At 40.2% G+C, this 288,358-nt stretch overlaps 1 protein-coding gene, 1 non-coding gene and 2 pseudogenes across 3 annotated transcripts; 1 reads left to right on the plus strand and 3 right to left on the minus strand.

Moving 5' to 3' along the window:
- Positions 1 to 383: 383 nt before the first annotated feature.
- Positions 384 to 165,191, minus strand: DAAM1 (dishevelled associated activator of morphogenesis 1). Of its 2 annotated transcripts, none has more exons than XM_044231657.1 (25): positions 165,082 to 165,191; positions 99,851 to 100,070; positions 80,909 to 80,998; positions 56,107 to 56,178; positions 50,822 to 50,916; positions 48,226 to 48,559; positions 47,524 to 47,634; positions 47,303 to 47,406; positions 45,594 to 45,660; positions 45,278 to 45,395; positions 44,701 to 44,839; positions 44,326 to 44,384; positions 40,964 to 41,151; positions 40,125 to 40,424; positions 39,717 to 39,824; positions 32,088 to 32,194; positions 25,220 to 25,304; positions 20,309 to 20,415; positions 18,213 to 18,301; positions 17,197 to 17,365; positions 13,292 to 13,399; positions 11,688 to 11,748; positions 8,599 to 8,730; positions 4,163 to 4,333; positions 384 to 3,085 (listed from the first exon to the last, which is right to left on the minus strand). In XM_044231657.1, exons 2-25 carry the CDS (start codon positions 100,031 to 100,033, stop codon positions 2,876 to 2,878), a joined length of 3,207 nt encoding a protein of 1,068 aa, XP_044087592.1. In that variant the 5' UTR covers positions 100,034 to 100,070; positions 165,082 to 165,191; the 3' UTR covers positions 384 to 2,875. The 2 variants fall into 2 exon arrangements, with proteins under 2 accessions (XP_044087592.1, XP_044087593.1); XM_044231658.1 differs by lacking the exon at positions 165,082 to 165,191 and adding an exon at positions 117,301 to 117,405.
- On the minus strand, positions 10,012 to 10,217 carry LOC122894814 (annotated as a pseudogene).
- On the plus strand, positions 15,164 to 15,251 carry LOC122894852 (annotated as a pseudogene).
- An 18,245-nt stretch (positions 165,192 to 183,436) lies between the features above and the next one.
- Positions 183,437 to 183,538, minus strand: LOC122894884. The gene has a single exon (XR_006381890.1). It is a non-coding gene; the product is annotated as a U6 spliceosomal RNA (small nuclear RNA).
- Between the last annotated feature and the right edge of the window lie 104,820 nt (positions 183,539 to 288,358).

Here is a 288,358-nt window from a genome sequence, read left to right on the forward strand (position 1 = left end):
ATCTCAAATAAGTAAATAAAATCTTTCCCCAAAAATAAATAAAAAAGGAAATGCTTCAAAATGGAAAAGATTTTCATTCTTGAGACATTCTTTTCTATACTGCCAGCTGAACAATTTCACCAGTAGCTATACTGAGAAACCATAACTCTATGGAGTCATACAAAGAGGTTATAGAAAAGTGACAGAAAGGGGTAGCATATAGTAGTCTGTGAACATATTGAATACTACCAAAGCAGAAAACTACCATTCTAGGTCTGGTACATACAAGCTAAAAAGTATGTATGTGTTCTTGACTTAGGAAACAATTGTCAATATTTAAATTTAATAGTACAAAGAAGTTTGATAATGCTGTTTTAGTAACTCATAGAAAGCATATACATACACCCCATGAATTCATCTCTTTATTGCATATTGTTTTTTTAAAAAAATGTACAATCTCATAACACATACAACATTTTTTTTCTTGGTACTATAACAACAGTCTTGCACCTAGAGACTAAGAGGTTCCAACTACTAAGCTAATAAGATACAAGACATATAATTAAGTTTACAAATTATAATGCTTTCTTTTTGGCATTAATTTAAAAAAACAAACAAAAAACTTTAAAATACACACCCAAGAGAGAAAAGTGGCTACTTACACCAGCACCAATCTAAAAAGTAGATTTTTTTTCAACAATGGCACATGGAATTACCTGCACAAAGTTTTGGGGGAAAGAAACCAAAATGGAAATGGTAAAGGAGGCCTACCAGGAAGGCCGAATCAAAATGAGGAGGATTACAAAGGGCAAGAGGGACACGCTATGGGCTTGCTTCTCTATGTGACTCTCCATCCACTTGTCCATTCCTTAAACTATAAAACAAAGCCATTTTCAAAATACAGTTCCAAAATTGAGCCAGACCAAATTTCTCTTACTATAAATAGAAAAGAAGATAGAGGCACTTTTGTTAAGGAATAGACACATCCATCATCGTCTCCCATTCCTCATCTCCAAGCCTCTTGGAGCAAAGTCTCTGTCTGCCTCTTTAACCTGGTGGATTTGCAGACCTTGGTTACTGGGGGCTGGGGAGCACAACCTGTGCGGTGAATTTATGACCTTATTTGATAGTCATTCACTTCCATAAAATGGGTACAAAGTCTCTAAGTTTGCAATGAGGGGGGAAAATGTAAAAACCACTGCTCTTGACCACCCTTAGAGCACTATTTCACAGCTTTCAGATAGTGCAGAGACCTTCCCATCTGCACTAAGCATTATAGTTTCTACAAATCATTTTTAAATAGCATGATTCCTGTACAGTGCATATTGGTATTCTATTCACCCCTTTATCCCCATTAGAACATAAGCTCCTTGGGGCAGGGACTTTGTCTTGCTTCTCACTGTAGCCCTACTAAGCCTGGCACATAGTAGGTGTTTAATAAATATTTGTTAATTGACTGAAAAACTCAATTTAGTGAGTAAATAATGTTCTAGTGCAACAGGACAAACTATTCTCTCCACAGGAAACCCAACCACAACACGAATGATAGAAAGAAAAGAGAGAATCTTAGCCCCCTCCAACACTACAAATAAATAAAGCAAAGCCAAAAAAAAAAAAAAAGTAACAGTCCTCTTTATATATAATTTAAGTATATTAAGAGTTGGTAGGTTAATGGTAAGCATCTACATTTTATTTTCTAATGTTCATTGTTTTTATTCATTTCTCCCTGAGAGCTTCATCTTTTGGACTGAAATTTTACAGGTAGCTTTACTGACACACAATTTAAAATGACAACATATAAACAACAAACCACTTCAAACATACTTAGAGATAAATAGATCTTGGCATCTCTGTTGGTGTTGTTGACATTTTGTGCATTCACTAAGTGTCCTTTAGTCCAGACCCATACTGACAGAAGATGCAGCTTGTCCTACAAAATAGGAAAAAAAAAAAAAGGAAAAAAAAAAAGGCACCCCATAAAAAATTTTAAATAATTTTTATCCCGTCAGAGAATTCCTCCTTTTAGGTCTTGGGTGGGAAATTTTATTTTTAAAGTTTATATATCTATATTGTTAGAACAATAAACACATTCTGGCAATCTTGTTCTTTAACAAGAGCACGAATTGCATTTAGATAAATAGTGTTCTTTTCAAAAGCAATGTAAATAAATCTTCAAGAGCGCTTGGCAGAGAACTTGATGAAATCAGGGGAAAAAAATTGATGCCCAAGTTTTAAATATATAAAAAAAGTCTGATTGACATTCTACATAATTCAGATTGTGTGCAAGATGTTCTCAATGAACATTTACAGACTGCACCCCCACACCAATGTCGGAAATTCTAAGCTGGTCCTATCAATTACTGATGCAATACACCAGTGTCACATTGTCAACTATCAAAAACCATTTTAAATCTATATTTTTCCAATACTAGTTTTACCAATGAAAATAATTTGAAAGTATACCAAGCTTGGAAACCATAAAATATTTCTCAAGCCTTTTCTTTTTTTTTTGCTTTTGTTTTTCCTTTTAACTCTAGGGAATGTCTCTGTCACCTCTTTCAGGAGATTGTATTGTGCTTCTGAACAGCCATGGTGTTCAGGGGAAGAAAATGAGCCATATTCAATACAAATGCATACACAAAAGTTTCTGAGCACATACATTAACATAGATTTTTTTTTTAACCATACATATAGGTCTCCAGACAACACTCAGACTTCTATATACATTTTTTTAATATATATGTACACATACATTTACATACACACACATTCACACATTCACTCACAGATGAAAAAAGAAATTGCCACTGTTTGGATTGCAAGGCAGTGTTATGAAAAGTTCTAGTCACTTCAAAGGGCTGCTAATGAGCGTTCTAAAAAAAGTATCCAAGGAAAATTAGAAATTAAGTTTTGTGACTGGTCTCTCTCGGCTGCTGTCCGTCATCTGGTTGGTAATACGCTTGCGATTCCGTTTCAGCTTAGAAAGGTCTTTGTCAAATACTTCTCCTGAGCGTAGAGCTGAAACCAGGTCATCGAACTCTCCACCCTCTTCACTATTCTCTTTTGCTTTCCTCATTTTACGTTCCCTTTCACGTTGTTCTTTGAGCTGCAAATAGAAAGCAACCTTTTACAGAAGTGTCGAAGTGTTTTGTTTTCAGTGGAGATGAAGTCCTTGAAATATGGCCATACTCCAGTCACATCAACCCATGTGCATCCAACAGCTGCTAACGCCCTTGGACCTCACAAGAGCCGGGGAACTGGGACTTGAGGTCTTATTGTAGAAGCAATGAATAATGAAGATTAGACACTCACCATCTAGAATCTAGGAAAAGGTAAACCTCATGATATTCTAGTTAAAACAAGAGCAACTAGGACAATTCCTGTGCCTATCATGGAACGAGGAAGTTATCACTGAACAGACCCCAAATATTAGTTTATTTGATAGTACAGAGAGACTAAAGCCAACGCTCATAGGACCACTTTCCTCACATCTAAGGCTCAGCTTCTACCTCCTGTGGATGCCTGGAGCTGGCTACACATGGGTTATTATTATTAAAAACCAAATTATACATGCATTAGAGAAAATTTACACAATTCATATAAACAAAGGTGGAAAAATCATCCTTAATCCTACTGTTAAGAGCTAACCATTGTGAGCCTGCAGGCGGTACACCCCACCACTATCATTTTCCCTATTAACACTTACCTTACCAAAAAAAAAAAAAAAAAAGATTTACACAGAAGTAATTTTGTAAACTTTCTTTTATCATTACATATTCTTTGAAAACATGATTTCCAAGGACTGCATATTCTATTAGGTAGCTATTACATCATTTAAAGCTAATGCCTGGTTGGTAAACATTCAGGTTGTTTCCATATGAGAACTATTATAAAGATTGTGGTTGGTTCTCTTTGGGCAAATTTAGGATTATTTCTTTATAATAATTTCTGGGAAATGAAACTCCAGATCAGAGGGTGTAGAAATATATCTGTTCAGTCTTTGGACATACACTGCCTGACTGCCTGAGAGAAACTTACAGTGACTCAAACTCAGAGCAGCATTCTAGAGAGTACTTCGATGCCCTCCTTCCCGCTGGCACATCACAGCGCCGTCTACACACCAAGCAGCAGCCCTTCTGGGATTTCCAGGAGGTGGAAATGGCGGAGATCCTCATTATGTTACCTGAGCTTCCATGCGAGCACGGCGTTCCTCCTCCTCCTTCTTCTTTCTCATGTTTTCATTCTCTTGTTTGGCTTCTGACACAGCCTGAAGAAACTGATCAAAAATGCCAAAGAACTCATCCGGCTGGATTTTGCCAGCCTCCTCCCCAAAGTGTTTCACTGCTTTAGTAAACTGGAAGAAAAAAAAAAGGGGAGGGGGGGAGTTTTAAGAAGGTCAGTGTTCCAGAGGAATTGTGTGATCAAACAGAAATCTCTCTAGAAGCAGTAACGTTCAGAAAGATTCAAACATAACTTGCTGCAGTTCAATGAGCCTGTATTTATCTTTGGCTGCTGAACAGGCCCATCAATCACTGCTAAAGTAAAAAATTTAATACTCCTTGACTTTTGAGACTATTTATTCTTTTCCACCTCATTTCAGCTTAACACCAATGATTACCTACTCTGACTTTTTATTAACTAAACAGTAGTAAAAACAAGAAAGCAAAATATCACAGGGCAGAGCACTCAAGACGTAAAACTAATAGCAAACTCGGCAGGGGTAGGGAAACTTGTACTTTTAACTTTTCTTTGAAGCAGTTTAATATCATTTATTGGTGCCATATGGTTAATATCAAAAGCAAATGGGATCCAGTGCTTCTTAGCTGCTTTTCCTAATCCTAAGTAACGCTAGCATTGTGATATTTCCTGGGCCTCAGTTAGAAAACAGTCACGGACTACAGAATCATTAATGCAACACCAAATTTATGACTGAGAATACAATTTTATTCCAAATTCTTTCTTAGAGAGAATCCCTTTTGGTGCAAATCCTCTCAAAACAGCTAAAATGCAAAATATTAAGGTAGAGATAAAAAAATTAATACAAATATATGTCTCTTATAACAAAATAGTTATTTTGTTGGTCAATGTGTCAATTTATTTGAGATTTTAATTCTTTAAACTGAAGTATAATTAACATACAGTGTTATATTAGTTTCAGGTGTACAACATAATGTTTCACCAATTCTATACAGTATTCAGTGCCCACCAGGAAAAGTGCAGTCCCCATCTGTCACCAAATGTTATTACAATTTTCCCGATTATATTTCCTATACTATACTCTTCTAGTTTCAGTTCTCCTGGTAGTCATCATCATAACTCAAGACTGCATGATTTTAGGAGTCTTAGCAGTATCATGACTATCCAAAAAATGTTCAACGCCAGTCATAATGTTTTTTAGAAATCTTCTTCCCTCTGTAAGGATCTAATGCTGTTACTCCTAAGCTACTAAGGAAGGTGTTTCCAGCTTCGGAGTCAAATGAATTCTCATTCTCTATGCTTAATCAACTACTTAACATTTTCCAGATCTCTAATTTTCTTTTTTTTTTTTTCTAATTTTCTTCATTTAGACTATGAAGTGTTGGTGCAGTGCCCCCAACCCAAGAATTTATAATTGCTTTTATTTTTCTTGCATTATCTCCTTTATTGTATTTTTTTCTGATATTTTGGTAACACTATCTCCCTATAGGAAATATTTTTAGTATTTATTCTTTTTTTCCCCCCTAGTTTTACTGAAATATAATGGACATATAGCACTGTATAAAATTAAGGTGTACAGCATAATATCTTGACTTCAGTATATTGTGAAATGATCACAACAGGTTTGGTTAACATCCATCACCCCATACAGATACACACAAAAGGGTCTACTTTCCTAGTAACTTTCAAACACAGCACGCAGCAGTGTTAACTACAATCATCATATTGTCCATTACAACCCCTATACTTACCTTAGCACCTTTTGGCTACCTTCTTCCAATTCCCCATCAATATTTATTGAGATAAAACAATTATAAAGTTATATGTGTGTGCATATGACATCTTATAGTTGTCATGGTATATCTTTAAATTTGTAATAAAAATGTTCTTTTGCCATTTCTCTCTTCACTGAGGAGTTGTTCTCAATGTTTTACTTATTTGGAAATATTCTATTAGAAACCAGAGTTCTGGTTTCTCCATTGGTTAAGCGTCTGCCTTTAGCTCAGGTCATGATGCCAGGGTCCTGGGATTAAGCCCCATGTCGGGCTCCCTAATTAAGAAATAGGGCTCCTCCCTCTCCCATTCCCCTTGCTTGTGTTCCCTCTTGTTGTATCTCTGTCAAATAAACACAGAAAATTTTTATTAAAAAAAAAAAAGAAAAGAAATCAGAGTTCTTTTTTTAATTTTATTTATTTGACAGATTTTATTTATTTGACAGACAGAGATCACAAGTAGGAAGAGAGGCAGGCAGAGAGAGAGGAAGGGAAGCAGGCTTCCCACTGAGGAAAGAACCCGATGTGGGGCTCGATCCCAGGACCCTGGGATCATGACCTGAGCCAAAGGCAGAGGCTTTAACCCACTGAGCCACCCAGGCACCCCAGAAATCAGAGTTCTTTAGGGAAAAATACTCTGTTTATACTCCACACACAAAGCTCTAGCTTGTCTTCATGGCTTTATAAGCTAATTTCTAAAAGTTCTGGTATGAACAAAATGGCATTGAGTCTCTAAATCATTTAAGTTCATGCACTCCAAGCCATCCTGAATGATCTTTTTATCTAGGAATTCTAATGATGATGAAGTCATGTATATTTTGGTCTGAAGAAAACTAGTCCCAGACTGAAGTTCCCACACTAAAATTAAAAAAAAAAAAAAAAAAAAAGTAGGTTGTGCATGAGCAAGTGTTTTTATATCACAAATTAACTGTAGGGTTGATTCTTATAAAAATGTTTGAGCCCTCAAGGAAGTAGATTCTATATTGCCTTGTTAGGATGGGGTTGGGGAGACCCTTCCTTTATAGATCTGAATCATCCAAAGTGGTGAGGCATATGTAAGACACGGGTGGGGGTGGGGGTTATCACAGAGGCCGCTGACATCAATCATGGGACAGCAGAAGCTGGACTTCTAACAGCAGTCCTCTGACCATACATTATCTTTCCATTTACTTAATCATGTTGGAGGTGTGGTTTACAGTTGAGACTAACTAATGTTTCCTAATACAGTCTTCTTCTGCACTGTAAGCAGTTGTTTATGTACACTACACATAAGCAAACATCCATATCTTTTTTTTTTTTTTTAAAAGATTTTATTTATTTATTTGACAGAGAGAGATCACAAGTAGGCAGAGAGGCAGGCAGAGAGAGAGAGGAGGAAACAGGCTCCCCGCTGAGCAGAGAGCCCGATGCGGGACTCGATCCCAGGACTCTGAGATCATGACCTGAGCCGAAGGCAGCGGCTTAACCCACTGAGCCACCCAGGCGCCCAGCAAACATCCATATCTATTACTAAACAGATGACTACAGTGAAATGACTTCCATTACTCAAGTTATCAAAGGAAAGTTAAAGCAAAAGGCTACTGTGGCAACTGAGAAATGAGCAGTGTGGAAGAGCTCGACAGGACGGGGTAGGGGTTTAAGATAACTTATTAACAATGGGGGGGTTGTAAGAGAAAAGATGTGTACATGCATATGTATATAAATGTGTATTTATTTTGGAAGAGGAAATGGGGGGTGGGGAGGAGCTGAAGTCCTAGTTATTAGCCAATGAAAACTTTTCCTTTAGAGGAAATCAAAATTTTGAAATAGCAAGAATCTATAACCTAAACCACTGTATTATTAAAACATATGCCTCGGGCACCTGGGTGGCTCAGTGGGTTAAAGCCTCTGTCTTCGGCTTGGGTCATGATCCCAGGGCTGTGGGATCGAGTCCTGCATCAGGCTCTCTGCTCAGTAGGGAGCCTGCTTCCTCCTCTCTCTCTGCCTGCCTCTCTTCCTACTTTTGATCTCTGTCAAATAAACAAATAAAATCTTAAAAAAAAAAACCAAAAACATATGCCTCTTGTCATGAGGCTCTGAATTAAAGTGCATCTCCTTGGGGCGCCTGGGTGGCTCAGTGGGTTAAGCCGCTGCCTTTGACTCAGGTCATGATCCCAGGGTCCTGGGATCGAGTCCCGCATGGGCTCTCTGCTCAGCAGGGAGCCTGCTTCCCTCTCTCTCTCTCTCTGCCTGCCCCTCTGTCTACTTGTGATCTCTGTCTGTTAAATAAACAAATAAAATCTTAAAGTGCATCTCCTTTAATAAGTTCTGCTGGAGATTTTCAGAGGGAATCTCCTGCCCTAAGTCTGTCTCAGGACAGCATATAAGTTACAGGTATTGGGACACCGTGGCCTTGGTAATGCCTGATCTACTCTTTTCTGGTTCCCAGAAGTAAGTACTTTAATCCAGTATCAACCATGAAAAAATTGCAAAATATTTACTGGTCTTACACCATCCAGATACCCTGAGGTCTTGCTAACCTAAAGGCAACACAGGCCACTTAGACAAAAAGGGTGTGTTTCAATTGATCACAGTCCTAGATACAAAGATGTTGAATATCTGCAGGTATCAGCCCTATTGAACAACACCCAGTACACAAGGGGACACTTACCAGGTCTTTAGCTTCTGCAAGAAGGTCTTCCACATCAGAGAAGCTGAAGCTGGCTACTGTGATGAACTGGCTGACAACAGACACAAACTTGTCCCCGGGCTGTGGGGGCTGAGATTTCTGATATTCTAGCTCCTTAAACACAGGAAGTGGACAATGTCAAGGAAGCCCTCAAATGTGGACACACCTTGCCTCATTTTCCATATACCTCGAATTTAACAAGTCAGAATGGTGAACACATCAACACCTACTCTGAAACACCTTGTGGTAGTCTAGCTCCCCGGGCTCTTCCGTCTACCACACCAGAGCCAAGCCCACATGCACCCACACTATTTGCAAACAGCCATTTAGCCGATCATCTGGGTACTTTTAACAGTGTGATTTCTTATACTAGCTTTAGGATGTAAGTAGATGAGCATTTAGATAAAATTAACAAGTTAAATAAGGAAAGCAAATTGGATTCCAAAGGTGAGTGACTGAAAGCAAGGGAGTTTAACTGTTGATATTCTGTGCTCAGAATTCTGGGAATCCTGGTTCCTTGATTTTTTCCTTCTTTCCCTCTGGCCAAGTCTAATGACTTTCTACATGAGGGTATCTGGGTCAGTGGAATGTCAACTACAGGCACTATAATTGTCTACCATCTATTTTGTTTTCGTGAACAGGCAGGTAGGAGTATTAGTGTCTTATTAATTACCCATATTCTCCATGACCAGGGTGATGAACACGCAGATTATTCAAACCTAATGTTAGTAATTAATTTCAACTATTGCCAGATGCACTTTCTTAAATCCACCCTCTGTGAGTGAGCGATTATTCTCCTCCTTGTACAGATACATAAATTGAGGTATAGAGGGATTAAATTATTAGCGCAAAGCTGATCTGTGATAGAGCCAGAATTTGAACTCAGGCCTGTTTGACTCCACAGTCTCAGCACCACCACACTGGGCACCAACTGGGCACCAAGATCAGACTTGATCTGAATCTATTTTCTTCTGTAACTGCTTTGGCAGAGGCACTAACGAGCAGGAGTGTAGAAGTCACAGGATCTGGGTTCTGATTCTGATCCATCACTGATTTGGTTCTTATCTGTGACAAGTGGCCTGGGTCTCAGTTTCTTCACTTATAAAAAGCAGGGAATATTCAGGTCACCATGAGAACCAATGAAATAAGTGGAAAGTCATAAAATATGGAATCTGCTCTGATTGGAATACATTGCCATAATTCCAATACTTTGGCCTTGAAAGTCAGCAAGTATGCATGTTGAGATACAGAAATATAAAAGCAATTTTGAAGTATTTCATTCATGTATAATCTCATTTCATTCAAAGACTGAATTAAGAATTTCATCTTTGATATCTTCAAACTATCTAATCCATTTGTGTCCAGCACAATTAGGATTCATGAATATTTAAACAGGCCAAGGTCTGCCTCCCAGTATTTCCTTCTGGTACTACATTATGACATGTATGCTGCTGGGGGGCAGGAAAGGTTTCTGTGTTAAAGAGTGTTACAGTGTCCATGACCCGGGTGTTGGAGAGATTTCAGCAAAACTACTTTTCAATTAGCAATAATCGCGCCTCGGATAAACCTCATTGGCTACGATACTGCCACTGCGCAAAGCAACTACTTTTAATAGACCTCAAACCCAAAACTTCCTTCCCACCAGGACCCCTCCCCATGCCTTGCTTGAACTAGCTGAGATGCAAAGGTCAGAGCATCCATTACCAGGCTTTAAGGCTGTCGTAACTGTGACCCTCATCTCAAGAGAGCCTTCCAGTGGGAGGAAATGGGAACGGAGTGAAGGCTATAAAACCAGTCTCATCCCCAACCGCCCTTAACCAGCAGGCCTCTGTCATCTGAGAAAGACCATCCCACTTGCTCACTCAGTGCCTTGGCCCACTGGGGTTGGAAGAAAAAGATTTCTTTCATTCAGTTCATCTCCTTTCCTTCTGAAAGAGCATTCCCCAACCCCCAAAAAGAAAAAAAAAAAAGAAGAAGAAGAAGAAGAAGCCTTCTATGTTCCCTAATTTATTAAAAACAAGAAGAAAAATATCAGACATAACTTTTATTAGAGTTATGTCTTTAATGAAGTCAGCTGCTTTCTATGGCACAGTTTTACTATAAAAAAAGAGGAGGGTCCTCATGGCACTGCTGAGAAGTGATCTGAAAGAGACTTAAGAGAGGAGCACCCTTCCAAGCTGCCCGTGGAGCAGTGTTCCTTGTCCAGCGCCAGGCTGGATCTCCGACCACTCTCTTGAGCAGGCTTCTGGTCCTGACCCGCCTCCTGGCTTGAGGCCACACTGGGTGGGGCCCACGTGGCACTCGGGTGCCACGGTCACCAGTAAGCCCAGTGGCACAGCCTGCTTTCCTTCCACGGAGGCCTGGCCCCAGGGACAACCTCATTGCTGTGTCCGTGAGTTCACCCCAGCCCTCTAAGTCACAGCTCAAAGTTCATCTCCTCCAGAAGAGAAGCTTCCTCTAAGAAATGCCAGTCATTCCAAAAGCTTTGGACTAACTTAAATCCACCCTTCTTCCTCAAGGCACCTCTGTTATCACTCTGCTTATCTGGATGTGTTCTCAAGAGCAGAACGAGCGCTCTTGGCCACTGCCACACCGGGAGGGCAAGGATTCTGAATCATCATGACCCCTGGCCTTGAGAATGGACCATACACCCAAAAGTCTGTTCAATAAATCCTCTCCAGAGGACCAACTCCGAGACAACAGAAGTATTCCACCGTTCTGCTAAGAAAGAACATCACTTATTAACAGAACCTGGACACGGAGAGGATCCTTGAGGATTATCTAGCCCCACCCACTTTAATGAGCCCCATCTTACAGGCAGGAAACCAGTGCAACCCTAGGTCTAGCTCCCCAGTTCCTGCTCCCGCGAGACCCCCACGACACCCCCAGGACGTCCTGGAGCTGAGTCACCAGGGTGACACAACCCGCCTTTGCTTCTTCACTGCTCTTGTTTCCCTACTTTGTAATTTTTTTAATCAATATTTTGATTTAGGCCACATTTATCCCGCCTTGCTGGACACCATGAGCACCAGAGAGAGTGAAGAGATTGGGAGTAAGAAGCACAGACTCACCAGCTCTACCGCTTTCAGGCCACTTCTCAGGGTACTTATTTCCTTGTCCAGCTCAGTCATGCTGTTGCAAACAGTAACATTTTAGTGACCAACATGTGACTTACACATATTGAACAGATGATGGGTTTACGTATCTCATGCCTGGAAGTCCACACTAGTTTATTTTAAGTGTTTAAAATTCCCTTCCATGCTCCGATCTCACAGAAAGGTGACATTTTAAGCTTAGGGACTTTAGATACGGAATTATGGTTTCTGTTTTTCACAGCCAGCAAGTGTATTTTACAGATTAAAAAGAGCAGAGTCGAAATGTCTCCAATTTGTACAAAAATACTTCATGTATTTTTCAATCTCACAAGAAAATCTCACTTAAGGCAAATTATTATACGTGGAAATGAATTTTTTGCCATACATGGCTCCCCTTGAACAAATAAAAGAAGCTGTCTTATCCGCATCCGTGCTCAGATTGTACTCTTCGTAATTAGAGAGCATTGCTTTTCACTAAAGTTCTGGTCATATGAGTATTACAAGGTGATGGCTTAAACTTCCTTTTTTAAAAAAGGATTTATTTTTAAGTATTCTCTATACCCATCATGGGGCTTGAACTCAACTCCGATACCAAGAGTGGCTGACTCTGCTGACTGAGCCAGCTGGGCACCGGGGACGGCTTAAATTCCAACCACAAGGATATTTCTGGAAGTTAGACTAACTAGATTTCATTGTCTTTTTGTAGAGAGAAAGTTTCCTGGGTTTCTCCTATAAAACTTTCTACTTGATGGCTTTTAAAACCTCAGAGATTGTAACACAATCCTCTTAGATAATTCAGATGTAAACAAATTCATCAATGTTTCGTTTAACATTTTCATTTCATATCTCATATTTCTATCAAATTCTACAAAAAGAGGGAAAAAACTAGATGGCTCATCATCATTCTTTTCAAATTCACTGCAAAAAAGATGCAGTTTTAAATACACATGTATATTTTTAAAGGGCCAAAAGGAGGAGGGAAGAACAACAAGGAAAACTGCCTGCTCTTCAGTCTCTGAAAAGTGGTGTGAAGTCTGTGGTGAAAGTTTGGCAACTTTCCATTTTATTTTTAGTTCCTTCATTTGCATAAAGACTGCTTTCCATTAAAAGGCTGCCTTGGTTTCTGAGAGTGTGTGCACATGTGAAAATTACTAGCAATGCCCTGACATTTATGTTCTATTTGCTTAGCTATGTATCCTTGTTAACTAAGGGTGTTCCTACCTGTATTGAATAGAAGTACCTTTTAGATGTACGAGTGAAACCACATTCCTTTATAATCCTCTTAATAACTCAGAAAATAAGGTTTTCTGGAAGTTAAAATTACATGCAGGAGTAATCCAAAGAAGCTAGAAAAACATGCATATATATATATATATATATATATATTCAAAACCATGTAGCATATTTCAGTGACTTGGACAGGTTTCAAACTTTACTTCATATGTTATTCAGGGGAAAGCAAACGGAAGGAGCCTCTTCATGCAATGCCAGCTAACTGCCTCAATGGCTAAAGCACAGTCCAAGTGATTAAAAAAAAACAAAAAACAAAAAAACTAAGACAATTCCCTGGAAGGACTCACTTTACTTTTGCTGCGTGAGGAATGTCCCGTAGTTCTTCATTCAGATTGAGGACCTTGGGGTATTTATTTTCCACAATAGTTATGAGATAGTGCAAAAGTGTGATGTTCCTATAATTAAAAAAAGAAAAAGTATTAGACATGCTTAATATCTGTACCTGGTTTGCCTGTGCAAGTGGCTGAACCTGCAAGAATGCCATATTCCTGCATTCACTCCAGGATTTGGAGACTCTTTTAACAGGGATCCTCAAGAGAAGGGAACAGGGAAGAGCTTACATGAGATTTACACAACTTTATGTAAAAGGAAGCCAGTATCTTCAAAAGGGAAGGGGACAAGATTTACTACTTTGGCTCATAAAGAGCATCTTTCAAAATGTGGATGATGGAAATGAACAGGAACCCTCGTCAAAAGGAACATACCTACCAAAGACAAGGTGTGCTCAGAGGCTCACAATAAGCCGGGGTGGGGGTGGGGCGGTAGGGACTGAGGGGTGCTTAATTTACTAAAAAGTACAGCTATTTTTTATTTTTATTTTTTTTTAAGATTTTATTTATTTATTTGACAGACAGAGATCACAAGTAGGCAGCGAGACAGGCAGAGAGAGAGAGGCGGGAAGCAGGCTCCCTGCCGAGCAGACAGCCTGATGCAGGGCTCGATCCCAGGACCCTGAGACCATGACCTGAGCCGAAGGCAGAGTCCTAACCACTGAGCCACCCAGGCACCCCACAGCTATTTTTTAAATATAAAAGTACAGAGCAGTGACTCACTGATAAGAATTTATTGATAATTCTTATTTAAGCTTTTTCAACTCTACGATAACTTTTCTCCCCTGACTCATTTATTTTGCTAGCTTTTGTCCCCTCGGACTCATCTGTTTTGCTGGGTAGCAAAGGGTGGTCAGAAAGCTAGAAGGTCACCTGCTTTAGGGCTGGGTCTGGACGTGGACCAGGACCATGCCATCACGGCCAAGACATCTTTGCAGCCCAGAATCCATTTCCTAATGTTAGCAACACTTCAGCTCTTACCTCCACAACCCAGCTCCCTCTTTGGTGGTGACAGGCCTGAACCCTGACTGACCTGGACTGAAACAGTGGATGCGTGATAACACTGCCTGTTAGGCCAAGCTGTGGTGGTCTGGTCCCATTGTCCCTGACTCCAACGCACATTACAGTCACCTGATCCCAGATGCCGGGGCCTGAGATGGGGGTGGGGCCAGACACGGGTATTTTTAAAAACTCCCCAATAATTCTAAGAGCCAGGATCACAAACCACTGGTCTACTGAAAGTTACCATAATCAAGAGGACATAAATGTATTTCTTTAAAGACAGGGTCATAATCTTTAGGCAGGCTACTAATTTACGATGCTAAATCACAATAGCCTCGCCCATCCCCACCTCGAATGAAACAGAATTGTCAAATAATTTCCTTTCCCATAATAACGAAATGGTTTTCATTTCTGGTTGTCCCTGCATCTTCACAGAAGTCAGTGCGATCCCATTCCTCTGAGTCAACCGGCCCACGTGTGAGAAAAACTTTTCCTTCATTTTTCTTGCTCTCAATAAGTAATTAGAAAACAATAGCCCAGCAAAGTAAAGTAGTGGCTAGTGATTCTGGCCGTTTACTTTGTAGATATCGAGCTGTTAGCCTTCCACTTCAGTTTTGCTGTTCACAGAACCTCGGTGTAGGCCCAAGGGAGCCAAACCCCAGCAGCCATTACAAGAAAGGGTGAGCCATTTTCTTCACTTTCACAAAGATGCTTTGTTATTTAGAGAAACTAAATCCAATTAACCACATATACTTTTCTTAGTGTAGAAAGACTTCATGCTAGATCAGAACGTTCCCATTCGTTTGCTATCCAAATAATACCTTGTTGGATTGAATATAGTGGCAGTATCGTAGCCAATGAGGTTTATCCGAGGCGCGATTATTGCTAATTGAAAATTCTTGAAGAATGAAAAACCAGCCAACAGCCACACACGATTACTCATCGGTATGGCGGGAAACAAGGGAAGCAGAGTGAACGCACCCTTCACGGCTAACTGTCCCACCCCGGCGCAGTTTGATTAGAGTCAACTGAGTATTTCCTGAGTGACTGCTTATAAACAAGGCACTCTGCTAGGCACTATGGGTTTACAAGACACTGGGGCACTATTTCCAGGGACAAAACATTCACAGGAAGAGGAGGAAAAAGAGATCAGAAATGTTTTTAATTTATTATTTTGAAAAGGCCTGCATATTAAATTCTATGGTAACTTCAACAAGCAGATAATCTCAGAGTAAGTGCCAAGTTATCAGTAATGAGGGGGCAGAGGGTATCAAGGGAAAGAGAGAGAGACAGAGAATGCAGAGAAGGAGGGGGGAGCGAGAGGGGGAGAGAGAGAGAGAGAAGGCAGAGAAGGAGGGGAGAGGGAGAGGGGGAAGGGGAAGGGGTGGGGGGAAAGCTGGGGGAGAGAGAGAGAGAAGGCAGGGAGGGAGGGGGAGAGAGGGAGAAAGGGAAGGGGTGGGGGAGAGGGAGGGGCAAGGAGGGAGGGAGAGAGAGAGGACTAACTAGTGTGAGGGTCTCCTCCTCTTTAATTTGCAAGTGGAGTTGAAGAGAACACCCTTAAAAAGGTGACTGCCCTTTATATGCAAGTAAGACATTGCAGCTATCTACTACACCTTCCAAATAAGGTCCATGTGTTGTCGGAGTAGCGCTGAGGATAAGAGAACAGGTGTCAAATACCCATGATGCCAAATACCTTGCTTGCGATCTTAGGCAAGCTAAAGGAACCACTTGACACTGCCGCAGTTTCTTAATCTGACAACAGGTGCTACAGCCCTTTGGCCTGTGTACCCCGCACTATCAAATACAAAAGTGCTCTGGAAGGATCAAGGGCTTACGTTAAAAATAAGGTGGTGATTGCACAGCTGCCCTTTGTTAATCTATCTCTACATAATGCAAAATTAAGGTTTAGCCCTACAACTGAACATACTGCTTATTTCTTATAGGATGGATTCATATGGATGGCCATAATGCTCTGCGTCACTAATCTCACAGAAAACAGAGTAAAGAGCCTTACTAGTGGGGAATACTTAGGGTGAACAGCCCATATTTCTAAGAAGAATTTGGACGCAGGAAAGTTCACCTTAGAAACAATTGTGCAAGTTGCTCTGAAGACAGGAAGAACCTTAGCGGAACAGAGCTCCCTGGGAAACTAGTGTTTTATGCCTAATGAGCCTACCTGTTAATGACAGCAGAGCACTTTTCACCTCGGTGTTTCTAACAAGAATCCATTCACCTAAAAAACTCTCTAGGAAACATTTCGAGGAGTCTTGGAAGGAGCAGTTTAATACCAACAGCCAAACTGCATTTATACCTCATAATTTTTTATAGCTGCTAGCATCAATGTATAAAGGACGGAAAGCATACCTAAAACCCCAACAAACTTCACATTCTATCATCAGCTGTCAGTTTTTTTCTTTTCCCTGGAACGAAGTTCTCTGTGGAGGGGGTCATGCCTGGGAAAGGTCACGAGGAGACCATTACCATGCGGGTCACAGTCTGTTTCTGGATCTGGGCACTAGTCACACAGAGGTTCAGTGTGTGAAAACTCATCTGGTGGTGCATTTCTGACTGATGACCTTGTCTTTAGTGTATTACACTATAATACAAAGTTTATCCAAAAAACTCTAAAACTTAGACTAGATGCTATCTTCCCGGGGACTGAAAATGAAGGATAATAAGCCCGATGGGAATTCCAGGTTATTTGTAATTAGGAGAGGAGATAAGTCGATGCTGGAGAGGGAAGGGGCATGCGCGAGAGTCAAGCACACCAGAGACTGCAGCATTAGGGAGATCCAGGAGGCCCGGAGGGGTCCTGACTTCAGCTCCGTGGGCCTCCAAGTGTTGGAAGAATCCATACTTACTTGTCAATACTGGATTTTGTGTCAGCAATCTTGTTTAGGCTGGATATCTTGAATCCGTATGCATTGCCTCTTTGGCCTTTATTCATGTAATTTCCAAATGCCAAAACCACTTCTAGCAGCTGCTTCAGGGCGCTGCTCCTGAACAACTCTTCTGAGCCGGAACGGATTGCTTCAAAATAAAGCACACGTAACCACAACTACCACCAGCGAGATGCCTCAGTGACACCCATCCTAACCCACACACCCAACAGCAGATACTGAAGAGGTAAGCCTGGGTCGCCGGACTACCAGGGAGCCTTACAAAACACCTCAACTAGCAGCAAAGAGCGAGGGGAGAGCCCGTGATGTTGTTCAACGGACCCACGGTAGCTGCACAATCCTCTGCCTTCCTAGTCTTTTTCCTGGCTGATTCACTAACCGTACGCAGTTAAGAATACATAGAAAGGGACTGCATTTCCCACATTCCGCTGCAAATGCTTTCTTGCCTGGTAAGACTCAGATCAACAGGATGACTGAGCAATTCTAGCGACAAAGAAGCCCCTGGCCAAATGTGTTCCATGTTGCAGCTTGCGGGCGTGACCAGGGACTGGGGCTGGAGCAGGCTCCTGAGTTCCGCCTGCATTCTGTGGCTGCGCTCTGCAGCTGCCCAGGTTTCAAACACTTAAAAATTTAACAGCCTGAAATGTTCCCTTAGAAATACCAGTATAGCACCACTGTGATAAAGCTAGTTACAGACTCCTGGCTAGTGGTGGTCAAATATGTGTCTTACCAACACCCAGAAAGTTAAAAGCCCACTTCTCCAGAAGAGCCCAGGAGGTGTGCTGTGAGCTCCAGAAGCCAGGCGAGGTCAGAGGGCTAGGGATGGATCTTATTTGACTAGCCACCTCAAGTTTAGAAGATTTTAAGGGAAAAAAAAAAATCACCCAAGGGATCCTGTTTACTATCCGCACTTGGACTGTACTTGCAAACAGGCCCTTATGATGAACATCATTTTCAATCTGGAGGCCTGACTTTACCTTCTACTTTAGGTTTCACTTCTGCCACACGCTCTGCAAACTTCTTTTTGAAGTACAGCGATTGGAGTCTTTGCTGATAATGGTTAATTCTGTAAGAGCAAGCACGGACTGATGAACATTTATTTACTTAAGACGTCCATCTATGTTCACTCAGCGGATATGGAGGCGGAGGTACTTTAGAGTACACACCCCCCAGTACACACACACACACACACACACACACACAATTCCTTATTCCTCGTCTGGACAGGAGCATAGGAAATGAGGCCACTTTGTCTGAAGAGCCCACTTCCCTCTGACCGCCGGAGTATTTGGGCAATGGCCGTAGGGTCCTTAGCTCTAAAAAGATCAGGCAACTGCTGAAAGAAAAGGAGAGTTGGGGCGCCTGGGTGGCTCAGTGGGTTAAGCCGCTTTAGCTCAGGTCATGATCTCAGTGTCCTGGGATCGAGCCCCATATCGGGCTCTCTACTCAGCAGGGAGCCTGCTTCCCCCCCTCTCTCTGCCTGCCTCTCTGCCTACTTGGGATCTCTCTGTCTATCAAATAAATAAAAAAAAAAAAAAGAAAAAATCTAAAAAAAAAAAAAAAGAAAGAAAAGGAGAGTTGTCCCCTCCCGTTCCTCAGAGTCCCAGGAACTCTTGTGAACAGAGGAGATAAAAAGGAATGAAAATGTAAAGCCTACCCCACATTCTGGGCAAGTGAGGGGCTGTTTCTTCTGTTTCTCCCATGCTTAACTTTCCACAAAGTTTGCCTCCAGCAAAGCTACAGAGTAAAACTCATGTCCATCAATCTCTCCTCATATCATCCTCTTCCCACTCATGTCCCCAAATGATCCCCTTTCTTTACAGCTAGCTGCCTTTCTGCTCCCCTCAGGGCTGGCAGGCTCTGCCTTTCAAGACAGCAACTAGTGACCAGCGATAAGAGGATGCAAACTGGCCTCTGGTCACCACTAAGATAAGTTGCTGCTGCTGAGAGGGGGAGCGCAGGCACTCTTGCCAAGGCCTTCTGAACTCAGATCACTGCCTTAGCTGCTCTCTGTGGGAAACTTCAGTCCAGTAGCCCCATCCAATCAAACAGACCTACATTTGCAGCCTAGATTCTCCTCTTGTTAGGTGGCCTTCAACAGGTAACTAAATTCCTCCATTAGATGGAAGAGAATACCTCCCTACCCAATAGCCTCCTGGTGGCGCTGATAGAAGGATCAAGGGGGATGATGCATGAACAGATCTAAACAACTACAAAATGGCGGCCAATGTGGGTGACCATCTATTTATCCACACACAGGCTTGCTGGGCACACCAATCAAAATTCCAAAACCATCCTTTGTCCTATAGTGGTATTCTTCCCAACAGCAAGGTGAGATGGAACAACAAAAATAAGTCTAGATATGGCAGAAATGTAGAGTGAGAGCCATGTTCACCTTGGCTACACTCATAGGCCTTTGGTACTCATGGGAAGAGCTCTGCCCTGGGGTTGAAGGAGAGTCTCGGCACCACTGGTCCTTTTCTAATGCAGAATCAATTTTTTCAGGCCTGGGATGGCAAATAGACTCAAGCTCACATGCCAAACAAAATTATGAAGCAGTGGCTGCCTCTGGGTTTTCTGGAGAAGGGTTGAGAATGCTTGCCAAGACTCTGTGGGAAGTGTGCCATGACTGATTAGAGATGTCTGCATGTGTCATGATTTGACATCCAGACCCTAGTTGTTCATTCATGTGGGCTCCAGGTCGACACTGCTGGGTCTGCCCATTTTCTGAGATGCTGGGCTACAGAGAGGAGGGAGATATAATCCCATAGCAGTCAAAGTGCGGGGGTTGGGGGTGGGGGGAGACACTGACTGGAACCAGGAAAAGTTATGACTTGTTTAGGTCCAGAACCAGAGGTAATTATGAAGAAATGCTAGCCCTGGCTCACCCAGAGGCAAGAATTCCCATAAACAAAACAAATTCCACATAGTTCTGACTTAAGAAGATTTTGTAATTTAAAAGGGCTTTAAGTGAAGCCAGGTTACTGGCCCAATTAATTTAACCAGAATCACAAGTTTATCTTCCTGAGAGAGGTCAAGGGCATGGTCATGTCTTAGGCATTTTCAAACTCACCGGCTCATTTCGAAAAGGAATCTATCAGCCTTGGCCATCCGATCCAGTTCATGCTTATGTTCCTCCAACAGGTCAATGTCACTTTTTTCGGGAACAAATTTCAAGAGCTAAGAAGCACATGCAAATATTAAAACTGAGGTATATAACTAAATTCTTGCAGTAAATTTTCACTCTTTCAGTTAATCTGCCCCAAAATGAGACTGTATCTTTTGTTTAATTTATAAACTGTGCTACAGGTCATTGTTAAGATACCATACAAATGACTAAATCTTTGCAGTTAGGTGGTCAAAGGAACCAACTTCTAGTTACAACGTAAGTTCTAGGGAGGTAACACACAGCATGAGGACTAGAGTTAACACTGCTGTATAATGTACAGGACAGTTGTTAAGGAGGTCGATTCTAAGAATTGTCATCATGAGGAAGAATTTCTTTTCCTTTTTTATTGTATTGACAGGACATGATGGATGCTGCTAACGAAACTTATTCCCTTATCATTTCACATCTGTAAGTCAGACTACTAAGCTGTATGATTTAAATTTATAGGTCAATATGTAGGTCAATAATATTTCAATGAAACTTGAGGAAAAGTCTTTTCTTTTTTACTTACAGGTAGTTAAATTGATTTAAGATTCATTCCTGGCAACTTTCTACTCTATATTGTCTCTCAAATCAGATTGTGGAAGCTCTTTACCAGGATCCATTTTGCATAGACCCTTAGAGGGACTTAGGATATTCAACACTCTCATTAGAAGGTGATGGAACAGAGGTCCAGAGAGACAAAGCCACTTACCCAGAATTACAGAGAAAGTTCATGTAATCATCAGAAATAGAACTTAGGTCTCTTGACTCCCAGCTCAATGCTTTTTTCTATTACATCCTGCTGGGATGAGTAATTCTATGTGTATTTTCCATTCAACTTGTTTATTTCTCTGCCTTGTGTATTTCCATCTCATTTTTTGCTCCATGTCATGATGGATGAGAAGAACATGGTAGGATTTGGTTTTTGATTCTATTTTTTATTTTGGCGGAAGAAATGAGCGTGGAGTGTGGGAGAAACAGCAATATTTAAAGTTGAAAAAGTACTCTGTGTCTTATTTCAAATCACAAATACGTGTATATATACCCGCAGCCCTGTCCAAGTGTGCTATTTTCTGGATCAGATGCCCTTGGATATATATACATTTTTTAATGATACTGACCCTCTGGACCCCAAGATCCTCCCTATAATTTGAAGCTGGCATTTGGATGATTCATTAAGTAGGTTTCCAAAGTTTGTTGGATTTAACGATGGGACCTCAGAAAAGGCAGTCTGGGTGCCACCAGGAGGAAAAGAGAATTAGAACTACAGGTGAATGGAAATATATTCCAGGCAGAGTGCACATCACGTGCCAGGGTCTGGAAAGGGTGGCACAGCATTTATGCCAGTAGAATAGCTGTAATGGCAGTGGGGGAGGGCAGCAGTGGTCAAGGTCAGGGAGTAGCAAGGACCTTGAAAGAATTTCAGTCTTTATTTTGTGGGCTCTGGGATAGGACTTAAAATATTAAGTAGGGGTATGAATTTAAATTTTAAAAAGACCACTACGCTCACAACAGAGAAGGAATCAGAAAGGATCAAAAGTATTAGGGGGTTGTGATTAGATTGTTGGTACAGTAATCCAGGTGAGAGAGGATGGTGATCTGGATTGGGTCATAGGTAGATTCTAGAACTATTTAGGGGGTTGAATAGAACTGGCCTTACTTGTTGATGGATGTTGGGTTATGGTAGAGGGTCAAAAGGATGCGTCCAGGCTTCTACCTTAGGCAACAATGTATACATTGTATACAATGTATACAGGTATACATTGTATACAATGTATACAATGTAACAGGAAACCCAGGACGAAATGGAGGAAAGCGGTGGGGAGAGAGTGTTTAGTGTTTGAAATACTGGCAAGAGAACCAAGTAGAGATTCCTAGTTGGTAGGTGGACAAATGGGTCTGACGTGCTATACAGAGCTGTTTGGAAGACAGAGCATTGACACTGACTATAACATGCAAGGATGTGAGTGAGGTAACCAGGGGAACCGTCAACGGAAACAAAGCAGGGCTGGAGAGAAGCCAGTGTCTGAGGAATGAGGACAAGAGGAGTAACCTTTAGAGGAGACAATGAAATGCCAAAGAAACACATTTCACCATGGAGCAAGTGGCCATCGGTGTCACATACCAGCAGCAAATCAAGGAAGATAAGGACTGCAAAGTGCCCCCTAGCTTTGGCAACAGGGAGGTGGTGAGTCCTTAGTGAGAACAGCTTTCGGGAGGTGAGGAAGAGTGAACAGGAGGTGAGTGTGGATAAGCTTTCAAGAACTCTGCTTGTATCAAAAGAGAGAGAGGACAGTAGCTAGATGGGCATGTGTAGTATGAAAAGGTGTTTTGTGAAAGGCTGAGACTTAAACAAGTTAAAAGTGAAGAGGAAAAAGTGTATGATGGGGGGGGGGGCAGGCAGGATGCTCTGATCCAGCTGGGTTCCTGAGCAGAAGGAAGGGCTGGGCCGGAGCAGAGGCCAGAGCCACCCCTCTTTCCTGATGAGATGTCATGGATGTGGATGCTGGTGGGTTCACTGGTCTGGTAGCCTGACTGGTTCTAGGCATTTATGTTCCTGTGTTCAAATGGTACCAGTGGACAGGACCAGTATCTTCTTGCTATTCCTCAGTTCAGGGAGGAAGGTAATAAGGTAAGGAGAAGGGAGAAGCAAGAGAGAGAAAAAGACTTGCTTTTTCCTCTTAGTTTGGATTTTTATCTACTGGGCAAGGAACTTCATTTCGAGTCTTAGGGATTCCTCCTTCCCCCATGACACACACCCTGGTTTGTGTGCACTAAGTCACAGGCCCCTGTTGAGGACAACACTAGCTCTTTTGTACAGAATGCTGTGAGAGGCACATGCTAAGGTTCAGTCCTTCCCAAAGCAGAGTCAAGCGACAGACTGTGTACGGATAGTTTTAGGAGAGGAATGAAGACTTAGACAAATACCTGGGAATGAGGAGAAAACTATACGTTCCAAGAAAGAGGAGGGTATCAATCTCCTCTGAGTTCTGAGCTCAGCAGCTAAAAGCAGGAGAGGAGGGAAGGAATCTGATTCAAATGCAAATCATAACTAGGAGTAAAGAGATACTAGTTAAAAGTTTGTCTGGGAGAAGTGCTGTGTGAAAGAAGAGGAAGCAGAGGAGAAGAGAATAAGGAGGAAAAGAAAGAGTACGGTAGGTGACCAGAGAGTAAGACCCACAGAATTATCAGGGTAGACCAGGTCAAAAGTATTCCACTTGGCCAGATTCTGCTTCAGTAAATTGATTTTCTTACTTGTATTTATTTGAAGTACATTCTATTTGCACGAGAAGCCCTTTTGGCAAGATCTTGAAATCCCTTCCCTCAAGGAGGAACTTTGCTGCATGCAATTTCACAGTAAACAGATCTTGTGGAATTTTGAACATACGACTTTGTCAATAGGGGCTGAAGGCCTAAGGACCAAAGCAGCTTTTGGCCCAGTTCCTCCCTCTGCGTGAGCAGCTTCTGATGCAGGCACCCTAAGTGCAGGGTCAGCTGGGGGCCGGAGCGGGGCAGAGGGAAGTTGGGCCACACTTCCGGGTGGAGACCCTTGTTAGGACTGGTTGCAGACAGAGAGGGAAGAGTGTGCAGAGAAGCTGTAAAATGCTCTAAACAACTAATTTTCAGTTTAGGAATTATGTTTAAAATATTTGTACACAAAGGGTCCTGACAGGCTTGGCTGCACAGTCATGGGCTACTGGTAACTAAGTCAAACATCAAAAAGGACAGCCTGACAACTTATTCCACTGCTAAGTGTGAGGGCTTCCCCAGGATGACTGCAGCTGCAGGTTTCAGGTGGAGCGGGTGCACTGTGGTGTGGTGACACCTCACACTTCACTCTTCCCTGCTCTGTGTTGGAGGCCTTTTCTGACATCAGCCAGAACACTGTGGAAAAATGCATAAGCACACAGACACTCCCCCTGGAGCAGCCACGCCCTCCAAGATCACTGTTAACAGTGCAAAACAGCCTTTACTCTGCTTCTGGGAGCTGAGCATCCCCGCAACCAAGACCTCAAGTTCAGCCTGGTACCACGATCGTCCACAGTTAACCTTCAGTGGACCTGGCACTAACATGGACCTCTAGACCAAAGTCATGCAAAATAGGATTTCGTACCAAGGACAATGAGACAAGCAGACAGAATAGTCTCAGAGCATGGAGACGATCTCCACGAAGCACGGAAATATTCAGGGCCAGGGATAGGTAATAATCCCTGAAACATCTTCTAGTTCAAGAACATTGTCATTTGGGGGACAACTGCACAAAGCTGCTGAGACACACACAGCACAGTTGAAATGGCTCCACAGAACGTGTTAAAGGAACACTGCACGAAGAGAGGCTAAGTCACTCCATCCAGCTTGGCTGGCCACGGTTAATATGAATTACTTCGATGCAGATGACAGAGCTAAGGAGTTTAACGGTAACTACTGGGGTGTAGAAATGGTGCGTCAAGGCCAAGACACAAACTTTATTAAGGATTCAGTAACGAATCAGTTTATGTAGTAGCCTGTGATCTCATGGTGCTGGTAAGATTCTCCATAAGCCTGTCCCACAGACTTCCCTGGAGTTGATAGATTTGTATGACCTATGAAGGCCTAGTAACTGCAGCAGAATCTGGCCTTGTGGGTCCCAGGCATCTGACAAACTTGTGACCTTCCTTTTCACCCAACATTTTGAGGAGCAATGAGAGAATAAAGCCTCTTAAGAGAGCCACATTCAACATTGGTTCAGAGATGAGGAAATTATCCACTAGCAACAACCAGATTTTCTCAATATCCCACTCCCTGCTGGAAGCCAGTTGTCACTTGCGCTCTGAGATAAGTCTGGCAGCTCACCTGTTCCAACATGTCCTTGGGCAGATCTTCCTGCTCGTCCATTGTTAGAATTGCCCGTTTGATTTCATCATTGGACAATTTCAACCTGGATAAAGAATATTTTATTTTGTTGTTAACAATATTGGCTTGAGTATTAAAACTTAATGCAAGATAATTCATTCTACTACTCCAGCTGCTGATTTTCAAGAACTGTTTTTCTCAAAATCTCTTAGTGAAAGCTCATTTCCTGACAATATTGCCCCTAAAAATAGTATTTTGAAACTGCTTTAACATTCTTTCAGGACTTTGTAATGCTCTGCTGACACAGAGAACATATCTGTTTTATTGTTTAGTTTCTATTGTTCTATTGTTTAGTTCCCTTAAGTAAGGGGTTGGAGGATGAGGAATAGGTAAGACATCTATACCCACCGTTTGCTTTCCATATAGTAGCCATGTACTGTAGATGAGAAAGGAAAGCTAAATTCCTTTTTTAAAAAGATTTTTAAGATTTATTTATTTTATTTTAGAGTGAGAGAGTGTGCAGGCAAGCAGAGGCATCGGGGGTGAAGGAGAGAGAATTTCCAGCAGGCTCCACACCCAGCACAGAGTCTGACCTCACAACCTTGGGGTCATGACCTGAGCCAAAATCGAGAGTCAGATGCTTAACCGACTGAGCCACCTAGCACCCCAAAAACTAAATTCTGAACTTGATAATTCATCAGGATTGTTTAAAGTTTGTTTTCAGATTAAAAATTGATTTTAAAAGGGTTAAAATCTGTTATTATTAAAAAGTTGAATAGTTAATACTCAGAGTAAAAGGCAAACACACTTCATGGTGGAGGAGTTTTCACATATATTATTTTGTTGGAGGTTTAAAATAACTGTGATGGTCATTTTTTTTTTTTTTAAATGGAGGGAGAAACTGAGGCGCAGAATGTCTATGTGAATTGCCCAAGGTCGAACATACGGAAAGTGGCATTATCTATCACAAACAGGAAACTCTTGATTCCTAACCCTAAATTCCTTTTACAAATCTGCTTATCTAGTTAATAACTTTTAGGGAAGAATTTAAGTAAAACCAGAAATCTGTTTTCTGTTTATCATAAACATATATGATTTACTAATTAAATTAAGGATTTACATCTTGATTATGTCAGCACAACAAAGTGTGGACTATAAAGAAAAGTCATGAAATTAAAATGCACTTGCAAAAATGTGTTTCTATCAGACACAACCAATAGTCTTCACTAGGGAGAAAGGTCTTCATCAGATGATTAGCTAGAACAACAGAGTCATTCTCTTGTTCTATCTCTAAGCATCAGCTCCAGACTTACTTAAAGATAAAAAAAAAAATCTTTCTTCCTTATTAAACTACCACTAAAGTGACATATTAACATTATTTGGTCTGTTCTAGTCTATGATCTTCAAGAAAAATCGCATTAGGCCTAGAGATAAAGACATAAACACACAAATACAGGGCAAGATATACAGCCTTCACAGGGAGCATCGGTAGGGGCTTTGGCATCAGGCTGGGCCCCAGTCCTGGCGGACAGTGCTGGGCCAATGTGACCTTGGATGAGGTGTTTTTTAAGCCTTCGTTTTCTCATCAAACTGCATCAAATAATGCACGTAAAGCACTGATCTCTCTGCCTGGCCATGGATAAGGTTCACTAAACTAACTATAGGTATTACTCTCCAACGGACTCTTCTCCAAAGGGGACAAGAAGCAGCAGTACTTTCCTAACCTAAACATCAACATGCAGTTACGTGATCACTACACTGCGCTTAGTAGGGTTGTCACGAACACTTCCCAAAGCACTCTCACAACCCATTACTTCTACCAGTTTCCTCTCTGTACACAGCATCCATTAGGCCCAGGAGTATTAAACGAGAATTCCGAGACAGCGTTCTTATTTTAAAGATGGTTAGAGTGTTTGGGGGCATCAAACGATAAGCTGCAATACTCGTGCTCTCACAGATAAACGAGAGGGCAGCCTGAGTGCAGGGGTGGGCACAAAGGTCACAGAAGGAGGAAAGGACCCCGGGGTAGTGCTGGTCCACACACACCCCACTCTGGACAGCTCTGGCTTGTCCTTTTCGCTAGACTTTGACATAATCTTGTGAAAACCAGCCATTTTGCTATGTACACTGAATGTTGTTTCATGTGCCAATAAGTAGGAAAGGGAAGGAACAAATCCATGCATCTTACTGTACTAGTAGAATCCTCTTTTACCTCCTGTTGTCAAATCCAAATACACGGCATCTAGGCAATATGTGAAACTGCTTTTTTGGTTTTGTTTTTAAAAGAGAGGGAGAGAGTGTGTCCTGATAGATATGGGGCTAGAACTTATGACCCTGAGATCAAGACTGGGACACTTAACTGACTGAGTCTCCCAGGAGTCCTGAAACTGCCTGTGTTCTAAAAGGAGACCCATTCTATCACCTCATCTGAGGTAAGGCACCCTCATAATTCCCTGGACCTGCTCAGACCTCTTCAGGTTGTTTTAGTCTTCTTGGGACAATCATCATCCCACAAACATTTTCACCAGAACATCATGATGGAAAATCCCCAAACTTCACTGGAACCATTTAGCTGAGCTGGTGTGGGTAAAACATATGATAGGATAAAAAATATCCTGGCTTCACTGGACAGGCTCTGGGTAGGACATTACAAAAGGCCTGGTAGGACAGGCCCTCAATTCTAGGACACTAAAGGCTTTGGATCCGTTAGGAGCAAACACCACAGTTCAGCCAGGTACGGCCAGGGAAGAGGAACATTAAGGAAGGCTGAAACTGCCACTAATAAAAACCAACTGGCTGTGGGACCATCTATAGCCATCCTGAGAAAAGCCCCACTTAGAAGAAAAAAGTAAATTAGTTCTGTGTCCTTTTCACACTGAGCTGAAGAAACTACTTTATGGTGTGGTTCCGCTGAGCCCTTCTGTTTTGCATTTAAAAGAAAAGGGGTTGAAAATCGGAGTGAGAACAATACTTGAAGTATCAGATTTGCATTCATTAGCTCCCCATATGGAGTGCAGAACTTCTTGCTTTTGAAATTGTATATATTTATGCTTCTCAACCCCCAGAGGCTGTCTGGACTAAACACTAGCTCTAATTCATAACAATTTTGGTTTCTCTTTATGTGTTTCACAAAGAGACTTGAGACTTTAATGGATAGTACTTAAGAAAATCTACCTGTCAACATACTGCCTCACACACGGCCTGGCCTGCGGGAGCAGACAAAGAGACTGCGCCCTCGGGGAAAGAGGAGAAGGGACTCCGCCCTCTGGGACCAGTCTGTAGGTTGCCGGGGTTCTCAGTATCATCTGTCATCCACAGAGTGAGTTGCCGCTAATCTCTGTAATTTAAGGACCCTACCAATTCTAACGTTTTAATCGCTTTTAAAGCTTGCCAGTGTTCTGGTGTGCTGGAGGGTGGCAACTTCTGAGACATCCACCTCAACTTTCTTTACAAGGAAAGAAACAAACCGGCCACTTAAAAACAGTAGTTAAGTCTACCTTGCGCCCCTCAAGTATTTCAAAAATTTGCCAAGAGAACTGGAACATCCAGGCATAATGAAAATGAGTTAGGGATGGACGGCTAGATCAGCCTTAGCTCTGCTTCAGCGAATTTAAGCCAAATCCCCCAACTTTAAAGTAGCTTTTTGTGGTTTACTGCACCCTGGCCGCCATTTTAAGTGAGCATCTGGAAAAAAAAAGAATGGCAGAACACTTCATAAAAGTGTATTTAAGGTGGGTTCATTTTGCAATATAAACCAGCTTCCAAGTTTCTTTCTTTTTTAGGGGAGGGAGGGAGAGGTCGGTTTTAGGGAATAAAGCAGAGTGAATTTTAATTGCCCCATGTCACCTGGATAAGCCCGGTAAGTTGGTGCTCCCTCTGCCTGCGGCCTGAGGAGGGGGTTCTTAGTTTGAGGAGCACCACGTTCACTGCAGTTGCCAGTCTGTGGCAAGCGGGGACCCTCATGGCCTGGAGCTTCTGTTTCAAAGTCACCTTCCAGGCAGTCTCTTTCTAGGAGTTGTCCTGGCCACGAAGGCGGTGAGTCCCACGTACAGGGCCTGCGCATCCCTCCCCTGCTGGGCTTATGGGGCAGGAAGGGCTTCCTTCTGACTCCTGAGTCCCCTCCTCATCTTCATTTTACAGATGAGGAGGGTATGGCTTGTCCCTGGCTGAGTGATACACTCACGAAGGCACCAGGCATGGCTCCCGGGCTCTCTTGCCCAGTCTCATTCCTTATGACTGATGATGCCACCATGCGGGGCTCTCCTTCTCAGCTATGCGCCGACCCCTTGGGTGCCTTGGCTTCCGCGGAGTGCCTCTTCAGAACTGCCCTCCGTACCCCCACAGTGTAACTGTTATCGCTCTAGGAGGTCCCCTCCCTCAGGTGAGCCCCATCAGTGTCCTCACTTGGCTGAGCATCTGGCTCCTTCTGGTCCCATCAGCCTGAGCTGTTCACAAGCTACCTTGCTGGTGTCATTTCCCTTCTCCAGTGAGCCATGAGCTTTCAAAGTCATGGTCTGTTCTGTGGCACCCTGCATAGCGCCAGGCAAACAAATGCGTCAAAGTGATAACTCTAAGAAAAAAAGCATCACACACACTTTCAAAGGTTTCTTCCTTCCTTCTAGCCCCTAGCTCCTTTTGTGTGTGGTAACGCACTGCCAATGAAGGGGGGTGGTGAAAGTAAGGTGAACTGCTGACCAGCTAAATAACTAAACACAACCCAAATTAAAACTAAATCTGCTTCATTTCTATTACTTTTACCACACAGCACACTACAGGTCAGTCCTGTGCTTTCCTGACAGGAGTAAAACTATTGATCATGGAGCAGAAAAGCATATAGGGCTGAATCCTCAGTGGGAAACAGGTTTTAGAACCTGATCCATAAGGTCTAATTACTGTAAGGTCAGCTGGGATTCAAAATTACCTTGTTATGTACAATCTGCTTTTTAATTATGCTCATTATAATAACACTCATTCGTTAAATTGGATTTTAATAGCTACTCTAACAGATACAAGGCAATTTCTCAAAAATTATCTTCCAGAGAGAATTTAGGTACACTCAAGTTCTAAGTCACCTTAGGCTCTGACACTTCTGAGGTAACAAGGAAACTGCACAGCACAAATAAGAAATAATTCCTTCAATAATGAGATGGGAAATTTGCCAGAAAGAGATGTAACCTTCTCTGTAACTGGTGTCAGTGTTATTATCCTCACTGACATCTAGTGCTGAGAATAATCTGTCTATGAGGAACTAGGTCACAGATTTTACTGTGATGAGCACTTAAGTAATATAGAAATTCAGAGTGATAGCTCCCTTTGTCAAGCTGTTTAAAAATGTCCCTCTAGACTGCAAAAGCACAAAAAAAGCAGAAATTCTAGGCTTTAGGGGAAAAAAAACTTCCCCCCAATTTTCATTTAATGTCACTACTAAGAATGTGACTTGTAAAAGGAAATGACAGCAAAGCGAATTGTATATACTATAGAAGAAAAGTAAGTAGACCTTCAGTTTATTTCCCTGGTATCTTCCTGAGCATGTGTTCAGGGAGAAAAAAAGTGGGGCTAAGTACAGGGCCTGGCCATTTACATAGCTTCCAGCCAGAGGCAGAAATTAAAAGCTAATAGGATGGTTCCCGTTACCTTCCTGATTGTATTAAAATTCAGGGATCTCATTAAGCTTCAGTTTCTCTTCTAAGAGAAGAAACATTTGCTCCCTAAAGTAATATATATCTGGCTAATAATCAAGCTCCACTGTAAACCAAGCAGCAGTGTTTTATGTTAAAAGAAATTCACTGTAAGACCATCTAAAAATAAAGACCGCAGGGGCGCCTGGGTGGCTCAGCCAGTGAAATGCCTGACTCTTGATTTCAGCTCGGGTAATGATCTCAGGGTCATGAGATCGAGCCCCACGTTGGGCTCGGCACTCAGTGCAGAGTCTGCTTGAGATTCTTTACCTCTGCCTCTGCCCCTCCCCCTGCTTGCACTTTCTGAATAAATAAAAAATAAATGCTGCCACTTTCCCTCTTTACGCTCTCTGAAAATGAAGCCACCTTAAACCAGCTTTAATACCTATATAATATTCTTTCAGAATGTGACCAGGGAGGCTTATATTTAATGCCCCCAAATTTAGGATATTCATTTATCTCTTAAGCGTTAGGTATCTTTGCCTGACAGAAAAGTTCCTTCTAGAGAAAAGAAGAAATTAGATACAGAAAAGCTACTTGAAATGCCCAGGACAACCAGACATAGTGCCTGAAGCTATGGGCAGATTCCAGCCTCCCAAGTTTCCTTTCTTCTTTTCAAGTTCCAAGGCCGTGATGGTTCACTAATTATGAGAAAGATTCTCAACACGGCTGAAATGGATAAATTAGCATTTCACTCGGGTTTGAGATTTACATCTCTTTAGTCATAAAAATGTTCAGAAAGAACATGAAAATCATAAACTTCAAGTATAAAAAGGTGACTTAGAAAAGCAAAATGAAACAAAGAGCTTTTACCATTGCTGCTGATTCTGGGACAGTGTTACTCAACAGCTAAAATATTTCTAAAGCCAGGAAATATAAATAAAGGTAAAGTCCATTTTACAGGCTCTCTGGAAAAATAAACAAAACAAAACATTGATTTGGGATGTTCCACTCTTTAACTTCAGGACTCTGTGGAAATTAAACTCTAAGAAACGAAGAAGCATCCAGCTCTGATATATTCCACACAAGGAAGTAGGGGCCATGAGTTCTCCTCTCCTTAGACAAAAGAGAATCCAAAGAACTGAATCTCAGCAGAGTCCGATTAAAAGAACAAGTACAAACGTGTGGATGGGAGCCACGGGAGAGGAAAGTTGGTCCTACCAGAAATGTTTATTCAATATCAACAATACCTCGAGAGAAGGATGTTGCAATTCTGAGCTCTCCGACCATCAATCACTGAAAGCTCTTTGACTTTAAGTTTGGAACTCAGTGTGTCATCAATGGCATCTGCTTCTTTCTATAAAGAGCATGAAAGAAATCCATCAAAGTCAAACAGGGACATTCCGACTTCAGACACACATTTTCCTTTATATTTTCTGTTTACACACACACATGCACACACACACGCGCACGCACACACACAGGCGAAGCTGAGATGGTGAGGGAGGGAGTACAGGGAGGTGGTGGAACTGAAACAAAAGGCTAAAATCGAGTTGACAAAGGGAAGTAGTAAGAAAAGTTGACCACCCACATGTGAAAAAGCATTTCTGGAAGAACAAAGTGCATCTCGAAGTTGAAGATGCTAAGCGTGCATAAATTATCAGTGAGCGGTGCCCTCCTTTTGTCCCCCAAATCCCTATGGATAGCAGACAGAAGAACTGTCACTATGAATCAAGCTCGGCTGAGGCTTGCCATTGCCAGTCCTGGCCGTTTGCAGGGCCCATTCACTCCAGAACCATTTGCATCCTGAGCACTCAAAAAGCTGAACAATAAATCCTGCCAAACGTCCTCATGTGCAACAGGAAGCTCCCAAGCCCAGATGGTACCTTTCATCACCCTGGAGTCTGATGGATAACAGACAGGGGGCAGTTCAAGGCATGAGTGCAATTACTTGAATTAACAACAAAACACTACTTTGCGTACTCCGCTGGTGTACAAAAAGCTGTAAGCAATGATGGCCCGCCCTAATTTATGGTGGAAGAGGCAAAAAACAATTATATATAAAATACTATTTATGTAAACTGGGCATCAAGGTGAAAATCCAGACTAACTTGATAAATAGCAAGTTTTAATTTTATTAGAGGTCAGAATCAATTTTAAAAATGGATCACGGCATTTTTAAAATGTAAGAAAGCCAATGAGCTCTGGAACTGTGTAACAGTTTAGGAAAACAAAGACAATATGTAATTTATAGTAAGAGGCACCATGTGATCAAACGTCAACTGTCTTCTATCAAGCTGAGATTTTCAGGCAGACCTCTAAGTATCAGTTAAGAGTTGAAACCCAACGCAGAATTATATAAGCCCTGAGTTACACTATCTGGAAAAAAAAAAAATGGATAACCAAGATATTTTGAGCTTATGTTGAGCCAAGAAGTTATCGTAAGCAAAGTTTGGGTAGTTGCTTACTTACCTGCTTGGAGTTACTGTTCACAAAGAAATCCTACAGCCATGGCAGAGGCATGGAAAAGGCAAATCAGACACATGCAGTTCAGAAATCACAGCAACAAGTGGGAGAAAGTGAAAGCAGTCAAGGAAATCGGTGACACAGGGTAAGAGAGGATTTATGCCCCAAGGACCAGCCATGAGAGTTGATGAAGATGGGAGAGTCTGACTGAAGATACGATGAAGAGTGTGAACTAAGCATTCTGGGGAGAGAAAAACAATATGCGCAGTACACCATTTTCAATGCGGGCAAATCAAATTCAGAGAAGAAAAGGACTTAGACACTCCAGAAAGACCCAAGTTGGGAAAGGAACAAATTCTCTTTGAAAGAGAAATGGGCTCCATTTATTCAACATGATGATTTTCACTTGAAGCAGAAAAATATCAATCAATTCCATCAACTTGAGGAAACTACTCCCATGGTAATGTCCTACCAGCAAAATATGCTTTTTGGGTGGGTAGGGGTGGGGGTGGTGTTGGTGTTGAAATAATCTCCTGTCTTCTTGTGCCATAAGGAAGGATTAAGAAAATACAAAAGACAAATTCAACAATATAGGTCAATAATGTTAATCCTCAGGATCCCCTGAGTCCCAAACAATGCCTGGTGGCACTGTGGGTAGTATGAGGAAAAAGACAGAATGTGCAATTAAGAGACAATACATGATCATGTATGCAGGCCCTTGGTGGCGCTGTCCCAGCTGCCTCAGGGCTGTTCAAGCACACAAGGTCAGCAGCCTCTTCCTGAAATACTCCAGACGAGACTTGGAACGAAGATGAGAAAGAGGGAGAAGCAACTGACACGTTAAGAGAAAGTGCCAGCTTTCTTTACATGTTTCTGCTGTGCTGGAATGAGTGGAGCTTTGGTGTACAAAACACACGCCAGCTCTCAGGCCAACGGCTTGCACACCCAGCAGTTGTTCAGCAGATTCCTCAAGGCTGCACCAGCCCTGGCAGCATAGCTAAGATGAGCCGTTCCACATCATTCTTCCAGTGGGAAGCACAATGTGTCCCTCTTCTGCTCCACCCATACAAGGATGGATTGCTTTTCTAGAATGGCATTTAAAAATAAGTTGATAACCACAAGAAACCTTGCTTCTTCGATGCCACACTTTTCTTTTGTCCTGGTTTTAACAACCAGGTTTTCTAGTCTGAAATTCCTCAGGACACTTGCCCTGTGAAAGCAGTATCTCCTTCCAAGGGCAGAAAAAACTATGGTAACATGGATTCCATGAAGTCATCTTATCCTACTTTTCTCTCTTAAAGAGACAAATTGAATTTAGATCCAGCTTTTACTGTCTGGCCTTCAAAGAAAAAACTTCTTTGAAGTTTTCTAGCAACTTACTCTCCATGAGTTCCCACCACCAGAAAGTTAAGACTTGGGACTTTCACTGTAGTGCGCTATGGAATTAGGCAACTATCACTGACTGGGTGTGAGGCTTGCAGCTCAGTCTTACTATCTGCAAAATGAATTAACAACTGGATTACTATTGTGATGATTAAACATGATGATTCATGGAAAGCATTTTGTACAGTACCTGACACACACATATGAGCTTGGTATTTGGAAGCTATTATACAATTATCTTTCAGGCTGATGATCAAGCCCATTTTTTTCTCCTATTGCTCTCTTTTTCCACAGAGTTGAAAAACAGCTGGTCCAGGATCTCCCATTTATCACCAGCAGCAGAAGTAAGGGTAACAGTTAATAGCTAAGTAAGGTATCTTATCTTTCCAGAGGTGAGGATGAGGAAGGCCATGGGAGAGTTTAGTTAATTGTTAGCCTTAAGATTTCCCTTCTTTAGGGGTCCTTTAACCAATACATTTTAAATAAAATCACAAAGCTTATTAGATATGCTATGTTAAAAATAATGATGTTTCCAGGCCTCTTTCAAATAAGCTACCATTCTTCTTGAAACTTCTAAATTATTCCCTAATTGGCTTGGGCCAAACACCATAAGATCACCTATATTTTGTTCTACCTAATAGGATGTCTGATTTTTTCAGATGATTTTTGGTGTAGGCCTTTGGGAAACAGAAAGCTGGGACTTGCGTTTTCAGGAACCAATGCTGACAGATTCTTAGAGATAAAGTTCTGCAATGACAGGATGCTTCAACACTTCACAGATAATAATAATCCTTACCTAAATGGTTCTTAATCTTTTTGAGGTTGAGGTCCCTTTGTAAATCTGATAAAAGCTAGGGACCTCTCTCTAGAAAAATGCATACTATTCATAGACATATATACTATTTGTACAAAACCTTGCCTTTAATTAACTCTTACCATGGAGTCAATTACAGAGTCTCTACCTTATACTTGGGTTTAAGAAAAACCATCATTCATAATTTTCTTTCTATATGTGCTGTGGCTAAGGGCGAAGATTACTGAAATACCCTAATTCATAATTTTTCAATGTAAAATCTAGATCTACAGAATAATGAAAATGTAAAAAGAAAGAAAAATTCTTTGATCATTTATATTAAAAAAAAAAAGAGAAGATAGCATTGAATGTTCCAAATGGGAGCCCAAGAATGACTTGTCTATTACATATTACCAGGAGAGATCAGATTCAGGAGCTTGGGATAACAGTTATCCTTTGTTCCCTAAATCAGAGCAGAGAGGCTTTCAAATGTTATACTACATGCTGCTAAAGGAGTGTCCTCAGGCAAAGAACTGAGAAGGAATGGAGATACAAGCTGTTAATTTATTGCTACAAAGATATGATTCCCTTTAGGTAAATGGGACATTCACTTTCCTCTACCCAACTCCACAGATACGGAGAATGAATTTATAACATCTCAACAGGAAAATTTCCCACAAAACCAAAATGAATATTGTTTAACTCTATCTGAAACAGTACTACTATGCAATGCACATTATGTATTAAAATAAGTCCTTTGTGGTTGGCCTGGAAATCACGCATAATACAGTTTCAACGAGAAAATAAGGTTCTGAGGTTCAAGAAATTGACTTTCAAATGAACTTCTGGAATGTAAGCAGGGGAATAACTGCCTGCTATTCCATTTCATGGGGCACATAAGCCTACATAATCAGCTCTGCACACCTTTGCTATCCACACTGAAAAAAAAATCCTGAATAGAAATGGTCTTATTCTTAAAACTGTGATTACAGACAATCCTTTACAAAGCCTGACTTTCATCACCAACAGGAGCACTGCGTAAGAACCGAGTGAAACTGAGAATTTACGCCACTTTGTAACCTGGTTGTGCCACCTGTTCAGACACTGAATATAAACTAAGCCCTATTTCTACTTATTGGTGAGACAGGAATAATACCTCACAGAGCTGGCATGAGGGTTAAATAAAAAAGTAAGTATAAGAGTGCCTCAAGAATTAAATTTTGGGATTGATGAGACTGGGACTATATATTTCGTATTCAGCACCAAAAATGTAATAGATACTTAATATTGTCATTTTTTAGTCTATATTATGGTTGTTTGCAAGTTGTCCTCCACTTTGCTTTTATGTAGCAAGTTGCTTCGTACACCTGTGTAACAGTTTAATACATCTGCAACATTTGAAGTATTTCATATACAAAGCAGACATTACAAATACATTTTGATTTTAATGATAAAATATTTCTCAGATCAATTGGGCATTTTTTGTGTATGTGTACATATGTATATAAAATCTCTCCTAAATATCATAAATCAGTGTTCACCTAAATTATACTAATCTCATATTTGAGATTTTGTTCAAAATCTTACTCAGTGTAGTGTTCTTGTTACAGGCATGCAAGTAATGGCATTCAAGTGTTCTGCCTGAGAAACTGACTTGCTCAAGCAACTGGCTGAAGTTCTGGCAATCTGACCAGGGTTTTATAAGTGGAGAGAAGAAAGAGGAGATATCATAGAAAAAAAAAAAAATAGGCTCCCAGTATTCACTTGGGAGTGGAAAAGAGAGCAGTTCAAGTGTGATGATAATTACATAGTGCACTGCCAAGATTAAAATGAAAATGCACGGGTCTTAGACATTGCCATTAGATAGGAGACTAGGGAACACGCAAAGACAGATACGCCATTTCCTTTACTCTGTCCTACATATTTCTACTAGAATGTGTGTATCTTTAGATTTTTTTTTTTTTTGGTCTCTCAACATGTAATAAACTCAATAAAATGGCTCAAATTACCTTCATTTGGGAGATATATCTATGGTTTAAAAATCTCATCTCAAATTCTTACACCAAGAGAGGAAACATACTTCAATTAAGCTGAGCCAAGTGTGTTGAAATTTTTTTTCCAGGAAGTGCTATTGAAAATGTCACAAATGATTCTACTTACCAGTCTACTTAGTGTTAAGTACAACTGAAATGTTCTGGTCTATACTGACGGGAATGACTACTGATTACTTAAACAGCAACTAGTTGCTAGGAGACAATTACCCAATTGCTAGGCTTTCTACAACCTCATCTCCCAGAGCTCTTGAGAACTGTCCACATATTTGTCCCAGAGCACTTTGGCAGCATCCTTCTGCACCTTCTGTTGAAAGCCTGTTAATTACGAGTCTTGTAAACTTGGGTCTTTTAACCACCTGCCCTCATAATAAATGCAGCCTACATGCTCAGACTTGAACAGCAGCTTGGAATAACTGCTGTTTTCCCTTCCTTTAATTTACTTTTCTGAATTCCTAAACCTTCATCTTAGGCATCCAGAATGGGCCAGTATTAGTGACTAAAACTGAAGTGGGAAATCAATTGGATGTGCAACGAGGTCAGAAGATCATTTGAATCTAACAGGAAATTTGCTAAAATGTCACCCAGAGAACACCTTCCTGGGTCAGCAGAGAGAGCCAGAGAGAGGAGGCCCATCGCAGCCAATCAGGAACAAGCCTGATCCAAGCACCTGCCATACGAGGGCCCGAAAACATACCCTTCGGTTGTCCTTTGAAAGCTACTAGGCATGTCTTATCGTTTTTTTCTTTGCTTTCCTTTATTTTGTGTGTACAACTGCCTCATACTTACGGCGGAGGGAGGGGGGTCCCAGCTGAGGGGCTCCTGTTTTAGGGTCATGCTACCATAATAGACAACCATCTGCATTTTCGTACTCAACTGGCATAGCATAAAATGCACTACAGAGAAGCTTTCCCTCTCAGTGAAATATTCTGACTAAAAGGCATACACTACCTTTTCAAGTTCAGATGCATCAAAGGTTTTGAAATAAAAATGTGTCAGCTTTTCTTCTCCCCAGCCTCAGTCCATCTTCTCCTGAGGCTTGCTTGTTCTGTTCTGAGACACTTTTCCTTGGGAACCAGGCCCCGCCTAAGCAGACTAGGAAGTGTGCAGCTTGTCTGAGGATGGCCCCCCCACCCTGCCGGTGCATGATTCCTGTAGGCATTAAAGACCTCCCAGCAAAGCCCAAGGAAAGCCCATGTGCAGATGCCTGAGTTCCTAGTAAGACCTATTCTGCTCTCTGCAGCATCTCTTTGGTCACGCTGAAGAATCTTCCTGCTCATGCTCCAGGACACAATGTAGCCCTTCCCAGGTGTCTGACTGGGACCCTACTCCACCTGTTCCTTGTTCTGAAATTCTCTGTCCCCAGCCACCTTGCTGTGACCTCTTCTGGTCTACTATTAGGAGGATCTATTAAAATGCCATCTCTAGGAGTAAGAGGTACCAGCCAGAAGGGACTGGGGCTTATGGCATCATGCTTGCTACCTGGTCACATCGACACAGCCAGCCAGCAAGCACCACGTACCACTAGTATTCTCACTAGTATCACAAATGCTTTGCTCATGTTTCAGAAGCTTCTCTGGTCCTCTCAGTGCCATCCGCCAACTAGCTCCGCCTTCCCAGCCCCACTTCTGAGTCTATCAGGTTCATGACATACAGTCAGAATTCCTCTCCGAGGTTCTAGCTAACTGCCAAGTTAAGAGTTATTAACAAACTTCTGCACTTCTAAAAGTTCCACCTACTTCAGAGCAGTCCACTTCTAATAATAACCACTTGATACATATATTTAAAAGCCAGATATACTAAAATGGCTTGAGAAACACACCTCGTGAGGGGACAATACAAGTTACGTAGCTCTCCTAGTACTATTTTCTCCTCGTGACCCTTCTGGACTAAGTACAAGTGATAATAATAATAAGTATTAAGAACTGCCTCCACCAAAGGAGATAAGGTCTTGAATACACACCAGGGTATGAGTTTCAACACGTTCACACATACAACTGACGGGCACCTAGACACACATGTGGACACACACACACCACGTTGCTTGGCAGGAACGTACCAGGGTAGACCCAGCAGCCTAAAACTAAGATGCCTATCACATCATGGGGTGACAGATGGCCCAGGGACCACGCACAAGGATGATGTTTTTTTATTCTTTTAGCATCTTGGAGAGCACATGTTGTTACCTGCTGTCTTTGGTAGGCAGAGAATGTTCTTTCCAGGTCTTCAAGATCTAGAATTTTGAAGACTTTTGTATCATCAATTTCAGTCCATACTGTTCCTTCTAGTTTATTCTGCAAACAAGTTAATAAGTGCTAGAGTTATAGTTAATACACAAAAAGAATAGACACGATTTTTTTTTTCAAAGTGCTACTATCCCCAATTTTTCATTTTACCAGATTCTCAAAGTGGGCTGGCTTCAGACAACATGCCATTTAGTCCAGTTTTATCACGTAAATATCTGAGCTGGCAAGAACCCGAGTCCATACTAGAAACTGAAATCAATTAACGGCCAGGACCATTTCCCTTTGCAGGCACAACACTGGAGCTGCTAATGCTACCCCTTAGAGGGAAAATTAGAACAAAGGGCTTACCTCGGGCAGCTTAGACCAGTTGAAGGATTTCAGGGCATTTGTGGGCTGTGGAATGTTTTTCTTCTTGAGTGCCAGCCCCAGTGGAGCGCCAGGAGGTGGCAGGATCCCTCCTAAGGGAGGTGGCCCCGGGGGAGGGGGAGGGCCACCTGGAGGCAGGGGAGGGGGTGGAGGTGGAAGCATTGCACCTGGCAGGGGTGGAGGTGGTGGGGGCGGAATGAGGGATCCTGGTACAGAGGAAGGAAAGGGCCCCCCTGGGGCTCCAGGTGAGGGTCCCCCTGGGATTGAAGCACAGACGGCTCTCTGAAAAGGTAAAAAAAAAAGAGAGGACAAAAGGTCAGCGGAAGAAGTAAATTCATCAGATGATTCTGAGAGTCTGAAACTTTGCCTAAAATGTATGTTATGTTATAGAGAAATCCACACTTCTGAGAAGATGGGTTTGCAGGGGCAGTAAATCAAATGGGTATAGGCTCTTCAGGGACAACTGAGTCAGCCCTTTGTATCTGGAACCTCAGGACTAATTTGTAAAGCGCTCATTCACATGTCTCGCTTCTTGTAACATCATGGTCTGGTTTTCAAAAAATCAGTTTTCATTTCAAGAAGTCAGTGTGAGTCCCTCTGCTCTGATGAGAGGACCTGGATTAGCAATGCACACCCTCACGTCGCCTCTGCTGCCCAACCCACAGGACAGCAGAGGCAGCGAGTCTTCCGACCCCTGTGATAAATCACCAGGATTTGTCCCCCAGGCAAAAGCTGTCTGCCTAAGGTGAGGGTCTCCAGGGTAAGTGCGGCCTCGGCAGCTGCCAAGACCGGGCCCACCGCCCGGCCCTCACCGCGCTCACCCTGCTGAGCTCATGGAGCTGTGCTGTGAGATCCGCCACCTGCTGCTTGACTTGCTTATGCTCGCTAGTCTCCTTTTCAAGTTTCTCTTTCATTTTGTTTAAGGTCTGCATCATCTCTTCCTTCTCTTGGGTCTTGGCATCACACTCGCGCTCCTTTTTTTCCAATTTCTGTTGTAATTCATTGTGCTCTGCACAAGAAAACAACGGAACATGAAAACAGGGGACTCTTCAAAGTGGAAGCACTTTCTCTAAACAGAAAATTGGCTGCGGATGATTGTTGAGGCTCTTTATTAGGTAAATATTATTCCTCTTCTCCATCAAAGGGAGCAGCTCGTGGGCTCAGTGGTGTTAGTACTTGGAGGGGTCCTTAGACGAACATTATTAGCTACAGAAAAGACCCTAAAGGGTGAGCACCTATTTGTGGAGGAGAAGGGGGCCTGGTTGGTACTTACTTCAGGATCCTGTCATATAAATGGCCCTTTAATCACTCTAGGGAAAACGAATATTAAAAGGGCCTCTTTTCACAAATTAGAAATGAGAACCAGAGAAGCCACTGTTTACTAGCTAGGTTGCTGGCTCATGTCCAACGAGCACAGGGCTGAAAGGGAAGATCTTGCTCTGTGAGGACATGCTCATCTCAGACCACGTCTGTCCCAACACCGAGCCCCTTCTCCCGTTCTCCTCTCAGAAGGCTACTTGGACTTGAGGATTTCATGCTTCTGACAACTAATTCTTAAAACTTGTGAAAGCAAATGTTATCATCTCAGCATTAAAAACCTGAAGGGCAGAGTGTGAGAATCACCATAATCTGGGGAGAGAACTATGAGGTGTCCGCTGTAGTTTTACTGACTTCCCAATCCTGCTCTAATGGAACAAGGCATCCAATTTAGCCTAATGCTTATTTACATTGCCAATCTGCCTGCTGACTCCAGCCCTCACAGGAGTGAGGGGCTTTGGGAAAAAAGACTAATGAAGTTTAGGCTGCAGATTTTTATTTCAAATACTTGGCCCCGATTCCTACTCCTTTTATTTAGTAAACCCACTAGAGATATAATTCACTGGGGCAGAGCTACACAGAATCAGTCTCTATTTCTGAATCTGGTAACACATTTAAATTCTTGCTTTCTCTGTCTCTTACTTTCTGAGTCCCCCCAACTCAGTTCATAGAGAAGAGGTCAAGCCACTAGAAAGCCTTGGAGTCAAGCCTGGGTGGCTCAGTGGGTTAAGCCGCTGCCTTCGGCTCAGGTCATGATCCCAGGATCCTGGGGTCGAGTCCCGCATAGGGCTCTCTGCTCAGCGGGGAGCCTGCTTCCTCCTCTCTCTCTCTGCCTGCCTCTCTGCCTGCTTGTGATCTCTCTCTGTCAAATAAATCAATAAAAAAAAAAAAAAAAAAGATAACCACCAGTCCGCTTCTGCCGTTGTGTGGAATGCGCCCCTGACTTCCTCTGAGATGTGTCTAAAAATGACCTCACTGCACCCCAGTCTCCTCTTCTACCTCCACTTCATTCCTCTTCCCCAATTGTAAGACTTGCCTCTGATCACTGGTCATGAAGCTTTGACAAACGCAGCTATGTGTCAGAACCACCTGAGAGAGTTTAACATTTTGGGAGTCTGTTCTATGGTTGGGGGGACAGGGCTTAGGAATTGGTTTTCAAATGCCCATCAGATGGCTCAGATATAATACCATGTCTGGGAAGCTGCTGCCAAAAGGCTTCTTTCCACAAAGGACACCAAGTTACTTCTACCTTCCAGGTCCAGAGAACTTCCCATCTCCTCACAGCCTCCACTCTCCGATTCATCAAAGTATGCCCTCTTTAATACACCCCTGCTCCCTGAAGCTTTCAGAAAAGAATTAATTTTATCTACAGTACCTCCTTTTTTACACTCTCCCTGTGACCTCACTGACCTTGGCCCTTATCTCTTGTACCACCTATGTGGGGAGAATCCTACCACAGTCCCTATTGTTTACTGTGCAACCGTATGTGCCAGGCATTACATTAGAGCCTCTTTATTTGTTTTGTCATTTAATCTTTGTAACAGCTCTGTGAGCTGGGTGTAATCTGCATCTCACAGAGGAAGAAGAGTGGAGAAGAGGACGTCACTGCCTGCACATGTACCCAGAGCCCAACGCAGTGCCTGATATATACAGGCATTAGACAAGCATCCACAGAACAAATGAATGACTCCAAAGCTTCTGTCCTACATACTCTCCTCAGCTTGCACCCTTGAATCCCCATGCTCTAGAGGGCACCCCTAGAGTTCCCCCCGATCTTCTTCTCTTTGGTATAATCTCTCTTCACCCCAACCCCTTAGGGTTTCTCTTCTTTCTATAACAATTTCTGGAATCTATTAATAAAAAATGTATGTGGCAACCTTGCTTATGTGCGAGCAACGTTCCTTATGTGAGGAACCTGTACTATAAATGTACTTCACACATGGTATTTCCTGCTAGCAGTGGTGGCTCTGCTTTTCTGCTCAATGGAAAAGGACAAATGTGATGAGGGAAAAGGAAATGCTTTGGCATCTCTTGGACCCTCTTTTCAACACACTAAATATCGGGGTGAATGCTATTGTGTTTTGCTGGCTGCGGCTAAATAACTTGGACCAGGAAAAGGAAGTCAGTTAACCAGCAGAGTGAAAGAGCAGAGGCCAGGAACAGGACTGTTTTTACAAAAGGGCCAACTTCAGTTGTTGTATTCTGAAGGAAGTGGGGCAATTTATGTCCCTTCTCTGCGCTGGCACAGCAATAGGCACAAACGACCCTCCTGGCATTTGATGCTGAGTGTTAATACCAAAGACATATTCAAATACTCACCAAGAGCTGGTCTGTGAAAGTCTCATAATGTATATATCTACAACGGTCAGTGGTTTTCTACATGATTTTTCTTTTTATAACTGGTACCAAATTAAGGTCACATGGCGAATGGGGCTGCTGAAACCAAGTGGCCTGGGTTTCCCTTTTAAGATTCTGGGTCATCCCTGCTGTTCTTTATTACATTTCTTAAAACCTAGTGTGACTTAACGAACAGTTATGGGGTGAAGCAGGGAGGCTGGAAGGAGCAGTAGTTAAGAAAATTTGAATCAATGAATACCAAACACCAAATGCTACAAGCTCTTCCAAAAAAATTTACATAATTATAATAAAAGGATAAAATACTTGGCAATAAGCATGACAACTAAAATAGCTCAATTCAAGAGAAAACAGGGCAAAAATGCCCCTAAGACATGGAAAAAGGAAAGACTGTTTAATGCACTAAAGTCGGGAAGAAGTATTAACGCAAATTTCTAAAATATACAGAGGGCAGAGCTGCCCAATTAACCAGTAACACGGCCTCTTCTCTTGTCGGGGCCTCATTATTTACCTTTTCTCATCTTTTCTGCTTGTTCTTTCCACTGTTTAACTTCATTTTCATTAACCAACCTGTGTAATAGTTAAAGGAGTATTCATTACAAAAAAACGTAAAAGGCCCACTGCCAAAATACATGCTCTCTAGGTACAAAAATAGTCCGCTGCACAGAAAGCCCTCAGTATGCTTAAACCCATTTAAACCCGGATGTTACTCAGATATATTACATATATATATATATATATATATATATATATATATATATATATATATACTCATATTTGACATCTAGAACATTTCAGTTCCCCCAGCTGCTATTTTAAAGTAGGGAAAAAATAAATGTCTTACATGGTGACTATTATCTCACAGACTGCAAAATAAGAAACTTACATTCGTACGACATTCTTAATGTTAAAGTTTTCCAAAGGTGTGGTGTCGGGGTCCTGTCCTTTGTCATTTTGAATAACTATTTGCTGTATAATTCTATCTAGTAGTAGCCAGTACTGAACGGTGTTGCCACTTCTCTTATCTAAAAAAGAAAAGAATGGTGGAAAAATACTTCAAGTTGTTTCTAAACTAGGATGAATATTTTTCAATAGTGGTCACCCACCAGAGCCACAGAATCAGAGATATTTACATCTGCACCAGCACTTCCCAAAGTTTCTGGAATTCCGACATGCAGTGATCACTTATGTGATCGAGAGGCACTTTCTAGCCTTTTCAAAATGTGTTGTGAGGCATATATTTATTTTTAAAATCAAACTAGGTTATAATTCACTTCAGTTTTGGAATGCCACAATACACAGCTCACCATGGAGCTGTGTGGAGACACTCTGGACTGTCACGAAACCAAGGTATGTAATCCCTGGTGTGCACCCGACCTAATCAGTACTGCTCAGAAGACAGGGCCCTTTGGATGATGTCCAAACATTCGGAAAACGCACATGTAAGTCACAAACACACTCACAAGGCATTTGGAGGCAGTGGTGCAGGATGGACATGAAGTGAGGGTAAGCTTCACTATGGGTCAGCCTCTTCCTGGTCAGTTCAAACATCTGAGTCGCACTTTTTGTGTCTATGTGAACCTATTCCATATGAAAAAGAAATCTAAGTCAAGCAGCCAATATCCTCAAAATCTGCAAAGCAAGGTAAGCAAATCCAAGGCAACCAGCTAATCCTGCCATGTGGGCAGCAGGTTATACCCAGTCCTTGTCCACTCAACATACAATAGGGAAATTCCAGGAGCTGATGAATTAAATCAGAATAATCATGAGCATACCTACCAGTTCAAATCTTTTGGCAAATTCTAGTTCATCTTCATTTCGGAGCATTTCAAAAAAATCTAAATGTCTGAAATCCAATAAAAGAGAAGCTATTAAAAGTAGAACATCCTACAAACACAAGCACATGGGAATTAGGACATTAATACGAAGGCCTTTCCTGAATATTCATAGATTTCTCTAAAAGAAATAAGACAACAGGGGCGCCTGGGTGGCTCAGTGGGTTAAAGCCTGTGCCTTTGGCTCAGGTCATGATCCCAGAGTCCTGGAATCAAGCCCCACATTGGGCTCTCTGCTCTGCGGGGAGCCTGCTTCCTCCTCTCTCTCTCTCTGCCTGCCTGTCTGCCTACTTGTGATCTCTGTCTGCCAAATAAATAAATAAAATCTTTAAAAAAAAAAAAAAAGGAAAGAAATAAGACAACAAAATTTGGATGCCTTTACTTAACTGTTCTAAGGAAAAAGACATACTCTGACTGAAATGAGATCACAATAAGAGACAAACCTAAAAACCTAGGATGGCTGGTATATAGTAGACAATTAATAAGTATTTATCAAATCCAGAAACAATCAAGTCCAGATTCTGCTCAGAGACTCCCTTATGGAAAAATAAGTCCGGGGGCGCCTGGGTGGCTCAGTGGGTTAAGCTTCTGCCTTCGGCTCAGGTCATGATCTCAGGGTCCTGGGATCGAGCCCCACATCAGGCTCTCCACTCAGTGGGGAGCCTGCTTCCCCCTCTCTCTCTGCCTGCCTACTTGTGATCTCTGTCTCTCTCTCTCTCTCTGCCAAATAAATGAATAAAATCTTAAAAAAAGAAAGAAAGAAAGAAAAATAAGTTCATATATCTACACTTGCCTGACTGATGAATTAAGACCACCAAAGAAATACTCATGCCATTCACTTATTAATTCAAGTATTTACTGAACCCCTACTATGTATTTTAGACACTGAGGATAAGTTCTATGAAGACAAGTACATGAGGGTAAAGGGAAAAGAGAATGATGGGAGGTGATGTGAGTTGTGTACACACACTGCTGGAAAAGCTCTCTCTGAAGGGAAGAAGGGAATAAGCAATTTAGACATCCGTGGTAAGATCTTTTAATGCTGAGAAAATAGCAAGTGCAAAGGCCCTGAGGCAAAAGTATTTTGACACGGTCATAGACTACCAAGGAGAAGAGCATGTTCAGAGTGCATGAATGAGGAAGAAATGCAGTAGAAGGAAAGGTCTGAGAGCTAGCCAGTGGGATAGCTTAGAAATAGCGAAATGATTACAAACGAGCAAATGAACAAAAGAGTGAAAATTCACATTCACAGAATGCCTCTCATAGTGCTAAGAGATTCCATGTCTTATAGCCGGTCTTCATAACAGCCCACAAAAGATAGTGGTCATCATTATCATCATTATTATCGCTATTTCTTTGTGGGGGGGGAACCAACTGGTAAGATTCAGAAAAACTGACCACCTTGACCAGAATACATAGCAAGTTAGGAGGTAGGATGAGGACGTGGATTCAGTCTGATGCCACACCCGCATTAAGTTCTCTATACAATGTGTTACTTCTTTCACTGACAAAGTCTTAACACAAAAGCGCCACTCACTGAACTAATATTCAGGAGCCAACTCTTTATGTTACAGAAAGGCCACATGCAAGTCATAGGTACTACGTACGAGGAAAAAAGCATGAGCTATCTCAGATGATACCAATCTGACTTACCTATCTAATGTTGAATTTTCATGTTCCCTTAATTTATCTATTACAGGTTGAATTCCTAACATCAGAAATTCATAGCGAAGATGAAGTCTAAAGTCCAAACTTTCCTGAAAGTGAAAGGGTGATAAAACACATATTTATGCTTTTTGGACTCACAGAAACCTTTTTAAGAAGATTATTCTTTAATAATCCATGTTTTCAAGAGTAGCATGGAAGGTTCTTACCACTCCTGCACCTTGGCTTAGCACTGCATTGATGAAGGACATGATGGCAGTCTTGAGACTCACTTCATCTCGATACCGCCCTGTGCTTTTATCCAAGTCGTTAATTAATGTCTATCAAGGACACAAACATAAAAACAAAGGATGGAAGCATCAGTAATCTTACACTCATTTTATTGATTTTTATGCTCAGAAGTAAATGTTTTAAATCTGGCGTTTACTCAGAATCACATGCATCCATAGAAAAGCCACCTTTTATTTTTCTTAAAATATGTTCAAAACACTCTACTTTCAAAATTCCTATATCACCTATGTCCATTTATACATGCATACAAAGTACAAAAGACTGTGCTTTTGACTTGGCTTGTTTTTTATATTTGAGTATAAATACGGTGACATAATCTCACTGTTTATACTGATACTAAATCAGGAATGATAACCTGTGAAATTTCAGGGAACGCTGCATTTAGTGGATTCAAAAGATGTGTTGTAGGAAGCAGGGCCACATTTTCAAATTCAGTAAATCTAAAATCCCAGGTTGATCAACTAGTGAAGGCATATTCTACTCTGGTACTAAAACCCAAGAGGAAGGAAATACTTGAGTCATCACCACAGAGGGGAATCTTAAGTGACGATCCCCCTTCAGGGCCAGGAAAGCACCCATCAGACGGGGTGGATGACAAAGTGAAGAGCGAGCGTGCCTACCTGAAAGCGGGTTCTTTCGCTGGCATACTTCTGGTAGTGCAGCATGGCCTGCAGAACCTTCTTGTGGCCCCCGGGAACCAGGCACACGGCGCCCAAGATTTCCAGCACGGCCACCTTCGTTTTAATGTTCTCTGTGCTCAGACTCTGAGCAATCACATTAATACTCTCAGAGTGGGCCAGGACATGAGCCCGACCTTGAGAGTTGTTCATTAGCGCCTTTATACATCCAATGAGAGAGGTATGTATTCGAGACTCTGAGGTCTCGTAGTCCATGGTCTTTAGAAAGTTGAGAATACATGACAGGCCATCCAAGTCAATAAATCTGGTTACAAACCTGGCAGAAGAAGAAGGTTAAAATGGATCAGACTTAGGTCTCTTTGCAATTTTCTAATAGCCCTTTCTGGAAAAGTTTTGCCCTGACAGGAGAAAGGAAGATGTAGTTCCTGAAGTATCAAAGACCTCATGAAAGAAGTCTCCTTAATTCCTGACCCCCTCCTCAGCACAAACCCAATGGTCAGCTCTACCAGATATGTGAAATAATCTGTTTGAGATAAACAGATCTCAACCGATACAAGAAACAAAACCAATGAATGGATCATAGAGCCACAGTAAATCAAGAAGACAAGACACTCAGAATATGTGGTCTTAAAGTCCTGTGTTAAGAAGCACCTGGGTGGCTCAGTAGGTTAAAGCCTCTCTCTTTGGCTCAGGTCATGATCCCAGGGACCTGGGATTGAGCCCTGCATGGGGCTCTCTGCTCAACAGGGAGCCTGCTTTCTCCTCTCTCTCTCTGCCTGCCTCTCTGCCTACTTGTGATCTCTGTCTGTCAAGTGAATAAATAAAATCTTAAAAAAAAAAAAAGCCCTGTGTTATTATAACTTCCTAAACACCTTTATGTTAACCAGTGATCCATATCAGTGAAAGTCAAAGAACATCCTTAAGCTCCAGGATATTTGCTTGTCAAATGATAACCTATATTACTAACATTTTGTAGCAAAACCCTTCTTTTGTAGGACATGCTCTGGGAATGCCTATATATAAAACAAATAAAGGGCAGCTGGCTGGCTCAGTCCACAGAGCATGCGACTCTTGATTTTAGTGTCATGAGTTTAAGCCCATGATGAGCCTGGAGCCTACTTAAAAAACTAAATAAATAAACTGCTAAAATAAAACAAAAGTGAGCCTTTGTTACTGCACATTAATTGATACCCATGGCATTTATTTACTGTAAGCTGATCAATGAGAAAAATTCATGATGCACATATACACGTGAAACTCTGAAAATTTCAGAAATAACATAACTTGTTTATATGACTACTCCAGAAATTTCCAAACTCACTTAGTTTTGGATACCTATTAACATCTGAGAATGGAAACACACACACAAATAGGAAAATACTGATGTAGTTAGGATTGGTACAAAGCCTTTGTCATACAACTGCACAGGATTTTTGATAAATCAATATATTTTTCTTAGTTAGCATTTTATAGTCAAATAAAGAAAAGGAAATCTTTATTTTCCAGCCATCTCATGCACACAGATACAGCCCAGCTGGTTAAATCAAGTGGCTTCATTCACAGCTCCCATGTTAATGAAATGTACCTATAAGCAACCCAACATTCCACCAAACCTTAAAGACTAATAGAAAATGAAGGTGTGAGAGATACACAAGTGGAGGCTGACTGCCCATATTTTTAAGTAACAGTTTCATTGAGCTATAACTCACATGCCATAAAATTCATACTTTCAAATGTATAATTCAGTGATATTCACAGAGCTGTGCAACCACTGACATCATCTGATTTCAGAAGAGTCTAGTCATCCCCGAAGGACCATTTCCCCCTCTCCCCAACCCTATGAAACCACTAATTTTTCTCTCTGAATGGTTTGGTCTTTCTGTCTGTATGGATTGGTGTTTTCTGGACATTGCATAGAAATGAAATCATACAATATGCTTTCCTTTTTCATCTGGCTTCTTTCACTCTGCATAAATAACTTCAAGGCTCATCCATGTTGTAGCATGTATCAGTAGTCTATTCCTTTCTAGAGCTGAATAATAATTCATTGTATGGATATATCACCTTCTATTTATCCATTCATCAGCTGATAGAATTTGGGTTGTTTCTACTTTTTGGTCATTATGAATACTGTTAACATGAACATTCCTGTTCCCTCAGCTATATATCGAGGAGTAGAATTGACAGGTGATAGGGCAACACTATGTTTAACATTCTGAGAAACTGTCCAACTGTTTTCTGAAGTGGCTATAGCATTTTACATTCCCACCAGCAATGTACAAGGGCTGTGATTTCTTCACATCAGCACCAACACTTGCTAGTCTCTGTCTTTTTAAATTTATGTCATCTTAACAGCTGTCTGCATATCTTTTAATTGAAGAAAATCAATTTATTGAATGTTCAATGATTAAAATATTTCACGCATGATTCAACTGAAGGTTTTTAAGACTTCCTTGAAAGTTTGGCTATTGCAGAAAAAAGAAAAAAGGAAGGTAGGAAAGAAGGGAGAAAGAAAGGGCAGAAGAAGAAAAAGAGAGAGAGAGAGACAAGTAATACATGCTATCCAGGAAAGAATTACCTCATTGGCTTTGTCCTTAGTGCCGTCTTCAAACTTTCTATAGTTTTACTTCTCTCTTCTTCCTCTTCCTTCTCTAAAGCCAGGAGAGATTTTCTCTATGCAAAGAAAACTAAGTTACCTCTTCAAATTCTATGATTTAATTAGGATACAAGCAAAACAAGTCCACAGATTACATGCTACTATCACTTTTAATACAAATAAACAACTAATAAATCTATTACTAGGATTACTATAAAACCAAAATATAGAGCAAAAGTACTAAGAATTCCAGATTTGTGACCTCTACTGAATGTTCTTTTAAAATTTAGATAAAGCTTTAAGAAATGTTTAGAAATCTTCGGTAGAGATTAACTTGTCCAACTATAGTTATATAACTATAACTACACTCTGACGAAAACATTACTATTTATATTTGATAGAAAGAAGGTTGGATCTGCAGTTAAACACAGCATTCTGGCAACTCAAGTTAGTGACACTATGACACTATCAAACCACGGCAGTTTGTGTAATCCTCAAGCCAAAAACTAGAATCTTCTACACTTTTTTGTTATGCCAAATCATTTAACAGGAACAATCAAATTAGACCCGACACTAAGATGAACAATTCTTTCAGAATAAATACTTAAGTTCTAAAAATGATTCAACATCACTTGGAAATGAGGCTGTGGAGTGTGTGCTTGAAGGAGTGGGTGGGAGGCTTACATCCTCCCTACCTGGGGATCCATTGAGCAGAGCTTCCCAAACTTTAATGCGGACACGGATCTCCTGGGGCTCTTGCTAAAACGAGGGCTCTGATTTAGTCTGTCTGCAGGGAAGCCCAAGATGCTGCAATTCTGACTAGTTCCCGTGCAGTGCCGATGCTACAGGTCTATGGGCCGCACTCTGTAGAGCAAGGCTCTCAGGAAGATCTCAGTTGACATTACAGTCACGGGTGCTAGTAAGGTCTCTCTTTGTGAGAAAGTCTTTTCCATTCCTCTGAGCCCATGATCACCTAGTTGTACTAAAAGTATCCTCCAGTCTTAATGGCCTCAGGGCCGCTGGTCCCTTGCCATCATCCTGTTCTGAACATGTGCTATTCTAGTCTCAGTCTCCCTTCCTGCTACTACTTCTGAAAGAATGCATGGCTGGGAAACAGACTGGAGTATTGTGGGGCAGCAGGGAAGGGAGGTTTGGCTCTTATCCCTGTGTATCCAGTCGCTCCCTTTCTTTCAGGACTACAGATCATCAGAGGGTGACTTGACTTCAATTCTTCAAGTTAATAGTATCAGTAGTAAGTAACTAAATGGGAACTAAAATCTAAATTTGACTTCACAATTAGGAGCGTTAAAGCTCCAAAGAACTATATCAGTATCGTTTAAGGCAACCGAAATAAAAATCAGTAAAGTCTTGTTTTCAAATGTGTTACTGTTTCTGCTGACACTGTCCTCTTGCTGGTGATGTGCCTGGACAGCTGTGACCAGGGGACACTAGGGGAGGAAGCTGTGTGCAGAAATGGCCAATAAATTTCTTCACGGCTCCGTGAGACCCATTCCCTGGAAAATTCAGCCCGAATCCAGCCAAGTATGTTTAATCTCCTATGGCATAGCTGAACTCGTTTAGACTCTGAAGCAATCACTTTGAATCTGCAGCTCAGAATCAAGCTGTTTATGAACATCATCGCTTGTTCCTAAGCTTAATCACACAAAACTATACCCAAATTGAAGACACACATTTCTTATTATCGTTCACTAATACCAAAGAAAGATGCACGTAATTATTCTTTTAACAATGTTGGAGAGCATGGAACATTCTGCATAAAAACAGACTACAGTAAGTCTTTTGCTAGGAGAGCTGGGAGATTTATGAAAAGTCAAGAAAATTGAACTAGAATTTCCTTTCCCAGTGTAAGAACCATTACCTTCCTTTTAAAACAGAGGCAACACACTCTTTTCTGAATGTGATACAATTCGATTTGAATAAAAAATTGTTTTTGTTATACTAAGAAAACTGAGGGTATGCAGATGAACATGATATTCTAATATGACTTTTCAAAATAAAATCTATTATATGAAGTCTAAAGTTTTCAAGCTTCACATTTAGGAAGAAGGCTTGATTTGCAGCTTTTCACAGATAAAGGAAACATCCCTACTTTCTAAAGAGAGCTGCTAGGCCAACCATCTAGTATGCCCCTTGGCATACGCAGGTCAGGCTTGTGACGGCCTCCCTGGGTGCTCTCTGCACTTATTTAATCCCCTTTGCCTGGAAGTGGGCGAAGGACAAAGCGCCTCCTGGTAGAGGATCTGATGAAGGCTACTAAGGTGTGCACTGGAACATCCAGTTCTGAGAGACACAAAGTAGGCACAGAAATCATTCCTGTCTAGGTGTCTGGTACTAAGCTCCTGTTGGAAACATTTCACTGGTGTGAAATCAACAAGGCAGTCGCTCAGCACTCTGAACTTCACCTCACATCCTTCCTCCCTGGGAGGGCACGGACAAGCCCATCCAAAGGAAGCCCAGGTCCTTCTCGAACCTATTGGGCTGTGCTTTTATGATACTGTTTTTCACTCTTTAAAAGCCAACAGATCACTCTGAGGTCCTCTAAAGAACAAAGCATTCTTGTTAAGAAGCTTACGCAAAGTCACTGAACTTGTTCCGCAGACCAGTTGAGGGCTGCAGTTCTGGACCCAGGCTGTTCATCAGACTCTGGAGGCATTAAAGAAAACAGATGCCTGCCCCAGCTCGGAAAAGTCGGGATGTGGGGGTGGGATTACCAGGCCTCTTTTACTTGCCAAAGCATTTTTAAAAACCGTGTGAGAGGCAAATTAGAATGGAATCTTTGAGCTCGGTCTGATAGGTTTACATTCCAGCTCTCCTGTTCCTAATTAGATGACCTTGGGCAAGGTAACCTTTCTCCGCGTCCTAGACTCCTTATCTATAAACAGCACTTCCAGCACCGGGTGCTTATAAGGGTTTAAAACAACCCGTAAAGTGCCTGTTCTGCTGTTGTCCCACGCTGCACGCTCCAGAGAGGTAGGGATTCTGAAGACAAAGGACGGTAACAGCGTGGATCAATCCCCTTCAACAAATCCCAAAGCTAGAGAGCTCAAGCTGAGCTGCCAGGCTGTGAAAGGATTTGGAGGAACTGTAGGTCTTTCCAGTCCCCAGGGACAATGTCTCAGGCTCTTTGCTGTTACTGTTGGGAAATCTCCAATACGGTTAGCAGAGAGACCAGCCAGAGCCACAGTAGGAGGCGGTAGCAACAAATAAGGTGAGAAAAACAGAAAATTCAGCATAGGGATTTTGGTCTCAGCAGACCTCCTTGTCTGTTACATACACAGGAGTTCTGCAGGCTCACTAACTCAGAAGTTGTTACTACCTTTTACCTTTAACCCTAGAAAGACGCCACCTCTGTCTTTCCAGGAGCATTAGAAAGCTTTGTTAGGTGTTAAGCACGTCAAGAATAGCAAAGTGACTGACAATTTAATTGCCTTGAGATACTCTTGGAAAGGATTTTGGAATAGGAAGCAAATATAATTAAAATGTAGATGACTCGTGAATGCAGCACAGGGCTGTCCAAGAAGCTGGCCGAAGGAGAAAGAAGGCTCTTAGAGAAGTGCTTCATACTGGCACATCACAGACCTCGTGCAGGAAAGGAGCCAGGGTAACTCTGTACAAGGCATGGATTAAGTCACTACAGGACAAATTAACCTAATTGCCCTCAAAGTGTGAAGAAAAAAAAAATGCCATAGTATTTAGCACTTCTCCATTTATAGAAGTGAATTCATTAACGAAGAAGCAACTTCCCTTGTTATATCAAACAATGCTGACTTGATTAGAAAGCAAGACTTTCTGCCCCACAGCTCTTTATTTCCCTACCAGCCAGGAACAAGAATTTAGAACTTAACTTTCAAACGCAGGAAATGTAAATGGCTCTAAGTTATTATTGCTCAGGCTGTGCACAGAAAAATCCCTGATGGTCGTCACAAGCCCCACACTTGCTAACGTATTCATACAAATACTGAGATCACTCTTTTCTCATCTTTGCCATTATGTAGGATGCCTTGGACAAGGAGGCGTTGGATGTTATTTTCTGCAGTGCTTTTAGACTAGAAATCCTCAGGGCAAAAGCTTATGCAGTTTCTTCTATAATTTATACAGCTCTGTCCACATTTACTAGGCTGTTTATTATTCATTGTGCAACAGCAAAAGAAGCATCTTCAAAGAAAAAGCTAGAAAAGAGGAAGCTACTAAAAGTCAATGTCTCTGAAAGTTTAATAAAAGTGTGATTCACATATTGTAATCAGTTTTTAACTTTTGCAGCAGCAGCAAAATATTAGACAATTTAAAAAAAAAAATGTTTGCCTAAGTATGAGGCAGCTAATTGTCCAAAAGGACCCTGGGAAAGGAAGAAGAGGAAGAGGTAGAGAAAAATATTTATTATGGAAGCTATCATCTTGCATGGATATTATAAACTCAATGTTGAACCTAACAGCGTGATCTTAAAATCCTGAGTGTACCCACACGGGTGAACACTGATGTACCATGGGCAATCACCGATTTTTATCGACATGAATAGGATTTGAGTTAGTAAGGCTCAAAGGTGGAGGACTTGTTTTCTGCTGCATATTTTAGCTGGGATCAATACATGCCCTGAAGGGTGCTCAGAATGCTGACATTACACAGCCATCCATGTGATCAGAGGCGTATTTTAGGCACTAAAAATGCATCGTAAGCAATTACTTAACCATAGATTTCCCAAGAACATCTCAGCATAATTTTTATGTCTTTTATTCACCACTGATTCCATAAACTCCCTTTGTTATTTACAAGAGTGAAGGAGCATCTGGCTGCCCTGTAACATCAAGAATCCAGGAGCTAAGCAAGTCTGAGGTGGAAAGGAGAATGGGAGAACAGTGAAGGAACAGTTCCATTGTATTACTGTAAAATGCTATTAACGTGTAGACTACTACTGCCGTAACAATGCTCCAAACGACTGGTAAGAGCAACTGCAAGTTAAAGTTGAACAAAAGCCAGATTTAAGATTACATTTCCTCTTATAATATTAAACTCACGTATATTTTAGTGTGTGCTGATTTTATGTAAAACATACTGGAAAAAATAATTTCGCCAAGTACCACTTCTGCCCTCCTTTTCAACTCCCCCCTCCCCCCGCAACACTGAGTGTTTGGAATGGAGTTTGGAAAGATAATGACATTTGGTAGTTCTTACTCAAGTGAATTTATTGTCCAATTGTGTGCTAAATTTGCCTTTTAAACTGTGTGCCATTGAACAGAAAGTATACCTACAGCAGCCATGGAATTGAGCTGATCGATGTAGAATTCAGGCCAACTTGTCGCTCCCTTGTTTTCTTCCTGGTCCTAAATAGAAAGCAAAAAACGTAATATACCACCAGATATATATGCACAACGGCCATAAGCACATCCGACTTTCAGAGTGTCTAGACAATGGCCTAGATAAGCCATTAGAAGACAATGAGATAGAAGATGTTGGTCTTCAAATGTTGGCTCTAATCATCAGACTGTTCCCTCACCAAGGGACAAGACAGTGCTACAGACAGACTTAGGTGTGACAAAGGGGATATTTTCTGAACCACAGATCAAGGGGAATTTATTATTTTATAACTTTTTAAATTTGTATTTTTTAAAAAATTAAAAAACAATGTACATAAAATATTGTATTCATTTCAGGGGTACAACATGGTGATGCAGCATTTATACATGATGTGAAACGGCAACCACAATAAATCCAGCTACCATGTGTCACCATAAAAGTTGGTACAGTACGGGCGTCTGGGTGGCTCAGCTGGCTAAGTGTCCAACTCTTGATTTCAGGTCAGGTCGTGAGATTAAGCCTTGGTCGGGCTGCAGCCTGGGCATGGAGCCTGTTTAAGAGTCCCTCCCTCTCCCTCTGTCCCCCACCCCCACACCCTGGCTCACCCTCCTGCCCACTTGCTCGCTCTCTTAAAGGAAAAAAAAAGTTTGTACAGTATTGTTGACTATAAAGGGGAATTGAACTTAGCCACACCATGGTATGATATTGTTTTCCTTCGGGGGCACAATAACATTGGGAAGGGCACAGTGTTTGTTGTGAGGACAAAGGATGTCTAGCTCCTATGAGCACTGAGGACAGCATTCCTCAACTATACGTCTGGATTAAATCCACAAAAGGAGGAAAAGTGTTTTTAAGAATGACCACAGGATTTGGCCAGTTGTTAATTAGACTATTTCAGTTAGTTTACTCAGACTCCAGAAAACAGTAACAATTTTGAAGGGTTTCATTTGATGTAACCAAAACAAGGTACTGCTTCAGATGAAAAGGTAGAATAAAGCCTGACCCTGGATGGATAGAAGTAAAACAAGCACACACTATTCACAGGCCCAGCCCTCTTGCTGTGACAGCTTGTGAGTTTGAGAAATGCATCTGAGCTGATGGGAACTGGAACCCAAGGAATGCAGGAACCCCTTTCTAAAGGTTACTCTGGCCAGTCTTTTGTCTTACAAAACAGGGTGACCTGAAGCCAGCACCAGGGCCCTCAGGGCCTCTGTGGATAGTAGCCCCCAGCCTGAACCCTCACCTCCCCGCAAAATCAGGGGGCTGTGGCTTCTGCTCCACAAGAACACCAAGTCCGTCAGAAGATGGCACTGTAGTTGGAACTTCGCAGGCATGTCTGCACACCTATGTGGCTAGAAGGCATTTGTGTGACCTAACAGACTCAAAGAGGAAAATTTCAGAATTCTCTAACTTCACATTCAGAGAGCACCTTAGTACAACTGTACCCCCTGACCCCTTGGAAGAGATGCTGGGCCAGGTACATATAGCTGCTGGGGATAATGAAGTAGTTACTACCTATTTACTAAGGTTAGAATCTCAGTCTTTGGGATAGCAGTTTCAAGGTGAGGCTTTTAATTTCAGCCCTATACTTTACCTCAAAAACACTTTTCGAAGCAACTCTTTCTAGGTGGGTCTACAGCGGTGAGATAAAAGAAATGTAATTTCAAAACTATTCGTTAAGTAGTCACAAAAAGCAGGCAAAGTAACTCATGCTTACGGTGCCTTAAAAGCCAGCAGTAACAGATATCTGAACTCGAGCAGTTGGACGAATTTCATCTGGAGACTGAACGAGCCAGATGATGGGGACAACGGCTAGAGCAGCAGCTTTGAAGTTGGACTGCATTACACTTGCATGGTTTTAAAAAGCTTAGGAAATCTGTTTTTAGAACAGTCCTTGGTTACTATTTAACATGTTAATAAAGTAGCTACAATGGCAGTGTAAATGCTGAACCCTTCTCTCCTCCTAAAATGGAGTATTAAAGTTAGCAAAACCCCGCTGTTACCAATGTATCCAGCAAGCCAAGACCCACAGCAATAGCCAACGGTATTTGAACCTATAAAATCAAATAGAAGGTGCCAGATCTTTTTAGTCCCTCAAACTAGGGCAAGTTTCCAAAACTACAACAAAATCCTGTCCTGTGTCTTGGGTCCCTTGAGAGCCTGTCTATGGCAAGCTTAATAGTCATGATTAACAGAACAGGAGATCATTTTAGAAGCTGAAGATTAGTATACAGAGAGAAATCTTTACACTTTGAAAATGCTTTAGTAATGTAAACATATTAAGAGTAGACCTAGATACTGTAGTCAAAACAGGGGAAAGACAGCTTCATTTTTACTTCACATGCCTCAGAGTTGAGAAAATCATATGAGCTAACGTATGTAAAAGCTTCTCATAAAAGTACTGTTATCACTATATTCCTGGGGGTGATCCTCAGAGTTCTTCATCTTGGCAATGTATCTCCAGCTTCCTCTGTGCAGCCCTGGTCCTTCGATACAGATGTGTCCTCCAGTAGCCAAGTGAAACACATCTGTGAATCAGTTCTCTGCTCCTACTTTGTGCGGCTGCTAGAGTCTGTAGTTATGCAGAGCCACGGGCCAGAAACAGATGAATGCAATTGCTGTCAGGGAGTGGGGATCCCCTCAAGAGTACTGGACACTGAGAAAGGCTGAGGGGAAGAGTCTCCCCTAAGAAGTCCACGAAAGAAACTGCTGATGCAGTCGAGATGTCTGATAATCCTGGAAAGCACCTGGGTCCTATGTGTTACCAGCCTCTAACGTGTTATTCTTTGAGCCATCTGCCACCCCTCTAGTTTCTTTGTTACAGAGAAACAAGTGGAAAAATAAACAAGATTGTATAGAGGGCATTCGGTGTAATGAAAGCAACAGCAAATCTAACACATTCAGAGCTTACTGTGGGTCAAACATTGATTGTTCTAAGCACTATGCTCTTCATGTAATCTACTGGATGGGGGAGCCGCTGTTTCACTCATGTTAGTGTGGAGGAAACAGAGCAAAGAGAAGACCAGTAAGCCGCCAAAGGTCATCCCGTTGGAAATTCAGAGGCAGTGGGAAAGAATCAGGGCAACCTCTTTCCTAAAATTAGACTTCAGACTAATCACAAGCAATCTGAAGTAAGTACAAAGCTGGCCTTTCACTCTTAACCACTTAACTGTATAAGAAACTCAGATGTGCTTAGTGGCCAAAAATGAGCTTGCTTTTCCCTAATCCTTTATTGCTATTTTTGCTACATTCAACATTTCTGAATATTATTCTAATTCTGAATATTGTTCTAAGGCCTGATGTCTTACTTGGATGACCTCTGATCCCTTTTCTCTAGACTTTTTCTGTGGGAACTCTTCTGCCCCCTTATCAATGCCTTATCTATATATAATGTGTGTGCATACAGACAGCACTTATGAAGCTTTTCCCTAACCTGTTCTCCTGTTCTGTTACACACCAGTCTAATAATGATCTTCACAGGGATTTCTCAAGTGCGCTTGAACATGCGCTAACAGCACTGAGCAGTTCAGGACCCTGAATTGCAAACAAATCCCTCCCTAAATTATACACACCTAACCCTGCTTTTGACCACTGCCTTGACCGATTCCATTACAACTTTTCTCGAATAAGAAAGAATATTAGCTTCATTCTATTCTTTAAAAAAGCTATTTTTCCTTCTTTTAAAACAGATTGTGGGTAATACCAAACGACCCCTAGAGAAGGTTTTGCCCTATGAGAATACAAATTCTAGCAATCACATTAGATCCTTTTACATTCTACCTACAAAATGGCTAATTCATATTAAAATCTAGTTTTGATTTCTTTTAAAAGCGTTCTAAACATTTATGTTTGTATGCCTATTTTTAGGTCTACTAAATAATTAGCACTGAACTGATACAAACATTTTATGTTGCTAAATTTTCTGATTACTGTTTTTAGATAATATTTGAAAATATCACTTAATTTCAGAGCGATGGGATGGTGGAGTGATGACTACATTGGCCATCTGAAGATGAGATTCCAGAACTTAACTTTTTGGTTTACTCAATCAGGATTTCTTGGTAAGTTTGAGTATCTCTGGACCTCATTTTTCTTTTTCCAAATTGAGAGGGTAAGGTCAGACTGTTTCTAAAGTCCCTAGAAGTTCTAAGATTCTATAGAACTCTGATAGTGAGGTTTTATGGAAAACCAGTATGTACTCTCTTTAGTTCGAGGGCCCAATTTCTAAAACCAATGATTTTTTTTTTTAATTTATGTTGTTCAGTGACTCAATTACAAAATACTTAACTTTCAACAACTACTTCTTTTATAAGGTAATTAGAAAGGGGGAAAAACATTAATTTTACTATTTCTCTAATCCAACTCATCCTATTTCCTTGGTAGGTCGATAGTCAAGCATAAGATAATACTGATGGACAAAACTTCCCACTGGATGGAGGCTCTGACACTTCACTTTGCTTTCAACCTACACTAACTAGTTTGAAGCTCTTCTCTTATTATCTACTTTGTTCCCATTATCTCACATTCTGAAGAAACAACAAAACAAAACAAAACCCCCTTTGCTAGAAAAGAAAAGCGGTACAGCACAAGGGACCTTCAAGAACATTTACTTTTTTTTCCTTTAAATCAGGCTTTAATTAACCAACTTATTTAGAAGATAAAGAAACAATAGTTTTTTTTAACTTGGTCTCATTTTTAACTGGCACATTTTTCATTCTAGATCTCTAGTCAGTGGCTAGTGAAAAAAATTCCAAGAGATCCTCCCCGACTCTCTTTAAATGTACAACAGCATATTTATTTTTCTCAACATCACGTTGATGTTGAGAATAAATTTTGTACTATTTCTTGGTACTCTTTCCGCGCTAAACATTCAGAGCTATGTCCCAGACTTTCTTCTCTCATGTCATGATCATCTCTCTCTACCAAGCCAAGCTGGCTGTGTTCCCCTTCTACCACGATCGACAGACACCTATTTGAATCCTCAACCACTCACTACTTCTGGTAACTTACAGGCAGGCAAGGTAAGTGACCTCACTATGTGGCTCAGTTTTAATCTCCTTATCTGTAAAATGGGTGCCTACTTCACTGGCCATTGTGAGGATTTAAAAGATTATTACAAGTAAAGAAGGCACTGAGAACAGTACACACAGAACATGATTGATAAATGTTAGCTAGGACGATAAGGATAATATTCCAGAATTTCCAGCTATGGACATTATAAGCCCTTGTTATGCTAGGACTAAAAATCTGGAGATACATTTGACAGTGATTGTTCAAATTTAAAACACACCCACACAGCTTGTGTCCTTCCTTTAAGTCTACTTTCACATGATATACTCACACAATTATATATTTAGCCCACAATTATATATTTACACTTTTTTCACCACAGTGCTGTTTTGAGTCAGCAAATAAAGTGAACAAATATATGGCAAGGGAGATGGCTGAATAAATTACTTTGTAGCAGTAACACAGAATGAAGGAGAATTATGTAATCACATTCAAAATGACCAAATATAGTATGGAGGGGGCAGGGCAGGGAAGAATGCCTCCGAAAACCATTTCTCATCTGTAGGGAAAAAATGTGCACATAACATACAAACATTTCTGGAAATAAACACAAGAAAATTGAACAATGGCTACCTCTGGGTAGGTCTTTTTCTTACTAACTTTTGTATAATTCAAACTTATTTTGCCACAAATATTCACTATTTTCATAGTTAAAACAGAAGTTCTAAAGCACTGTATATTCTGTTAGGACAAACGCCTTACTTTTTCAGATGTTCTGTGTAACACGAAATGCATCAGGTCAACAAGATCCTGGCAATATTTGGGATGTCTCTGATCTCTACACCAGGGGCACCCCTCTGTTCCCCACAGCAAAAAGGTAAAAAACATTTCGATGTTGTCTTCCTCACTGGATTTTCTATTTCTATAACACACTACAACCCTAACATCAAATGTTCATGTAAAGGAATTTTATGATTTGTCCAAAGATTTATGTACCTGAAGGATGCTAAAATTTTCAAAATTTCTACCCCTACATATGTGTGTGGCAAATAATTTCTTAGTAACAGCTAAAGACTTTCAGTGAGACTCAAAGCACAGTTAAAAAAATTAAGTCTTTAAGTATAACTTCTTTTGAAATTAACACAGGGCAAATTTTTAATAGGATCATTTCCCAAGTAATAATATGTAAGAACTGGTAGAGTTTTCTTTGATTTCAGATGCTGTGAGTAAGACCCCAAACAGGCTGTACAAAGGTCAATTAATCGCAAAGGACATGCTCTGTGGTTGTTCACTAGACCATAAATCACAGGCTGAAGCAATATGCACTTGGCCAACTAAAGCCATAAATTTCCACATTCACTGTTAAAACCTATGAGGTTCTTAGATAGTACTTATGGAAGACATATCATTTCACTGTCTAGATTGGCTAAAAACCCTCTAACGATGTATAAGGGTAACTCCAACTCAAATAGTAGAGACATATTAAGGTTTAACTAAATGAACTTCAACAGTAGAAAGGCACTGTTTCAGTATAATACAAAGTAAAATTCATTTTGGTATTTTATAATAGGACAAAGGTAACTAAATACTAACAAAAAGCTGTCCCATTTATGAAGAAAATGGTACTAGAACACATGTTAACTGTGATCATATATAAGATCAAGAAATCCCATCCCTTGTTAACAATCAAAATAGTTACCTGTGACATTAAATGGTCATTGTTATCTTGTTTTTCATGGACCCAGCCCCTTATACTAATGAATGCAATAGATGTTAACTGAATTTACTTTGTTCCTAGAATTTTTACAGAATATGAAAGACAAAGGGGACAGACTGGCCAAAATATTTTATTCTGTTAGGTATGATTCCCTGATGGGCGTGCCATCTACTAAACTCAAGTGCATGATAGGAAATAGGTGCCGAGGAACAGGTTGAAGGAACAGGTCGAAGGAACAGGGAAGGAAGAGCAGGTAAGATGGAAGATGGAAAAGTATTTTGTGGAAGTCCTTGCTGATTACTTCTGCTGACTTTCCCTTCTGGCTCAATTATAGTGTTATCAGCATCTTCTCAAAGGACAGTCATGGTGAAGCAGGGAATAGCCTGACAGACCAGGGGTTGGCAAACTTCTTCTGGGTGGGGCCAGGTAAGTGTCTTAGACTTTGTCTGGCCACAGAGTCTTTTGCAATGACTCAACTCTGCGCTGGTACAGCGTGAAAGCAGCTACAGCTAACACTTCCATGAAGGAGCACTGCCGTGTTTCAATAACACTTTATTTGCCGAAAAACATTTAAGTGGCTGGATTGCTGTCACGCCCTGTGCTAGAACAAGCTTGGCTCTCAAGAAGGCAGGAACGCATCAAAGTTCACACCTGGGCACCAATTTTTTTCCCGGTTATCTCCGCTCCTGGAAGCTACTCCTTTTCCAGGAAAGCCCATCCGAAAGTTAGGATCAGCTCACAGAGTATGTGGAATTTGCCTGGTTACCTGCGTTGTTTTCTAGAGAAGTAGGATGTACCATGCCTGAAAAGTCCACCATCTTCCCAAACTCACTGCTCCTTCAAAAGCAGTGTAATTCTACTTTTTCAAATAGGATAGGGGCCCCTGGGTGGCTCAGTCAGTTAAGAGTCAGGCATTTGGGGGCGCCTGGGTGGCTCAGTGGGTTAAGCCGCTGCCTTCGGCTCAGGTCATGATCTCAGGGTCCTGGGATCGAGTCCCGCATCGGGCTCTCTGCTCAGCAGGGAGCCTGCTTCCTCCTCTCTCTCTCTCTCTGCCTGCCTCTCTGCCTACTTGTGATCTCTGTCAAATAAATAAATAAATAATCTTAAAAAAAAAAAAAAAAAAGAGTCACGCATTTGGTTTTGGCTCAGGTCTTGATTTCAGGGTCGTGAGATCAAGCCCGGTCTCAGGCTCCGCACTCAGCGAAGTCTGCTTGGGATTCTCTCTCTCTCCCTCCTCCTTGCATGCTCTCTTTCTCAAATAAATAGATAAACAAAATCTTAAAATAGCATAGCATCCTTTAGTCTTTTAAATCCTGATTTTTGCCTCCAAATCTTTGTCTTGTTGTTCTTTCCCTGGGAAGAGAAACAGCAGCAGGTCCACGGACCTAGATTCCTGGGACCGCTGCTTGCTCAGTCCTTCCAACAGCCTTCCCTCCAGCCCCTCGCAAACTATACCCTACATTTGACACTTGCCAGAGGGAGGCAGTTGGTTTCAAAAATGAATTCCTGTGTTGTCACATTTCAAGATAGTCATGCGGTTCCCGGGACAGCCCATCTGGTTACACTGCTTGGCCACTGTCACAATTACACATCAAGTGGATCTACCGCCCAAATCCGGCTGGGCCCACACAAAGAATGATTACAGAACAGCAGCTTCTGCATCTGCCAGGAAACCCAACACCTCCTCCTAAGCCTCAGAATGTCAGTCAGTTTCTGGAAAGACTGGAGGCTGACTTGCAGTAACAAAGGCTTTCATATTTAGCACTTAGAACCTATGTCAGAGGCGCAAGTCTCCTTCCCCATTTTTCCCGGTGCTGCAGAACATCTGTGTGTTTTTAAGGAGAGCCGTCACATAATTATATAGCAAGGTCTCTGACCCCAGAGACACCCTACTCCAAGTTACCCCTCACAGGGGTCCTTCATATAAGGTCACCAGCAGGTGATCGATCCTATGCTCTCCGAGAGAAGGCTTCAAAGAGTCCACAAATGTTTGGAACCAGCACCCTCACTGACTGTTAGAAAATTCACCTTAGACTGAATTGACAGATGTCTCCTTGTAATTTCAGGCACTTGCTGGCCTTAGTTTTGCCCTTGGGAACTACATGGAATAAGTCTAATTTCTCCTGTGAACAATAACCCTGCAAATATTTAAACAATTTGAATAAAGCTATTATGTCCTCCCAAAGTCTTCTCTTTACCAAGCCAAAAATTCTCCACTGGCTACATAGCATAAGTTTATCCTCCTCAATTCATAAGTAAATCTCAAATTTTCCATCAGTTTATCACACCCTTATGTCTCCTTTTTGAAAAAAAATAACTCCAACAAATATATTTAAATTCCTCTGAAAGGGATTTGCTCGCATGTCAATGATGCATAACTCTAGACAGTCTTTAAGAGAGCGTCTGGAAGATTTCTGACCAAAATATCTACCCAAGAAACACAAGTTCTTGCTTTCTTTCTTTCTTTTTTCTTTTTTTTTTTTTAAAGATTTTATTTATTTATTTGACAGAGATCACAAGTAGGCAGAGAGGCAGGCGGAGAGAGAGAGGGGGAAGCAGGCTCCCTGCGGAGCAGAGAGCCTGATGCGGGGCTCGATCCCAGGATCCTGGGCAGAGGCTTTAACCCACTGAGCAACCCACGCGCCCCAAGTTCTTGCTTTCTTGATGGTTTACAACAAATAACATTTATGATTTAGAATAAAAGATACATGTCTCATGAAGCACAGTAAAATATGTGTAGTTCATGTTTTATTAAGTATACATATTATAACATCATTGGCCATAAACTCAGTAATAAAACCGGTGTTATAAGATGGAGAACACTTCATCTCTAAAACACAAATATAAATTAGCAGAATTTAAAAAGGGTGAATAGGACCTAGGCTCACTAGTTGCTGAGAAACTTTCTGGGAAGTTCAAGCTTCATTTATTAGATCATTGCTTTTCAAGTGTTTGGATTCCACTTACACTGCCCTTGCTTCTTTCTTGTACATCATCTTTTCAAACATCATGGGAATTTCTTCCTTGTATGTGTGTGAAGTTGAATACCTCTTCTGACCCCTGAGCTCTGCTCTTTCCAGATATAAAAAAGCTCACTAGAATCCATATACGATGCACATTTTCCCACAGAGCCTCCTGCTATCATATCATGTACTCCAGTCTAAAATATTATTCAAGATCTCGGATCATTTAAATAAGTTAGGCCCTTCTCTAACAATTTTTGAAGTTTACAATTCTATATTGCTATTGATAGAGGATAATTTTTAAAAGGTAAAAGCATGGCATGAACTGAAGTCAAAGATTTTGCTGAACTCATTAATAATAAATGAGGGAACAAATAAGATGTTACAACAGGTTCAAAAGCAAATTTACAGGCAAAGGCGTATATAATTATGTAGGTGTAAATAAATGCAAAAATGGTCATCAGGAAATAATCAATTATACTGCTATTGTTCTTTTTTTTAACATTTTTTCAGATTTCTTAAATAGTTCGAATAATGTAAAAGTGAAGAACACTCTGAAGAGTGCTATAGACCGAAATTTTCACTACATTTTTTCCCATTTCAATATAACTACACTGTAGCCGAATAACAGATGCATGACTAGTACTTCCTGGTTGAAGAGGACACAATCTATAAACACGTAATGTGGAAGCCACACTGTATGACTAACACTGCTCTAGGCTCCTCACACCTAAATTACCCAGATGCTCAGGCATGTCCAAAGCTCTTGCTCAAGAACACCTACCGTGTCCTGACCACTTCACCTCAAACTGCTGGTTTCCGCTGCCTTGCCGTGGCTGTGTGGCACGGTTTCTACTTGTACATCACTGAGTTTCTGACTTGAAACCACTGAGACCACTCTACCCTGTCCGCCTTATAACCAGCTACACCTGGTTCTCTAGCCTTCCCAGAAATTTGCTGGGCGAGTAGCTGGGGTGTTTCTAACAATTCTTGCCCAGCTCATCTGAGGGCAGGGAGCTGTGAGCTCAAGTGAATTTAGACCTGCTCCTCATCCCTCCCAATCCCCAGCCAGAAAAAAAGCTGTAATACTCGACCATGGTAGCCTAATAGTTTGGTCAGGAGCCCAACACCCTTTAGGAGTAACACAGAGCCTACACGGAGAGCAGCAGAACTACAGTGCTGAATGTAGACTTCTCAAGGGCACGACAGGAGCAGAATCCCTCTGCTGGTCACGCCCAAAAAATCAGTTCTGAACTGAAACTGAAGAGGCATCTGCTTTCTTTCTCATTCATTTACCCACCCAATAGTCATTGAGTTTTATAAAGGCCTAGGCACTGTACTAGATATTAGAACCCATGAATAAAAGAACAAAGCTTCTGTTTTCCTTGTTAGTGAGGCATGGAAACAGGACATAGGACACTGAGGAGAACAGGATTTCAAACGTTAGCGTTGAGAGTTTCTTAGAATATCACAAACTTCTGACAATAGGTTCTCAGTTATTACAAATATAGTTACAAAGAACTATACCCATTTGTAGAATTTACTCCCTTTTTTTTATCATGATAAAAAGAAACAGCCAAGTATTGTTAATGCTCCTGCATTTTTTTACTAATCTCCAGTCTCTATCAATGTATCTTCTAACTTCAAAATAAAAATCAAATGTAAGCATTCCTAAGCACAACTGGGAAAAATGGTTTGAGACATTTCTTGATAGCACAAAACGTCACATTAGTGTTCTTTATCTGTCCCAAGCTTTATTTACACTGGTAAAAATGATCCAATATTTCTGAGTGGGCTAAATGAAACACTGCGAATTAAAAATTAGCCTTGTGCTACCTCTCAGCCATCTCTCATTTTTGTTCTCCACCCCCCCCCCCCGAATCACAAACCCCAGTAAGGAGTGCGGCTTGAAAGAGATCTGGTCTTCCTATGAGGACAGCAGCAACGGAACAAAGAGAAGAGCAACAATAGGACTTCAAGAGCACAGAGACAAATGGCCTTTCTGAAACAGCTCAGGGGCTCATTCTGTTCCAACACCCTGTTCTTTCCTGAAAAAGCCTTGGCTGACTTTCCAGAACCAAAATCTTGAAAGTCATATGCTACAGGGTCCTGGGGGAAAATGCATTTCATGTGCTGATATATCTAAGAAAAGAGCCACAGTCTTTACCTAGAGCTAAAAGCGGAGACTTTACAGTCCACTTCCTAAACTATGAGGCATTTATTTTATTTATTTTAACAAGTCATTTCTTTGGCAAAGCACTTCACAGCATGGAATATGACTGGAGCCTAAAAATCTCCATCAGTATAACTTCAACATCTGAAGCCAATTTTAGATGACAATTCCCCCTCATTTTCATGGCAAAGAGAAAGAAACACTCTCCAATTATTATTTTCAGAAATGATACAAGCCCACATTCCCCTATTGCCTATGACACAAAGGTATACAATGACATAAAACAAATCACTTCTGTGTAGCTTGTTAAGAGTTGAGTCTTTGACCCATATGCCACGACGGAGTGCCACAGACCCAGGTACAATTCAGTCCAGCTGGCTGGTAAATTAACATGTTTGGACACACATCACTAAACCCGTATGCAGTGTGGAAATCCAATCAGTGGTGTCAATGGCCTTTGTTGCCTCACATCTTGCTACCAGATTTGCAGCTACCAGACCAGCCTTTCAGAATGTCGTAAAGCAGGTTTTGATGTTCTGTAACCTGCTCTTGGGAAAACAATCAAAGTGTGTTTATGATTTGCAATACAATGCTTAACACAAGGCTATAAAGAGAGGGCTTTGGAAAACAGTAATTAAACTAAGCAGAGAATCAGTAAGCCGGTAAAGACATATTCCATTCAGAGAGCCATTCTCAGGATGACTGTGAAAAATGCTAGGACAGGATTAATAGTTCCCCAAAAGGGCGGTCATAACCATACTTCTGATTTTAAGTTATCACTTACTCTCGGCATACTACTGAATTAACGACAGCATTGGTGGCAGAAAAAATAAAACAGAAAAGCATCCGTTAGAAGATGTCACCATCTCAGAAATGCCTAAATGTGAGGACGTCAGGAAGTACATCCTAGAAACTGAGGAAACATAGCGTGTCTTCCCTTACATGGGTGGACAGATAAAAGGATACTATCTTAAGACTGCTTAAGACAAATGTTGTTCCCATACTGCACTGAAGAACAACAAGGGCATTTAAGACACTGTAATTTAAAGTTGGTATTCTTTGGTAGACTTCCTTACTGTAACCCATTCTAGCTCCACAAATTACTAGGTTCCTGGAATATAAGGAATTTGGAGAACCCCAAATTAGAAGTATTAGCAGCATATTCTAAGTTACACCGGAAGCTCAAAGTTCCTTCCCACTTCATGAGGGGGTGAAGCTCTGAAATGCACTAAGCAGAAAGAATACGGATTCACAAATACTAGGTGTGCTGGTGCTATTAGTGAAAAGAATAAAATAAATACGTATATAGGAAAAGCTCAGGAAAATGGGCTTTTGTTCTTCTTTGATACCACTCCTAGAGCGGATACTTCCTCCCAGTAATGTCTTGCATAGACCTACCTCCAGGAGATGGTGACATCAGGCAGGCTTGGGGTATTCATTCTATGAAAGTATGTGCCAGAGCATTTAGAGAGTCTGCAAAAGACCAGGGAAGACACCAAGGGGGGGCATGGAAGATGATACTTACATCCGACTACAATCTAGGAGCAAGAGGAGCACTCCAGGGCCTGGATGGCAACATTGGCTACATATGCCTCATTCTCCCATCATGTGTCATGGCAGACATTGCTAATTAATTACCACACTGGTCTTACTGAATCCATTCATAATCTCTCACTGTTCCTCTAAGTGCTCCAGGCTTTAACCCCCAACTATTCAGAGCTAGTAATCAAGATAAACCTCTTTGCCAACTCTGTTTGAAGTTAGTCACAAGTGCAGTCAACCAGGGAAGGAAGCCACAGTCCTAAGGAATGCTGAAACCAAGGATGTGCATCCATCTGGAGGGTCTCCTGTGCTGTAGGGCCCTCAGTGACCCATTGAGCTGGTGATAATCTGAGTAAGCAGCTAGTTCTGGATTCTCTGATGTGAGATATAATAATATCCCTTTCCACCAGAGATACAGCTATGACCGAGACACTCAGTGTGTATTTCCAAAACTGCAGGTGCAGAATTTTGAAAGTGAAAGAAGGCGGTGCCTCCGTGCTTCAACATACACAGCCAAGGGGCTCAAAGGGCCTCACACAGCTGCATTTTGAGCCTTGGTTCCATAACAGCACTCTTGACAAGGACTCTAGCAAAGACTGAGAGCTCCGAGATAGTCCTGTACTCCTAACTCTACAATTAACACATGATGGAATCTGTTCTGTACTAGAGCTGTCAAAAGGAATCTGCTTAAGAATTAAGATTTGGAAGCCAAAACTAGCTGCTCCATGGCAGTTGAGAACCACTGTCCTCCCAGGGATTCCATTCAAACCCTAAACTACAAATTTTTTCCAGCGACTAGAGCTCAAGTAGGAGTGTTCTCTCCATAGCACAGCACCAAAGGATGCATGAATGACAAGCTGAGAGAGAAAGCCGGGGGAGTTGCTTTTCAAGCCCCCATTCCAGAGGGAAAAACAGATCACCGCAGGACACAAAACACCCACTCTCCCCAGGACTCCAGATTCATTGATTTGTCAAACCAAGATAGCCTACTTTTTCCAGCTCTGTATCACTTACTAATTTTTATTGTTGTTTGAATGATTAAATGTGAACGCAAATACAGGGTCATTCTCTCCCACCCTCTTCTAGCTTGGTGTTCCCTATTTACAGGGAAAGCGAGGGCTTCGAGAAAGAGGTGTTACTGCAGAAATGCAAGTAGGAGGAAGTCCACGAGAGAGATGATATCCACAAAGCAGATACAGACTCGCTGCTTGACAATGCTATCAAGAACCGGAGTATTTACAGACTGAGCAATCAACAATCCCCAAGGCCGGGAAATGACTTGTGCGCAGAAACTCGTTCAGAATTTAGGCATGGGGCACAGACACACGGCAATTACACATCTCCATTTCTTAACATCCAAAAGAATTGAAGAGTGGAAGAAAGGAGAAAGGCTTTCATGATTTTTACAAACACTTGAGATGAAGGCACTTGGGTTAGAGGAAGAGACACATCAACTGTGGCATTTCCAGCCACGGCCAGTCGGCTTACTGGTGCAGACGTGCTGGCTCTGCACCTGCATGTTACTTGCCCCTCAGGAAAGCAGCTGGTGCCTCAGAGGGACTTCCTGTGTGGGGTGATGGCAGACATCAGTCAAGAGCTAGCTAAAGATGGAAACACAATTTGCCTGGGTCTGGGACTGAGGGCGTAAAGAGGTCTAGAGGAGAGGAAGGGTGAACCACACACGGTGCAGTTTCCTTTGTAGTCAACCCAAACAAACATATTGCTGAGTGAATTGTCCATTTTTACACACTTCTAACATTTTATACTTTTGTAGGGCTTTTTATGGGTATTTGGATGGAATGCTTTTCATTTTCCAAACCTGAGTTTTTCTTCTTTAAATGAGCACTTTCTATTCCAGTAATTTTTACTTCAGTTTGCTAAGACATATTGGAGGAAATGGAAGAACCTGAGCGACACCTTCTTGTATTAGAAACATTCAAACCTCAATGAAGTGTTTGACCAGGGCAACAAAATACCAGTTCCCTCCCCTCAGAGGTTGGCAACTGAACTGCGGCAGGTATAAATTGTTACAACAACTTCGGAGAGCAATTAAAGGTGAAAATGTTCTTAGCAAACAACCCAGTAATTACATGTCTTGGTGTTTATTCCAGAAAAATTCTTGAACACATGCACAAGGTTGTTCCTTGCCACATATCTTTTTAGATAATGAACAATCGCAAATAAGCATTACCCAAAGGGTATAAAATAATTAAACTGTGGCGTGTTCATATAATGGAACATTGAAGTGCAGTTAAAATGAAATACCATATGAATATATCCATGCAGAATAAGCTTATAAATACATGGGCAAGGAAAACACATAAAACCTCCAGAATAGGTCACTGGGCTTCCACTACTGTATTTATAATGTCTCATTCCTTTTTTTAAAAATCCATGGTGATTATCATAAAGTGTCAGCATTTGTTCAACATGGGTGTTCATTATATTTTGTACTGTTTGTATATTTAAATTTTCACAACAAAAATAAAATCACCAACCAGGAAATAACAGTTTATCCCATGAGTGGAAGGGGAAGTTTTCAGAAATTTGTTAGTTTTCTAACTTCTAACAAAAAACTTCTAACAAGTTTTCTAACTTCAGGGACTGCATGTTGATCACACTACCCTAGCACTTCTGATGTAAAGGGAGCCTCCTTTTACCAATTTCGGGTCTACCAGCGAAGATTTCCTTGCTGTCTTCCCTTATGTACACTGTATCCTCCAAACTTATTATTTCTGCCTCCAAGAGCTTCTGAGGGCTTGTGAAACCTTCACTACTGTTCTATGAAGACCAGGTATTAGGATTTAAGAATATGGAGATGAATGCCAGACTAGCACAAGTGGGAACAAGCAGAAAGTGAGTCCACACTACTGTTTTGATCACAGTCACCATCACTAAAGTAGACAGTGGCAACAGCTGTCACGACCATGCCCCAAGCTCTCTGGTAACTCTGAAATGGCATTATCGCCCTTTGTACAAACATTCTGTGACACTGGTCTCATTTTACAGAGGAGGAGAGAGAAATCAGAGGGGTTCAGCAATATGCCCTAGTAAATGGCACCCTCCCTCCCTCCCCCGCTCACCCTTCAAATGGCCTTTAACTATGCCAAGTATTTTCTCATAGCTATTACTTGCCTTCTGTTTATCTTAGAAAAAAATGGTGTTGCACACACATTACGATACCGTTTAGAACAACTATGGGGGGACAGCGGCAAACATAATTTTGGAAGCTGGCAGGCAGATACCTTGACTGAAAAGGCCTTTGGAGATCATCTGTCCGAAGGCAAGTCCTTTTACTGACAACATCTCAAGGCTGAAAAACAGAGGCCTATGCAGAACCAGAATGTAAAACCCAAACGGGAGACTACAGAACTTGTCCAGAATATTTTAGATTTGTTCACTCCTCCAAACACCAAGGAAGAGAGAGAGGATTTGGTTCATTCTATAGACAAGTTTGTTTACTGCTTCTTCATTAATGAAGCTGGGTGCCTGCTGGGTATCAACACAAAACTATGAGCTCAGGACCATTCTGCACACTTTAAGACAGGGGTGGTAGCTGGCACAGCTGGAATGATAGAACTGGTTAACCCTGGAGGGAAAAAAATGCCCAAAATTAATGTTATTGAACAAAGGATTATAGGACAAGGAGGCACACAAGTACTCATGAACTGATCACCCTTTTTGGAATACAGCATTGGTTTAAGGGCTGCCAGAAGGAGGGAATCCTCGAATTTTCTACCCCAAATCTAAAACTAGGTATTCATTTTGAGAGCACTGGTTTTTTCAATAAAGAGAAAATAAAGCAAGGAAGTGGGTCACTAGCTTTGAGATTATGCTACCTAGAGGGGGGAAGGGGAACGAGAAACATGGCTTCAGTAGGTTTCTGGGCAGAAAACGGAGGAAATCTCACCAGGGCCAAGGTTCTCATGTTTTTACACTATTGCCTAATAGATATATGGTACTGAAAAACATTGGGTGGTTTACAGATTCACCTTTGTTTTAATGTCACCAGGGAAGAGTGAAAAAAGAGAGGAGACAGAAGGGAAAAAACAGGTCCCCAAGCTAGACAAAGGAGGGGTCAGCGAAGCCAGGGTTGCCATGACAACCCAAGCACTGGTTGCATTTTAAAATAATATTTATTTTTCCTCCCAATTTCAGTATAAGTATGTGGTAGCTTTGTAATGTTCGAGTTGGCTAGGCTGAACAGCATGTTTTCTTATAGGTTTCTGGGTATGGTGAGCCGCAAGAGAGATTCTCACAGGAGATGTGGAGGGCGGAAGTGAAGCAGCAGCCATTTTGTAGTTCATACATGTTGTCTTTAGCTGCTGGCTCACCTTGCTGGTGTGGAATAGCTGGCAGGTCTGTAACTGCTCCACCTTCCCCTGGATCCTCCCTCAGCTTCTCCTGGGCCAGGTGTGTGTATGCTGAGCTCCACAACTAATGGTTCAGGCTTCTGCAGGACACCCACACCAAAGTCAGAGGCAGACAGAACTGACGTGGACTTCAGTCTGTCCTTGTGGACTCCAGCCTACCCTCGCTCTCTTCCAGTTTATATCCACCCTCCTTGCCAACTGTGTGCTCCAAGGAGCTCCAGCAACAGAAATAAAGACAACAGCCTTATGGATAGTGCTCAGTCAGCTTCCATGCATGTGTCAGGGTGAATTGCTGCTCTGTGTTGCTGCCAGTAATCCTGCTTCTCTGAAACCTGACCATACAAATACACTCTATGTACTTTTAAAAAGAGCAATTTTATTTTTACAACTGGGGGGAAAATATTCCAAAGTAAGGAGCAGAATGTACTGTAGAAGATTTGGGAAATATCTGTATAAAGAAAAAAATTAAATCACCCACAATCCCACCAAGCAACTGTTTCTGTCTGCCTACCTCTAACTTTACTCCTTTGCAAACTTTTGATGGTACTGCTTACAGTTTTATGCCTTTTTTTTTCTTTTTTTAAAACATGCTGAGCAGTTTTCCATGTCATTACAATTTCTTTGAAAACGTGATTTTTCAATGGCTACAAAATACTCTGTTAGGGTTGTGTTCTACCATATAAACATCCTCTTTAAGTTGGTTACAATCACGGGCTTTTAGGAGCAACACTACCAAGAACTGCCTCACCCTGGTATATTTCTTATCACTTCCATGGGATCAATTCTAGAGGAGGAATGTTTCAGGCTGTGAACCCATATTATCAGGTGGTTATGATCATCATCTTCAGGTCAATCAGCATCTCATACTGAGGCCAACGTTCAAAATACTTATCAACCAGCATAGCATGGGCATCAATGAATTGGAATCAACGATGTAATGTGGGAACAGGGTCTTAGAGTCCCCTTTGCTCCATGCCAGTAGTTAAAGCTTAAGTCATTGGGGGGAAGTAGTGGACCCTTGTGGGAAGGGTGACTGTCACAGAGATTTTTATCAGGAGGGTTCGAGGCAGCTGCTTTTTACCAAGGAAGTTGGCAATATTTTGACAGTTACCATAGTTTCACTGAGGTATACCCATGTTGGAGTTTCTTTTCTTTCCTTTTTTTTTTTTTTTTTTAAGATTTTATTTATTTATTTGACAGACAGATCACAAGTAGGCAGAGAGGCAGGCAGAGAGAGAGAAGGAAGCAGGCTCCCCACTGAGCAGAGAGCCCGATGTGGGGCTCGATCCCAGGACACTGGGATCAGGACCTGAGCCAAAGGCAGAGGCTTTAACCCACTGGGCCACCCAGGCACCCCTCTTTTCTTTTCTTTTTTTAAACTATGTTGGAGTGTCTACATGTCTTTCTCTTCTCCAGGCTGAACAAACCTCAGTTATTTCAGTCTTCCCCCACTGTGCCTCCTTTTTTCAAAAGTTTAGCCTTTCTACAGATTTCCTAACAAGCCCTACAAATTTGTGTGTTGTGTAGTGAAGATCAGATTAGGCCAAAAGTCTAATGTTGACCTTTTCAATATTGGAAGGGACAAAGAACAAAGTACAAACCAAGAACAGTGCACGTGAGCACAGGTCAACTGTTAAAAGGAGCCGGTGTCTAATGACGGGATAAAAGCATGACAACGTCAGCCCTCTCACTGCTCTAACTGCTAGATAGGACAAAGTGGTGAAGAACTGTTGTTGTCTGAGTCACACACATCTACCCCCAAAGATTGGTGGCTCCTTCCTCCGTGCCCCAGAGCCTGTTTGCTTACCTCATTATGGAGCTTATGACAAGACTTGGCAATTATTTGATCTTATCTGCTTCTCCTACCAGGATCATCCACTCCAGGAAATTTGATTTATTTGTTTAACCATCTTCAGAATTTAGCCAAGAGTCTGCCCTGGAGGAGTACTCAATACACCTTCGGTGAATCACAAACCATCCTGCCCCTCACCAAGAGCATGGCTTCATGGAATGAAGCCCCAGATACTCTAAGTCAGTTGTTTCTTAGTGGTTCAGCAAGGACTTCTGTACAAACCATCAACTGTCAGAGTCAGGGAATGTGCAGACAAGGCCAAGAGCTTCAGAGCCTACAGAACCTGGAGACGCCCCCCAATATCCAGCTACTGTGCTCCCCTTATTTATTCTTTTAGAGAAAGGATACGGGCAAAATACATCCCAGTCTTATCTCTGATCACTTCTACTTCTGCCACTGTCTTCAACCCCTTAGCACTTGGGTGTACAAATGCCAACTGGAATCCATCAACAGGTGAAAACTCAATGGCAGGAAACCAACCCAAGTACTTGTTAAAAAGGTCTAGAAATACAATTACTGACATCTAGGTTTTGCCCGTCAACAGACTCCCTCTCCCAAATCTTGATAGCTAACAAAGTGAACACATGAAAATCCAAAGCTCACTCTACAGTGTGTTTAAACAATTACAGTAAAGAAAGGATACCTAGCTTCCCTTCCTTCTCGGGTCTTCCAATGCCCAACTACTGCTTCTTATCCCAGCCTACCCACAGCAGCTTCTCATCAGGATACTGGAAACAACTAGAGGATGAACGTTATCATCTTGCCTCCTTGTTTTACAGCTGGCTTGTCTGACCGTTGTGCAGAAAGCCCATGGTTCCTCTTGACTTAATTCCACAACTTCACCCTCTGTTCCTTTAAACACAGGAGGCCCTCGACTCTCAAGGAACTGAAAGAGCCACACCCTGACAACTGTGCACAATACAACTTTAATCTTTGTGTATGTGTGTGGTGCAAGGAGAATTGCTTTCTATGGAGAAGAGTGGGGAAGTGATCCAATTAAGATACGCAAACCAAATGAAGGGAGTGAATGAAAAACTAGCAGCTGCACTTTCAGTCTCTGTTCCTGCATGTCTGCAAAGGCACCAAGCACCAGGTCCAGGTTTTGCTCACGTGGCCACATCTCCCCCACAGCCAGGTCAGGCCAGGTTCTTAAAGGAGTTAATGAAATTTGAGTCAAACACACCCTCATCAGCAGAATAAAAATTCATCTTCTCTGCAGAAGACCCAAGAAAATAGAGACATGAAATACGGAGAATCCAAGGCCATTTACTGAACCCTTGGCTTTAGAGATCGGAAACAAGAGGAGGGCAAGTGGTGCTGATCTTGGCCTCAAATTCCTGAGGACACTACAGCTAACGGTATCCAGCGCCACTTGCCTACTCCGTAAGCGCGGAAGCCCAAGGGGGGGGGAGCAAGTGTTTTCCGGAGGCCTGTAAGGACCAGGTTAGTGACACAATTCGTGCAAATCACTCCCGTGAAGAAGCACAATTAAAGGTTTCTGCCAGGGCCCATATGATTGTCATCGCCGAGAGACAGTATACGCACCATTTTCTTCTCTCTCTCCAAAGCCCTCTCCTTACTTTTCCCAGGGTTTAAAAATCATGTTAACAATAAGCAAATACAGCATGGCCAGATGCCTTTTGTGGTCAGATGGTTCATTGTTTAAAAAGTTTCAGTTTAAAATCCAAAAGATTGTTAACAGATGCAGTTTCTGGCTGGAGACTGGGAAAAACCTCACTTAAACAAAAGAGTATGTTGTGATTGGAGCTAAAAAGGGAATTACCTTTAAAGATAAGAACCACAAACATTTCCTATTTGAAAATACCTCCAGCCCCACCAACAGGACCTTTCTGTGGTCCTTTCATGAATGTTAAAAAACATTTGACAGTGGACTGCCACAGAGGACCAACGACGGCAGACCAACCAGTCCAGTCGTTTTTACAGATTTGTTTGGACTTTCAACAAGGCCACAACATCCATCTCTTACTCTCCCCCGGATTACTCAATTAGGCAAGCCGCCAATTAATTTCTTCCCAATTCTTTTAGTCCTAGAAATACTTTTGCTGCTTTTGTTTTGGCTCTAGAAATGGATTTTCAACTAGAGATGTAGATAGAGGCAAGTGTGAGAAACGAGCGCAGGGCTTGATAATCAGACAGCCGCTGCTGGGACTCAGGTCACCATTGGGTGGAAAAGAGCCACTTGGCTGAGGAAGGCCTGGCCCCATCCTCCGTTCCCAGTCTCATTTGCCTCCACAACTACTATGCACTTTCACACAGAAAGCCTGCTTTTCACCAACTCATGTGTCTGTTTCTGTTGGCTTTCATGGCCCCTGACTCTATGGCTTCACTATGTGTGAGAATGTCTGTAATGCCCTGGGTTCTAATCTTGAAAGATGGAAAAATCTAAGAAGCCATGAGTCTATAGCTTTCCCTTGGCCTGAGAAATGGATGTGGTTTGGCTTGCTGGTGACAAGCCTGATTTGAAAAGGCTACCTAAGATATGGTCCAAGAAAAACAGTCTGTTCTTAGTAATAAAGATGGCCACCATGGGCTCCATTTCGAGAATAGGCAACCTGTCCCTTAGGAGATCACATTATACGAAGACAGGTAAACATCATGCCCTTTTCATGCTCAAGTTTTTGTTCTCGTAGTCATTATATTATTTCCCTATTTATGACAGCGCCCCAAAAGGTCAGTTGCAGACCAAACACAGAGCAGAGTTTTAATATTTTGAGACGCTCTAATCAAGAAAATCCTTAACTCAGCAACGCTAGCATCCATTTTAAAGTGAGGCAGATCCAACCAGGTGGTGGGTATTATAGAGGGCACAGCTTGCATGGAGCACTGGGTGTGTTGAAAAAATAATGAATACTGTTTCTCTGAAAATAAATAAATTGGAAAAAAAAATTAAAAAAAAAAAAAAAAAGTGAGGCAGATCTGTGACCCCATGGAAATCCCTAAAGAGTTAAAATGGCTTTCCCACTCAGCCACTACTTGGCTGTCACATAAGGAATCCGGGCTGTAAGAATGAAGCTAGCAGGAGGACTGTGCTTTCAGGGATCTGTGCAGTCAGGTAGTGGTAGGAAGGGCCCATCCAGCAAGAAATGGGATTCTGAGGTCAGTGGTCACATCCGTATCTATCTTCCTACGAAAAGGCAACCTTGCCATGAGCACATGAGACAGGGTTTGCAAGGGGATTTGATAGGCCTGGAAATTGAAAAATGAGCAGCAGCTGCAAGTCCAAGGTCATTACTATCCTCCAGGGTTTGCCTTTTCTAATCTAAGGGGCAGTAGTTTCCATGATTAACTTTCAATTGCTGTCATGGGTGTAATAAAATCTGGGAAAGAAGAAAACTTTCCCCTCAGTAAGCTGCTCCCATTTTCCTTCCCTTTCCTTTCCTCCAGTGTATATTCTCAATCCTCACTTCACACTGTTTCCTAACTTGAAGAAAAAAGTCTGCACTCAATGTCCTATGTGCATACAGGCACTTGAAGATTCTTCCTTTTCAGTTCCAGGGCGCAGGTCTTTAAGATGGCCTCGTGAAAAGGTCCCTTATTTTCCACGACCGTACAATGCTATCACTTCCAGAACTGAACACTTTTAATTTTAAAATCCTTTCCCAGTGTATTACATCTGTTTCCTGAGCCATGACAATCAGTTCAACAAGAGAACCATGCACAAAGAGAAAAGAGTACACAGTCATTCACAAGCATGTTTTCCTGGTTACTACTAGATTAGGAATCCTTACAACTACAACTTGGTCTGATCTGGTAGCAGCTCAGAAACCATACAGAGAGGTTATAGCTGGACACGTCTCTCAGCAAAGGCCCCCAGAACCAAACTCCACACATAGTTTTATCAACGGTAACTGCTCAGGTGGAAAACTAATTGTGCTTTCAATTTATTTTGACAGTTCAGTATAACACTAATGACAAATTAGTGGTTCAGTCATCATACACTTATTTCAATGTGTTCTGATGCTGGAGTTACAAAGAGGAGTTATGCCATGGTGCCTTGCCCACAGAGACACCGAGTTGGGCTGCCAAGGGGTACATTCTCGCTATTGCAAGATGTTTCTGGAAGGCCAGCATGGCAATCAAACAAGGCAGCAAAGAGGCAGAAGGGCTGAGAGACAAGTCACATGTGCAAATGCACTAGTTGCATAAGAAAAGGGTCCTCGGACTCACACTGTGCCTGGAAAAGACATTGGACTGCGATACTTTGTTCCTGTTCCTTGCCTTGAGGCAAGGGTGAGTAACTAGAGAGTCCACTGCCCTGGAGACAGGTAACATTTCCCGTAGGTGCTAGCCTGCCCTTCCTGTTTACCCCATCTTGATTCAAGTTTCTATTAGAACAGAAGAAAAAGTGACAAAAGATGGCCATGAACTTGATTGGTTCCAAAACTGGGGTGGGCACAGTCTGAGAATTTCCACAGGGTTTAAAGATGGCAGAGTGAACTTTATTGAGGAGATATGGTCCATGGGGTGATGCCCACACCGTGACTGCTGATATCCATCCTCCTCTTCTTCAACAGTAATAGGACCTAGAATAAAGGCTGCTTTCCTTGCAGGCGGAGGCCATGTAGCTAAAGGTAGGATGTGAGGGGAATTCAGGTGGATGATTTCCAGGACATGTCCGTAAGAGGGGAGGTGGGGAAGGATGTTGCCTTCTTCCCCTTCACACCTCATCCTCTGAAACAGCCAGAGAGATACCTGGGACCATGAGGACAATGCCACACCCTAGAGGCACTGAAATGGAAAGTTGCTAGGAGATGGGAAAGAAAGATTGAGGTCCCAGAACACGACTCCTAATCCACCCAGATACCGACTTTCATGTAAAGAATGGGTGGAAACTTTGATTTTTGTGTACACCACTATGGTTTTGGGTCTCAGTTGCACAGGCTTACAAATAATGGTTACAGGTGTGGAGGACATGGGGAGGTGTCCAACAAAGTGTCCATAAAAATATCCAAGGTGTCAGCACTGTGCTGCACACGTAGCAACAAGGCCACGATCTGGTATGTACATTACAAAGAGCTGCCTGAATTTCAGTGGTGAAGAGGAAAAGCAAAGGGCACAAAAAATGATAATTTCCCAGTTAACCATAAACACAATGAATCTCTTACCTTTTTCTTGCTACAGTATATTTGCCATTTTTTCTCAGCTGGAAGTGCAAACATGGCTTCCCTGTGTTTGTCTGTCAGGTCAAGTTCATCCTGAGGAAACAAAATAATAATTAGTATTTCATAGATTAAATGTTATTCCTATAGGGGAGGTTATCAGCAACATTACAGAAAAGAAAAAAAAAAACAACATATATTTCAATAAACTTGGGAAAGACCAAGAAGGCAAGGTACATGTTCCCACCATTAAGAAAGCACGTCTCTGGCATGGGGCTGAGTCCTGAGCAAAGAAAGGACGAGGCTCACCCTACACCTACCGAAGGGTGTGGAAAAGTGGGCTGAGCACCGACAGAGTACCCTGAGTGCGCCCGCTGAGCATTAAAGGCCATCAGAGCTCCAGAGTTTGGATTACTCATATTATAGATGAGGGTTCACTGGCAAGGGGTGGGGACTCCACAAACACTGAGTATGAGGCTAGACCTGAAGAACTTGGACATGAGAGGAGGAGACCAAGGGAACTAAAGGCAGGAGCGCAAGAACAGACAGGGTGTGTTTGGGGGACAGTGAGCAGCTTAGAGGAAGCACGGGAATGATGCAGAGAGTCATCACATCAAAGGTTTGGGAGGCAGGGAGAGACCAGTTTGTGAAAAGTCTTAAATGCCAGTATGAGGAGTTTATTGTCTTGACCCACGAGAACCAATGAAGATTGTGCGGAAGCACCTGGCTCATTATCATAAATCCCACTAATATTTATTCAGCATTTTATGCACCAAGCATCATGTGGCATTGTCTCGGTCCCCACAACCCTGAGTCCACTCATTAGTACATCCTCATTGTAGTAACGCTGCCTGCTGTAGTTCAGCTGGGGGAAATTTAGGTGGGAGATTGGGTAAGTAACTTGCTCCAGACCACACACCTGGGAATGGCGGGGCCGGTTTTCAGCCCGCAGCTGTCCAACTCCAGAACCCAGACTCGGCCTCTCAGATCCGTGTCTGGAAACATTAATTTTGCAGGGGAGAGCAGCTTAGATTGGACATGAAGGGTAGGCAATTTACAAACATCCATAACTAATGAATAGCAACAACAGGATAATGAATATAAAGTGCTTAGAGAAAAGCTCTTGGCATTTAATAACTCAATCATCCCTGGTCTGTATTACTGGTGTGGAGCTTCGTACATTTTTCTTAGTAGAGGGAAAGTTCTCTAGGTGAGGGTGCAGACTGGTGGGTGTGAGACAGATGAAAAGGTGCTGTAAACCAAGGCACAATGAGGCTTCGATCCCTGAGGAATATAAACACGTTCCCCCTCTGAATGCCTTCGGTATATACCTATAATTCTACCACCTGTAGACACAGGGTTCACACCTCATACTCCTACCTCCATTTATCATTGAGTCCTGTTATTTCTTCTGTGAAAAGTGTCACGATTTTTCCTTTTTTTGATTCCCAATGAAACCACCCAAATTTATGCTCTAATAACCGCTCTGTCGACTCCTGGCAGTAGCCTCCCCACTGTTCTTCTTGCCTTCTCCACCCTCCCCACGCACACCCAGAATTCATTAAAGCAGCCGTGCTTAAGCCCGAGAGAACCTCAGCATCATCTGGGGGATCCCTTAAGTCATTGATTGCCCAGAGTTAAGAATGGAGCCAGTGGGAACGAATGTGAACATCTGAGCATCTAAAAAGTTTCCAAGTGTGGCTGATGCTGCTGCTCCGGGCACACTTGAAGAGCTGCGCCTTCAAAAATCAAGCTCCTGGGGGCGCCTGGGTGGCTCAGTGGGTTAAGCCTCTGCCTTCAGCTCGGGTCATGATCTCAGGGTCCTGGGATCGAGCCCCACATCGGGCTCTCTGCTCAGTGGGAGCCTGCTTCCCCCTCTCTCTCTGCCTACTTGTGATCTCTCTTTATCAAATAAATAAATAAAAATCTTTAAAAAAAAAAAATCGAGCTCCTGTGCAGTTTTGAGCTCCCAGTTCAAAACATTTCATTAGTTCCACACACTGACAAAATACATTATGTATTCCTCAGCCTGCCTTTGAGGTGTGCCATTTAAAACCCCAACTTCACTTTGCCAGGCTCACTACAATTTAGCCCTTCTGCCCTTATTCTGTTACCACCTACATGTCCAGGGCCCAGCCACTCAGAGTCCGATATGCTGTGAGCTTCCTGGGGAAGTGGCTCATCTCCTTAAGTCTCTACTTCCTCATCTCCAGGATGGGCATATCATTCCTCTTGCAGGGCTATTGTGAGGATGAGCAACACGGACGAAGTATGGGGTAATGCTTGGCACAGGGCGGGTAGCTGGGTGGCTGCAGTATTGTTATTTCTCTCATCATTTACACATAGATCAGGTGCTATTTTCTTTTAAGAGCAAGGTAAATAGTTAAGTCACTAAAACACACACCCATGTACATGACACCCTAAGCGCAAGAAACTAGTTAAGAATTTTAACAATGAACAATCAGGGAAAGAACAAAAGATATTTACAGAAAATCCCACTGTGAGGGAACATGCTAAAAATGTTAGGATTTTTGCATACAACTAGTATATATACGAAGTGATTATTTTTCTTACTTTCTTCTTTTTTTAATTTCCTGTTAAGTCATACTCGCTCTCACCTACTGATGAATGAGGAAAGTACTGTGACATAAATCACTTCCTGACCACTGGGGTTTTTCTTTGGGTTGGGGGGGGGGCGGGTTCAGGTCAGTTATTCAAACAGCTCAATAATATGGTGCTTACTTTGGGGAAAAGGTCCGGGATTTGTGAGAGAAAACAATACTACTCCTGTAACAGCACTGTTTGTGCTAACTGAGCAGAGGTATAAACAGGGAAAGCCTAAAACCTAGAAATTCACAGCAAAGAGTATTAATAAGTATTAATACTACTGTATTTTGCTGTTAGAGGTAGAATAATGCTTCACAGTTGAACTAGGACTTAGAAGCAGACGGTTTTAAGGAAAAAGAGAATTTCCAGAAAATTAAAAAAAAATTTTTTTAATTGCTACAGGGTCACTGGATATAATTTTGAATTACAGTAAGAAAATGGGGGGCTGGGTAGTGCCTGGGTGGCTCAGTCAATTAAACGTGGAACTCCTGATTTTGGCTCAGGTCATGATCTCAGAGCCATGAGATCAAGCTCCATGATGACCTCCACACTGAGCATAGAGCCTGCTTAAGATTCTCTCCCTCTGCTCTTCCAACCCCCCCACTACCACAATGCTTTCTCTCCCTGTCTCTCTCCCCCACCACAAATCAATCAATCAATCAATCAATCTTTTAAAAATATTACAATTTAAGAAATTTAAAGAAAAAGAAAATGGGGAAGAACTAAATGGATGCTGATAAAAGTAAAAGCTCACAACTACTGAGCAACTTCTGCGTGCTCAGTAGTACTGTTTTATATGAATTAATTTATTTTCACAACAATCCTATTAAGTGGGTACTGTTACCCCATCTTCCAGGAAACTGAGTGCTAGAAAGATTAAGTAGCTTCCTCAAGGTAACCAAGCTAGTAAATGGTGGAGGAGGAGCTGGGGTTGGAACTATTTTACAGAGCCCACGTTCTTAACCACAAGACTGTCCATTCTGTTGATCATTCAGCAGGTAGGTAAAATCACAACACTGATGCAAGTATGAAAATGTATCCATCTGCTACACTCAAAGCCTACAGAGCGTCCACGCTGCACTCAAAGCCTACAGAGCGTCCACGAGCAGAAAGAGGAAGATGCTGCCATCAGCCATCCCTGATTTCCAGGTCTGGCTCTCATCTGGTTATGCAACCTTGTGCAAGTGACTTAACCTCTGGACTTCAATTTCTTCACCTGAAAAATGAGAATCATAATATATATCTGACAGAATTGTCTCAAGGATTAGCTCATGCAACCAAATTTTGTTTTGTATTTATTAAATGCGAGGCATTGTGCTAGGTGCAAGGAACAAAAAAGTATCACAGAGCTCATATTCTTGAGCGAGAATAAGGGAAATCAAATAATCTCATGAACCAGGATACGATCACACAGGAAGCTGAGCTCTGACAGTCTGCCTATTGTGGGGAAAGGTAGGGCAATGAAGACTGCCCCAAGGAAGTGAAGTGAAAGCTGAGAGATGAATAGGAACTAAATAGGTAAAAAGCACAGCAGGCAGTGAACAGTAGCTTTGAAGGATACTATGAACTTTGGTCTTTCTCTTAAGAGCAACCGGAGGTCACTGGCAGATTCTGAGTAAGAATGACGTAGATTAAATTAGATAATGGCTGGGAGTGCCCCGGCACAAGGCCCAGAGTGTAATAAGACCCCCACCCCTCCATTCCAAAAGTATCTCTGCTCTGACTCATTCCATTTTAATAATATGGCTGAATCAAGCATGCAAGACTCCAAGAGACTATCACACACAGCCTTAGAGATCAGTCAACACTTCCTCGCTGTCCTACCCATTCCAGGACGCTGGCCAGACATTACAAAGAATACAAAGATGAATAACAGACCTTGATTTCATGGAATTTAAGAATCTAGTTAGGAAGACAGGATGATAGATAGAAAGCCTCAGTCGTTCCCTTTCTTTTCAGGATCAAGTCCAAAATTCCTCAGCAGGTAGGTAGAGGTCCCTTGTGATGCACTGACTTATCCCTTCTCCTTTTCTGCTGCCACCAGCCACCTTTTAGCACTTCTGGTCACAAGTTGCCCACTTTTTAAACTTTTGCACCTGCTGTTCCCTTTTTTCAGAGAGCCTTTACCACCATATCTAAGGATCAGTCCTATTCATCCAAGCTCTTGTCAAGGTAGCACGTATTTCCCTCCAGATGGCCCACCTCCACTCTCCTGGATGAGCCGCTCCCCTATTCTTGCCTCCACTTACGGCATTTACCACATTGCGACTGTCACATTATTGGCATGTCTGACTCCTGTCCTGGACTCGTGCCCAGAGGGCAGGAACTGAATTTGTTCTATTCATCTCTGCCATTAATTGACTAATTATTGTTCTGAAACAATATGTGACATGGCTGGATTGCCCCCTGCCCGCAAAAAAGTAAGGGGAGGGCATGTGGAAAAGCCGGGAGGAAGAAAGGGAGGGACGAAGGGAGAGGATTACTGTAGGATATAGTAATCATCAGCGTATTTTGAAGATTAACCCCTCCCCTTTTCTGGGCAGTAAAATGTACATACAGTGAAACATACAGATCTTAACACAATCTTCAGTTTGGCCAGGGTAGGCACTGAAGTGGCTGTAGCCCTTTCCACTTGAGAAACTGGTTGTGTCATCTCACTCTCCATTAGCAATAGATGGCAGCTCTAGTTACCCCACATTTTCACCAAAATTTGGTGCTATGTCTTTTTAATTTTAACCATCTAGTTTATGTGAAGAGTTATCTCAATGTAGTTTTAATTTGCATTTCCCTGATAACTGGTGCTGAATATACCTTCTCACGTGGCCACTCCCATGTGTTCTTTTGTGAACTATCCAAGTCTTCTGCCTAGTTTCATTGAGTTACCTGTCTTTACTGCATTAGAGACATTTGTTACCTATTTTGGAAACAGCTCCTTGGTCCTGGGTATATAGAGACTATTTCTCCTAGGCTATAGCTTGCCTTTTTATTTTGTTAATAATCTATTTTGATCACTATGTATTTTAATTTGAATGATGTCTAATTTATTAATCTTTTCTTCTAGAGTTAGTGCTTTTTGTCTTCTCTGAGGGATCTTTGTAACTTGCAGGTCAAGAAGTATTCTACAGTTTCTTATGGAAGCTGCCTAGTTTTAGTTTTAGCTTCTGTGTTTGAATCTTACTCCATGTCTCCTAGACCTGACTCCTGCGGTCCTTCTTTAAATACAGAATGGCTGGATGCCTTTTGCCTTCTCTCTTTTCAGGCTACTGGCACTCATTTAGATATACTTGTGGACAAGGAGGGCAATAAAATCACAGTTGACAGAGGAGGAAAAAGAAAGTCATACAAACTAATTTGAAAGCCACCTTGACATATTAGGTCCTTCAAACTGTGACATCACTTCAAAGTAATATTACAGATTACAGAGATTTTTCATTTTGACACTTAATCCAAGTATTGAAAAAGGCAATCCTGGAAAACAAAGCTGGATCACTATATCTCGGTACCTCTTTACATGAGATTTTTTAGAAAAAGTACATCTATGGGGCAGAAAGCCAACTGGTGGTTGTCTGGGGCTAGAAGCAGACAGGACTGATGCAAATGGGAAGGGTGGCTGGAGAGGTTCTGGAGCAGGATGGTGGCAATTGCTGCACAGCTGCATCCATTTCCTAAAACTCACTGAACTGTACTCTTACAATAGGTGAATTCTATAGAATGTAAAATTATATCTCAATACGCTGCTAAAGAAATAGAATCAAACTTGGTTGTTGGAACCCTAAGGAAAAGAAAAAATTCAGAGTAGAGAAAATATAACCTTAGGTAAACCATAAGAAAAGAAATTTCTGCCTGAACCAAATTTCTGATAAATCAAGGAGTTGGCTTAGAAGAGAACCTGATTGGATGGTGGGGGGAGGTGTAAAGAAAAGGAAAAATGTGGTCCCCTTTAGGATAAGTCGTTTGCTCTGGGAACTGTTAAAATTTCAGACACAGCTTTTGTTTGAAACCAAAGATCACTTCCCTTGAAAATTATATATGGATTCTATTATTATGCATTCCATTTAGACCAAGAGATAGTATTTCCCCTAAGGCCCCTTAATATTAAATTAAATGATAAGTTAAATTTAATGATAAATCCTCAAGAACCTTCTCAGTGTTTTGTTTTTCATTTTTCCCTATTGGTGGCTCTACAGAAAAGTGTTGGCTCCTCTGTGTCTCTGTGAATTAATAAGCAAGTTTTCCACGGAGATTAACAAATGTAATTAGCCCAAATCCCAGGCAGCATCCTGGAGGCTCCTAGATCACCTTACTTTTTGTTTTGTTTTGTTTTGTTTTGTTTTACAATCATGCTAAGTCAGATATTATTTTGGGGACTGTCAATTAATGCCAAGACAAGCAGAACAAATTCAGCTCCTACTCCTACGCCCTAGACTTGGATCGCTCAGCTCCCTTCACTGGTCACAAACTTTTCTTTCATATTATGCCTTGTTGGACAGAGTTTTAAGTTAAATGAAGGAAAATAATTTAGCCAGTGATAAAAGGCGAAGCATTCACACAAAGCACCATTCCTCTTCCCCTCTGAACTCAAGCTTCTTGAAAACTAAAACCAGCAAACAAAAGCCTAGAGGCTTTTCTTAGAGAACATATCATGTTTTTAATATCTTCATAAAATATAATATTTGATATATAGTATCTTGGAAAAAGGTATATACTTTTTATTAAGAAAAAAGTACCTCTGAGAGAAATCCAGCTGTGGGAACTAAAGCTCTAGGCTTCATCACTAACAAAGCGTATTATTAAGACCCACTTCTAAAAGGTTCTGTACAAAGGAATCTCACTGGTCCTACACTCCACAGAAGCAGGCAGCACTGTAAAGAAATCTATATAAATCATAAAACAATTGGCACAGTACAAATAAATCTAAGGAAATGGATTGATTTGCTAGATAAAGCAAGGGAAGGAATTTTGAAAAAATATACAATAAGGGTCTTGAATGAGTTGAAAGAGCGCTTTTCAGAGACTTAGCTAAATTGAAATACGGAGTTATTTATAAAACGTCCAAAACAATATTGAAAGCATTTACTCTTTGAAAATCCACCAAATCAATACACTTCAATGAGCCAACAAATACGTTTCCAGATTACAAGAGAAATCTTTAACAAAGGAATTCTGGATTTCTATTTCTAATGAGTCAAGCTAACTCTTCATACACATACTAATGCATCATGTGGAGGTAGATGGACACGCAATTAATGCTCTGTCGGGGTGGGGAGAGAATAAAAAAAAAACGAGGAGACATGAAGCTAAGACAGGTCCTGGGGTCATCCTGTCAATCAACTTACGGCTTTGTATGCTTTTGTTTTTGCTTTTTAGTGATCCTTGACCAGGTAACCAGCCATCTGACTCAATGTTCGGACCTCACGAAATTTCTAATTATTCTTACTCAGACAAAGCTAACTTTTCTCCTTTAAACTGCATATACTTCAGGTATATGCATGGAGGCCCAATTCACCCACCCTGGCCCTACCCACCAAAGACTTCCCCACATACCCCCAGGCAGCAATGCTCCAGGTCACTTCACATACACCCTAAGTTAGCCCTGGCTGGATTTAACCCTCTCTGTCATTAACCCTCTTTCTCCATCCCATAACTGAACAGTACCAGAAAAAAGTCAGATGCTTGGAGGCACAAGGGAGTAGGCCTTAAGTCATACGACACAGTGATAAGTATAATGTCGTGGGGGAAAAGGCCAAATTAGTTTTACAAAACGTAGAGAGAAAATGTACTGTTAGGCGGAGACAGTTTATCAAATGTATGAACATCTAACCCCGCCATAACAAGTGACCGTCACATCCCTAAGTCACAGATTGCCAATTCAGCTCTTAAAATTTAACCACAGTGACCCTGAGAATAGTCCTTTACCTTCCCAGCGGTGGTTTGAAATCTGAAAGTGACATTCCATATTAGTCATTTTAAACAGAAGTACATTCAGTGACTTACTACCTGCTCCTAACCAGTCAGGAAAAACATAAATGGAAAACAACAGAGTGCTTTAAATCCCAAAATGGATGTGTACACACAAGAGAACCTTGAAGGTTTTCAGCCGGTAAGATTTCAGCCAACATTCTTAGTCATTAGATGAAATACCACAATATGACTCACCTACACAGTCATGTTCTCTGTGTCTGATAGACATGTTTTAATTCGATATATAAAAATAAGAAGTGAGATCCCACAAGCAAAGGCTGACTAACAGAAATAATTTTTAGTTCTTAATACCAGTGGTTAAGTGTTTTATAATATTTCCTTTCCTTTCTTTAACAGTAGGCAATGCAAACCAGAACCAGTTTGCTAGACAAAACCTGCTACTAAACCTGTAGGCTTCTCATTCTGCTTCTCTGTGTTATTACAATCAGAAACTCATTAGAGCAACTTTAATTTTTAATTAGTATACATCACCAGCAGTGTTGCAGGAATCTTAAATAACTCTGTTCTAAGTATATGTTAAAATCATCTCCCAGTATCCATCCAGCCACCTAAATATCTAAATATCCAGTTTTTACATCTATAATCTGGTAACTTCTGTTGACAAGGCTTAATACAGAGAATTTCTAAGCAGTGTTTCCCTAACTGAATGCATGGAGGGACTTCATCTTGTGGGACAAAGAACCAGCGTAGAGTTTAAATAAGCTCCCCTTCTCTCAGTGACACCTGTACTGCTCTTGTCAGCCCAGGCCCTTCCCGCACCGGCTCAGCAAGCTCTTCAGAGACTTTTTGGCAGCTCAGCGGACACTTAAGTTTTATTTGGGTCAAAAGACATTTAGTAGAATAGGTCTCTTCCCACACTGCAGCTATTTATTTTATCAACTCACTTATGGTAGAGAAACTGGACAGGAAATAATTCTCAAACATTATCAACCTTGTCCTCTCAAGCTGCTACCCTTGATGCTAGACACTTTGGTGCTCCCATATGAAGAATAAGACTGAAGAGAATGGTTAACAGGTAGATGGGGGACAGGAAGGGCACAAGGATCAGCCCAAATCTATCACTTCTACTTCGAGAATAATTCAGAATATATATACCCAACCACTGGAGGATGCAGCAGTCATGAATTCACGCACATATGCACACACATACACATTAAAATAGTTACTGAGCATCTCAAGTATTAACCTTTAGTAATTCGTTACTCATCCAGGCCAAAAGCATTTACTGAGTACCCTCTCTGGGCCACACCACACTCCTGGCCCTAGGGTTCTTGAGGATGAAAAAGCCAGATTACAATGCCTGTGTGTCATTCTGTTCTCTGAAAATGTAGAGGTGTCTATTCATAGATGGATTAACATGATGAGTGTCCATATGGGAATAAACTCATACCATCTGATTGTTTAAAAGATGGCAAAGGATTTGGCTTTTTCTTCTTCATCCAAGAAATGCCCATCTTTCCTATAAACAACCTGTATATACATTCTAAATGAGCTTTCAGTTATTTGGTTTAATTTAATTCTTAAATATTCCATTGCATAATGAAATAGACAGCAGCTGTAGGGTGTTTCCAGTGGATTCATTTAAAATTGGACAAGAGGAGAAAAACTACTACATTTTTAAATCTTATTTTCCAAAAAATATACAGAGATGTGGTTCTTTATCCATAAGCCAAAAAATCATAACTAAAAGATGTAACTGGTACTGAGCTCCTATAACACACACCAAGAAACAGTCTAAAATTACTGAGTAATTCTGGGAATTGAAGATGGGGGGTGGGATTCCAAGTACAGTGGATAAAATTGAGGACAGTTAGAACTGAAATACACCATCCACATACTGGGCATTTACCTCCCATAGGCCATGTGACATATGTTTTATGTGAACAAATGATGTTTAGATGAATCCCAACGCATCAATATATATTCTCATGTGCAGTTATTTATACAAACTACCAGATTGTTCTAGCCATTACTGAAACACATTTTCAAAATTATACTCAAAAGCTTACTAAACCACATGACTTGTGGAGATGAAATTATTTTCCCAGTCTTCTAAAACCTGGACTGATTCATACAGGGACATGTAGAGAGTTGGCAAGTCAATACTGGAGGCTGACTTTGCATAATTTGCACATGGTAGCCTGAGGATTAAGTTAAATAATCAGATTTTAAATTGTAGTCAAAAGCTAAGTAGGTATATACTGCTCAGTCTCTTTAGAATTCATAGTAATGAAATTCATCAAGGCCAAGATGACTTGTAACTATTTTCAAGAATTATTAGCTCAGAGATGGTTTTGCAGCTATTTGTATTAAAAAAGGAAAGTTTTCATGTTTCTTTCCTCCATCTCTCCACAATCCCCCTCCCATTTCAGTCCCTATAATCTAAATTAAGAAACACCCAGAAATAAGTATATTGACTTATAACAAAGTATCTAACATGGAGGCAAAAATCTATACTTAATAGCCTAAAGAAAAGGACACTTGGAATGATCTTGGTGAGATAAAACATAAATTTAGTACTAGAAGGAATAAAATGGTTTTGTGGTTTTACCTTAAGCTTTACTGTTCTTGTGTGGTAAATCAGAAGACAAGAAGGGAACTTAAGAAGCCTACTGTCCACCTCACTGTTTTTAACCAAACAGGGCCTCCAACCAGTACAAAGAAATGTAGACTATCCATTGGGATGAAGATCTACTGCCAACCCTACTTTGATTCTTAGAAGAATGTAATGTTCTGTTCAGAAGTATACAAGCAAGCAAAACCACCTACATTAACATCACCCTCTATCACAAATCATTAGTTGTTCTCAGGGCCAAAATAATTTGTTTATAAAGTTCTGGGTTTGGGATCATTTTTTGGGTCATCTGCAAATTGACCATGTATTGGCAGCCGTTCACATCTACTACATAGGAATTTCAGCACTGAACACATTTAAGACCGTATCTGCTTTCCCACTTACCTCTGTGATGTACTGCATATTTTCATACCGTTCTAAGCATTTTTCTATAAACTCATCAAGTCAAAGTATCCAAAAATACCACAGAGTCAGGGGAAGATCTACTCAATGTATTTTCTTCTTCACTGTCAACTAACCATGTCCTTTAGCTAAACAGAATTTTCTCGTTGACCATTATAGGTTTGTCAAATGAAGAGTTTTAACCTCATGGAAATAGAACAATTTTAATATCAGTTTTTCACTGGATTCTGCTTTTTGGCTTCCAGACAACTGAACACTTTGGGACTATTCTAACATTTCTTTGAAGTCTTTATATGGTCTGATTTTCTCTGCTTAATTACCAAGCAATCCTTTAGACTCTAAGAAACAATAGATTAAAACTAGGACTCCTTATAACCAGTTTTTTTTTCCCCCCTTCAATCAGGTAAAAATTAAATGTTCTTGCTACCCAATTTTTACATCTTTTTTGGAGACAGGGAACTGAACATCTCCTATGAGAAACTTTCTATTCTTAGTCATGACCTTAGTGTGAAAGGCAAGTTCTAAAAACAAAGAGATAAAAAGTGTTGAAACTTGTCATCAATTCTAGTGATAATGGAAGAATTTTTATTAAAAGGAGCTTAAGATAGTCCTAGTAATAAAAGAAATTATGTTGGCAGCCTGAGAAGAGGAGTAAAATTTCACGTAGTTAGGAAAAAAACAAAATTTGTACACTGGTAAATCTGTAAGACAAATTTGGATTCCTGTAGCTCCTTTCATACCAAAGTGACTTCAGAATATATTGAAAAATGAAAAGATTACTGATGTAGATTCCCAAGTGAATTCAGCTGGCACAGCTTACCTTGACTGTGAATTCATCTGACTCTGATATGTCAACTAAATTCTCTCATCCCTGCTATCTCCATTTCTCAAATTCAATGCTGGCTACTAATGTCCCCAGGAATCAGTAATAATAAAACTGATCTATAGTGAGTAATTGTATTTATGAGGATACAAATCTTCCCATCAACCTATGGTATCCATCATCGCCATGTTCCTCATTGAGATTTGATTTTCTTCGGCAATGCTCAATAGTATAAATGGTAGTTTTGTGATCAATAACAAATTTTTTAATAAGTTTCTTTAACATAGTTTACATTTCTTAGAAGGCACAGCACTCTATAGTTTATTATCCCAAAACATTAGACCGATTGGCCAAACAAATGAAGACAAAGGAGTGGATTCAAAAGAAGACAAATTAACCAGAAAAGTGTAAAATGTAACTGGTCACATTTCAGATTTAGGAAAAGTTGGGTCCATGATGCATATTTCCAACTAGTCATAAATTCATAGTGATGTACTTACTGTATTAGAAATGAAAGCTTTCCTTTAATAAATCCAAATACAGAAAACAATGTGTGTACTAGAAGACTGGAGATTTGGTGCAAAACATTTCAAAACCATAACCAGGTTTGCCCGAAACCTGGTTTCTCACCTAAAATCTCTGCCAGGCAAAGCAGTTGGACATCTGCATGTTCTATAAGGCAAGAGAGCTGAGGGAACTCATTAGGAGACATCAGTTCCAATATCACTGTTGCTGTGGAATGGTCTGTAGGAAACCCTTAGCCCACCAGTTCCTGGTGTGTGGAGTCTGTGCACTGGGTGAAGAGCAGAAGGGGCCTCCTCCTAATTCTCTCTCCCCTTTTCATTTCAAAACTAAAGTACCCTGAGGAGGTATACGTTGCAGCAAGAAAGCATCTCATCTCAACAACTGGACTCAAGTGAAAACAGAATCTATTCAACAAGACAGGACACCTTTTGCTATACTTTCAACACTTCACCAAGACTGCCAAGAGCAATGGTTATTTTTGTATATGTAATCAGACAGCAAAATAATTTGCTGTACTTTAATATGTTTGGTTTGCTGAGAAAACTATAAGAAAGCAGAGATCTCTTCCTCTCATTCAAATAAGAATCTAAGATATATAACTAAATCAATAATACAATCATTCCCATCTCCTTTCCAGAACCTCTTCTCAGAAGCCTCTGATTTCATGTTCCATCTACACTCAGCTTTCTGTTCCTTGAGCCTTCTATGATTTTTCTCACCTCCCAGCCCCCTACATATGCTGTTCTCACAGTCTGTAACACTCCTCTCTCCACTTTGCCTGGATATTCCTACTTGATTTTTGTGTCTTACATCAAATGAAACTTGCCCCAAAGCCTTCCAAGACCCTTCCCCACTAGGTTAGGAATCTGTGGGTTTTGGGGGTAGGTGTCAGCAAATAGCAAGTTTGGAATTCACTGACAGTTAAGCTAAGGAGCCAAGCTAGAAAGGAAATCAAATACCTTCTTTTTCATGCATGCAAGTGGGGTTGGAGAACCCAACTTTCACCTGCAGACAAGTGGCCTTGCTGAGATTTCAGTGCAGAATTAGACACTTACCTACCAGCAGTACAACTACTGAACTCCCAAGGGGGCTCACTCCTAGGAAACTCATAGCACCAAGGGGCACAAAATGTGTTTCCGGAAAGCAAGTTGATTTGTAGAGAAATTGAGGAAGAGAGAGGGACTCAACTATGCATATCCCCAAGAGGAGCTGGAAGAGAAGCTAGGAATTCCTGGACAAGAGAGCTAGGGTTATACACAAGGAACCTGTGAGTGGGACTCCCTCCTTGTGAAAAAAAGGGAACTGAACATGCTTCCCCAAAAGTATACACTGGGGAGAAGCCCCTCATGAATCTCAGGCACACGAGGTAAGATTACGTGTTTAGTTTCCCTAAACACTAAACCTTTGGTCCCACAAATTCGTGAAGAACCATGACTGCTTTGTTCACCAGTTATCACATGCACACACCCCAAAAGAACTGACCAATCAATTAATGACACATTTTTCTGTTCATCCCAAAGGAAATCTTCTAACATTGAGATGAAAAAGTTACTTGAATAAGAACCACTTACAAAGTTTTAATGCCTAGGAGTCTTCAAATAGGTTGGCGAAAAAAATCTAAGACCTTTAAGAGCCGGTTGGAAAGACCATAACTAAATCTTATCTTATGGGAACAGTATTGAGTCTTAGGTCGGATATGCTCACAGTTTGTGGCTAAAGCAAAGGACAAAGCAGAAAAAGTGGGGCGAGAAGGTGGGGGAGGTAATCAGGAAAAAAAGGATTGATGCTTGAAAGGCATAAAATACATAGCTAACAGAGATTACACAAGCTCTCAACTGAGTATTTTTAAAAATATACCAAATCAGTTAAAAATTGTTAGCACAGAGGCTATTTCTACTCACAAAAATAATTTTGTGAGTATTTCTACTCACAAAAATAAATAATTAATTAGTTTTAAAAATGTCCCAGTTACATGCCCTCAGTTCTAAAGCTATAAAATAGCTTTAAAATCAGCAGGTCAATCTGTAGGAAGTAATAACAAGTGTTGGCACAGATGGGGTCAAACTGGAACCCTCACACACTGCAGGTAGGAATGTGAAATGGTGTAACCAGTTTCGAAAACAGCCTGGCAATTCCTCAAAAGTTAAACATTATGTTACCATATGGCCCAGAAATTCCACACTTAGGTCTACACCCATAAGAACTGAAATCTTTTTTTTTTTTTTTTAAAGATTTTATTTATTTACTTGAGAGAGAAAGAGTGAGAGAGAGCATGAGCAAGGAGAAGGTCAGAGGAAGAAGCAGACTCCCCATGGAGCTGGGAGCCCGATGCGGGACTCGATCCCAGGACTCCAGGATCATGACCTGAGCTGAAAGCAGTCGTCCAACCAACTGAGCCACCCAGGTGCCCGAGAACTGAAAATCTATTTCCATGCAAAAACTTGTATATGAATGAAGTTTACAGCAGCAATATTTGTAATAGCTAAAGACTGGCAACAACCCAAACGTCTATCAACAATGAATGTATAAACAAAATGTGGTACATCCACACAGCGGAGTATTATCCAGCCACAAAAGGCCATGAAGTACTGATACACACTACAACATGGATAAACAGAATAGATCATGCTACGCGAAAGAAGCCAGTCCTGAAGGACCACATATCATAAGATTCCATTTCTATGAAACGCCCAGAAGAGGCAAATTCACAGAAATGGAAGTGCATTAGACATAGCCTGGCTGCACCGGGGAGAAATGAGAAGTTGACAGTTAATAGGGAAGGGAGCTGCTTTTTGATGTCATGAAACATTCTAAAATGTCTTGTGGTAATTGTCACACAACTCTGTGAATATACTAACAGCCACTGAGTTCTACACTGTCAATAGGTGAATTATATAGTCTGTAAACTAGATCTCAATAAAGCTGTTATTAAAAAAAAAAAAAAAAAAGATACGCAGGCTTTTGGACTGGGGCCTCCAGGAACCACTATATCCTGAAATTGGAGCAAGTCTGACTCCACAGCCTGCGGCCGGTGCTCCTCACACCTCACCTTCTTTACAGATTCCCATGGCTGACCTCCCATTCAGCTCTGCTTTACTTATGAGATGATAAGGCTGCAGTAAGCAATTCTGCAACCTAGCTGTTCAGCACCACGTTTAAAAACATTAATTGACTACGTCATCAGAAGAGGCATATATGCTTAGGGTGTTGTGCCAAGGAAATACCTGAATGACTTCCCATCCCTCTCACTGCACTAGAATGTGGAGTGTAAAGCACCTAATAGGAGGCAGCCTTTTTAAAGAAGTTACCTTCTTTACACCAAACCTCTCTGAGATACAGTACTATCCTCATTTCCTAGGCAAGGCAATAAACTTAAATTCCAACAGAAACCATCTTATAGGAAGTAACCACAGGTTGCAGAGTGGTCTGACCCCACATGCCAGGTGCTCCCCCCTTCCCCATGTGGCCCTCCTTTCCTGTGCATGGGCAGAGGCAGAAGTGCTTCTGTGAACACTCAAGAGAACCCAGGGCAGAAGTTTCCAGTGGCTTTGAACCCACCTCTCTTGCCCCAGGACACCCCTGGCCATTGGATGGATATATGGTCTAAGTCCCTGAAGTCAGGAATAGATAGAAATCCATCCGTCACTCACCAGGACAGATGCAAACCTCAACATAATTTGTTTTCCAATGGTTTCAGCTTAAAGTTCTGGTTTGGCATTGGCTTTTTAACAACTAACAGCTGCAGGCAATTTTCACACAGAATAAAGACATCAATAAGGCAGAGAGTGGAATTTTCTCCCTTATGAATACAGAACAATGAGCTGTCTTCAAGATGTACTGGAGCTGCCACCACTTGCGTTCTGGCTTCGGGCTCATTTGGAGAGTCCGATAGAATACAACTGAAAAGATGGTGGATGTGAGTGCTTCAAGGGTACTAGCTCTGCCCTCCAGCTCCACTACCACCAAGAAGGCCTTCATCTATCAGTGACATCTATCTCCTTAGGATGACTTTTGGTTTTAAAATACTTTAAGTGGGAAATAAAACCAAGTATGTGAATATATTGTTAACTGCCCCTTTTTGCAGCCCCCATGGTAGATGACTCACTGCCTCTCTCTGGAAGAGGATTATGTGTCCTCAAACCCCGCCCCCATGCCCTCTGCCCAGTGGCCTCAGGAGTGGTCATGTGATTTTCACTGGCCAAAGAAAAGTGGCAAGGCAATAAAACTTAGGCAGGGACATGTACCATTTCTAAGCCTGACCTTAGAGCCTGCTAGTAGTTTACCATGTCATCTTCCACCAGGCTTGGGTCTTGGCTGGAAGACGGTGAGGAACAGAATCACAGCTGACCCACAAGACATGCAGCATTAGCAAATCATAAGCCACTGCCATTTGTAACGGCTTAGGGTTTGCTATCACAGGATGAACTAGCATAAGATGACTGAGACAACTGTTAATACTGACCCTCCCCACTTCTCACCTTCAACTACTCCTCACAGCTCACCTCCTCCAGAAAGCCTTCTGTGACTACCCTCCTCATCACCGTGTCCTCACACCACATCTATACACAATCTACGCAGAGGTGGGTTGTGCTTCTTCCTTTATGCCTGCATCAGTCCCCTTTTGCTACTGAACTATCAGCTGTTTAGGAGTAGGTTCTAGTTTTCCATTTTGAACCTCCCGAGTAACACCCAGAACAGAGTCTCTGCATGAGAGGCAGGAGAGGAGAGAGATTCCTTAAACACTGAAAATATTGATCAACAACATAACATACAAACATGCTGTCAAGAGCCAACTCTTCTCTCTCCCAACCAATTCTGGTTGGTAATAGGCCCGTTAACCCACTCAGGAGACAAGAACTCAAACATCAGCTTCACAGTACCCTCTCATATTGGCCTGTCTCATATGATAAACTTACAGGTAAATTCTGGTCTAGAGGAGCTGGACTTGACCTGATCAGTTCAGATATTACCCTTGGAAGACAGCAAGAAAGCCTACGTTACTTTCTTGACCTAAGAGTCATGCCGTATGGTAGCAATCTCTAATATCTGTTGAATGATATCAATGGTCTGAGGAGAACTGACTCCATTACAAATTGCCAGTGGTGATAAAGGGAGGATAGAGTACTCATGTAACATTTATTGAGCACTTATGAGGACCAGGCATTGGGCCACTCCCACTATGTAAATTCTTCTTAGATACTACATCAAACTGGGAGGAGGCATTATTTCTTTTCTCATGTTCCAGAAAACAGGCTTATATGTTTTTTCCATACTTATACAGATAGTAAAGTCAGAACAGTAATTTGAACCAACGTCTTCCTAATCCCCTATGCCACTACCCTTTAAACTATACCATAATATCCCCTAAAACATAGAATGGAAAGAAACACTACTTCAGAAGTGCCTGAAAAGCCAAGCTCAAGAGAGCACTTACATCTTTTGGTGAATGGGTCCTACACTAGATACATCTCTCACTTCAGTATAGTGGATTCTAAAATATGATAGGATCTATAAAAAGTTTCCCACAACAGTTATTACTGCAATCCTATCATTAGGCTAAATAATTACACTGTACTTAAGTAATAATGTCTTTCATCAAAGGATCCAGGACAGGAGGAGGAGTATGACTAATTTTTAAAAAGACATTAATACTATACACTGAGAGTAGGGGTGGAGAAAGCAGGAGGGAATTGTGGAAGCTGTGAAGCAGACAAGGGAATTCTTTATCCACACAAGATAGACTCAGACTGGAATGGGGAAGAATAGAAAGAGTAACTTAGGACGCAGTTCTGCCACATATTTTGAAGACCTAAGGTCTAAATCCCTCGACTTAAAGCAAAGCCTTTCGATGTAGCAATGCTACCCTCTTCTTTCCCTTCCTCTAGAGGCTCCGTGCTCACAGCTGAGGTGCCAATATAAAGGGGTCCTTCCAGTGAAGAAGGGCAAGCCCATGGTTAACCAAACCAACCATGCACATCTCTCTCCTCTCCCTCCTGGCTCCCAACCACCTCCAGGAAGGAAGTTGGGGACTCACCACAAGTTCACTAAACATGACGTCCAGCTCCTCCACAGGGGGCATGGGCAACGCTGGCTCCATGGTCTGAAGCGCAAAGTTGCTATCGTTTCGCAGCCGATAGGTGATTTCTGGGTGATCATTATTTCGGAAACAGCAAAAGATGAACGAGATCCCCCGTCCACCTCTCTTCCTTGGGGCCATGACTGAATTCTGTTCTATTTCTTGAAGGGACTAAACTCTGCAAAAGAGAAGACAGGACATGGTTAAGGGTGAAAAAATGGGTAAAACGTTGTTTTTTGTTTTGTTTTAAGTCAGACCAATTCAAGAAAGAGACCTCTGCACTGGAGACAGTTGATATGCCCCTACAGGGCACAGAGAGGACAACCCCAGGAGGATTTGGAGCCTAGCTGGGCAAAGAGCACAGTCTTCTATTCACTTGTTGAATGTTTCCTACAACCAACTGCTGAGTAAACAGTACAACCCTACCGTGCGTGCTGCAGCACATGCCCCAATCGCATTGGGCTACTGGCCATTCTTTGCCTAACACATGCTCTTTCTTGCCAACCCATCTTGTTCTTGAACTCCCCTGCAAGAATGACCTTCTCTTCCTCACACCCCTAACGGATCTCTTACCCTTTAAAGCTTGATATCAGTTTCTTCTTTTCTACCTTCCCAAAGTAGAATCAGTGATACGTTTGCTAAGGCCTACCTACTCATTCCAGCTCATATCACATTCTAAGTTCCTTAAGAGAATACGTTCCTGTTAGACCACGATGAGCTCCAGGTCAAGGGAAGGAACTGTACATCAAGCAACTTGTCGGCACTCGTGTCCTGCACAGTGCCGGGGAGGAAGAAGGCACTCAGTTACTGTTTATCTTGTTGAATAATTTAAATTCATAACAAAGGAAGAGTAGCTTCACATGAGCTAGAAGAGTCATAGATATTCAAACAGAAAAGATCAAATGAGTTCACCAACAAGGAGATGGTTATAGTATATTCACATAATAGAATACTGTGCCCTCATTTAAAAACAAGGCATATGTATATGTGGATATGGAAACATGTTCAAGATGCCATATGATATATATACTACAAGATTACATTTTAAAGAATTCATATACATACTTATGAATATATATAAGAAAGGACTAATAGTAGCTGCAACCTCTAAAATAAAAATAGGGGATTAGAGAACTGTTCTTTTTCATTTTGTACCCTTTTGAATTTGAATTCTACTATAAAATTACATTTTTAATGATTATATAGTTTAAGATTATGATTATATATATATTGCCTGGGGAAAATTCCCAAGTTATACTGTTAAGTGAAAAAAGCAAATCAAAGAATGATGTGTATAACATGATGCCATATGGCTTTGTAAAAATAATCTCATACAATGATACAAACTCCAGTAAAAGTTTTCATAAATAACTATGATTTACAAACACTTCTAGAGTCAAGGTCTCTTCTTACTTAAAGGACAGTGGTCTCCGGAGGGTGGCATTTAGAAGTCTTGGGATGGGAAGGGAGGGAAATGTTCAGAGCAGCGTGTCCCTTGTGTAGCCCTATGTGATGATCCAAATGGCTCTGAAATAAAGACTTAGCTGAGATATCCAATACCCCAATCTGTTGAAGCACACATCTCCTGGCCTACAGTGTACTTGTGCGAGGTCATGGGAGGCAATATGCAGTACCTGGGATTCCTTTGGCAAATGTGTGTACTACCTATTCTATAACAGGCACTATAAGCACCTAAAGATACATAAGTGAAATGAAATTGTAAGCTCACTAGGAGCTTATAATCTGGTGAAAGAGAGTAGTACACCAAATAGTTGTAACAAAAGTCCTATCGCGTATCATACCAATAAGTGCTATATAATCAAGCAGAAAGTCCACAGGGAAGAATCTGAGAATGGTCCCCGATGGACGAGTGGAGCTTTGATAGATAATGGAAAGCAGAGCATTTTGGCAGAGGGAACAGTGCGAGCAAAGACACGAGGTGGGAAGGGGCACAGCATGTACTGGGCATGAGTGGTGCTGGGGCACAGGTTGTGCTGTAGAAGCCCATCTTCCCATTGTAAAGCCCTGGGGCTCTCATTTTCTTGATCCAAACCCACCAAAGTCTCCCCAATACCAATCTAATTAGCATTCAGTGCTCCACCAAATCGGATCCAATTCAATTTCTCTGTCTTCTCTATTTCCTGGAAAGTATCCTCCACTTTAGCCAACAGACCATTTTCCATGCCCCATAGACATCCTCCCCAGTATTCTGCTCATTGCTTCGGCCTTTATCTTTGTCTACAAGCTCCCACCCTGACAGAACCAATCCTGACAGCCCTTGGTACTGTGAGCCCATCCATCACTGGTGATAACGGAAATGTGGTTCAACATTTCTGATGGGCAATGTATCAAAGCCTTGAAATAGTCATACTGTTGACCTTCTAGAAACATATCCCACTGAAATATTCAGAGATACTATCAAAGATGTCACAAAAAATTTTTAAATGTTAGCTATTATGACAAATAAATGAGGGGATAAAATAGGTGCAGATAATAGAGGACTATACAAAAAGGGTAATCATAGGACAACTAGATGCCAGACCACCAAGCAGTTCTTTGTAAAAGAATGTTTAATGACATGCAAATTAATTTTTAGGATATGTAAACTAAAGAATAGGTATACAAAGTCCCATTTAGGTAAGAAAGAGTGTATATGTATGAGCAGGAAAAAAAGAATAAGAGAAACGCACCAAAATATGAGCCAACAGTTAGCCTATGTCAAATGCATGACTTACTTTTATAAAAAACAAAAAACTTTTCTATACTTTTCAAGTTGTTGTCACAATGAAGACATACTACTTTCACAGTAAAATGGAGATTAAAAAAAAAAAAACTCTAGATTGTTTATATGACAGATGGAAGGAGGAGAATGTGTATGCAAAAATGTTCTTTTCAAAAATATCCAAGTTATGGTGATGTATACACCAGCTTCTCAAACTATCTGAGGCAAAGGACTACTTGCTTTCCCTCCAATCTGTTAGAAACATATTTTTGTACACTATAGTACAAATATCTCGGCAATGTCAAATTGCTTTAAGAATTTCTCTACGTGTGCAATTCTTGTATTCTTTGTTAATCAGCATGGGGTACGCAGCATTAGAACTGATATATACCAGGAGATGGGAGTTAAGACTTAGCTCATTAAAATATAACTGTTAACCTTGGTCTCCAATGTATGTCCTCAGGGCAGGAGCCATATCCCCCCTTGGAAGCCAGGCCAGAGTCCCGCACACCCTGTCAATCAACAAACTGAGGAGAGACTGTTCAGGGACTACTGTTAAGGTCTGCAAGATTAAGTGCCTCCATATGGGGGCAAGGAGACAATGTTCAGGCTACTGGAAGATGAAGGCAAAAAAAAAAAAAAAACAAAAAAAAAACCAAAGTAGGCAAGAGCTAGCCCATGGAGGGTCATATGGTCCCCGCTCAGCTTTCCAGTCCATTTCCAGGCAGTCTTGCTAACCCACCCTGCTGAATGTGGTTTGGACCCTCTTAGCGTTTTGTGACCCCTATGAGGCAGAGCCAACAGTTACAGTGGTCTGGGTCTTGCTTCCCCTATTGAAGAGTCAACTCCATAAGGAAAAGTGCTCACGTCCTGTATCAGTGCCTTGCACAGGAGGAGTATGACCAAAGTGTTTGGGAAACAAATAGAGAGCAACTTTACTTTTGCACTTTATAGGTTGTTTCCCTCAAACCCAAGTTTTATTATACTCTGGCTGTACTGAGGTGGGGAGCACAGGAAATACTGAGATCTAAAAATCAGTCCAAAGCATTTCTTAAATCTTTTTTTTTTTTTAAGCCAGCAGTTCTATAAACAAAAAAAATATGAGGGTCTTGGCTAGTTTCTAAGATGAGTAATAAGATATAGAACCTATTTCATTTAAGAGTGTAATTGAAATCATTTTTAATGAGGACCAAAATATTGCCTTTGACAGGTGATTTGTGTTTAAAAGCTTCAGTAAAGCCCAAAGGCCAAGTTTCTATGCTGGCTCTTCTGTGTAACCCCAAATATAAGGTTCTCCATTAAACCCATCTTTAAACTATAAATGATGGCAAAGCTTTGAGATTTCCAACAGGCTGCCATTTTTAATACATATTTGGAATTCTACTGTTCAGAGCATAGTCTCCCAGATATAGACCAAAATGGAAGCAAAATAATCATTCCATTACCCATCATTGGCAGTAGACACTCTGGCCAGCCCTCCTTAACTCTCTAACATGTCACTAATGAGCAAGTAATCCCAACAGCTGCCTGAATGTGTTTGTGATTTTTACTAAACACACTCATACATCACTTCATTCCATCATCCTCTTTTCACATACTGGACCTAAGGAGGGACTTGAGAGGTTGTGGGGCAGTTAGAAAGAGAGAAATTAGCAACTTACTTTGCTGGGAAACAGAAGGAGATGTTGATTGGAGAAGACTAAGTGGTTAGGTGTGGAGCAGGGAAACCTGGCAGAAGTCAGGGAACCTGCATGCTTAATCCAACTGGAATCCAATCCCCACCCTCTTCAACCTCAAGGCCATGACCTTTGTTCGGCCTCCCCTTATCTCTCATCAAAATGACTACAGTTTTCAATTCTCCTCCTTGGCCCATGGTTCCCCAGTATAGGGGTTGACAAACCTTTTTTGTAAAGGGCCAAATAGTAAATATTTTAGGCTTTGTGGGCCTTTAAGGTTCTATCACAACTAGTTATTTCTAGTTATTATCACAAACTGCCATTTTATTACGAAAGCAGCAACAGGCATCTGTAAAAAATGGGCATGTCCATGTGCCAATAATAAGACTTTTACTGTGGACACTGAAATCTGAATTTCATATGACTTTCTCACATAAAATATTTTTTAAAATTTGTTTTATTATTTAAAAATGTGAAAACCATTCTTAGCTCGTGGAGCATACATACAAAAATAGGTGGTGTGCCCATGAAGGTCCATGGGCTGAAAGTCACCAATAGACGCCCTAGTTCATCATATTAATCGTTTAATTTACTAAGTCAAAAGTGTGTTGAGTCCTGAGGTACCTGGTTGGCTCAGACAAAGAGCATGAGACTCTTGATCTAAGGGTCATAAATTCAGGTCCTACAATGGGTGATATCGATTACTAAAAAAAATAAACTGTTTAAAAAAAAAAAAAAAAAGCTTGTTCACTACTGATTATGTGCCAAACACTGTGCTAACTGCTAAGGAAAGAGGGATGAAAATGAGATGATGTGCCCTTCAGAGCGTTTTAGAAAAACTATTTGGGAAAAGGCATGAAAAAACCCACACAAAACAAGGAAACAAAACTATAACTATTAATTTTAGTTAGTGTTACAGGGGATGCAAGAAGCAAGTGAAAGAAAATGGTGGGATGCTGGTGGTGGTGGCGGAGACGGCGACTTGGAATACTGTAATCACGGACAGCCTCTCCAAAGACAGGGCATTTAAGCTGAGACCTAATGGATAAATGGAACTAGCTCTGCAAAGTGCTGGGGGAAGAGGATTCCAGGCAGGAGTGTGTGCAGAGGCCAAGAGCAGGTGGGGAATTTGGCACCTCTGAGTCAGGGAAGGAAGAGCAGTGTGGCTGGGGCATTGTTAGTAATGGCAGTGTTGAGAGAGAAGAAGCTGGAGAGGGAAGGGGCCTGGACCCCAGGGCCTTGTCCACCAGAGTGAGGAGTCTGGGATTTATTCTCAGCACATCATAAATCTGATTGTGTCACTCAGTTCTGCAGTGTCTCCTGGACACAATCCAGCTTCCGGCCTGGACCATCCAACCCTCCGTGGCCTAGCCCTTGCCTACTTGATTTTCTACCCTTGTCTCCCAATACCATGAACATTGCCCACCCACATGCCCCACACACCTATGTGCGTATAGTGATCAGACCTTGAGAGGAATTGCACTTCTGAGCCCACACATCCACAGTTTTCTCAGCCTGGGTGTACTTTTCCTTCTGTACCTAACCACCTTCCATTCACCATTCAAAACCCACTCAACTACTATTATTTTAATGGCCCTTAGGTTTCCCAGAAATAGTCACACATATCTTTTCACAGCCCAAGCACCATATACATAGTTGAGTGTTTTTTGGTTGTCTGGATTTCTTCCTTTCTTTCTTCTTTTTTTTTAAATTCACGTCTGTTTTCTCCACTCAACTATGAGATCCTGAAGACAGGGACAAAGTTTCATTCAGTCCCCGACACATGGTATATTCTCTATAAATGTTTGTTGAATGCAAAGGCATAAATACCTAAGTGAACAGATGGTCTGTCTCTGAACTTCAGGGCTGTGTGACTGGGTGTTCTTCCCACAGTTGCCTGTAGATCTGTTTTGCACAAATGCCAAGACACAAAAAGTCAATCACATCACCAAGTGCTCCTTAGCCACTTGTCAAGGTTTTCGATGCTGACAGTAGCCTCGCAAACAGACTGCATCATCCGGGTGTCTACGGCCTCCCTCGAGTGAGGAGCTTCTTTCTTGCGGAGCTAGCTGGCGCCTGGTTTTTCCACCCACCCTCCCAAGTAAGCTCCATGGGAAACAGACCTTCTGATAGAATCTTTTCCCCATTCCTTACATTCAAGAAACACTTTGCCTAAGAAAGTATTCATTTCCTCAGCTATCAGCTGAACCTCAATCAGCCACACAGAGCATGAGGTGCTGGAGACACAGATGAAGAAAATTCACAGATTCAGGGAGATCCCGGCCTAGTGAGGACATTTAGGGAGCGGCTAAGTTGCTAACTCTGTCCAGTAAAGACGGAATGCAGTTTCTGAAACCTGGGGCCTAGGCGTCCACATCTTGGTCCATTTTTAATCAGATCAGCCTGAGGGAAAGGACTAATTCCACCGTGACAGCTGGGCCCTCAACCAGAACACATCTTCTAATCTCAGCTTCTGGCACCATTGCAGAGAGGAAGAAGTCACTTCTGGGACATCCAAAATGCAATCCATCTATAACATTACAGATGGCTATGGCTATGCCATGCACAAGGAAGCAATTAAAAAGCTACTTAAGATTCTGGAGCAGGTGCATTTTGCTTAGCAAAGAATAAGAAATTTAATCCATCTGTGGCCTCGCTAGAAGTTAAGAGTCATTTGTACTGCTCTTTAACAAAACAAACAAGACTCTCAATGTGGTAACAGTCAAAAACTGAGGGCCAAATTTTCGGGAATATAGATGATGATGATCATGATGATATAAAACACTGGAGAACTCAGAGTCTCCAAGAAAACCCTCCTTAACATAATAAGGCCAAGTCACAACACATATGGGATATGTAAGATTTGTCTTCCACAAAGCAACACAGTATTGGTACCTAATGTATGGGGTAAACTTGGAAGTCATGTTGACCAAAAAAAAAAAAGACGCATACACCTTTCTGGTTGCTTCATCAGGGACTTTTGCCTCACACTGATAAGATGGAGGTCCAGCCTGAGGGATATGCTCAGTTATCACAGTTCTCCTCTGACCAAAGTGGTTCCAGGGAAAGAACTTAGATCCTGATGGAAAGCAAACAAGGAGAGACTGGGAGTTCCTGCTAGCCACCAACTTGGTTAGACAGTCAAGAGTTTCTGAATGTACTCATCAAGCGCGATGGGGGACCACGTATACCATGACCCACGTGTTTGTTTGTTTTAAATCAAGATAGTAGTTCGGGGGCGCCTGGGTGGCTCAGTGGGTTAAAGCCTCTGCCTTTGGCTCAGGTCATGATCTCAGGGTCCTGGAATTGAGCCCTGCATCAGGCTCTCTGCTCAGCAGAGCCTGCTTCCTCCTCCCTCTCTGCCTACTTGTGATCTCTGTCTGTCAAATACATAAATAAAATCTTAAAAAAAAAAAAATTATAAAAAAAAAAAAGATAGTAGTTCACATTTAATTCTCCAATTTCAGCAATGTCATTGTTTCTGTATTGTAAGTGGTCTCCGGAATTTCTGAAACAATGTCACAGATGTCACATAAAAAGAGGGACAAGCTAAACAAAACAAAACAAAACAAAACAAAACTGTATGCCCTAAGAGCAACTTCAAAGAGAATGGTTGGGGAACCCTCCGTTCTAATTACCATACCTATTGTTTTCAGAGCTGCAGTTTCCCCCACATTTCACAATTTTCCAAAGGGCCCTGACACGCACTTTTGTTTTAAACAACATGATAACATTAACCCAAATTCTCTTATCAAGAAGAATGTGAAAAGAAAAAACTGCTTTGCTTCTTTCCTTGGCCATCTCTCTCCCCTCTCACATTCCTCATGTCTGGTTTCATTTCCCAAGCACACCAGATGCCAAATACTATTTAGAGCTTTAAAAAATCATGGGATACAGTCTAAAGGTGGTAAGAGGAACGTTTGAAAGGGGATGTGTTTTCCCCGCACTTTCAACATCCTCTCCACCAGGAAACGGAAAGGGCGTTTCTCAGTAAGTATGTCCAGCAGAGGGCTGGCCCTTTCCACATACTAGGTCCCAAAAGGATGTTCTAACAGGGCACTTCTGGAAGTGGCTCTTGAAAATTCACCCTGTAGTCAGTCCCCTCAGCCCACTGACTCTCCTGAGGAAAGAGAAAAACAATACGGGCACCCCACCATTGACAGGAAAACCCAAACCCAAACATTCAAAAAAGCTACCAGCATCCTGAGGATACTCCCTGCCCCACCACCCAAAGCAGGACAGTGAAGGCAAAGAAAGCACAGTCCCTCCTCTGGGTCCACTCTGCTTTAGCGTAGGCGCGGGGGGAGGGGGTGGACACAAAGTGGAAGCCAAAACTTGTCCCATTCCTTCCCCACTTCCTCCTTAGATAACGGAGGAAGGAACCCAAGTGAAGTCCATGCACACCCTCAAGCCAGACCAAGCCTCAACCAGCACATAATTAAGCCTTTCTTCCAAGCCCAAGTCAGACTCCTGCCAGAAAACACCCCGCTCTCCATGTAAAGAGCAAAGGAGGGGACCTCCAGGTTTCACCCTAAAAAGCTGGCAATGACTTTTCTGTCATGACTCAATACTTTAACCATGAGTTTAGGCCATAAATCCCTAAAGCCAATACAAGCCGGTTCTCAAGTTAGGAAGTGTGTGTTGTTCACGTGACAGAAACCAGTCTGAAAGCCAGGACATCTCGTCTCGATCATCTGGGAGAAGGGCCAAACCAGAAGTGTCACTGGAGCTCCCCACCAAAGAAAGCACAGCCCTGCCAGACAGCCTGTGCCCTTGGGCCTGCCAACCTGTTGCTAGTCTGTGAGTTAAGTCAATAAACAAATTTAAGTTGAAGCTGAAAGAAATGCAAATCATTTCCCCCTTTTTGGTTTCTCTCTTCAGTACAGCTAAGGGATCCACTTAGATTGTACAAAGACAAATTTAAAGGAGGGGTTACACAAACATATGAAGCCTCAATTCAGTGGCCACTTTTGTCACATCAAAGTTCTCACTCTTCCAAGAGGCCAAGTTTTGATCCTTAACATGTAAAACAAGTAACTTTGCTGAATCACCCAGCAGCTCTTTCAGAAAGCTGGGGCAGGGAGACATCACAGGTGCCAGAGAATACCTGTACGTCGCAAGACACCAACAACTGCCTGCAGGCTACCTGCTCCGGTCCTCCACTGTCCCCAACGAAGTGACCCCAAAGTTAGAGTCTTCACCGTGACCAGCAGATGTGGTGCCCCTTCAAATGCCTCCCCACTGCCATGACCACCCTTCAGGTATGTGAGGTTTCAGACCTTCCCAAACAAGCAGCCAACACTTTGGTGTTATCCACAACAGAAAATGTAAGGGATATTAAAAGACGCTGCCTAAAAACAAGTAGATTATTACTCATTTTTTGGGAACCTTCTCACAATTGCAATAATTCTGGCAAATCCTGAGAAAGAAGAGGTTGAATATACACTTAGTTTGAACAACTATGTGTTCCAGATCTTCAAGTAAAATTGAATATGGCTTAGAGAAGATAAAATGGAGGTACCCTGGGCCAGGCACTCGCCAACGTCACCTTCACAGTAATGTAAGTCCCTCTTCCTGGTGAGGCCATAACACATGGTCCCTTGGGAAAGTGAGCTGTGCTACTGACCCGCACAGCCCCCAAACTAGAGGCTATTTGATCTTGTTCCCTCTCAAATATCATAACTACATTTTATCATCAAGGCATCAGACTGCCAAGTGGGTGTAATTTTTCTTGTACACAGGCCATTATGGAGAATAAGGTTCACTGGCATCCTAGGGAATCTACAGTTCTCTGGACAGAAAATGAAGAAATAACCGCTTGCCTAGAGGGTTTTATATGTTCATGTTTACTGAAAGAAAATTTAAAACTTACTAATTACCTTCCTCTGTTCATGTTCTTCTGACTACTTTTATGCCAAGATTAATACAATTGCAAGAAGAGAAAAATGAAAGACCATGGAGAACAAAAGTTCTTGGTTAAACTTAGCCTCATTCTCTGGTAACTATTAGGAAACCCCCAACTTTCTCATGGAAAATGTCTGTGTTTCGCAGTGAGGGGAAAACTAATGAACAGACACAACATGACACAGGCAGCTGTGGAGACCTGACCCAGGTTCAAACCGCGGCTCACCCACTTCTTTCCTGGAGGAACTGTAGGAAAGACTTCAACATCCTGAAGTCCTCTATAAATGTTTGATGGATTTTAAGTGGACATTACAAAGGGAAGTGAGAACTACATTAAAAAGCTGGAAGGAGGACTTACATTTGTTAACTACTGTTCGGTGGAAATGTGTGAACCAGATTCCTTTCTCTGACATTCCTGTGTGTATCAGCAGAACAAATTCCTGGAATGAGGCTGGTTTAATCTCTATAGGACAGTTGTCATCACTAAATCAAGGGCTCTGCAGGTTAGTCAGTTTATCTGCAAATTGTGGGAAATTCTCTGAGAGTTTTAGGGGCAATGTGGGAAAAGGCACTTTGAAAAAGTCATAGCTTTCCCGTATATTTTGAAGCCTTCGACGGATCTGGTGTTTCAAGCCAACCATTTACACAAGAGCTGCCACAGAGCACAGAGCACCCAATTCTCCTTCACATTTCACTCAGGCACCGATCTCACCTACTTATTATTCTAGTCTGTACACCTGAAGGCATCTTTCTATCCATGAAAGTCATTAGGAAGTGATCCCCACGCTAGACAACCTACTGCAAACACCCAGAACCACCGGCTTTCACACTTTTGCCTCGGAAAGGTCATCTGCACATGGGCAGACAAGGCCACCATTTGCCATCACAAATGTAAAGAATGTTTATAGAAAGCTGGGTCCATGGGGACTCCTGGGTTTAAAATTACAGTGTGGTGAGTTGTTTACTAGAGCCCGAGTCTCTCCACAACGCCTGTTACTCAGAGGGATTCACTCTGGGCAAGGCCAGCGCCACACCTGCGCTCAGGCTGTTACTAATGAGTCCTGCACATGACAAGGTGAGGAGAAGCCACCCAGAAACAAGGAGGACAGATGATGGAGTCCCATTGTGAAAACTGGAACTCCCTTCGAAAGTACCACCCTGCCCTCCATAAAAATTCGACCTACAAATTTTACATCATAAATCTTCAAGAGAGGCTTGTGAAAAGACGATGGTAAAAGCCTCAGATGGATGCCAGTTCAGGTGTGGACAAAGGGATTAAAGAGGCATCCCCACTCCTGTTTGAGAAGTTGTGTGGCTCTAGTGGGTGTTGCTCTTCAACCCGACCTGCCCCGGCTCTTCCTGGGAGACACATACACCCTCTCACGACCGGAAGTGAAGGCATTACTCTGTCACGTCAGCCTATAAAACTCAGTTCCAAAGCCCACAGCACTAGAAACAACAAGAGAAATAAAGCTTTGACAGTGGGATTTCCCCAATCTCTCTTCATGTTTGGAACCTCCATAAACACTTAGATGTACAGTCCTCCAAAATCAGAACAAACTTTTTCTTAATGGAGGCTGGGGTGTGGAGTGGCACACCTCAGCCCCAGAAAGAGCAGTTGTGTACTCAGGGTTTTAATGGGGTGGATGGGAAAGTCAATTGTATCGCCTCAAAACGGAATGCAAAATAGCAATATCTATTGTTGTTTTTAATGTACTGGCCCTCTGATCCACATCTAAAAATTCCTAGATTCCACATGCAGGGATTAACCTACAGATATACTCACACATGAGCACAGAGATATAGTAACAAGATTACTCACTACAACACTGTAATAGAAAACCCATTCATCATTTGTAATACAGAATCACTAAGTGACCTTCAACAGGTGAATGTTTTACTAAATGTTGGTGTACCCGCAGCATAAAAACACTGGTTCTCAGGACGCCCGGGTGGCTCATTCGGTTAACCATCCAACTCAATGTCAGCTCGGGTCATCATCTCAGGGTTGTGAGATCAAGTTCCACAGATTTCTCTCTCTCCCTCTGCCCCTCCTCCCTACCCAATAAGAAAACAAACCAGCAAACAAACAAAACCACTGGTTCTCATACTCTGATGCCCAGGCTTTATTTACTCCATACCAATTACATCAGATTTTCTGGTATTGGGGGCCCAGGCATGAGTATTTTTCCAAACTCCACAGGTGATTCCAATGTACAGATAACTTTGAGAACCAGCGCTACACAATCCTATTCGCAGGTTCAAAGAAAGTCCTATGCCCGTGAATACTGACATGGGAATGATATTAAACAGAGGAAAAAAGGAGAAAGAAATCTGGCTGCTTAGCAAAACATATGTACCACCATTTATGTTAAAACTAAAACCTGTCTTTGTAACAATATACACATCTATATATGTGAATGCATAGAAATCCTTCCAGAACTGGAAGTATAAACTGTAAAGTTGTTAAAGAACTTAGTATGATGATACTCAGTAAATGGCGGCTGTTATTTCCATGTGCATCTGAGTTTCTGGAACCTACAGTTTCACATGAATAATGAAGTCTTAAAAGTGCATCATACAGTATTCTACCGAAACTAGAAAGTTTGCAAGCTTTCCCAATAACCCCACTAAAACTCTGAGTACATACCTGGATAACTCGTTAGTCTTTATTTAAAATTACAGCTTGCTTTGTACATACTTGGAACCCATGCCCAAAAATGCAGACAGCTTCACTGTCATGCTATTGATTTGTCAATCTACAAAATGGCCCATTTCAAAGCTGCTCTGTATCAGCCAACAAATGTAAAAACTTCCATGTAATGCGAGCTTCCACCTTGAGGAGCACAGAGAGGAAGAATATTCCCAAGGCTGTGTGTACCAGCCACAGGGGTGACAATGTGACAAACTTTTAAAAAATGTTTTGTTTCATCTTAAATTTTGCATATCCCAAGAGGCAATCAGTGGAGAATTTCTGGTTCACTAAAGCCATTATGTTGGAAGTTCTTCAGTTGGTCACGGGGCCAATTAAAAAAAAAAAAAGTTGGGAAGTTCTCCTATTTGCACTTTTTATGTAGCTGTTTCACTTGTACTTCTACTTGGATCAGAAATTATAAGAGCATCACAAAGATAGCCCAGAACAATAGGCTTAAGTATGTTCATACATGCAATGAAACTTAGTACTTGGTACAGCCTTAAGATGCAATCAAATATATTTAAAACTATATATTTATAAAAGTAAATTCAGTATAATTTTCAAAATTCTTCTCTATTTTAGGTAATTTTAAATAGGTATGTGTGCATCATCCACATTTACTTGGGCACTGAATGTTTGACTACAACAACTTTATAGTTGGCTTCCATTAGTTTTTCCCAAAGTATATAGCTCCCAAGGGTATATCTTTAAAAGGTGAAAAGTTTGGGGTCCTCTTTTTTTTAAAGATTTTATTTATTTAAGAGAGAGAGAGAGAAGCATGAGCTGGGGGAATGAGAGAGGGAGAAGCAGAAGCAGATTCCCTGCTGAGTGGGGAGCCTGACATGGGGGTTTGATCCCAGGACCCCAAGATCATGACCTGAGGCGAAGTCAAATGCTTAACTTACTAAGCTACCCAGGCACCCTGGGGATCCTCTTTATCAATCACTAGAAAGGCACCACAGTGTTTACAGAACCAAACGAAAACATGGTGATTGTATGAATTTATAAATGGCAAGAGAGGGTCTTTCCTGGACCAAGATTTATCAAGGAATTTTATGAAATTGAGGTCCGAATGCTGACAATAGTCCTACAAGATAAGATTCTAATTATTTCCTGGCTACACCTTCCAAAGTTTACGTAATTGAAACCTGATTCCTTCAAATATCACTAAATATTCATTGCAAACAGCTGGAAAGGAAATCTAGGATTCTGAGAACTGCAAAATGATTACCAGTATACTGGTATCAGTCCCAGTGAAACAAAGTTACTATTACTTTGGAAGCAATGCACTGGAAGCATACACTGGAAAAGGGAAAAGTAAAATGGATTTTTCTGAGACTGTCTTAAGGTTATAAAAAATAAGTACACACAGCTCATCGGACAATGATGACCAGGTCCGAACAAATGGTCCAGCATGAGTCAATGCAGTAGGCTTGTTGAACTTCAGGAAAATATCAAAGATTGAAGGAAATCAATTTGATACCTCTTGAGTTAACAGCGCTTCCATTGGCAAGTGAGTTCCAAGTCAATTCCAGGAATCCCAGATGACCTTGCAGGAGCAGGGTAATGATAATGATAATGAAATTCTTCTGAAAATTAAGAAGTCATACAGAAATAGAGTCTTAAGGAAGTACAAAGGAGGCATGTGCTCTCAGAAAAACAATGTTTTCTTTTAATATGAACTTCAAAACTGCCTAAACTGTACATAATAAAAGCAATGCATAGATCTTAAGGACAGAGATGGGATAGGGGAAAGTTGTGAGAGCCAGCAGGCATTGCCAAGGATAGGAGAACACATGTGTTGAGTGAGTGAACTGGTGAACATGTAACATTCCTTTTCATAAGCAAAGCTAACAATCCACCAAAACAGAAATAACCAGCAGCTACAATAAAGACTGTTTTCTCCTTGGTGATTTTTCTCCATGTGACAAACATCCTTGGGAAGTTATTCACATAGCTTATGGATTCTGAAACTGCATGAGCTGAATGTGTAGTGAAGAAAGATCTTCACTGAATTTTAATTACTACACATGGATTACTACACTCTTCATTTAAACTGGGCCAAAAAAAAGGGCCATTCTGCAGTCATCAAGGGGGAAGTGTGAAGGAACCTGATACTAGACAGTGTGCCCACTCCACCCTACTCTGTAATTTGCTATATAATTAGGTGAGAACAGTAATTGCTTTATTGCATAACAAGAAGACTAGACACCGAAGAGACTGCCTCTCTTGCAAAATTTCTTCTAAATGCAATAACAAAAAACGCTGTTTTAAATTGTTACTTCAGGGGCACCTGGGTGGCTCAGTTGGTTAAGCATATGCTTGGCTCAGTCATGATCCTGGGGTCCTGGGATCGAGCCCCACATTGGCCTCTCCACTTAGTGGGGAGCCTGTTTCTCCCTCTCCCTCCGCCCCTACCCACGCTCATGCTCGCTAGCGCTCTCTCTCTCTCATAAATCAATAAGATCTTAAAAAAAAAAAAAAAAAGAACTGTTACTTTAACTTATACAAAGCCTGGAGCAGTTGGGCTGAGGATAATATTTGGACTTCATATTCTAAGAAATACTGTTAAACAGTCAAAAGTCATCAAGTAGCTAAAGTCATCAAGAAGCTGTCAACAGAGGACTGGTTAAATGACGCAGGGCACCTCTGTATGATGAAATACTACGCAGCTATTAAAAAGAACAGGAGGGGCATCTGGGTGGCTCAGTTGGTTGAATGACTGCCTGCCTCTTAATTTCAGCTCCAGTCATGAACTCAGGGCCGTGAGAACAAGCCCTGCATAGGGCTCTGTGCTCAGCAGGGAGTCCGTTTGAGATTTTCACTCCTTCACCCTCTGCCCCTCCCTAAACTCCTGCATGCACACAGGCTCTCTCTCTCTAATAAATAATTCTTACCAAAAAAAAAAAAAAAATTGGGACATATTTTCTACCATTAGGAGGTCTAAAGTATATTAGAAGTCCATGTTGTGGAATCAACATGGTATACCAAAATGTAAAGAATATACTTATATGAATATGCAAAGAAATTGTCTAGCCTGTGGTAAAATAAGAGCTACAAAATCCCATGAAGTAGCTCCTCCTAGAGAATCAAACAGACACTGGAAAAGGAAGGAAACTTGTTTGCATTTCAGTTCCTTCTATTCTAATGTTTTGGGGAAAAAAATATGGGCTTGGACTACTTTTTTTTTTTTTGCCTTATCAAATTGTTTCTGAAAGTTTAGAAAGTAACTAGCCCTTTTTAAAATTAAGTGACTTTCTGGGGCCCCTGGCTGGCTTGATTTCAGTGTCATGAGTTCAAGCCCCACACTGGGGGTAGAATTTACTTAATCAAAAAAAACTTTCTTTAATGGCTTTCACTTATCAGCTCTCTTCAATATACCAGCCACTCTCAACATGCTTTACATCCACTTATTATCTCAATTAATAAAAGAGATAAGCAGTGAATCCTTAAGTGTCTCACTCTGAGAACACAGTCCACGGTCAATGAATTTCTAGACTCTGACTGTAGTTGCTTTAATTTCTGCACTTTTCCACTTCACCACACCCACCCCTACAATTGTTAGTTCTCAAAATGAAAACAATCTGTTCGACCATAAAACACCAATAATGAACAATGACTTTTTTCCCTTTATACTTATAATAAATTTAGAATAGGAGGTGGGGGAAGAAAAGGAGAAGAAGCTACCAAACCATTTCCTAAAAACAATACTGTATATATCAATGCAATGACAACTCATCACCATAACAACAGAATACATAGCTGCTCGCTTTCACCAAAACAGTACAATTCAAAATCCCCTTAAACCCATGGTATTCTTTGCTACAGGAGTAAATACTGGTATCTTTAACTTCCAAGAACCCACTTTCTAGGTGGCAGCTCAAGCAGCATTACATAAAAGACTAGAAGCGTCTAATGATGGAACTTTTTGTTAGGTATTTATTAGGAAGTTTGACCCAGAAAAAATGAATTTGTTTAGTAATCTTAAAGCCCTGCTTCCTGAAGTCCAATTCTAAAGCTACTGAAATAGTAGTACAGTGTATCCTCTTACATTCATGGCTTCTGACCCAATCGTAAATAAGCAAGCAAATACAGTAATGGGGAGTATAAATTACAAAAGGGCACCAAATTGTAGCATGCAGCTGATCACAGAAGATGAAGGCAAACACTGGTAACTATTTTTTAAAGAAGGAAAGAAAATTAAAGTCAAAATAAGAGTGGTATAAAACTAAGAAAGACCTTAGAGTAACAAAGTCAAAAAAGGCTACGCATTTTAATAGAACATTCAATCTACAAGATGATGATTAGAAAAATTGCTTAATTTTTATTTATACATGATTTCTACATATATACCACCACCTTTCTCCTGTTCCCGCGTCTCTCCTTTTTTCATCCTAAAATCATCATTTACCTTACATACAGCACTTTCCATTCCATGAAAAAAATCAAATGGGGCAATCTCTTGTTGGTAGGTCTCCTTCCAATTCATCAGCAGTAGACAGACTTGCAAGAAACACTCTTGCTAACCCGGCTACTGGCTCTTTGTGGTTTCTCCTCTTTTCAACACCACCCACCTCACCGGGGAGTGACACGTAAAGGGAAAAGCCAGTCTCTTTGTGGAAGAGCTGGTTAACAACTGTACTTGCTCAGACTGGAAAAGCAACCAGGACATAAATGCCCACAGGTAATCAAACCTAAACACACACACACACACACACACACACACACACACACAAACACGCACACACACGCGCGCGCGCGCGCGCGCACACACACGCACGCATGTGGGCGGCAAACTGGTTTTTCCTCATAGGTACAACTCACAGGCAGCCAACAATCACTCCCTTCCCCCACATACATACACACAAATCCCAAGTTCACCATCCTGTGTGATAATTTACACATTTTTATTCATTCACTCACTCACTCACTCTCTCACTCATTCATTCATTTATTCATTCATGGGCCTAGTGTGTGCTCAGTCTTCTGTTTAGTTTCGGGATACAAAGATGAATGAAACAGATGTGGATCTTGCCCTATAGCACAGCTAGTTCACAGGCACACAAGCCTAAGGCTTCTTAAGTTATTTCAAGGTTCCAGACTCTGGCTCCGTGGGGAGACAGTGAGTAAATGGAGTAATCGATTTTTCACCTCATCTTTGATAGGGAAGAGCAGATTCTACTTGCTTTATATAACAATTCAGTTTGCCAGTAACTTCCATATTCCCTTGAATATAGCTGAGGAAAGGAAGTAGAAGGAAGCAAAGGATGATGTCTATTCTTAACAAACAGGGGACACGGAGTACCCTGCTAAGGTCTGGAACCTCAAACAAGACACTGGCCTTCCACCTCCATCCATGAGGGATTAATAGTTACAAATAACTAGAAAAGTGGACAAAATCCATGAAACAACTGTATTAAATTCTAGACAAAGGCAATGCAAGACAGTGATCCCTGAGGGAAGGAAATTCCAAGTGAGATAAGCTCTCCTATCACCCCAATTCACTAGGCAGTAGGGCAGGAAGAAGGAACTCAAGCCAAGCCAAGCTCAGGGGTGTTGCTAAGCTAAGGAGTCAAAGACAAAAAGTTCAGGGAGAATGAGGCAGCAACTCTGGAAATCTACGAAGGGGTCCCCGCAAGGCATTATCTGAGTACTGCTCTGCACCAGGACCTAGGGTTCACACCGGATTGGGAATAACTGGCATTCCCACCAGCCTGAGAAGAGCTAGTTTACATAAAACATCAGAAAGTGTCCCCAAAGAGTCCTAGACACAGGCTGCACTGGAAAGGACTTCAAAGCAGCTTCAAAAGGGTCTCACTGATCCCAAGTACCTTGACTATCTGTCAGAACAAAGGCCAACACTCTTTCAAGGGAGTCCTTTGCGCAGAGAGAAATTGATACCAGATAAAAATTTGGATCTATACAAAGTAATGAAGAATGCTGGAAATGGCCAACCTGTGGGTAAATATAAAACCAGACACTGCCGCAGAGTTTCCCTCGCCACTGACCTTCAGGATGTGTTTTTGTAGGAATCCCATGATGACCGTAACAAGGTCAGAAGGAAAGGATCCAAGTAGGTCCTAGTCTACCACTATCCCTCTAAACTTTGTCTCTTAGAGTCCCTTGGGCCTCTATTTCCTCTGAATAATGCCCTCCCTTGAAATTATATATTATACATTATATAATGACTAGGAAGGTGCTTTGGAACTTCTAGGGACTGAGCAAATATTTATCAAGTGGCTTCTATGCATATTTTAGGCTCTTTGTTTCTGGAGTTCAGTTTCCTCATCTGTAACATGAGAATAATAATAGTACCCAGTTCAGAGGGTTGTTGTTTGGATTAAATAAGTAAATCTATATAAAGTATATAGAATAGTATCTGGCCAGGGTAAGTTCTTATAGATATGATTATTATTACAATCCTCCCTTACAACTACTACTATTATTGCTGCTGCTGCAGTTAATTAATGCTACTACCGGGCATATGATGATGAAAAAGACCAATTGGGTTCTTGCTCTCAGAGTCCACATTTGAGCTATGCAATAAGGAAAACAAGGCTTTGGGGATAATTTGTTAAAATTTTGTCTGAGAAAAAAGTGGGATAGCTGGGAAAAAAATTCCTAGTCTGTAGGGGTCCCTAGAACTTACTTCCAGCTCTGTTCCTCAAGTAGCCTGGGACTCAATAGTTAAGTTATTCAGCCTGCTGGAGACTCAGTTAATCCTTACAGAGGCAAGTGAGAATCTTCAACAATGCCTTCCAGTTCTAACAGCTGATGAAGTGAACCAGAGGACTCATTTTAGAAGCATGTTGCTCCTGCCTTTGTTTGAGCAATCTAATCCTCATAGCATCAAATCCCCATATAGGAAACAACCCTGAGGAAGGGATTTTGTGATTTAAGAAAGCCATAAGAAATAAGCTCTGGATCTAGGATCAGTACAAAAGTCTGCACATAACTCCCAAACCTAGAACCAATGCCACCGATTTATCTCTCTAACAATGGGACTGAGTGCAACTGTCCTCTTGTTTCCACCTATTGCTGGTAAACCACCAGTTTAATTTTGAGAAGCTAAAATAATTCAAGTAACCAGGGAAGCTCTTTCTTTTGGTTCCGGTGTTTGAATTGGCTCCAATCAAACAGAATTCTCTTTCCTGTCTACATTTCTATAATTAAGAAGAAAAATGATAGTACAAGGTAGAAGTCCCTTACGCCTGAGAAAAAGAACTATGTTAATAGCTAGCTTCTTCGAAAGGTTGTTTATACCAGCATGCACCACAATTGGTAAGCTATCAATTACAAACACAAAAGCCCCCCCAAAATTAACTGATTCAAATTTTACAAAATTTGCTAATTTTAGCAAAGTCTCAAAAACCAGTATTCTCTTTTTTGATAAACATCATTCAAGATAAAGATTCCACTGGAGGAAACAGGAAGTGGTGGAACCCTGAGAGAATGAATCTATGGCTGATCTTCCAAAAATAGTGGTGAAAGGAACTTTCCTGAAGTTTTCCCTACATGTTGCAGAAGATGAGCCAAAGATTTTGCAGAACCTTATAAAGAGCCTGCATTAACTTTATTGGAGAGAACATGTCGCACAACATTAACTCGAGGAAAAAGATTTTTCTGACCGTTCATATAAAATGCTGTGTATCATTTCAGGCAATTCCCAGATCCCTTGCAGTTTACCCCAGTCATCAGCCCAGAAACTTTAAAGTAACAACAACCAAAATGCATTAAAGGAGTCTTTAAAGCATACTTGCTGGTGCCTATGCACACATGCATGGGTGAACACACACTCACAAATTTGAGAGCATGCTCTATCTGTCTTGGGATGCTTGATTGCTATCTTTAAATGGACACATTTCTTACCTAATTGTCTAGTCGCACACCTGTGCAGATGTCATTTCCTCCTCCATATGATTCTAAAGGGGTAATTAACTAAGAGATCTTGCCTCTCTATTGATAGAGGTGAGCACATGGCAATGCATAGCCAACTGAGGCACTCAATCCCCTGGGCAGGGACTGATCTAGAGATGGGCACCCAGAACAAAGAAAGCTAGAAGTCTTTATGTGCATTGATGCTGTAGATGAGAGAGTTGCTTTCTTTTTCCTGGAATCATGAGAAACAAAAATCATAAACACCTGGAATTTAGAACAGTTGCCTTTTCCACCATGTGTTGGGAACGCCTAAAAATGAAGCCAGCATAGACAAAAGCAGAACTCAGAAATGGGACAAGAGGAATGGGGAGATGAGGAGGTTTTAATGGCATCATCTAACTACTAGATCCAGTTAAGTCTCAAGTCAAACATCTCTAGACCTTCCAATGCATGTTTCAAATAAACTTTTTTCCCTTAGGCCAATTTAAGTGGGTTCTGTCCCTTAACATTACAACAAACAAACAAACAACCGTGATTCATGTTCCTCTTGACTAAATGCGATGGAAACTATCACTTACTGAATGCCTCCAAAGTGTCAGAGACCATGTGGAACTCAATACGCATCATTTTAGCTAATTTTTATCAGCAGATGTAAAATTTTACAATAAATAAAGTGACCCAAAAAATTCATATTACGAGGAGGTGTACGCAAGGATTTAAACCCTACCTGTCTCATTCCAAACCCATTTTCTTCCCACTAACCTCAAACCACAAACCCATATCTCTCAAGCTACAGCATTATTTCCCAAGAATTGACCTAATAATCAAGCTGACAGTCAAGCCATAAATCCAAACACAAACGTCTCATTTTAGAGAAAGCTCCAAAGACATCGCTGCTCACAGATCAATATGAATAATGTAACACCTCTTTTCTCAAATGATTCCTATTTTTGGAAACAAATTTTGCCAGACTGACTTTCCAGGAATCTTAAATGAGCCTATGGAGGACTTATTCTCTGAGGCTTGGAAATAATATAAGTTTTTGTGTGTATGGTGCCGAAAAGACAGACTACAAAATGTAAAAGTCATCATCACACCTAAGCAGGAAGCGTTCAGAAATAACCACTCCACCTCCCTTTCTCAAAGACAGGCCACAATCCAAAATTTTAGTCATTCATCTCTAACTTTGTTCCCAGGAGTAGAGTTTGTGAGAGACAGACTCAGTGGCAAGGAAAGGAATCTAACAAGAGTTGGGGAAAGCAAAAACAAGGCACAATTTTAGGAAAGTATCAAAAATCTGAAAATTCCAAAAAAATCCACTTAAAAAAAAAAGAATCTGAAAATTCCACCATTAGGCCTTGCAAAAGAATGTATCAGAGTTAAAGGTGTCAAACCTGTTGAGGGAGGTGAGAAAGAAGGGGGCAGAGAAACTGGAACAAGCAAAGGTGTGGTCAACAGAATTTAATGTTCCGCTGTAGGCATAAAATTCATTAGCTACATTTCTCTTTTTCCATCTAGGAAAAGAACTAGCATGGCAATAAGGAAACTGTGACTAACTAACAAGAAATTACCACCCCTTTTTTTGCAGGACCTGAGTATAACAGGTGGAATTGAGGCCCTGTTTGGGTAACAGCCAACTGTCCTAATTATAGGTTGGATTATTTATTTTATAGAACCACGAAAAAAATGGAAAGCTAAAACCATAGGATATCACCCTATTTCATAACAGGTAATAGTATATTCCCTTTGTAAGGTAATGTGGTTTTCTAAGTACCTGTGTAAGCCCGGTGCCATCTGATTTTCCCAATAACCTGAGAGGAAGAGAAGCACAGGCAACCAGATACTGTTTTCACTTCTATTTTCCAGATGAGAAACTATCATTGAGCACACAAGTGACCTCCACAAGGTCAAACCACTCCTAAGCAGCAGAGGAAGGACTTGAACTTGGGCCATCCTTTTTCCAGTATTCATAATTGCCAGCCGACCATCCCAGGATTATCAAAGAGTAGCCTTGGGCTCTTTTGTTGAAAGCTTCAGATGGAAGAAACATCCTTCAAGTTGTGTTTCAAAAAGATGATTATTATGGGTCATCAACGTATGTGGTTTTTAAGGGCAATACACTGTACTTCCAAGAGGTGTGTATAGTGGCAAAAACCATACAAATGTAGATAGCCCAGTTTTTTAACCCACTGAGCCACCCGGCGCCCAATAGCCCAGTGTTTTATTGGGTCAACTACACTTTACTGACTCTTCCATTCATCTAAACATTAATTAAGCAGCTATTTATCAGGGATTATATATAAGGAATATAAAATTGAACAAGCCAAACTCTGTACCTTTCAGAAATTAAACATTTAAGAGGGAGAGGCTGACTTGTAGATGTGCTCTGAGAACACAGAGCAAAGAGAAACTATATCCAAGACTATCCCCCACAGAATAGGAAACAAGAGAAATCACACTTGGTTCCAGGCATTAAGGAATTGACAATCTAACAGAAGAGACTCATGAAGACAGCAAAATACAGAGCAATAGATATAAATGCCACAAAAGAGATATTAAGTACTCTAAGTGCTCAGAGGACATAAAGGGCACTCTAATTAGGATGACCTCAGAAATTTTTTGAAAAAGATGGAATATGAATAGGCCTTTAGAAAACTGTTGTATCTTAGTGGAGCCTAAGGAAAAGACTACAAAAGCTCTGCTCCCTGTAGAGACACACCCTGACAAACTCCAGGTTCCATATGTGTCTATGACAACGATCTGCCAAGGACAATGGTGCTGCTCAAGTCCCTTGAACTTTCTCTCATTCACGAGGTCATAAAGACATCTCAGCAAACAAACAAACTGGATACAAGACATCCAAGACCGTCATCTCTCATCTTTCTAGGACTGAGCCATTATGTTAAGAACAGGAAATCATTTGTGCCTCTAGTATTTCTCTCTAAATAGCCTTTGGAGCCACTGATGGAAAGATTACAATGTAAAGAACAAATATCTTACTCTTCAAGATTGTCAATTATATCCTCACAAATCATGCTCACCAGAACATGTAGTTCTGAAGGAGACACAAGTTATGACACACACTAATTTGAAGAGAGAGAAGTTACAAATAAGACTCTGGGGTGGTTGTAAACAGATTCTTAATCACTGGAAACTCTCATCTAGCAAATTAATCTCAAAAACCCACACAAATGCGTTTAAAACAACTGGTAGTATAAAACAAAAAACAAAACAGAACAAAACAAAAACCTATACAAATGTTTTCAGTTTATTAACAATGCTGTTTTAAACATCTGTTGGATTTTATCAAGATTTTTACAATCTAATTCTAACTGCTTAGTAAAACAAGTCAACTTTTACTACTTTAACTCTTTGAGTCACAAAAGAAAAGGAGACACCCAGTTCCAGAAGCAAATAATGAGGCCATCATCTATGAATCTGTAATCCTTTAAATAACAGAAGAGCTAGTTCAGAGATTTTCCACTGATCGGCTAGTTCCTGCTCTGGGCAGCACGGTGGGAAGGGGAGAAGGTAGAGGACTAAGCTTCCTTGGCTCTTTTTTTTTTTTTTTTCTTTTATATATATATATTTTTTAATTTTTTTATTTTTTTATTTTTCCAATTTATTTATTTTCAGAAAAACATTATTCATTATTTTTTCACCACACCCAGTGCTCCATGCAAGCCGTGCCCTCTATAATACCCACCACCTGGTACCCCAACCTCCCACCCCCCCGCCACTTCAAACCCCCCAGACTGTTTTTCAGAGTCCATAGTATCTCATGGTTCACCTCCCCTTCCAATTTACCCAAATTCCCTACTCCTCTCTAACGCCCCTTGTCCTCCAAGCTATAGGAAAGTTCAGACATGGGTTAGTGTCTTACTAGAGACAAGAGCCTGTGTTGGTCCTGGTGCAAAAACATTCATAAATTCAAGTTTTCACATGTATGCCCAATGGCATTCAGGTATCCTTGACTTATTCTTCCTTCTAAAGAAAAGTATGTAAAGTTTGCCATAATTTCAGATCATTCCATTTCCTAAATTTGCTGCTTTAGGCTAAAATAAACCCTATTATTAGCCTAGGTTAGCTTGGAGAGGTCAAAATAAACTTTTTCAATTTTCAAATCTCTTAAATATTTCTCCTGGTATTTCCACTGCAATGCTTGATCAGTACTCAATTTTTCTGCTGCAACAGTGTTGAATATGTATTTCACCCTCTGTGGGATGTCTCTTTTGGAACGTTACTGTCACGCTACAAATAAGTTTCATTACATGCTCTCCTCTAGAAGAACAAGAACAGATTTCATATTCTCTTAGTTGTAAACCAAATGAACATACAGAGCCTCCAATTAAGACAGCTACTCTTCAAACCTCACTCTTTCACATATATTCTAGAATGTGTAGGTTAAAATGGATAGACTCTACATAAAAGGTGGGCAAACTACAGCCTAAAAGCCAAATATGGCACCCTACCTCTCACGAACAGTTTGTGTAAGTAAACTTTTACTGGGTCACAGCCACACCTAGGTTTACAGACTGATTGCCTGTACCTGCTTTCTGAGTAGTTGCCACAGATATATTTTGGTCCTGAAAACCTAAAATATTTACTATGCAGCACCTTATAAAAAAGTCTACTGACCTCTCGTCTATATTAAGTACACACACAAAAGTGTTTGGGGATGTTTTCAAAAACACTTATATTCAAAATAAATTCATTCATTCATTTAACAAATATATACACAGCATATATCAATTAATCTTTGGAAACTGTTCTAGGGGATGGAGACCCATTAATGAACTGGAAAGATGAAGGCCCCCATCTTCATGAAGGTCTTATCTTAGAGAAGACAGACAAACAAGACAAAACTGTAATTCCAGATAGATAAAACAGGGTATTTGGAGAGAGCAGACAAGGACTCTGAAGGGGAAGTAATTCTTCAGGAGATGCAAAATCATGAGGATGACAGCTCAGGAGATGTCACTGGAATGGACATTTGAATGATGAAAAGCCAGACATACAAAGATCTAAAAGATTACCCAGGCACAAGGAATACCAAAGGCTCAAGGGAAAGAAATGCTAGGCCGGTTCAAGAAACAAAAAGGTGACTAAAGTACCTGAAACACAGTGGACAAGAGAAAGAAGCACAAGGTAGTAAGGTCAAGGGGTCAGCAAGGGCCAGACCATGTGTGATGAGTAATAAGCAAAATCATGATTCTACTAAACTTCCATCTCCAGTTCTTTAGCTATTAAAAAACACTACTAAATTTTAAAAAATCTAATCATAGTATAAGGATTGCTTTGGCGGCTTCATTTTGCCACAGCTTCTTCCTTTTGAGCTGCTGAAAATTACCTGAAGCTCAAATGCCTAGGAGCCCAAGAAAGAACACTTTGTTAAGAGACAGTTTCTGCTAAGAAGTAATTACCCTCTTCTCCCTGCACAACCCCCCTCCCAAAAAAGACTGACTACTCCACTCATTGGAAAGACATAAAGTGACCATTTCAAATGAGATTTTTTTTAAGAAAGAGAATTTCCCACTATTAAGCATAATTAAGCCTATTTTCCTAAGTCTGCCGAGGCTGTTCATTCAATGACATATGGTCTGTCTCCTCGCCACCTCCAAGAACCAACTGTGTGCATGTCCACCAGAATTCTTTTGAAGGAGTTGGCTAGTTTGGACAAAGTGTAATATCCCTTGAAAGCCAGGAAAGATACATCATATTGCTTGATTTGCCATCTAGAGTAAACGGAGGACTGTTTCACTGCAGAAAATTTCAACATGTTGCTGAATGGCCACCAAATCCATCTCCTTTGTTAATGCCCTTTCTTCTTCAATTTTTTTAGGGGATTCATGAATCTGAAAAGACAATTTTCCATTTTTAGATCCAAAAATAAAAGAAGTCAAGGGCATTCAGAAGAAAGGCCAAGATACAGGTGCTCTGATAAAACCATGACTCTTAGTCAACAACGACCTTTAGGAGAATGAGTAGTTACAAGATATTCTGGAGGTATGACAACCAACTGTCCTTCACTAAGACGTGACAATGCGCAGATCTGCAGGCCAAGGCCCGCTCATCAGTGAACACTGTGTGAGGACAGATAGGGTATGGACGTTTATAAGCAGACTTGAACTGCTAGAGAAGATCAGTGTTGAAAAATATGTTGAAGGATGAACCTTCAAGCAACAGCAAAGCCAGAGAAAAGCCAGCACACAACTTCCCAAAAGAATCAGTTTCCTCCCCGGTAAAGCAGGGATAAAATAGTAGTAACCTTCAGGCTGATGGACACTTTACTAGGTGCTCAATAAATCATATACTAATCAAATGCACCAATCACTTTACATGCTTTACTTTACTGAATCCTCTTAAACTCAGACATAGGTCCTATTTTGCCATACTTAACAACTGATTAGAAACAAATGCCCACAGCAATTATATAATTTGCCCCAAAATACTCATTTAGTAAAAAGCAGCACTTAGATCCAAAACTGGCTGGCTCCAAAGTCTATATGCAACAGAAGCTGCATATCGGTGGTCCACCAACACATTGTCTTAGACCTATTCAGTGCTGACTAATAATATAGTAGCAGCTAATGTTTGTTAAGCACTTACTATATGCCAGACACTGAGTTCTTCTAATGAACTATCTCATCAAGTCCTATGATGTGCTTTTTATAATTGGCCCTGTTTTACAGCGAGGCTCTAAGATTCAAAGATTAAGTATATTGCTCAAGGTCACATAGTGGATAAATGGTACAACTGAGATTTGAACTCTGGCCATCTGGTTCCAAAACCAAACTCTTAACCACTAGACCGAACAGTCTCTTTAAAAAATAATGTCTTAAAATGTAGTTTTATTAATTGCCTAGTAGTTGGACATCTTATTAACACAGGACTTTCATTCCCAAGCAATGACAATTTGATGCACAGTCTGCCATTGTCCCAGCACTGCCTACTCTTTTTCTAACACCAAGGCTAGGAGTCAACTGCCATTTTTCATCATTATTGTTTGCTCTCTCCTTTTTTTCTCTTTTCCTCATAGAAAAATTAGGAGGAAGGTCAATAATTCTTGGGCTTGCACTTCCACCAAAATTGGGAAATAGAAGATAGTGAGCCACATGTCCCAAGAAAAATGGGAGATAAATGGAAATGAATATTCTTGTGTGTTTAATATGCAAAATGAATGACTGCTTTCCTTCCCATGCTAGGTCATATTACCTACCTGATTGGAACATTTAAATTTGATCTGTCTTAACCTCAACATCATTATAAACAGCAAAAGACATGCTGACAGCAAGTATACAGCTGTTTAAGAGAAAATACTTTTAATTCTGTCAACAGGATGATGGAAGGAGTCCCACATATCATAGAATAATGTTGCTTAAATTCACATGACTTGGAGTCTCTGGTCAATTTAATATCTGTTGTGTTTTGTGAATGTGTATTTGCTTGAATAGAAAGAAACGCAGGCCCAGGAAGAGGCTCCATGTTACCCCATGGAACACTACTACCTCCTTGGGTAAGGAACCCTTATTTGAAAAAAAAGTCCTCTCAACCCCATGTCATCATCTTTGTCGCCACCACCACCACCGTGCTTGCTTTTGCTTCCAGTCATACCAGTTACTGTACTGCCCGAGTCAGACTTCCAATTGACAAAGGCTACCTAAGTCTAGTTCCACTATGGCCCCACTGGGGACCTGTTTGTAAGGAAGCGGTAAAAGGCCCATCCAGATACCTGCTTTTTCACAGAGAAATAATGGATTTGTCATGTGGTTTGCCTCATCTACATCTCAGCTGAAACTCCATTTGCAAGGGAAAGAGAGTTAATGATGGGCCTTAAATTTCTAAATTACTAAGGCTTTTATACCAGTAAGCTGACAGCACTTAATTTATCCCACTGCTGTTCCATTATCTCATATATTCTACTATTAAAATGGGGGTTGGGGACAGAAACTTATTTGGCATTCATTTCAACCTAGTGAACTATTTATAGGCAGGAAAATAGTCATGTCCACCCCTCAGGATGGAAACGACCATCCAGAGCCATGGCTTTGCTTAAGGGTCTCTGAGGATTTTCTAAGAACAGAAGCTGACCCACATGGTGGCGTTAAGCCTCCTTCCTTTGAGTTTTAACCAAGAAGTTTAATCAAGCAGCTTTTATGCAAACTTACTCTTACCAACTTTCTAGAACCTATGACTATTACTGTTGACCCATTAAAAGGTTAAAAAAAAAAGTGAAATCTTTCTATTTTATTTACTTCAAATTGAGAACAGAATGAATATACAAAGAGCCAGGAGTGGTCACAAGTAAACATGGGTCTTCCTTTTCAACTTATTTGCATGTTTTGTATTCTTGGTTTAACCTCCCTTTGGAGCCATGGAAAGTGAGTTTCAAAATCAAATTCACAAAAATCAAACCTACAACTCACCAAAATCGAAAGCTAAATGATACACTGGTGTCAGGAAGATTTCTTCCAAATATAATGGAAAACAAACTACAGAAAGCATCCTCTATTCAGTGAGAACCAAGAGTGCCATTACTAAACATGCTAAATCAGTGACTGCCACAGCTGACGTGTCAAGCTGACGTGTCAAGTGACAAAATGGCATAAACCAAAGAAATACCCTGGGAGGAATTTTTCACATCAGTCCACTAATAAATGCTTCTTAGTTTCAATACTTGCTGGCTCATCACAGCTACAATACTCATAATCCAACCTTCATTTTTTAAAAAATCTTACTAGATGACTCCTCTAACATTTTCTAAATATAACAGAACTTTTAAAAAAATCAATAAAAAATTAAGGTGTTTTAGAATTCAGAGGAGAAAAGTGGAGAGTATTCATTCTACCAACGCACTGCCATCTGTAATGAGAAGAAATAAATCACTTAAAACCAGAGTGGAGTCTAAAACAAAGTGACCTTTTGATCTACAACACTTAGGGGAAGGACAGTGGGAAAAGGCAGGCAAGGAAGACAGGATTTATTCAGATTGCCAAATGACATGTGTACTCAGTGTGCTGGCCTCCAGGTGGTTCTGGAGTAAAGACAAGAGTAAGGAAAAGCCATCAAGCACAGCGCACATAAATATGACCCTGACCCTAGGGGGAAAAAATCTGAGTAATGAAGCCCAAATATAGGAGCACAATCTAAAAATAACCCTTCTGCTTTTACAGAGGTATTTTCCTGTTAGTGTTCATTTGAAATGTGTGGGAAGACAAAACAGTTTGAATTAAGTGAATTTCCAGATATTATCAAGTCAAGTGAGGCTCTAAACCATATTCGACCAGTAGTAAAAAATCAATTTCTCCTTCCTTTAGTTTTCTCGGGGGCAGGGGAACACAAAGGAAAATAATGGGCAAGAATGTCATTTCTAAATTCTATGAGAAGCTGATACTATCCTTAGGTAAAACATCTTAATATCTAACGTATATCATAGGAAACATTAAATCCTTGGAATTGTGTGAGAACCACTGTAATTATTTTTTTTTCCATAAAGAAAAATGAATAAAAGACGACAGAATGTTAACACTGTGGTTACATTTTCCTGTCATGTCACAAATTTAAAAGATTTTAGTATCACTGCCTAGGGTATTTCCCCCCCCGCCCTTAAAATTAATCAAACAAACAAAAAAAAAGTGATGTTAAAAAAAACAAAACACACAACTTACAGGTTGACATATATAATTCCAGCACTTCTTCAAAAAATATTTAAAGGGTATCTACTAGTAAGCAGATTCTATGCTCCACACTGCATCAAGCTGAGTCAATCTTTCCCCAAAGGAAGGTAGAAAAAGACAGTCTTACTTCTTTTTGCCACACTACTTAGAATTATAGAACTACACTGGTAGTGCAAAAATTAAAGAAATGGATTACCAAAGGATCCCTTTTCACTATAAGAGCGGATTAGGCATAAGAGTATGCTCCTTTGGTCACATGGGAACAATAGTCCCACCTTGATTATTTCAGTACAAAGCAAAGATAGAGCTTGGTGGTAATGACTGGGCCTAAGAAGTCACCAAGTATACGGTGACAGCCTGCCTTTGGAGCTATAAGTACCACTCATTGAATAGTCCTGGGCATGCATATGGGTGCCCAGCAGTGATGGTAGGACAGAAAACAAGAACCCATCCCTGCCCTCAAGAAGAGTCAAGTTTTAGTGTAGGAACTTATAGGGCAAACAATTTCTCCTAATCATGTTCAGGAGCACCAGATCTGGTTTGGGACACCATGGAAATCTACATAAGGATGTGGTTACAGATAACCTGTCCCAAAAATCCAGGCCCACATCTGAACCCTCCCCCTCTTTTTGAACATGAACACTTACAGGAATGTACAGAGCTGTGACAAATTAAACTTGCAAATCACACTTCTGATACCTAACCATCCCCAACAAGTCCTTTAGGATCTTCACACAAACGTAGTTCTCATAATCTCATGGCCAGTTGTCTCAGCTAAACAATGTAAGAAAAGAAGAAGGTGACCTACATAGGTAGTCTATAATGGAATGAGAGTTGGAGACTTGCCCCTCTTTCACTGAAAGCACATTTTCAGGAGTGTGGGACAGAAGGAAGGAAATGAAAGGTACACCACACCTTTCCTGCTCATGCGTGAACCCATTTCTGTATGGTGGTTCACTTTCTAAAGTACCCACTGTATTTGCAATAGAGTCTGTATAAAGAATCAGAAGCTAAAATTAGAACATAAGAGAATTATTTTAAAGGCATACCATGTATTAATTAAACCATGGAGAACTGAGTATTTTGACTCAAGAGTTGTTAGTTGTTTAACTGGAAACAGCGGACCTATGCTGAACACTTTTTATGTAAATATAGAAGTGAGAGAAGAATCAGACAGAAACCTGACCGGAGACCATGACTTTGTGTAACTCTGGGGCACCACTCATGCTGTACTTTCTGTTAATGGAGCTGGGCAGCACCACCCACACGGTGACACACGGTGCCCCTGAAAATGATCCGGGTCACTATGGCTATTGAGTACCAAGGCCCACTCCTAGATTCTAGGGGAAGGGCCCCATATTGTATTTTTAGGACAATGCCTCCCAATCTAATGACGGTATTTCCTTCTTTGATCTCTCTCAACTTCTATTTCTCTTGTTAGCAAAAGCGGGATTTAACCGAAGCTGGCAGATACATGGTTAAAATCATGTTAAGTGCCCCCCCACCATTTCAGAGAACTGAGAATCCTGTTGAAATCTAGTCTTGTTTTTTCCTGCCTAGCATATGGATTTTATAGGGAATCACCTACCCCTATTCCTTGCATGCTTGGGGTCACACTCCCTACCCCTCCAACCATGCCAAAAATGTGCCAATGCTGAACAAAGACCTGGGAGGCAAGCAGACTTTCTCCTTGGAATTCTAAATCTCTAGAAGTACCAGTGCTCTCCAGCTTTCTTATAGGTACAAGGCCCACCTCATATTCTTCAGGCAACTTTTTTTTTCCTTTTTTGTTTAAATTTAGTTTCTCTTGCTTATAATCAAAATAATTCTGATGCATCAGCTAAAAGAAAAAGAATAAGGAAGTAGCACCATCGGTCCTACTTGGTGGCTTCTCTATGAAGCTGGCCCACAACAGGCTCAAACCAAGATGTCTGCCCACCAAACACCGCACTCTCCTGCACACCATGATGAATCCAGAATCCTAAAGCCACTGCATTTAGTCTTAGGGGTCCTCACTGGTAATGAAAGAAATGAGGCTAAGCAAATCTGTGGAATAAGGTGGAGAGGGGAAACAATGAATGGCAAAGAATGAGACAGCCAAATCCTATACTGTATTAGAGGAAAAACGGTTTCATCAGTGTTGCTTCATTAACTATATTCGATTTTTTACTTCATCATAAAAGTATTAATTATCATTAATAGACTCACAGTAAGTATAATTGGAAACAATGAGTGTGCTTAACAAAGAAACAATGTAATAAACCAGATCACTGTTCAAAACTAGGCAAACATCTTTAAGATAGAATACTCAATTTTAGCACCTTAAATGTTAACAAAAATGAAAAACAAATTAAAAAAAAAACAACACCACACTGAGCACATTTGCTCTAGAGTTAATCAATCAGCCTATTACAGGTTAAGTACTATAGATTAAATAATTATAGATTAAGTACAGGTAGTACATATACTGCCCTTGCCTTTCAGGAGCTTAAAATTTAGTTAAGTTCTATGATGTCCAGAGAACAGAGCTATCGATTCCCTGACTTCCATGGATCTCTCCCCCAGATCATTCTATCTCCTGCCAAAAGCTTCCGGTAAAACAAAATCACAGAAGGAGAGGCCTTGAAATGTGGATCAAATGCTTAAAATCAAGAACTAAATCCAAGACAATACTTTACAATGTGGCTCAAAGATGAGTAATATAGATGTCATTCCGGAAAATGTGTGTTTTCAAAAAGCAGTTACATCCATAGCAGGAATCACACTTGGGTCCAAAGACAATCTATGGCTAGCACCCAGCCAAGGTAAATGTATGCATTTGGAGCAAGGTATTAAATCACAGTTAAAAATTAATAAAAGCATGGCTAGATATAGTACAACAGTCCCTGAGGCAGAGGAGCGGACACCTAAGGAATACTAGAGAAGCAGGACCCTGAGAACAAGAAGCCAGAGTAAGCACTCAATGAATCAGAACACATGAGAGCCAAGTTCATGTTCGAACTAAACATTATGTGTTTATATGTTCATGAACATATGAAAACAATTGACACTAATTTTTTACTAGACCTAAAATCCAGCTCTGAAAGGCAGAAATTCCAATTTTCTAGACTTTATCCCAGGTTTTACTCTTGGAGGACAGAGAATTTCATCATAGTTTACATATAAATTTACCATGGGCTTAAAAGAAAAAGGCACTACCAATTCTAAGCAGGCGTAAAACATAATAAAAGAATAAAGAAAATGAGTGATTGTTCATGAAAGAGAGAATATAAAAGCTGCTTCTTGAAGTGCTGAACAAGAATAAAAAGTCCTCTTGCCTGTCCCAGAAGACAGCAGAGAACAAGAACCAGAATAATCACATCACAGCATGGCAATGATTTCCCAAGGCAGTTACGCCAACAACTGGCTAATTGCTACGGAGTTTTTTCCAGCCCCCAGGAAAATACCATTTATTAAAAAAAAATTTCATACAACCTCACCTACAAGGTTTCTGAAGATAGACTTTGACGGTGTTGGAGAGAGGGTGGGTCCTGGCGAGAGAGAGTGTTAAATTCCTCTTCAGTATCACACCCTAATCACCTAAGAGGAATTTAGATATAATTTTTTTTAAAGATTTTTATTTATTTATCACAGAGAGAGAGGGGGAGAGAGCGAGCACAGGCAGACAGAATGGCAGGCAGAGGCAGAGGGAGAAGCAGGCTCCCCGCTGAGCAAGGAGCCCGATGTGGGACTCGATCCCAGGACGCTGGGATCATGACCTGAGCCGAAGGCAGCTGCTTAACCAACTGAGCCACCCAGGTGTCCCTAGATATAATTTTGATTAAATTTAACCAAATGCCCACATTAGAAAGAACACAATTATATATTCTTAAGCCACTGAGAATTATTCAAGGTATTGAAGTCAAAGAAAGAATGCTTACATAGGCTAGGAAAGGTCTTTCAGTTAATTGCCACTCCTCTGTCCATTTACCGGAACCTTCCTGGAGAGCTAACACATTGTGTGCCTATGTTCTATGGCAGGTATGTACTCAGTCCTTGGATGTCAGTTACACAAAAGCACCAACTTAACAGTCACTTGTGGTAGGGTGAGGGAGTAGAAGACTTGTGCCTAATTCTTCTGTTCATAAATTTATAACGTGTGGATACAAATTTCAAGGTAGGTAAATAGAGTTAACAAATATCCAGTCTTAAAAGTAACTCCAAATAACTAAAAGTCAATAGACATAAATTTAAACCAAAATGAAACCTAACCTCCCAAAAGTCAAGTAAAATTTTACTTTACCCTCATCTCACTCCTTGATGATGGAATTAGAGGTATCAGGTTTTTTGTTTGTTTGTTTGTTTGAAGGATGTTATTTTAATTAATTAATTAATTAAAGATGTTATTTTTAAGTAATCTCTATACTGAATGTGGGGCTCAAACTTACAACCCAGAAATCAAGGGTCCCATGCTCTACACACTGAGCCAGCCAGGAGCCTCTAGAAGTACCAGTTCTAATGGAAGGGATGTAGATAGTAATTATTTATACGGTTTCAGAATGTCTAACATGCATTGGAATATGAGCGATTCTGATTACTGGACAATTCATAGCCCTTTGGAAACTGAACCATAGCAACGAAACACTGCCCAGAAACAACTGAAGCATGAATGACACATCCTGTTACCCCTCACATTTAGGCTAGGAATAGACAGCAGCAATTTACCAGCACTTAAATTCACCTAAGCAAAGCTTTCTCTTTGCTGTGGTTAATGTCCTGCTTGGACTTTATGGGAGAGAGAAAAGTTGAGAATCACCCTAGTTCGTGCTGACACGCTCTATCTCTGCACAGTCCAGGAGAATAGCCACCAGCCATATGTAGCTAACAAAGGTCTGAAATGTGGCTAGTAAGAATGACAGACTTTTTAATTTTAACTAATTATAATTTAAATGCCCCAGACGACTAGTTGCTACCATTTTGGACTGTGTAGGACATGTTTTATTTAGAAGAATCAAATGTCAGACTTCTCGTAATGTCAGTCACAAACCGCACTGATATACTCAGAAGCCCATTAAAGGTGAAAATCCCACAAAGAGACGAGAGGATGATTTTCCTTTATCAAATAATACTGGCCTTATATTGAAGAAACTGTAATGTAGGTAAATCCACTCCAGTACTCAAGTTGAAGGTAGCTGTATGAAGTGTTACGGTGACTGATGCCTCAGAAATCAGTTAACACTCACAGGAAGCGAGGCCTGAGACCTGGCAGGTCAGACAGGCTGCCTCTTTGAGTTCACCGTGGCCAGTGACAAAAAAGGCACAGGTACAGATTAAGCCCCACCCACAGGAGAACCAGCCTTTTTCAGACAGTTCTCTTTCTCCCAAAACCAGGTCAAACATAATGTCAGATGAACAAAGGTCTGCTCAAAAAATGTTTAAACTGCAGGAAACTCCAATTTGGGGGGAGTATGGGAAGGCATTATGAACTCTCAATCCAGTCAAAGCATGGCTGGACCATAATAAGTCAAAAGAAATGTATGTTTATATATTTATGTATACATGTGTATATATGTATGTGTATATATTTATGTATGTGTATGTATATATTTAGAATTAAACTCTTTGCAGTTCCAATAAAGTAATTAAGCCAAATACACAGATTATTACAGAAATTACATAGAGGCATAGCTAACAAAAAACACATCAACTGCTACTCTCAAGTTTACCAATAAATACTTCATGGCGATGTGATATGGACCCTTGAAATAGTTGTACTTAAACTCTTTTTTTGAGGGGGCCTAATCTAGGACATACAGGCGTAATAAAATGCACAGGCAATCTGCAAGGATGTAATACATAGGCAGCTGTCCAAAATCACCCACTCACACACACTTCACTTTAATGAAAGCAAGATACTGACTTGATAGAGCTAACACAGGACCTGAATGTATGTGCATGAGATGGGCAGTTCTTAATGGAGAGCAGATAGGAACATGAGGTCCTGTCCTGATTTGAGCAGGTCATTTCAGGGAGGGATTCTGGCAAGTCGCAGGAGGTATGACTAGACAATGCTCAGAGGAGCAGACCAGCTAAAACAGGGTTGGTGAAGCCCCAGGGACCAACACTTGCCTTCCAGACCCTCCCTGTGTCACAAGACGAGTGAAAGAGGCTCACGCTGGGTGTAGGAATGAAAATCTAGAGGCAATCTATGTTCGCAAACGTCATTCATAAAGTTCTATCTTGCGAGAATAAAAATGAGGGAATGCAAAAAGAGCAGTCATCAGAAGCAGGCCTTCTCCACTACAGTAATCGGACTTCTCACTGCCAACACATAACCCAAAGTAACCGAGAGTGGCCAGAAGGTAGTGGGAGTTAGAGCTATGTACCAGGACGAAGAAATGACAATTCATTTCTCCATTTCTCATTGCTCCCTTCCCTGCCTACTCCCCAGGTCCCACACAGAGCAAAGGATCTGGGATCTTGCCTTTGGCTGGTGTCCTGGGCCACTTCCAGGATCTCTGAACTTGCCTGTTCAAGGCCATGGTGGACTATGAACATGGTACACACAACCACTGCCGCGTGCAGGCCTGTAATAAGCCTGAGGTGCTGCGGCCTGCAGAAACCATGGTCTAGGCCAGGACTGCCAGCGGCCCTGAGCCAGCTGACCAGCATCCAGTCACCGTCTCTTTTCCAAACACCGACTGAACAAACCCTGATTCAGCTCTTATGTTACGCTCCGGTGGAGAGCAGCACGGAGGAAGCACCAAGAGAGTGATTGGAGAGAAACTATTCTGGGCATAAACCAAGTACATGTTCCCGTGGAATTGTTAATAACTCAGGGGTCTTTTATGTTTGTTTGAACCCTCCATGTCTAGCTGAGGAAAAGACATATTTCTTTTTTCTCCTTAGGGAGAATAAAAGCAGGAAAGTAAAATTCCTGGTAATGTCATATCCAGTCAAACAGGAAGGTTTGTAGGCTCAGGGCTGAAAGGTTTCCAGAACTACACTGAGCCAATCTGAAAATAATTTATTTCATTTTCATTTGTTTCATTTCCTCCAAAATTATCACTCATCTCCCTGATCCCATACCCACCAAGACAAGAGGAAGCATTCTGCAAACACAACAAAAATATGGTATTTAAGAAACACCTGAGATGTAAAGAAATTGGAACCCTCATTCATTGCTGATGGAAATATAAAACGATAAAACGGTACAGCCACTTCAGAAAACAATTTGGCAGTTCCTCAAATGTTAAACATAGAGTCTCCATATGACCCAGCAATTCTATACTTAGATATTTACCCAAGAAAACTGAAAACATATGTTCACAAAAAAACTTGTACACAATAGTGATAGCAGCGTTCTTCATAATAACAAAACAATGGAAATGACCAAAATCTCCACAAATAAACAAAATGTGGTATATCCATAAAATGAAATATTATTTGGCAACAAAACAAAGAACTGATACATGCTATGACACAGATGAACTTTTGAAAACATTATTCTAAGTGAAAGAAGCCCATCACAGAAGGCCGCATATTGTATGACTCCATTTACATTAAATGCCCGGAACAGGCCAATCCACACATAGAAAGCAGATTTGTGGCTGCCTGGGATGGAGATGAGGATGAGACTGAACATGGGGGACAAGAACGATGACAGCAGTCATGGATGACTTGCTAATGCCTATGAAGTTCCTTTCTGGAGACCTGAATATGTTCTAGGATTAGAGGGGCCTCGTTGGCTCAGTCAGAAAAGCATGCAACTCTTGATCTTAGAGTCGTGAGTTAGAGCCCCACGTTGGGTGTTGAAATTACTTAAGGAAACACAAAACTTTTTGAAACAATTGACAAGATGGGCGCATTCAGGGTGGTATGGCCATAGACTTTAAACAACTGAAAAGAAAGAAAATGTTCAAGGATTAGATGGTGGGGATGGTTGCACAATTCCGAATAAGCCCATGAACAGGGAGAAAAACAGATTTACTCTAAAACACATGACTTATATTTGTGAAATATATCTTATCAATAAAGGAAAGGAGGAAGGGAGGAAGCAAGGATGGAAATCAAGAAGCAAACAAAGTCAGACCTGAAATGTCTTACCTGGAAGGATAATTGTTCTCAAGGGTTTTTTTTGTTGTTTTTGTTTTAACCTTGTCATAATCACAGACTGTAAGAAATTGCAAAAAAAAAAAAAAAAAAAAAACCCACAAAACAAAACAAAACGTACAGAAAAATTCCCTGCTTCCCCCACTGGTAGTAGCTTCTGTAACTATGATACATTCTCAAAACCAGGAAATTAATATTGACACATTACAGTTAACTAGAGTATAGATCTTACTCAGATTTCTAGAGATGCCTTTTATTCTTTTTTTTTTTTTTTTTTTTTTTAAGAGAGAGCACACAGATGCAGGGTTGGGGGAGATGGAGCACAGAGAGGGGGAGAGAGAATCTGAAGCAGGTTCCACATCCAGCATGAGCCCCAGGCCTGGATCCCAGGACCCTGAGATCGCCCCCCCAAGCCGAAATCAAGAGTCTCACTCACATTCAAGCAACTGAGCCACCCAGGTGCCCCTCTAGGGATGCCTTTTATAAAAAGTGTCTGAGGAATAATCCTTCTGATAATACTCTCACCCTTTTTACCAATCACTCTGGTTGAATTATGGCAAACTAATCAATAATTCCAATGACAAGGAGATGAGTGGTGGATATTTTAACACCTCCCGGTTCTTTACTTGCCTCTGGAAGTACACTTAAGTTACCGTTAGTGAAATATTCCCAGCAACTTAAGTCCATACACACTTGAAGGGCCCTTCAAACTTGAGTGACTCACCAAGCTTCTGCCCTGGAAGGGAACTCGGAAAGTCTTTCTCTAGAGCAGCCCTGAGGGTGATGTGCTAAAGTCACTAAAGCTCTCAGAGTCTCTCCTTAGTGGACAAAGAGCCTGTAATTTGCCATCCTAATTCATTCTGAAAGAAGAGAGACTGTTGGAGAGCTGAAGGACGAGAGGAAGAGGCAGCAGACAGTTGTTGCAATTGCCATGTGGAAAATGGCAAGAAATTCCTACTGGAGTAGGAAATTCGGAGTTCCCCAAATTTCCTCTACATCTCAGCTTTACGATTAGGAGCAAAAACTACTGCTTAATTACCTAATAGTCGGTTTTCCATGAAACATTCTCTTCTGTTCCTTTTTTTCTCTCTTCCCTTTCTTTCCTAACTTTTCGCTCCACTGCTTCAGTAAAAAGTGAGCCAAGCCAGAGAAAGTCCTTTCCCTTGCCCATCATTGTATCTACTGAAACATACGGGAAAGAAAGAGGTTGAAACTTACTGGCCCAAGTGAGGCATTTGGCATTGCCGCAGTGAAAAGTAAAGCATCTCCATAAGAGAGGTGAGGACCTTCCTGGGAGGGTGAGGAAGCAAGAGGCCTGTCGGGGATCTGCGGGAGCAGTCAGCATAGCCATCGGCCACCAGACACTCATTCCAGTTAACCTGGATCGCTGACAGCCCTAAACAGCCAAGGTCAACAAGGACAGCAACTCCTAGAAATCATGGCGGGCTTCGGGGGAACTTTCAGTTTTGCGCTAATACCCCAGACTGAAAAGCGTAGCCCAGGTCGGGTCTGTTGAGCAGCCTATGTGGCTGGTGTCTCTAGGGCATGCTGATTTGATCATGGAAGAGGACCACTGCAGAGAAATGAGCCCTGAACTTAGGTTGTCCTTTGATTGATGGCAAAAATCTAAGAAAGATACCAAAGACTCTGCTTGGACAGTGCTTAAAATCAAGACAAGGTAAAGCATGCCCCCCAAACACAGCAGGAAAGGAGCACAGCACTGGGAGAAAAGAGAAGGGAAGCAAATCTTCTGCTTACCACATCGCTCTTCACTGTTTTAAAATAACATTTAAACAAAAGCTTCACCATCCCTCCACCCACCCCAAATAGTTAGAGAAGCCCACACCCAAACAAGACAAACATTTACAAATATATATACCACATAACCTTGTATTCAAGGGTGGAAACAGATTTGTCCCTCCCCTGGTATTACAATGTAAACAATTTTTCTTTCCATATAAGTATGTGCTCCACTCCCAGCGGGCAGTGGTGTCGGTTTACAACCTCCACTGCTCCTATGAATAGCAGCTCGGGCAGGGGGATGAAGAGTGGCCTGCAAGTGAGGCAATCGGGGTCCTCATCCTGGCTCCAGCGTTTACAGGTAACTCCAAAACACTCTGTGTAAAATGGGAACGTGAGATTATGAGGGTTTTTCAATTTTTTTTTAAGCTGTGAAATCCTTCATCCAAATGAAATCCCACGGAGGATCCCAATATATAGAAGTTTTAAGTAAACAAGCGGTTAGAGCTGAAGGGGTGTGGAGATGGCGGACTCTCCCCAAGGCACCTCCTGGAATTGGGACTGCATGGTACATAGTATAAAACAACTGATGAGATCGCTAAAAAACAAAAACTCACTCCTACTTTAAAAATTTAAACTGAGAGGCCCCAGAGTGGCTCAGTCAGTTAAGTGTCTGCCTTCAGCTCAGGTCATGATCCCAGAGTCCTGGCGTGGAGCCCTGAATAGGGCTCCCTGCTTGGCAGGGAGTCTGCTACTCCCTCTCCTTTTGCCCCTCCCCCTGCTTGTGCTCTCTCTCTGTCTCTTATTCTCTCTCATGAACAAAATCTTGAAAAAATATACTTAAATTGAAACCAAGGAAAAAAAAAGACAAAAGACAAAGTGGTAGAGTAACAGTTTCTAATGCCTGACTCTTGATGGCTGGGGATGGGGTAGGGAGGGACAAAGGTAATAATTCATAAACATGTAAATGTCTCACACGGATATGCATGCTCATTTTTCCAAGTGAATCTATGTGTTGGGACTAACGAAACAAACTCATTTAAAGGGTTACTGAGTTCATGGTCATGTGGGAATCCAGAAGTTTTTTAAATTAAAAAGGAATCATCACTTTGGGAACCCCTGCTAAAAAGAAAGCCATAATATTCCACTTGAATCAAACAAGTAAATTCTTCTTAAAAAAAACAAAAAACAAAAAAAAACCTTCAGTGACCTTTTTATTTTAAAGATTCTACTACCTATCATGTCAAACTGGTTAGATTTCATTGTCTATTAGTTATGGTTATTAGAATATTGCTTCAAGAAGGGCTCTGAGGCCATGTCCAGGCTGAGTAGGAAAGAAATGTCACATTAGATAAGCATGAGGTAAACGTGTCTGCCACAGCTGTGTAGGGGATAGGAAGTGGAGGGAAGCACATGGGTATGTGACAGACTGTGTCAAATAGGCATCTAAGAGGTTAGTGGAGACCTGAACTCTCTGATTCTATCATTATACTAAATGTATTACTAGGCAAATTACTTATCCCACATAACAATTTGTTAGCTCTAAAAAGGAGTCAATCCTGACTTCTGATGCAGAACACTCAGGGTCAACTCAAGACAGTGAATGCTATACTCTTTTCAAAACCACTAGAGACAACAGAACTGTCACAGAACTGGTGAGCTAATTCGAGCCTCGCCACTTTACTTCTGAGGAAACTGAAGCCTAAGAGAATGTTGGCCAAAGTCATACAAGTAGACAGTAGGCAAAAGAGTTTGCATTCCCCTACGGAGAGTTTCTGTAATAATGTGTGGTCTGAAATCTTGATTTAATTACTTGTATTAGTTCTCCTAATACAATATAAGGGCTTTCTATTCGATACTATAAAAAAAATTTTTCACATCAAAAAAGTCCATGCCTCTCAAATAGATGATTGTACTAAATAAACGCTAGTGTTGTTGCCATAAAATGGACCTATCCTTTGTCCCTTTTAAGCCAAGGTTATTAGAAAGGTTTCTTCAAGGGGCACCCGGCTGGGTCAGTCAACATAGCATGCAACTCTTGATTCGGGGTTGTGAGTTCAAGCCAAATATTGGGTATAGAGAATACTTAAAGAATAAAATCTTTTCTAACAATAACAGTAATCAAATCAAATAAAAATGTGTCCTCAATAGAAGAAGGTAAATCACACATTTAAGAATCTCAGTTCTTAAACCAAATAATAAATAAAAAAACCAAATAATAGTTGCCAATCTCAGTAGAAAATTAATGATGTTATATTTTACAAACTGTCAAAGCTTGACCTACTTAGGACCAGCTCCTTTAAATAATGAAACCTACATAAAGCTACAAAATGTGACTCCATCAGTCATATATTCTACCTAAAACTTTTATAATAAGAGTTATCAGGGACTGGCTAGATCAAAAAATGACAGAGCAGGGGCACCTGGGTGGCTCAGTGGGTTGAGCCTCTGCCTTCAGCTCGGGTCATGATCTCAGGGTCCTGGGATCTCCGCATTGGGCTCTCTGCTCGGCAGGGAGCCTGCTTCCTCCTCTCTCTCTCTCTGCCTGCCTCTCTGCCTGCTTGTGATCTCTCTCTGTCAAATAAATAAATAAAATCTTTTTTAAAAAATGACAGAGCAGCATTTTATATTTCTTAAATCAATTTTTTTAGTAAACTCATAAAATAATATGGAACTCTTTACCACTAATAAGAAAAGTATGTTTGACTAATCCAGAACTTTATCAGCCACAGAATAAAACTTTATAATCTCTTCGGTTTCCTATAAGATTTTACCATTGCAAATCAAGAAAGTGTTATAGAAAATTAAGATAAAATATGTCATGGTTAAGCTGCTGCCTTCGGCTCAGGTCATGATCTCAGGGTCCTGGGATCGAGTCCCGCATCGGGCTCTCTGCTCAGCAGGGAGCCTGCTTCCTCCTCTCTCTCTGCCTGCCTCTCTGCCTGCTTGTGATCTCTCTCTGTCAAATAAATAAATAAAATCTTTAAAAAAAAAAAAAAAAGTCATGGTCCATTTTGCATTGGAGTTGTCATCTATCCACAGAATGTGTGAACAGTATCTGATTCTCTACTTACTAAGGCATTTGGTACTCTTGGAAATTCTGGTCTATCAGTTGATTCTTACAATGAATCAAACAATTTGCGATTTGAATGGTGCCGAGGAACTAACAAATCCACTGAGGAGAAACAGCCACTCTTCCAGGTGAGAAAGATATAAATTGATATTTCAGAGAGAATGCAAAAGGAGCCTTCTCAGGATCTTGGTCCCTTACTCCAGAGAATCCTCTCAAAGGTCTCTGGGTCAAACACAACTGGGTCAGATCATGTCTCTCAAATGCACAACACTGCCAACACTTGCCTTTCTAGAAAGCTCCATGGGATACATTCTTCAATTTACTTCTTAAAGGAAGACAGACAGCCACAGTGCCTCAAAACAGAGTCCCAGAAATAAATAAATAATAAACAAACAAATACCGTGAACAGAGCCATAAAAACACTAAGTTGTCTTCTCTAAAGTATGCTGGTAGACACTGCATTATATTCTATCACTAGGCTACCATAATCATCTGAAATTAGTTTTAAAGCATGAACGTCTCGCTTTGCTTAGAAGAGGATTATTTTCTGTTTAAATTAGAACAGACCTAGAGCACTTAGGATAGGAGAAAATCCATTTCCCCTACAATATGGACTTATGACACACTGACATGAAAATAATCGAACTGTGCTAAATACTGCATTTTCATAATATTGAGTGCTGTACAAGCAAATTGCCTTAAATATTTTAGCTAAGCATTCAAATATCTATTTTACAATACCATTTATAAACAAAAAGTAGTACTGGATATAACATTTCTTTTATCACATAAACCACTCTAATATAAACTTCTGCCTCCCTCCTCATAATATTTGGATTATTTCATTGTTCTACCTCCTATTCTTCCAAACATGTTCAGTCCAATGGAAAAACTATAGATCATGTCCCTGTCCTCTCTGCCTTTAGAAGTGCCTTCTCTGTAGCAGAGCCTCACTCTCAGCAGCAAAAGCACAGACAGTTAAGAAACAACTGAGGCAAACTCTAGGAAATGCAAATTAGCCATAAAATGACAGAAGCTGACCTAAGGTTTTCCTTCACATAATGAGGAAAGGGCTTGTTAAAATAACTAATTATGCAGATCTACAGCCAGAGACTCTTAATCACAAATAAATATTTTAGTTCATTTTAAATGTGCCTGAAACTCTCATAAGTTTCCTTCTAAGGGTTTCCTTGATCATTTACCGCATTTATGTAAAGTTCTGGTAGCTTCCTATTTGCATTGGTAATTAATTTTGTACGATCTATTTAAAACACTGAGATTTAAACAGGTAAATGGACAATCAGGCCATTTGAGAAAGAAAAAAATACAAATGATCTGGAGAAAAAAGTTCTACTGAACAAATATCTAAAATGCAAATTAAAATACAATGTGACAGCATTGGCCAGTTGTTCAGTCACAGATAACTGTAAGATAATACTCAACATAAACATGTATGAAATGAAAAGAAGCTTTAATACCTTGATTCAGTGTCAACTGGAAAAACCTTTCTTAAGGTAGTTTTTACAAAAAACTTCAAAAATTATAGACCCTTGACCCATTTATTTTGTATCTAAGAATATATCCTAAAAAAACAAAAAGAGAAGCAAAAAAAAAAAAAAAAAACAACCCTGAAACAGAAAAATGATGTTCAAATGGTTTTTAATGGAAAAACATTGGGAAAAGATTGCCCTATACAACATATAAAAGGAAGTAAATGCTGCTGCCTTAGAAGTTTATCAAGAGTTTTAAAAACCTCGTACACATTCAGATGTTTACCAACAAAAATAACCATAAAAGGGCGCCTGGGTGGCTCAGTGGGTTAAGCCGCTGCCTTCGGCTCAGGTCACGATCTCAGGGTCCTGGGATCAAGTCCCACATCAGGCTCTCTGCTCAGCAGGAGCCTGCTTCCTCCTCTCTCTCTTTGCCTGCCTCTCTGCCTACTTGTGATCTCTCTCTGTCAAATAAAATAAATAAATAATCTTAAAAAAAAAAAAACAAACCATAAAACCCCCAAAATGTTAATGAGGATGCGTGTACTTTTGTTGGTGGGAATGTAAAATGGTTCAAGGGCTATTAAAAAAAAAAAAAAAGTATGGCAGCTTCTCAAAATATTAAGAAAAAGAGCTACCATATTCCAAGCTCAGGGTATATCCCCCAAAATTGAAAGCTTGGTTTCAAAGAGATATTTGCATACTCATGCTCATAGCATCACTACTCGTAATAGCCAAGAAGTGGAAGCAACCTCCATGTCTATCAATGGTTGAATGCATAAACAGAATGTGGTACAAACATACAATGAAATACTACACAGCTTTAAAAAAAAGCAGGAAATCCTACTACAAAATGGATGAATCTTGAGGACCTTATTATGCTAAGTAAATAAGCCAGACACAAAAGAATGCCCTAAGATTCCACTTACATAAGGTATCTAAAGTACCCACATTAATAGATAGAGTATAATGGAGGTTAGCAGGGACTGAGGTAAAGGGAAGTGTGAGGGGAGGCAAAAAGGAGTTGTTTAAGTGGTAGTGTTTCAGTTCTGCAAGATTAAAGGGTCTAGATATCCGTCTCACAACAATGTAAATACACTTAACACTCTGGAACTATATACTTAATAAGGGTTAAGATGGCTCTATGATGTGTTTTTTATCACAATAAAAAGAGTGACAGTTTTTAACTTCAATTTTTTTAAAAAAGTTTTCGTAACATGAAATATGCTTATGATAACATTTGGTTGGGGAAAGGATGCAAAAAAGTACAGCTAATACACAATCAGAATTTTTCCCCCAAACTTCTCAAAGATGTAGTCCCATAATGTTAACATTATTTGCCTCCTTGGTAAGACTTCTCTTATTCCTTTACACTTCCTATTTTTTTCCCATTTTTTCATATAGTAACCTGTATTAATTATAATAAAAAAATAAAGTAAGTTTCTCACTTAATAGTTTCGAAACAGCCTTGATAATGCCCCATGCTGGGCAGGATGATATTTTACCAAAGGAGGGACTACTGTTAAGAAAAAAAACAAGATTTAGAAACCGGCAAAATAGATTACTGGGTATCTTTTCAGTAGAAGGCTATTTGTGGTCTAGCAGGTCCTCCAGGGATTACCTTTGACCTTTTTATTTTTCCCCCTTTTAAATAGGCCAGTGGTTCTCAAAATGTAGTTTGGGAAGGCCTGGAGTGCCTCAGGCCCTGCCAGGGTGTTTATGAGTTCAAAACTATTTTCATTATAATATCAAGATGTTATTTGCCATTTCTCTCTCAATCTATCAACAAGTACACAGTGAAATTTTCCAAAACTTTCAATACCCATGATGAAGTCATTAGTCAGATGATAACCTAAAATAGGTTTCATTATTTTTTTAAATGAAAGAATAGTTTTAAAGTTTCTCAATTCTGATTCTAATCTAATTAATATATTATACACACAAATTTCTTTGGGGTCTTCAATACTTAATAGGATCAAAGCATCCTGAAACAAAAAAGTTTGAGAACCCACGGGGCCAATTTCACAGCTCTGTAGGGGCAGGAAAGTTAATTTGTAGGTAACACACAGCAATGTAATGGCCCTTATCTATAGAAAAGCAAGCAGATTTTTCCTGGTAGAGGTACAACTGATTTACATACATGTAGAAAGAAAAACATTAATTTTTATAGTCTTTTAGGATACTAACTAGTTTTGTATCTGGTACAAATTTATTTCAGCATTTCTGATTGTGGACAGGTAGATGGATCAAAGGATGTACAGATGGATACGTTATCTTTTTTTCAAATTATCTTTTGAACTAGTCCTAAAATCCTACTGGTTCCTGCACTAGTAAGTTAAATAAAATCGTTGATGTGTTTATTTTATTATTTTGAGAATCTTGTTTTTTAACTCTGAAAATTATTCTTTAGCATCAACTATCCAGAAACAGATCAGTTTCTGCATACAGGCCTTAATACTAATAAAAAACAGAGAACTCAATAATTAATAACCTTCTAAAACAGAAAGCACCAGGCCCAAATGGGTTCACTGGTGAATTCTACCAAACATTTAAGGAAAAAATCATACCAATTCTCTATAATCTTTCAGAGAATATAAGTAGAGGGAATATTTCCTAACACGTCCCAGTAAGCCAGCATTATGCTCATAGCAAAACCGACAAATATATTACATGAAAAAATAGGGCAGTTATCTCTGATAAACACAGATGTAAGAATCCTCCAAAAAAACTTAGCAAATTGAACCCAACAACATATAAGATGCATTATACACTACAGTCAAACAACAACAACGTGCCTGGGTGGCTCAGTGGGTTAAGCCTCTGCCTTCGGATCAGGTCATGATCTCAGGGTCCTGAGATCGAGGCCTGCATCAGGCTCTCTGCTCAGTGGGAAAACTGCTTCCCCCTCTCACTACCTGCATCTCTGCCTACTTGTGACCAACCTCTCTCTGTCAAATAAATAAATATAATCTTTAAAAACAAAACAAAACAAACAAACAAAAAAACACACACAAAAAAAACACCTCTCCGTAAACTAGAAATAAAAAAGAACTTTCCCAACTTGATAAAGACTATCTACGAAAAACAAACAAACAAAAACCAGAAACAAAAGCAGGTTGCAGGACACAAGGTTAATAATGAAAGTCAACTGCTTTCCAATATGCCAACAATGAAAGAGTGAAAAGTGACTTTACAAACAATACCAGTGACACTAGCCACCCCTCAAAACGAAATACTCAGGTAGAAGTCTGATGAAACATGTATAAGATCTATATGAAGAAAATACATAACTTTAATGAGTGAAATCAAAGAACAAAATAAATGGAGAGAGACTCCATGCGCATGGGTAAGATGACTCATTGTTAAGATCTCACTTTTCCCCAATTTATGACACCCATTTGTTTACATGCTGTCTACTGCTATTTTTCCTATAATAATGACAGAAATGAATAGTTGACAGGAACATGACCTACGAAGTTGAAAATTTGTACTATCTGTCCCTTTATGGAAAAATTTCTGTATCCCCCATTCTAAGTAATTATGGTCTAATTAAGCTGTTACTTATCTCAACCCAATGCTATTTTTTTCCTTCAAAACAAAACTTAAATTAGATAACCTCTTCTTCCTTTCAATGGCAGTCATATAAAATTGTTCTCCTAAAACAATGTAAGTGTTGTATTTTTAAAAAATAAAATATTTCAATTGTAAGAATTTTAAATATATGTCATGTTCTTTGAGGACAAAGGATAGGTCTTTGGAGAGCCTACAGGTAAATAATTAGCAAAGCCCTATTACAAAAAAGTAATTATTTTATGATCTTCACAATTTTTAAAATCTGGTTATTTTCTGACACACAAAACTGAATTATCTTTCTCCTTAGGAAATTTTTTTTCCTTTCATGGAAGCTAAAACCGATTTAACAAAAATACAAAAAAAACTAAACAAATCTAAGTATCACTTAATGAATCTGTATGTTGTATACTTCCTATAAGAATTTGACCTGTACAAATTCATGCACTCTAAGTATATAACACTTAAACTGCTCTCAGTAATAGGAGTCTAAAAAACCTAACATACTTGCTCCACTCCCAAGTATTTTTCTAAATATCTATACAAACATGAATCTAGTAAATTATCTATATATTCCTTTCACTAAATAAGCTTTTCTACTGCTAGTGACCCAACAGGTTCATGGCATCAATTATTTTCATCTTAACTAATTTATAGGAAATGAAGGAAACAGAAAGAGATGTTGTACCATGAGATCTAGACTGTGGGAAATTCTATAGGACAAATAACCCAGCTCTTTCCAAAAGTATGTTGGAAAGAAAAATGTTGCATAGGATTTAGAGAAGCTTAAGGAATATATGTATTAAAAAAAAAACAAACCTGAAATGTATGACACTTTCTGGAATCTTGAATTAACAAGCTTTTTAAAAAGTGTACATTTGATAGCTCATGAGATATTTGGTAATTTTAGAGCAATAATGTAAATTATTTTATGTATGAAAATGGTGTTTTAGTTACATTATTAGAGTCCTGATATTTTTGGATATAAATACTAAAATATTTTGGGTTGAAATTATAAGATGTCTGGAATTCGCTTTAAAATAATCTCAGAGTTGGGACACGTGAGTGGCTCAGTTGAGCACCAACTCTTGATTTCAGCTTGGGTCATGATCTCAAGTTCAGGTGACCACTGCATACAGCTCCACACTGGACCTGGAGCCTGCTTGAGATTCTCAATCTCTCTCTCTCTTTTTCTCTCTCTCTCTCCCCAAAATAAATAAATAATCTTTTTTTTTTTTTTAAATAAATAATCTTTAAAAAAAAAAAAAATCCCAGAATTGATGTAAAGTAGTTGTGGGCAAAAATGAGTCACCATGAATTGATGAGCTGTGGATATACGTAAAATTCTCCTATTAGCTCTATTAGTCATTCTATGTGGGTATATGTGTGTAGGAAATTTTCAATAATAAAACATTCTTAAAATATCTTCATTTTCACTCTATTTGAAACAAGAAAAGTAATAATGGAAAGCCATTAATCTGAGAGGGAGATATTTTAGGAAGACAGAAGGGGTCCAGAAGCACATTTGTGAGGTGTCATTTTTGGATTTTAGATGTTCATCTTAATAATCATGAACAGTATATCGCAATTTCTGCTAGCTGGTACAACAGGCAGAACTTTAAGTGACACTTCTGATTACCCTTTGAGAGTGGAACCTATGATTATGATGAGTCATCATTCTCATGGTTATGACACATTGTATGGTTAAAGAGAGATTATCCCAGGTGGGTCTGGCCTAATCAGGCGAGACCTTAAATTTAGACTTATCTCTGGCTGATGGCAGAAAAGGTAGTCAGAGAGATACAAGGAAACATCCATGTGTGAACTGCCAAGGTAGGCCACGAGACATGAAATGTGGGTGGCCTCTAAGAGCTAAAAACAGTCCCTGGCTGACAGCTAGCAATCTTCAGTTCCTAGAGTCACAGAGAAATAAATTCTGCCAACAACTATGGAGCATGGAAGAATCCCTGAGCCCCAAATGAGAACTGCAGCCTTAGCTGACACGTGAATTTTAGCCTGCTGAGACCCTAGACAGAGAACCTAGCCACAGCATGCCCAGACTTCTGACCTGGTGGGGTTTTAAAGCACTAAGTTTGTGGTAATCTGTTACATAGCAATAAAACTAATATGCCTGGATAAGCATCTGATACCCGAAGAGTACACCACAGTACCCCCAAAGCTCACCTTCTGCACATGAGTTTATGATCCCACTGGCACTAAGTGAGTACCTAAACATTCAGCAATTTCACTTTTAATGCAGTGTTTCTCAAAGGATCGTGAATCCAAATTTGAGAAACCTTGAGCTACATAATCCCTTATAAATGAAATATTCCTTATCCAACACACACAGTTAGCTTTACAGGCAAGATTACATACTTGAGTGCTTTTTACAGTGTGAAGACTTCTACAGCAGAAAAAGCCTGCAAAATAATCATATGGAACAAGTTTAAAGCAAATTGTGACTAAGCCAAGTGTATCACCAAAACCTTTAGCTTTTCATTACAGTAGGTATAAAAGAGCACAGAGCCTTCTATCCTTTAACACGCTAGTCCACGATTAGGAGGTGTGAAGAAATAGAAGCCAGAGTCCATTTCTTTTTTTTTTTTTTATAATTTTTTAATTTTTTTATAAACATGTAATGTATTATAAGCCCTAGGGGTACAGGTCTGTGAATCGCCAGGTTTACACACTTCACAGCACTCACCATAGCAGAGTCCATTTCTTTATAACAACATTTCCAAAGTCTCAGGTGATCCATAGATATTAAGGAATTATAACAACTATCCTTTGTCCATTTTATATATGTTATTTAGGGGAAAAAACTGAGAGATACATGAAGAAAGGAAACAGGAAACTATGTCATAGGTATTACCCTAAGGTGTAAAATTCTAAGGTTGCACTTAGTAGGATTCTTTTTAGCCTTTTTTTAAATTAACAGCTTTACTGAGATACAAAATTCATATGCCATATAATTCATCCATCTCAAATGTATAGTGTAGTGGTTTTCTAGTATATTTACAAACTGTAACCATCACCATGACTTTTAGAACATTTTCAACACCCCCAAAAAGAAACCCTGTACTCTATCTTTTTAATTGTCATTCCTTCTTTAATACCATGTAATTTTTCTCTGGTACCAGAAAACAATGGTCACCTGAAACACAAAATCAACACTTGAGAAAGAACTGAGGGTAGAAGATTTGATCTACGGGCATAACAAATACTGGGAAAACTGTGATTTGGGATTGTAGAGAACTGCTTCTTATAACTGATGCTATGAACATTCCTTTGAAAACACAGACATGATCCAAATACACAAACATGAAACTACTTGCCAGTGAAAGCAAAAAATCTCTCATTGGAGAGACTCTTCCCCTATTGCACAATGTAATTTGCTTATATCAGAAGCTGAAGACAGAGGATGATCTGAGCTTTATTTAACCAAAACAAGTGTTCTGTATTCCAAAGGCAAAAATCTGGAATTTAAAATAGCACTCTTAAATGTTCACACCTGACATTAAAACATATTTGATAAGCCAAATGAATGAATGAATGAATGTTTTAAGATGTTTCCATGGCTTATGAGATGGTCTATAAAATGCCCACTATATTTCCCCCCGAAACTTAGTCACTCCCTTGCCTCTGCTATGCTTGATAGAAATCTGGATCTGAAATTCTAAGCAGAATCCAAGTAAAAGGAGCCATTTTATTCTATTTTCCACCTTTGGCAGTTATAGCTCTGGGACTTCACAGTCTGGTCTCCACAGTGGCGCATGGCATAAGGAAAGAAACTTGCAACAAACAAATCTACCCTCTGTTTATGAAGCCAGAAAAGTCTGATGAGAAACTCACTGAGTGAAACACAGCTGTGGATTTTTCTAGAATAGAAACTAGTAAGAACATTCACCACTACCACTCTTTACCCACCTTACCTCAAAGTCACTCCTGGTGTTTGCCATTTCTAATGAGTGGTTTCTGTTTCCTTTTACTTCAAACAATAGGTGAATGTGCAGATTGAATCTCCTAGGGAATCATCTTGAAAAGAAGAAGGTAATGTCTCATGTTTTTCAGATCTTTTGCTCATCCACTTGTTTTCAGTCCTGGCTAAATATGATAATTACCTGGGGAGCTTTAAGAATCCTGGAGATTAGGTCCAAACCTGGACATCTGCTAAATCAGAATCCTGATACCTCTCTGTTTTATATCCACCACAGAGGATATTCTGACTCCCATCCAGGGCGCAGAACCAACAAACATCATTCAGTAAGAGGCATGGACCCCTTCAGAAATCCCACCTAACATCTACGAAGGGACTTTGACTTCTGTTTTAACTGAAACTGTGTGCTTCCCGAGCATTATCTTTGCATTAGTTGCTCAAGACCTGAGCTTGGGTTGGTTAATTAGAACTTCTTAACATCAGAACTTCTTAACATTCCCCTTATGTACAAATCTTACCAATGTTTTTCTGAGAGACAATTTTGAGTGTTGACAAAGCCCAAGTTTTAGACTCAAGTTTTAAAGACATTCTTGGTTGAGGGAGAGGGAAGAAAAATGAAACATCATTTTGTTAATTTTTTTAGGAGCTCTTCCCACACTGCTGTGGGAAGAGATAATGTGAGATAAGCTGTCATTCTTAAAGGCTGAAGCCCCCTCCCCTTTTCTTTTTTATTTTTTTAGATCATTTTTTTTGAAGATTTTATTTATTTATTGGACATAGAGAGAAAGATCACAAGTAGGCAGAGAGGCAGGCAGAGAGAGAGGGAGAAGCAGGTTCCCCGCTGAGCAGAGAGCACGATGCAGGGCTCTATCCCAGGACCCTGAGATCACGACCTGAGCGGAAGGCAGAGGCTTCACCCACTGAGCCTAACCCTAAACCCCCCCCCACCCTCCCCTTTTCTAGGCATTTGGGCCTTTGGCAATAATGACAGAGCCAACTTTTCTTTCCCCAAAGCCTCATCTTCCTATCCACAGATAACATTATTGACCAATCAACACAGGCCATGGGCTTCAAAGTTGTTTACCCCCTAGCTCTAGTGGGTTTGCCCTGACCCAGCGTCAGTGTCTCACAGAATTCCCTGTTGTGACCAAGACTATGTCCTTAAAATGTGGCTGGCCTCCCAGGCAGTGGTCATGGAAGAATGGAGAAATGACCTCACAGGGTCTAATCCACTGACCTTTACTTTGCTCTCACCAACTGCCCAAATAAATAAAAACAGCAGGGTAGCTCAGTTTCCCAGATGAATTCTAATTTATCCCTAAATATCCAAGCCTCATCCAATGTTTAAAGTTCTCAGGCTATCCAAAATCTGTCAGCTGGATCTCAACCAAGGCCAATTTTTACCCCTTTGGGGACATTTGGCAATGTCTGGAGATGGTTTTGGTTGTTACAGCTGGGGGAAAGGTTGCTACTGGTATTTAGTGGGTAGAGGCCAAAAATGCTGATAACCATCCTATACTACACAGCATCGCCCTCTACAACAGAGAATTATCCTGTCTAGAACGCCAATAATGCTGAAGTGGAGGAACCCTGGGTTAGGTCATTTGCCATTTGAAGAACTCTCATCACAATTTTAATTTACTTTAAAAAAGGGATCACAAACTTAAATGCTTTCAAGGTCCAAGGAGATAAAGAATTATCACATAAAGAGGCTGTGAATGAGGCACTAGGGTATGGGGGGGTGCGGGGGGGGTGGCTGTACCAAATCAGAGTGTAAATGCTCACTAAAATCATTTTTTAAAATGACATTGTATTAGCCAAATAAAACATGACAGCACTGGTAGTCAAACTCTGGCTTAAAGAGTTTATCAATTTGACCAGAATTGGATGATCACCCCAAAACACTGTTTAGCCTCATCCCTTACATTCTATGGAACTTCCTGAACCCTGGGACTAGGGAAAATAACTAGAAGCTGTTCAGTTAAGGACAAACTAGGGATCAGATTGTAAGGGTTTAGCTTCAGTATATCAGATACATAGTGCTAAGAACAGGGGCCAACGCTGGAAACTCTGAAGGTGAAAAAATGGTGTTCTTCTGTCCCTGGTCTCCATTCTAGGGACACCCAGCAGGTATGACATCAATATTATACAATGCCATACAAGTACGGTCATTATTTTATGACACCATTCTCACAAAAGTTCAGAATTTTCACATTGTTTCTCAGATGAGGACACAGAGGCCAAAGAGTTTTAAGAGAATTGCTAAGATTACCCGCATCTGAACCTAAAACTAACTGTTGTTTCTTTTTTCTCAATGCAATTACATCACAGCAAACAAAAGGTGAAAAGATTTCAAGGTGTCAAACATTCATGACTAAACTCTTATCAACATAAAAAAGTTATACAATAAATGTTAAATTTAAACCTACTCATCACCGTCCTCATTTCCCATCAGAAAAACATTAACATGTTTGCCCCACGTCCCTGTTTTAAGATCTCTTTTCCACATAACGGAAGAATTAAAAACAGGTTAAGTATCTCCAGCCCTCCCTTCCGATCAGGCAGTAGAGAGGAAAGCCAAGTCAGCAAATAGAACTCAAGAACAAGGAAGCCTGATCTGATCTGAATATCCCCGCGTGTATGCATGCTTTCTGTTGGAGGAATTCCTTGCCTGAGGAGACAGTATAAACAAATGCAATCCAGAGGGAAACAAACGATAAGATAAGTGAGACCCAGTAACCCCCTATGTCCTCCCTGCCACCTACTTCCCCAACTTATCCCATCAGAAAAACAATCTAGCTTGGGGGGATTAAAATATAAGTAGCCCCCTCTTTGCTACCACAGGGCTCCCAATTCTTAAGTAAGAGGCTAAGGGGGAAGACTTGCTCCTTTGTGAGGTCAGTGATTGCGGCTCCCCTCACGTGAAAGCGGGCGGAATGGGGACAACCTGCTCCTTTCCCCATGGGGAGGATATGAGTGCAGACCTGACAAGGAGGCAGTTCACTGCTCCTCCAGACTCAAATTACAATTCAAGGAGTGTAAGAGGAAAAGATGGAGTATGTTAGAAAGGTAGCTTCAGTCACAGCCTGAAAAGAAACTGGGTCAAACTAAAAATAGTATGTATATATATATATTTTTTTTTCTTTTTTTTAAAAACCAATCCCTTAGCAGAAAATGTCATAGGCAAGGCAGTTTCTCACCACGGTTCCTGGAACTTCTGTAGCTGAAGTGTCACCTACACACAGGCTGTCAAGCCCTAAATGGGTCATAGAGGTTTTCTAGTCCAATCCAATCCCATTCTTGATTTTTTTTTTTTAAAGATTTTATTTATTTATTTATTTGACAGACAGAGATCACAGTTAGGCAGAGAGGCAGGCAGAGAGAGAGGAAGGGAAGGAGGCACTCCGCTCAGTAGAGAACCGGATGCGGGGGTCAATCCCAGGGCCCTGGGACCACGACCTGAGCCAAAGGCAGAGGCCTTAACCCACTGAGGCACCCAGACACACCCCCATTCTTGATTTTTAAAATGTAAAAATATAACAGGCCTTTCATTTAATGTTCTGAGAACACGATGCAGTTTCAGCCATCACCTTCAATTCTAGCCCAATTCATTCCACACTGTCTCTGACTTTTTCCCAAATGACCATGAAGCTGTGAGTAATTGTGGGGGGGCAGGTGAGGGGGGGTGTCAGGGGAAGCTCTCATGCAAACAAGGTTGCCACACCTTGTTTGCCACAAACAGAATAGGAAATAAACAGAAATGCTATTGTTGTTTCTTTTGCCATCATCCTAAATCAAATAACCACTAATATGGGGTGCATTTAAAAAAAATATATCCTGTCACTTACCTTGGATGAAACCATATGACATTTTCTGTATCTACAATTTCACCAATTTTCGAGAGCAGGGAATGGTTTCATTTTTCTGCTTCATTTCCTTCAACTTTTAGAATATTTTTTTGTAATAAATTCTCAGGATTTAGAAGGGCCCTTAATCTAATTCTCTTGTCACAGAAAAGAAGATGTGGTACCTATAAACAATGGAATATTACTCAGCCATCAAAAAGAATGAAATCTTGCCAGGTGCAACAACGTGAATGGGACCAGAGGTTATTATGCTAAGCAAAATAAGTCAAAGAAAGACAAATATCACATTATTTCACTTATATGTGGAATTTAAGAAAACAGATGAATATGCAGGAAGAAAAGGAAAAATAAACTAAAAACAGAGAAGAAGGTAAACCATAAGAGACTCTTTTTTTTTTTTTTTTAAAGATTTTATTTATTTATTTTTCAGAGAGAGAGGGAGAGAGAGCGAGCACAGGCAGACAGATAGGCAGGCAGAGGCAGAGGGAGAAGCAGGCTCCCTGCCGAGCAAGGAGCCCGATGCGGGACTCGATCCCAGGACACTGGGATCATGACCTGAGCCGAAGGCAGCTGCTTAACCAACTGAGCCACCCAGGCGTCCCATAAGAGACTCTTAACTACAGATAATAAACTGAGGGTTGCCTGAGGGAGGTAGGTGGGGGAATGGGCTAAATGGATGATGGGTATTAGAGAGGGATGAGCATTAGATGGGTATCAGATTGCTGGGATGAGCACTGGGTGTTCTATGTAATGACGAATCACTAAATTCTACTCCTAAAACCAATTCGACACCATATGTTAACCTCCTTTAAATTTTTTTTAAAAAAGGAAAAAAAAAGAACTACAGATTCTAACTTAACTCATGTCTTGACATTTCACTGCTCAGTCTTACCAAGTCTCTGTGAAACAAATACAAATTTAGACATATATGAACAATCTTACTGATGTGGTGAATGATTTTGATCATCATCCTTCCCTCTTCTTCTAGGATGCAAGTCTGCAGAAGTTTTATGAAGAATGGCAAAGCCAAGAAATGGCACCAAAACATCCACGAATGATTTGTCACATACCCAAGAAACAGAAAAGACCAAGGCTTTGGTAAAGTTTGGTAAAGTTTTGGTAAACTTTGCTTTGGCAAAGTTTTAGGAAGATACTCTTAGTTCTAACCCACTCTTCACAGGACACACCCATCAGAAGCATATATCCTCAGCAAATTGCTGGCAAAGCCTTGCCTCTAACGTATGGGGTCTGAAAAACCCAAGATCTCCATCAGTTCATCTGATAATATAGCACCATCTTTTGCCACTGTGGTGACAGCTATTCATTAACATATCCAGAGTGCACTGTCTAGTCTCCTATGTTGCCAGGAGCATGATGAATTTTTTAAAAAGGGGAGGGGGTACCTGGAGGGGAGGGAGTAGAGATGCAACCTTTTCTTTTTTATATAGATTTTATTTATTTTTTTGACAGAGATCACAAGTAAGCAGAGAGGCAGGCAGAGAGAGAGGGGGAAGCAGGTTCCCTGCTGAGCAGAGACCCCCCCCCTCCGATGCAGGACTCGATCCCAGGACCCTGGGATCAAGACCTGAGTGGAAGGCAGAGGTTAACCCACTGAGCCACCCACGTGCTCCCGTTTTCTTTTTTTAAAGATTTATTTATTTGAGAGAGAGAGAAAGAGAGCAAGTGCAAGCTGTGGGGAGCAGAGAGACAGACTCTAACACAGGGCTCTACACAGGGTGATCTCAGGATCCTGAGATAATGACCTGAGCCAAAAATCAAGAGTTCAACACTTAATTGACTGAGCAACTCAGGTGCCCCTGAGTATGGGACTCTTAATCTCAGGTTTGCAAGTTCAAGTTCCATGTTAGGTAAGAGACTACATTTTTTAAAAAATTTTAATTAAATTTTTAAAAATTAAAAAAAAAGGTTGACTAAAATTACAGTATAGTTTGTAGCTCCAAAACAAGGCAAAACTAACCCATGGCCTTGATCTGGTTTGTACATCACTAACAAACTGAGCTTAGCCAAAAAGCAGACTATAAGAACCCATTTCAAAAAACAAAAGATGGGCATCTCTATTGCCCAGACAATGACCAAAGCTGGGATCTTAGAAACCTGAATTCAGAAAGCCCACCAGATGCGCAATGTTTGCCAATCGCACAGAATATTTTTTTTTCCCCAGAAATGAAAAGGACAAAGACCAGTTTAACAGTTGACCCTAATTTTGTACCTTCCAGAATACAAGGTATCTTCAATTCTGCTCTTGGTGTAATTTATAGAACAGAATGAACCCAGGTTATTACTAAAGTGATTGACATACTTAGGAAGTGTAACAAGATGAATGGGGGAAACAAAAAGCTTCTGAAATCAATGTCCATTGAATGAGTATTATGTTTGAGTAGCCTAATGGCTTATAAGCATTTTCTTTTCATTTTCTTTTCCTGGCAATATATTGTTAGGGCATAACTTTCCTATTATTTCCCTAAATGACACGGTTTGAGTTTTACTCAACTGTCTTCATTAAATATTGTCAAAGTGGGACTAAATCCAGTTTTAAGCCAAAAGGAAAAGATCTATTGTAAGTCAGGAAATCGTACCAACTACATTGGAAACTGAACCTGCTTCCCTCTGTTTCCACATTTAATTCACAATAGTGGCTATGGTTTAAAAGAACTGCAATCGTATATTTGACACCAAATTTGCTCCACTGTAAAAATAAATAGAAGGCTCCCTTCTGAGGTGGGAAATAAAAAAGCTTATTTTAATATCTAAGGATAACCCAGTATTAGATTACATGTTTGACTACTATTCAAGTTTTCATTATTTCCCTTTCAAAAGAGCTTTCACAATTTATGTTAAAAGACAACAAGGAGGTGGGAAGCTCAGAAGTTATGGGAGTTTTAACTCACCAGGCAGGCTTCTGTGGCTCTATTCTGGGTGAGAAGGGTTTTTTCAGATAAGAGATTCAACCTACTGAAAAGTTATCTCAGTTAACAAATACAGTCTAATGCTGGACAGGCTCCAAATGGATTTAGAGATGGCATATAAGAGCATTTCTTTTTTCAAATAATTTGCCTATCACCCACAGAGCCAAAAGGAGGAAGTTCAGAAGTGTCATCATCCAAATACCAAATGCAACATTTTTTAATCTCATGCAACATTTGCTGCTCCAGAAAGTCAGAGTTTAAGGAACCATTAACTGTAGAAACATTTTTACTCTCAATTAGGCCAGCATTTATTGGCCCAGCACTGTTTCAGAATTAAGAGATACAAAGGAAGTTGTTATTCCCCCTAACTGATGGAGAGAAAAGAATTAACACATAGGAAAACCAGAGGCAAAGTAATCCTGTGGGGTATAAAGAACTAGGCTGCCTGGGTCCCTAACCTAGTCACTGACCCTAACAAGCCATTGACCAGTTGCATGACCTGAGGTGGCAAGTTCCTTAACTTCTTCGTGCCTCAGTTTCTTCATTTGGAAAATGGTGATGATAGCATGTATCTCACAGAACTCTTGAGAAGAGTCAATGGTTAAGCCCATGTAAAACATTAGGAAGGACCCTGGCACAAGGTAAGCAACTCACATACCTTGACTATTAGCATCATGTTAGCTGTGTTAAGTTCTATGGTCAGGCAAAGGGCTCAAAGGAGGAAGGAGCAGAAGGGGTTAGTAAAAGCAAAAGCAGGGAAGGGTTCCTGGAAGAATGGATCTGAGAGCACTACGAGAATTTAGAAACTCAGAGGAACACCCATTGCAAATGAGGGGGGCTATCACTGCAGAAAGTCACAGATGGTGTAAAAACCAGGAGTGCTTAAACATCAAGAAAAATAAAGCTCACCAAAGCTGAGTATGTATTTGGTAACCTCAGATTATTTGTGGCGGGAGCAGGGGGAAGGACCCAAGGAGAGGCCTCCACAGACTTGCTGCAGTGCTCCTGGATTAATCAGTGTTTAACTAATTTTTAGACCTGTGTACTATGAATGCAAACTCACTTTGAAATATACTCAGTTCTCTTCTCCTGGAACAGTGGAAAGGATGCTAGAAAATCAAAAGGTAAACTTTTTCTTTTTCTTGCAAAAATAGCTGCTACATGGAATGTAGGTTCCCAAAATCAACTTGCATCTCATCTGCATCTGTCCCTCTTTCAATGGGAGTACTAAGTAGTGGCTTGGATGACCTGGAGGGGCAGGGAGGCACTTCGGATCCATCCTTCAATTCCAATCTCTATCAGCCGCCCTCAGCCACTCCAATAAACACAATCTACAGAAAAGGACAGTACACTTGCTAAGCAAATGTAACCTCAAAGGAGGTATTCTCCATCCCGGTCTGCCCCACTGACCAGATGCTACCCCCAAGCCACACAGAAAAACTGCCCTCCTTACTGATTTCTTAAATAGTACCTGTGCAATTAGTTGCCTCTCAACTGAACTCTTGGGAAAATTACTAAGAACAGATTCTGTGAGTGTTTAGGACACATACTCAATTTGGAAGTTTTCCTCCACTGCCAAGTTAGAAATCGTAATGCCAAAATAAGTGACCGTAGCCCACATCCCTTATTCAAAGAAGAAAAATCACAAAATAGAATAGAAAAATTTTCATTTCATTTTGATTGTGCCCTCTCTAGAATTTAAATGAGTTTGCTAACCTAAATTGGCAAAGTTGCTTTGTTTTCTGCAGTAGAAGAACAGGCTTAATTAACACTTGGAACTACCAGGAGCATGACATGAAGCCAGGGAGGGCCCCACAGAAGTTACAAGCTCTATGATTATTTCCTGAACCAAACACCTAAGACACTCAGTGGTACCAAGCTTTGTTGGAAGAGCTTGTTTCCCCTGATCCAATAGCTGTAACTTTTTAAGTGATTTCACAGAAGACTTCAAGATTCTCAAGCCAAAGCCACTCTTTATAACATCCCCAAAATATTTACACAATGAAACACTTTCAATCTTAATCATGTTTTGTTTGTAAACACCTTATTTGTTCTGATGACTGCAGTACCAACACAAAAAGCAGTCTTTTAAACAAAGTAACTCCAATAAAACCACACACAGACTCACAGGCATTCGTAACACCCAGAGCCTATCCACAGAGCAAGAAAGCCAGGATTCAAATTCCTTGGCACCTACTCACTAAGCTCCTGTAAGCACCACCCAAGGACACAACCCACTGTACCCTCGTTACTATCATGCCTCCCTACTAATTAATACTTCTAAAAACCCACAGAATCTGATTACTGGAAGATAAAAGAATGTTACAAATATTGGACAAATGTTTCCTACCCCCGTTTCTTCTCTCACATTAGCCAGCATGGGACAACTGATCCTGTTTGGGGGTGAACTCCACCCCAGGTGAGAGAGCCATTGTCCAGCTCTTCTACCCAAATGGTACCAGAGGTGGCCTGGCAAAGGCCTCTAGGTATCTTTGTCTTGGGGTGTGTGTGTGTGTGTGTGTGTCTGTGTCTGTCTGTCTGTCTTCTGTCATACACCTCCTAGGAAAGTTATCTGGGTCAAGGATAACATAAGAGAAATCTAGAAATACAGAAATCTACTTTGGGATAATAATCGTATCAAGAACTGTAACAAGAATTTTAAGGGGGAAAAAAGAACTCTGTGAGTGAATGTATTCCAAAAGCAAGTAATTACAAAATTCATCTATTTCAAACTCATGTAGGCCTTTTATACTTCGAGTTATATGCTACATGGGAGTTTTCATTTATGCTAAGTTGAAACTACTTCATAAAAAGCTACAGGAATATTACAATTGATGCCAGAACTATCAATGGAAAGAATGCAATCTTGAATCTTCATTCAGGGTTGTACTATTGACTCAACAAACATTTACTAAATACCTACCAATGATCAAACACTAATTCTAGAGAGACAGGGAAGGACAAGACAAAGACCCTGTCCTTAAAGACCTTAGGGGAGTGGAAAAAAAGCCACACATTTGAACTGCTGTCAGAATTATAAGGACTCAAGAAATAAATAGATAACTGAAGATTTCCAGTCAATGATAAGTTCTAGGACAAAAATAAAGAGTGACAATTTCTGATTCTGCTTCCTCATGAGGATGTAACCACCTATTTAAAACAAGATGATGAATGTCAACCACCTGGCACTCAGCATCCCCAAGCATTTACCTGCACATGAAGGCACATGGATACACACTCACAGATACAGCCTTTCCCCCGCTTAACTACAATATCTGTGATAATCTACCTTGGTGTGTAATAAAAGCAGGAAGTAAACAAACTGTGTAATTCAATTACACTTAAAACTGCATTCATCAAGAATCTATAAAAAGGCAAAACCTAAACAATTAATTCTAAGATGCCCAGATAAACAGAAGTACAGATACAGGGCTCATACTAGTAAATATTAAAAATACTATCATAAATAGTAATATGGCTGCTTTGCCCACTTTGAAGGACTGCCATGAAGTGCTAGGCTATTTTGCCAGTCAAATCATACAAGCAAGGCTCCAAGATATTAACCCAAAGCCACAGTGTTAGAAGCTGAATTTAACCCATCCCATTATTTTTTTTTTTTTTAAGATTTTATTTTATTTATTTGAGAGAGAGAGACAGTGAGAGAGAGCATGAGCGAGGAGAAGGTCAGAGAGCGAAGCAGACTCCCCATGGAGCTGGGAGCCTGATGTGGGACTCGATCCCGGGACTCCAGGATCACGCCCTGAGCCGGAGGCAGTCGTCCAACCAACTGAGCCACCCAGGCGTCCCCCCATCCCATTATTTTGAGAAAAGACAATGACCAAGTCCTTCACAGAGTCACAAGATTTTATACCTAGAATCAACTTTGGGAATCCCCTTCTCTCCCTCCCCCATATTACTACTGACGGAGGTCCCCTCAGGTAAAGGGTTAACCCCAGGATGGGGTAGCCAGCAATGACAGAGCCTGAGCAGGACCCAGGCCTCCTAGATCCCTGCCCAGTCTGCTTCATTTTCAAGGAAATGCATCCTTTAGGCAGGTGGCAGGCTTTTTGATTTTATGAGAACCACAAGGATGATACTGACTTCCATAATTCAATTTCAGTCATTAATTGTCCCTATAAACTTCCAGAGAGAGGCACCTAGAGCAAACTGAGGCCCTTTACTGGTGGCCAGAGAGCTCTCTTCATGCGAAACGGAGGACACGCCCTCCTCGAGAAAGCTGCCCTGTACATTATTAGTTAAATTATGCATCTAGCCTGAAAGGCGAAAAGATCATTCCATTGTAGTGTTCAGAGCTTGCCTCAGGAAAAAGGCTCCAAACTATTACTCCTGGAGAAGGGCGAGTCCAGGTACAGGCACACGAGGGTAAAAGGGGTCTTGAACTGTGTCCAGGCTACTTCTAAGAGAATACCTAGAGAGGCCTGGTTTGTGAAACCGGTGGAGAGAGAGCAGCTGGGCCCAGAACGAGCATTTGACCACACCCACTGGCCACGCCCTCCCAGCTGCCCGCAGAGCCACATCGAATTGAAACAGCAGTGGGAGCAGTTAAGATTCCGACGGCAGGAGTCGCCATGGCAACGGGATTCATCTTGCAGACAAACTCCGCTTGAATACACCAGGTCCTTCTCCAGTCTCAAGAAACTACCAACTCGAAGAGAGCAAAAACGGTCACGGGTTGTATTTGCTCTTGATGCTCTCCTGCTGGTGGAGATGCCGTGCAGGTCCGAGTTGGAGAATATAAAGCGTAGGTATCAATTCATAGGCCCACTCAAGTATTTTATGGGGGGGGGGGGTACAGAACACCCCAACGCCAGGCTATGAGCAACTTGAGAAGAGCCATTCGCAGCGTTTGATGAATGAATGAGTATACGAAAGAATGAGGGTGCTAGGGAAAGGAAATCCAGAGGACTTCATCGAGTTCCCGGGACTCGAGTGCGTCTCAAGTAGAAGAGCAAGCCCATTACTAGCAGTTGGATTTTCGACACCAGCTGGTTCCTATTGCCCAGCCCTCCTACCCCACAGCTAGCCTCATCGTTAGATGATTCGACACCCTGCACCGCCATACCACCTCCCAGCCCAGGGCTCCGGGCAGATGCTTGCCCCCGTTCAGGTGCTCTTTGTGGAGGAAGCAATCAGAGCAAGGGGAACCAAGATGCACCTTCTCCAGGCGGAGATGCAGGAACGCTCTGCGACGCCTCGAACCCGCTGCACAGGCGGCGCAGCCTCCCCTACTGCTGGCCGCTAACACCCCAATGCTCCTTCCGCAGCGCGGGTTTCCCTCCTCTCCTCTGAGACCTTTAGCTTCTAACTTTCTCGGAATTACAGTCAACCCGTCCCTTTGGAATAAAGCTTGAAGTGAGGGCTGCAGGGATGTTTGGGCTTCTGCTCGGGCGCGGGCCGGCGGGTAAACGAAGTGCCTCCTTCCCTGTCGCCACCTCCGAGTCCACCAGCCCTGCCTCGGAGCCTCCCGGGCCAGCAACTCCCAACCGCTGCAGGGCCCGCAGCCCCCGGCCGAGGCGACGACCCCACGGCGCCCCAACGCCGCAACCTCAGGAGCCCGCAGCAAGGCGGCGAGTGGTACCCTGCCTGCTCTTTTGGCATCCCTGCGCCTCAGAAAGAAAGGAGGGAGGGACCCCTGTCCTCGGGGGCGCCTTCCTCCGGGCTCGCCTTGCTTTTCGCCGTGCTTGCAGCCATTTTCCCAAACCCAGCTTGGCAGCCGGGAGCTGTCTCGGTCCCGTTCCCACCCAGACCCAACCTGAAGGACGGGTTTAATATTTACCTACTGGCCCTGGGGCTCCGGAGAGGCAGCGGGAGAGCGCGCCGCGAACCCAGCGCCGGGCCCGAAGAAGCGCGCCCACCCCCGCGCCACCGCGCGGTGCTACTTAATGAATGAGTGCGGCGGGCCAGGCGGCACGTCCCCCTTACCTGAGCAGCCCCTGCATGCTGGAAAGGCGGCTCAGCGCTCCGGGTACAATGGGATCCGGTTAAACAGTTTCCTTCAGAGCCGCTCGTAGGTTACCAACTCGCAGGTGACATCACCCTCTCCTCGCCTGATAGGATACAATGTGGCGCCCACTGCGCATGGACTCCCCTGCCGGGCCCGCGCACCCCTGGGAGTTGTAGTCTGGGTCCACAAGCACAGCCCCGGTAGCTACGCTAACTGGGGCTCGAAGAACTACACTTCCCGAAGCAGTCCTCGGCCGCTTCTTCCCCTCCCCTTGGTCCCGCCCCCGCAGGGACCCGCCCCCTCCCCGCCCTCCAGCCTTGCAGTGTTCGCGGTGGTCGTTCCAGAAGCTGAGTTGCGGACAGCACGGGCGAGGGAGGTGGGGGGAGGGCACCCTGCGGTCGTGCCCTTTGACTTGACCTCCACTCTGCCAAGTGCGGACTCTGAGGGCCACCAGGGGTCCGGCGCTGGTGCGCACGGGCCAGGGGGCTCTGATGAACCCGGCTCTTGGCCCCGGCTGGAAAGAGAAGATTAAGCCTTTCACGGCCGTCCTTGCGCGTAGAAACTAATTAATAAGACGCACTGGTTTCTGGGTTAAAAAGCGGTCCTGGAATTCCCCCACGTCGCGGAGGATGAGGCGATGCCGGCCCCGAAGAAGAGAAATCCCCGTATGCCCCCACTTAGTACAATTCACCTTTCTGTCCTCTTTCCTTCTCCCACATAACGGAGTCCGGATGACCAACCAGAACGCGGGGAACAGCTTAGTTGGCTGAGCTGACAGAATAACGGAGGCTGTCACTAATAAAAATGCGGAGTGATAGACAGTCGCCGCAGCCCTCCGTCAGGGAGCCTGCTGCCGCTGCAGAGATAGTACTATCGCGCAGCCATGCTTTTGTTCTTCCCTGCAGCCGACTTCCCGCTCTGATGGCTCTCAATTCCCAGGAAGACGACGTCCTTGACTGAAGTTTTAACAAACAACATGTATGTATACATGTACTTTTAAATCCACAGCACTCTTCCCTCATTCTCCATACCTTCCTCGCAAATATTTTTTAAATCACCTAAACCAAACAACACCGTGCTGTTCAAGACTGCCGTGATCTTAATACAGCCAAATGTTTAATTCAAGGTAAGCAAAAGGTGTGTAGCAGAGTTCTGACCCTTTAGGAAGATTTTATTTTCAATATGTAAAATTTTTCCGTGACATTTTTCATTATTCAATGATAACAACTATTATCAAAAATTAACACTAAGAGCAAAGCTCCAAGTGTCTTTTTAAGTGAATAAAAGAAACCAATGTATCTAGTTATTCCAGTTGTAAAGGCAAACTATAATGGCTCACACCCTTATTTCCACTAACAAAATCTCTAGAAGACCGTACATCTTGCAGGGGAAAAAAAGTTCACAATTAAGGTTTCAAACAACTCCATCTAATTACTGGTAGAAAGCTTATCACTTTTTTTTTCATTTCATTATGCAACACCAACTTGGATTCAAAAGAAAAGATATTCATGAAACTGGGTGAGGATCTCAGGGGAGAGAGAGAGAGATGCTTTGTTTTGCTGAGAGAGGAGTTTTAGTGCTGAATTCTGATTTTCTTTTAACAAGCCTACTCCTTACAGACGAGACACATTTTTCTCCACTGAAGAAAGATAACTTTGAATGTTCTGAGCTATTCTATCCATTTCAAATATTGTGTTAAATGGAACCCAGACAATGCAAATGTTCCCTTGGCCATCAGATCAAGAGTATAACCGGTGATATTCTAGTTAATGAGTAGGCTTAATGTATTGCAGCTCATTGTGGAAAAATATTCAGAAAGAAACTTGACCTGAAATGATTCTAAAGGCTCTCCAGTTTTATAACTGTGTAAAGCTTTTAGATGGAAACATAATCAGTGAGCCTGAAATTTATTGAGTCAATAAATTGGATGTGGAGACTCTCTATAAGGCAGAGCTTATCCTTATAGATAAAAGTATATTATTGAGGTACACTCTTGAGGAGTAACTTCATGGGACAAATCACTTCACAGCAATTTCTCTTGGGTCTTCAACAATGAAGGAGAGGATGGAGCCTGCCTGCAGAAAAGAATTCCTTTCTCTATAGCAATTAATGTTATAGGGATGTGCCATGTTACACAGCTCCTTTCCATATGTAAAAGACATCATATATGGTAGACTCTAAGCACAAAAATGTGTGGATATGCATATGTGAGCGGTCCTTCCTATTCAATAGATATGTCAATAACAGATACAGAAAGTAAGGTGTTGGATGTGGAAGCATTTTTCTATAAGTGGTGATGGATTTGAACTGATCCGTGCACACTGCTTCATTGGTAACCAAGGGAAACAAAGATGGCTCTTCAGCATCTGAAATGCAGTCTGTGGACCTGGGACCAGAGGAAGATTAACAACTTCTATCGAGACAGAAGGGAACTGTCTCTCTCTTCCTCTCTACGAGACACATGCACATACATTCACATACACTCATTGTGTGTGTTTGTATCTAAGTAGCCTCATGAGACATCAAAAACATCCCCTCTGTCTAGCTTAATTTATATGCTCAAAGGGTTTCTTTGCTTTTTTTCCTTTTCTTTTTAAATGGTTGCTGTTGTTTTAGAATGATCTTGTGAAAGACACCGCTTGCCGCATAATCATTGCCAATTAATTAGGAAATTGTGGGACTACTGAGAATAGATTTAATTGACCATCTACAGGTGGAGGAGGGGGAAGGTGTCTTAGAGTATTTTGCTGATCTTTTCAAAATAACCTCTCTCAGTCTGGTTACAAGGTTTTACTCTACATGTTGGGTTTTAGATAAGGGAGGAAATGAGATATAAACAGTGAAAGAATTTTAAGTTTGTAGCTTTGCATGTGTTTTCACACAATAGCTTGGTGTTTTGCAACAATTGACATTATGTGCTGAGCCCTGGTTTGGGATCATGCCATTTTACCACTTTTGAGCAATGTGACTTTGCTTATTCTGTGCTGCTTACTCCTTCTGAGCCTTGATTTCCTACTTCACAAAAGGCTTTTGAGCATTAAATTAGATGAGACATATAAAAACACTTCTGCCATTGAAAATTCAGATGCTGGTTCTTGTTATCATTTGCAATTTTCCCCTGAAGATTATCTCAAATGTCAACTATAATTATGAAACAATAAAAAGCTACTTAAATTTTTGAAAATTTGTTCTTAACAAGAAACTATTAGAAACTATGTAGCGAGCACATATTATCTCATTAACCTATAAGTAGGCAAAATGTACTTTGAAAAAAACAAAAAACAAAAAAAATGAGAAATCCAAATTTAAAAGTGCTTGTCCTTAGCTTGTTTTTAGATCCGATGGCCCCAAGCTGTTCTCACTATCACAGGCCATCTATACAGGCTCCTGAATAGAGAGAGGCACCACTGAGAGGTTGGAAGCAAGAGCAAGCCTGAGGCCTAGGTATTTCCCCACTAAAACTTCCACAGAGTAGCACTGGCTGATGTTTCTGGCAAGGGCAGCAGCATTCCCCACGTTGGGCTGGCCCACTGTAGTCCCATCTTTCTCCAGTTCACCCAGCCTCTGTTAGTGCCACCTTCTCCCCTTGTCCCTCCAGCCTAGGGGTGGGTAGAGTTAGCTTCCTGCTGTTGCTAATCTCTCATTGCATGTTTGACTTCTCAGACTTTCTATCACCCCCATGACCAATTCCCTGTACTGTATTAGGTCTGTCTTAAATACTTAGAATGGTTTTTGTTTTTCTGGTGAAACCCATAACTGATATACTTGCATCTTAATAGTTCAAGTTCTTAATTCTTGTATCTAAAGTTGTGTCTAAGTTCTTGTCTCTAAAGACACAAGTTCTTGTGGCTAATACTTGTGTCTAAAGTTCAAGTTCTTTTAGGGGCAGGCAACAGAAACATTTCGATGGCAAGTTAATGGAAAATAACTTGAAAGTGATAGGATTAAGTGAAAGGTTTAAGTAACCAAGGCTCCACCTACCAGCTTAGAGAACCGAATCGGTGATAGTTTTTGGAACTTCTCTCTAGAGTGCTGCTCTAACAGTCCTCAGTCTCCACATCTTTTTGTTCCAAGTCACAAATTCCTGAGAGAAGCTAATAGCCCTATCTCAGAGTGACTGTCCCTGAGTTAATGATCTACTGCAGTGGTTCCTAAAGTATGAGGTCCCAGGACCGCAGCATCAATATTACGTGAGAACTTGCTATAAATGCAAAAGCTTGGGCCCCACCCACAGACCTACTGGAAAAGAAACTGCAGGGATGGGTCCCACAATCTATGTTTTAAGAAGTCCTCCCACTTTGTTGGACCCACATGAAAGTTTTCGAACCAGTCCTCTGTAGAAAAGATGATGGGGTCATGTGGCTTAGATATGGTCACTCAGGACCTATCCTTTTGTGTCTGGGAGTCTTCCCAGAGAGGAAAACGTGTTATGAACTTGGCAGCCAGCCCAAAAGGTGTGGAGTAAAGCTGGTAAATCTGTCAAGGTCTTCACGGTAAAATATGGTTCTTCCTGAGAGAGAGGACTTCGGAGTATTCTGAGCCAACGAATCAATTCAGTCACAGCAAAGTCACTTGGAAAAGATGCACCTACCACGTTTAATTGAGAACTCAGAAAAGCTGAAAAACCAGCATGGGGCAGGATGAGGGAGATGCAATCTTACAGAAATCTAAGAACAGGAACATTAATAAGATCAGACCACAGTAAGAAGGGACATGAAAATAGCTCCAGCCACTCAAAACTCGTCAGACCAGTCTCATCTGAAGAGCTCCTGGGAATTCAGAAACAGAAACTCTCCTTTGAGGGGCGCCTGGCTAGCTCAGTTAAGAGAACATGTGACTCTTGATATCCAGGTCATGAGTTCCAGCCCCACGTTGGGTATAGCGATTATTTTTTAAAAATCAAAACTTTAGGGGCACCTGAGTGGTTCAGTCGATTAAGCATTTGCCTTCAGGGCAGGGTTCTGGGATCAAGCCCCACATCTGACTCCCCAGTCGGCGGGGAAACTGGTTCTCCCTCTCCCTCTGCCTGCTGCTCCCCCTGCTTGTGCGCTCTCTCTCTCTCTCTCTCCCCCCCCCCGACAAATAAATAAATTTTTTAAAAAATAAAAAAATTTAAAAATTAAAATTTTAATTAAAAAAAGAAAGAAACTCTCCTTTGACTATCTTAGCTAGAATCCTTATACTAGTTTATTTATAACTGCCTTAGGGTTGGCCCATCTATGAAAACTGTACCATTAAATTCAGTAGCCACTGGCCCCATGTGGCTATTTAAACTTAAATCAATTAAAATTAAATAAAGTGTAACATTCACTTCCTCAATCACAATGGCTCCATTTCAAACAATGAGGCTACATGAGGCTAGTGGCTAACATATTGAGTATCTTAGATATAGAGTATTCCTGTCATTTGAGAAAGTTCTATTGAACAGTGATGAGTTCATCACTTTATGAATTTTCAGAATCTGTCATGCTGAAACCCATCTTCTTTTTTCTATTTTACATCTTTTCTAGGTCAAAGTTCAGAGAAAGAGGATAAAAGAGATGAAAACAATCTGATTTTTCCAGATCATGCCAGATTAAACAGATCACACCATAAATCATTGAGCATGAAAAAGGCAGATAACCCAACAACAACAAAAATGGCCAAAAATCATAAATAGGCACTACACATACATATACACATATACATACCATGTCAAAATGGTCAATGAGCATGTGGACATGTAAATTGTGAAAATTCAATGTTAGCATGTGAAATTGAACATATGAAAAGGTGCTCAAATTAATTAGTCATCAGGGAAATGCAAATAAAGACAACAGTGGGATACCACTGCATACCCATCAGATTGGTTCAAGTTAAAAGGACTAACTATATTAATGACTGGCAACCAAATCATTCACTGCCAATGAGAGTATCAATTTGAATAGTTTCAATATCAATCTGAATAACCACCACTAGTGTCTGCTGAACGTGAACGTGCACATAGGTTGTAGCTCAGCAATTCACTCCTAGGAATATACCCAACAGAACTATGAATACGTGTTCACAAAATGACACATATCTGAATGTTAATAGCTATGCTGTTATAGCCCAGGGTGGCCAGGCCATGTTTGAGATATACTAAAAATATTGTTGGTTTGTCTGAAATCCAAATTTTCACTGGGAAGTCTATATTTTTACTTGCTGAATCTGGCAAACCCATCAGAGCCCCAAACTAGAAACAGCACAGTTGTTTATGCAAAGTAGAATGGATAGACAGATTGTGACATAGGCACATAATTAATACTATATAGCAGAAGTTGGCAAACTTTTTCTGTAATGGGCTGGATAGTAAGGTCTTGTGGGCCATATGATCTCTGTTATGACTACTCAACTCTGCCATTGTAGCGTGAAAGCAGCCAAGATGTAAAGAAATGGGCATGGCTATGTGCCAATAAAACTTTATTTACAAAATCAGCAGCTGGCCAGTGAGCCATAATTTTTTTTTAAAGATTTTATTTATTTATTTCACAGAGAGAGACCACAAGCAGACAGAGAGGCAGGCAGAGAGAGAGAGAGAGAGAGAGGGAAGCAGGCTCCCTGCCGAGCAGAGAGCCCGATGTGGGACTCGATCCCAGGACCCTGAAATCATGACCTGAGCCGAAGGCAGTGGCTTAACCCACTGAGCCACCCACGCACCCCAGTGAGCCATAATTTGGTAACTCCTGCTACCTGGCAATGAGAATGAATGAGGAATGTCTACTTGTAAAAATATGAATGAGTCACCACAAAAACAATATTAAGCAAAAGAGTATATATTGTATATATTTACATAAAATTTAAAAACAAGTAAAAATAGTAATGGTGTTACAAAATAGAAGAGCAGTTACTTTCAGAGGATAGTTACAGGAAGGAGCATGAAGGAGAGCTCTAGGGTGCTAATACTGCTCAAGTTTTTTTTGTCTGGGAGCTCATTACATGGGTATTTCACTTTGAAAATTCATCATGCTATACCTTTGTGATCTGTGTGCTTTTATGTATGTGCATTGCTTAAAAACAAAATCTTTATATAAATTTAAAACTAGGCCAAATTATCTCAAGATCGTGCCCATAAGAATAATTTTATGAATTCTTATACCCAGAGCTTTTTTTTTTCTAATTATAACAGGAATTCGTGTTTTTTTGTAGAGAATTTAGAAAATCCTGTTACTTAAAGCAACAAAATCACCTGTAAGTCTACAAACCAGAAATAAGTATTAACATTTCTTCCCCTGCCCTCCTCTTTCACACATGGGATCACCTTATTTTATAATTGGCTTATTTTATTTGAAACTATATCTTGGGAGTTTTCTATGTCAGTACAGTTTTTTATATCTACATTTTAATGGCTACATAGCATTTTATTATGTCAAGAAAACCACCCTTTATTTAATCAATCATCTATTATGCAATAAGTCACTTCCAATTTTTTGGTATTAAAAATAACTCTGATGTACCCCTTACTTCAATTTTTGTGCCCATCCATGAGTATGTGTTTAGAAGTAGAAATACAATGCAGGAAGGCATAAAAGCTTTTCATGCTTTTGCTATGTATTGCCAAATTTCCAAGACACTTGTTTTTGTTATTTGCAGATGTTACGGTTGATGTATTCACTGAGAGAAATGAATCACGTCCTGAAAGGAACTTAAACTGGTAAAGATGAATTCTAATAATGCCAATGGGGTATTTGAAGGAACTTCGGATAGGAATGCATGTCTGAAGGAAAAGGAAGCCCCTTCTGTTGTCCATAGTTATCTGGCCCTCTAGGATATGCTAGGTGTGTTCATTTGCTAGAGATGCATAATAAAGTACCGCAGACTGGGTGGCTTAAATAACAAAAATGTACTGTGTCACAGCTCTGGAAGCTAGAAATCCAAAATCAAGGTGTGGGCAGGGTTGGTTCCTTGTGAGGGCTGTGAGGGAAGATTTGTTTTAGGCCTCTCTCCTTGGCTCACAGTTGGCCATTCATTCCCTATGTCTCTTCACATAGTCTTCCCTCCCAATTTCTCCTTTTTTTAAGACTCCAGTCATATTGGGCTCACTTTAATGACCTCTCTGTAGCTTGATTATCTCTGTAAAGTCCCTATTTCCAAATAAAGTCACACCCTAAGGTACTGGGGAGTTAGGATTTCAGCTCAAGAATTTGGGGGTGTGGTGGGGGTGGAGAGTGGCACAAAATTCAACCCAGAACACAAGGGGAACCCAAACAAGAGAAAATTGGCCTTGTTGATCTCGGCAGTGTTACACATCGGTTTGTTATAGTCACATAAATTTAAGGCAGTTGAACATCTGATTAAGAAATAAAGATAGGATCTAAAAACTGAAGATAACAACCTGAAACTTATCAAGCATAAGAAACAGAAAATGCCAAGTACTTCCAGCATCACAGGGCAGTCTTCATGCTGTTTCTGGCTTCCAAGGCTGAAGTCTTGCCTCCAGGTACACAGTCCTGTCACTCTGGATCAGGAATTCTCATGTGAAGACTCCACTGACCCTCCATTGGTAAAAATTCCCTGGCCGTGCACTTTAGATAAACCATCCCAAGTTAGCTCTCAAAATATCCCCTACTGAGTGTGTCACATAATTTTCATTTTCTTTTTCTCTTTAAACATCCAATCTCTGCATGGGCTCTTTAACCCCAAAATGGTCAGTCTCCACGTGGCAAAACCTTCTCTACATGTAGAAGTTGGGCTGGGTATTCTCTGGAAGGAGAGAATTCGACTTAACTTTTTCTGTAACTTTCCTTTTTGGGAATGATCCTGGCAGAAATAATCTCCTTTGTAGCTGAAATATTACAGCATGTAGGATTTATGTAAGAGCCTTGTTTCACAGCAGGTTATGCTAGCATTTAGACACTGGATTTGGAGATTAGGGGCGACTTTAGTCCTGTATTACGTGAGAACCTTGTGATGTGGAATTTCTCATGGAAAGCCACACTTCGATACAATATGTCATGGCATATTATCTTTGTGAGAGTGTTTTCTCTTCACCAAACTGTGATTGTAACCTTTTCTCTTGGGTTGTCTAGGCCCTCTCCCTGTGTCTCAAGCTCCTAAAATAATATTTTGGGTTGTCAGAAGACTAACCACCCAGCTAAAGTGGAAGAGGAGATATTGAAATGCTTTATTCTGGCTTCGCTTTCCAGCGAGTGACAGGTTTTCTTCTCTGGGATTTATGTTATTGTTTTAGGAAATTATACTTATTTAAATCTAAACATAGTTAAAGCAAGTAAAATATAACCCCATTACTTTTCATTCACATGTAACAGCGATTCGGAATAACAGGGTCTTTTCCCTCTTGACTTACGCATGAAAGGGAACTATGCTGGAAGCTATGGCACCTCTGGCTACAAGCCCACCAGAATTTGCAAGTTGAAGAACTTTGAGTAAGGTCAACACTAGGATGGGAATCTCCAAAGAAAACCCAGATGTCTCAGATGAATATATGATTTTAAACATGTTTGACTGTATCCCTAAAACTCTAGTGGTGCATCCCTTCAGCCATCATCTTGGGAAGCCTTTTCAGGATTCATAACCCTACTTAAAATGTGTAGGGGAAGAGTTCCCTGCTCAAGGCAGATGTCCATCGGTGGTATGCTCAGGCCCCATGGCACAGCCCCACAAAAACCCATTGTTAGATTGCAGGAATTTTGTGAGCCAGTTGGTTTTGTTTTGCTTTTTAAGAGAGAGAGAGAGAAAAAAAAAAAAAGAGAGAAAGAGAGAGAGAGAGAACACATGAAGTCAGGGGGTGTGGAGAGAATCTCAAGCAGAATCTGAGTGTGGAATCCAACCCGAAGGTGAATCTCACGATCCTGAAATCATGACCTGAACTGAGATCAAGAGTCTGATGCTTGGGATGCCTGGGTGGCTCAGTTGGTTAAGCAGCTGCCTTCGGCTCAGGTCATGATCCCGGCGTCCTGGGATAGAGTCCCACATCGGGCTCCTTGCTCGGCAGGGAGCCTGCTTCTCCCTCTGCCTCTGCCTGCCTCTCTGTCTGCCTGTGCTCGCTCTCTCTCCCTCTCTCTCTGACAAATAAATAAATAAAATCTTAAAAAAAAAAAAAAAAAGAGAGTCTGATGCTTAACCAACCAAGCCACCCAGGGGCCCCTGGGAGCTGGTTGTTAAACACAGTTAATATTAAAAAGTTAAGCATAGGGCACCTGGGTGGCTCAGTGGGTTAAGCCGCTGCCTTCGGCTCAGGTCATGATCTCAGGGTCCTGGGATCGAGTCCCGCATCGGGCTCTCTGCTCGGCAGGGAGCCTGCTTCCTCCTCTCTCTCTCTCTCTGCCTGCCTCTCTGCCTACATGTGATCTCTCTCTGTCAAATAAATAAATAAAATCTTTAAAAAAAAATAAAATAAAAAATAAAAACTTAAGCATATAAACTTTGAGTTAAAGAAATTATATTTTTTAAAAGTGATAAACAAAACAAACAGGGTTGCTGGGGGGAGGGGCGTAGGGAGAAGGGGGTTCGTTATAGACATTGCGGAAGGTATGTGCTATGGTGAGTGCTGTGAAGTGTGTAAACCTGTCGATTCACAGACCTGTACCCCTGGGGCTAATAATACATTTTATGTTAATAAAAAAAAATTTAAAAAAAAAACCAAAAGCTCTATAATAAAAGTGTAAGCAAACTACAAAACAAAAACAAAAACAAAGGTGATAAATACTCAAAACTCATCACATGTTTTGTTACTACATTTTACTGTTAGATCTTGAGATTCTGCCTGAATCTGAATGGTGCCAATACTACGTCATGGTTTACTGGTGTACGTCCCTACGCAATGGCACTCTGGTCAGTCCAGTCGGGGACATCATACTGGTAGCTAGAAGGGAAGAGTTACTTCATGGAAATCTGCAAATGCTACAAATTAGAGCTGCCCCTGCAGATCCCATTGTTAGCCATTTACCGGCACCCTCCATCCTCTGCATTGGTAATAAAACAGAACAACCCTCCTCAAAATGCTATGCAATGCTTTGTATTTTTTTTCTCTTGTGGCTCCATTCTGTGGAGTTCCAGACATGAAATACATTTGTCATTTTACTCAACTTGGGCAGAAGTGTGGCATCAGACCCTGAGCCGAGAAAAGACCCAATTCCTTCCTGGGTGCAGGGAGCTGAGAATTTTCCCTCAAACAGGAAAGAGAAACATGGTGATAGGCTTAGCAGGGGTGAGTGGTTTTGAACCAGGAAGAGAGGAACTCAGCCTGGCATTGTAGGTATCATCAGATGGAATGCAGAGAGAATTCTAGAAAAACCACACTAGTAAAGAGCAGCAGCTTAGAACAGGGCCCCACATGCTGTTCTTAAAACCATTTTCCGTGGTCTGCAGAGTAATGATAAAAATGATCTTAAAAAGATAATGTGTTTTTTTTTATGAAATGAATTTTTGTTCATTAAAAATTACTTTTTTATTAAAAGATCATAAATTAATCATCGCAAGAGGATGAAGATGACTTTATTAGAAGCATGAGGCTATTACCCAAACTATATATATGGGTAGTTTATATCTTAAGAATTATATTGTCCCCAAAGTCCATTTTGTGCCTATTTCACAGGCTTGCAATTGAGAATATTTGTTTTTTCTTAAAAAAAAAAAAAATTAGGGGCACCTGGGTGGCTCAGTGGGTTAAAGCCTCTGCCTTCAGCTCAGATCATGATCTCAGGGTCCTGGGATCCAGCCCCGCATCAGGCTCCTGCTCAGCGGGGAGCCTGCTTCTCCCTCTCTCTCTCTCTGCCTGCCTCTCTGCCTACTTGTGATCTCTTTCTCTCTGTCAAATAAATAAATAAAATCTTAAAAAAAATTTAATGTTTTAAATGGTGATCAGGTTCCCAGGCTAGACCAAAAAAGCAAACAGACCACAGAATAGAGCTAGTCATAGCATTAATCGTGCTAGTGTCTGAATGGTGGGGAAAGTGGACTGTCTGCAGGAAGACAGAGGGCAGAAGAGAGGAAAGAGTATTCTTTTTCCTTCTCCTGAGCCCATCGGTGGTGCCCTAGGAAAATCTGAACCAGGTGAAGTGCATCCTAATCCATTTCCTCACCTTGCTTTGGGCCCCTCTCCCTCCCTTCTCACCAGGCTTGCATTTCCTTGTGGCACTAGGTGTTCTCCACCATGGTACCTTCCAAGGTCTGTCTGAATTCCGAAAGGGCTCCAAGTCCCACAGATTACGTGTCCTCTCCTCCCCTCGGTCAGAGCCCCTCCATCTATTTCTCCAGCACAGCTGGTCTTAGGTGTCATTGAACAAGTTCACACAAATGTGGGAATGGCTGATAGCTCCTAAGTTTCTAGAATCATTTTAATTTTTAAAAAAATGAATCTTGCAAACACAGGTTATCTCTAGTTGGCCCTGGGTTGCGACATTTAAAAACAAACAACACGAAAACTAAGGCAGAGTAAACATTGGGGGTTGCAGGCGAGAGGCATTGGAAGAGGAGGGAATGGGGGTAGGTCTCACAGAAACACTGCAAACGAGTTGCTTAATCCTTTAAAATGTGTTTGCGATTTTCACAAACTCCTCCCTTTGACCCACAGCTGCCCCGCCTACCAACTGGCCAAAGTCGGATTTTAGTTAATCCTTGTTTTGGTAATTGCCCACTGGTACGAGCAGCAGCAGAAGAACGAATGTTTTAAGATTAAACATTATAATCCTCTAAATTTTTTCAGATTCATATTTGAAAAGCTCCTTGTTTCCCATGAGGGGTTTTTTTTGGAAGTGTGGAGCTTTAAGCCGTAGAAGGGGGGTAGTGTGAGGCGAAGTATGTGAGCAACGTGCGTGTGTGTGTGCGTGTGCATGTGCACACGCGTGTTCTGGAGTAGATGTATGTACACGTGCACAAGCTATCATTTAAATAGGAAGAGCTCAACGTGTAATTAAACACACAAAGAGCTACAACAGACTCCAGCTTTGCCCGACTTAGGAGACTGTCTTAATCAGCTCTAAAACCTAAACTTAACGTCTAAAATTCCTTCTACCGAGGAATTTTACCCTTCTCGGGCCAAAGTCTTCCTCCTGCAGTTACTGAATGCGTACTCTGCACAATTCTAATCTCACTGCTTCTTTTTTTTCCTGGTTAAATGTATACTTACGACCCTATGCTTGGCACATATAACAGGTGTCTTCTGGTGATTGAATTGCCTTTTGATCTATTGTTCAGAGTTAACTGGAACTCCATTATCATCTCTCAATCAGCCTCTACTCATTAGCAATAAATGCTCATCAATTAGCTATGGTCGTTCATCGATAAACCTGAGCCCTAATGAACAACCACAAATGTTGATGAACACCCACCAGGTATGAACAATAGAAGGGAGTTTGCACAGATGGTGATCGTTGTGGGTCACATCTTTATCTTGCATTCATGGTGGGGGAAGAGCCATGCAAAACACAGAAGGCACCATGGCCCCTGACCTTGAGGAACTGAAAGATGAAAAAAGTGAATGTAAGAGTGCATCTCTCATTTCACCGCAAGGAATGTCACCAAAGGAAAGGAGAGAAATCTTGGCAACCTGAGAGAAGTTCAGAGAGAGACGTTTTGAAATGGAAGCTGTGCTTCTGTTTGGGATAGGTTGAAAAGCAATAGAGTACCCTTCTCCTACTTACATTTTTTGCTAGGCTGTACCTGCTTACTTTTTCATTCCCAGGCGCTGCTGTCTGATAGAAATACAGGTCACATATATATTTTGAGGTGTTCTAGTAGCCACATTAAAAAAAAAGTAGGAAGAAACACAAGAGAGCAATTTTAATAATATCTTTTCAACATGTAATCAAAAACTAAGTAATTTACATTTTTAAAAAAACTTTATTTATTTGACAGAGATCACAAGCAGGCAGAGAGGCAGGCAGAGAGAGGGGGAAGGGAAGCAGGCTCCCCGCTAAGCAGAGAGCCTAATGGGGCGATTCCAGGACCCTGAGATCATGATCTGAGCTGAAGGCAGAGGCTTTAACCCACTGAGCCACCCAGGCGCCCCAATTTACATTTTTTTTTACACTGTCTTCATAATATGTGTATTTTACGCATACAGCTCATATCAGTTCTTACTAGCCACATTGCAAGTGCTCACTAGCCACACGTGATCAGTGGTTACATAGAGAACACTGGAGATCTAGAACATTCCACCCTGCAGGGTGCTCCATGTGCACTAAAACTCACATTTACTGGGGAGGGGACATTTTGCTTTCCTATCCTGTCTCTACATCCTACAGTCAGAAACAGGTTAGAGGCAGTAAAGGGAGAAGGCAAATCATTTTTAAAGTTTTCTGAAGCCCCGCATCGGGCTCTCTGCTCTGTGTGAAGCCTGCTTCCTCCTCTCTCTCTGCCTGCCTCTTGCCGACTTCTGATCTCTGTCTGTCAAATAAATAAATAAATCTTTAAAGTTTTCTGAGGACTATTTAGCGGGGCTTGTTATCATCCTGAGGTACTTAGGGACTGAAGACAATCCTTTGTCAAAAGCAGACTTTCTTTGTGATGCAATCAAAAGAATTCCCTGCATTCTGGGAAGTTTGATTTATGTCCTTACATGCTCATCACCTATGTGATAGGCCTGGCCCTAGTTCCCCGCTCCATTCCTTGGTGCTTTGGATGGAGAGGAATTCCCTGACCCATACTATCTCTCCTATCAGGGGCTACCTAAAGATAAGTCATTCTGGAAGCATTTCCTTCTGTCTCTAGTCATCTGTGAAATGCCAAGGCTCTGCCTCTGAGGGAGCGTAACTGATAACAATAGCTTCTACCTCTCTGGTGTTGGAACTCTTCAAAGTGAGCTCAAAGACGCTGCTGTGTGCTATCCTCACCTCGATGGTTAGGACTGGCCCTTTAATGAAGAATCTACGCTTCTGAAAAACCCCGGTGATTCGGTGATTCGTCTCTGGCAAAGGTTTTTGAGTTTGAGAGCACATTAGAAATCTTCCAGAATATTTATTTCTGCTGGTGCCTGGGCCTCTTGCCCCAAGGGTCAGAATTTGTGTGGAACAAGAGGCCCTCCAGGTGATTCTGAGTCAGGTGGCTTGGCTTTCTCTGGTTTAGAAATTCTGGTGGCTACTGGAAAGCAGGTTCCTATACATGGAATGCATCGCTGTGTCTGCAGCTGTCCCACATTAGGAGGTAATGCAATAAATCACTTGCATTTCCACTTGAAATCATGTTTGCAATCCTTTTTTGTCCATCAGAGGGGTTCTTGTGGCAGCATGAAGTTCTGGTTGTCTTTTTGGGAAAAGCTGCTGGACAGTTGTGTGTGTGTATGTTTTAAAATAACAAAAGGGAAGCATAGAAGCCAAATAAAAATCAAATTATCACCTAGGGCAATACTAGGTGTGCCATTGACTTATTTTTCTTCCCTGTCCTTGCTAGATTTTTTTCCTTTTGTCAGTTTTATTTTTTAATTAATAAGGCTCTCTTCAAGTAAGTGAGAAAATACAGATAAACTATAAGACACTTTGGCATAGATCCATCGTTCAGAAATGTTCGTTTCTTTTTCAGAAAATGGATTCCTAACATTAATTCTGTTTGTACCTGCTTTTTAAAAAAAATGATCTTAATTATTTATTCATCACAGAGAGAGAGCACAAGCAGGGGGCAGGGGAGTAGAGGGAGAAGCAGGCTTCTCACCATGCAAGGAGCCTGATGATGTGGGACTTGATCCCAGGACCCCAGGATCGTGACCTGAGCCAGTGCAGATGATTTACGACTGAGCCACCCAGGCGTCTCTGCACCTGCCTTTTTAAAAACTTTAATCTTATACTTACCTGTAAGCTTATGTCTTCATATTATCATTTTTTAAAAAAGATTTTATTTTTTCCTTTGACAGACAGAGATTACAAGTAGGCAGAGGCAGGCAGAGAGAGAGAGGGGAAGGGAAGCAGGCTCCCTGCTGAGCAGAGAGCCCGATGCGAGACTTGATTCCGGAACCCTGGGATCATGACCCGAGTTGAAGGCAGAGGCTTTAATTGACTGATCCGCCCAGGTGTCCCCATATTATCATTGTTTTTAACGATAGTTTCTTCTACCAAAGGAAAGGTATACCATACCTTTCTTCTACCATATTTATATCAGCCCTCTACATTGGAACTTTTAAGTTGTCGTGGTTTTTTTTTTTAATAGACTATTTTTTTAGGGTAGTTTTAGGTTCACAGAAAAACCTAGAAGCAGGTACAGAGATATCCCATAAACCCCTTGCCTCTACATATGCACAGCCTCCCGGTTGGCTTTCTATGGGAAAGAAAGAGCCGCTTCACCAGAGCGGCACACTCGTTATGCTGAGCCTATAGTGACACATCATTATCACCCAAAGTCCCAAGTCTACATTAGGATTCACACTTGGTGTTATACATACTGTGGGTTTGAATACATATAAGATGACACACATCCACTATTAAAATATCATACAATGTGGTTTCACTGCCCTAAAAATCCTCTGTATTCCTCCATCCCTCCTTCCCCTAACCCCTAGCAGCCAGAATCATATACGATAGAGACTTTCAGATTCTTTTCTTTCTTTTTCCCTTCCTTCCTTCTTCCCTTCCTACCCCCCCCCCCCGCCGTCCCTCCCTCCCTTCTTCCTCTCTTCCCGCTCCTCCTCTTTCTCCTCCTTCCCCTTCTTCTTCAACAAGGCTATGGCAAAGATTCTTTATATACATCTCTTTTGGGGGAAGAGCTTGAATTTTTAATAAATAAAACATAAAAAGCAGAAACGAATACCCATTTCCCATTACCCAAAATTAATTACTATTGATGTTTCAACACATTATTTCCCAGCTTTTCCATGTATATAAATATTTTTCAAGTATACATATATTCTTCTTTTTAAAAAAGAGAGGAGGAGGGCTGGGGTGCCTGGGTGACTCAGTGGGTTGAAGTCTCTGCCTTTGGCTCAGGTAATGATCCTAGGGTCCTGGGATCAAGCCACGGGGCTCTCTGCTCAGCAGGGAGCCTGCTTCCTCCTCTCTCTCTGCCTGCCTCTCTGCCTACTTGTGATCTCTGTCTGTCAAATAAATAAATAAAATCTTAAAAAAAAAAAAAAGGAGGAAAATGAAAACTCCCTTTGGTGACTGTCTTCTAAATTGGTCCCCTCCTTTCTCTGCAGAGGAAATAACTATGATGAGTTTGGTGCACATTATAATCCATTTTTATACATAATATACACATATCATATATGTATCAAAAACATTTAGTAAAGTCTTATTTTTTTTTACATAGACCAGTATTGTTCCGCATATATCATTCTGTAGTTTGCTTTTTCATTCAGTAATCTTTCTGATAATCTGTTCCTATGTAATTCTACAGAAATCGAATTCATTCCTTTATATTACAATATTACTATCTCTTATTTATCTGTTCCTTATGTATGCAAATTTAGGCTGCTCCTCCTCTTTCTTGGGGGGGGGGTTATTACAAAGAGTAGGTGAGCATGCACATGCTTATTTCTTTCTCTTTGTAGATTTGTATCTTTTTCTGTAGGTTAGACACCAAAGGTAGAGTCATTGGGTTGGAGTAAGCATAGCGTTTTTTTGTTTTTTTTAGCATAGTTTTTTTTTAAATAGACAGTGTCAAAATTGTCTTCCAAAATGGATATACCTAGTTATCTTCCTACCAACAACCTATTTCTGTATTTTCAGAACCTGTACAATGCTTGAATTTGGAAAAAATGTTAAGCTTTTACAGTGTCATAGATGAAATATAGCTTACTGTTTTCAATCCAGTTTCTCAGATTAGGAGTGCAATTAAGCATCTTCAATGTTTAAACATCTTAGTGTTTTCAAAGTAAACATACACTTATGGACAATTATCTGATTATTTCTCAGGGAAAATCCCTATCTGATCAAAAACTGTATTTCAAGGCTTTCAGAAGATATTTTGAAATTAGCATCTAAAAATTTATAACTCTTTATATTCTTATTGAAACCATGATAAAATATTCATTTTCCACACTCTCATAAAACTCTGGATTACTCAAATCTGTGTCAATCAGATAAGCAAAAAATGTGCCTTTTTGGTTTTATTTTTCATTTCTTTGATTATTAGCAATGTTAATTATTTTTTAAAAATCATATCCACATTTTTAAAAATTCACATTCTTATTCATATTTCTTCTCTTTTAGACTATGGTTTCTGACGTTAGCCAACTTTTATATTGGGATATTCTCTTTCTTATTAACCCACTGTCATATAATTTGTAAATTCTTCTCAGCTTGACATCTTTTAACTTTGCTTATGATAATTTAGTTATATACACGTATTTTTAAAAATTTAAGGGAATAAGTATTAACATATTTCCATTATATTTTTTGCCTTCTCTTTTGTTTTTTGATTATTTTTAAAAATATGGACCATATGATGAATATACATGTCCTCCTCGTGCAAGGGCCATGCTAATCTTCTTGTATTGTTCCAAGTTTAGTACATGCTCCCAAAGTGAGCACTGCCTTCTCTTTTAAATAACTTATGTTTCTTATGTCAAAATGCATGTGCATTATGAAAATCCATTAAAATACAAATAAAAGAAGAAAGTAAAACTCATGCAATTTTACCACCTAGAGATAAGAATTATTAATATTTTGAAGTATATCCCTCCAGACTATTTCTAGCCATCTCTACTACACATACATATTTTCTAGTAATTCTGCTGAACATGTGACTCAGGAATAATGTTCTAGGCCTGTGGTTCTCCAATGTTGGCACACACTGGAATCACACTCGAAGATATCTGCTTGTTAGCATACAGACTGCTGGGTCCCACTCCCATAATTTAGTGAGGAAACGCAAGAATTTGCATTTCTAACAAGTTCCCAGGTGACACAGATGCTGCTGGTCTTGGTACCACACTTTAAGAACCAGTTTTAGGCTCTCCCCATCTAAACTATCACATTGCAGTCATTCCCTACTTAAACACTTTTTATGGTTTTTTTTTTCCTGTCTACAGGACAAAGTCCAGACGGCTTGGCAAGGCCCACAAGCCTTTTATGATCTGGGCCTGAGCTGCTTCCTCTCCAGACTCACTCTTCCCACTGGGCCGGGCTCTCCACCCCAAGCGGCTGACCCATGTGGACTGTATCAACAGGTTCTGTGCTTCGCCCTGTGGGTCAGCTGACAGGAGACAGGAGGGTGGGAAAGACAACAATCGTGGTACTCCCTCCCTTGCCCTACGCTTGGGTTTCTTTCCTCTCAGGTTTGGCAGTGTCTTCCTTCCTCTACCTAATGTCCAAATCAATTTGATTCTTTCCTATAGCTATGGTTCTCACTAAACTCTGGTCATTTTCTCCTACGTTGGCCCCTTAGGCTTTGGGACCATAACAACTTCCTGCTGTTGTTGGTCTGAGGTGAGCTTTATCATCCCCTTTGGATTCTTTTTACCTCTGTCCACACCTCTGTGATCAATCTCTTTATTTCATGCTCTTTGATTACCCCTTTTTGGTCACTCCTTCTCTATCCTGAAGGGACTGGCTAATCCAGGCCCTCCTTTCCTTTCTTACCTTTTTTTTTAAAAGATTACTTATTTAATTGAGATAGATAGATAGAGAGAGAACATGAGCTAGAGGGGCAGAGGGAGAGGGACAGAACCTCAAAGCACACTCCCCACTGAGCGTGGAGCCAGACACAGGGCTTAATCTCATGACCCTGAGATCACAGCCTGAGTCAAATCCAGGAGTCAGAGGCTTAAGCAACTAATCCACCCAGGCAAATATCCTACTTTCTATTCTTATTTCCCATAAACCTTTTTTTTTTAGGCATTTAGGCATTGGGCATCAGTCACACATTTCCCAAACATAGCTGACTCTTGAACAACATGGCGGGCCTAGGGCGCTGACTCTTGAGCTGTTGAAAATCCATGGGTAACTTTCACTGCCCAAAGCTTAATTACTAATATCCTACTGAAACCTTACTGATAACAGAGTTGATAAACATCTTTCAGTTATGTTATATACTATATTCTTATAATGAAGGTAGATAAAAGAAAATGTTATTAAGAAAATCATAATGAAGAGAAAGTATATTTACAGTTCTGAACAGTACTTATTGGAAAACTCCAGGTATAAGAGGACCCACAAACCAGTGTTGTTCAAGGGTCAACTGTACCATGTAGTTCACAATGCCTTGCTTTTCTCTCTGGCTGAAAAGTCCTTTTACTTTATGCAGAAAACTGTTCTTCTGCCTTTAATCCATAGGTAAAATTCATTGCCCCCATAAAGACTTCCCTTCTCTTCAAATTTACTTCATATTTCTGGGACTTTTTCATATACAGATATATGGAGATATGTTTCACAAACCATACAATTCACTCATTTAAAGCATACAGTTCAGTGGCTTCTAGAATATTCTGAGTTATGCAACCATCACCACAATCTGATTTCTGAACATTTCATCACCCCTAAAAGAAACGATGTATCCATTAGTGGTCACTCCCTCACTCCTCTCAGCCCCTGAGAGGGGCAAACATTCACCTACTTTCTTTCTCTATGGTTTTGCCTATGCTGGATATTTCACGGAAACAGAATCATACACTCTAGTTTTGTGACTGACTTCTTTCACTTAGTTTAATATTATTATGGTTTATTCATGTTGCAGCTTGTATCAGTCTGCCCTTTTTATGGCCAGATAATATTCCACTATACAGATATGAGACATTTTGTTTATCCATTCACCAATTGATAGTCTTGTGGGCTGTTTCCAGTTTTTGGCTATTATGAACAATTCTGGTATGAACATTCATGTACAAGTTTTTGTATGGACATATTTTCACTTCTCTTGTGTATATACCTAGGAGTGGAATGTCAGGGTCCTGTAGAAACTCTATGTTTAACATTTCAAGGAACTACCAAAGTGTTTTTCAAAGTGTCTCTACTATTTTACATTCTTACCAGCAGTGTATGAAGATTTCGATTTTTCTACAACCTTCTCAACAGTTGTTATTGTCTGTTCTTTTAATTACACCATCTTAATTTGCATGATGAAATATCTCCTTGTGATTTTGATTTGCATTTCTCTAATGATTAACGAAGTTGACCATCTTTTTATATGCTTATTAGTCATTTGTGTGTCTTCTTAGGAAAAATGTCTGTTCTGAAGTCCTTTACATATTCTGGATATTAGACTCTTATCATAGATTTGATGGGCAAGTATTTGTTTCCATGCTGTGTGTTGTCTTTTCACTTTCTTGATGGTGTCCTTTGAAACACAAAAGTTTTTCATAATTCTGATGAAAATTGATTTATTTATTTTTAATTTGGTTGTTTATGTTTGGGGTATTGTATCTAGAAAACCATTGCTTAACCCAGGGAATGAAGGCTTATTCTAATATTTTCTTTGGAGTTTTCCAGCTTACTCTTACTTTTAGATTTTTGATATATTTTCAGTTAATTTCTGCATATGGTATGTGAGAAAGGTTCAACTTTTTTTTTTTAACATGTAAATATTCACTTGTCCCAGTACCATTTGTTGAAAAGACTCTTATTTTTCCCATTCAATCATCTTCACACCCTTCTTAAAAATCATTTGAACATAAAGGTGAGGGGTTCTGGGACTTTTTGTATACAGCTTCACTATAGCACTTACCACATTGACTTAATTTAATAGAACGTAAGCTACTTGAGTCCAGGAATAGTCCATGTCTGCTAATGTAGGTAGAGCAAGTATTTAAATGTATCTAGTTTTTAAACACACTATTTAAATACATCTTAGTGTTTTCTTCTGCTAAAATGCAACTGATACTTGGGAAAGGACATTATTAATTCCTTACCATGAAAGAGTTCATCAGATTAAGAGAGAATAGGAATTCTAGGGAGGTAAGCACAGGGCAGGTGGGTTTTGATAGAGGAGTTAGGAGAAAGGAAAATATTCAGCAGCAGTTGCATAGGTTTCACTTGGGTAAGACAATACCTTAGACAACTGAAAGTGCGTTTCCTGGTGTTGGGTCCTTGAAAGGAGCTGTATGGAACCAGAAAAAAAATAGAAATTAGAATGTAAAAGGAATAAACTGAAAAAGAATTCACCTAATTAACAATTTTGTCAAGGGCCAGCCCACTTTCTGGGAAGCACAGAAGTCAAAAAAGTTATCAGAGAAGCTTGGATATTCAGTTAAGATGAGCTGGTGGGTGCTCTGATAGAGCACTTGTTTACCTGTTTAGTCAAAGTGGCAATAAAGCATTTAAAAATAAACACGAAACTAACATGATTAAAATGAACCTTAGCTCTATTATAAGTGAGGATTCTTTGGGAGGAGGTGTTTAAACAATAAAGGATACAATAAAATAAACATGGAGTCCAGAACATTTTTCTAAGGCACAGAATGTTTGCTATCTAGGCAGATTACCCTTAAAGAATAACCCTTCATGTTGTAGGCGAAGATGTTAATCAGCAGACAAACAAAAAAGCAAATAAGAAAAGCTCAAAACTGAGAAAATATTACTAACATTTTTAACACACTCCCTAGCTTCTTTTCAGAGTTGGGTATTAGAAAGTAAGGCAAATAAAACCTACTTTCTGAGATTTGTCCTTCAAAGTTATTTCAGCTTTCCTTTTCTGACTACAAAGTATGTGGTACTTTGAGTTCTCTTCTCAACCAATTATAGTATCCAGCTAGTTCTCTCAGTATTAGGGGAAAAAAAAATACTTTTCACATGTTTATTTTATACTTGTATCAGAGGCACTATTTTATCCTTGAGTAAAAGTGTTCTTTAACAGATGACATACAGAGTCCCACCACCTTTTGCCACATGATTTTGTGAGCAAGGATGGGAGACATGATTTTGTGACCAAGGATGGGAGACAACAATTTTCATCTCTAGACTAAGAGATAGAAATAAAATCTTTTACTTTTCCTCAACACTCCCTCATCCTTGGGAGACCATCAGCTCTCTCATAGTCAGTTCTTTGGGGTATTAGAAATAATTCTAGTGTATAGACTTTTATGAAGAAAAAAAAATCTAGAACATAGTAATAGGATCCAGTTTTGTCCATCTTAAAAGTCAGATTACTTTATTCCCTTAGTTTTCCCTTTTCATCTCATTTTGATCCTGCTTTAAAAATTTTTATTTCCTGGGTGGCTCAGTTGGTTGGACGACTGCCTTCCGCTCAGGTCATGATCCCGGAGTCCCGGGATCGAGTCCCACATCAGGCTCCCAGCTCCATGGGGAGTCTGCTTCGCTCTCTGACCTTCTCCTCGCTCATGCTCTCTCTCAAATAAATAAATAAAATCTTTAAAAAAAAAAAAAATTTTATTTCCAAAAGATTTTTGTTTGTTGTTCTTTGATTTTTTATAGCATTCTGTTCTTGTTTCATGGGTATATCTTCCCTAATTTTTTAAAAGATTTTATTTATTTATTTGAGAGAGAGACAGAGTGCAAGAAAGTAGAGGGCCCAAAGGAGAGGGAGAAGCCAGCTCCCAGCTGAGCATGTGGGGCTCCATTTGAGGACCCACAGATCATGACCCAAGCTGAAGGCAGCCGCTCAACTGTCTGAGCCAACCAGGAACCCCTATATCGTCCCTAATTTCAATAAAGTTATTAATAATCTCTTCAGAAGAGCTCTTCTTACATTTTTATTTCCTCAAAGTACTATTTTTTTCCCCCAGTTTGGGGGTTAATCTTTGATTTTCATGTTAGGAGCTTTCCTGAGAGAGTGGCAATCTCTGGCTGCTCATGTTTGAGAATAGACAACTGAAATGTGTTGCTTTTATGGGGCCTTCTTCCCTCCCCACCCTCCTCTTTCTAACCCACTCTTCCCTCCAAGATTCAATTCAAGCGCTACCTCTTTTTTGGAGCTGATTGTGGTGTCCCACCCTGCCTCGACACTTTCCCACCCCCCAACTCCACCCCACACAGACAGGGAACAAGTTTGGCTCTGCTCTTGGCACAATCAATACAGCAAGCATCTGTAGAAAGAATGAATATAGGAATGCCCACCTCTGACATGTCCTTTATTTGCATTACTCATGATTCTTTCTCAATTGTGGAAAAATCAGAAGCCCAACAACTGATAAAATGTTGAGCAAATGAGGGCACCTGGGTAGCTAAGTTGGTTGGATATCCGATTCTTAGTTTTAGCTCAGGTCAAGATGTTGGGGTCCTCGGTTCAAGCCCCACATCAGGCTCTGCACTCAGCGCAGAGTCTGCTTGTCCCTCTCCCTCTGCTCCTTCCCTGGCTCATGCTTACACTCTCAAATAAATAAACAAATAAGTAAAATCTTTTAAAAAAAGTATTGAGCAAACGTATGTATTTATAAGCAAAAGAACAGTCTTCATATTGCCCTGCAGGTCTAAAGCAGAGAAAGAAATGGAAGGGCAGTGAAATTGAAGAGGGAAAGGGAAGGCCTCACATATAGTTGGCACTGTGCTAAGTAAGTAATTCATGTACTTTAAGTTATTATACTGATCCATGGACAACAATTTATGGACAAGAAGTTGAGGTTCAGGGAGATTGTGATTTGCCATAGGTCACACGTGTATGAATTGGAATCAGGTCTCTCTGGTACATCTAAGCCTGAGATCTGGGGTGTCTCTGGGGGATCAAGACAGGTAGGGTGTTGGCTTTCGTTGGACTTTTAGTACCCTGATGGAATGAACCCCTCCCCAGCCCACTTGACTCCCTCAAGCCTGCCTTTAGTGCCTTTATATACTTTTCTTAAAAAGTTTTTATTTAGGGGCGCCTGGGTGGCTCAGTGGGTTGGGGCCTCTGCCTTTGGCTTGGGTCATGGTCCCAGGGTCCTGGGATCAAGTCCTACGTTGGGCTCTCTGCTCCGCAGGGAGCCTGCTTCCTCCCCTCTCTCTCTCTGCCTGCCTCTCTGCCTACTTGTGATTTCTTTCTGTCAAATAAATAAAATCTTAAAAAAAAAAGTTTTTATTTAGATTCCACTTAGTTAACCTAGTGTGATATTAGTTTCAGGTGTACAATATAGTGATTCAACACTTCCGTACAGCACCCAGTGCTCCTCACAACACATGCGCTCCTTAATCCTCATCACCTATTTCACCCAACCCCCATCCACCTCCCCTCTGGTAACCATCAGTTTGTTCTCTCTAGTCGAGTCTGTTTCTTGGTTTGTCTCCCTCTCTCTTCTTTTTTTCCCTTTGCTCATTTGTTTTGTTTCTTAAATTCCACATATGAGTGAAATCATATGCTATTTGACTTTTTTTGCTTAGCATAATATGCTCTAGCTCCATCCATATCATTGCAAATGACAAGATTTCATTCTTTTTTATGTTGAGTAATATTCCATTATACACACTCACACGCACGCACACTATACATATGTGTTTGTGTGTATATACATCATATATATCACATCTTCTTTATCCATTCATCAGTCAATGGACACTTGGGCTGTTTCCATAATTTGGCTATTGTAGATAATGCTGCTATAAATATTAGTGTGTGTTTATCCCTTCAAATTAGTATTTTTGTATTCATTGGGTAAATACCTAACAGTGCAATTGTTGGGTCACAGGGTAGTTCTATTTTTAACTGTCTGAGGACACTACATACTGTTTCCCAGAGTGGTTGCACCAGTTTGCATTCCCTCCCTTTTCTCTACATCCTGTTGTTTCTTGTGTTGTTGATTTTAGCCATTCTGACAGGTGTGAGGGGAGATCTCTTTATAGTTTTGATTTGTATTTCCCTGATGATCAGTGATGTGGAGCCTTTTTTCATGTATCTGTTAGCCATCTGTATGTCTTCTTTGCAAGAATGTTTATTCAAGTCTACCGCTGATTTTTTAATTGTATTATTCATTTTTTTTAAAGATTTTATTTATTTATTTGACAGAGAGAGATCATAAGTAGGCAGAGAGGCAGGCAGAGAGAGAGAGAGGAGGAAGCAGGCTCCCCGCTGCGCAGAGAGCCCAATTCAGGACTCGATCCCAGGACCCCGAGATCATGACCTGAGCCGAAGGCAGCGGCTTAACCCACTGAGCCACCCAGGTGCCCTGTATTATTCATTTTTGAGTTTGATAAGTTCTTCATAGATTTTGGATACTAGCCCTTTCTCAGATATGTCACTTGCAAATATCTTCTTCTATTCCACAGATTGCCTCTTGGTTTTGTTGATTATTTCCCTTGCTGTGCAGAAGCTTTTCATTTATGCAGCAATCTCAATATTTTATTTTTGCTTTTGTTTCCCTTGCCTCAGGAGACATATCTAGAAGAAAAGTTCTTATGGCTGATGTCAAAGAGGTCACTACCTGAGTTGTCCTCTAGGATTTTAATCGTTTCATGTCTCACATTTAGATCTTTCATTCATTTTGAATTTATTTGTGTGTTTGGTGTGGGAAAGTGGAGCTCCTAGCCTCAGCAATCAGACAACAGCAACAGCAGCAACAAAAAGCATCCAAATCAGCCTGGAAGAACTCAAAATTTCACTTGCAGATGATACTCTATAAAAAAACCCAAAAGACCAAAAAATTGCTAGGACGGATACACAAATTCAGTAAAATCACAGGATACAGAATCAATGCACAGAAATCTGTTGCATTTCCATACACCAATAATGAAGCAGCAGAAAGAGAAATTAAGAAAGCAATCTCATTTACAATTGCACCCAAAACAATAAGATACCTAGGAATAAACCTAACCAAAGAGGCAAAAGCTATATTCTAAAAGCTATAAAATACTTATGAAAGGAATTGAAGAGGACATAAGGAAATGTAAAGACATTCTATGCTCATGGATAAGAGAATCAAATATTGTGAAAATGTCTATACTACCCAAAGTAATCTACATATTTAATGCAACCCTATCAAAATACCAACAGCATTTCTTACAGAACTAGAATAAGGAATCCTAAAATTTTTACAGATCCACAAAAGACCCTGAATAGTCAAAACAATCTTGAAAAAGAACAGCTTAGCTGGTGGCCTCACAATTCTAGACTTCAGGTTCTATTACAAAGCTGTAGTCATCAAAACAATCTTGTATTGACACCAAAAATATAGACACATAGATCAATAGAACAGAATAAGAACCCAAAAATAACCCACAATTATATGTTCAATTAATCTTCAACAAAGCCCGAGAGAATATCCAATGGGAAAAAGACTCTTCAACAAATGGTATTGGGAAAATTGGACAGCAATTTGCAAAAGAATGAAACTGGAGCACTTTCTTACACCATACTTTTGTTTAGAAGGTTGCTGTTTTTGAATCGAGGTTTTCAAAAAGCCAGCGGGTGCCCGGGTGGCTCAGTGGGTTAAGCCTCTGCCTTCGGCTCAGGTCATGATCCCAGGGTTCTGGTTTTGAGCCCCACATCGGGCTCCCCGCTCAGTCATGAGTCTGCTTCTTCCTATCCCTCTGCAGTTCCTCCTGCCCGTGTTCTCTCTCTGTCCATGTCAAATGAATAAATAAAATCTTTAAAAAAAAAAAAAAAAAAGGTCAGGCAAACAGCTTTATGAAGTCACTTTAACTGAAACCCAAGGATCTTATTCCCTGTGTCCCTCGTAGTGAATGTCTGTATGGCTCAGGGCATAACCCTTATAAATGTTAACTTTGTATTTATCAGGATGGCTCTTAGCTATAGCAATCAATAAGACACACCCTTCTTTTGCTAATGGCTGTAGTAAATGGCCTCTGTCCCTTTACATTAAGAAATCAAATTACAGGGGCGCCTGGGTGGCTCAGTGGGTTAAGCCTCTGCTTTTAGCTCAGGTCATGATCTCAGGGTCCTGGGACAGAGCCCCACATCAGGCTCTTTGCTCAGTGGGGAGTCTGCTTCCCCGCCCCCTCTTCTGCCTGCCTCTCTCTGCCTACTTGTCATCGCTCTTGAATAAATAAACAAAATCTTAAAAAAAAAAAAATCACAATACACTTGTCTGCCAATTGACTGAAACAAAAAAGCATTTCCAACAGCCATACCTCTTTCACTGCGGTTGCTTTTTCTTTCAGGCTTAGCACTAAAAAGGCAGATAAGGTAAACAGGATGGGCCTCCCGGTTCCCTCGCCTTACTTATTCCTTACATGGGCACTGACCATGAAACTAATGAATAAATGAGGTTTTCAGGCCTAAATGTCATACACGGCACTTGAAACAAACAGGAAAGTTCTAGAACTTTTCTACAAGCCATCTCTCCACTTAGCAGTGTCCGAGAACTCACCCAACAGATGAGGTTGAGTCCAGGGGCCTGAGGAAATGGAGCAGTTGTGTTATAGGCTATAGATTTTTATGTCCCTTTACAATGATCATCTTCATTAACAAAAAATATTGCGAATTTTTCCCATATCTGATTAATGGATTATTACCTTATGTATATCGCAACTTTCTTCATCATTTAGCCTCTCATCACTTAGCCTCTCCTTCAGGCATGAATCTGGGCTTTGCTTTGGTGCTTCTTGAGAGAATTCTTTGGATAGAACAAGTCATAAAAGCTCAAATGTATTCATTCTCTTTTCAATCTGTGAGTCTGATCCACCATAAATCATTCTGACTACATGAAGAAAGGAACTGTGTAAAAAGCAAGTATTATTAATGTAATACTTCCTCAGGCACATTTGCCAATCAAAATATTAAGCTCCCTTTAAAGAAAGGCTTGGGAATTACTAGTTTATCGTTCAGTGAAGGGTTTCTCTGTGTTAAACTGTTTCAAGCAAGGCTAATGTCCCTGCTATGTAATGTCATATGTAGTCTTCCAGAAGGGACACTTTGGGGTCTGCAAGTTCCCCTGTTTGGGAGGTGCCCTAATTTTTCTTAATTACTGGAATGCCAGAAAAGTGTGCTTTTAACTTAGGAGGTCAGTCTCGGATACCGTGTGTCAGCCACCTCTTTATGCTGAAAATGGAAGGTTTCTATTTACCACTTTTCCATTTAAACACATCACCCGTATCTGCTACAAACATAGATGAACTAAACCATAATGCTTATTTAAGTCGAGATAACAATCACTGGCCCAATTTTATTTCCAGAAAAGCTCAGAGTATTAGTTCTAGCTTAACCTCCCTCTTTCACTCTGCTCCCTTCCTCTTTCTTTACTCTGAATGCAACCCTTGAAAAATCATCTGTCCTTTTTTTGGGGTAGAATTGGAACCAACCCCTCCCACCATCCCACCCCCAAGCAAGGTTCCTGTGAGTCTGTGGCTGGGCAACAAAGAACCGATCCCATCCACGCTCCCATTGGGGCCTGGACAAGCACTGCTTACAACAATCCAACAGCTGTCGCAGACAACCCTCTTCCTTTCCCAGCAGAGCATGGAAGGGGCTGAGTCTCCCCAACGACATGGGGCATCTACCTTGTTTTTTTCTCTATAAGGGCAGGTGGACTCCATCCTACCCTTTCCCTCTTAGCCTGCACATCCCCAAGCAGAATGTTAGTCACTCGAGGCTTTGGACATGAAATATGATGCAAGAGCAGGCAGGGAAATCTTAGACATGGAACAAAGCCATTGGAGAACTATTGCATCAGCCTAGGACTTTGATTTTTGTGTTTGTGTCTTAAATGCTAGTTACTATAGCTACCAGGAGCAACAGATATAAAGGTGATAATAGAACCCGGCAGTGGCTTTCCAGGAGGACTGTGTATCACATTTCCTTTTTGCGCTTTTCTGGCACTGAACGTTCTTTCAGCCAAGGATACCTACTTTAATTAATGGTTAAATTGGAATTGAAAATGAATCATAATTTGCCTCCTGACGTTGATCATCTGGGACCTCAGAATTCCAGGATTCCAGTTTTCTGCCAAAGGGGGAAGACTGCATGTTATAGAGCTAATCAGAAAGAGGGTCTCCATGGGGTGCCTGGGTGACTGAGTCAGTTAAGGGTCTGCCTTCAGCTTGGGTCATAATCTCAGGGTCCTGGGATCGAGCCCCAGGTCGGGGTCCCTGCTCAGTGGGGAATCCAGGAATCCACTTCTCCCTTTCTCACTCTCCCACTGCTCTCCGCCCCCTCTCAGAAAAATAAAAATCTAAAAAAAAAGAAAGAAAAATGGTCTCCAAAGTCCATCTGAAGACTTAGCAACATTGTTATTTATTCTGATTGAAACGCCCAAGGTCAGGTTTATCCTATTAAATTTAATTTGAAGAAACAATTGGTAGCAATCCCCCTGCTCTCCGCTCTTCCTGAATAATGAGATTAGCATTTTTCCATCCCATTAGACATCACAAAAATTCAATCCTATGAACCATGGAGTCTCACGTAAAAGTTGTAAAGACTCTTCGTAAAAGCTGGAGACCAAACTATATGATTTTACGGAGTTTCTGTTTGGTCATTTATTTTCTTTTTATTGGTCCTCAGATTGTCTAAATAGCCATTAAAAACTTGTAACTTCCCTCTCCCTGAATTACCCAGTTCTGTTGTCAGAGGCCGGGCTATTGGCGAAATTTCCCTTTAATAAAGCCTGCCCTGCAAAAGCACACAACACAGAGACTTATAAAAGAGCTCCTCGAACTTAACAGAGAAGCAAAAAGCAAAACAGCTACTCTGCTCCTGATGGAAATGATTACCAATTCAAGATTACCCACAGAGAAGCCGCTCTCCATGATGCATGGAAAAGTTTCCAGAACGTAATCTAATAATAGCAAAAATAAATAGGAATACTAAATAAATACTCCCACAAACCCACAGTTCACATCACAAATGGAAATCCAGAGTGCTGACAGTGTGCGGGTTTTTCCTGTGACCCAGAGCATGCAGGAGGTTCGCACCCCATCTCAGTGATAGCGTATCAAGGTGTGGAATGTCACTGTGCTTTTCTGTGTGGAAAAACTGATGTACAGAAAATGGATATGGCTCGCCCAAGGTTATCTTGCGCAGAGGAGAGTGTGTGATGGACACCAGTGTCCTCCCGTTCAGCTGAGGCTTGCTCTTCTGTTACATGGCCTCTACCAGCACATAAACTCACTTTCACTGGGAAGCCTTATTACGCTTTCCTTACATCTCACTGAGCCTAGTCTGGTCGTGAGAAAATAATTATTGTAACAATAGCTTTAAAAAATGTATGGCAGCAGAGGGGTCCCTGCCTGGCTCAATGTGACCCTTGTTCTTGGGGCTTTGAGTCCAAGCCTCATGTTGGGGGTAGAGATTAGTTAAAAAATAAAATCTTGAAGAAAAAAAAAGTATGCCGGTAATGTGTGTTCGTTATAGAAAGCCTGAAACTATATTTAAGAAAAAAGAACATAAAAATCAGTTGTAATTCTATCATTTGCATTTAAGTACATGTCCTTTTAGACATTTTCCTTGACATTTTCATGATATACAAATAACACGTAAATAGGTAATTTTATTTTTTTACCAAGATGGGATCATATAATACATAATTTTATTATTTTGCACATGTAGATTTCTCATATACCAATGTGTTAATAAACATACACTTCTACAGCTTCATTTTTTTTAAAAGATTTTATTTTTTTATTTGACAGAGAGAGATCACAAGTAGGCAGAGAGGCAGGCAGAGAGAGTGGAGGAAGCAGGCTCCCTGCTGAGCAGAGAGCCCGATGCAGGACTCAATCCCAGGATCCTGAGATCATGACCTGAGCTGAAGGCAGCGGCTTAACCCACTGAGCCACTCAGGCGCCCTACAGCTTCATTTTTAAAGGCTAAATAGTATTCTATTATAGAGAATTTGGTAATTATTAGCTGCTTTTTTAAAAAAAGATTTTATTTATTTATTTGACAGATAGAGATCACCAGTAGGCAGAGAGGCAAGCAGAGAGAGAGAGGAGGAAACAGGCCCCCTGTGGAGCAGAGAGCCCAGTGCGGGGCTCAATCCCAGGACCCTGAGATCATCACCTGAGCTGAAGGCAGAGGCTTTAACACACAGAGCCACCCAGGTGCCCCTATTAACTGCTTTTTAATGAATTATTATTTTATGAAGTATGCACGCTGGGCAATACTGGAGTGAACATTTTTATAATTAACGTTTGCACACATCCTTAATTACAAATACTTAATTACTCATTGATCAGTATCAGTGTAATGATGTTTTTAAGCCTAGCAATTTAGAGACCATGTGCACCATAAAAGCATATTCCTTTGGAAGGCTCCATATCCTGCCTCCCTAGGGCACCACATAAATAGTTATCTGTTGAAAGAGACCTTGAACTTTGCAGTCATTTCTATTTTGGCAATATAGACAGGCAGGATTTTTTGCATCGGGGAGACAGAAGAGATGAAGAGTTGAAAGCCCTGGTAAATAAGAAGATTCTTCGTTACTGGAAGCGTTCAGTTCAGTCCCATCCCATACAGGAATGTTCTCTAAAGGCCATGGTGATCAAAACCAGGACGGGTGCAAAGGGACAAATTGTGGGGAATAAACTGTGAAGGTCAGATTATCTTCTGAGCAGCCACATGGAGAAAGAAAACTCCTGATGACAGAATCCCATCCACGAGCAGATCAACCTTGAAACATGAACCTTCATGGGATATCATGCATCCTTCTAGGAACTGCAAATCTCCTTGATCTTTCTGCCTGCAGTGTTTTGGAGATGTTTACAGTAAAACTGTAACCTAAGACTTGCCTTTCAGGAAAAGAATAACTGGTAATCCGATCCTAGAAAGCTTTCTGCACTGGGCTTTTTAAATAGTAAGTGAGTGGAAGGATTTCCATCCCCGCCATGCTCCATGAGGCAAAGGGGAAGGGAACTTACATGTATGCCATGGCTTTCACGAGCTGAGTGCTGTGGCAGATACTCAACGTGCATCATCTCCTTTTCCTCCCAGTTGCCTCAGAAGCGACTCATTGTTGTTCCATTTTATACGGGGAGAAACTGAGATTTGGGTGGATTAGAACATTCATCCCCAGTCACATAGTTGGCTAGTCGCAAAGACTAGGCTGGAACACAGTGCTACCAAACTGCAAGTCATATGTCTTTTCTACCACCCTTATGTATTTAAAAAATCTTCCCCACATCTTACCCAATATTGGTGATTCCTCTTTGCCTCAGGCCTCAGCCTTCAGACCTTGTGAGTTGGGATTCGCCTTGCATGTGGTGGCAGCCCTGAGAATACAGCCATGAAGTGATCTTGAGTTTGACTAAAACTCTACCTTCTTCAGGTGACTGCAAATTCTGAGGGGCTCGTAAGCCTGTGTGCTCTGTAAGTGGCACTCATGTGGAAGCCTTTAAACTGGGTGTTCTTGACTAACTTGGTCTGGAGACAAGGCCCTCATTTCAGCTCTCTATTCATAGAAAGGGGCTTGGAGCCAGCCACAGGCTGGGACAACATTGATGAGATTCTGATGAGAAGGACTGCAGAATAATAGTTAAAGATTATCTCAATGTCACTATATTCCAGTAACTCAATCAATTAGGGATAATCTTAATAATAATAAGAGGGGCACCTGGGTGGCTCAGTGGGTTAAGGCCTCTGCCTTCACTCGGGTCATGGTCCCGGGGACCTGGGATCAAGCCCCGCATTGGGCTCTCTGCTCAGCGGGGAGCCTGCTTCCTCTTCTCCCTCTGCCTGCCTCTCTGTCTACTTGTGGTCTCTCTCTGTCAAATAAATAAATAAATTTAAGAAAAGAAGAAGAAGAAGAAAAATTAAAAGCAATAATAGCAATGGGCCTTTATTAAGTTCTCACAGGTTCCTGTTGCTGTCTAAACATTTTGTACATTTTCTGACCCCACCTGGTATACTGTAATTCAGTTCTGGCTCTAACCACCCAAAGTTAGCACAGACCCCACCTGTGTGGGGGTCTGGTCCTTCACAAGCCTGCCCTCACTTCAGATGTGGGGGTCCCCAGGCCACCATACTTCTGACTGACTGGCTACATATTTGGGGTTCTCACAACCTTTGCAGGCTTGATAATTCACTGAACCAATGAACAGAATTCAGGAAAACACTGTATTTATTATTAAAGTTTTACTCTAAAGGATACAGATAAGGACCAGTCGAATGAAGAGACACATGGAGTGAGGAATGGGAGGGTCCCAAATGGAGAGCTTCTTTGTTTTCTCCTTGCGGAATCAAAGCGTGTCACTCTCCTGGCATCAGTTGTGTTCCCCAACCAGGAAGCTCCACTAAGTTTTGGTTCCCAGAGTTTCATAGCATATTAAATCATTGGCTACATGAATGAACTCAATCTCTAGCCCAATCCCAAAAAAGTCAGGAGATTAGGCTGTTACCACATGGCCCAAAACCCCAACCCTCTAATTACATGGTCTTTTGGGTAACAGCCCCTATCCTGACCCATCTCCATCTTGATAGCACAAACTCAGGGGTAGCCCAAGAGGCTCATAAGTAAAAAAGACATTTGAGAAATTTCAAGGATTTTAGAAGCTCCTTGCCAGGAATCCAGGACAAAGACCAGAAAAATTCTTTATTATCCAACAGTACACATTATTTAATTTGCTCCTTACAACATTTCTATGGGATAAAAATCATCTCTATTTTTAGAAGAGAAAATTAATGTTTAGAGGAGCTATGCATCTAGTCAATGATAGAGCCAAGATTCAAACTCAGGTCTCCCTGGGCTCAAAGTCTACCCTTGATCTTAATCATTAAACAATAATGCCTTCTATGTAAGACCCTAATTATTCTTAAGAATGCTATGTAGGAGAGTATGCATGCACACACATGTATTCTGAAGCTTATCATTTAATTACCACAAAAATGTTCTAGTTGAACCCCAATATGCATCCCCCTTTGAGCAAGAAAAGCCCTTGAGTTTTAGATTTTCCCTGACACCATTGCATCTAGCTGTGAGGATACAGAATTCATGTAATTTCTGGGGCACATCTTTGAAAAAGATGTTTGTTGCCCTCTATGTTCTCCTTTCTTGCTTTGATAGCTGGCACATGATCTGGTGCTAGTGAGAGCCACCATCGATCATGAAAATGAGAGCAACTCCCTAAAAGGATGCAGGGCAACAAAATCAAAGCCACCTGGCTCCCTGTGACCTTGAACTGGAGCCACAAACTTGCCCTAGAACGCTCAACTGCTTCTGGCCAATAATGTGTGAGAAAAATAAACTCTGATCTTCCATAAGGCACTGGAGCACTGGGTTAGATCTTGACCCCTACTATAGCTAGCACAACTACTGGTCTCAAGGTTCTTCTCTAGACTTCCAGTATTGCATAGTGACAGGAAGAGTTAGCATGCCTATGAATGTTACCTGTGTTCAGCATTACATCAGGCTCTATCCCTACTTTTCTCCTGAGTGCTTTAGTGGTGGGTTCCCCTTGTCTACCCTCCTTTATCAGCTTGAAAGGCTTATGTGTTGACTTGGTTGCACACATGATGAAGCTCACCATTCCTTCTGTACAAATGCATTCTGCTATTGTACGATGGCCATGTTTTTTTCTTCTGTTGTGAAGCACTGTTGATAAATCTCAAAATGAAGGGGGAAATGCCATGAACATTCATTCCTTCAGTCCTTTAGATTTGCACTCAAAACGCTGCTGGGCAAAATGTGATTTGTGCAGTTACTGCTCTATGTCATGGTACTGTCCCTAAGCTGACCTTGTTCTTATGCCAAGTTCAGCCAGTTTTGCTGGATTTTGGCCTTGGAGGTTAAAGTTTGACTGGAACCCGTATCCAGGGCCTTTGTTTAGATTTCTCCTCAATAGGCTCAGATGCATTTAAAAATACAACTAACTCAAAAAGAAGTAAGAAGGGTAAAGAACACTAGTTCACCATTTTAAGCTTATAAAATCTGCAACTACTAAAAACCCACTACATGGCCTTTTAAAACTCAACCTCATGTTTTTCTCAGTGAATTCTTTTATAGCTGGTCCTTAAAAGCAAATACTAACAACATGCTATAGGGCTGTTTCTGAATTGTGCTCACTGAAAAACTGACCCAGAGTTTCAAAGCTGACCACTGTTTTCCACCGTTTTAAGGAAGTAGTTTAATTTACGTATAACTGAAACTTAGAGAAGGGTGTCTTTATTTACTTAGTTTGGGATTCCCAAATTACTTAACAGTATTTAAAGCCAGAGAAAGGATTCTGTGTGACGGGAAGACACAATGAAGAAAAACGAAAGCTATCTTCCTATCTTCTTTCTGGGTTTCATGAGAAGTGCCTCATGGTAGCAGATGAAAAAATAACAGTCTGTGAGGTCTACATATAAGATCATCAAAGCACAGTCAGATTTACACTTGAAGGGCTGAGACTAACCAGTCAGAGAAAAGTGGATCGGAATGGATGCAGTATATAGGACGATGAGGAGGCAACCTTTCAGAGATGGGGTGCCCAACTGATCCCCCTAATATCTGTCATGGAGAAGGAAGGCCATGAAGAAGACAGCCATGCTGAGGGCCCCTGAGAATCCTATTTTATTGTCTTTCTTTCAACATTTAATCTAGCATGCTTTTCTTTTATAATATAACATTACTATGAACTACTTTTATCAGCTAACTTTTCATAATTCCTAGTGAAGGAAAATACCCTGAAATAGAATGAGGAAATGAGAATGCAACATTTTATCTCTTTTGGTTTACAGGGTACTTGGTAGGAGTCATGGAGAGTAAAACCTACATGGTATTTTAAAAGAGGCTTTGCACAACAGAGGACAACTTGGGGAGACTCAGCAGGGAGTGTTGTGAAGATGGCAGATCCAAGGCAAGCTCTGGCTGTGCCTGTTCCCATAAAACTCCTTCACCCTGGCATCAAGCATTTAAGGAATATACGGGTAGGGGTGCCTGGGGGGCTCAGTCATTGAAGTGTCTGCCTTCAGCTCAGATCATGATCTCAGGGTCCTGGGATTGAGTACTGCATTGGGCTCTCTGCTCAGTGGAGAGTCTGCTTCTCTCTTTGCTGCTGCCTTTTGTCCCCCCCTACTTATCCTTTCTCTTTCTCTCTGTCTGACAAATAAATAAATAAGATCTTTTTAAAAAATGTTAAAGAATATACATGTAAAAACAAAAAAAATCAAGAAAAGACTTTATGTTTGAATTATGAAAGCAGGGTTAAAAACAGATTAATAAGACATACCAGATGTTGGTTATATACAGTTTGGTTGTTGATATTAGAAATGCAAGTTCGCTGAATGAAAGAAAAGAATTGGATGGCAGCATTTTTTCCTGTAAATGTAGTGTAATTATGGTGGATTCATCTTTATAAAATGAGCAAATCAAGTGAATAACAACTTGACTGAAATATCCAGGAACTGTCACTGAAGTCCAAGTCAGTTTATGTAGACTTAACCTGTTTAAACAACCACTTTGGTGCTTCTTTTGCGGTAAGGGTGAGATCAGTCATTCCATCAAGCCCTGCATTGTTGCAGTTTCTCAACCCTCTTCTGTGTACTGAAGGATTTACATGCAAATAACTGGTGGGCATCTGTGCTTAGAAAACTCCTCTCTTGTTACAACATAAAATGTTATTAATAAGTAAAAGTCCGATTTTTTTAAAAAAGATTTTTTTAAACTTTAGAGTGAGAGCGAGAGAGAGCTTGGGAGGGGCAGAAGGAGAGGGAGAGAGAGTCCTAAGCAGACTCTGTGCTGAGTGCAGAGCCCAATGCAGGGTCTGATCCCATGACCCTAAGATTATGATGCGAGCTGAAACCAAGAGTCAGACGCCTAACTGACTACACCACCCATGTGCCCCTGATGTGAGTTTTATATACAGATAAGACCAAATCATTTGAGGGACGATCATTCACCTCTCTGTTGGGGACAGTCTCTCAGTCTTGGGCAAGAATATGATCAACATCATCAAACATTTACTCAGTCCCCCGTAGGAATGCTCTTTCTGCACTGGGCTCCATGCCTGCTTTTGCTGGGGCTTTTCATACAGTTGAAACTTCAATATCTCAAGGAAAATTGTAAGAAATCATTTGTGAACCAAGCTCTAAAAATTGGTATTTTTATGTACTTACATCTGTCATGTAACTCACTTATACCAGAGCCAAACTCCAAAAGTCTGAATTTTTAAAAACACCAATATTAAGGTAGACTTGATCTTTGAAACTAAATATCAGGTGACTGAAAACTTTCCTTTCAAGCTATTTTTTTTTTTTTTTTTTTTTTTTTAGAGTAGGTTGGGAATGAGAAAAGCTGTCAGGGCTCTGGATAGACTATCTCTGTCACCAGTTTTATACATATAATATATATCTATATTTACTTTACACATACATAAATGTGTTTAATTTAATAATGTGTTTAATCTTTAGGTGATTCTATTGTGGGTACTGTTTCAGGTTTTTAATTTGGGATGCATTCTTAATAAATAGTTTTATTTTCATCTCATTTTCCTGAGTTGCATGGAATTATACATCTTTACTAGGCTCAGTGAAATCCTAATACTTGGCTCTTTTCTTCATAAGAAAGGTTTCTTTCAGTACTATTCTTTCCTCACTGGCTGTGAGATCTACGGTGGTGGCTCAGGAGGGTTGGTTTAACCATAACAGTATGGGTCTGACCCGAAAGAACATCTGCCTTTGGAAACAGCCATCTCTGAGAAGCACACCTATAAGCAGGGGCTGGTGGGAAATCCAGGTAAGTAGCACACATAATCTAGAATAGTGTTCCTGAAACTTGAGTGTTCACGAAAACCACTAGGATAACTTGTTAGAGACACGGAATCTTGGACTCCACAGTCAGAGGTTCTGATTCAGTGGGGTTGGGTGGCTCAAAATAAATGATGTTTGTAACTACTCCTGAGTGATTCTGCTGCAGGTGGTCTGCGGGCCACACATTGAGAAACACTGACCTGGTAGATTGCAACACTGGTAACAGATGAGGGTTGGGGATGGCGACTGGCAACAGTTGCCTGGAAATGGAATGGAATTGGAATGTTGCCTCCTGGGAATGGGATGTTGTGCAAGATGGACAGAGCCTTGGCTGAGGAATTCAGATACAGAAAATATTCCCAGAGCTGAACTGGCAGGCGGTGGTAGAAGGAAAGTCCCAAAGATCCCATTTTCTCAGCTGAGACAAGTCTCCAGTCTTTGGAATGACTTCTAAGAACAAGGCAGTGCTGTATCCTGGACAACTGGGCCCCAGACCCAGGGAGCCAGGCACCCATCTGACCCAGGGTGTCAGGTGGAACCTGGGACTCGGTGTAAAAAAGAACCCTTGTTATGGGTTGAACTATGTCCCTTAAAAAGATATATTGACATCTTAATCCCCACTACCTGAGAGTATGACATTTTTTTTGGAAATAAAGTCTCCATAGAAGTAATGAAGTTAAAAAGAGGTCATTAGGGTGGGCTATAAGCCAATGTAACTGGTGTTTTTATAAAAGGGAAATTTGGACACAGAGACAGACGCACACACAGGGAAGGTGATGTGAAGATACACAGTGAAAAGACATCTGTGTGACTAGAGCCATGTATCCATGAGCTATGGATTGCGGGCACATGCCAGAAGCTAGAAGAGTCAAGGGAGTGTCTCTGCTAGAGGCGTCAAAAGAAGCATGGACCTGCCAACTCCCTGATTTCAGACTTCCAGGTTCTATAGCTATGAGGTAATATGTTTTTGTTGTTTTAAGTCAACTGATTTATGGTATAGCCCTTAGAAAACCAATAAAACCCTCATACTTCTCATTCCTTTGCCACTACCTTGGCTCCAGCCACATGACCATCTATGACCTGGGTGAAGCCCTCCTCTCCAGGTTTGCTTCCTTCTCCTTCATTCTCCACCCTATGGCTAGAGGAATCTTTCTAAACACAAACTGATTAGTTCATTTGCTTGCTTAAAACACATTGGCTTCCCATTTCTTTTGGGATAGAATCCAAACCCCATGACTGTGCTGTCTAGCCATGCCCATCTCCCCATCCTTGTATCTTGTGATTTACCTATTTCCCTTACCCTTCACCCACTCACATTCTATCCTCCCAAACTGAGAGTTCTTAGACTAAGTTCTATTTTATTTCTTCCTTGCCTTTGAAGATACTGAATCCCTTCTTAGGACTCTATCCTCTACCTCTCTTGCTACCTACATCATATTGTGCTTTAGGTCTCATCTTGAATGTCATTTCCATGAACTTGGTTTAATGTCCTTCTTGAGTGTTCACAGCACTACTTAGTGTCCCATGAGCACACTTGTAGTACTGGGTTGTCACTGACTGCTTACCTGTTGGTGAGCTAATGGAGATGGTGGGGTATCTAAAACTTCCCTAAACTATTCCTTATATTGACACATAATAGGTACTAAAAATGTTGAATGACTGATGGAATATGTGAGAAGTTCTATGATCAATTCTTGTGCTCAGGTCAGAGCCAGATGCACTGAATCTGAAATGGGACCAAAACATGTATATAAATATACATAAATATTTATGTATATTTATATTCGTGTATGTGTGTGTATGTATATATGTATAATTTTTCTTAAATTTTTTAAATTTAAATTTAAATTTTTTAAATTTAAATTTTCTTAAAATTTTTTAAAGTAGTCTCCACACCAAATGTGGGGCTTGAACTCATGACCCTGAGATCAAGAGTTGCATATTCTAAGACAAGGGATCATAGGAGAAGAGAGCTAAAAATGAAATAAAATCAAACCAGAGAGGGAGACAGACCATAAGAGACTCTTAATCTTAGGAAACAAACTGAAGTATGCTGGAGGAGAGTCAGGGATGGGGTATCTGCATGATGGACTTTGGGGAGGGTATGTGTTGTAATGAGTGTGGGGTATTATATAGGACTGATGTTTCACAGACCTGTATCCCTGAACACTATATGTTAACTAATTGAATTTAAATTTAAAAAATAATAATAATAAAAAGTCACATGGTCTACTGAGTGAGACAGCCAGGTGCCCTGGGACTAGAAAATCTTTAAGATTGGTTGTGGGTGGCTCGCGTTGTTGGAAGAGTAGAAATGCAGAGACTGGGGGCCAGCATAAGCACTTTTCTGAGAAAGGCTGACTAATCACTTCCTCTGGCTTGGTCCTTCCTGTACTCATTGAAAGTTCAGCTCTCATTATTGACTCTTCACCAGCTGCTTCCTTCTTCTGCAGCAAAATTAGAGGGCACCATTTCTCCAAGATGGATGGTCTACATAAAAATGATTTTATTGATTTTTAAAGATGCCACGCAGCAGTCCCCCTCCCCTGGGCTTACTGAATAGATGTGGCTATCCAGGATCCCATGAAATGATGTCTCTTTAGGGAATGGTAACGGTTCCATTATAAATGGACATTAAAATGGAAAGGAATAGGAAGAGAAAAGAAACATAACTGAATATTGGACAGTAAAGACCAACTTTGGAAGAGAAATTTATATTGCCCATGAAGAAACCTAGGAAGAATCCCGACAATCCTATTGTTAGATGGTCAATGGCTATTTATCAAGTAACTTCAAGGAGTATTGTTCTAGAAACTAAGGAGGACATGGAAAGGGGCAAGAACTTCCACAGGTGCATTGTGGGTGTATTAATGGAGTATATACAATAGTAACATTTGTGCGTAGCTAACATATTTGGAAGAGGACTGGAACAGAGGAGGAGTCCAGCAGCCATGTAGCATTGTAAGTTCCCTGCCTTTATGTTTTCCAGTGGAAATGTAGGCTGCACTCTGGGCCAAGCTGGTTCCAGTTCAAGTACGAACTAAGAGAAACAATAGCTCAGAATGACAGTAGTTGATGTTGAGAAGAATCCTGAGAGTATACCTAGGCTCACTGAGGAAACAGTGCCAGATCAGTTAGCGATGTCCGTCAGTTAACGAGCAGGGAGAGGAGCAAGAACAAAGACACCGTATTATTTGCATACCTTTTCCTGTTCTAGATCATTTGGCAGATGTCTGAATATCCTCCAGGACTTTCAGTTCCTAAGTACACCTAACTGTAAGCTGGAAGTTTGATCTTCTAGAAATTCTTTTGATGAGAAGTAGATTGTGTCTTCTAGGTTGAAAAAAGAGATTCAATTAAAAATGCACAGATATTTCTCCTACTTCAAAAAGACTGCTCGTTAATAATCAAAGAAACTGAACAAGCAAAATACTCTTTTTAAAACCTATTAAATATTGAAGATGAAAGCAAAAAGAAAATTCAGGGAAATGTACACTCCCATCAAATACTGAACTAAGCACAATTTGGTTTAACCCTCCTGGAAAGCCATTAGGTAATATATATCAAGAGCCCAGAATGTTCATATCCTTTTACTCGATGATTTTAATATCCCAAATTTATCTTAATCATGTAATCAATTAGCTATAAGGAGTCATGTTTAAAGATATTTAATATAGTATGGGTGGTTTAAAAAAAGATTTTATTTATTTATTTGAGAGAGAGCATGAGAGGGGAGAAGGTCAGAGGGAGAAGTGGACTCCCCATGGAGCTGGGAGCCTGATGCGGGACTCGATTCCGGAACTCTGGGATCAAGACCTGAGCTGAAGATAGCTGCTTAACCAAGCCACCCAGGCGTCCCTAATACAGTATGGTTTTGATGACAAAAAGTTGAAAATAACCTAAATATCTAACAATATGGGACGGTTAAATAAATAATGTTAAGTGCATTTAATAGAATAAAATGGGAGCTAAAAAAAATCCCCAAAATTATTTTTAAAAATATTGATACTTTCTATTCAGTGAACATTGCAGGCTACAAAGCACTATATATAGTCTGATTGTAATTTACGAAAAGTATTTTTTCTCTTTAATGGTGTGTGTCTTCAGAGTGTGTCACATTCACACATACACATAAGACTGGAAGGAGATACCCCCAATGTCAATAGCGATGATTTCTGGATTCGTGCGGGAATTGCAATTATTTTCATTTTTCCCTACTTTTCAGTATTTTTCACACTGAAATGTAAATGAAGGAAAGAAAATAACTGTTTCTTAAAAATTCACCCATCCTCTTAAGTTAACTCTGGGTGGTCTAGTGTATCTACCAGTCTCCAGCTAGGACTGAACAGAATTTTTTTTTTAAATCAGTTACTTCAGTATGTATCATACAAGACATGCTGCAAGTGATTCTCCTTCCCCTTTTTTATATACAAAGAGATTAAACACTGGAGGGAAAGGGGGCATAGATAATTGGGGTAAAGCCAGGATGCAATCATTGGCAAGACCTTAAAGAAAGTTCGAGGCTCCAGTTTCCTAGTCCCAAACTTAAAATACTCTGTTCTATTGTTCAAGCCCATTTGTCTGTTGCATGCCCTCTAATCAGTTTGGACTCAGTCTGCAGAATTAGATCGTGAATGAAAAGTTGTTTTTTTTTTTTTCCTTTGTGTCAGCTGCTGTGGTTGAAGTGTTCTCCTCTGAGGCCTCCAGCTAAATGACTTTCCAACTTCAAAGAGCCCCTCCTATTTTCTGTGACTATGGGATGGTTACGGCTGGACATACTTCATGTAGCCATTCTTTCCCAGTCAACCTCAATGTTAACTTTGTTAACATGTTAATGTTGGCCTGTTATATATTAATCTTTGGCCTTTGTAATTTGGAGGTAACAAATACTTGGAGTTCTAGATTTTGTAAGATTGTTATCTTACCAGTTACACAAGTGAAAATGACAAGACAGGGACTTCTTTCTTCTTTTTTAATCCAAATAATGCAATTGATTCCATCAAATTGATAGAGCGGGTTATGGGAATAAAGGCAGCCTTACTTGTGTAACAAAGAAGGAAAGAACAGGCTTAGAAGCACAGAAATCCGTCCGTTCTTTGTCTGACTTAATCTCTGACTTGCCCATAACTCAAGTTGTTTTTTTTTTCACTTTCTCAGAGACCCAGTGTTTCAACTGTAAAACAGAATAATTTATGCCCTTCACATAAAACACTGGGTTGGGGTAGGCGGCCCACTCAAAGTGGAGATTAGTTCAAAGAGACACAGATACCTTACCAGTTCCATTAGCTTCTTAAAGAAGTGTATTGAATAGTTAGATGTTATTAAATTACTTCTTCAATACTTAAATAAAGATAATAAAAATATACCTCATACAGAACTTGTTTACAAAGCAATATGGTAAAGTAAAAATGTATTCTCCATTAGATTTGCCAAATACTAGGTTCCAAAAAGCCTCTTCAGGTACTTAATATCTGAAGCAACATTTAATATAAACAGTGTGGGCATAGTTTATGTGAATTTGAATTATCTAAATTAAAATAGTGTAATATAAAAATTTTAAAAAAGTTATCTTTAATGTACAGAAATTGAGAGGAGAATCCACAAATTTAAAATGTATAACAAATAGCATGATTTCAAAATTAGTGGGCCCGGTGGAGCACTGCTGTTGTTGCCTGGCAAATGATAGTTTCCTGTTAGTCATTTAGGTAAATGAAAATACGTGCTCTGTCTCAGCAGGTCTAGTCCTGAATCATACTCATCTTGAAATAAATGTGAGCCCTGAATTAATCAAAATCTCTGGGCATCTATCCTTTACATAACATTCTTCTGTTTTTCTTGCATTAATTGATTATGGGAGGGTGCCTGGGTGGCTCAGTCAGTAAAGTATCTGCCTTCAGCTCAGGTCATGATCCCAGGGTCCTGGGATCGAATTCCCCACTTGGTGGGGGGGGTCCCTGTTCAGCAGGGAGCCTGCTTCTCCCTTTGTCCCTGCCTTGCTCCCCAACTTGTGTGGGCGCTCACTCTCTCTCTGTCCTCACTCTCTTGTGTGTGTGCGTGCGCAAAAATAAATAAATAAAATAAAACCTTTTAAAAATTTATGGGATGTCAAGCATTTACTATCTTAAAGTTCTCTCACTTTGACTTTGAATTTAAATAGAAAATTAGATCAAGTGGTGCTGGTGTTTTGAATCTAGTTAAACACATAGTTTTGAAATTTATAGGAATACCAAATATTGGGCTTCCACTTTTTTAAAAGCCAGACCAAGACTCCTAAAACTTTCTTCCTCCATCAGGAAAGTAATTTATTCCTAATTTGAAATAGGCTTTGGTGACTCAAATGACATTGGCTTCCATAGCTCAATTTGTGAGGTGCTAATAGCTTTCTAAAGGCTAAATCTGAAGATTTATATTTGGACCTCTTTTGCTTGGCTTCTCTGCATCATTTCCTTACTGAAACCCTTTCCACTGTTCTCCTACCACTCAGTGCTCTGCTTCTGGGTGTTTTCTGCTTGTTCCTCTTTTTCTGCCCCTTCATAAATACTGGCATTTCGCAGGTTCCAGCTTGTGGTCTCTTTCTCTTCTAACTCTATAGACTCTCCCTGGGTGGCTTTATTGTTCTCTTGACTTTAACCTCTATGCACATAGTCATAACTCCTACCTATGACTGTCTTTAGCTCTGCATGAATAACATTAGGCAACCACATGGGAATTCATTATCCCTGTTGTCCTCATCAACCTATTTTTGGCCTTTGTATCTCTGTATTTCCTCTCCTCCATCAATGTCATCACTCAAGCTCCAAGTTAGAGGACAAAGTTATCCATACTAACTTCTTCTCCCTCAACCCTCACTATCCCACTTTTTGTCCACTGTTACTAATTCTACCATAAAACTATATATTAATTTTGTCCCTTATATCCATCTCCACTGCGACTATGTAAATGGAAGTCTTCCTCATGTCTTGCTTGGACTACTACAGTAGCATCCTAAACTGTTTCTCCACTACCAGTCTCTTGCCCAGGTAGGTCATCGCCCACTCCACTGCCAGGGTGAGCTTTCTAGAAACAAGGCTGATCATACTTTTAAAACATCCATCAGTTCTCTGATCAATAGAAGCAGTTGACTGAATGAACAATGGGATTCTTTACTAGAATGTTAACATGGCATAATGGTTAAGAGTTCAGATTTAGCAGTCCAGCATAGTGTGACTTGGGAATTTTATGTTATGTGAGTGATCCTGGGCAATGTCTCTGGGCTTTAGTTCAGCCACAGTCTAACCAAATGAGTTTCAGAAGTAAAAGACAGATTTCCAAATGAATGAAATTAATTGAAATCTGCAACAATTCTGGTTGCATGAACATCCATGCGATAGGTACTCACTTCCAGAAGGTTGATCAAGATTAGAAATGTTCATATATTAGGCTGTAGCCTCTAAAAGGACTTAGCTATTTCCCAAAGGGTTACATGTGAGATACTAGTTCATTTTTTTTTATTCCACTCACAAATAAATTTCTTATACATTACTCTATAGTTATAAATCACTCTGAGTATCTCAGGCCTGGACTCCCCAGAGCTGTAGATCATCACCTGAACATAACTTTCAGATCTCTGGGTGCCACTCTGCCTACTCCAACCCTACATTGGGTGTCTAGAACTTGTTGTCTCCATATGCATAACTCAGTGATTCCTTGTTTTCATTTTTGGAGAGAGATTTCTCAGTGAGGACAGTGACATTTATTTTCTGGTGATTTTTGTTCACAAGATACTGTGAGGCATCCAGAGTTCTGGCACCATCTTTCAATGAACTTTAATTACAATAATTGAACAGCAGAGCTAGAAGAAATCTTAAGAGACGATGTCATCCGGCCCTCTGCCCTTCGGCAGTATTTCTACCACTCCATTGAGTTTGGACCCCATCCTGGAAACATAGAAAAACAAAACCCCAAACCTGAGGAGCCACTAAATTATAGCATGGCAACTTGTCCTCGAGAGAATGATATAAGGGGGAGCCGCCCCTGTAGTATGGAGAATCCCATGAAGCAGGTCAGGCAAAGTCACAGTAGGCCTGGCCAGGAGGCCAGTTTTCAGAGGGGGTTCTTCTGCTCTGCATGGGTTCTCTGCTCAGCCCTGCAGACCACGGCATAGCTCTGTTCCCTCCTACTGGCACTGAGTTAGACACCGAACCCAGCTCATGAGTAATACCTCATTGATAGAGTTAGGCTGAAGGATCGTGAGGGGATAAGAATCTCAGTGATCAGAGCCAATATTCTTGAATTAGAACCAGACAACTTTAAAAATTCATTGGTCTTAAAAACATGATCTGTCTGAATAATTTACTGACCACAGATGGAAAACGGTCCTAAATTCATTCCTTAGGGCCCTGGCTATTCAAGTCTTCTTTTTGTCTCCGTCCTAAAATAATGTTCTTTTGAGTAATCATTTATTTACTCCAAAAGGATTATGAAAGTGAATTTATAAGGAAAAGGCAAGGTTGGGATTGTACAAGAAATTCACAGTTTCCTCTTCCTTGGTGTTCCTCTGACACCGTTTGAATGACAAGATACTGTGGCTTCTGTAGGATGATTAAAGGGTGACATGTTTCCAGTTGTCACTGTGGGGCTCTCATCAACATGGGTTTCCTCTTCCAGTGCTTAAAGTGTTCATCTATCTTTCCCACCATGGGAAGGTGTGTGTGGGAATCATGGGGGAAATGCTTATAACTTCTATCAGTGACAACATATGATGTAATTGGTCTTTGGAAACCTCACTGTTAAATTAGTATCAAAGAAACAACAAGCATTTCTGGGCCACCTTTTATAAGAAAACACAGCTTTCTCTGCCTTTGGCTCAGGTCATGATCTCAGGGTCCTAAGATCGAGTTCTGCATCGGACTGTCTGGTCAGCAGAGAGCCTGCTTCCCTTCTCTCTCTCTGCCTGCCTCTCTGCCTACTTGTGATCTCTCTCTCTGTGTGTGTCAAAAAAAAAAAAAAAAGAAAGAAAGAAAGAAAGAAAAAGAAAACACAGCTTTATGGGAGATTACAGGTTATTTTTTTTTCTCTTAGATTAAAATTTATGGTGAGATTGGAAATGTACCTTAAATGTACTTAATCCAAAACCTGCCATCAGAACTCTTTCCACATGACTTTATTAGGACCTCCCGTTTACTGATCTGTGTTATCCTTATCTGTGAGACCCTGTGTCCCTACTTCTCTTCCCAATCTAGTTTGGCTATTACTGCCCATCATTCTAATCCTCCGTTGTGAACTCCCTTGCCAGTTTAGTCTTTGTTTGCAACCCAAATGAATTAGTGGTTCCTGACAGGGAGCTGCCCATCACTAGGGACCTTCCTCCACTCAGAAATGCCCAGAGTAATTATCAGGTTATGGAGCCTGGGAAGGAATGTATACATACGAGTGAGGGCTTCCAAATATTTCCAAGGTGATTTCTGACACAAACCTTGGTTAAGAAGCACAGCTCCCACCTAAAGCCTATGCTGCCTCATCTTGCCTTCTCCTCTGTGGCTGGACTAGACAGCTGAGGAGAGCAGGCACAACACCACGTCATACACTGATGGTTATCTCTGCTCTTCGCAGTCACCACTCTCCAAGGGGCGCTCAACACTGCTCATGCACCATGTTTCTTGACTTGATTGACCCACCAATTCTCCATCCTTACCATTTCAAATTGTCCACACTCTTGGCCTTCTCTTCTCTGCTCCCCTTGGAAGTGTCAGCAGATGGTGTTGCCTCTACTGCAGGAAATTCACAATTTATTTGCAATGAAATTTATAAACGTACTTGTACTGCCCCCTTCTCTTGTCCTCTCCTGTTGCAGTGGAGGAGAGACTTCTACCTGTGGCCAATTCTTTCCCTTGTTCTCTGGATGTCATCCCTTTCCACCTGTCCTAAGATTTGGGAGGTTGAATCCAACCAATATACTTTTTACTAAGTATCTTGACCTCTCAGAGTGTTTTATCCATTTGGTCATTCTGTTCTTCTGCACCCATTCTTTTCTCTTGGCCTTTATGATGCTATCCACTCTCTTTGCTTCTTTTGTACTCCCTCCCCCAAGTCTTCCTCACTGGTTTTTCCTACCTAACCTTTAAATGTTAGTGTTTCTCAGAAGTACACCTCACAATTTTATGTTCCATTAACCATTTTCTTCAAGTCTCCATCTTTGTACTTTGAATTACAGTATGTGTGTGTGTGTGTGTGTGTGTGTGTGTGTGTGTGTGTCTTCAGGCATAGGAACTTGGGTGTACAAAAAGATAACTTTTAACACTTCTCTTATTTTTATTTCTGCGGATGGTGGTTACTCAAGCACTTGGATGCAGGGTTTTTCATCCTCAATACTGCTCAGATCTTGGGCGAAGATAATTCTTTGTTGGGGGGCCTGCCCTGTGCCTCACATAATGTTTAGCGCATCTCTGGCCTCCACTGACCAGAAGTCATCAGCCACTTCTCCACCTTCATTGTACCACACACAAAATTTCTCCAGACTTTTTAAAATGTTCTTGGTTGAGAACCACCACATTCAGCTTAAGATCAGTCTCTTTAGGGATACATAGACATTTCCTTGTTTCACTTCTTCCCTGTTGTTCTTCCCATCTCCCTAGGAGGGGTCACAGGCTGTGGGGGATTTGTGTTTAATCTTGGCATTGAAAGAAAAAGCTTTGGGCTACAATCACTTCTCTGCCAGCATCCACTGTTGACAGTATCTCAAAGCCTGTCCACATAACAGGCTCGCCTCAGGGCAACTGCTCTGCTGGGTTCAGCTTTCTCCCCTTTTGACACAGTTCCTGACTCTACTCTGGCCGGTGGCTGCTGAACTTATGAAACTCAGCTTCTCCCATCACATGTCCGACTCTGGTTGCCTACCCTGTAGCTCTCCCATAGGACCCCCTCTCCCTCCTCTGCAAGACAGCTCTGTAATCAAGGTCTGGATCTCTCAGGGCCTCCTGCAGGTGCTACATGTGCAGGGGTCTCGAGGTGGTGTCTTTGTGAAGCGGGTCTGCTTCACTTCCTTTCTTTCTGCACCTGTTCCCTCTTTCTCGTTTTACTATGGCTACGCACTGTTGATGTGGGGCACCCTGGAAGGCCATTTCCTTCCAGCATTTCAGACGGGATGTTTGGCACCTGTTCCCTCCAGTCTTGTCTTCCCACACCTTTCTGGGGCTTGCCATCATGACCCCCTAGGAATTTGGACCAGAGGCAGGAGCATGAGGCCCCCCTATAGAGACACACATCATTCACTCCCTTTCAGTCTCTCTACCCTCCCATCTCTCCAGCTCCCTCCCACCAGTGTTCTCTCTCCTCTCTCTGTTTCAGAAAACCATTTTTGCAACCAGACACTACACTTTATCATATAAATACTGTGTCCTGAACATTTCATGTTTTTTCCTTTCTGGAGCTCCAGAAAACTTTCTTTTTTTCCCTCCTGAAACCTGCCTCCACCATAGGTTTAAATACCCATTTGGGGGGTGCCTGGGTGGCCCAGTTGGTTAGGTGTCTGTCTGCCTTTGGCTCAGGCCATGATCCCAGGAAACTCAGGTAATGATGATCCCAGGAAACTCAGGTAATGATGATCCCAGGAAACTCAGGTAATGATGATCCCGGGATCCTGGGATCAGCCCTGTGTCTGCCCCCTGCTTGGTGGGAAGTCTACTTCTCCCTCTGTTCCTCCCCCCTGCTAGTGCTCTAATAAATAAATAAAAATCTTTTTAAAAATTAAAAAAAACCAAACCTATTGTGGAATTAAATACAGACTTTTAAGCCTACCCTTTGATTCTTTCTTTTCTTCCTGGCATTTTTGGTGTCTTTTTTCCCCCTGGGGCAATAAGCCTCAGCCTTAAGATTCAGCATAAATGATAGAAGGAGAACAAAAATAAGTTATCAAGAAAAAAAAATATAGAATATTATTCCCGCTACCTGTGTCTGGTTGTTTAACTTTCACACTTCATTTTGCAAAAGCCTTTTTGCAGGGCTCACTGAACATTTCATTTCTATCGGAGATTCATCTCCTCAGAGATGGAAGCTAAAGGTACCTGTTGCTGATCTTGAAGGGGAATTAGAGACATGGGGTCACAAAGAGCTAACGACTACTGTCTTCTTCCAAATTTTGCAGTGGATTGTGCCACAAAACAGTCTGAGTTATCAGAAATCAGCTTTGAGAGGTACCACTGGTACAGATCCTTCAGCCTCTGTGGACATAACCAATAAAAGACCTGAAGAGAGCATGAAATGTGTATATATGTGCCTGAAAAGTTATTGGCGATGCCCAGTTCTTTCACTGCCAGTAACACTCATTCATTTTTTCCCCTATAATTCTATTCAGCTTCATGCTGGACTGATTCAAATAGGAAGCCGACATGATGTCTACCAAAAATCATTTTAATCTTCAAGTTCCATAAAACAATGTAAGACACTCATATAACTCACTTTCCTGGAATGAAGGTTAAAGCAACTAAAGTGCTTCCAATTTTATTTTTAGAAACTGGTTCATACATTTTACATTGAACTAAGCCTAGTTCCTTTCTGTGGCAGTTGGAGAGGTGTGTTTTTTTTTTTTTTTAATCTCAGCCAGTAGGTGAAGAATGATTTCTGATCCATGTTTTTGCTTTGACTCTATTACTAAAACAAACACTGAAACAAATCTAGTTTCCTTGAGAAGCCACAACCTGCAGAGTCTCTGCTTGACAAATGGAGACAAAATGAATTGTGAGAAATTTTATATTACAAGCCAACACAAGAGCCAAGGGGACTGGTCTTCAAGAGTGACAATTACATAATGTCACAAGAGTGACATTACATTCCAGAGTCACAAATCCTTCACAACCCCTGCCTACAAATGCTTCTGAATGGAATTTCTAAGCCCCTGCAGATCCATATGCAACCTTTCAAGATAATCTATACCTCAGCTGGTTCTTAAACCTCAAAATGACTGCCCACAGACAAAAGCATAATTTAGAAAAGAAACTCCCATAAAAATACACAGATGACATAGGTTGAAAATGATGTATAATTACTAGTATGTTACTGATCATTCCTGGTGCATTGAGTTTGCTCTGATTAAAGAGATAATAAATCTTCAAGGAATTAAATAATTCTTAAAAGGCAAAGTGACAGTTAATGATGATTTCTATGTCCCGCCAGAAGAAAACTAGAAAGTACATTTATGTGGGAGGTAATTTTTTTTAGTTTCTCGAAAGACAGCATAAACACTATCATTTTTGCTTTGAATGTGGAGATCGAATAACAAGTAAATCTTTGGTAAACCCCTGGCAGTCTGGAATTGGCTCAGAAAAAACAGAACGGAGAATTCAGAAAAGCCACGAGGATGAGAGCCATGGGCTGATAGATGAAAACCACAAAGCCTAACTGCTGAAGAGGTTTCTGTGCAAACCTCAGACCGCTTGTGCTGACTGACCCTCAGCGTATCCTCCTGATCGATCACCTCTTCCCGCTCTGGTGACTTCTTTTCAAGCTATTACTGGTTTTAGGTTTGTATTTCTTGTTTTCCTCAACTTTTGGCTTTGAAAACTTTCACATCTACAGAAGTGTTTAGAGAATAGTAGGATAAACCCTCTTCTATGCTTCACTTGGATTCACTAAGTGTTAACATGTTGTCACATTTGTGATACATTTGTTTGCTCTTCGTGGACATCTTTCATACAACTGGCAAGTTGCAGTATCTCCTAAGAGCAAGAACATTCTCCCACATTAACCACAATACCATTATCACACCGGGAAATTTAACATGGATTTAAAAACACCATGTAATTACACAGAATATATTCCCATTTCCCATATGGTTTCCAAAAAGTCCTTTATAGAATTTTTTTTTCCCCCAGAGTAGCTGTACCAGCTTGCATTCCCACAAACAGTGTAAGAGGGTTCCCCTTTCTCTGCATCCTCATCAACATCTGTTGTTTCCTGTGTTGTTAATTTCAGCCATTCTGACAGGTGTGAAGTGGTATCTCATTGTGGTTTTGATTTGTATTTCCCTGATGCTGAGTGATGTTGAGCATCTTTTCATGTGTCAGTCATTTGGATGTCTTCTTTAGTAAAGTGTCTATTCATGTCTTCTGCCCATTTCTGAACTGGATTATTTGTTTTCTGGGTGTAGAGTTTGACAAGTTCTTTATGGATTTTGGATATTAACTCTTTATCAGATATGTAATTTGCAAATATCTTCTCTCATTCCATCAATTGCCTTTTAGTTGTTTCCTTTGCTGTGCAAAAAGCTTTTTATCTTGGTTAAGTCCCAGTAGTTCATTTTTGTTTTTGTTTCCCTTGCCTCTGGAGACCTGTAAGTAAGAAGTTGCTGTGGCCGGGATCAAAGAGGTTGCTGCCTGTGTTCTTTTCTAGGATTCTGATGGTTCCTGTCTCATATTTAGGTATTTCATCCATTTTGAATTTATTTTTGTGTATGGTGTAAGAAAGTGGTCCAGTTTCATTCTTCTGCGTGTTGCTTTCCAGTTTTCCCATCACAATTTGTTGAAGGGACTTTTTTCCATTGGACATTCTTTCCTGCTTTGTTGAAGATTAGTTGACCGTAGAGTTGAGGGCCCATTTCTCTATTCTGTTCCATTGATCTATGTGTCAGTTTTTGTGCCAGTATTATACTGTTTTGATGATTATACTTTTGTAATAGAGCTTGAAGTCCAGAATGATGATGCTTCCAGCTCTGCTTTTCCCCCCCACAACATTCCTTTGGATTTTTGGGGTCTTTATTGGTTCCATACAAATTTTGGAAATGTTTGTTCTAGTTCTGTGAAAAATGCTGGTGTTATTTTCATAGGGATTGCACTGAATGTATATATTACTTTGGATAGCATAAACATTTTAACAATATTTTTTCTTCCAATCCATGAGCATGGAATGTTTTTCCATTTCTTGTATCTTCTTCAATTTCTTTCCTAAGTGTTTTATTGTTTGCAGCATACAAATCTTTGGTTAGGTTTATTCCTATGTATTTTATGATTTTTGGGTCAATTATAAATGAGATTGACTCCTGGGGCGCCTGGGTGGCTCAGTGGGTTAAGCCTCTGCCTTCAGCTCGGGTCATGATCTCAGGGTCCTGGGATCCATCCCTGCATGGGGCTATCTGCTCAGCAGGGAGCCTGCTTCCCCCACCCCTCTCTCTGCCTGCCTCTCTGCCTACTTGTGATCTCTGTCTGTCAAATAAATAAATAAAGTCTTTTAAAAAAACTTTAAAAAAATGATATTGACTCCTGGATTTCTCTTTCTGCTGCTTCATTATTAGTGTATAGAAATGCAACAGATTTCTGTACATTGATTTTATAGCCTATAACTTTGCTGAATTCCTGTTATCAGTTCTAGCAATGTTTTGGTATAGTCTTCCGGGTTTTCTACATAAAGTATCATGTACAACATGCAAACAATGAAAGTTTGACTTCTTCTTTGCTGATTTGGATGCCTTTTATTTCTTTTTGTTGTCTGGTTGCTGAGGCTAGGACTTTGGTATGATGTGTAACAACAGTGGTGAGAGTGGACATTCCTATAGTGTTCTTGACCTTAGGGGGAAAACTCTTAGTTTTTCCCTTATGGGCTTTATTTAAAAACTTTAATTTATGAGATCCCTATAATTTTCACATGCCACAGAATATTTTTTTGTTTTTCTTTTTCATTTAAAAATATACAAACCACTCATAGCCCATGGGCAAAAAAAGAAGATGGCAGGATGGTCCATAGACCATAATTTTTTGACCCCATATCTAGAACAATTCTCTGCCTTTTTTTCTTCAAGCAAACTTTTTCTTGAAGTATATGGAAACTTACACGATTTAAAGTGGACAGCTCAATAATTTTTCACAAAGTAAACACTTTTGTATAACAACTCAGAATGAGAAATAATTGTGATTTTATTTTAAAAAACACTTACTGGTGTCACATATGTTGACCCACAAATGGTTACGACCAAGTCTATGGGTGAAACTATAGAATACTTCCAGAAATGGGAATGGAAATTCTTCTAGAAATTGAAGTCCTTACCCTCTCTTCATATAGCAAGGAGATCTGCATGATCCACATGTCTGCATCTTGATAATTAGTCGTCTGTTGGGCCAGCGCAACTAACCATCACATCTGGAGACATTTCTGAGGGCATGACAGCATGTATAGTTTCCATTAACTTGCTTCATCCCCTCTTATCTTGCTCTCTTCTGGCAATATGTGTCACCTCAGATGGTGCCCAGGCAGGAAGTTACTATTTTAAGAATGAGCTCAACAAAAGGTAGACATCAGCATGGCCCCCAGTCTGTCAGTTCGGGGGAAAGTGAAGTTCACCTTCATCAGCAAATCTGCTGTGAAGATTTGGAATCATGAGGGAGTCTGGTAGAGGAAACCCACCATGCATGGTGGCCAGTGGGCTGGTGAAACCACTTAAAGCAGTTATTGTATCTTGCTATATTTTGTTTACCATGTGGTGCAAAAATCTCTTGGTGTTGTAAGAATAGAACTTGGAAAGGCTCCTTTAGACACAGGAACGGTCACGAGTGACTCACGGGATCGCCTCCTCAAACACAAATACTCTGCCTCCCAAGTTCTCTCTGGTGGGTTCCAGCTTTCCTGTTTACTCCAGGCATCTTAAGTCTGTTTACAGTACTTCTAGGGATTATCCCAGGGGTGAAGTGGGTATTAATTCATTTTCTCAAGACTTAGAGCCAGCATCAGTCTCTGTTTCTCCCAAGGTGGCAGAATTGCTTGGATGGCTTTTAAAGACATATATCTTCATTTGGGAGACGTGCAAATAAATAATCAACGGTCCTGGCTTGAGCCTCAGCACATGGGCTTGGTTACTCATTTTTACAGGGGAGAATTTGTTTGCAGAAGCTCAATCCCAGGGCAATGTCCACTGCAGACCTTTAATATTCTCCTAGGGAATCTCACACTCACATTCCAAAATAAAGACTACATTCAAAGAGAGGTCAACATCAACACTGAAGAAGTGAACAAACAAGGGGACCAGTGTCACCCCTGGGGTTCTCAAGCCCTTTGTTTTTTTCTACTCTCAGATCTAATTTTATGTTCATCTCCAGTACCCCCTCCTTTCCTCCAGCTATTTTCATTGTCCAAAGGCATTTAAAGTCTCTTCGATTTTATTAAAAAAAAAAAAATGTTTTCCCCCTGCATTCAAATTCCAAATAATAAAATGGCACAATTAACTAAATAACATGACAGAGAATCCCTAGAGGAGAAAAGAAACCCATCAAACATTATTTAATAGGGACTTCCAGGTTAGGAAGGAAAAAAGATGTGATGAATTCTAGTAGCTTTTGAAATTTATTTATCAAGTTGTAGCGTGAAGAGAGGATGGGCTTTCTCTTTGTTATTTACGATAGGACAAGGCTGTCAGTTGCTAAGTAAATCCCATTCTCTGTTTTTCTCATTTAGCTTGTGTTCCCAGCTCAAAGCATCATAAATAACCAATGAAGAAAAAATACTGTCTAAACATTAAGAGGGAGTTCCATAAATGTTCACATTAAAAATGCATGATTGGTATGAAGACTTAATTTTAGCCAGAGTGTAGTTTCCTTGTTTTACTGCAGTCCTATTTTTCTTTGCATTGTCTATCTTAGCTATTTAACTCTGAAGCCCACTAAAGATGAAAAATGGGCATTTATGGGCCAGGCACATATGGCTTCAGCGGCTCAGTTGCTGACCTGGAACTTTCCCCCTGTGTGGCATCAGCCACTGTGTTCTTAACAAGGAAATTCAGCTTGTCTAACAATCTCAAACCTGAGAGCTGATGGAGAGAAGACAGAGCAGTAGATGTCGATGATAATGTATAAATTGGCTACATTTTTTCTAGGGTCTGCAAATATCGTGAAACAACGTACAAGTAATGGCTCCTTCCACCCCAGTTCTGTGAATTCTAGAATTATGCAAAATTGTGCCAGAGAGACTCAATGAGATTAATGAACTTTCTGCATCTGAACCTCATGTAACATAGACGCAGTGTTCTCACAGTGACTTTCTTTTCATCAAAACCAAATAGGAGTCTTGCATGAGAGAGAGAAAGACCCAGAATAGGCTATTAATAACTATTATTGTTTTTGTTCTTTAGGCAAGCTGAGGAGCTTCTGCTTAGTCATTATTCTTCGCCAGAACATGTTGGTAAATATCCTGAAATGCAGTTTGTGAAATGGTTGATGTTGGGAATATAAGCAATATCATCCCCCCACCTTTTTTTCTTTCTCCTTCAAAATTCTTGGCTCCTAAACTTTTGTTAAGCGTAGTCAGGCCGCTGAGGTTTCTGTGGGAAATATCGTGTTGGCCTTGGGAGGATTGTAAAGCTCAAGTCAGGAATCATCCAGGATTTTGGAGTTCAGAGCTCTTTGGCTGTCTGGGAATAAAGGTTGAAAAATGGCCTTTATTTCCACTGGAAAGGGGCCACTCCAAGACTACTACTACTACTACTACTACTACTACATCTTCTTCTTCTTCTTCTTTTTTCTTTGCCTTCCAGTACCAGAAATACAAAGCGCTGAGTTATTTCAAGTGAAAGTAGTAAAGGAAATATGGCCATGATATATCAGCTAAGGATGAAGAAAGACCCTATGGATTAGACAGGAAGCAACCAGTTTAGTGCTACAGAGGAGGAAAGATCCAGAAGCATCTAGATTAAGGCCAGAATTTTAAGAGGAATTCTGATAATTTTATGAATGTAGTTCTTCTTCCCAAGTATATTCCAAAGTTCTTAAGAGTTAAGACCCTTTCCTTCTCTATGTCTTCCACACAGAACTCCCAGCAGGGAACCTTCCAGATAGGTTCCATACCTGTCTACTGAGACTCCTATAGTGCTTTAAAGAAGTTCTTATTATATGTTGTGTCTGTGTATATTTTGAGTATTACTATGATGGTGCACTTTGAAGTAGAGCTAAGTCACATTTCCCTCCTGTAAAGGATACACCTGAACTAAGCCCAGAATCAGTCATGAACTAGTCTATCCTTGTTCCTAGCCGGAGATTCTAGAGTCTTGCTGACCTGTTGAGGTATTTGGAGAGGCAATGCTGCCACCTACTGGTAGATCATGTTACCTTTCTTTCAGCTCTTCAGTGGCACTCTGGCCCATCCATAGTCTCTGTTTTGATCGATACAAATCTGATTTGTTTGGAAGTTTTGCAAACTTTAAATCAAATCTTAGTTATATCTTACTTAAGATGGCTGAAGGTAAAGGCCTGGAAATAAGGCCCTTTGGTTTTACTTTTGTTGGAGAGGGATATGATTTTGATATTAAAGAAAATCTTACAATCAAGCCCACTATGATATTAGCTTTAGGACTGCAGGAATTCCAATAGAACTTTACCATGATCAAGAATGTTCTGGCATTAGGGTTGGGGATGATAAAAGTAGATGGAGCAAGAGTATTGTGAGAAATTCACAGACGACTTGTATCAGTCATGAAAAAAAAAATGGATGAGCAAGTTCATCAGACAGCCTGCCTCAGAGGTAAACAAAACTTTCCCCCACTGTGTTTTCAAGCTCATAGATCATCTTATTTGCAGTTAAATGTTTTCATTTACAGCTACTTGAGTAGTCTTCTGGAAACTCATGTGGACTCGTAGTTTTCCTGGAACTGGGCATGTAATAGGTGTCAATAAGAATGAATTGCATGAATGAATGAATGTGAAAATGTCTTTGCTTTTATAATTCACCTCTGAAAATAAGCTGCTGGGACTGGTGCTGATGAGTAGATTGTGAACTTTCCTAATTTTTCTTACTGATTCCCCAAGCCAAACCCAGTGTCTAATGCTCCTAAGGAAAGGACAATGCTCATGGATCCATCCTGCACATTTTTCTTCCACTGGATCCATGTACAGAAACACTGAAGACACTGGAATAGCAAACAAGATTCCTATCTTTTCAAAGGAAGGCTGTAATGACTGGGGGTTATCTGCCTACGGTAATATGGACCTTTGTCTTTGACGAGGCTATTTTGTAATTCTGGAGAGATCAAAGTCAACTTGTAGAAAACTGAGAACAATGCAGATATGTCAATAGACATAGAAATAAATTCTGTCCAGTGGAGGGTTGACTTTATTCCTTCTTCCCTCCCAAAAAGCACCACGTTTTGTTTCCTTTTGCAAATTCATTTCTGTGTTCCTGATTTCTAAATGTCTCTGCTTTTTGGCTTCTCCTCTGGACTCCTTGTTGGTAGAGCCTTATTCTCTTAACCACTAAGCAATGTATTATGTTATTTAATTGGTCTTCCTGTTGAGTTAGAGGTCCTTATTATCAGTTTCTTCATTTAATTAATGAATTAAATAGAAAGTTTGATGCATGTTTGTTTTACATTTATTAGAGTTATGACTGCACTTTTTAAAAAGTTCCTCTAATGCTCAATATTAACAAACAAGTTGAAAGGCACCTGGGTTAAGCGGCCAATTCTTGATTTCAGTTAAGGTTTGATCTCAGGGTCGTGAGTTTAAGCCCCTCATTGGGCTCCATGTTGGGCGTGGAGCCTACTTGGAAAAAAAAAAAAAGAGTTGAAGAAAGGGTCTGGGACCTCTCTTCCCATTTGGTTTCAGTGGGAACTGCATCCCAGGTATTCTGAAATTCAGTTCCCTTGCCCTCTCTGAAGTACAGAATGCTTCTGATAGTAACTGAGACTATCTGGTGAGAAATGCAAGAGAATCTCCACCTCCCACGTTGGGAGGACCACTCCTCCTAGTGGTCCTGTCTCTGTAAATTATTTTGTGAAATTCCTTTGTGGAAGTTTCCTCAGAGCCTGCTGCATATTGTTTGGACTGTCTTGGGCTTGCAACATTGGGTGAATTTTACCCAATAGCTGGTTTTGGCATTGGTCCGATCTGTTTCAAATTCTAGCTTTCCCATGCTCCAGCTGTGGGATCTCATGAAAGTTCCTAGATGTTTCTGGTTTACTCATCTGTAAAATAAAGGTGAAAAAACCGCGTATTGTGCCTGGCACATAAGTATTCCCTAAACCTTACCTATTACTTCTATGTAGAGAGAAAAACATAAGCTGAGAATTTGAAGCCCTGTTTTCTTTTCTGGCCTTGCTAAATTGCAGCTATGCAGTAATACTACAGGAGTGATGTTTGAAGGTCACATTTAATTTAGACAGTACTGTAGCCATGTAGCCTTGACAGGGCCAGAATGATCTAGAGGGCTGGGTGGACGGGGCAGACAATTTCCTGGAGCAAACCTTTTAATTGCTTGATTGTGGGAAGTCCAAGGAGTACCCAGAGAATGGCTAGAGAGCAAAATGTGGTGAATGGCATGTGGTTGGCAAGGGCGGTAAGTGTAGACCACCTGCTATAAAGCATTTCAATATTTAATAAATGGTATGGCTCTGCTAAGTAAAACTCAGCCCTACTAATGGGTGGAGGAGCTGAAGTGGGGTAGAAGGCACATTTTCTTAGACACCCCTAAGGCATACTCTGTAGGGATAGCCATACGCAACCATGACCTCCTTTGGATAGACTTTTTTTTTTTAAGATTTTATTTATTTATTTGACAGAGAGAGATCACAAATAGGCAGAGAGGCAGGCAGAGAGAGAGAGGAGGAAGCAGGCTCCCTGCTGAGCAGAGAGCCCGATGCGGGACTCGATCCCAGGACCCAGAGATCATGACCTGAGCCTAAAGCAGTGGCTTAACCCACTGAGCCACCCAGGCGCCCCAGATAGACTTTTTTAAAAGATTTTTTATTTAATTGAGAGAGAGAGTGATAGAGCAGGAGCAGGGGGAGGGGGTAGAGGGCGAGGGAGAGCAGATTCTCTGCTGAGCAGAGAGCTGGATATGAAACTTAAACTAGGGACCCTGGGATCATGACCTGAGCAGAAGGCAGATGCTTAACCTAGAGTCACCCAGATGTCCCTCCCTTCTGATCGATTTTGTATGTGCAATAGAGCAGCTGATAGAAATTATTTAGTAATAGGCTGGCTTTACCACACCACCCTTCTAATACCAGTTTTACCTGCCAGTAGATATTACTATTGAATCAGGACAGTAATAGAATAGGGACTCCTCAAAGGGGACAGTGATACAAACCACATCTTACCCCCTTCCCCTCAACCAATTAACTTCTGTATAATAGAAAGGGCTAGCTCTGAAGTTTACATTTCAGGCACAGAAAAAGGAATTCTTACACCAGTGAACAATTGTAGCTGAATTTTAAATTTAAAAGCTATGAAAGAAGGTTTTGAAGATCGCGTGTACTATTATTTTGGTTACTTTGCAGTGTTATTGCTGTTTAACTTAAAGTATCCAGTAGAGGGCATGAAAGGAACCATTCAGCTCACTATACTGAAGACAGGATGTAAACAGCAAAAAAGAAAAGAAAAATTGACTATATATTGCAGCTTTCAGACACATAACAAGTAACCTTTAAATATCGACCTGAAGTATATTGCAACTTTTACCTTTTCTTGTTTTCTATCTATATCCTTCATTTAAAATAAAATATATCTCATTTTTCTACAATTAGCTCTATTATATTTACAAAGCACATATCATTAAATACCAGTGATTTTATTCAGCTATGTTAGAGACAAACTTGAAAAATATATGAAACCATAGCATAGATACATGCTAGGCACTGGAAAAGTAATTTTAATCTTTATAACAACCCTAAGAAGCTGGCTTTATTTTTTCCATTTTGCTGAGGCTCTGAGAGGCTACAAATTTCACAGTATTGTCTGCTTGACAGTCTTAATTACTTCTCATAAAATCTTTGGGAAGTGAGAAATAAACTTTCCTTAATAGACTCAGAATCTAGCATCCTTAATTTTGAAATAACAAATCTGATCACTTCTGTATTTATGTATTTTGGACATTATCTTTTCCTGTAATTTTTTATAGCCAAATCCTGTATCTATCTAGTTGATAATATTGTGTTAGAAATTATTATTTTTTTAAAGATTTTATTTATTTATTTGACAGACGGAGATCATAGAGAAGCAGGCAGAGAGAAAGGAGGAAGCAGGCTCTCTGCCCTGGGATCATGACCTGAGCCGAAGGCAGAGAGAGGCTTTAACCCACTGAGCCAGCCAGGCGCCCCGTGTTATAAATTATTGATTGATTTGCATTTTCCTTTCTGATTAACTTAGTAGTTCTCCAAACTAATCAGCACTCTCATATCTGTAAAAGAAATCTGTAATCTGTCCTAGAGCAGCAACCTTGTCTTCTATCATTCTCTTTATAGCTTGGTCCCAGTGTTTCTAAGATGAAGTTCAAGGGCCACTTGCACGAAAACACTTCAAAGAGTTTGTTTAAAATTGAGATTATTAGACCACAACAAAGATCAGTTAAATCAGAGCATTCTGGGTTGAAGCCCAAGAGATGGCATCTTTACATCCTCCCCAGATATTTCTCGTCTATACAAAAAAACTGATGCCCTGGCGTAGACAGTGAGAATGACTCACATTCAGGCAGTACTTACTGAGCTTTAATTGTCCATGACTGTGCTTCAGACATCAATGTGACTTGACTTCCAGTGGTAGTGGTCGGCTTGATAACCAATCACATAGGTTAGTGGAAAAGCATGGCTTTAGGAAGCAGAAGTACCTAGATTTTGATCACTTAGCTTCAGTTTCCAGTATCTGCCAAGTAATACCCATCTCACAGTATTTTTTGAAGATAAAGTGAGATAATATAGGTCAAGCACACACCTAGCACAGTGTCTGGTCTATATTAGGGCCTCAAATAAAGGTAGATGGTAATAAATGAACATGAAATCTCATTAAATAAATATTAATGCTTGGTGTTAGAGAAAATAAGGCTCCTATAAAGTGAAGCTTTCCTATATGATTATAGAAGAGGTATGTTATCATTTGCACTAAATTTGAATTGTTTTTTTAAAGATTTTATTTATTTGTCAGAAAGAGAAAGAGTGAGCACAAGCAGGGGGAGGGGCAGAGTGAGAAGCAGGCTCCTGGCCCAGCAAGGAGCCCAGTGCTGGACTCAATCCTAGGATACTGGCATCATGACCTGAGCTGAAGGCAGAGGCCAAACCGACTGAGCCACCCAGGCATCCCTAAATTTTAATTCTAATGGAAGATCATAACTAAGTACGTCTTCTGGATATACTTTTCCTGGTAAAGTGATGCATAAGCACAATACTTCCTTTACATAAACATTGCCAAACTCTGGGAGATAGTTCTGCACGGGTCTCTTCCATTTCTGCATGTCTTTGGAGGAAGGCACTGATTGCTTTCTGTTCTGTACTATCTTTTCAAGGATATTTATATAGCAAACAGACTTGGGAAATAGAGAGAGTGTCTATTCTGGAGCAAAGGCAGTCAAGCTTATTGCTGATTATAAAAGATTCATGTACCCTGTACTCAGAGTTCATGTCCTAAAATGAACCAATTGTGTGCAGGCTTCTTCTGGGTCCATCTGTGTCATACCCATGCCACTTGGGAGCAAGAGCAACTGATGTGAATTATGCTGATGCTCATGTTGCTTGCTATGTCATAATAACAAAGCCCTTTGTGTGTGGTCCAGGAATTGTATGTTTTTGTGGGTGGCATGCGTGTGTGTGTGTGTGTTGTGTGTATGTGTGTGTGTGTGTGTGTGTGTTTGCCAGTATTCATGCATTTGTGGCAGCCTAACTTACTGGATTTCAAGTATGGTAGTATCTTAGACCCTTCACAATGCTTGACTCTAAAAGCACATTTAGCACAAATTCTGGATATTTTATTTTATTCTTAGCTCATGTGTTTGTCTAGTGAAATCAACAATGAAAAGAGAAAGAGGTAGGTGACTTGACCAAGATCACAGAGCTAGAACCTGAGAATGGAAGCCCAGACTCATGACTTCAAGTCCTCTGCTTTTTTTCTTTGGGCAATGTTGCCTGGATAAACATCCCAGGGGAAGAATACACAAAAAGAACACAATTTTATCAGGATAGCTAGACATATTGTCATGGAAAAGGAATGCTTTCTATTAGGCCTTTGGGATTTGAACAGTTATCATTAGGCCATTCCTCAAGTAGTTTTCCATGTGAAAATGGATGGACTACAAAAGCAATACTAAAAGGGAAGAGTATAGCAATGCAGGCCTGTTTCAGAAGCAAAAGAAAATCTCAAATAAATAACCCAATCTTATACCTAAAGGAGCTAAAAAGAGAACAAACAAAACCCCAAGCCAGGAGAAGGAAGGAAATAATAAAAATTAGAGCAGAAATAAATGATGAAGAAACTAAAAGAATAGAATGGAACAATGAATCCAGGAGCTGGTTCTTTGAAAATATCAACAACATTAATAAACTTTTGGCCAGACACATCAAAAAACAAAATAAAAAGAGAGAGATAAAGGACTCAAACAAAATCAGAAATGAAAGAGGAAAAATAACAACCACAGAAATACAAAGGATTATAAGAGCAAATTATAAAAAAGTACATGCCAACAAACAGAACAACCTAGAAGAAATGAGCAAATTCCTAGAATCATTTAACCTACCAAAACTGAAGCAGGAAGAAATAGAATATCTGAACAAACCAATTACTAGCAATGAAATTGAATCAGTAATCAAAAACCTGCTAAAAAACAAAGTCCAGAAACAGACGGTTTCATGAGAAAATTCTACCAAACATATATAGAAGAATTAATGTTGATTCTTCTCAAACTATTCCAAAAACTAGAAGAGGGAGGAAAGCTTCCAAATTCAATGTCAGCATTACCCTGATAGCAAAAACCAGATAAAGACATTACAAAAGAAGAGAACTACAGGGCTATATCTCTGATGAACACAGATGCAAAAATCCTCAACAAAATACTAGTAAACCAAACCCAGCCTATTAAAAAAACCATTCACCATGATCAAGTGGGACTTATTACTGAGATGCAAAGGTGGTCCAATATTTGCAAATCAATCAACATGATATATCATATCAATAAGAGAAAGTATAAAAACCATAGGATTATTCTGATAGATGCAGAAAAAGCAGTTGACAAAGAACAACATTCATTCATGGTAAAAATCCTCAACAAACTAGGTTTAGAGGGAACATACCTCAACATAATAAGGGCCTTATATAAAAAACTCACAGCTAATGTCATACTCAATGTGGAAAAACTGAGAGCTTTTCCTTTAAAGTCAGGAAAAAGACTAGGATGTCCACTCTCACCACTTTTTTACCATAGTACTGCAAATCCTAGCCACAGCAATCAGACAAGAAAAAGGAATAAAATGCATCTAAATTGATAAGTAAGAGGTAAAACTGTCCCTATTTACAGATGTGAAATACTATATAAAGAAAATCCTAAATATACCACCAAAAAACTGTAAGAACTGATAAATGAATTCAGTAAAGTAGCAGGATACAAAATCAATACACATAAATCGGTTGCATCTCCATACACTATTAATGAGGCAGCAGAAAGAGAAATTAAGAAAGCAATTGCATTTACAGTTGTACCAAAAATAATAAAGTACCTAGGAACAAACTAAACCAAGGAGGTGAAAGGCCTGTACTCTGAAAACTATAAAACACTGATGAAAGAAACTGAGGATGACACAAAGAAATGGAAAGACATTCCATGCTTAAGGACTAGAAGAATAAATACTGTTAAAATGCTTCTACTGCCCAAGGCTCTACACATTTAATGCAATCTCTACCAAAAGACCAACAGCATTTTTCACAAAGCTAGAACATAAATTCCTAAAATTTGTATAGAACCACAAAAGAACCCAAATAGTCAAAGCAATCTTGAGAAAGAAAAACAAAACTAGAGGTGTCATAATTCTAGACTTCAACTTATATTACAAAGCTATAGCAATCAAAATAGCATGGTATTGGCACAAAAACAGACACACAGAGTCAAGGGAACATAAAAGAAAACTCAGAAATAAATCTATAATTATACAGTTAAGTAATCTTCAACAAAGGAGGCAAGAATATGAAATGGGAAAAAGTCTTTTCAATAAACAGTGCTGGGAAAACTGGACAGCTACAGGCAAAAGAATGAAACTGGACCACTTTCATACACCAAACACAAAAATAAACTCAAAATGGATTAAGAGCCAAAATGTGAGACCTGAAACCATAAAAATCGTAGAAGAGAACACAGGCAATAACTTCTCTGCCACTGGTCGTAGCAACATCTTTCTGGATATGTTTCTTGAGGCAAGGGAAACAAAAAAAAAACTGTTGGGATTACATCAAAATAAAAAGCTTCTGCATAGCAAAGGAAATCAACAACAAAACAAAAAGCCCACTGAATGGGAGAAGATATTTGCAAATGACATATCTGATAAGGGGTTAGTATCCAACATACATAAAGAACTTATACAACATAAAGAACAAACAAACAAACAAATAATCCAATTTAAAAATGGGCAGAACACATGAACAGACATTTCTCCAAAGAAGACATACAGATGGCCAACAGACACATGAAAAGATGCTCAACGTCACTCATCATCAGGGAAATGCAAATCAAAACCACAATGAGATACCAACTCGCACCTGTCAGAATGGCTAAAATAAAAAACACAAGAAACAAGTGTTGGTGAGGCTGTGGAGAAAAAGAAACACTTGTGCCCTGTTAGTGGGGATAGAAAGTGGTGCAGCCACTGTGGAAGACAATATGGAGATTCTTTAAAAAGCCAAAAATAGAAATACCATATGATCCAATCATACTACCGGGTATTTACTAAAAAAAAAAAAAACAAAAAACACTTTCAAAGGGATACATGCACCCTGCTATTTATAGTGCATTATTATTTTTTTTTATAAGAAGGAGATTTTTTTTTAAAAGATTTTATTTATTTGATAGAGACACAGTGAGAGGGGGAACACAAGCAGGGGGACTGAAAGAGGGAGAAGCAAGCGTCCCACTGAGCAGGGAGCCTGATGTGGGGCTTGATCCCAAGACCCTGGGATCATGCCCTGAGCCGGAGGCAGACGTATAGCAGCATTATTTACAATGGCAAAATTATGAAAGCAACCCAAGTGTCCAGTGTCCATTGACAGATGAGTGGATTAGGGAGTCATATATATATATATATATATATAAAATGGTATATTAATCAGCCATAAAAAGAATGAAATCTTGCCATTTGCAACAACATGGATAGAGTTAGATGTAAGGGCCTATTTAGTCAGAGCAATTCCATCCAGTTAAACAGTGATTTTGTAGTTTATGCAGTAAAACTTAAACTGACCCTGCCCCACCTCAGGGAACTTACTTAAAAGCAAGTCTGGGGAAACCAGTCGCAGGGAACAAAGCCCCAATACAAGGGCGGGTCAGGCCAGGTGGAGACATCCAATCAGTGGGGCGCGCATACTGTCTCCCTAGCTACCAAGGGGTGTGGGTCCCGCATTTTGGGTGCCTTTTGGGCGCCTTTTGGGCACCGATTCTGACGTTAGTTCAAATATCTACTATAGGGTAAATTGTAATTCAGTTGGTCACAATGTGTGACCTAGCATGACTGTGCAGCTTTCTCTGTGTGTTACAATCTCATTGGCCACCTGTGCGTAGCCAGGCCCAACCACATGGCCTTTGCCCTTAAAAGCTAGTCTGTAAGGCAGAGAGGGGTCGCCTCTTTGTAAGAGACAGCCCTGACCGGTCGGTTTGATTCTCGGTGCTTGGCGTGAAATAAAGCTTTACTTGACCTTCGCTTTGTATCAATCTCGCTCCTTTGATCATGGACCCATTATTGGGGAACCTAACATTAGAGAGTATAATGCTAAGTGAAATAAGTCAGTCAGGAAAAGACAAATACCATATGATTTCACTCATGTGGAATTTAAGAAACAGAAAAAAGAAAGAAAAAAAAGAGAGAGAGAGAGAGAGGGAGAAAGACAAACCAAAAAACCAGACTCTTATCTACAGAGAACAGACGGTCACCAGAGGAGAGACTGTGGGGTGGTAAAATAGGTGAAGGGGATTAAGAGTACACTTATCTTGATGAGCACTGAATAACATATAGAATTGTTGAATCACTATATTGTACACCTGAAAACTAGTAAAACATTGTATGGAATTAAAATAAAAAACAATAAAAATATGGATGGACTGTACCTCTTTGGTGTCATTTTTTACAGACAATCCAAGTTCATGGACTGGCCAATGATGTCAGCATGTGTAAAAGAGAGCAGAGTAGAAACTACATTGTCAATAAGACTTGGGATGGATGGATGTGCCAAGCTGGCATGTAAGAGAAGAATTCTGGGTTACATTGGAATTCACGGTCATGGAATACATAACATAGCTATAAATGGAGAAAGGGTAGATTATGTTTGGGGTGGTTGCTTGTAGGGCTGCAAAATTGGGAGGTAAATATATGAAAAAATTCTATTCAAAGTACCATTTCATTATAAGTTGCTCAGTGCCTTGTGGCCAGTGAAAGAAATAAAAGCTTGGAAGTGAAAACAGCTGGAGAGCATTAAGCAATCACCAAGAGTTAGCAGATGAAGGCAGCAAGAGGTTCAGATAAATTCTCAAAACAGAGAACATTTGATTTAAAGCCTTGTCAGGAAACTTGGCTTTGTTTTGGACATTGCTTCTACTTAGGTATCAGAGCTCTAGTCAGTAAAATACATGCATACTCTTTACTTTAGTTTACAGTATTCCTGTGCCAGTAACAAACTCTGGGAGGACATAGAGAGTCCTTAAGTTAAGTTAGTATACTTAGTTCATCAGGCAGCTATAGGGTCAAGCCTCAGCAGATGTGGAGTGTACAAATGGTGCAAAGTGTCTCTGTCCTTAAATAGTTTAAAACCCAGTAGGGGAGACAGATATATGAATGAATAACAGAGTGAGATATGTATAGTAATGTAAGTATTTATGAGATGCAGAAGATGGTCTTAGGAGACTTAATTCTATCTTGAAGTAGAGAGTAATGAAAAAGTTCACAGAAGAGGTGACATCTATGTCACTGGTAGGTCCCTTTGCCTCATTGTTTAATATGATCTACAATGGTCTGATTTCCCCTGTTAATATCAAAGCCTTCCTAAAAAAAACTGATGGTTTCTGTGATATTGTGGTTTAAAATAAGGAATATATATTTGTTTTTGATCCTCTTTCTGTCACAGAGCTCCCAAAACCCTTGGAATTTCCTAAGTAAGGAGAACCATAAAGGTGCCTTTTATTATGTTAATTAATGACTTTTGGGAAACCCGCAAGGATGGAGGCTGGTTGCCAGGGGAACCAACCAAGCGATTAGAGGGTTGGAACTTCCAATCCCCACCCCAAGACCCTAGGAAAAGGAGAGGGACTGAAGGTTCAATCAATCACCAATGGCCAATGATTCAATCAATCATGCCTATGTAATGAAATTTCCATAAAAACCGAAAGGATGGGGGTTTGGGAGCTCCTAGGTTGGCAAGCACTTGGAGGTGTTGGGAGAGTGTTACCCTGGGAAAGAGTGTGGAAGCTCTGCACCCTTCCCCCCCATAGCTTACTTTATGTATCACTTCCATCTGGCTGTTTTTGAGTTATATCCTTTTATAATGAAGCATTAATCACACCTAGTAAAATATTTCCTGAATTCTGTGACCCTCTCTAGCAAATTAATCAAACCCAAGGAAGAACGGGGATCATGGGAACTTCGTTACATAGTTGGTCAGAAGCACAGATAATAATCTGGCTTGTGACTGGCATCTGAAGTGGGGGGTGGGCAGTGTTGTTAGGACTGAGCCCTTAACCCGCGGAATCTGATGCTATCTCCAGGTAAAGAGTATCAGAATGGAGTTGAATTGCAGAACACCCAGCCGGCACCCTGAGCATTGCTTGTTGGTGGTGTGGGGGACGCCCCCGTCCATCAACACATTGCATTGATCTAGAACAGTCTCTTTCTTCGTTTCACCTTATGGAGAAAATGATTTAGAAACCACAGTAAGTTCTTTGCCTCTTTGAAATGTTTTCCAACATCATATATATCATAAATCAAATCCTTGGTGCAGATGATGTCAGAATAATTCAGTGATTGTATAGTAAAAGATTAGGCATCAAGACAACTTGCTTTTTGATTTTGTCATAACTGTGCTAAAGACCAGTTCATTTTCAGACTTCAGATGTGAGCTGAGTTGAACAGGTTAGCTACTGAGACTTGGTGCAACATCTTACAGACCTAAGGACCTAAAGGCCATATCATGGGTACCTCTGATCCCTATGACAAATATTTATCTGTGTTCCATAGGAACTTATTATTTGCTCGCTGTTGGGCTGGCAGAAAGGGCTACTTAAGATGGCGAAAGTTCCCGCCACAAGACCTGAGCTCGGACAGGAGAACAAAGGCCCAAGCAGGAATCTGAGATCCCCGCTCCGGGCTCCAGTGGACCAATGGGACCCCGACGAGCAGGCGAGATATCCGAATAAGGGAAACTTGCCAAAAGACCCCTGAGCTCCCCTCGAGACCCCTTAAAAGCCCCCTCCCTGCCTTGGGCGCAGCTTCCGCCACTCTGCTTTCCAGAGTCGCGGAACCTCGCCAGAGGGTGTCCACCTCCTCCCGGCACAACTTTCCTGGCTCCCCTTCTCCTGAGCCCTGAAACTTCGCCAGAGAGTGTTTTTTAATAAATCTTGCCTTGCACCCACTTTGCCTGGTGTTGTGTTTATCTCGCCAGAAAAAACTTTACACTCGCTTTTCTTGCCAGGTTAGCCATTCTAATTTTTTCTGCTGGGTTCTTTGTGATAGCACTTAGTATTTTCACAATAATCTTCCTACGGGCAGAATGCTCGGGCACTTGGACTTCTAGTCTTCAAAAATTGTTAAACTTTATTCTAAAGACTTCAAGCACAGTAAGGAACTTTATTATTCTTATTCTTTTTTTTTCCTTTTCAACTTCCTTCATTATTCTTTCCAAAAGAGAGAGTGTCCATTTAGTGTTTGAAGGTTGACTTGCTCTCCTGGGAGTTTCAGGTTAAAGGCGAATGGTGGGAAGGGCATTCCAAGTACAGGAAACAGGATGCACATGAATATAAGGAAGTTTAAAAGAGTAGCCATTCAGTATTACTGGAGAACAATGTGGGAGGGGAGGAGAAAAGAGCAGGAAATGGAGCAAGACTGGGGGACATGGATTAGCTATACGGATGGGGAGGGGAGGATGAATTTGAAAGCTATTTAAAGAGGGAAAATAAAAGAAATTGTTATAAGAGAATTGTTTTAATGGATGAATAAGAGTAATAAGAAAAGATGATTGTCCGGTTTCCGATTTTGGTGAGTAGTTAAATGGGGAAGGCATAAGAAAGAAGATATATGGGTGGGGTTATGGACATTGAGGGGGTGTGTGCTATGGTGAGTGCTGTGGGGTGTGTGGACCTGGCGATTCACGGACCCGTACCCCTGGGGATAAAAATATATGTTTATAAAAAATTAAAAATTAAAAAAAAGAAAGAAGAAATATGGGGCACCTAGGTGGCTCAGTGAGTTAAAGCCTCTGCCTTTGGCTCAGGTCATGATCCCAGGGTCCTGGTATCAAGCCCCGCATTGGGCTCTCTGCTCATCGAGGAGCCTGCTTCCCTTCCTTTCTCTGCCTGCCTCTCTGCCTACTTGTGATCTCTATCAAATAAATTAAAAAAAAAAAAGAAAGAAAGAAAGAAGAAATATGGGAAGAAGTATAGTTTTGAGAGAGAAGGGTCAACCTGACATCATTGTGGGATGTCCAGTTGAAGATACTCAGAGGAAGTTGGAAATGCATATTTTAAACCGAGAACAGAAGGTGGCTGATAATATATGGGTGTGAAAAGCTTCAGGAGTAGGAAACATAGGAGGAAATATGCTTGGGCAATAAGCTGGACATCAGTAATTGTATCTTCCCATCCACAGCCTCTGCTGTCGAGGTAAGCCTCAGTGCTTTCTACTATGTTTCTATCATTCATTCAACATTCTCTTGACAAATGCTTTTTGAGTTGCCATTATCATGGGTATTGTGGCAGGCATGAGTGATCATTTGGAGAACAGGACATCGTCCCTTTCTCATGGGCTCACATTCTAGTTCATGATACACCACTGGGAACAGCACATGCAGTAACCCTTAGGCAGAAAATCCTGCAGCTGTTTAAGAATTTCATCATGTAATGAAATTGTAAAGGTGGACAAGGCCAGTTCCTGTGAGCCTCATAGGTTATGGTAGAGAACAGAGTTCTTTCTAAGCCTTGAGATTTATAAGCAGGGCAGTATTTATCCCTCTTCCAGCCAGAATGGGCTGGATTGGGAGTGGAGTCCCTTCCTAGGCTGACAAAGCCCTGTGTAAAATGGTTGGATGGCCCATTGGAATCCTTCCCTTGGGAGTCAGGGTCAATAAACAGCAGGCAAATGTGCCAATTGTTAGTGATTGTGAACACTGCAAAGTGACGTTGTGAGAAAGAAGAAAGTACAATGTAGCATGAGAGATGTGGCAGAGGAAGTGGAGCACTCACTTTTCTTTCATTCCAGTGAGGTACCTTTGTCCTTTATCATCCTCTGTGTACCATTACAATAAACCCTTCCTCATTTGAATTTGCGTGTATGAACTTCCATCTCTTATCATTGAGAGGGCCCAATCAGGATACACAGAAGAGCAGGTAAAGAGAGAAACAGAGTTCACTACCTTATCCTCTGAGGCCCACATTTTTATTGTAGCACTGAAGTATAGATTATACTGATTTATTGATATGCCTGTCTCAGGCTTTGTGTGTCTTATCATCTTTACATCTTAGCATTGATCATCACACCTAGTGCATTCGTTGGTGCTCAAAAATGCTTGTTGAATTGAGGATGGAACCCTGAAAAATTTCTGAAGGTTGAACAGGGGGGAGGGAGAAATAAGTCCACAGAACAGATTTAGAAGGAACTATAGCAGTAGATGGGGAACCAGAAAGGCGTGGTGCCAGGAAGGGCAATGGATAAGAGAGTATATCACGGGCAGTAGGCATGGAGATGCAGTATTTTGGAGTTTAAAATCATGAGGATGCAAGTAAGTACCAGGTGGATTTACCAACTGTTTGACCATGAAGATGAACGAAAAGGTCATATTGCCGTCAGTGGAGGAGGTGAAACTGGCATGAGTGGATGATGTTCAATATCATCCACCAATATGCTGGTCTTCATTGATTCCCTGGGATCAAACATTACAAACAGCTATTCAGACACAACTATAAGCCAAAGGGTTAGTTTTTGGTTTTTGAAAAGGTATCACACTTCCTATAAACAAACAAATAAGACATGAAAGCCTCAAAGCACTTGGTTGATATATGTGCTCATCATTTTTGGAAAACAAGAATGCTAATTTGGTCTCTTACTTCATAAAATGGAAATCTGGAGTTTCTCCTGATGGCATGAAGTTATCAGTCTATTAAGAAAACTGCAAAGCCATTGCGCATAGTTTCATTTAGAGAGGTGTGTAATTCACACACTGTAAATATTAACAAAATATGTCAATCAAAGTGTATACAGTCAGGCATGCGTCAAACAGAAGGCAACCTCATGCTTTCGTAGTAATTGGCTAGAGTTTGCATTATTTCTCATGTTCATGCATTAATATCCATGTAGCACATTTTCATTAAATTTGTACTTTATAATTATGACGTTAAGAAAAGGTAAATAATAGTCTCTTTTTAAAGCTGTACTGTAATGCTATCTCTGTCTTTAAGAGTTTCATTCCAATATAGTTGACATATGGTGTTGTATTGGTTTCAGGTGTACTATACAGTGATTCAGCATTTCCATACATTATCTGGTGCTCATTACAAGCAGCATGTTCCTTAATCCCCATCACCTATTTCACCCATCCCCCACCCACTCCTCTTCTGGCAACCATCAGTTTGTTCTCTATAGTTAAGAGTCTGTTTTCTAGTTTGTCTCTTTTTTTCCTCTTTATTCATTTGTTTCGTTTCTTAAATTCCACATATGAGTGAAATCATATGATAGTAGTCTCTGACTGGCTTATTTTGCTTAGCCTTATACCTCTTTACAACTGCCATTTTGTTTGCCTATTCTTTTCTTTTAATGCTTTCTTATCTTTGGGGTCCTTGTATCCAATACACAGCTCTGTGGGATTTTTCTTTTTCTAATGTGAAAATACTCATGCACTTGGGTTCCTGTCAAGAATACCCTGAATTTCTGGCTGGTGCTTTTCTCCACTGAAGGCTATGTATGCTATGAGTAAAATGGTCCTCAACTATCAATGTGCTTTAGGTTCCTGTTGGCTGTCAGGCAACTCCAGATTTCCTAGTGATCTGCTTGGGCTTTAATCTTTTTTTTTTTTTGCAAGATTTGTTTATTTATTTATGACATTAAACTTTAATATTACATTATTTGATACTAGGCCAAATAATACTTTAACCTTGTGGTTTTTATTTTATTTATTTATTTATTTTAAAAATATTTTATTTATTTGACAGAGAGAGAGAGAGATCACAAGTAGGCAGAGAGGCAGGCAGAGAGAGGGAGGAGGAAGCAGGCTCCCTGCTAAGCAGAGAGCCCGATGCGGGACTCGATCCCAGGACCCTAAGACCATGACCTGAGCCGAAGGCAGTGGCTTAACCCACTGAGCCACCCAGGTGCCCCCATAAGAGACTCTTAAGCATAGGAAACAAACTGAGGGTTGCTGGTGGGGAGGGAGTAGCTGGGGACGGGCATTAAGGAGGGCACACAATGTAATGAGCACTGGTGTCCTATGCAACTGATGAATCACTGAATTCTACCTCTGAAACTAATAATACACTATATGTTAATTAATTGAATTTAAATTTAAAAAAAAGGAACTCTCCCCACCCAAATTGTGGAGCAGAGAGCCTGCGCAGGGCTCGATCCCAGGACCCTGGGATCATGACCTGAGCCGAAGGTAGAGGCTTTAACTCACTGAGCCACCCAGGCGTGCCTAACCTTGTGTTTTTTAAAAAAATCTCCTACAATTAGAATGAACTGTGACAAGTTAATTAAAACTCTCATGAAGAACTGGTGAACAGTAAGCCAAATCAATAGTCTAGGAACTTTTCTCCACATTACTCTATCTCATGTCACATGAAGAAGCAGCAGTGTTCTCCTGAGGCTATACCTTTGTAACTAGATAGATAAGGCTGCTCAACTTCAGGCCTTCAGAAAGTTTCTCCTCTGACCCTTTATGACAGGAAGCAGCTTTTGTCTTTCCCAACTTTCCCCCTCTCTCCATAAGCCAGGCTAAAATACAAAGACTCTTCAATCATTTCAGTGGGCCCCCGTAACCTGGGATGGGAGTGGGAGCTGAAAGACAGGAATAGAGGTGACCTTAGAAACCAATGTCCTTCTCTTGTCCCCAGGGACAACTCTAACACTACCCTTCCATTGTTATCAGCTCTTCATGTAAGTTCAGCTGTAAAGAGTGAGTAGCTGCTAGAGTAGATGGAGCGTGAAGAGAGGATGTTACAATAAGGAAGATTTGGACTTAACCTATAAACTGGAAGAAGCCAACATAGAAGAAGCTGAAGACAGGAGGGTTCTAGCAAAAAAGTTCAGTCCCTCCCCCAGGCATCAATCTGATCTAGTATTCAAAACACGTAAAACACGTAATTTCTTATGCTATCAATAATTTTATCATCACGACAACGACAATGACGACAACGACTACTACTATGACAGTGATGACAACTACAACTACTATTTGGGTAACTCTGGGAGGTTAATGGAGATTATGCGGCATAAGATAAAATTTCTCCAGCTACTCCTTGGTGCCACATTTGGTGCCACTTCCTTCTATCCACTTAAGACTTTGGCATCCATCTCCTCTCTGACAGGACTCCTACAATGATCATTATTCCTATAGATGACCCACTCCTTGGTGTCTTACTTCCTTGACACTCTCACCTCCTAGGGTCTTCTTATTCACTCCCCCTCAACCACATCCTCCCATGAACTTGCCTATAACACTCTGTCAAGCTCCTGAATAACTCATCTACATCTTGCTTCTCTGTTCCCCAGTCTCTTTGCTCCAATCTTGTTGAACATCTTTCAGTTCCTCTAAGCCATGTTGTTTCCCAGCTCAAGGCAACACTCGAGTGTACACATACATTCTCTCTGCCTGAAACACTTCCTTCTCCCAATGCCAAGATCCTAGCTATTTACCTAGCTTCTGCTTACTTATCCATTAAGTTTTACCTTCAGCAGTGCTCTTAGGAAAGCCTTCACTTACCCAGATGACAAGGTGAGATCTCTCTGTTTTACATGCTGCAGGAATTGGACATTTTTCTATTGTAGCATACCCCACAACTTCAATGAATTAGTTTGATGGTGTAGTGGCTCATATATAATATACTCAGCAAATATTTATTGAATAAATATATGAATCAATGAATGAATGGGGAGTCTGAAGTTAAAGGAGGAGGGAATTCACTTTTTTTAAAAACACTAATACAATCCATCAACTTGATTCCAATTTCACTAGTTTTATGTGTGCTTATTTTTATATGTATGTGTTTAGTTCTATGCGATTTTATCACATAGATAGATTTGTGTGGTCACCACCACAGTCAAGCAATGGAATAGTTCCATCACAAGGATCCTCAGAACATCTTTTCATAGCCATAGTCACCTTTCTTCCCCTACTTCTTTCTAACCATTGGTGACTGTAATTTGTCCTCCATCTCTAGTTTTTGTCATTTTGAGGATGTTATATAATGCAATCATACAGTATGCAAAGTTTTGAGATTGGCTTTTTTTCACAGGACGTAATTCTCTGAGATCCATCCAAATTGCTATGTTTATCGATAGGTTTTTTAATTGCCCAGTAGTATTCCATGGTATAGATGTATAAAGTTACTATGGACATTTGTGTACAGGTTTAGTGTGAACCTAACTTTTAACTTCTCTGGGATAACTGCCTAAAAGGGAAATTGCTTAATTATATGGTAAGAACATATTTAGTTTTTAAGAAACTGCTTAGTCGAAGATATATGTATGTTTAATATTTTGCTTAATCTTTCTAGTATTTTGTTCTATAAAAATAAAATTGTACCATATGTAGTCTTCCGGGACTGACTTTTTCACTCATTAGATTTCTAAGATTTCTCCATGTTGTTGCATGTAGTTGTAGGTCATTTTCATTGCTGCATAGATATTGCAGCTTGTGACTATATCGTATCATCCAATCAATGGTGGAACAAGTTGCAGCATTTTGTGAACAAAATGCAACATTTTATGAGTAAGATTTTCATGTGTAAAAGCTTATTGGTATACTTTCCAAGGAATGGGATTGCTGAATGTTAAGAAATTTGAAGGTCCAGCTTTCAGACGGAAGTCTAGGGATGCTGTAACAAATGACCCCGCATCCAGTGACTTGAAACAATTGGAATTTATTCTTTTGTAGTTTTGGAGGCCAGAAGTCTGAAGTCAAGGTGTCAGCAGTACTTGTTTCTCCTAAGCAGAATCTCCTAAGGAGAATCTTAGGAAGGAAATCAAGCTCTAAAGGAAAATCTATTTGATGTCTCTCTCCCAGCTTATGGTAGTTGCCAGCAATCCTTGGTGTTCCTTGGCTTATAGACACATCATTTCCATCTCTGCTTCCATCTTCCCATGGTGATCTTCTCTGTGTGTGTCAGGAATTATTCATAGAACAAAAACCTAGAGTTGGTAAAAGGATATGATCCAGAAACCGTGAATGGGGATAGAGAAGGATAATTTGCATGGTGTTCCATGGTTTACAAAATATTCACATTATTTGAAATGATTTTCAAATAAACCCTGTACAGTATGCATTATCTTTGTGGCTGTGTGAAAGCTATAAAACTCCCAGAGCTGGGGGTGGATCCCCAGTTGTCAGAGCATAGATTTGAGCTTTTCCAAGACTTGAGTTGGATAACTTCCATGAATGTGAATCTTAGACCTGTCTTGCTGGATTGCCATCTGGATATTTTAATGCATGATATATCTGGTAATATTAACTGCTTAAAATGGACTTTGCCCATTTCTCCCATTGGGTTTGAAATCCAATACTCTTTGACTCTGCAGACAATTTTGAAAGCAACTGCACTATGCTCACTTTAAATGGAAAATGGCAGGACTTGAAACTGAGACCATCCCAGGGATAGCATAGAGCTTGAGAGCTTTCCTGCTGGAAGGCTTTGCTTTTCTCAGATTTTCCATGGATGGTACTTCTAAATTTCCTCACCAAGGATGTGATAATTCTCATAGACATTGCCAAATGTGTGGTTCATCTTGTACTTCCTGAATTTTGTTGCCAGGTGGATGAGGGACAAATTCAATTGCCAACTTGAAGAATTTCTCAAATTTCCTCCAAAACAACACTAGTCTTTAAATGATCAAGTTTCACTGGTCCAGTGTATTCCACCACTATTAAAATATATTATTTTTAAAAGCACTTTTTTGCAACATACTGTAGATTGCAATATATAATTTCAAATATTCAAATTTCAAATGAAGTTAATGAAATATTCAAATGCCTCTGAAGTCTTTTTCTTTTTTTTTTTTTAAGATTTTATTTATTTGACAGAGGGAGAGAGATCACAAGTAGGCAGAGAGGCAGGCAGAGAGAGGAGGGGAAGCAGGCTCCCTACTGAGCAGAGAGCCTGATGGAAGGCTCGACTCACCCCAGGACCCTGGGATTATGACCTGAGCCGAAGGCAGAGGCTTAACCCACTGAGCCACCCAGGTGTCCCACCTCTGAAGTCTTAATAGGAAGCATTTCAGGTTTCTTTTGCTTTACAAATAGGTAACAGACTCTTCTGATGATGCAACATAAACAGGATCAGAAGGAGTACATGGTGAGCTCTTTCCTATCTGTCTTTGGGTCTAGGCCTTTAAAAAAAGGAATAATTGAAAAGAATACTCTGTTCATTTCTTTATTTTTATGTGATAGAAAGAAGAGAAACTTCTATTAATAGAGCTTTTAAGACGTTCTCTTAGAAACAACTAAAATTTTTTTATATTGTTAACCATGGTGTCAAGCAGCCTAATGCTCTCTATATTATGTATTCAGGAATATCATCTTGGAAATGCATGACTATTTCTTGGACTTAAAACACATATTGGAAAAAAAAAACAAAACACATATTGAGCTTGGTTAGTGCTGCTATAAACGTAGTGAAGCAATTTGACTGTGGGTCCTTAAGGACAAATTCCTATTCACAGAGTTGCTGTTTTCTAGATTAGTTAAAATACTTAGCAACAGAAATTATTTTTATTTTTAATTTTTACTAATTTTTTTAAGAGAGAGAGAGAGAGAGAAGGAGAGAGCGAGAGAGAGAACCTTAGGTAAACTCCACACTCAGTACAGAACCTCATGTGGGGTTTGATCTCATGGCCCTGAGATCATGACCTCAGCAGAATCAAGAGTCAGAAGCTTAATGAATTGAACCACCCAGGTGCCCCCATTTTCTATTTCTTAACAGTGATACTGAGGTCTTTTTTCTCTGATTCTTCAAGAAAATATTTCATGCTGAGTTTGAATGGTAATTGAGGGTCTGCTCCAAAAAGTCATGGGTGATCACAGATATCTCTCATTTTGAGAGCCTGAGGTATGTGTCTATCCAAGTATCTGGATTAATTTCCATAAGAAGGGTGTGTGGATAATAATTCTAGTCACTTGGGTTGACCATGGAGGCTATCTGCAAATTCCATCTGCTGCCAAAACACTGAACTGGATCTCAGGTATACACAAGCCTTTGCAGCAAGCTGTAGCATACTTTTGTCATCTTTGGCTTCCTGTGTTCTACTGTATGGGCTCCTAAACATATGCTCCTACAATTCAGATTGTATCCATTGGCCCCTAAGTGCCAAACTATCTCAAGGACAAATGGCCCAAATCACTGTAAAAAAATCAGACCTAGGAAATCCAATAAATCAACCCAGCTAGCCTTTTTGTAGCATGCTCAAGTGTTGCATGTACTATTTCATGGTCCATAAAGATGAAATAGAGGCTGTGGACTACAAAGCACATAAAGAACCCGAGTTTTTTTATGATATCTAGGAGATACCACATCGGCAAGTCCTCATACCTGACTTGTCTCAGAAGCAGGGAGAGAAAGAATGCTCCAGAGAGAAGGAGCTGATAAGGGTGGGCTGCATATTTGAGGAACAGGAAGAAGACTGGTAGACTGGTATGGCATTTCCTGAGGTGAAGCTAGAAAGGTGAGGAGGGATCAAATCATAGAGCTTGTAGTCATATGCAGTGCCAATTAAGAACTCAGTTTCTGGAATCAAGCAAACCTGGGCTCAAATCCCAACTTCCAGATTTCCAGCTGGGTAACTAACCTAGGGAAAGTTACCTGATCTCCCTTCTAACCTCAGTTTCTCTTCTTATAAATGAATGACAATGTCATAGCTTCTTTGTGGTGTCATTGGGAAGAGCAAATGTTGTAAAGAACTTAGGAGTTTGGTAAATAAACCAAACAGATGAAATATGAAGCTGTTACAACTATTATTGTTATTATGGTTTGGGGCAGAATTAATGTGATGGTTGATATTTACTATAATGATTTTGGACCTTTAAAAGTTTATGCAGAGAACATCATGATCAAATTTTCATTTGTCAAAGCTCCTTCAGGTTATAAAGTGGCTAATGCATCAGAGAGGGGAACATGTAGGGCAGGGAGGTCAATTAGGAGAGAGTCTTTCATGTTTCAGGCAAAGATGTTAGAGCTTTGGACCAAAGCAAAAGCAGTAAAGACAGAAGGAGACTGATGGATTAGACTTACTTAGAAGGTAGTATTGGCAGTAAGTGATTGATTGAATGTGAGGAGCAAAGTAGAGAGGACTCCAAAAGTCAGGTTCATGCATTTATTAAGCTAGGGAACCCTGTAGGAGAAACAGGTTCTATATGAGGACCTGGGGAAGTGGTAAGATCAGAGATCAGTTTAGTTCTGGACTTGATGAGTTTAAGTTACCTTTGAACCACCTGTGGGGAGATACTTAATCAGCACTTGAATATATACGTCTAAACTTTAGGGGAGAGGTCTGGTCTAGAGATACAATTTTTACCATCAACATATAAATGGTTACCAGAGCCCTGGGGATGGACGAAAATGGGGAAGAGGAAAACAATCAGACTCTAGAGGAAATCCACAAATTAAAGGCCATTGAGTTAGAAACAATGAGCTTGGTTGTAAATAATTAGACCAATCCAGACTGACTCCAGCAATAATGGATTATTAAATGAGAAAGCCAAATGGGAATATGGGACTTAGGATTGGTTATATTCAGCAATTTAATCATGCCGTTTAGCTTCTCAATTTCTTCCCATGTCTGGGCACTGCCTTATGTGGTGTTGGCTTCCATCTCAAGCCTGACTCTTTTCTGTAGTTGCAGTATAGCTGCTTAAAATTTGCATGGTTACATGCTTCTTTTCCATAGAAAAAAGGAGAGTGGTTCTCTTATTTTCTGAAAGAAGGAGGAAGATTTTCCCTCTGAAGTCCCTACTAAAACTCTCCTTTTGTTAACTAGAACTGGGTCACGTGTCCATCCCTGAACCCAAGTTTGGTAAGCTCCAGAAGAGGATTCTAATGATAAACCGGAGCCACACAAAACCCACACAAATGTTGAGAGTGAAGTCAAGTCCTCCACAACTCATTGGCTGTGAGCCTGAGACTTGACTACCTGGATAACACTGGGTTAGCTATGAAGGTAATGGAGATTCGACACTGAGGAGGTGTTCACAGTGCCATGGAACCAGCAGCGAAACAGACTGAGACATGGCTTAGGGATTCTGCAGAAAACAAGGAGAGAACAATGTCCTCTTTCTGTTTTGAGGTAGAAGGGATAGCCTGCTAGGATGGATGCTTTTGAAAGAGCAAGATGAGAGGAGAAAGGGAAAATTCACTGATAGACTTTGTAGGGACAGGTATAGGGGCAAGTGGGGAGTTGAACAGATGAAAGTTAAGGTGTGAAGGCTGGTGAAGAAATAGAGGGATAGAATACAGACATCTTCTCTGAAAAGATAGGGCAATAGAGGGAGCATTTTTGTCTGCTGGTTTATATATCTGTTTGTTTTAAAGATGACTCTAGCATACCTAAGTGCCTACAAAATAATTTATTATATATAGAGAAGCTTTATATGAGTGGGATGGTACACTTGAAAAATACTAGAATATGCCATGTCACCGAATCAGTATCCCCTGATAGTTTGTCTGACAGATTCCATCATGACTCTTACTGCTACAACTCAACAAAGATAATTTCGTTCAACAGGTATGTGAAGAGTTCAGGAATGCTATGTGTGCTGTAGCACAGCAGGAGAGAAACACCTGCACAGGGTTTATCAGATGTAAGAGAGATGGACTTCTGAACATGGGTGAAAGGCCTGACACTGGGAAAGAGGCATGCACCTCCTTTGTGATGAGAAGAGAATGAGTTTGGTCATTCTGAGTTGAGGAGTTCTCACCTGGTGATTTACATTTTACCAAAACAAAGAACCATCTGCAGTTGAGAGATGAGGGAGAAAGGGATGCACAGGTTGTCATTGTTTTCAAGATTTTGTTTATTTATTTGAGACAGAGAGAGGAGAGAGAGAGAGCAAGCATGGGGCAGTGTTGGGCTCCACGCTTGGTGCAGAGTGTGGAGCCCAACACAGGACTGGATCCCAGGACCCTGAGGTCATGACCTGAGAAATCAAAGGTTTGGTGCTCAACCTACTGAGCCACCCAGATGCCCTAGGATTCGGAGGTTTAAGGAGCATATACAAATTTTGAAATTGTCATTGTAGAGGAAATGTGAATGAGATGCCAGAGAAATGCAGTAGGCTTATTAGGCAATGATGCCATGACAGGAGAAGCTGGAGACCTTGAATCTCCAGGTACAGATTTTCCTGACTGTGTAATTTTCTTCAGCAGTATTTGTCTCCCTGCATTCAAGAATGGGGAAGTTAAAGAGTGAGATTTATCCCAGGTTGTTTTGTTAGGGTCTGATGAAAGGACAGAGGGTTGGAAGGATTAAGGGAATAAATAAAATAAGTGATTGAAATGAAGGGCCCTGGAACCTAAGCTTGATATTGAGAAAGTAAGAACAAGGTGGTGGGGGTGGGACAGCAAAGGAGAATGTAGAGGAGGCCAACTGATAGGGCTGTCAGTGTGGCTGAAGAATAGTTGCAGTGGGGGTGATTACACTGGCAAGCAGGAGGGATAGGCAGGGGGATAGGAAGAAAATAACAGTATTTAAATGAGTGATTTTGGTGGTAGAGAAATTAAAGCTATTGAAAATAAACTGTGCATGACTCTTACAGTGATTGGCTCAAGTGAGGTGGGGCAAAGGTTCACTGGAGAGGAGGAGAGTCAGAACTGAGAAACCTGCTTGCTAAAAGGGCACTTTTGGATATTAAAGTCCCCCAAGGTCTCTTATCATCCGAGGCAGGAACTTGGGCAATAGAACAGATAATGTGTCCTCCTTTATGATATAGGGACTATACCCCAAAGTAGGTTGTTTTAAGTTAATATCTATGAAGTTATACCTACATATAAGAGTCATACAGCATTAACATGGAAAAAAGTTTCCTGAATAATGACAGAATTCCAAGAATATTTTCCCATAGTTTTCCAAATGTTCCATTTATAACTTGGATTCAGGTCAGAATTATGAGGTTTCTAAGCAACATAACCAGACAGTAAATAGGGCTTGAGCCATTTTAAAATACATTAAAATAAACAGGTCCCTTGTTGCCCTAACTCTACCCAGGTCAGCTGGGTCATTCCTGATAACCCACTTTGGTGATGTTAACATATGCAATAAATATGATAAAATCCTGGCTATAAGCCAGTGAGAAAAACGCAATGTGGAGTTTCAGTCACAACTCTCTGGCCACCACCTCTCTTACACGGTATTCTGGTTCTGAGACTTTAGTAGGGGAAACCTAGAAAGTAATTAGCCAAATGGACTAGAAATCCTAGAAGAGCAGCAGCTACCTCTAAATACTGGGGGATGTTGCACAGGCCTTGAGTTTCACGTAGAGGTAGGTAGGCACTTTCATGGCGACAATGGAAGATGTCAGAAGAGTTTTATTTTCCCTTCAAACTTCTTCCCTATTGAGAATCCTCAAAGGCTACCATCAGATGATTACACGGGGGAATTGAAGGGAGGTAAAACACTGTTTGAGAACTGCTAGTTTAAATATGAATTTGTTACATAGGAGAAATTACAAATTAAGTTGTTAACAATCTCTAAAACCTGAGTATAAGCCTTAGCAAATCATCCCACAAGATAACTAGCTGAGAGCAAGCTCCTCTAAGAAAGAGGCAGGACAATAGGCATTTTGCATGGCTGGGGCATGGGAGTGGCTGAGGGGACTGGGGAAGCAAGTTTTTGGAATGGTAGCCTTGAGGGAGGAAGCCCCATAGGGAAACCAGGAGGGGAATTATCAACTAGGTAAGGAAAGTGATGCTGTTTGAGGAGAGAGGAGGGCATCAGTGATCTCAACTTCTGTGTAAGATTAGCTTTGCTCCCTGTGCTCCCCCACCCATGTCAGAGACCAGCAGTTGGCAACTCTCTCCAGGCTTCCAGTAGCAGCCTTCACCTTTACTCCACTTGACCTCAGTACTGGTCAGAGGCTCAGACTGGACACATAGACATACATACACACACATAAAAATAGGTGTACACAAACACACACACATACACACAGAAGAACAACCATCAGAGCAAGTGAAAAATAACAGTGATCCCAGTTTTAGGCTTAATATAGAATAGAAACTCCCTAGAATACCAAGAGGCAAATATGTCAACAGATGGTGATTGACTGACTTCAGAACCAAAGTATGAATAATTCTTTACTAAAATCAATGCATGTTCCTTCCCTGGTACTCCCTTCAGACCACATTTAGGGAAGCTGACATTTTATCTTGTTCTACAAAGGGCTGCCATATGTGTCAGTGAGCTCTTTTGCTCAACTCTAGTTCCCAGGAGCTAAAACCAGAAATAAGCAAGACCACTTAACTCATGCTGTAACTGAGGCCCTTATTTCTTATTTCTTATTGTCCTCCTTTGAGGAACTGATGAAGACATTTTGCTATGACCAGAACTTTCCAATCACCACGCCATAAGAGCCCTGAAAGCAATGGAATGCCTAGAAAACCACACCCCACAGGGCCCGTTCTCTGCCCATAATCACCACTAAACACATACCAACCCCCCACTTGTGATCACACACTCTCTGCTTGCTTTCTTGTATGTACTCCCCAAACCTTTCTCTGCCTATAAATCTCTAGATATCCATCTTGCTGGTGGAGAGGTCACCAGTCAAGGCTTGAGCCTGCCACCTGCTCTAGCTGCTGGCATCCAAAATAAATCTTTCTTTCTCTTTTTCAAACCCTTGTCTCTTGACTCATTGGCCTCTCTTGCGACAAGTTTATCTGAGTTTCTTGGGCAACAGTGTTAGCAAATCCAGCCAGGATCTGTGCTCCCAATTTGTCCAGCACCCTTGGGATTCCCCAGGACACAGCAGGCCACAGCAGGTTAGGGCTCACTCCTTCATTTCCTGACTTAGCAGCTGAAATAGATTGACCAGTAACATATGGAGAGAACAGAGGCCTGGAAACTGGAAAATGCCATTAAATTGAAACTGAAGTGATTAGAACTCTCATTTAAATTGACAGTTTGTCTATAGTTTTCAAAAACTGGAAAAGAACCATAGATACATGGATTGGAGCATTAAAAAGGCATTTCCAGGATGGGTGAAAAATTGCTTGGTGCTCATTAGTGATGGTCATGCAACATAACTTCTGTGTGCTGGAAAAAGGAGGCATGAATCCCCTTTATCATCAACACTCCTCTTCAGAGAACATCCTGAGCTCTGCTGGGATGCAGTGGAAGGGCCAGACTAGACCCCTCAGTGCATTTAAACATGACATGCATTAGTGCATTTAAACATGAATTATTGTTATTTTAAAGGAATTTAACATAATTATATGTGTGCATATGTAATTTGTGTATTTCTATAGAAAGTCCCTTTCATATAATTACAAGAGGATTTAATTATTTTCACCAAGTTCTGCTTACTGAGGAGGAAAGTGGGCTCACTTTCCTGTCTAATGATTTTATAAAACATTTTTTAGATTTTTATGTAAAGTTATTATATAAATAGATCTGGCATTCTCTAGCAAACACTAAGGTAACTGTGATACTCTATTCTTCAAGCACTTCAGCTAATTAACATTTTATTGTACAATTCAAACACGATATTTCTTTTAATAAGTGGTGTCACAGCAAATGCCCAATTTGCTCATTTCTAGGACAATGGGGAGTCTCAGGAGACTAAACAGCAGGCTATAGAGAGAAAACCTGTGGTGTTGAGTTTCCACGTATCACTTAATCTTCTGAGTTTAGTCTCATCTCTCAAACTGACAAATTTCTTTGTTTTTATTTAGAAAAATTTAATAATCTTGACTTCTAGGAAACATGGTGGAGTAGGGGGGACCATAAGCTCATCTTGCCTCATAGATGCAGTCTGATAATACATACATTAGTGTAAATAACCCAGAAAATGACCTGACCTGAAGACCAACAGAACAGACTCTCCATAGGTAAATATACAGAAGAGGCTATATCAAAGAGGGTAGGAAGGGCAGAGATGTGGTTGGAGGCTAAACGGACCTGAGGGACTATCCCAAGGGAGGAAGGGACACTGTAGGTACAAAGAGTAGAAATAAACAGATTCTCACATCAGGGAGCCCACATGGAGAATGCATGTGGATAAGATAAATTCCCATAACACTTGGCTTTGGAAACCAGAGAGGCTGAATTTTACAAGTTTTTACAATCACCAAAGCTTAACACCTGGAACTTTAAATATCAGTGGGCTTGGTTCTGTGAAAGCTGGGAGGCTGAGAAGAAACTGAGTCCCCCTCTTTTAAAAAGACAGCACAATAAATAGCCCTGTGTAGATATAGCAGAGAAGCAGCATTTTGAAAAACATCTGGGGTATATGAGAGAGAGATTTGTTTACTAATCTCAGAGCATGTGCTAGAGGGGCAGTTTCACTTGGAGACTTCTCCAGGAATGGAGGAACTGGCAAGTGCCATTTCCCTTCTGCCCTCCAGCCTAGATGCATGGACACCTGTGGAACTAGTCTAGCATCAAAACTTTCCACCTAGCTTGCTAACAGCATGTTCAACTTTGCATTCTCCTGTGGCTACAGCCCCTCCAGCCAGAGCTTGGTTCCAGGTCTCCTTTCACAATAGACTATGCCAATCTTGCTAATACCCGGTCTGACTCAGCTCAAGCCCAAGGTGGCTCCAGAGTGGCCCACAAACAACACAGGAAACAAATCCTGCCAACAACAGGCAAAGAGAATAACTTTAGATAATTGGACCGAAGGCCAAAGGAGCTCAGCTATGACAGTAGGGCACATGTAACATGCTAAGGGACACCTCTAAAGTACAAGGTTCTGGTGCACAGGGGCACTGCACTGCAGGGCACTACAGGACCTTTTCTACATAAGGCCACTACCTTCAAGAGCAGAACACATAGCTAACTGTGCCAATACACAGAAACAGATGTAGAGAGAGTTAGACAAAATGAGGAGACAGAGGAATATGTCCTAAATGAAAGAACAGAACAATACCACAGCAAGAGACCTAAATGAAATGGAGATGAGTAACATGTCTGACAGAGAATTTAAAGTAATGATCATACAGATACTCATTGGACTGGATAGGAATGGAGAACCCCAGGAAGGTCTTTAACAAAGAGACAGAAAACATAAAAAAAGAACTAATCAGAGATGAAGGACTTAATAACTGAAATTGAAAATACACTCAATGGAATACATAGTAGACTGGGGGAAGCAAAAGAATGAATCAGTGACCTGAAGGACAGAGGAATGGGAAGCAATTGAGCTGAACAGGAGAGAGAAAAACAATAATAAATTAAAATATACTGAGAGAAGTCAGTGGAACTATCAAGTGTATTAACATTTACATTATAGGGATCCCAGAATCAAAGGGAAAGAAGGGGACAGAAAATTTATTTGAAAGAATAATATCTGAAAACTCCCTGAATCTGGGGAAAGAAACAGAAATCTACATTCAGGAGGAAGAGAGAACCCACAACAAAATCAATCTGAGGCTGTCCACACCAAGACACATAGCAATTAAAGTGGCAAAAGTTAGTGGTAAATAGAGAATTTTAAAAGCAAGAGAAAAGACAACAGTTACATAAAAGGGAAATCCCACAAGGCTCTCAGCTGATTTTTCAGCAGACACTTTGCATGCCAGAGGGGAGTGGCATGATACACTACAATTGCTGAAAGGAAAAAACAAAAACAAAAACAAACAAAAAAACCCTGCAGCTAAGAATACATTATTCAGCAAGGCTACTATTCAGAATAGAAAGAGAGATAAAGAGTTTCCCAGACAAACCAAAGTTAAAGGAATTCATGACCATTAAATCAGCCCTACAAGAATTGTTAAAGGGGACTCTTTAAGTGGAAGGAAAGATCATAAGTAGGATTAAGAAAAATATGAAGCACAAAAGCTATAAAACTAAGTAAATCTATAAAAAACAGTCAAGGGATTCATAAAATAAAAGGATGTAAAGGGGCACCTGTGTGGCTCATTTGGTTGAGTATCCAACTCTTGGTTTTGACTCAGGCTGTGATCTCAAGGTTGTGGGATGGAGTCCATCATATTCTATGCTCAGCATGGATTCTGCTTGTCCCTCTCCTTGTGCTCCTTCCCTTACTCTTTCTATCTCTCTTAAATAAATAAAATAAATCTTAAAAAAATTTTTTAAAGCGATGTAAAGTATGGCATCCTATACCAAAACTGTGGAGAGAAAAAGAGTGAAGAATATATTCACACTTAAGTGACCATCAACTTAATATAGATGGCTATATGCAGGAGATGTTATATAAAAACCTAATGGTAACCACAAATCAAAAACCAGTAATAAATATGCAAAACTAAAAAGAAAGAGATCCAAGTGTATCACTAAAGAAAGCCAGTAAACCATGAGAGAACAGAGTAAGAGTAAAAAGGAACAGAGAAGAACTACAAAAACAAATACAAGACAAATACCAAAATTGTAATAAGTACATACCTATCAGTAATTACTTTGAATATAAATGGACTAAATGTTCCAATCAAAAGACACAGAGTGACAGAATGGATAGAAAGTAAGACCTATGTATATGCTGCCTACAAGAAACTCACTTCAGACCTAAAGACACATGCAGATTGAAAATGAAGTGACGGAAAAGCAATTATCATGCAAATGGAAGTGAAAAGAAATCTGGGGTAGTAATACTTATATCAGACAAAATGGACTTTTAAACAAACACTGTAATAAGAGACAAACAAGGATACTACAAAATCATAAAGGGAACAATCCAACAAGAAGATATAATGTGGTAGATATTTAAGCACTCAACATGAGAGCACCAAAATACATAAAGAGACTAAAAACAAACATAAAGGAAATAGTTGATAGTAAGATAATAATAATAGGAGACTTTAACACATTACTTATAACAATAGATCACCCAAACAGAAAATCAGCAGATCATACAAAATAGTGGTTTTGAATGACACACTGGACCTGATGGATCAAACAGATATATTAAGAATATTCCATCTTAAAACAGCAAAATACATAATCTATTCAAGTGCACGTGGAGCATTCTTCAGAGTAGATCACATATTAGGCCACAAAACAAGTTTCAACAAATTCAAAAGGACTGAGGCCATACCATCTTTTCTGTCCACAACGCTATGAAATTGGAAATTAATTACAAGAAAAAACCTGGAAAGCACACAAATACAAGGAGATTAAATACAATGCTTTGAACAATGAGCAGGTCAACCATGAAATCAAAAAGGAAATAAAGAAATACATGGAGAAAAATGAAAATAAAAACACAATGGTCCAAAATCCTTGGGGTGAAGGAAAAGCTGTCCCAAGAGGAAATTTTATAGCAATACAGGTCTATCTCAAGAAGTAAGAAAAATCTCAAACAACTTAACCTTACATTTAAAGAAAAAAACAACAAAACCAAAAGTCAGTAGAAGAAAGGAAATAATAAAGATTAGATCAGAAATAAATAGTATAGAAACAAAAAACCCAAAAGAACAAACCAATTAAACCAGAAACTGATTAGCTTTTCATGGAAAAGATCCATGTAATTGATAAAACTTTAGCCAGACTCATCACCATAAAAAAAGTAGAGAAGACACAAATAAACAAAATCAGACATGAAAGAGGAGCAATAACAACCAACAGCATAGAAATCAAAGGATTATAAGAGAATATTATGAAAAATTATATGCCAGCAAATGGACAACCTAGGAGAAATGGATAAATTCTTAGGAACATAAACCTACAAAAACTGAACTAGGAAGAAACTGAAAATTTGAACAGACTGATTACTAGGAATCAGCAATCAAAATACTCCCCAAAAACAAAAGTCCAGGCCAGATGGTTTCACAGGCAAATTCTACCAAACATAAAAAGAACAGCTAAGGGGTACCTGTGTGGCTCAGTGGGTTAAAGCCTCTGCCTTAGAGTCAGGTCATAATCCCAAGTCCTGGGATCAAGTTCTGCATTGGGCTCTCTGCTTAGCAGGGAGCCTGCTTCTTCCTCTCTTTCTGTCTCTGCCTTCTTGCGATCTCTGTCTGTCAAATAAGTAAATAAAATCTTAAAAAAAAATCAAGAACAGCTAATACTTATTCTTTTCAAAGTATTCCAAAAAATAGAAGAGGAAGAAAACTTCCAAATTCACTCTGTGAGATCAACATTACTCTGATACCAAAACCAGATAAAGGCACTCAAAAAAAAAAAGAGAGAGAGAGAGGGAATTACAGATATATATCTCTGATGAACACAGATGCAAAAATCCTCAACAAAATGCTAGTAAACTGAATTCAACAATATATTAAAAAAATCATTCACCATGATCAAGTGGGATTTATTTCTGGGATGCAAGTTTGGCTCAATATTCACAGATCAAACAATGTGGTACATTACATCAACAAGAGAAAGGATAAAAACCATATGATCATTTTAATAGATGCAGAAAGAGCATTTGACATTAATAGATGCAGAAAGAGCATTTGACAAGTACGACATCCATTCATGATAAAAACCCTCAAAAAAAATAGAATTCTGTATGATCCAGTAATTCCACTACTGGGTATTTACCCAAAGAATATGAAAACATGAAGTTGAAAAGATACATACAGCTCTATGTTTATTGCAACATTATTTACAATAGCCAAATTATGGAAGCAGTCCACATGTCCGTTGATAGATGGATGGATAAAAAGTGGCATAATATACAATGGAATATTATTCAGTCATAAAAAAGAATGAAATCCTTTTCATTCTTTTTCATTCATCACTTGCAACAACATGGATGGATCTAGAGAGTATAATGCTAAATGAAATAAGTAAGTCAGAGAAAGACAAATACCATATGATTTCATTCATGTATGGAATTTAAGAAACAAGGCAAAGGAAAAAGAGACAAACCAAAAAAACAGACTCTTAATTATGGAGAACAAACTGATGGTTACCAAAGGGGAGGTGGGTGAGGGGATGAGTGAACTATATGAAGACGATTAAAAGTATACTTACCATGATGAGCCCTGCGTAATACATAGAATTGCAGAATCATTATATTGTACACCCAAAACTAATATAACACTGTGTATTAACTATATAAGAATTAAAATAAAAAAATAAAAAATAGAATAGTAAAAATTTTAAAAAATAAAATTTAAAAGTAATAATCTTAATGTTTATTGGACATTTAATATGTACAATGTTCTGTTCTAAGTTTTTTATATCTATTATCTCATTTCATCTTCTAAATAGTCTAAATAGGTACAATTATGATCCTAATTTCACAGATAAGGAAACTGAGGCACAGTGAGGTCAAATAAGTTGACCAAGTTCACAAAAACAGGAAGTGGTTAAGTCAGGGATCTCTATGGAGTCACTTTGATCTGGAGGCTAGGTATGCCTTTAACTAGTGACAACACTGGTAGGGAGCTAATCTAGTCCCTTCATTCAACAGGTGTAGAAGTTACAGGTCACACATACTGGTGATATCTTATTAGTGAGGACCCATGGTAAGATTAAAATTCAGAGCTCAACTTCCAGGAAACAGCCTGACTCTAGGTTTAGTTTAGATTTTAGTATGGAAGGAGAGAAGAAGGAGAGAATGGAGAAGAAGGAAAAAAGGAAGATTCATAGATCAGTTAGTTGATTGTTTGATAAATCAAATGATTGGTCTAGATGGACAGAAAGATTAATAGATTAATAGACCACTCTCAGGTATCTCTAGGACAAAACAGTTCTAGCCTACAGTAATCAGTTATTGCTCCTTAAGCCATGGAAAAAATACAAAGAGATGCTATTAGTACCACCCCTGAGTCTCCTCAAATTTATTGCAATTACACAAGATGCTGTTATGTGCCTTCCAGGAGGCCCACAGTTGGAGAGGCAGGAGGCTTCGAGCGGGTAAACTGCTTTCCCAGCACAGCCACAGAGATTCCTTTCCTGAAGAAAAATTGACTTTATTTTCTGTCTAAATTAGCTCACAAAGTTTTGTTCTTGTTTCATTTCATCGACTTTTTATTTTTTATTTATTTTTTTTAAAGATTTATTTATTTATTTATTTGACAGAGAGAGAGGGAGAGATCACAAGTAGGCAGAGAGGCAGGCAGAGAGAGAGAGAGGAAGGGAAGCAGGCTCCCTGCTGAACAGAGAGCCCGACGTGGGCCGAAGGCAGCGGCTTAACCCACTGAGCCACCCAGGCGCCCCTTCATTGACTTTTTAAATAAAAAGTTTGTAAATTTTAAAATCCTCAGTCTCTCTGGAGTCATGCAGGAAATCAAATTTCTGCTTCAGTTCAGTTTGTATTTTCCTCCTTTAATTATCTTAATCACATGTAGTCCTACTTCTACTCTCAACCAGTCCCTGTTGTAGTATTTAATTAATAAGGCCACAAATAAGAAAGGTTCTGATTGTGCTGTATCATTTTATGTGAGATTCTAAATTCCCCCGAGGACACAGATCAGGTTTGAACCCAGCATTTTGTGTTGCTTTCCAACTCTTTTAACAAGTTTTACATTTATTTTGTTATATATAAAGTGTTTTAGGAAAGCAGGAAGAGGTCTACAGCCACTGCCAGAAATTGTGGAAGTATAATTTACTGAAATATTTATATATATATATTTTCCTTTCTTCCCAAATTACTAAAATTACCTGGACATATGGGAAGTCCACCTCAGGAATTTTTGTCATAGGGAAAGCACAAGCACTAGAAGCGTTTAGCTTTCAATAAGCTCAAACCCATTGATAAGGCAATATCAGGTGTCCAAAGAGAGGGAGGAGAGAAAGTTCTAGAGAGAGCAAGGGGGAAGATATACAGGGGAGATTACTAGGGAATGGAAAGGGATGAAGGGCTGGGGTCCCTGCTCATTTCTCTCTGCTCACCTATGAGACGGAGTTGTAAGGGGACTGGTAACTGACTCCCAAGAAGTGGTACAAGAAAGTGGTCACAAATGAGGGTGGATGCAAGAGACACTGAGGGAGGCAGACCCTCCACCATCATGACAGGCTTTGGAGAAGTTAAAGAGAGAAGGATCTCCCTGCAGGTCCCCTTTTACTCCTAACCCTGGTTCTTATCTACTACCCCACTCCAATTCTGTGGAGATCCTTCCACTTACTGGAATCTTCCTCTGCCTTCAATGGCCAGTTCAAGTCTTGTCTTCTCTACTAAGTTTGTTCCATTAACTCTGGTCCACTAATTCTTATTCAGCTCATCCTCAGAACTCCTTCATACTTATGAATTGCCCCACACAGAGACTTTTAATGATTTATTGTCCTAAAGTTTTCTCTCCTTCATTCTTTCAACAGATATTTATTGAACACCTGCTGAGTGTGCCAGTCTCTGTTTAGGCACTGGGGAGGCTCTCCTGTGCCCAGGGAGATGAGACTGCCCTCAGGACACTGACACTCTAGGTGGGAAGAGACAGAATGATAGGTCCTGCTCCTCAATGTGTTCCAGGCTCCTGTTGGAATCTAATTATATGTTACAAGAAGGGAAATGTTGTACCACACTTAGTAGTCCAGGCATGGCTTCTGGACCACTCTTTGAGGAGAAATGGTATATTGCAAACTCCCCAGAATACACTGAAATATCTAAGCATATTAGGTAATTAAGGAAAGAGGGTCCACAGATATCAGGCAGGATTCTGAATACCCCCAATCTCAGGAGCAGGGAGATCTCAGATTTCATCCATCTTGGAATTTGTATTTTATCATTATTATTACTAAAGACATAGCATGTAAATACTGACTTCAGTGTATTTCCTTTGATCTTAGAGTTGAAGAACCCTAGAGTTGTAGAACCTTCCTATATGTCAGTAAAAGGGTTATTGGTGATTTCTGAGTTGCTTATAGGGAAGATGACCCTTCATGTACAAGAATTGTCTTTCCTACTCCAGCTTGAGTGTGTCCAAATGGTCAAAGGAACTGTTTAATACTCAGGAGTCAGGAGTTGGTAGCTCCATTATGGCTAAATATCTTCCCAAGCCTAAGTGAGTTGTTGGTTTGAAAATATGGCTTCCCTGCCAATAGAAAGATAAAAAATGGAAGTGAGGCAAGTTAATATTGGGTGGTCTTTTTCCAAATTACTGGCATTGTCAAAAAAAAAAATTCCCACACAATACTGGAGGCCAAATATGTCCCCAGAGAGAGGGATTTTTGGATCCACAGGGAGTAGTGGAGATAGAAAAATAGATTGATGGTTTCTAAGAAAAGTAATTATCTTACATTTGGTATTAGAATCACTTGGTTCAGACCATTACTTATGAACCATTCTTCCTGTTGATGATTATCATTTTGTGAGGCAGAGATCTCAACCATGGAATTAGGAATTGTCTTATTTATTTTTCTTACAATGGTGTGTCAACAGTAAAGAAAGAAAAGTCTGGAAGAAGCAGGGTAGTGGGAAAGAGATATTTGTAATCATTAACATGGTAAAGAAATAATTACGGATCTCAAATAGACCCTAGAGGGATACCAGATGTTACTAGCAATTGAGAGGAAACCTGGCTGGCTATATATGTGAAATAGATCTATCCTTGCCAATGCCACCCTTTGAGGCTTCAAAGAGGAAAATTAGAGCTTTCAAAGCTTCGCTGGCAAACTGGCATGTAGTATTTTGTTGAAAAAAAAAAAGGAAAGGGAACTAATGTATAAAGAGACTCTTTTCCTTTGTGCCTGCATTTTATATTATAGGAAGTTTCCTACTCAGAAGATAAAGCTAGAATTATCTTCTTGTTAAAAAAAAAAAAGTCGATAGTTTAAGGATATGTGCCACGAAATGAGATTCATCAACTCTTGGAAAAACTGACCCAAGACAAACTGCATCCTTCAGTACAGTCACATTTGAGAAGAGTGACAAAGACAACCCATCTTATGTCAGTTCACTCAAATTTTGGTGAACACATGATGTTTTATGGCCATATTTTGGGGTCTCTTGGCTTCCTTTGGCTATATGCAGATCAGGAGACAAAAATGAAGGAAGGGTATTTGGAGTTGCTCTTTAAGTAGGATGAATGACAGGGCTGACAATGGGTGCAACAGAGCTCAGCAAATGTCAGCCATTCTGGAATGCGCCATTATGTCCTGGCATAATCATGCTCGGTTTTCCTAGGAGATCTGGTCAATCTACCTGCTGGGTGGCATGGAAATTTCACAATCTTTGTAGATTGCCCACAGATGCTGCTCCTGTTTCAGCCAAAAGCCATTTTTAAGTTTATTATGTTAGTGACTAAAAACCAATTTCCAAAAACTGAACTAGACAATAACAAAAATTAGTACAAGGACAGATGATATTCATTAAAAACAATATGAGTCACAGGGATAAATCCAGTTTTGTGAGTGGTATTTGGAGACATGAAATACAAAACAAACAGACTTTGGTTGCTTGTGGGGGAAAGAGAAGTCAAGAGGGAAACTTTTGTATTGCTATAATTGTCTATTACTATGAAACAGATTTCAGCCATGTTGGGACTGCTAACATCCCACAAATAAGGAGAATTCCAAAACGTTTGGTTAGGGGAACACCTTTCTCTAAAACACACCATACGCTATTTCTATATGCTGTCCCAATGCACATTTACAACAGCAAAGGACTTAGCTAATAAAATAACTGTGTGAACAATCAAATAATTATATGTCACACAGTGTTCTGCAAACCTCTTTCATCATTTGAGATTTATCCCTACCTGGTACCATTCTCTAACTTAAGTCTCCCAACCTCCTATTGTACCCTTCTGTACCAGGTTGGATTCTTACCTGGTTATTAATGCTGAGTCTCACTATAGTCTATGCAATTAAGAAATTATATTTCATTTTTTATCTGTTCTTCAAACTAGTATTTGTCACCAATAAGAGAAGATGTGTAATTTTTTTTTCTTAATTTCAAATTATGTCCCTAAGTAGCTGGTTAATCACCATTTATAAACATCAAATTATTTTTCCTCCTTCTGTCATTTATATGCAGCCTCTTTGTATGAAATCTGCTTTTATGGACAGATTTTAAAACAAGCACAGAGTAGATTAGGTGAACTCAGTAGTACTGTTCATTATGTAGTGTGGACAGGGCTAAAAGACATGTTAAAATTAAATTAAAAAATGATGATCACTCCAACCAGTTGGCCAAGGATTAACTTAAGAAACACATCCAGTGAGAAATTTCAGAGTCTTCAAAACAAGTCAGAGTGAGATCATTGTCTCCTTCACTCCCTGGTTACCATTTCTTAGCTTTTATCTTACAAGCCATTTTGCTCTGTCTGCAAGATTACGCTGTAGAACTACACTTCCAGTGGGCTAGAACACTGGGTGTGGGGTTATTTTGTATGTTACTTGCACTTGCTGAGCAGGTAGTGTTCAGAGCAATTGGCAGCAAGTATAGGAAAGTATGATGAGAGCGGGGGCAAGCAGAAGGGTGCAAAGTCATCTATGAGAAATACAAGGGCAACTTCTCATGCCTGGTGGAATCTTCACCCAGTGTTGGTGACAGTTCTTGTGGGAATCCAGGAAGCTGTACCTTTGAGAGCATGCTGCATTGTCTTCTGTTTTGTGTAACCATCTCTATACCTTTTTGTATGCATTGCCATTAAAAACACTTTGCATGATTTAACTGGATCTGTGGGAATTTTTCCGTTACTCCATCCTTCAGCCAACTGTGACAACTACATGTCTGGAAAGGGCATAGGTTTGAATTGCATGGTCTCGAGGATTTCTATGTTCTTCAGTTCTTAATATACAAGTCAAGGATTCCTAAGAATTAGGAGATGATTTTGATTAGGATATCAAAATCCTCTGATATAACAAAAAGAGCATGCAAACTAAAGAGTGACTCTTCCTGTTCTAGTACCCAAGGAAAATCCCGGAGCATTACAGATTGTACAAAATAATCTGGTTAGTTGTATATTAGACTGTGCTTCCATATCTTGTGGTTTGGCCCTCAGTTCTAAAGTATAATTGAGTTGACTTACACTTGTATATACCATGTTAATAGTTACAGGCAATATGCTTTGTTAATAAATGTCAATAAAAACAAGGCCATAATGTACCATAATAAGATGCCTAAAAGTCTCTGTTGATCAGGATAATATTATTGAATAGGAACAAACAACTCTAGCCCTCGAAGAACTTGCTACATGCTCATTTCTTTACAGAAGTATGGGAGAAGTCAGGTGACTCCATAAGCTACTGTGCAAGGGGTAAACATTGCAGTGGCTTTCAGAATTTACCTGTCTAAATTCTAGACTACCACAAGTGTAAAACAAAGATGTTTCGGTATTCCTTTGTGCTCCAAATAAAGCTACTGTAGTCTGACTTCCTCATGCCAATGGGATGGAATTATTATCTACCACTTAGAACATGTAAGACATGTTAATTAGCCCTTAGAATTACTCAGTAAAATGAAGTCTGTGCTGAACTGGATGTAAGCATCTGCAAAGCAAATACACTAATAGCCTTCTTCATTAGCTTTAGTCGCATAAATGGAACAACTGAAGTTTTAAGATCTTTTTTACTTAAAAAAAAAGTTAAATTGCTTGAGAGTGCTTCAGGTATGCATTTGGGTACCTTGGTGATTAATACTACTTCCTTTCTCAGTGAACAAAGTTTGTGTTTTATATAAGCCCGTGGTTGGTTGGTTGGTTGGTTGGTTTTGTTTTTGCCTCTGGTTTTTAAACTTACAGATTCTCTGAAATTATTTGAGGGCCACTAGGGTTGGGAGTAGGGATGAGTTAAGTTTTAGGGAAGAAACCCTATCTGGTTTCAATCAGAGCAGGTTTGGTTTTTCCTCATATACTGGAGTTCCATGCAAGGTTTTCAGGGTGGTGGATGGGGAATTTTCACTGTTTAAAAATGTACCTGGGGAGCGCCTGGGTGGCTCAGCGGGTTAAAGCCTCTGCTTTCTGGTCATGATCCCAGGGTCCTGGGATCAAGACCCACATCGGGCTCTCTGTTCAGCGGGGAGCCTGCTTCCTCCTCTCTCTGCCTGCCTCTCTGCTTATTTGTGATCTCTGTCTGTCAAATAAATAAATAAAATCTTTAAAAAAAAAATGTACCCGGAAACAGTCTGTAGACAGCATTGTGCTAAAAAAAACCTATGTAGTTAAAGCATTATGAAATGCGTTTTTGGAAAGGGAGCTAGTACTTCTTAAACACACAGGGATGAGCCAAATTTAGTGATGTATATAACCAAGAGGTACAAGCTGGGGGTGGGGGGGTGAATCACCGAAACAGAGGTTGGGAAAACAGTTCCCATGTGGGGGCACCTTCCTCTGTTATGCATTGAAAATCAATAAAGAAGTCTTTATTATAAACTCCCATTTCACATCTAAACTGCACATTGGCAATGATCATGCTCGAATGTCATCTCTAAGGAGGACACTGAAGTGTTTCACTTGAAATCAGCTAAAATGTGATATAGAACCTGAGACACTCTTTATGGTTAAGACCACCGTTAGGTTTATCATCCAATTTGTTTGACCTATAGATTATAATTCCATAAATTACTACTCTTTGGAAGGGCTTTGTCCTAGTGAAAGTATCATTATTTGCAGATGACATGATACTATACATAGAAAATCTTAAAGACTCCACCAAAAAAACTACTGGAATAATAATAATTTGATAAAGTTTCAGGATACAAAATTAATACCCAGAAATTGGTAGCATTCCTATATACTAATAACAAAGTAGCAGGAAGAGAAATTAAGAAAACTACTCCATTCACAATTGCACCAAAAGGAATAAAAATTGCACCTAAGAATAAACATAACTAAAGAGGTTTAAAGACCTGTACTCTAATGAATCACTGAACATTATATCAAAAACTAATGATGTAGTATATGTTGGCTAACTGCATTTAAATTAAAAAAAATGAAAAAAGAAAAAGACCTGTACTATGAAAACTATAAAACATGGTGAAAGAAATGGGAGACAACACAAAGAAATGGAAAGATATTCCACGCTTATGGATTAGAAGAACAAATACTTTGAAAATATCCAAATTACCTCAAACAATCTATAGGTATAATACAATCCCTATCAAAATACTAACAGTGTTTTTTCACAAAACTACAACAAATAATATTAAAATTTGTATGGAATTACAAAAGACCACAAATAGCCAAAGCAATCTTGAAAAAGAAAAACAAAACTGGAAATATCACAATTCTAGATTTCAAGATATACTATAAAGCTGTTTTTTAAAAAATTAAATGTATTTATTTTCAGCATAAAAGTATTCATTATTTTTTCACCACACCCAATGCTCCATGCAATCCGTGCCCTCTATAATACCCACTACCTGGTACCCCAACCTTCCACCCCCCCACCACTTCAAACCCCTCAGATTGTTTTTCAGAGTCCATAGTCTCTCATGATTCACCTCCTCTTCCAATTTCCCCCAACTCCCTTCTCCTTTCTAACTCCCCATGTCCTCCATGCTATTTGTTATGCTCCACAAATAAGTGAAACCATGTGGGTTTTAATCAAAATAGTATGGTACTAGCACAAAAAGAGATAGATCAATGGAACAGAATAGAGAGTCCAGAATTGAACCCATGCTTATATGGTCAAAGTAATCTACAACAAAGGAGGCAAGAATATACAATGGGGAAAAATGATTTCTTCAATAAATGGTGCTAGGAAAATTAGACAGCAACATTAACAAAAAAAAAAAAAAAAGAAAGAAACTGACCACTTTCTTAAACCATACACAAAAATAAACTCAAAATGGACTCAAGACCTAAGTGTGAGACCTGAAACCATAAACATCCTAGAAGGGAACAGAGGCAAGTGGGTCACCTGGGTGGTTGGGTCTGTTAAGCATCTGCCTTCAACTTAGGCCCGAGATCAAGCCCCACATCAGGCTCCCTACTCAGCAGAGGGTCTGCTTCTTTGCTCTCTCCCTCTGCCTTTCCCCCTGCTTTTGTTCATGCTCTCTCCCTCTCTCTCTCCCTCTCTCAAATAAATAGATAAAATCTTAAAAAAAAAAACCAAAACAGGCAGTAATTTCTCTGATGCTGGCTGTAGCAGCATTTTTCTAGATTGTCTCCTAAGGCAAGGGAAAGAGGCCTATATCAAAATAAAAAGCTTTTGCACAGTGAAGGAAACTATCAACAAAACAAAAAGGCAACCTACTAATGGGAAAAGATATTTGCAAATGATATATCCAATATGCAGCTAATATATAAAAAAAGAACTTATATAACTCAACACTAAAAAAACAAATAATCCAATGAAATATGGGCAGAGAACCTGAATAGACATTTCTCCAAAGAAGATATCCAGATGGCCAACAGACACATGAAGAAATGCTCCACATTACTTAGCATCAGGGAAATACAAATCAAAACCACAATGAGATGTCACCTGATACCTGTCAGAATGGCTAAAATAAAAAAGACAAGAAATAACAAGTGTCAGCAAGGATGTGGAGAAAAAGGAACTCTCATACACTGTTGGTGGGAATGCAAACTTGTACAGCCACTGTGGAAAACAGTATAACGATTCCTTAAAAAATTGAAAAAAAAATTTTGGACATTTACCCAAAGAAAACAAAAATGTTAATTTGAAAGGACATATGTACCCTTGTGTTTTTTTTAAAGATTTTAATTATTTTTAAAGATTTTACTTATTTATTTGACAGACAGAGATTACAAGTAGGCAGAGAGGCAGGCAGAGAGAGAGAGAGAGGAGGAAGCAGGATCCCCACTGAGCGGAGAGCCCGATGAGGGACCCTGGATCATGACCTGAGCTGAAGGGAGGCTTTACTCCACTGAGCTAGCCAGGCGCCCCTACCCTTGTGTTTTGTTTTTTTTTTTTTAAGATTTTATTTATTTATTTGACAGAGAGAGAGATCACAAGCAGGCGGAGAGTCAGGCAGAGAGAGAGAGAGAGAGAGAGAGAAGCAGGCTCCCGCCAAGCAAAGAGCCCGATGCGGGGTTCGATCCCAGGACACTGAGATCATGACCTGAGCCGAAGGCAGCGGCTTAATCCACTGAGCCACCCAGGCGCCTCTACCCTTGTGTTTTTTGCAGCATTATTTACAATAGCCAAGATATGGAAGCAATTCAAGTGTCCATTGATAAACAAATGGGTATTATGTAATATATATAAATTATACACACAATGGAATATTACACAGCCAAAAAAAGACGGGGTTATGCTATTTGTGAAAACATGGATAGATCTAGAGGATATTATTCTAAGTGAAATAAGTCAGACTGAGAAAGACAAACACCATATGATTTCACTCATATGTAGAATCTAAAAAAAATACAAATGAGAAAACAAAGAAAGAGCAGAATCAGACCTATAAATAGACAACAAAATGATGGTTGTCAGAGCTGAGAGGGGTGGAAGGGGGCAAAACGGGTGAAAGGGAGTAAGAGATACAGGTTTTCAGTTAAGGAATGAATAAGGCATGGGAATAAAAGGCATAACATAAAGATTAGAATCAATGATATAATAGCATAGGATGACAGATGGTAGCTTCACTTCTGAGCATAGCATAATATATAAAGTTGTAGAATCACTATGCTGTACACTTAAGATTAATGTAACATTATGAGTCAATTATGCTCAAATAAAAAGTTTTTAAATAGTAAAAAAGAAATTTTAAATAATAAAAAAGAAAGTACGAATAAAAAAGAAAGTATCAATGCTTCATCCTCAGATTTGAAAGGAGTAAGCTTGGGATTGAAAAGGACACTCTAAAATTGATTTCTGTCTACTCATGGGTTATTCCAGGGCAAACTCTTAGACCACAAATTTAAAAAAAAAAAAGTCAAAGGTAGAGCAGCATCTTTGTTCCTTGGGTGATAAGAAGTGCATTCCCTTTTGATCGGTTTCTATAAAGGAGAATGTTAAATGTTCCATGAATAGACTGTCCTGCAAATCCCTTTAATGGAATACATCCTAAAATATACTTAGAGATTAAACGAAAGATTTATGTACAAGAATGTTACAGCTTTATTTGTAATGAAGGATAATAGAAAACCACTTAAATATCCAGCAAAGGGTGTTCAGTTAAATAAATTATGGTACATTCCTATATTGTAATGTTATACAGCCCTTTAAAATTATACTTTTGAGGACAAATAACTTAATTTTTTAAATGCTTTATCTATTTATTTGTCAGAGAGAAAGATAGAGAGTGAATGAACACACAAGCAAGGGGAACAGCAGGTAGAGAAGAACAAGTCTCCCCACTGAGCAAAAATACCGACATGGGGCTTGACCCCAGAACCCTGGGATCATGACCTAAGCCAAAGGCAGAAGCTTAATGGACTGAGCCACCCAGGCGTCACAGAAGGTAAATAATTTTAGAAAATTCTGATATAAGTGTTTAGTGAGTATATGTTAAATATTATTATAAAGTTAATTTAGTGCAAATGTTAAGTGTACATAGAATTTAATCCTTATATATTCAACAATGTATAGATATAAGCATAAAAATAAGGAAATTCATCAAAATACTAGTAACGTTTTTCTGTGTTGGAAGTAATAATGACGTAAATGCTTTTTCCCCTCTGGATCTTCCTCTGTTGCATACATTCTTTATTAAGACAAAGCATTATTTTTAGAATCAGAAAAAACTAATTATATAGTAAGGCACTTGTCCAGATAGAAGGTGACATGCTTTTCTCTGTGAGATAATATATGGGTGAAATGAACTTGGGGTCTCTAGCGAGAAGATGAGTAATTTACCTGAGAATTCCCAGAGCATCAAGAGAAGGAGACCCAGATCTCACTCCCATCTTTTTGATGTTCAAAGTAACTGAAATTTTTGGGTAGGCTGGATAGCTCTGATCATGACCGAATGACAAAAACGGTGGGGAAACCTCTTAATACACAATCATCTCAAGGATAGAAAGAGGATCCCAAAGTGGTTATCAAAGATGACTAATGTGTTGGTTATGGTGGGATGAAGACAAGAACCTGCCCCGACCCACAGGAGAGTTTCTAGCTTTAGCCTGCTGCTATAAACTAAAAAAAGCATTCCAGGGACATATGTTACCACTGAAGCTGTCCCTCTGCTAAGAAGAGAAATTCTTTGCTAAGGGAAGTTGTAGACTTGAACCATTTAGTTGAAACCTTAAAAGGAGATACAGACTTATTTTGTATCTCCAAGCTAGTAAAATGGGACCTAATAATTGTTACTTTTTTCAAATAAAGGGATAAAACTAGCTTAGAATACATACAGGCAAGATATTGAGATAAAGTGCTATAAAATGAGATGAAATGGTATAATAAAAATCAAGAATGATTAAGATTAGGAAAAAACCTTTAATAATTATACAAATAAAACAGCTAGATTAAAAATACTATGAGTATATGAAGAGCAACAAAAAATTACCGTAAGGAATATTCTAGATAAATATTGTTATATATCCTTTGAAATTCTCCATAAAAGTGGTATAATACCATACATAGTCATTCACAGTTTAACTTAAACATTTACCAGATATATACTTGTACATCAAAAATACATATCTACATCATCTCTTTCAATGGCTGTGAAATATTCCCTTTTATGGTGTAGTGATAATTTTTAATATTCTGATTGTGATGATCTAACCTTAAGGGTTGGGATTATGATGGTGAACAGGATTCTGTCTCCAAGTGGGAACTTTTTTCTACAGATGGTTTTCCTCTTGTAAAAATACAGCAACTAGGACCATACTCATATTCAGAGCTAAGAGAATGGGAATTCTCATAATCTAAAAGATAATTTTGTGAAGGTCAACAGGACCCAGGCAGAAGAATATTCTGATTTTTTATTAGACTTGTCTCCTTATGTTAGATAAAACAGTTGAGCTAATGTTAGTTTGACCTGCTCTTCTCTTCCTGAGTCTTAGAGTGAAATATAGACCAAAGAGAGATAATACTTCTGCCTCTCCTGATACAATAGCCTTGAGCAGTGAAAAGAGCTACTTATTCTGGTGGACAGAAATCTGGAGAGACACTACAAAATCTCTGAGCTTTGGACACGCTGAGGCTATTGCAGTCAATATTACCTTTCTTTTGCCTGAATGAAATCCTGCCCAACATTTCCCTTCTAGATCATTCTAAGTTGGAAATCTTGTGGACTTAATGTAGGTGGTCCATGAATCAGGAGGAGTAAAACACATCTATTCAGAAGAGAAATCTATCTGGACCAATAAAAGTCTTTTACCAGGATAAGGAAAAGACAGTTTGGGGTCAGGGTGGGACATGTCACTGGAAAGCAGTTACAGCTTTCACTTTGCTCTTATATCCAATAATTAGAATTATTTTTTTATAACTATCTGGTGGTAAAAAGAGCTTAAAACAGTTGAAAAGTTTAGGGGGTCTAAAGAAAATTACAACAGGCTTGATGCATCATAATTCACTTAGTTCTTTTATAGATAGATCTCTTTTATAGATAGATACTTAGTTTCTTTCTGGGCCCCCCCCCCCATTTCTTGGTTGGCGAGCATTCTTGTACATAAATCTTGTCACATTTATTTGATTATACCCTTAAGAAAACTGCCTTAAAATGCAATTGCTGAGGGTACCTGGGTGGCTCAATCATTAAGTGTCTGCCTTTGGCTCAGGTCATGATCCCAGAATCCTGGGATCAAGCCTGGCATCGGGCTCCCTGCTCAGCGGGAAGCCTGCTTCTCCCTCTCCTACTCTCCCTGTTTGTGTTTCCTCTTTCACTGTCTCTCTCTGTGTCAAATAAATAAATAAAAATCTTTAAAAAAATGCAATTACTGAGTAAGAGTTCGCAAAACTTTAAAGTATTTGATCCATTTTTTTTACTTTTTAGCCAAGTTTATTGACTTTTATTATTATTTTTTTACTTTTTAGACAATTTTATTGAAATTTGTTAATTTAAAAAAAAAATTAACATATAATGTATTATTTGCTCCAGGGGTACAGGTCTGTGAATCGTGAGGCTCACACACTTCACAGCACTCACCATAGCATATACCCTCCCAATGTCCATAATGATCCATATTTTTAAGTTGCTTTCCAAAAAATAATAGTGATTTATATTCCATAAGAAGTATAGGAGAATAGTTATTTTTCTTAATGTCACCAATATTTTGTTTTACCATTATATTAAAATAATTTTTAGGGATGCCTGGGCGGCTCAGTTGTTTAAACATCTGCCTTCCACTCAGGTCATGATCCCAGGGTCCTGAGATTGAGTCTTACAATGGACTCCTTGCTCCATGGGGAGCCTGCTTCTCCCTCTGCCTGCTGCATATCCAGCTTGCTCTCTCTTTCTCTCTGACAAATAAATAAAATCTTTTAAAAAATAAAATAATTTTTATAGAACTGTTTAATTCAAAATGTGAGAAACGGTACACCACTTTTTTTTTTTTTTAGGTTACTCCTCAGAATAATCATAATGATCATCATTATAACAGCATTTATTTAGGACTTACTGTGTGGCCAACTGCTATGACAACCACACATCTTATTTACTTTTCAGAATAGTGCAATGACATTGGTTTGATTAGTTCATCTATTCATTGGCCATTTATAATTCTGGGGGCAAATTTTTGTTCTTGTCTTTTGCTTATTTCTCTTTGTGTGGAGGAAGTACACTTTAAACATTAAGGTAATCAACCTTATCCTTACAATGTCCTTTTTGGGGGACATGTCTTTATTGGTATAAGTCAAAAGTAATTGATAAATCAAAAAGTGGGAGAAACAGGCTCTTACTGAGATAAAGGTGGTACAAAAATAAAATGGGACAAGGAGATGAAGAGATGATTGGAATTGGAAGTATAAATATGAAATTGTATTTTCATATATCTTAGTCTCCCTAAATAACCTTGGATTTGTAAACAAGTTTCAATGGTTACCAGATTGTATAAACACTGTGTGATTACCAAGAAATATTTACTTTTTAATGCCTTTGGATGTGGTCACAGAATCAATGATTAAGGAATTACCTTCACAACTAAGAGTCATAGATAGTAGGTAGTGCCCGTCAGAGCTAAATCAGGCACTTGCTTCATCACTAGGACAAGGGTCTTCACTATTCCTGACTGGAAGAACTTCGTTATTACTCTAGAAACAGTGACTGTGGTGTATTTCCTCTTATTCCCTTTTGTGTTCCAAATTTACCACTGTTGGTGGGAAAAGACCTTCTCTTAGATTGTAGCTGATCAGACCAAAAAGAGTCATATAATGGAGAGAGGTGCCTATCACCAACAGATCCTAGACTTGTAACTTGATGATACAACTTTGGCATGGGACTTTGGCAGCATCTCCTACAGGAAAAGGGAAGCTAAGTCATGTTAGTTGGCATTTAGGTGGCAAAAGGACAGTCTGTGAAAGAAACTGCTTGTTAGGTGATCTCAGTACCCATTTTCTTATTCCTCTGTAATAGACACTTGAATTTCCACTAAGTCCCTGCCTCCCTTGCACCTAGATATGGCCATAAGACTAAATTCTGGTCAGTGATATAAATGGTAGTGTTATGTACAAATCAGGATTGTGCCCTTAAAGTGGAGGAGGTATGTCCTACTCTGCCTTCTTTTTTTCCTACCTTGATTCAACTGTGGATGAGATAGTGGACCATCAAGGACCATTAGAAAAGGGGAACATCTTAGAGATGGTGCAACAACACAGGAGTCTGGGTTCCTGCATCACCTCATGGAGCAGATGCCTTAAACTGGCATGGCCCCATTTGCTTCCAGTCTGGTGAGCTACAGGAAAATGAACTTCTAACTAACTTTTTCTTTGGACCCCTGTTATATATAATTCAACCTGTATTCCAGTTTCTGTATGTAAAGATTATACCTTAGTGTATTTTGTCCTGCTAAGTTCTGAAATACACAGGAATTAATGTTTTTGCATAATTTTTTGTTGAGAAACCAAAGTACAAGTTAAAACATGGTTTAATTTATAATAATATCCTAGTTGAACTGACTAGGGATTTATCTTGAAACTGAGAAATGTTAAATATATTTTTTTCTTTTTTTATGAAAACAAAGTTCAAACTTCTATTTGGAAAAACAAACCTGTTTTTAATCCTTTTATAAATGGAAGGTTTATATTTGCAAGTATTTTAACTGGTTGCTTGGAAGGTGTCTTTTCCAAACAAACATTTTTTAAGCATAGAGACTTCCAAAAAACATTTAAAAACCCAAATGGTTTATATTAAATCTGAAAATTCAGAGCACTAAGTTTAGAGTACTTTTAGAAAGCACAATAACTTATTTTTGAAAGCAAACAAACATTAACATGCCCATGTTAAATATAAATCATTAAAAAGCATACTAGAATTAATGTAGTCATGGTACTTTTCTCCCTTCATTTTGAAATTTAAAAATCAACCTTTCTGTCATATCTTGCACTAATTGACATTCTTCTAACTGTACATATAAGTAGCTGTTTGGTATTAGGTTGGGTCAGCTTCTTTTTTTTTTTTTTTTTTTGCTTAAGCACTTAGCCAATCTTTTAGATTCAACTGAGATTCCCTGCAACTTCTTAGGTAAGATTTTTTTTTTCCAAGAGCTTTGTTATTTTCTCATACAGTAAAAATAAGAAATTCATTGAATTCCAATTAATTTGCTCCCTTGAATCTCAGTTCACCTCTAAAAATGAACAAGCAAAATTATTGACACATCAATTTTCATTTTTGAGGATTCAAGTACAACAAATATGTTAAAAGTATGGTAGGCACCTGTTATTCGCAAGGGAGTAGACAAACACAGTAAGACAGATGATTTAAACTAAACTTGAGGCTTTCTTGGCCAGGGATGCGGTAAATGGGTGTGTGTGTGTGTGTGTGTGTGTGTGTCCTATTCAAATCTAGCAGATAATCAAAATGAGACCTTTGTCAAGGATTCTGCCATGTACAGACCAAGTCCCTAACTAAGGTACTACTTCTAATCACTAGGTCCACTTAAGAAGGTGAGTCAGGCCTGGCAGATAAATACATTGGTATGGAGAATTCAGAAATTCTTGCATTAGTTATTGTGCAAATGAGATTCTAATTCCTAGCCTATTTCACAGAGCAGAATCGGCTGTATCTCATTTCAGCATGGTAAGAGACATTCAACATTTTGCATTTGCATTTACTCTTAACCATCATATTCATCTTTTCCAAAGCTGTGTCTAGCAGAAGTGATTATCTAAACATGGGCTGTATGATTCTGGACTGGAGTTAGACAGATGACAGACAGCTTGTTACTGAAAGCTTACACTGAAGGTTTTGAAGGACTCTTTAAAGATTGGCATCAGGAGATAACAGCTATGAGAAAACTATCTTGCTGTCATTTCATTAGACATGGTGGCTCTGAGACAATATCCAAGCATACTTACTCATGCATTTAAATACAGAAGTATAAAATCAGCATAACTTTTATACCCTTCCTCTTCTACTTTATATATCTATAACTCTTCTTGTGTCTTTTATAGATTGACCACATTTTTTCCCTCGTTTTAATTTTTAAATTTTTAATTATTTTTTACTAACATGTAATGTATTATTAGCCCCAGGGGTACAGGTCTGTGAATCGCCAGGTTTACACACTTCACAGCACTCACCATAGCACATACCTTCCCCAATGTCCATCATCCAACCATCCTCTCCCAACCTCCCTCCCCCAGGCAACCCTCAGTTTGTTTTGTGATATTAGGAGTCTCTTATGGTTTGTCTCCCTCCTGATCCCATCTTGTTTCATTTATTCTTTTCCTGCCCTCCAAACCCCTCACATTGCCTCTCAAATTCTTTGTATCAGGGAGATCATATGATAATTGTCTTTCTCTGACTGACTTATTTCGCTCAGCATAATACCCTCTAGTTCCATCCATATCATTGCAAAAAGCAAGATTTCATTTCTTTTGATGGCTGCATAGTATTCCATTGTATATATATACCACATCTTCCTTATCCATTCATCTGTTGATGGACATCTAGGTTCTTTCCATAGTTTGGCTATTGTGGACATTGCTGCTATAAACATTCGGGTGCACATGACCCTTTGGATCACTACATTTGTATCTTTAGGGTAAATGCCCAATAGTGTGATTACTGGGCATAAGGTAGCTCTATTTTCAACTTTTTAAGGGACCTCCATGCTGTTTTCCAAAGTGGGTGCCCCAGCTTGCATTCCCACCAATAGTGTAGATTGACTACATTTTAAAAAGTCTGCTGAGGATTTCGTTTACCAACTAATGCTTTATGATTGTGCTATTTCAATTTCTCCTTATTATTAATGGTGCTTCTGATGAAGCTGGAAAAAGAACATGAAATAAAGTCCAAAACCAGCAGAAGAAGGGAAATAACAAAGATGAGAGTAGAAATAAATCATACAGAATTCAAAAACAAAGTAGAACAGATCAACAAAAAGAGGAGCTGGTTCTTTGAAAGAATTAACAAAATTGACAAATGCCTAGCCAGACTTATCAAAAAGAAAAGAGAAAGGACCTAAATAAATAAAACCACAAATGTAAGAGAGGAAATCACAACCAACATCAAAGAAATACAATTATAAGACAATATTACAAGCAATTATGTGTCAACAAATTGGACATTCTGAAAGAAATGGATAAATTCCTAGAAACAAATAAATTACCAAAACTCAAACAGGAAAAATAGAAAATGTGAACAGACTTGTAACCAACAAAGAAATGGAATAAGCAATCAAAAATCTCCCAAAAAACAAGAGTTCAGGATCAAATGGCTTTCCAGGGCAATTATACCAAATATTTAAAGAAGAGTTAACATCGATTATTCTAAAACTATTCCAAAAAAATAAAAATGGAAGGAAAACTTCTAAACTCATTCTATGAGGACAGCATTACCTTGACTCCAAAGCCAGACAAAGACCCCAAAAAGGAGAATTAGAGACCAATATCTGTTATGAACATGGATGCAAATATTCTCAACAAGATACTAGCAAATCAAGTACAACACTACTTTAAAAGAATTGTTCACTATGATCAAGTGGGATTTAATCCTGGGCTGCAGGAGTGATTCAATATCTGCAAACCAGTCAACATGATACACTATATTAATAAAAGAGAGAATAGGAACCATATGATCTTCTCAATAGAGGCAGAAAAAGCATTTGACAAAATATAGCATCTTTTCTTGATAAAAACCCTCAAGAAAGTAGGGATAGAAGTCAGATTAGCTAAAATTAACCAGTGAGGAAATGACAGGTGTTGGTGAGGAAACAAAGAAACCTACATTGTTGGTGGGAATGCAAGCTGGTGTACCCACTTTGGAAAACAGCATGGAGGTTCCTCCTAAGTTGAAAATAGAGCTACCCTACAACCCAGCAATTGCACTACTGGGTATTTACCCTAAAGATATAAAGGTAGTGATCTGAAGGGGCACATGCACCTGAATGTTTCTAGCAACACTGTCCACAATAGTCAAAATATGCACAGAACCTAGATGTCCATCAACAGATGAATGGATAAAGAAGATATAGTATCTACATAGAATAGAATACTATGCGGCTATCAAAAAACCACAACTTGCCATTTGGAATGATGCAGATGGAACTGGAGGGTATTATGCTAAAAGAAATAAGTCAGTCAGAGAAAGACTATTATCATATGATCTACCTGATATAAGGAATTTGAGAGGCAGAGTGGGGGTTCATGGGGGAAGGGAGGGAAAAATGAAATAAGATGGGACCAGGGAGGGAGACAAACAATAAGAGACTCTTAGTCTCAAGAAACAAACTGAGGGCTGTTGGGCAAGGGGAGGGATAGGGTGGCAGGGCGATGGACACTGAGGAGGGTATGTACTATGGTGAGTACTGTGAATTGTGTAAGACAGATGATTCACAGACCTGTACCCCAGAAAAAATTAATACATTGTATAATGTATTACGTTAATTTAAAAAAAAGAAAGTAGGGATAGAAGGAACATACATCAGTATCATAAAGGCCAGCTAATAATATCCTCAATGGGGAAAAACTGAGAACTTTTCTCCTGAGGTCAGGAAGGTGACAGGGATGTCTACTCTTACCACTGTTGTTTAACATACTACTGAAACTGCTAACGTCAGCAGACAACAAAAAGAAATAAAACACATCCAAATCAGCAAGGAAGAAGTCAAACTTTCACTCTTTGCAGATGATATTTAAAAAAAAAGACCACCAAAAAATTGCTATAACTGATATAAGAATTTAGTAAAGCCACAGGATTTAAAATCAACATACAAAAATCTGTTGCATTTCTATACACCAATAATGAAGCAGCAGAAAGAAAAATCAAGGAATCAATTCCATTTACAATTGCACCAAAAACCATAAGATACCTAGAAATAAACCTAACCAAAAGATAAAAGGTCTGTATGCTGAAAATTATAGAGCCCTTATGAAGGAAATTGAAGACCTCAAAGAAACAGAAAAACATTCCATGCTTTGGATTGGAAAAGTAAATATTGTTAAAATGTCTATACTATCCAAAGCAATCTACACATTCAATGCAATCCTTATCAAAATAACACAAGTTTTTTTCACAGAGCTAGAACAAACAATTCCAAAATTTGTATGGAACCAGGAAATACCCCAAACAGCCAAAGAAAAGTTGAGAAAAAAAAAAAAAAAGAAAAGAAAAGAAAGAAAGAAAAAGCAAAGCAAAGCAGGAACCATCACAATTCTGGACTCGAAGTGGTATTACAAAGCTGTAATCATCAAGATAGTATGGTACTGACACTAAAACAGACTCATAGATCAATGGAACAGGATAGAGAACCCAGTAACGGATCCTCAACTCTATGGTCAACTAATCTTTGATAAAGCAGGAAAGGATAACCAATAAAAAAGACAGCCTCTTCAACAAGGGGTGTTGGGAAAACTGGACAGGGACAAGTAGAAGAATGAAATTGGACCACTTTCTTATACCATACACAAAAATAGATTCAAAATGGGTGAAAGACCTAAATGTGAGACAGGAAACCATCAAAATACTAGAGGAGAACACAGGCTATAAGGAACCTCTTTAATCTTGGCCTCTGCAACTTCTTATTAGACAGGTCACTGGGGCAAGAGTAACAAAAGCAAAAATGAACTATTGGGACTTAAGCTAAAACCCTCTGCACAGTAAAGGAAATAATCAACAAAACTAAAAGGCAGCCGAAGGAATGGGAGAAGATATTTGCGAATGACTTTTTTTTTTTCCACTGAGAGATATAAAGTAAAGATTTAATTAAATGGAGACAAACCATTTTCCTGGAAGAAAAGAATCAATGTTGTAGAGAAGGCAATTCTTTTTAAATTGATTTATAGATTTAACATAACCCCAATGAAAATCTCAATGAGATAATAATACTCAACTGTCGGCAAAAGTACAGTGGAAATGGTCATTTTCATGTACTACTGGTAAGAGTTTAGATTTGTGCAGTCTTTTTTAAAATTTTCAACTTTATTTTTTCAATGTTCCAAGATTCATTGTTTATGCATCACACTCCCAGTGCTCCATGCAATACATGCCCTCCTTAATACATCAGGCTTACCCAACCCCCCCCCACCCAAAGGAGAGGGAGTTGCAAATGACATATTTGATAAAGGGTTACTATTCAAAATCTATAAAGAACTTATCAAATTCAACATTCAAAAAACAAATAATCCAGTTAAGAAATGGACAGAAGATGTGAATCCATAAAGAAGACATCTAGATGGCTAACAGACACATGAAGAGATGCTCAACATCACTCATCAGCAAGGAAATACAAATCAGACAAATGGATAAAGAAGATGTGTCCAGATATACAATGGAATATTACTCAGCCATCAAAAGGATAAATACCCAACTTTTGTATCAACATGGATAGGACTGGAGGAGATTATGTTGAGTGAAATAAGTCAAGCAGAGAAAGTCAATTACCATATAGTTTCACTTACTTGTGGAGCATAAGGAACTGAGCTTAAGATGAGGAAATTACACTGGATTATCAGGGTGGGCACAATACCACGGAATTTTACTTAGCCATCAAAAAGAATGAAATCTTAACCATTTGCAACAACTTGGATGGAGCTAGTGTATTATGCTAAGCGAAATAAGTCAGAGAAAGACAAATACCATATAATTTCATTTATTTCATTTATATGTGGAAATTTAAGAAACAAAACAAAGGAACATAGGGGAAGGGAAGGAAAAATAAAATAAAAATAGAGAGGGAGGCAAATCATGAGTGACTCTTCACTATAGAGAACAAACTGAGGGTTCCTGGAGGGGAAGTGGTGGAGAGATGGACTGGATGAGTGATAGGCATTAAGCAGGGCACCTGTTGGGATGCACACTGGGTGTTATATGTAAGTGATGAAGCACTAAATTCTACCCCTGAAACTAATACTATACTATATATTAACTGACTTGAATTCAAATAAAAACTTGGAAGTAATAAAGAAAAAATAAAGTAGAAGTCCTTGCTCCTGGTGCGACTACCTCTTCCCAAGCTTTAACTCTTACCAGGATCAGAGTGATGGCTACAGAAAGGGACTATTTCTCTATGTATCTATATATAGATAGAGATGCAGATATGGCACAGAATTACTCTAGGGCTGCCACTCTCGCTAGTCTCTGTAAATGGTGCCCCTGGAGTTAGGTCATGCATAACCTTCAGGTTGTATATGACAGCCCTGGCTACTGAACACAGCGTGCTTCCAGGAAGATAAATTGCCTGTCCGCTTCTTAGGGACACTCTCCACTCCCACCTCCACAACATTCTTCATGTGACACTTTCAAGATGCCTAACAGACTGGTCTCAAGAAGGCTATTACAATTAAATTATTTACCTATCACTCTTAAAATTAAGAAAGAATCAGATTAGAAAGCTAAGAAACCATTAGGATGAATTCCATCATTCGTTGATTTCCTAAATCCCTGAAACTCTTCCAACTCTGACTCTCCAAGAACCTCTGAGGTCATTCCTCATCACTCTGACCCTTGGTAGAATGCCTTGTTAAGACCCGGTTAGGGTACCAGCTAAAGGCAATACCTGGGAGGCTACAGTTGCTGTCCAAATGTTGAGGCAATGCAATCAAGTTGAGAACAAGTAATTTATTTGGGAGGTGAACTTGGAAATGCTGGTAAGGTAGTGAGGAAAAGAAACTGAGAAGTGAAAGAAGACCACAAAAGATGCATTTTTGAGCTTGTTAATATTGTGGTTAACTGGGGCTCAATCCCACTGAGGATCTTGGGAGGCAGTATTGGACATGTGTCAGAATCATCCTCTTTGAGGGGTTAGGAAGCTGGAGATGTTTTTCACTAGCTCCCCAGGTATTTGTTTTCTGGCTGCTTTCAGGGATATTAACCCTTTGATACTTCTGCCTTACTCTTGTAATAGCTGGTTCTGCTCCCAAAGTCAGATAAAAGCCCTCAGATGTTTACTACAGAAAGAGGTTGGTACTTGGGCAAGTACCAATAACATCTGCTCAAGAAGTCATCTACGCCTACATTTTTTAGGTAGGTAAGCTCATTTTTAAGAAATTTTTATTTATTTTTTATTTAAGAAAATTTGAGGTGGGGTTATATTACTTTTCACTGAATGAAGTCCAACTAATCCACATAGCAGACATATATATAACATAATACATATGCTATAAAATTATGAGAAATACCCATACCAAGCATAATAATTCCATGATTAATAACACTTGGCACTTCTTCATAGTTACAGTATGAATTTAGTGGCCATCTGCTACACATCAGTCCCCATGCTAGTCATTTACATGGACTAAAAACAGTTACATTTTATTGAGCCCTAACTTGAGCCAAGATTCTTAATTGTACTATTTGTTAATGTGTATGTTATTTTATTTGGCAAGGGAGGAATTAAAGTTGCCAATAAACTGACCTTAAGATGAAGAGATTACACTGGATTATCAGGGTGGGCACAGTATATTCATGAGGGTCTTTTCAATAAAAAAGGGAGGCAGGAGAGTTGGAGTCAGGGAAATCTGAAGATGCTGCACTGCTGCCATTGAAGATGAAGGAAGAGGTGCAAGCCAAGGAATGCAGACAGTCTCTATAAATTGGGGAAGACAGGGAAATGGATAGCTCCCTAACGCCACCAGAAAGAATATAGCCCTGCCAACACCTTGACTTTTGCTCAGTGAGATCCACTTTGAATTTATGACCTCCAGAACTGTAATCATAAATTTGTGTTCTAAGCCCTTAAAGTTGTGGTAATTTGTTACAGCAGCCATGGGAAACTAATCCATTGTAACTAAAGGTGGGGGGTGGCCTCTGTAGAACTAGCTATTCCCAAGGTTCCAGAAATAATTGCAGTGTTGATAGATCACTTAGAAAGGTTCTACATTACCAACTTACATGATGGAGGGCTGCCTAAGCACACCATGAAAAATTAATATAAGGAAAAATATCAATTTAAAGGTAGGACTGCTTACAGATGTTCTATTTGAGAAAAGCTTAGCCTGGTAAGTTACAGCCTAGTTTGGGGTGAAGACTTCCCTGGGGGTTATCTTCTCCTAATAGTATAAAGTTTCTTGACAAATCACTGGATGTGTATTCCTTTTTATTAATCTCACAACGAATCTTAAAATTTTTTCTTTTTTCCCTTAGTCACAGAATACAATAAAAATAAGGTAGGATCTGATAAATCCTGTTTTACTTTTGGGTCTCTTTTCTTCTTGAAGTCTAATACTAACTACTCTTTGAACACAGACTAGCAAACAATATACTCACATCAAAAAATCTGGAAAAATATTACCATTTTTATGTTTAACAGAAGTCAAACTATCTGTTTATAGAGAGATTAAGCGTATATTCCTTGGAAGAATATCTATCATCTTTATATTGGTGTATTTGTTATTTCCAAGTATGTACTCCAGTTGTTACATTGACTTTAATATATATCTACCTGAGGAAATGTTTCTAATTGTTCTATGACACTTCCAAAATGTAATTTTACTTTGTAAATCAAATAATGACAAAGTTAATCCACAGTGCCAAGGGCTTGTAGTATTAAGATCTGATTCAGTTTCTTCTCTTTTTAAAAAAATTGATTCAGTTTCTGATAGAAGAGATTGGTAGAGAGGTAAGTTTAAAACAGCTGTAGAAAAACATCAAGGTTATCTCCAAAGAATTTCTCTGAGAATCAGGACAATCATTTATTGTTGTTGATGGACATCTTGGCTCTTTCCACAGTTTGGCTATTGTGGACATTGCTGCTATAAATATTGGGGTGCAGGTGCCCCTTCAGATCACTACATTTGTAAATCCCCAGTAGTGCAGTTGCTGGGTCATAGGGTAGCTCTATTTCCAAATTTTTGAGGAACCTCCAAACTGTTTTCCAGAGTGGCTGCACCAGCTTGCATTCCCCCCCAAAAGTGTAAGAGGGCTCCCCTTTCCCAGCATCCTCATCAATACCTGTTGTTTCCTGACTTGTTAATTTTAGTCATTCTGACTGGTGTGAGGTGGTATCTCATTGTGGTTTTGATTTGAATTTCCCTGATGACGAGTGATGTTGAGCACTTTTTCATATGTCTGTTGGCCATTGGGATGCCCTTTCACAGAAATGCAGGACAATCATTCGGCTGCATTGTCAGGTCCCATGTTAGAGTCTGGTCTCATCAAGAATGTTCAGAGCAGCAATATCCAAAATAGCCAAACTGTGGAAGGAACCAAGGTGCCCTTCAGCAGACAAATGGATAAAAAAGATGTAGTCCATATACACAATGGAATATTACTCAGGCATCAGAAAGAATGAATGTCCAAATTTTACATCAGGATGGATGGGACTGGAGGAGATTATGCTAAGTGAAATGAGTCAGGCAGAGAAAGTCAATTATCATATGGTTTCACTTATTTGTGGAACATAAGGAATAGCATGGATATAAGTTTCTTGACAAATCACTGGATGTGTAGGGGAAAATGAAGGGGGAGAATCAGAGGAGGAGATGAACCATGAAAGACTATGGTCTCTGGGAAACAAACTGAAGGTTTTAGAGGAGAGGGGTTTGGGGGGATGGGTGAGCCTCGTGATGGGTATTAAGGAGGGCACATATTGCATGGAGCACTGGGTGTTATATGTAAACAATGAATCATGGAACCCTACATCAAAAACTAATGATGTACTGTATGGTGGGTAACATAACATAATAATAATTAAAAAAAGAATAATGGCAGTTTTTCTACTCAATAGGTAGTTTTTATTCCTTCATGCTGAGAACATGGAGAAGAATAGAAAATGAGGATTTAAAAAAGATGTCAGGGTAGAAAATCCATCCAAATTCATCTGGATTGGGCAAACTAGCTAATAATCCATATTTTTGAAGCTATAGAAACATTTCTCAAGAATAAGCCATCATGTACTCATCTGCCTCTAAATGCCAGAGTATGAGTGACTAAATGGTGGTATTTGAACAAAGTCCCTTCTCTACTCTTAAGTTGACTAACATACACCAGAAAAAGTTTTTTTCACCCTATATTTTCACAAACCAGGATACTTTGCATCAGGAGTTCAAATTTCATTTTGCTTTGTGTGAATATTTTGGGATTGTTTGCTTCTATATATTTATTTAAATATAAGATCACATTTTCCTTTATGGGGAAGAGACCCTTTTTGTTGTTTGTTTTTTGTTTTGGGTAAGGAGACAAGCAATCTGGCCTCCTGTGCCTCTTGTTCCACTTTTCTTTAGTTATCTAACAGAGATGGTTGCTTCCCAGTCTATGGGTACATATAATTGATTGCTTTTGTGATCTACTGCTTGATGTGGGTGAAAGATATTTCAAGCTTAGGAGACAGACATTCAGGAGGAGTTGAAAAATTCCTTTCTGGATGCCAGAGAAGGTTTCCTGAGTAACTATGCCAACATAACTTCAGAAAAGCTTGAAATCTTTTTGCAGGTAAGAGATAAAGGGGTTTTATTTTGAGAGTTATAAATTTGTCAATGTGTGAAAAACAGGTGTAGATAGGAGATTTTATAGAATGCCTTCCTGTGTGTTTTACTTAAACTTTCATAAATAATAGCACTACTTTACTGTCACCTGAAGAGAGAAGGAAAAAAGTGATGAGCCCTTCTAGTGGTAGGGAATGTAAAGAAAAGAGCAAGAGAATGTAAAGGGGGTAAGACAGATACTGGCAAGAGGAAAAGTTATACAGAGCAGATACCACAAGGGCATAGGAACCCTAAAAAGTCAGGAAAGATTAATTAGGATTGGACCAAGTCTTCCACTGACAACAATTATTAAAGCAAAACGAAACAAATGCCACAAAAATAACTGCTGGAAAATACAGGAGTAGAGGCAAAGCAGATTGGCCCCAAAAGGGGAATGACCATTTAAATCAAGCGCATGAGCCAAGTTCCACATTGTCTTCTGCCCTGTGAGTTACTTTTCAGTCCACTTGGTGAGAGGCAGTTAAGCCCCAGCAGAAAGCCACAGCCTTCCGAGGCTGAAGTGACCAGTCAGAACGTAGGGCTCTAACAGTGGTTGCAATCTGAGAAGAAAATCCCAGAGAGGAGGAATCCTCTAAGTGAGAAAGCCTGCAGGTGCCATATCTACCATGAATTCTTCTCAGGCTGTTGGCCAGCTCCTTAGTCATGTCTGCTCAGAAAAACAAATGAAAGAAGCGTCTCTGATTCCAAAGAGCCCTGAAGAGACTTAAGCAACCACCTGTTGCTGGGGAGACGGAAGTCAGAGTTCAAGGCTCACCAAGTTAGAGGGGATTTGGTAAACACCCCACACTGTCTGTTGAGATCCCAGAAACACCACATCCTACAAGTAAAACTGAAGATACCGCAAACTCTAACAAAGTAAAAAATCAGCTCTCAACAAGATTAAAGTGATCTGCTAGTATTCCATCTGCCTGCCAAATAAACCCCAAACCCTCTTTTTTAAGGACGGTAACATTATCCAGAGTCTCTCTACAAATTTTCATATACAATGGCCAGCAGTCTATTAGAAAATTAGGAAATATGATTCAAAATAGAAACAATTGACTGGATACTAACTGAGCCATAGGCATTAGAGACTCACCAATAATTTGAGACAGAGCATCACCTAAAGACTTTAAAATATATATTTTAAAATACATTTAAAATTATAGAGATGGAAAACAGATTAGTGGTTAAGAGAAGTTAGGGATAGGGTGGTGGTGGTGGCTGTGTATCAAGGGGTAGTGTGAGGGAGAGTTTTGTGTTTTGTCGACAGAATAGATTTGTACCTTGATTTTAGTGGTAATTACATAAGTCATCTTGTGCTCTTTAAAAATAAAAGCTTTCTTGAGATACTGTTCCCATACTCCTACAATTCACTTACTTAAAGCTCACAATTCTGTGGTTTTTAGAATATTCACAGTTGTGCAATCATTTTATGTTATTTCTGTCTGGTTTTGCTATCTGTCAGGCCAGACTTAAGGATAGCACTGGGAACAAAACTGCCCCTTACTTTTCTCCCTCCCTTCCTTCCTTTAGTAACTATTAGGTGTATCTACTTGCTCTGTGTCTAATGAATGATACTGAACTTGAAATACATCTGGGAATTTTATGTGAAAAGCAGCATTCATCCCCATGGCAGATTGTGTCTATTTTTCCTTTTGAGCTTGGGCTTTTTGTCTGTTTCTTTAGTACTCAGTTTCATTTATTTTATGTCTTTTGGAAATACTTCGCAATTCAAATTTAAATATGATTCTTGCTTTTCAATGCTATGTTTTATTATTTTGTTTTGAATGCTTTTAGCATTATTTTAATGGAATTTTAGAAAAGTAGGCAAGAAAAAAAGAGCCTGCTGCACCACTTAAAAGTACATGTAGCCCGAAAGTCATCTGTATGCCATTCTTTGTATACTATTTACAAGTGATTACGGTGTTCATCTCAACCAGCAATCCACACACCCCTCCTATAGAGTCACTCAAAAATATGGCCCTGGCTAAAATTCACTTCCAATCTGACCTCCTCTTACATAACCTATCAGCAGCATTTGCCACTGGTGATCCCTCTCTCCTTCTTGACATACCTTCTTCACATGGCTTCCAGGACACTGTGTCTAATCCTGATTTTCCTCCTGTTTCATCTGTTTTTATTTCTGACTTGACTTTGCTGGTTACATTCTTCTCAATAATACTGAAGAGCTCCTGGGTGCAGTCCTCTGAACTTTTCACTTTTCTATTTATTCTCATTTCCTTTGTGGTTCTTCTCTCTCATGATTTTAAATGCCATGTATGTGATAAAAACGCCCCAATTTTTATCCCCAGCTGAGGCCTTTCCCACAAATTCCAGGTTGTAAATCCACTTTCCTATTTGAAATCTCCACTTGGATGTCTAACAAACTGCTCAGACTCATCATTTCCAAAAGTGAGCACCTACTCTTTTCCTTGCAAAAGGAGAATCTGCCACCCACCCCAATCACCACTGCCTTCTTCATCTCTGTTGATGACAACTCCATTCTTTTGATTATTCAGGTGAAAAGTTTGGGAGTTGTCCTTGATTATGATCTTCCTCTTAGTGGTAATCTCTCAGGAAAACCTGCTGGCTGGGCCTCTGAAATATAGCAGATTCTCACTGCTTCTCACCCCCACTTGGTCTCACTGAGCCACCATTTGGTCTTGTTGGGTCCCCCAATAATGGGTCCATGGTCAGAGGAGCGAGACTGATACAAAGCGAAGGTCAAGCAAAGCTTTATTTTGTGCCAAGCATCAAGAATCAAACTGACCATCAAACAGACCGGTTGGGGCTGCCCCTTCCAGAGAGGGTGACCCTTCCCAGCTTTAAAGATTAACTTTTATAAAGCAAAGGCCATGTGGTTGGGCCTGGCCATAGACATGTGGCCAATGAAACTGAAATACACAGAGGAAGCTGCACAGTCATGCTAGGTCCCACACGGTGGCCAATTGAATTACAATTCACCCCATAGTAGCTATTTGAACTAGCCTATCACCTTAGTCAGAATTGGTACCCAAAAGACGCCCAAAAGGCAGGGCCCACACTCCTTGGTAGCTAGGGAGACAGTATGCAGGCTGTACTGACTGTATGTCTCCGCCTGACCTGACCCACCCTTGTATTTGGGTGTTATCTCCACCTGATCTGACCCACTCTTGTATTTGGGCTTTGTTACCTGGGACTGGTTTCCTAGATTTGCTTTTAAGTAAGCTCCCCCTGGGGGGGCGGGCAGGGTCAATTTAAGTTTTACTGCATAAACAAAAAGATGGCCGTTCAATCGGGGTGGGGACCGCTCTGGCTGAATAGGCCCTTACAGTCTCTTCTGGAGCTTCTGGAGTTCTACAATATTCTCCTAATTGACCTGGTTCTGACTTGGTTCTCCATGTTCTCTTCTCAATACAACAGCCAAGTGATCCTTCTGGCATCCCTTTGGTATGTAAGTCATCTCTGCTCAAAACTTTCAGTGACTCTCCCCATTTCCATCAGGTTGAAATGTAAAGTTCTTTAATCTTACATGATTCGGTCTTCCTCCTCTATTTACTCTTCTATTACTCTGCCCTCAACTTTGCTCCAGTCACAGTGCTTCATGTCTCTAGAAGAGCCCAGGCTCCTACCTTTGATCTAGTTCTTTCCTCTGCTTAGAATGTTCTTTTCTCAAATATTTGGCTAAGTTTTTCATTGCCTTAAGTCCTGGCTCAAATTTTATCTTCTCAGTGAGACTTTCCGTGTCACACCCTATTGTGCTCTACTTACCTCTTATCACCTCCTAACAGATTAGACAATAGTCATGTTTATTACCCCCTACTGGAATCTAAATTCCACAGTGGTGCATTGCTTTTCATATTGCTTTAAGGGAAAGGTCATCCATTTCATCAAGCTCATGCTTACTTCTTTCTGTTTTGTGTTAACTTGTAGACACAGACGTTTTCTATAAAAAATGGAATAATCCCCTTAAGAAATGAAATTATCTGAGTTGGAATTTAAGATTCTTTTCCATTTGTGACATCCACATTAAGCACAACAGGTGAGTAAGGTGTTTTATTTTTAATTTAATTTAGTTTTTTATTTAGAATGCCAAGTATTTAAATTATTATAGCATGGAACTTTGTCTACATAAGTCATAACCCCTTCAACCTACAAATTCAGAATGTGATTTTATTTTTAGGATAATATTTCACCAATACATGCAGCTTCCCCTTTATTTGTGATTTTTGATCACTTGTGTCTTCCATAACAAATTTGATGTGCCTTTTCTCTTTAGCTGGTGGTCTTGGCAATGGCACTTCCATCTAGTCTTCCAACATACTAATGAGATAAGTAGCAAAGCAAGAACCAGACAGACTTTCCAGGACTCCTGATAGAACTAACATGTCTATAAGTTTCTCCAGAATTCAGCTAGAACTTGGCTAGATAATTTTGTGATTTTAAAACAAAAAGTTACCATAGGCTTCTGCTAAATTTTAGACAATTCTATGATATTTTAATTTCAACTAAGAGCAACTGGGGTTTACAAAAAGAATAAACATAATTTAAGAGAGCCATTGCCGAAGACCCTCAGGATATTCCTGGGAAATACCAGTTTAGACTGCCAGAGACCTCTGGCACTGCTGTGGAATTTTCCTACTCATGGGACTAGAGAAGGTTAATAAGTGATGACTGTTATTCTCAGTATGGCATGCTCAGATATATTTCCTTTACTAAAAATAGGATGCATATTCACGGTTATGGAGAATGTGATGCCTGCGAATTCCCAGCAAAATAATTATCTGTTTAGAAACCATTCTTGCCTCTTATATTTCAGTAAAAGAATTGAAAGAATCTTGGGCTTTAAGGGGCCCCTGTGAGGTCAAACTGTTAGGACTGGATGTCACCATGATCCATGGTTCCTGTCCTGAGGATAATAACAACAGGGGTCTGAATGACCACTTCCTTTGATGTTTCACCTGGTCATGTTCACAGAAGTCTAGGTGATTGGGGGATGTAGAGAGCAAGATGGAGTCATTCATGTCAAGTGGGGACGTGAGCAACCAAGGGCACTGCTGCTAAAATTAGATATTGCTAAAACCAGCACAGGCTAATGACACACAGAACTGAAAACTAGCAGAATCAGAAGAAAGCTGCAAAGGCCCAAGACTGATTAAGCAGCTTTCAAAATCGAGGACTTTTGCAGCAAACTGTCAGACTCTCCAAATGCTGACCCTTCCACGTCTGACTGCATCACAAAGGCAAGCGATGACCAAGGGTCTGCCTGACTGATCTCTGAACATAACAGAGACCCTTCACTGCTTGAAAATAATAAGCAGCATGTTCAGAAAGCTGACCCACTGGTCTGAGTCCTCATCTCACCCAAGCATTCATGTCCTGACTCTGCATTTGGTTTCTTAATTTCCCACCCATTGTTGTATCTTGTTTGCTGTGACTTTGTAGTATACTTTGCTTTGTGTGATGTGTGAGAAGCTAAGTTAAATGTGCACTGAAATGTCATTGAATTTGGAAACCTGAAACTGCTTTACAATTATGTTAACCTTGCTAATGACTGAATAAAGCTGACACTGTGGAAAGACACAACTCACGTAAGTGCTTTCATAGCCTCTTTG

This window comes from Neovison vison, chromosome 13 (assembly GCF_020171115.1).
Source record: "Neovison vison isolate M4711 chromosome 13, ASM_NN_V1, whole genome shotgun sequence".
Lineage (NCBI taxonomy): Eukaryota > Metazoa > Chordata > Mammalia > Carnivora > Mustelidae > Neogale > Neogale vison.

What these genes read in the sequence shown, in the direction of transcription:
- DAAM1 (XM_044231657.1), bottom strand. Translation starts at nt 100,033, where the DNA reads ATGGCCCCAAGGAAGAGAGGTGGACGGGGGATCTCGTTCATCTTTTGC. An exon ending in TTCCTTTTCGAAATGAGCCG is followed by an intron (nt 18,302 to 20,308) that starts GTGAGTTTGAAA and finishes TTGCTCTTACAG; the next exon opens with AATTAACCATTATCAGCAAA. An exon ending in GCCTGAAAGCGGTAGAGCTG is followed by an intron (nt 8,731 to 11,687) that starts GTGAGTCTGTGC and finishes CCTGTGTTTAAG; the next exon opens with GAGCTAGAATATCAGAAATC.